General features: G+C 34.4%; 15 protein-coding genes and 2 long non-coding RNA genes across 32 annotated transcripts; 10 read left to right on the top strand and 7 right to left on the bottom strand.

Moving 5' to 3' along the window:
* Positions 1 to 11,702: 11,702 nt before the first annotated feature.
* LOC149968883 (uncharacterized) lies at positions 11,703 to 21,500 on the top strand. Of its 2 annotated transcripts, none has more exons than XM_090155020.1 (3): positions 11,703 to 11,785; positions 19,931 to 20,263; positions 21,310 to 21,500. In XM_090155020.1, exons 1-2 carry the CDS (start codon positions 11,771 to 11,773, stop codon positions 20,246 to 20,248), a joined length of 333 nt encoding a protein of 110 aa, XP_090011146.1. In that variant the 5' UTR covers positions 11,703 to 11,770; the 3' UTR covers positions 20,249 to 20,263; positions 21,310 to 21,500. The 2 variants fall into 2 exon arrangements, with proteins under 2 accessions (XP_090011146.1, XP_090011147.1); XM_090155021.1 differs by lacking the exon at positions 11,703 to 11,785 and adding an exon at positions 15,557 to 15,614.
* A 9,088-nt stretch (positions 21,501 to 30,588) lies between these two features.
* On the top strand, positions 30,589 to 34,254 carry LOC149968882 (betaine--homocysteine S-methyltransferase 1-like). Its single transcript, XM_090155019.1, has 6 exons — positions 30,589 to 30,692; positions 31,247 to 31,495; positions 32,463 to 32,654; positions 32,731 to 33,070; positions 33,137 to 33,365; positions 33,896 to 34,254. Exons 1-6 carry the CDS (start codon positions 30,678 to 30,680, stop codon positions 34,080 to 34,082), a joined length of 1,212 nt encoding a protein of 403 aa, XP_090011145.1. The 5' UTR covers positions 30,589 to 30,677; the 3' UTR covers positions 34,083 to 34,254.
* Positions 34,255 to 41,230: 6,976 nt separating this feature from the next.
* Positions 41,231 to 45,830, top strand: LOC149968880 (uncharacterized). Its single transcript, XM_090173628.1, has 6 exons — positions 41,231 to 41,399; positions 41,466 to 41,818; positions 41,877 to 41,951; positions 42,600 to 44,232; positions 44,288 to 44,423; positions 44,570 to 45,830. Exons 2-4 carry the CDS (start codon positions 41,507 to 41,509, stop codon positions 43,296 to 43,298), a joined length of 1,086 nt encoding a protein of 361 aa, XP_090029754.1. The 5' UTR covers positions 41,231 to 41,399; positions 41,466 to 41,506; the 3' UTR covers positions 43,299 to 44,232; positions 44,288 to 44,423; positions 44,570 to 45,830.
* LOC149968881 (3'-5' RNA nuclease TATDN2-like) lies at positions 45,170 to 45,487 on the top strand. Its single transcript, XM_090169205.1, has one exon. The coding sequence runs from the start codon at positions 45,170 to 45,172 to the stop codon at positions 45,485 to 45,487; it is 318 nt and encodes a 105-aa protein (XP_090025331.1).
* Positions 45,831 to 48,614: 2,784 nt separating the features above from the next.
* LOC149968879 (uncharacterized) lies at positions 48,615 to 49,829 on the top strand. Its single transcript, XM_090169193.1, has one exon. It carries the CDS (start codon positions 48,615 to 48,617, stop codon positions 49,827 to 49,829), a length of 1,215 nt encoding a protein of 404 aa, XP_090025319.1.
* A 4,859-nt stretch (positions 49,830 to 54,688) lies between these two features.
* RpL18A (ribosomal protein L18A) lies at positions 54,689 to 60,035 on the bottom strand. The gene is made up of 5 exons (XM_090173618.1): positions 59,895 to 60,035; positions 58,175 to 58,354; positions 56,293 to 56,422; positions 55,155 to 55,264; positions 54,689 to 54,848 (listed from the first exon to the last, which is right to left on the bottom strand). Exons 1-5 carry the CDS (start codon positions 59,910 to 59,912, stop codon positions 54,756 to 54,758), a joined length of 531 nt encoding a protein of 176 aa, XP_090029744.1. The 5' UTR covers positions 59,913 to 60,035; the 3' UTR covers positions 54,689 to 54,755.
* Positions 60,036 to 60,304: 269 nt separating this feature from the next.
* Positions 60,305 to 82,882, top strand: LOC149968877 (uncharacterized). Of its 3 annotated transcripts, XM_090155017.1 has the most exons (13): positions 60,305 to 60,503; positions 61,551 to 61,672; positions 65,711 to 65,844; positions 65,915 to 66,182; positions 68,097 to 68,284; positions 68,351 to 68,583; positions 68,642 to 68,845; positions 69,030 to 69,179; positions 69,242 to 70,035; positions 70,108 to 73,139; positions 75,593 to 75,743; positions 76,855 to 77,040; positions 79,697 to 82,882. In XM_090155017.1, exons 2-13 carry the CDS (start codon positions 61,588 to 61,590, stop codon positions 81,550 to 81,552), a joined length of 7,281 nt encoding a protein of 2,426 aa, XP_090011143.1. In that variant the 5' UTR covers positions 60,305 to 60,503; positions 61,551 to 61,587; the 3' UTR covers positions 81,553 to 82,882. The 3 variants fall into 3 exon arrangements, with proteins under 3 accessions (XP_090011143.1, XP_090011142.1, XP_090011144.1); XM_090155016.1 differs by having other exon boundaries at positions 69,242 to 73,139; XM_090155018.1 differs by lacking the exon at positions 79,697 to 82,882 and adding an exon at positions 77,129 to 77,251 and having other exon boundaries at positions 69,242 to 73,139.
* An 11,639-nt stretch (positions 82,883 to 94,521) lies between these two features.
* Positions 94,522 to 95,139, bottom strand: LOC149968876 (guanylate kinase-like). The gene is made up of 2 exons (XM_090173606.1): positions 94,758 to 95,139; positions 94,522 to 94,657 (listed from the first exon to the last, which is right to left on the bottom strand). Exons 1-2 carry the CDS (start codon positions 95,050 to 95,052, stop codon positions 94,533 to 94,535), a joined length of 420 nt encoding a protein of 139 aa, XP_090029732.1. The 5' UTR covers positions 95,053 to 95,139; the 3' UTR covers positions 94,522 to 94,532.
* Positions 95,140 to 95,672: 533 nt separating this feature from the next.
* On the top strand, positions 95,673 to 183,706 carry step (cytohesin steppke). Of its 3 annotated transcripts, none has more exons than XM_090155015.1 (12): positions 95,673 to 96,298; positions 151,323 to 151,396; positions 172,535 to 172,599; positions 173,471 to 173,537; positions 175,220 to 175,338; positions 175,413 to 175,493; positions 176,255 to 176,516; positions 177,192 to 177,303; positions 178,452 to 178,466; positions 181,315 to 181,391; positions 181,852 to 182,072; positions 182,463 to 183,706. In XM_090155015.1, the coding sequence occupies exons 1-12, from the start codon at positions 96,244 to 96,246 to the stop codon at positions 182,572 to 182,574; spliced, it is 1,260 nt and encodes a 419-aa protein (XP_090011141.1). In that variant the 5' UTR covers positions 95,673 to 96,243; the 3' UTR covers positions 182,575 to 183,706. The 3 variants fall into 3 exon arrangements, with proteins under 3 accessions (XP_090011141.1, XP_090011139.1, XP_090011140.1); XM_090155013.1 differs by lacking the exon at positions 95,673 to 96,298 and adding an exon at positions 102,518 to 102,730; XM_090155014.1 differs by lacking the exons at positions 95,673 to 96,298; positions 178,452 to 178,466 and adding an exon at positions 102,524 to 102,730.
* Positions 123,365 to 124,053, top strand: LOC149968875 (uncharacterized). The gene is made up of 3 exons (XM_090156088.1): positions 123,365 to 123,375; positions 123,434 to 123,989; positions 124,045 to 124,053. Coding segments are annotated over exons 1-3 (567 nt in total). The 5' UTR covers positions 123,365 to 123,373.
* LOC149968874 (uncharacterized) lies at positions 131,697 to 135,876 on the bottom strand. The gene is made up of 12 exons (XM_090156076.1): positions 134,613 to 135,876; positions 134,028 to 134,556; positions 133,825 to 133,972; positions 133,636 to 133,774; positions 133,263 to 133,581; positions 133,104 to 133,204; positions 132,740 to 133,048; positions 132,477 to 132,686; positions 132,314 to 132,424; positions 132,064 to 132,206; positions 131,753 to 132,004; positions 131,697 to 131,708 (listed from the first exon to the last, which is right to left on the bottom strand). Exons 1-12 carry the CDS (start codon positions 135,349 to 135,351, stop codon positions 131,697 to 131,699), a joined length of 3,012 nt encoding a protein of 1,003 aa, XP_090012202.1. The 5' UTR covers positions 135,352 to 135,876.
* Positions 183,707 to 185,038: 1,332 nt separating the features above from the next.
* Positions 185,039 to 198,576, bottom strand: LOC149968872 (MPN domain-containing protein). 2 transcript variants are annotated; one of them, XM_090155011.1, is made up of 13 exons: positions 198,492 to 198,576; positions 195,905 to 196,096; positions 195,433 to 195,579; positions 193,308 to 193,397; positions 192,931 to 193,010; positions 192,038 to 192,139; positions 191,020 to 191,116; positions 190,886 to 190,958; positions 189,601 to 189,677; positions 188,464 to 188,635; positions 186,695 to 186,762; positions 185,791 to 185,880; positions 185,039 to 185,350 (listed from the first exon to the last, which is right to left on the bottom strand). In XM_090155011.1, exons 2-13 carry the CDS (start codon positions 196,088 to 196,090, stop codon positions 185,132 to 185,134), a joined length of 1,401 nt encoding a protein of 466 aa, XP_090011137.1. In that variant the 5' UTR covers positions 196,091 to 196,096; positions 198,492 to 198,576; the 3' UTR covers positions 185,039 to 185,131. The 2 variants fall into 2 exon arrangements, with proteins under 2 accessions (XP_090011137.1, XP_090011138.1); XM_090155012.1 differs by having other exon boundaries at positions 192,038 to 192,124.
* Positions 198,577 to 208,102: 9,526 nt separating this feature from the next.
* Positions 208,103 to 210,504, bottom strand: KdelR (ER lumen protein-retaining receptor). Its single transcript, XM_090155009.1, has 4 exons — positions 210,291 to 210,504; positions 209,933 to 210,192; positions 208,949 to 209,201; positions 208,103 to 208,833 (listed from the first exon to the last, which is right to left on the bottom strand). Exons 1-4 carry the CDS (start codon positions 210,379 to 210,381, stop codon positions 208,799 to 208,801), a joined length of 639 nt encoding a protein of 212 aa, XP_090011135.1. The 5' UTR covers positions 210,382 to 210,504; the 3' UTR covers positions 208,103 to 208,798.
* Positions 210,505 to 210,613: 109 nt separating this feature from the next.
* On the top strand, positions 210,614 to 224,399 carry LOC149968870 (protein HID1). Its single transcript, XM_090155008.1, has 18 exons — positions 210,614 to 210,817; positions 211,716 to 211,929; positions 212,870 to 212,988; positions 215,979 to 216,023; positions 216,854 to 216,907; positions 217,161 to 217,329; positions 217,520 to 217,574; positions 217,647 to 217,836; positions 217,916 to 218,113; positions 218,276 to 218,366; positions 218,428 to 218,579; positions 218,810 to 218,888; positions 219,494 to 219,658; positions 219,742 to 219,987; positions 220,055 to 220,323; positions 221,673 to 221,944; positions 222,012 to 222,170; positions 223,714 to 224,399. Exons 1-18 carry the CDS (start codon positions 210,752 to 210,754, stop codon positions 223,775 to 223,777), a joined length of 2,607 nt encoding a protein of 868 aa, XP_090011134.1. The 5' UTR covers positions 210,614 to 210,751; the 3' UTR covers positions 223,778 to 224,399.
* Positions 224,400 to 224,619: 220 nt separating this feature from the next.
* Positions 224,620 to 229,967, bottom strand: LOC149968869 (uncharacterized). The gene is made up of 3 exons (XR_016480669.1): positions 229,867 to 229,967; positions 227,021 to 227,149; positions 224,620 to 224,777 (listed from the first exon to the last, which is right to left on the bottom strand). It is a non-coding gene; the product is annotated as an uncharacterized LOC149968869 (long non-coding RNA).
* Positions 229,968 to 230,478: 511 nt separating this feature from the next.
* Positions 230,479 to 244,551, top strand: LOC149968867 (TGF-beta-activated kinase 1 and MAP3K7-binding protein 1-like). 8 transcript variants are annotated; one of them, XM_090155003.1, is made up of 9 exons: positions 230,485 to 230,584; positions 233,417 to 233,467; positions 233,577 to 233,676; positions 234,602 to 234,973; positions 237,224 to 237,362; positions 237,436 to 237,661; positions 239,748 to 239,883; positions 242,742 to 242,912; positions 243,916 to 244,551. In XM_090155003.1, the coding sequence occupies exons 2-9, from the start codon at positions 233,427 to 233,429 to the stop codon at positions 244,288 to 244,290; spliced, it is 1,560 nt and encodes a 519-aa protein (XP_090011129.1). In that variant the 5' UTR covers positions 230,485 to 230,584; positions 233,417 to 233,426; the 3' UTR covers positions 244,291 to 244,551. The 8 variants fall into 8 exon arrangements, with proteins under 8 accessions (XP_090011132.1, XP_090011129.1, XP_090011130.1 ...); XM_090155004.1 differs by lacking the exon at positions 230,485 to 230,584 and adding an exon at positions 230,663 to 230,679 and having other exon boundaries at positions 233,420 to 233,467; positions 243,916 to 244,550; XM_090155002.1 differs by lacking the exon at positions 230,485 to 230,584 and adding an exon at positions 231,249 to 231,425.
* LOC149968868 (uncharacterized) lies at positions 230,596 to 233,259 on the bottom strand. 3 transcript variants are annotated; one of them, XR_016472740.1, is made up of 4 exons: positions 232,718 to 233,259; positions 232,607 to 232,645; positions 231,749 to 231,827; positions 230,596 to 230,885 (listed from the first exon to the last, which is right to left on the bottom strand). It is a non-coding gene; the product is annotated as an uncharacterized LOC149968868 (long non-coding RNA). The 3 variants fall into 3 exon arrangements; XR_016472739.1 differs by having other exon boundaries at positions 232,607 to 233,259; XR_016472738.1 differs by lacking the exons at positions 232,607 to 232,645; positions 232,718 to 233,259 and having other exon boundaries at positions 231,749 to 231,923.
* Positions 244,552 to 288,358: the final 43,807 nt, after the last annotated feature.

Raw genomic sequence — 288,358 nt, 5'->3', positions numbered from 1 at the left:
CAAGTATATTTTTACTAATGATATTATTTACAAGTATATTTTTATTAATGATATTATTTACAAGTATATTTTTACTAATGATATTATTTACTATTATATTTTTATTAATGATATTATTTACTATTATATTTTTATATTATATTATTTTTTAATTATATTATATTATATTATATTGTTTTTTAATATTATATTACTATTTTTTATTAATATTAAATTATTATTTTTATTAATATTAAATTATTATTTTTATTAATATTAAATTATTATTTTTATTGATATTAAATTACTATTTTTATTAATATTATTTTTTACTAATATTATACTACTATTTTTTATAATATTTTATTTTTTACTAATATTATACTACTATTTTTTATTAATATTATATTACTATTATATTATTAACATTAATTTACTATTTTATTTTAATATTTTTATTATCATTATTATTTTAAAAGTCCCCAAACTATTTGGTACCGAGTTCAATACCCGACGAGTCGCGTCGCTTTTGTTGAGATGAAGGTCGTCAATGATAACTTATTTTCGTACCTCCAATTATCGATCTGTCCAAACGGCCCAATTAAAACTTCCATTGTTAGGAATTCCACTTTTCAAAAGTAAAACACTTTTGGAAATATATTGGTAATTGTTTTGTTTGAATAGGAGATATTTTAGTGCCACAACTCAGAAACGTTTCGAATCTATTTTACGAAATATGCTTTTGTTAAAAGTACGGTAGTCCATCTAATTTCACATTTACAACAAGGTAAAATATTTTTCTACTACCTATTATGAAATAAATTTCGATATTGAATTAGTTGGTGAGTATTTGACTCTGTTTAATGTTCCGTTAAACATGGAGTCCCCACTGTACAAACTTGGAGAAAAATCTAATACCAGCCAGCAAAGTCTGGAGGTGCTTCTATTTCTATCGCCTTATGCAAAATTTCTACTCATCCGCATTTTCCCCCGGGCGTTTGGTGGATGATTCGTCCAAAGAATATTCTGCAAAACAACACACTTTGTAAACATGGGGGGAAACTGCTATCGTTGTACACCAGAGTGCAGATTTTGCTGAGTGCTAAATGGGCTTTTAATATGAAATTACTGCTACCAGGAAACTATACACTTGAAATGTCTAAGGTTCCATTGGGACGGTGATACGAAAGCGCGTCGAGAAAAAGGCGGGGCTTAACTACGTCAAGTGTAAGACGTAACACGACATTGGCTCGAGGTTTGACGCGAAAAGAATGCGTCGTCATGGTAACAAATAGGCGATCTTCCCGCGCAAAATAGGCTTATAAAACAATGGATTTAAAAACCTCAATTTGTTATCGTACTTAATATTTTGAAGTAATTATAATGTTCTTCGCGAAAGAAGTGTAGTGATACCAAATTTCAGGTATTTGTATGGTTATAAAAGAGATAATCAGGTAAGCTAATAATATAATAACCATGACTAGGCTTAATAATGAGTTTTCGTCGAATTAGGGTAGCGAGGCGCCAGAGTTTTTCTCGTGATTTTTCCCGCTTTAAGACACGCCCTTTTCTATGAACTTCATCACGGCCGTAAAAATCTTCCTTAGACATTCCAAGTGTATACCTATATAGTTTCCTGCTGCTACCTAGGAGCAACAAACACCAGGATAACACAACTAGCCTTCAGGGCCGTGCAGAGGTATCCTGAGGCCCGGGGCAAACTTACTCGCGGGCCCCTTCGATTTGCACCCCCCCCCCCTTGAGCTTCTTCGATGGGCCCTACAGCTACGGGCCCCCCTCGTGGGTCCTTTTCACCCGGGCCCCGGGGATTTTGCCCCCCTGCCCCCCCTCTGCACGGCCCTGTTAAACACGCTAGCTCAGTGTTGTGTACAAATTTCATTCATCGGAGGTGACCTAGGTTATTCCAGTTGAATATTCATGGGTTAAATAGATTCATGATAATATATATCTCAGCTTCTGACGCTATTCGCTTGAAATCCATTTAGAGAATGCGACATTTTTCAATTTACTGAAAAGGTTTTTTGTGGGAAAAGTGTTTCATTATTTCAAAAAAGGAGCTTTGTTTCCTCGACTCGAAAATGGATGGTTTTTTCCCTGCCCCGAGGGGGTTGTTCATTTTCTTCTTAGATACCGCGCAATTACCTTGGCACGTTATAACGATACAAATATTCGCAGCGGGAAAACATTTCCGTTGATATTGTAACACGCGAAACCAAGTTAATTGTTTTGAAAGAGCGTAAAACACCAAGCCTTGGCATCGGTAAAATTAATGGACCCTAATGAAGACGCTTTGTTTGTTGATGCGCAAGTTCTTCATCAAATACAATGAGAGATTTTAAAAGATAAAACACGCTTAGTTTTGGTTTTGTGGCTGGATAAGTATTTTCTAAACTTGGGTCAAATAATTTTACGATCCTTAAAACTTTGTTTAAACGTAACCATGTTCGGTGGAAATTTTGGGGAAGAAATTATTAAATTAATTAATAAAGAATACCATAATTATAAGTTTTTTGTAAATGGCGTACCGACAATAAATAATTACTTTTTTATATATAATTTTTATTTCGTACAATTGACTTTATTTTAATTAAATTGGATAATTTTTATGTATGTTTAAAACTTGGGTCAATTAATTTTACGCTTAATGGTACGATATTTAACAACTTTGTTTAAAGGAAACATAACATTTGGGGGATATAATTGCATCTCATAAACCAAGCTAAAATTACAGAACTATAGAGTAGCACGTCTAATTGCAGATTTTAGTTTAAACATACCGTCAAATGTGAGTTTTATACAGACGGACTAAAAACAAGTTTTGATGTTTTAACTGAAATTATGTTTGGTAGAATTATTGAAGTTATTTTAATTAGATTAGGGCGTATATAATTCCACTTCGGAAAAGACTGATTGATTTAAAAATATATACCATTTTGTTCGTCAATAATTCACAACTTAACGAAGTTGATGCGCAGGTGCATCGTCATGTTAGAATTAAGATGCTAGAAATCGGCCAGAGAATTTCGTCCAACAAGCTTGCCAACGCGATATTAGAAAATTGTTTTCTCTTTAAGACAATCTCATGCCCAGACGTTTAGTCTAAATTTCACTTGGTGGTCAAGGCGAAATCACTCCAAGTGCCATTGTTTTGTTGAAATGCCCATCTTCCTTTTGAGAATGAACATTGATTCGACACAAAAAGTATACCTATAAAATACGGATTTTCGCCATATCACCCACATGAAGTGCTTGATGAAGGGGTTACAATCGCGAGTATAAAACCAATTGCCAACTCATCTAGTATTTCTATTGCTTTACCGAGAGATAATATCTTAGTATAAATTGACCTATTCGACGAAACCAACTTTCTAGGTTTGAGAGTCCCCTCTGGGCCTCTTCAACTTTGTTTTTGAATCATTTTTTTAATTCCTATTGAAACATTTTTCAATTCGTATTGAAACATTTTTTAATTCTTATTGAAACATTTTTTAATTCTTATTGAAACATTTTTTAATTCGTATTGAAACATTTTTTAATTCTTATCGAAACATTTTTTAATTCTTATTGAAAAATTTTTCAATTCTTATTGAAACATTTTTTAATTCTTATTGAAACATTTTTCAATTCGTATTGAAACTTTTTTTATTTCTTATCGAAACATTTTTTAATTCTTATTGAAACTTTTTTTAATTCTTATTGAAACATTTTTTAATTCTTATTGAAACATTTTTTAATTCTTATTGAAATATTTTTTAATTCTTATCGAAACATTTTTTAATTCTTATCGAAACATTTTTTAATTCTTATTGAAACATTTTTCAATTCTTATTGAAACATTTTTTAATTCTTATTGAAACCTTTTTCAATTCGTATTGAAACTTTTTTTATTTCTTATCGAAACATTTTTTAATTCTTATTGAAACTTTTTTTAATTCTTATTGAAACATTTTTTAATTCTTATTTAAACTTTTTTTAATTCTTATTGAAACTTTTTTCAATTCGTATTGAAACTTTTTTATTTCTTATCGAAACATTTTTTAATTCTTATTGAAACTTTTTTTAATTCTTATTGAAACATTTTTTAATTCTTATTGAAACTTTTTTTAATTCTTATCGAAACATTTTTTAATTCATATTGAAAAATTTTTCAATTCTTATTGAAACATTTTTTAATTCTTATAGAAACATTTTTCAATTCGTATTGAAACTTTTTTTATTTCTTATCGAAACATTTTTTAATTCTTATTGAAACTTTTTTTAATTCTTATTGAAACATTTTTTAATTCTTATTGAAACATTTTTTAATTCTTATTGAAATATTTTTTAATTCTTATCGAAACATTTTTTAATTCTTATTGAAACATTTTTCAATTCTTATTGAAACATTTTTTAATTCTTATTGAAACCTTTTTCAATTCGTATTGAAACTTTTTTTATTTCTTATCGAAACATTTTTTAATTCTTATTGAAACTTTTTTTAATTCTTATTGAAACATTTTTTAATTCTTATTGAAACTTTTTTTAATTCTTATTGAAACATTTTTTAATTCTTATGGAAACATTTTTTAATTCTTATTGAAACATTTTTCAATTCTTATTGAAACATTTTTTAATTCTTATTGAAACCTTTTTCAATTCGTATTGAAACTTTTTTTATTTCTTATCGAAACATTTTTTAATTCTTATTGAAACTTTTTTTAATTCTTATTGAAACATTTTTTAATTCTTATTTAAACTTTTTTTAATTCTTATTGAAACCTTTTTCAATTCGTATTGAAACTTTTTTTATTTCTTATCGAAACATTTTTTAATTCTTATTGAAACTTTTTTTAATTCTTATTGAAACATTTTTTAATTCTTATTGAAACTTTTTTTAATTCTTATCGAAACATTTTTTAATTCATATTGAAAAATTTTTCAATTCTTATTGAAACATTTTTTAATTCTTATTGAAACATTTTTCAATTCGTATTGAAACTTTTTTTATTTCTTATCGAAACATTTTTTAATTCTTATTGAAACTTTTTTTAATTCTTATTGAAACATTTTTTAATTCTTATTGAAACATTTTTTAATTCTTATTGAAATATTTTTTAATTCTTATCGAAACATTTTTTAATTCTTATTGAAACATTTTTCAATTCTTATTGAAACATTTTTTAATTCTTATTGAAACCTTTTTCAATTCGTATTGAAACTTTTTTTATTTCTTATCGAAACATTTTTTAATTCTTATTGAAACTTTTTTTAATTCTTATTGAAACATTTTTTAATTCTTATTGAAACTTTTTTTAATTCTTATTGAAACATTTTTTAATTCTTATGGAAACATTTTTTAATTCTTATTGAAACATTTTTCAATTCTTATTGAAACATTTTTTAATTCTTATTGAAACATTTTTCAATTCGTATTGAAACTTTTTTTATTTCTTATCGAAACATTTTTTAATTCTTATTGAAACTTTTTTTAATTCTTATTGAAACATTTTTTAATTCTTATTGAAACATTTTTTAATTCTTATCGAAACATTTTTTAATTCTTATCGAAACATTTTTTAATTCTTATTGAAACATTTTTCAATTCTTATTGAAACATTTTTTAATTCTTATTGAAACATTTTTTAATTCTTATTGAAACATTTTTCAATTCGTATTGAAACTTTTTTTAATTCTTATCGAAACATTTTTTAATTCTTATCGAAACTTTTTTTAATTCTTATTGAAACATTTTTTAATTCTTATCGAAACATTTTTTAATTCTTATTGAAACATTTTTTAATTCTTATTGAAACATTTTTTAATTCTTATCGAAACTTTTTTTAATTCTTATTGAAACATTTTTTAATTCTTATCGAAACATTTTTTAATTCTTATTGAAACATTTTTTAATTCTTATCGAAACATTTTTTAATTCTTATTGAAACATTTTTCAATTCTTATTGAAACATTTTTTAATTCTTATCGAAACATTTTTTAATTCTTATTGAAACTTTTTTTAATTCTTATCGAAACTTTTAATTCTTATTGAAACATTTTTTAATTCTTATCGAAACATTTTTTAATTCTTATTGAAACATTTTTTAATTCTTATAGAAACATTTTTTAATTCTTATTGAAACATTTTTCAATTATTATTGAAACATTTTTTAATTCTTATTGAAACATTTTTCAATTCGTATTGAAACTTTTTTTATTTCTTATCGAAACATTTTTTAATTCTTATCGAAACTTTTTTTAATTCTTATTGAAACATTTTTTAATTCTTATCGAAACATTTTTTAATTCTTATTGAAACATTTTTTAATTCTTATTGAAACATTTTTTAATTCTTATCGAAACTTTTTTAATTCTTATTGAAACATTTTTTAATTCTTATCGAAACATTTTTTAATTCTTATTGAAACATTTTTTAATTCTTATCGAAACATTTTTTAATTCTTATTGAAACATTTTTCAATTCTTATTGAAACATTTTTTAATTCTTATTGAAACGTTTTTTAATTCTTATCGAAACATTTTTAATTCTTATCGAAACGGTGAAAAATATATATTTATAAAAGCTGTAAAATAATTTCCGACTTATATGAAATTTTAAAAAGTTTAATTACTAATAAACAATTCTAGAATAAATGAGATTTCAGAAAATGCCTGGACCGATCAAATTGAAACACGTTATATAAACGAAAACAAGGTTTTTTGTTGTCAAAAACACATTTTGCCTATCATACCATAATTTAACTTAATTTAATTAGTGGTTATAAACTTAATAGATTTCAAATCACATTAATTCTTCGCAGTCACAAAAATTTACGGTAAGATTCGTCAAAAGAAAGAGTGTGTACTTGTTGATTCGGAGGTGTTAGGGCGCGCGTGGTTTACTCAAGTGGAAAATCACTATTTAACAAATATTTATATGCTCAGTTTTCGAACCCGCGAAAGCCAGTGAAAGGCGTAAATTTCTCGATTAATTTTGAAAATTGGATTTATAAATACCGTTACGGGATAATCTTAAAAGAAAAACACTGAAGTCTTACCCGTAATTACACAAACCACTTTGGAAATTTCGCAGTTTTGCCAGGTGATTATCAAAACGACATCCCCGAAATAATACGGAATCAATGAAAAGAAATCAAAACTAAAACTTAAAATAATATTCCAATAACGAATAGATATTTTTTTTAAATCTTATCGATAAGTATTTGAAATCTTTTTAATAGAACAACTAAAATCTAAATAATTAAAGAAATCTAAAATCTAAATAATTGAAGAAATCTAAAATCTAAATAATTGAAGAAATCTAACATCTAAATAATTGAAGAAATCTAAAATCTAAATAATTAAAGAAATCTAAAATCTAAATAATTGAAGAAATCTAAAATCTAAATAATTGAAGAAATCTAACATCTAAATAATTGAAGAGATCTAAAATCTAAATAATTGAAGAAATCTAAAATGTAAATAATTGAAGAAATCTAAAATCTAAATAATTGAAGAAATCTAACATCTAAATAATTGAAGAGATCTAAAATCTAAATAATTGAAGAAATCTAAAATCTAAATAATTGAAGAAATCTAAAATCTAAATAATTGAAGAAATCTAAAATCTAAATAATTAATAAATTTAACTAATTAAAAAATCAAAAATCTAATCATTGAAAAATCTAAAATCTAAATAATATAAACAAATCTAAATAATTAAAAATCTAAAATCTAAATAATAATAAAAGCAAGTCTAAATAATTAAATAATCTAAAATCTAAATAATTAAAAAATCTAAAATCTAAATAATTAAAAATTTGTTTTTATTAAAATCTAAATTTAAAAAAAATCAAAATCTCGTTATACATGAACTAGCCGGACATTAATTAATTATTATTACTGTGATCAATTAATTATTTAATTATTCTAACAACAGTTTGAAAAATTAAATTTTTTAATATTTGAGCAGTTCACTAACACTAATCCTTAAAGTCGTGTTTGTTCTCTTGATTTCTTAATTGCAGATTCAACAAAGTCTCCAAGATTTTTTTTTAAAATAGCTACAAAATTTAAACGAATTAAGGCTTTTTTGAAAACTGTATTTTGATTACTATTATTAATATAGATATACCACTACTTACAAAAACAATCAAAACATTAACAAAATTTTAGAAAACAATTGAATTTTGGAAAACACAACCTATTTAAAATTTTAACACGTTCCGTTCCACAAAAGCGTCTAAAATTAGGTTTCCGGAACTTTCAGTGAATGCTTATTTCTCATTACAAAGAAATGAAACAATGCCACAAAACATTTTCTCTTTTTCACGTCGAAGTTTTAAAAATGGTTAGATCGCTAGAAGAGACAATGGCTCTTAAGACAGAAGCCGAGAAGCTGAGAAATTAAGTTATATTCGCACGAGACCACACGTTTTAGTCCAGTCATTTTGCCCAACACCTGGCGATTCCATCCACGATGTTGAAGAAAAAAATTAACTTTTTGGGCACATTAACACTTTTGAGAGGCCGATTTTTACGACCAAGGCTTAGCTTACAAATTTTTAAAGGGCCACTGAATTGTATGAATTGCGGAAAAGGTATTAAATATGCCAGCATTCGATTGGTATATCTACTATCACGAGGTTGTGAAGGGGAGGAGCTACGTTAAATTCGGGCCGAATTTTTGAAATGGTTATTTGGCCCTTTAAAGGTTATATTTCCAAATTTTCGAAATTGACTAGTATTTAAAGTGTCTTTTGTAATAAAAGTATAAAGTAATGTTTTTCGCCGGGTAGGGTGCAAAATTACTTTTGACTACTCCGAAATTTGAATCACATAAAGTATGTTATTGGATTTTTCATTTAAATTAAATAAATAAGTTTTTGTTGGGCAATTTATTTTAATGTCGGTGTTTACGACCAAGGCTTAACTCGTAAATATTTAAATATTATTTTTATACTTATTTTGTAACATTAGATACCGAAGGATTATTTTTTCGTCGTTGTAGGTGTAAAGTCCAAGAAAAAAATTGGGCTTATTGAAATACAAGTCCCAAATCAAAATTTCAATTAAAAAGTATTTTTGTCGCCAAAATTTTATATATAAAGCGATATATTGTTGATAGCTTGGCATCAGACTTGGAATTAGCGGGAGTCTTGGGGCCAATGGCTCTTAATAAAAATCAGTGGGCTCTTAAAATAAATCATTCGAACGGGGGTTGCGGGCCACGGGGGCTCTCAATTTAATTAAAAAATATTTATTACACATTTTACGGAAATTTCTGGAACATATTGATTTGTAGCTGTTTTTGAAACTCTGTTTTCCTACCCTATACGAGAGCGGGATCTAGCGTTACAAATGATTATGTGATATTATAATATACTTGCTTGTTTTAAAGGTAATAAATGTTATGTAAGTAACGTAACCAATTTTTATTTTCCTATTTTCCCTACCTAATTTTAAATCCCCCCCGCTTGGGCCAGTGGCTCTCAATAAAAATAAACGTATTTCCAAGTCTGCTTGGCATGAACGGCTTTTTGCCACCCTTCTAGTTGATTACTATTTTCGTTATTATAATGCATTTCAATGGATTATTGAAAAAATTGTTAATGTAGCAAAAACAATATACATTAAAGAAACAGATATTAGAAACAAGACGTACGACGGTCAGAATACACATAATCCTTCTAATGTGTTAAGTTTGTTTGAGCTATTCACAGCCACCTGCAACGCCGGTATCGCAACCAAAATATATCCACGGTCACACATATATACATATTTACACTTATTTGTTACTTCTAGTCATACTTTGAAAGCATCGAAGATTCCTTCGATCAGTGTCACTTTTATTTTTTACTTCTGATCACACTTATTTGTTACTACTAGTCAGCCGTTGAGTGTCACACTTATTTCTTATAGTAAATTATTAGTTACTTCTGATCACACTTATTAGTTACTTCTGATCACACTTATTAGTTACTTCTGATCACACTTATTAGTTACTTCTGATCACACTTATTAGTTACTTCTGATCACACTTATTATTTACTTCTGATCACACTTATTAGTTACTTCTGATCACACTTATTAGTTACTTCTGATCAAACTTATTGGTTACTTCTGGTCATACGCCGAAGACTAGGCTGATCAGTGTCATACCTAATTGTTACTTCTGTTCATACGTTGAAAGCGCGGCCCACTCTGAACGGCCTCGAAAAACGCCAGAGAGAAATGGGCGCGTAGACCTCTATAAACACGCGGATTTACAATGTTGGAAATTGCGGGGGTCCGTATACGCTGCCCAAAAAAACTTACTTAGAATTAAATTTAAGGAACGTATTTGCAATTCTAGGTTAAATGTAAACCACAGCTATTCAAAAATATAACTCTCATGAAAATCGGACTTAAATATGTAGATTTTTAAGCGAAAATATAAAACCACGAAAATTGGGGTCCCGTAATTACCCTGAAAACAATACTTAAATTTAATATTTACTGATATAACCGAAGTTGTAGGTCCGCTGAATCCTAACCTATCCAATAATATTTTTTTAACGTTATCGGACTTAATTTTAAACAAAATATCTACCACATAAAGGAAATCACCGAAAATAGTAAATTGGGCAAATTCCCAACTTCTTGTGCTCCGATTTGAAAACTTTATGAAAGGCTATCAATGGCAATGTCTGTACATCCGAACGAGATATCATTGACACGTCTAGCCCTAACCGTTGAAGAGGTATGCGTGACACGGCGGCATCGGCGGCATCGGCTACACTGTACGTGAGACTAATACACACAAATCCTTAGGATTGTGTGTAAAAAGCAAACAAGAAGTGATGAAATCAAATTCTATTTTGCATACAAGCACATTATCAAGCAATTAGACATTAATGTATTAATTAATTTCGTTTAATTAAATAATTTGTTTATGAATTAATTATTTAATTTAAATATTTAATTAAATAAAGAACAAATGATTTAATTAAATAAAGAAAAACTTATTTAATTAAATAAAGAACAAATTTAATAAAATAAAGAACAAATTTAATTAAATAAAGAACAAATTATTTAATTAAATAAAGAACCAATTATTTAATTAAATAAAGAAAAACTTATTTAATTAAATAAAGAACAAATTTAATTAAATAAAGAACAAATTATTTGTTAAATAAAGAACAAATTATTTAATTAAGTAAAGAACAAATTATTTAATTGAATAAAGAACAAATTATTTAATTAAATAAAGAACAAATTATTTGAAATAATTTATATTTATATTAAATAAATAGTATACATAAATAAATAAATATTCAATTAATTTTTCAATTGATAATGAATAAAAGAAGGAACACAATTATTTGATTAAAAATGTATTGATATTTTTTATTTCATTTCACTAACGAAAAATGTGTTTTAGAAACCAATTGGTTCGAAAGCAGTGTTGTTCAACACAGTTGTTCTCTAGAAAGGTTGGCTCGTACGAATTGGCTTTTCTCTCTCACAACGCCTCTGAGAAAATACACCTTTCGGAGGGAGGCGTTCGAATGGGCCGAAAACGAGGTTAACGGTTTCGTTTCGGGGGAAGAGAATCGGAAGGTGCCTCGCTGGGGGGGGGGGGGGGGAGCAACGGGAGGGGCACGCTTAAAAGAAAGCGAATCCCAATCGGACGCTCACTGACAGGAGCACTTTCGCCCGAGAAACAACTGCCCGTTCACCGTCCACTGCTCACCGACTCAGTCTCACCCACGACCAGATCCTTCTCTTCCGAACGACACCCGAGGATTACACGATGACCAAGCTCATAGTAAGTTCCTTTCGTTTTGCTGGTTCATCCACCAGGGTCTTATATTTAAAAGACCCTATTACTTGCGTAAAAATCAATTGTAGTCAGAATTGCACCCTAAATATTATCTTATATAAACGTTTTATAGGTAGAATGATTTATATATACAACCGAATCCTAAAATATTTTTATAATTATTATTATTATTTTTACAATAATAATTTAATGAAAGAATACATATTTAAAATCTTATTTTGCAAAAAGCAATTCAATAATCATTTATACAAAAAACCATATTCAAAATAGTGTCAAAATTATAATTTGAAGTATATCTTTTTTTGCAAAGAGCAATACAGTAATAATTTACACAAAACAAATATTCAAAATATTGTCAAAATTATAAATTCAAAATATCCTACGTTGCAAAGATCAGTACAGTAATAATTTACACAAAACAAATATTCAAAATAGTGTCAAAATTATAAATTCAAAAATATCCTACGTTGCAAAGATCAGTACAGTAATAATTTACACAAAACAAATATTCAAAATAGTGTCAAAATTATAAATTCAAAAATATCAGATTGTTTTGTTTTAAATTTTAATTTTTTATAAACAATTTAAACCGAAAAACATTTAGTATAAAGTTCCATATTTTGGGCACATTTTTCATCAGAGCCTTGGGGTAATTCGCAATTGTTACCTTAAAAATACGGCGTTATTAAAATAAGCGGGAAGGCCCCCTAGTGTTGTGTGGCGCCATCTTCCGTATTGTCGAATTATAAATGTTCCTCATTGAACAGAATAATACCTTGCTTGTCGAGTTGCTTGTATCCGTAATTTTACTAAATTTAAGATAATTGAATCAAAATTTAAGATAATTGAGTTAAAATTTAAGATAATTGAGTTAAAATTTAAAATAATTGAATTCAAATTTAAGATAATTGAATTCAAATTTAAGATAATTGAATTCAAATTTAAGATAATTGAATTAAAATTTCAGATAATTTAATTAAAATTTGAGATAATTCAACTGAAATGTAAAATAATTTAACTAAATTTTAATATAATAAAACTAACTTTATATAATTAAAAAACTTCATATAATTAAACTAACTTCATATAATTAAACTAACTTCATATAATCAAACTAACTTCATATAATTAAACTAACTTCATATAATGAAACTATATATGAGAACCTAACTAAAATGCAAAATAATGTAACTAAATTTTAATATAATAATAATAATAATAATAATAATCAGCTAGGCTAATACCCAACTCATTGTAATTAAGTAAATATAAGATCAACTTAAATATAAGATAGATCAACTTAAATATAAGATAGATCAACTTAAATATAAGATAGATCAACTTAAATATAAGATAGATCAACTTAAATATAAGATAGATCAACTTAAATATAAGATAGATCAACTTAAATATAAGATAGATCAACTTAAATATAAGATAGATCAACTTAAATATAAGATAGATCAACTTAAATATAAGATAGATCAACTTAAATATAAGATAGATCAACTTAAATATAAGATAGATCAACTTAAATATAAGATAGATCAACTTAAATATAAGATAGATCAACTTAAATATAAGATAGATCAACTTAAATATAAGATAGATCAACTTAAATATAAGATAGATCAACTTAAATATAAGATAGATCAACTTAAATATAAGATAGATCAACTTAAATATAAGATAGATCAACTTAAATATAAGATAGATCAACTTAAATATAATTGAGATCAACTTAAATATAAGATAGATCAACTTAAATATAAGATAGATCAACTTAAATATAAGATAGATCAACTTAAATATAAGATAGATCAACTTAAATATAAGATAGATCAACTTAAATATAAGATAGATCAACTTAAATATAAGATAGATCAACTTAAATATAAGATAGATCAACTTAAATATAAGATAGATCAACTTAAATATAAGATAGATCAACTTAAATATAAGATAGATCAACTTAAATATAAGATAGATCAACTTAAATATAATTGAGATCAGTTAATTGCACTAAAATTCAAGATAAGTGCACTAAAATTCAAGATAATTGCACTAAAATTAAAGATAATTGCAATAAAATTTAAAATAATTGAAATATACATAATTAATATAATCTTATTGAAATTTAACACCTATTTATTATTTGGTTTACTTGAATGGTTTTTGTTACAGAAGCTAGTTTACCATATTGTAATAGGTTTCATGAGCTTGTTATATCAGTGTACAGTTTTAAATTTACAAAGAGCTATATTTATAAACAAATATTATAGATTTGTGACTAAGTTTAATTTAGTTTATTGAATTTCCATAGTACCATGCGTCTTAGCTGCATAAACCTTGCGCTGTTATCATAAGTAATAAAATGATAGAAGTATGACATTAAATGATTTACATTAATGAGTCTATCACTTTTGAAAGCGTTAAAATTTTTCGATAGGCCTTGACTGTAATATAACAAATCGTTATGATTTATATAATCATTGTTGAAACACACTTTCATTAACACAATAAAGCATCGGAAGAACAGGAAGTATCGTATTTATTAAATTATGTTACTTATGCTATTAAATTTAATTTACCGTTAAGTAATAACAGATTGTAGCACGAACACTTTTGCTAGTATGTAGGCTGCTATTAAATTTCTATATATATATATATTATAGATTATTTGTCAGAGACGTGCAATTTATAATAAAACGACCGCAACGACAAAAATCACTTAGAAAAGTGTTCGTTATTTTAGTCTGCCTGGAGGGCTTTCGTGGGTGCTGGGGTTTCCCTGGCTTAGGGCAGCATTCTCGCTTCAGGCGTAGACAATGGATCAATTACAGTCAAGCAATAAACGGTCCTGTACGTTATGTTTCAAACCGATCCGTTGACGCTCTTAGCAAGAAATGTCGCCAAACAATTGTAGGTTATACCAAAATAGAGTATAAATGTAACAACGAAATTTCGTTGTAAGGGTTCCTTATTATCAACCTTGTTATTATTTTGTATTATATTAGATAGGTTAAGCCACTCCTCGAAAACTTTTCATTTAAACCATTCTACTTACACGTTTTCAAGGGGTGGTTTGAGTATAGAAGAACTATTACAGGTTCGTTTGAATTTCCGAAATTGGGGCTTGGAAAATGTCAATTATTTTTCGTTGGATCTAATACCACGAGATACGGAAGGGCAGGAGTTGAAATTCGGGCCCAATATACGCTAGCATAAACCCAATAGGCGTTTAAATAAATCATCCTCCCAGGAAATCTCCAAGAAGTAATATTTCCGAGAGCCAGGACCTGCAAGTTACTGTTTATTTAGTGCTGGTTGAAATAATGGAAACTTTTCACCTGTAAACAGAACGCCATGTTTTTGCTAAGCCTTAATATGTCAAAAAAGCTACCTGGTAAAAAGGGAACGCTTGTTGCTGCCGTAAAGGTGAAAAATTTCCATTATTTTAACAAGCACTAGACAAACAGTAATTTGCAGGTCCTGGCTCTCGGAAATTTTACTTCTTGGCGATTTCCTTGGAGCATGCTTGGAGGATGATTTATTGAAGCGTCTATTTATTTTCTTAAAATTTACATTATCATATCAGTTTTTAAGGGGCTTTTCGTAAAACCAGGGGGTAGAAACGTACGCGAAATGCGTGGTCTCATGCGATTCCCTATAGGGAGAGGTGGGGGTGGAAGTTTAGTCTGAAAAGTTTCAGCGGGTTCGTCTGCTTCGGTATCTGGACCTCGTTCGGGCTTCGGGCTAAAAAGGGACCACGCTTATTGTCAAAAGAAACAACCCAAATCTAAAAAGCCGAATGGTTAGTATTACAATTTTAATTATCATCGATGTAGTCATAAATTGTTTGTTTTAAATATAATTTCAGGGGTAAACTTTAAAATTAATATTTTTGCCCAATGAAGAGATTGAATCTCCTGATTTACCTTTTGTAAAAATTAGTTTTAAATGCTTAATTTCAAATGTTTTCTATATTTTTATTCTTTTTAAACAGCTTCTCTTAGAAAAAATTAAGGCAAATCCAATAAAAACGAATTACTAGTCCATATTTACAATTGAAGGCACCAACGTATTAATAAACTTCGATACAATTTCAATTTAACCCAACTTATGATTAAAGATGACTTGTGATAGTTCTTACAACTCTTGAATTGGCAAGATTTTCCCATAATTAATTTACACATTGCTAAAATAAAATAAACCTTAGTTTAATATTATATCTGGTTAATGTAACTTAAAACAAATACCTTTGAAATCCAATCAGTAAAATAAAGAAAATTTACGCTTCAAATCAAACTTGGTCGAACCCTCGGGTCTCGGGCCTCGTCCTCCAGTCCCGTTTTTTTTTTGTTTAGACTGCCAGCAGCCAGCACCGACCGCGAATACGAGATTTAAAACTGAACCGAACTGAATTTTTCAGACTTTTTACACCCTCGCTATAACATTGCCCCCGCAACTAGGGAATCGCGTGGTTAGACGGGAGCCCATAGGAATCTCGCCGCATTTCCAATATAGGGTACGTAGTCTAGATTATCTTTGGTAATACTTTGAATTTGGGCACTGCAAAAAAGTTGAAGCTAGGCACTAAGTTGGCGCTAGTTACGCCTGTAAGCAGATTATTTATTTTCTATTGCCTTTAAAAGGCCCAAGAATAAGCGCCACTAGAGATCGGCGTTTAAATAAGAAATTATCGAATTATATATTTTTATTCATAACCGACAATTATCCAAAAAATATCCGAAAACCCTTTATTTTTGCATGTTAAATCGTTGTTTATTCGTATAAAATGTTCATAAATAAACAGTTAACCAAAATTTTTATGATTAATCGAAAATTTGCCGGTTAATTTATTTGTTCGGCCGATCTCTAGGCACTACCATAAATTCTTTATGCCTTGTTCAACTTGTTAAAAGGTTCCACGCGTGTCTTGATATTTTAGCGTGAATCGGCTCGAGCGATTTCGCGGTAGCTCCCTAAAATAAGAAAAAATGCACCAGCCTTAAATATACACCAAATCATTCAAATAATTATTTCCGAGATCATTTCTCTTAAACGTATCTTTTCCACGTGGCCGTCCTTCGTTTATTTAACCCGCGCAATATCCAGCTCGACATCCACGGGGTATTACACCATAGACTAATATACAGAGACACCGGCTGATGCCAGCATGCCAGCCATGTGGGAATTCCGAAGTCACGTGACGATTTATTTGCCCCTGAAGTTGAATCCAACGCGCCCTAGTGAGACGATCGCGAACTAGTGCCATCTCTGGCTGCTGCGAAAATGCCCGAGAAGTGTCTCTTGTATTAGTCTATGATTACACCTTACGCGAACCACTCATCCGTAATTGATTGGATCAAAGTTGTGGATAAAGTGGTTCGGGAAAACTCCACCTTTTTGTTTTTCTATTTTTGTTTATATTTCATTTTTTGCCAAACTTATATGGCACTCGTGAAACCATTTAAATGGTGTCCTCCCAGTAAAATTTCGCTTATAAGACCTAAAAGAATGTAAAAGTGTTGGTAAGAAGAGTATTAAGCCATTTTCTATTTGGAATATCAGAATAGTAATTTTTGGTTTAAAAAATTTGCTACGAGACTGTCTGGGGATTTGTGTATGGTTTTTTCAACAACTTTGTAGATTTGAGAATTTTTCAGCGGATTGTTCCCGTGGATTTTGTGGATTTGTGAAAAATCCTGGATTTTTAAAAAATACAAAATTATTTCAGGAATTTTTCTGTGGATTGGTGGATTTTTTCTTTCGGATTTTGTGGATTTTTCCGTGAATTTTGAGGGGTTCGTAAAAAATACAAAATCTTTCCCGGGTTTTTTGGATTTTTCTATGGATTTTTCGCTGAGCGTATGTCCGACCCCTCTTAGATAGTGTATACATTTTCCATGCACCTTTTTACAGCAAGAAAAGGACAATTTAATTTGGCATTTTCCAAATGGCCAGCCACAAGGAAAATTTTCGGTACAAAGCAGCCAAAGCTTTGGTGACCTACGTTAATATTTTTTTTTTTTTCAAAATATAACATTATTAGAAATGCAATATTAACATAAAATTCTGTTAAGGGTTTCACACTCGTATTTTAAATCAAACCAAACCTTCGCCCCTTCATATTCAAAAAGTGGAAAGCGATATTCTATCGGAAGACTGTTGGAGCTTTGTAGGAACATTGGAAATTTCCCCCAAAATCACAGCCTACAATCACTGCTATAATCAGCTAAGCTAATACCCAATTAAACACACAGGCTTAAGTCAACTAGTGACTTGCGAAGCCAATAACCGATGGCCGGGTTAAAACCACGTGAGCCAACAGCTCCCTACATGTACTATTACCGTTTACCTCAGCAAGTTTTTAATGAAAGGGGAAACCGAAGAGATCGGAAAAACCCCTCTAACCACTAGAGAGAGAACTTACAAACTTAAATACTCAATGGCGGAAATGGCGGTGCCCATATTTAGGCGCTAACGATAAAAAAATTCCCATTACTAGGGTACAAAAGACGTACATAGAAATGGTCATCAGTCCGTGAAGATCACGTTTCGTTAATTGGAGGGGAACGCGAAACGAAATCAATTCGTGCTTAAGAGGAAATACGAAAAACAAAGTTGGAGATTTTATCCTTCAAATAAAGAAAAGGAGACAGTTTAAAAATCATTTATGCAAAAACAGGAACTTACATTCAAATTCGTGAAACAATTAAAGCTCTTAGAGCAAAATATTACTTTTCAATTGATTAAAGCGTGGATAATTTTACCGGAAGTATTCTTATGGCGTTAGGAAAAGTGAAAGTGAATTTCTAATCTGTCTAGGCTACAAAAATGCACAGGCCCAGCTTTCGAAACCGCTGAAGCAAATATGTAAATATACAGTGAAACACTGCTCAAAATGAACTAAAATTAAAGCAACTGTCGGCTCTATCATTGCCACCTGTATAATGAAGAAGCCCATGTTATTAGAGATGGCCATGAATCTTTCCGATTCTTCGAAAAAAAGCGACTTTAGTGGAGAGCTTGGTGCCATCTATTAATGGCAAAGGAAATTAAAATTCAAAATAGCTGTCAGAGAACCATTGTAGATTATTATATTTAGACAACTTATTTAGTGGACTTAAATTAAATTATATATCCCCTGTAAAAAATACTGTTTAAAACTACTGTAATTTATATTATTGACCAATTACCGCGAGGGGTACCTATAAGCATATGTAACATAATTACTCATAAGTATGCCACACGGTGACTGTATCTTTATTCCATTCAAAAATCTTCACTAACGGTTTGTTTCACCACGAACCAGTAAAAAAATGGACTACGTTAGATTTTAACCTTTTTATTCATCCTAGTCATTTTGGGAGTCACACTATTGGGTACTAACATATGTATTTAAGCCAATGGAAAACCTCTAAATTGAGAAGGAATGTTAGTCAGCTGGATCAAAGTTAAATAATGAGTAGTTTAGAAAAAGAAAAGGTTGGGGAAAATGACCAATACGGCTCGGTTCAGTGATCGCTTTCCGAAAATGGAACAAGTCGTCAATGTGGGATATTTTATAAACAGATATACAGGGGGTTTCAAAAGGTTATGCAAAACTTTGAAGGAGTTATAGGGGGTGAGTTGAGAAGTATGCCTGTTTTTTACACATTTTCCTACGATGAGTTAAAAGAGCGCCAGAGAGCTTCAAAGTGTGGCCTAGCCCATGGATGTAGGCTGCAACAAGCGCAAAATCAAGCTGCAGGGACCTTAAATACTGTTTAAATTTACTTTTTTACGCTGGTTAAATCGGTTTGTTTACAAAGTCCTTTTTCACCTATAACATCAACCCATACTTTAATGTACGCATTTCCCAGCTGCTTGGATTTGTTACAGCCTACTTCCTTTCATATATGGTTTATTTTGAAATCTATAGCACCATAGTTTTAAATAGTTCTTCAAAAAAATAAGAAAGTTATATATTAGTCATACTCTAAATTTTTTGTGGGGGTTACTCTCTATTTGTTTAGAAGTCTGTTAAAATATTTGGAGGGCAGACCACCACCATAGGCCCAAGTCAGCCAGCGACGTTTAATGACTTTGTTCGAGGTTGCTGTCACTGATATTTTTTCCTATTAGTTTGCAGCGTTGCTGGCATTTTCCCTGATGGCCCTAGTCTTGTCCGGTATCCCGTCGTATGGCAAATTCGGCTACAGCCTGGTCATTCACCATCCCAGCCATCACGGATACGGCTACGGCGGCAAGAGCGTCCGCTACGACCATCGCTACATCTACCCTAGTCATCATCAACATCACCACTTCGACCATCATGACCATCATCACGACGACCACCACAAGGAATACGACTTCGGATACGGAGGCCACGAGCTGCACGGACACCAAGAGGATTACGATGGCGTCGACTTCGACGATGAAGCTGGATATGCTGGAAAATAATCCACAGATTTCTGGGTAAGCCCTTTTAACGCAGTCACTCGTTTCAAAAGGAAACTACGTATACACATGGTATGTCTAAGGAAGGCCGTCGGGGCTCTGATGATTCTCATGGGAACGGGTGAGGTTTACAACGATGAATTCCTCTCGTGACGTGCTAAGTGATACTCGGCACGTAGTCACTTACCTTCTGCTCTCTTTTATGAATCATCGAAATACGCTATTTTACGTGAAATTAGAAGAAAGTGATAAATTCTCCAATTTCTTAAAGGGCTCCACCAGTGTTTGAATTTTACTGGTTTGCTGGGCGAGCTCCGGAAAAATACTAGAATATGATTGAGCCGGTGCTGCTGTCACGTGGTACAAAAGAGGCGGAGCTACTGGAGTTTCACCCAGAATTTTGAAACGCCGGTGCGATTTCGTGGTTTTTATTTTATTTATTTGAGTCGGCATCCTTAATTTTTTTAGTGACGGCAGCGGCCAGCCAACCAATGAAAATGAAAAAACGCGCATCGTCTTACATTCGTAGTATAGTCTAAGCCTCACCCGTTTATCGAGCCGCCTTCACAGCACAAATGATAATTAGACATTGCAAGTGTACACAAATATAGTTTTCTGGTACAAAGAATGAATGAAGGTACCAAGAATATGGGAACGCAAAGATTCTAAACAACATCCTACTATAGGCTCCTAGCATATTTCGGCTGCGTTCAACAACTTACTGATTCATCCCCGATTATGTATAAAAAAAACCGTAACAGTTGTTGAACGGTTTTTGCTTCATCCGGCTGTCACGATAGGTATCGGAAAGCTATCAAATTAACCTTTCTCACGAGCTGGTTTTTCTGATATGTATCATAAAGGTCACGCGCCCCATGGAGGAAGAGAGAGGAGGCTTGATTAATAGCTAGTACATTATCAAAATACCGAAAAGCTTAGTGATATGCCCTCTCTTTTTAAGAATCGATTCTTATTCGAGTCAAAGTTAATCAAGTGACGTTTTAGAGAGTAAAACACTTGATGAAACACTTCATGATATTTTACAATTCCACTATCCGTTTCAGACCTACAATCCGACAGAAATTTACGTCGCAAAGCGCACCAGTTAACGAGCATTGGTACACCACCGTCATCATCAAAATGGAATCAACCTCAGCTAGAGGATAGAACAAACAAGTATGGCGTAATCTTTGTTCGGTGCCAAACTAATTTATCATTTCCAGACTTTCTTGTATATAATGTGTGTACTGAAATAAATTATCATTGGTAAAAAAGTAAAGTGATTTATTGAGAGCTCCTTTGAACTATACTTCATGAGTGTGTATGACACTTCCTGTAGTTTAAAGCTTAATTTCTTACCGAAAATGTTTTCGATACTGCTGGGCCGTTTTGACCTTTCCGTAGGCCTTAGGCAAAAATCTCTCATTTACCGACTTTTCGGACCTTCGTAGGCCCTATTATATGGAATCGTAGGCCCTAATGTCTCCTAAAAGTTTCGTAGGCATTAGGCACTTTTCCTAGTCTGCCTTATGGATAAGGCGGCCCTGCGACACTGACAGTCTCACCAGGCTTCGACTTGGACTTACAAATGAGCTGAGTAGTATATTGTCGTCCTTGGTAGTACGTTTCGCCTTGGGCATGTTGTACGCACTATAGGGGCTCCGTGATGAACTAAACCTTGAGCCTTGGGCATATTGTAGACACTAAGGGGCTCTGTGATGAACTAAACCTTGAGCCCTGGGCATATTGTAGACACTAAGGGGCTCCGTGATGAACTAAACCTTGAGCCTTGGGCATATTGTAGACACTAAGGGGCTCTGTGATGAACTAAACCTTGAGCCTTGGACATATTGCAGACACTAAGGGGCTCTGTGATGAAATACCTTGAGCATATTGTAGACACTAAGGGGCTCTATGATGAAATACCTTGAGCATATTGTAGACACTAAGGGGCTCTGTGATGAACTAAACCTTGAGCCTTGGGCATATTGTAGACAATAATGTACATTTACTGGCCACCTTCTTTGTAGTAAATCACAAACGGGTGCACTGTCGCTTGGGTGCATGGTTTCCCAGTGAAAACCTTGAACTGCAACTTGCACGAGAAACGAATAGTTTTCGGCAAAGCAGACTAAGCCCCCCCCCCTTACCCCCTTGACGCGGGCGGCCCAGCACCAAGCGCGGTTAACGGCAAGGGGAGGGCGTGCCCGCGCCATGTGACTTGATGATTTGTTATTACACCCATAGCTCAAGATGTCTTTTAGCGCCCCCCCCCCCTTGAGCTTTTTCTGTATCCGCCACTGCAGCAAAGTCCATTAAACTAATAACATGATTATCATTTAATAGCTCTTTGAGATTTAAAAAAAAATTAATTTGATTTTGTCGATTTTAATCAAAATTTATCAAATTATTTGGTATTTGCATAATATTTCTACCGCCAGAGGGCACTAACTTAGTAACCAAAAACCTAGCGTTCTTTTTTTGCGCGACGAAACCGAAGGGCACGAGCGACGAAGCAAACCAAATTTAAACTTGCAAGTTATCTTGACGTTTGTAAATAGGAATTAATGGTATCGGCACAACTTTGAAGTAGATGTATACACTATAGAGTGAAAGAAACAATTTAGGGAGGGGTGATTCCATAATATCTAGACTAGTTAGAACTCTAAGATAATTATACAGAATTTAGACTAGTGAGGCGACTCATGCGAGTGAGCCTCTTTCTTTAGTAAAATTTGGAATAATTTGACAAAATAATGAATTTGGTCCAAATTTTTAAACGTCGCTTTATTTGGTCATTTTCGAAATTCGATCCGACAGCTAGATGGTTCCCAAAAACCGACGTATTTGGTATTCGCCCAATACCTAAAAAAACATTATTAGCACAGCCCAGTAACGTAGCCAGGATTTTGTTTCAGGGGGTGGGGGGGGCACACCTTTGAAAAAAAAGTAAAAAAAATAAAAATATTTGTACGTACGACCAAAGATAATTTAAACTCGTACCATAGATTCGAATACTGAGAGCTTTCCCATTGACGTTTTTGTTACGAAGCGTTTACCCTTTTCCGGCACGTGACCTCAGAAAAATCGGGCTCCATCGGTTGTGGCATGGCCAACTTCGATCACGCGCTGCCAAGCTATATAGCGCGGCAGCGCGTGATCGAAGTTGGCCGTGGTTGCGGTAAGGCGCAAACCATGGAGCGAATTTTTTCAAAGTTCCGGCGGGAAGTGGGTAAGCGCAATCGGCAACGCGCGAGAGAGTGATTTCGAATCTAGGGTACGAGTTTGAATTATCTTTGGTACGACCATACGTTTCGGGGGGGGGGGCATGTGCCCCCTAATCCCCCCCTGGCTACGCCAACAGAGGCGAATATTAGGGTCACGGATTTTGAAAAAGCGTTTCTATCTTTGACAATCTGTGGTTTGGCTCGTGCCTCGCGATCACGACATTTTATTTCAATGACAAATTTTTCAATAACACATGGATTCTATTAATTTTCTGTTTTTGAGTCCACTTTTTGTACGTTTCGTGTGAAACAAGGTCCCATTGAAATTTTTCTATGGAAATTTTATACAGAGGCATACTTACGAGTGATTATGTTACATATGTATAAACGTAAGATTTTACATTCCGATTCAATAACCTTGTCATGTATTATTTCGGTCAGATCTTTAAACTTTGAGAGCAGACTAATTATTCCATAATCTCTCGTTATCAGTTCATCAAGCAACGAAATGAAATGCGTCAATTTGAAACACGCCACTTGGTTCGAGTAAGGTTCAATGTCCTATCGCCGAGCTCGCTAAATTCTTGATAATGAATACATAGACGTCAATGGAGTTACTTTATTTCGAAATAGCGATACTGAAGAAAATATCGCGTATCGAACCTTTTTTTCGACACTGACACTCTCACCAAGCTCCAAATTGGACTGATCGGTACACGTATATTATCGTCCTTGGTAGTCGTACACATGTCTCTTTGTGCATATTTGGAACAAAACCTTGCACGCGCAATAACCCAGTCTCATTTCTGAAAATTAAAAGGTTACCACGGAAACAAAATCTTGTGATAGTGAAGCCCGAGCTAAGTTATACGCGACCGAAACGAGGTGGCGTAACGGCGCTAGCTTCTTCGAGGTAGCTCCTCTGATCTAGCGTCTGCTACAAACGAATTAAAAAGTCATAAGAACGTTTCTTTAAAAATAAACTTATAAAAACATAATCAAACGATGTAAAAATTATATTAAAATCCAAGTATCATTATTTATGAAGTCAAATTTACGAATAACGATGCGAAAAAACTGATAGCGTCTGCTTTAGCCGCTACCTAGCTTTCAATGGAGAACCAAAAGAAGCACAGCGATAGTTGTCGCGAATAGATTGTCGAAACTAGAAACGCGCAGGGCCGTATTTCCGCCTAGGCACACCTAGGCCTAGGCCTAGGGGCCCATCCTTGGAAGGAGCCCTCCAGTGACCTTAAGTACCGTTAACGAAGTCATGAACCTATAATATCAATCTTAATTAAAATTTTAGAAATTGCTAGGTTGAACTGCGTTGAAGATTTTGTTTTACAATTACCAAAATTTACTATATTTCTAAAAAAGGGCCCAGACTCCTTATCTGCCTAGGGTCCCAGGATCTCTAAGTCCGGCACTGGAAACGCGCGAGAAATTCTGCGTGTTCATAATCCGCTTCACTAGCTTCCCGTTTCGGATATATAAGTATGCTGAAGCGTTTTTCGTCAAGTAATTTGGTATTCAAACAAGGTGTAATAAGAAATACTTTTATGGCATACTCATAATTAATTATGTTACATATGATACGTATGAAATAGTCCTTGTTGGCCTTGAAAAAGTAGAACCTTCTGTCGTCTGCTTAGCCTTGTTCCTTTAATTTGTTTATCGTGCACGCGCCAAAACTTGGCGTTTATTAACGAAAAATATTTTTTAATATTTGGATTAATTAAGGTTTCAGTACAATTAATTTCTTTATACTAATCAAGTTTTTCTTTGGGCTGCTCCGAAAGTAGCGTGTCCAATAGACGCTTCAATAAAACATCTCCGAGGACATTTCAAAGAAATAGAATTTCCGAGAGCCAGGACCAGCAAGTTACGGTTTATAAAGTGCTTGTTAAAATAATGGATACTTTTTACTTGTACGGTATGCAAATAATGCAACAAGTGTTTCTTTTTAAACATGTAGCTTTTTTTAACATATTAATGCTTAGCAAAAACAAGATGTTCTATACACAGATGTAAATTTTCCATTATTTTAACAAGCACTATATAAACAGTCCCTTGCAGGTCCTGACTCGTGGAAATATTATTTCTTGGCAATTTCCTTGAAGATGCTTTATTGAAGCGCCTATAGAGTCATGGTAGTGCTACGTCACCCATGCTTTTTCCTATTCAAAAAAAATCGCGCCCACAATGGCGACCATGGCCAAAGCTACGGAGTGCTACTATTCTATTGGGCGAAACACTCGCTGGATTTTTGTCCGCTAAACAGATTTATCAGGTGCTTGGTCTTTACAGCTGCTAGATTAGCAATGCCCGACAAATTTCCGACAGCCGTTTTAGGCAGTAGCCAGCCAAGGTTTTTTAAAAAATTAAATGCTTTCAAAAGTAAAAATATTGCTTACTTTGGTAAAATAATGATTGCTCATAGTTCTAGTCGATATGCCACATATTAATTTCCAACTTCCACATTTGGCTATATTTTGGTGTTGAGAAAAATAAGCTGAATCTGACAAGTGACAACATTTAAATCTCTTTCTGGCCGGCTGAGAATGCGCAGTTTTTCTACAAAGAAAATGGTGGACGCTTCCCATATATTTTCCCAAAGCGGGTTTTTAGACTGTTATTTTGAATTATCGACTGAGACTATTTGATCGATATGTAAAATTGGAAAGCACTCGCTTCTTCATTGAAATTCTGGAATTCGAAACGCAAACGCATTTTGTCCCAGATCGTCACTAAACTAACCTGGCAAAATTCTGCCCATGAAGAGAATAAGTAGAGTGATGAGTGTTCTCTTCCGAAACTTAAAATTACACAATCGTTTTCATGAAGTAAAATTTTTGCATAATATATATAAATAAATAATAAACTTTTGATATTGTCAGACGTTTGCGATAACAGGCCCGGACTGTTATCGGGGCCAACTCAAATTGGGGGCCAAAGAGGAACAATTTGGCATTAATGGGATCCAGACGATTGCATAACCGGTGGGGCCAACCACTAGCCAGTCCGGCCCTGTGCGATAATATATCTTTTGACAGAAGGCTCAACATTTCCTGACCAAACATATTTTACGAAATTACGATATTTTAGTCTTTACTTCTTAAGAAATCACTGTATTTTGTCCGGCACTACTTTTTCTTCGGGGATGTATTTGGAAACAATTAAGGGAGGTAAACGTTTTAAAATATTTCCATTAGAAGTGTGTCTAATAGTTAAAATATTTTTGAGAAATTGAACCCAAATCCAAACACAGTTTAAAAAATAAAACTTCTTGTAAAGACTACGAAAATTGAATCAAAATGTGGCATTGCATGCCCCAGACGTTCTGATTTTATCTTTGGCAGCTTCTGCTATCTCCTCCAGACTCTTCGAACGCATTTATAAGCAAATCTGGAAAGTTTAAGGTCGACGCCATCGCTTTTTTATCGCGATCGCCTTCCCAAGTTTTTTATTTATTTATTGCTTATATCATAATGTAATAAACATAAGTATGACATTTATTTTCCCCGCGCACTAGTTTTTTTTATGATAGTCTGGTTCGTAAATCATTGTAAATATTTCACTTAAAATATCGCCCATGTTTTGTCCCAAACCATATACAGATTTTGCTGAGGGGAGTCTGAAATTATATTACTATCGCCATAAGTGTGACACTTCCTATTCTTCACATGCAAAGGTTTTACTGAGAGCTATTAACAAGACAGACTGCATTACGGGCTTCGTCACCGTTTTGCGCCCGCTTGCTAACGTGTCACACGTAGGCTTTGACAGCGCCTCGCTAGGGGGAGATTTTCTTCTTGTCATGACGTCACTCCGTTACTAGCTCTCAGTAAAATATTCCCCAAAGTGACAAACTTATGAAACAATATTATAGACTTATGAACAATATTATAGACTTATGAACAATATTATAGACTTATGAACAATATTATAGACTTATGAACAATATTATAGACTTATGAACAATATTATAGACTTATGAACAATATTATAGACTTATGAACAATATTATAGACTTATGAACAATATTATAGACTTATGAACAATATTATAGACTTATGAACAATATTATAGACTTATGAACAATATTATAGACTTATGCTATCGCCAATAGTTAATTTTATTACATAAAATGTGGTCTTGCCGAACTTGTTAAAATGTTGCTCTTACGTCACAAGACCCAGCGTTATTAATATATTCCTCGCTCAAGCGATTTGCACGCGCGTTAGAAAAAGCTATTCTCATCGCGACAGTAGCGCACGCTCATAGACTTGTAAAAGTAGGAGACTATGACGTAAGAGCAACATTTAAACAAAAAGATCTTTTTTCGAAACACTCCCGTTTAAGGTGAAATACTTCGAAAGCTAGCTGGGAGTAGTAGCTCACTTCTGTAATCACAAGCGTCCGGGAGGCAGAGTGTGTGGATGGCCGTATGAGGACGACCACCAATCCCCCAACGGGTGGTCGGAATACTTCCGCCACGGGTGTCCCCATGTATCCCCCCGTTGGCGTGGCCGTTACACATATCTCGCCCTGATTAATCAGATGAACGAGAGGACTGAACTGTCCCACACGTTACAATCGAATAAAAATAAAAATTCGCAAGCTAGCCCTGAATGTTTTACCATTATTACCATTAGTTTCTTATTATATTGGGACTTGGAGCTTAATTAAAATTGTCAACGAAATGCGTTACGAAATAGCAGACGACCTTTAGGTTGAAATGTTTGTAGTCAAAGAATTTTTATTGAGCCGAGAGCTTTCACACATTCAATATAACATTAAAGTTGGGGGAACATGTAGACAAGTGTAAATAAGCCTTAAACTTCATCAATGAAAAACGCGGAAAATACGTCGCCATGTTATGTTTCTAAGGGAAAAATAAAGCCTGCTAGACCTCAGCTACAATGAGGCGTATTTTGGAGCAACGTCAAAATAATCGGTGATTTGGAAATAAAATTACGACAAATACATGCAAAAAAGATAATTTTTTGGGCGCGTGCTATTAGTAGATTGTGGCTCACGCGATTTTAAGCGCGTTGAAAATTAAAAAAGAAGAGCGCGCTCAAATACTTTAACCTAGGAGTAACTAACACAGCACCCCACACATGGAGAACGCAACTCGTCAAAAGTCGTGCATTTTCTTGTGTACAGTTTTCATTGGTTAGACGCTTTAGCCCCGGCTGCCATCGGAAAGTTCAGAATGTGTCTTCCCCCCGCCCGTAAAACGTTCAGCGAAAAGGCTCGTCCAATGAAATTTGTTAGCGTGTTCAAAGGCTAGCTAAATGGGTTAGAGTGTGCAATATCTGGTGGCTTTACCGGGGAGTCGGAGTCCGGCTCTTGTAACCCATAAGGGCGGTGGCGCACTGGGAGATGTTAGCTCTGATCCAATGGTCCTATCTCCATTCTCCACCTCCGACTTAGGTCAGGTTTGGGCTGGAAACTGTTCGTCGTATCAGGCTAACGGAGAGGGTCCAGGCAAACTGGCCGCCTCGGCGGATTGGGTAGCCGGCTGTGGGGCAGCGGGCCTCCGTATGAGGGCACGGTGGTCCTGTTTCCCGGCCTTTTGGAGCCCACCGGGATATCCGTTGCCAGCTTTGCCGGGTTATGTGGACCGCTGTGTGCCTGTCGTTCCCCTTTAGGAGCTCTCTCCAAAGGGTTTGACTCTTTACCTACGTAGGTAGGGTGTCGGCTGGAGTTGCTATAGCATCCACTCTTACTCCCACTGTTGTGTGCGAAGTGGGGATTGGTCCACCCGTTGCTGCACCTTCTGCTGGGTTGAGTGGCTTGCGTCTAAGGTGCGACCATCAGTAGAGTACTACTAGCCATGCTGGATTTGTCACCTGTCCGGGCTTGGGGACGCTGGCGTAGGGCACTATTGTGATCGGCCTCCGGTGGTATGGCCCCGGTTGCTAGGTTCACCGGGCTATAATTTCTGACAAACTGTTTGTTACTCCTAACTTTAACCATACGACAAAAAGTAACCAAATCATGTGACCACCGATCTTTTTCGGAATCACCAGATGCTTTTTCATTTTACATAGTATTATACAGTATTTAAAGTCCCTGTTGCTTGGTTTTGCGCTTGTTGCAGCCTACTACCAGGGGCTAGTAGGCCACACTTTGAATCTATCTGGCGATTTATAAGCTTTTAAACTTCTTCAAATTTGTGTAGGGTTTAGCTTTTTTATCCCTTTTCATAATGGACTAATCTACTTATTCGGTAATTTTATCATTCTAGGCCGAATGCCTTGAGAAGCCTACGAGTAGGATATCTATAAAAATTATATACAGGTTGCCAGCACCGTAACCAGGATTTGATTTCAGGGTGGGCACGCAATGGAAACAAATAAAAAAAAAATTGTACATACAACCATACGGTCCAGGGTGGGCACGGCCCGACCGCCCCCCCCTGGTTACGGCCCGGCAGGTTGCCCACTAAAAAATTATAAATACCTGAAAAACGTGTTTTTTTTATTTCAAATTTCTATGGAACATTCCTCGTGCAGGGGTTCATTTACTGGTGTAAAATTGAATGACCATGTCTTCAAACGTTTTTCAAATATTTATAATTTTTTTGCCACTGTACAGATGGCGTGTTTCCATTCTACTCACTTTAGTTTAATAATTGGAAAATAGATTTACTGTTCTGACGATAAATACTGAATAAACGTTTTATTATAAAAAAAAGTATTGAAGTGAGCTTTATTAACCATTATTTTTTTTTCAAAACCTGGCAACAAGGTCCGTTGAAACGTACGTCATATGATATGAGGTGTGTTTCTCGATCAAATTCCTTAATGGAATAAATGTTATTGTGAGAACGCATAAAATCCAATAAATCTAAGTGCAAGTTCCAGAAAAATCGAAACAGTTTCGATAATGAAATAGACAAATAGCGAGATAATTTCGTAACGAAGCCGATACGCCGCCGGCTTCATCTGGTTTGGGGGATTTTAGAGGCCTAGAAACTGAAATAAAAACAGCTCAAATCTATGAACTTGAGATGATTGTTGATAGGCGGGTCCCGTGGTATTCCCTTCTCCTTGAAAAAGGCGATACGCAACCCAGGGAATAGAGATAAATCTTTTTTCTGAAAACTATATAAAAACCCCATCCGGCCATCGTCTTGATTCAAAGCAACTTCAGTTCTGAATTAGTATACTACGTGCGAGATACTTTTCATTATGGCAGCTAAAAAAGTAAAAAACCGAGATGTTAAAATATTTTGATATTTTTGAAAACCTAAGATTCCGCTTTGCACGCGATGAAATCTAAATATTAAATTAAATTAAGATAGTTTACATTTACTGCTCCAATTTGTTTGTCTAGATCTGTCGAGGGGTAAGACACTAGACACTCTCGGATGACTTGTACACCGAGTTCGCGTACTTCGTACTGTTAAAGGTACGGATTTTTAAGAGTTCACGAACTCTTATTAGCACAGTCAAAGGTACGACAGTGTACACCGAGTTCGCGGAGTGACCAACCCCTCGAGATCGGTTCCGAGCACGTTTCAAGCGTTCAATTTGACAAATCGAGCACTCGAAACCTATCGTCTTGGAGCAAGTTTTTTTTGCGTCTTCCAAGCAGGAATTCGAATGTTTCATTACTTCCTCGATTAGAAGCTACTCTCGCGTAGTAAAAATGAAAAACGCTTTGATTAATTTACGAGTTTCATGCCTAGTGTTCTTGGTTTTCAAAATATGGCGTTTTATTTAGGCGAAATTAATATCGTGAAATTGATTGTACGTAGGGTTTGTTGGAGCGATTGGCCGAAGGAGTGGTCGTAGGTGACGGAGGTTTCGTCTTCGCCTTGGAAAAGCGGGGTTACGTCAAGGCAGGTCCATGGACACCAGAAGCCGCCGTTGAGCATCCGGAAGCCGTTCGTCAACTTCACCGAGAGTTTTTACGCGCCGGATCAGACGTTATGCAAGCGTTTACTTTCTACGCTAGCGACGACAAACTTATTAACAGGGGTCACAATTCCAAGGTCACATTTACCGTAAGTTTCTTCTCGTTTTATAAGCAGAATATATCAATTAAACTTCTCTCAACCATTGTCTAGACGCTTTGGATCTAAGGCCCTTAAGCTCGAGAGGTTAAAAACAAGGGTGTGCTGGTTAGGTCCAAATTTGAATAGTGGTTTTCGGGACGCGAGTATAAACGGGGGAACGGTGTGGTTAGCACTTTTGGAACGTAGCAAGTGGAGCTGGTTTCAACCCAAGCTTATATATTATAGGAAATATAGAATTGAAATTATAAATAAATTTACCTCACTGTATCAGTTCTAGAGCTTAAACTCACAGTAATTAATTCTTGTTAAAGCAAACGAATTTTTGTTATAATAATAATAATAATAATAATAATAATCACCTAGGCTAATACCCAAGGCACTACCCTAGGCCTAAGTCATCGAGCGACTTTTAAAGCCTTTTAATTCAGGTGGCCGGGTTACAATGCGTAGGAGGGTGGTGGTCAACTCTAGATTAATTACTGAATCACCATTTAGCAAGCGACAGCTAGGTTATAGAATCCCGTGTACTTTGGTAACTAATCATACAGCAATAGCTCCACGTTTTAGGGGCTTAGGAACGTTCTAGAAGTTAGAGGGGGCAAAGAGAAAAGAAAAGGGGTCTGGATAATGGTTTTGAATTTTTAATGTGGTGTAGCTTCTCCAAATGCATGTGTACATTTTACTACTATGTACATTGGCGGGAAAAGACTGAAATTTAAACACAGTTGAAGTTCTTTGAGCTTTATATGCTTTTAAAATAATAATTTGAGCCTTTTGAAGATTTCAACTGACCAAAAGGTTGGAGGGGGCCCCTCCCAGCAAAATTCTAGGGAGGGGTATTGCCCCCCCCCGGTTCCTACGCCATTGTCACCATGGCATGGTGGGATCAGTTTATTGATTGGTTAAAAATTACTCCAACTAAAACTTGTATAAAAACCAAAACCATTGTATTCAGGGATCTGATATCAACGAAGCTGCTTGTCGATTAGCTCACCAAGTAGCCGACGAGGGAGGGGCTCTCGTTGCCGGTGGAATAAGCCAAACACCTACTTACTTAAGTCAAAAACCAAAGGCTGAAGTTCAAAAGGAGTTCGAAAAACAAGTTAAAGTTTTCGTCAACCAGAAAGTTGATTTCCTCATTTGCGAGGTAACGCAGCCACAGACTTTTATAATTTCTCAAATTTCCAGTTCTTCTTCGAAATTAATCAACCCTACTTCAACAGTATTTCGAACACGTTGAAGAAATTGAATGGGCCATTGAAGTATGCAAGAAGGCGGCACCAAAGCTTCCCGTTGCTTCTACGATGTGCATCGGAGTCGAGGGTGACCTGCACGGCGTATCAGCTGGTCAATGCGCCGTCCGAATGGCCAAAGCCGGTGCCCATGTCGTCGGTCTTAACTGCCACTTCGACCCGTTCCACTGTCTTAAGACCATTAAGTTGATGAAAGATGCCCTGGACCAGGCTGGTCTTTCCAAAACCTATTTGATGACTCAACCTTTGGCGTATCACACCCCAGACGCCAGCAAACAAGGATTCATCGATCTCCCCGAATTTCCCTTCGGTAAGATTTACTAATTTCCCACTTTTACGCAACCACTTTGTGACACACGATTTAATCCTTTCACAGCCTTGGAACCCCGTATCTGCACAAGGTGGGACATGCAACGTTACGCTCGTGAAGCTTACGAATTGGGAGTGCGTTACATTGGTGGTTGCTGCGGTGTTGAACCATACCACATTCGTGCCGTCTCCGAAGAGCTCGCCAAGGAGAGAGGCAAGAAGCCACTAGCTTCCGAAAAACATGATGCCTGGGGAGAAGGCTTGAAAATGCACACCAAACCATGGGTTAGAGCTAGGTCAGTAATTCCAGGCTTTTTATTTGATGGAAAAATTGTGTAATGAAAAAATATATAGAAATATACGAAATAAGAGATAAAATGGAGTTTCAAGGGACATGATTGTGTAAGAGATCATTGATGATAGTAAACCCCGAAGTAATTACAGGAGTGGGAGTTAAAAATTACGATTTATAGTATCAAGGCATTGGCACCCCGCAAAAAAAAATTGAGCGCCCCCGAGTTTTGGCGGCTGGTTACGGGCCTGTATAATACGATCAATAGATGGTATTGTGCTCGAAAAATGGGACCTTTTTAGGCTTACCCACTTGTTTTTCCGAATACGATCTAAATTGAAACTCGGTAGCTAGGAATCGGGCATCTACCAAGTGTTGCCAGATATAATAAATATATTTACTATCTCTAGTGTGGCTTTCCGCGAGCGCGCTCCGAGAAAGTAACTAAGCCCCTTGATTCGATTACACAAGCATTTTGTGTACTCTTTGGTCTGGTTATTTTGTTTAATAGTAATAATAATTATTTTTCTATAGAGCTGATCGTAGCTATTGGGAAAACTTGCAACCGGCATCTGGTCGTCCACTTGGGGCCGCATTTTCGCAGCCGGACAACTGGGGAGTCACTGTTGGAGCCAAAGAACTAAAACAGCAGACCGAATTAACTAGCAAGCAGGAAATAGAGCAACTGCGAGCCTTCAAAAGAAATCCCACAATAGCTTAGAATATTTAATTATATGTACTCCATATAAAATACAAGTTCTTTAATTTTGTAAAGAACCAAAAAACTTAAATGTTAGAAAATTAAGAAAAGCAGTACTTAAAACCATTCACAATTAATATTTAATTGTGAACTATTGTACGACTCATTGATAAAATAAATTTTATAGCAAAAATTCCTGTAACATTTTATAAATTTTTTTAAAAGATTCATTCGTAACTGAAAAACCTATCCAAATATTCGTCCTAATTTGGTAAGATATCATTGCCGCTAAAAGTGACATAAATATGTCACTTTTGTTGCCGCTCAGTGGCGTAGCCAAAAATCTTTCAAGGGAGGGGTTCAAACTATGTGAAATACCCGAGAAAAGTCGAGAAGGGGGTGAAATTTTATTACAGCCTAAGTTACACACAGGGAGGGGTGGGGGGGGGGACACGAAGACCCTCCCCTTGTTTATGCCACTGCTACAACTGGTGTTTTTGCTATGGGTGGTAAATACTCAATAGCCGTGTTCAGTAAGACTCAACGGAGAAAAAAAAAGTTTTCTGAAAAGATATTTAATAAAAATATATCAAACGGTAGAAAAAGGTCGAGTAATTTTTACAAACTATCACTAAATGATAGTAATTTGAAGAAAGTAATCTTTAAATAAATTTAAATTCAACCTAACACAGCAGGCGCTTAAATAAAACATCCTCCAAGGAAATCACTAAGAAGTAATATTTCCGAGAGCCAGGACCCGCAAGGTATTGTCTATATGGTGCTTGTTGAAATAATGGAAACTTTTCACCTGTAAACAGAACGTTTTTTTTCCAAGCATTAATACCTGGTGCTGCGTGGCCCCTTAGACTAGCCCTAGGCTTCACTGCAACAGTCGCGTCTATTGCGTGTTGGAGCGATACGGTGTACTCGCAGGGGCAAACGCGCTGAGCCAGACGAGGTGGCACAGCGCGAGGAGAGAGAGCGTAAAGTGTTGCCAATAGTCTAAGGAGGAAAGGGGAAAGGCTCTTCCCGCGGCCCTACGTGGGAGGGGGAAATAAACTAAAACACCAGATTTCTTTAACGCCCCCACGTCATTCGAGAACAACAGTTACTTTCTCTTCGAATAAGACGATGTTGCAGAGTTGGGCAAAACTCGGAGTGAAATTGCGTGAGTAGTTTTTCACCCACACTTTACTTACTCCACATATTAACAAAAATTCCACTCGTAAAGGTGGGATCTTAACTTTTTCGTCACTCGCCGAATGCGCTCGTGGGAAAAGAGTAAAGGTGGTCAGGGTCACCTCTTTCGCTCTTATCGATTTTCAAGGCAATTAAAAGAAGGAGATATATTTTGATTTAAATTTTATTTATATTGACTTTACTGGAGAGCGTGGTGCCATCTACTAACGGCAGAGGAAGCTAAAATTTCAATTAGCGAAATGATAACATCGTCAGAGAACTATTGTATACTATACAATACTTAGCGGACTTTAACCTAAAGTATATATCCCAAATCCTAATTCTTAAATAAGATGTTTAATGCTGTGGTTGCTAATTTCGCTGGCTCCCACATCTATTATTACGCCATTGATAACTAAGGAAAGTAAAGACCAGAATACTCTTTAAATTATGTTTCCCGCCAAGAATAAGAGTTAAATTGTTGAACTAATCTCACACTTTCGCCAAGAGTAAACTCAGCGAGTGATGGAAAGCGAGAGTGGGAAAGAGTTAAGATTTTTAAGTGGTTCCACTCTCACTTTTGAGTGACCATAGATATTTGAAATAGAACAGATCTATGATTAAATCAGGGGATGGCACGATAGCGACAGCTAGCAGACAACTGCTATTTACTAGGGAGGATCGCGCCACCCCATCTGTTGGAGAGAAAAAAATTATAGAAACTATCATGTGACTCTTTAACGTTGGCTTGACGGTCAAGAAGGCACAAGATTATATTATATAAAAAGGTTATTTAAAATTATAAGAGAAAAAAGTCTATTAACCCAAAAGAAACCAATAAAGAAACGTGGTAAACTGGTAATTATTATTATGAATATAAATATCTATTTATACATACATATCTATTTATACATACATATCTATTTATACATACATATCTATTTATACATACATATCTATTTATACATACATATCTATTTATACATACATATCTATTTATACATACATATCTATTTATACATACATATCTATTTATACATACATATCTATTTATACATACATATCTATTTATACATACATATCTATTTATATATACATATCTATTTATACATACATATCTATTTATATATACATATCTATTTATACATACATATCTATTTATACATACATATATTTTCTTAGTTGCCTTTGGGCAAGAAAAACAGGCTAGCCTATAGGCTTCGTGCGTAGTTTAAATTTCGGTCATAAGTTTTAAATTGAAAATATGAAAGCTGTCTGCTCTTTCAAAATTCTCTCTGCGCGACAACTGAAAGTTCAACCGAAAAACCTAGAAATTCAAAAGTCGTCTGCTATTTCTTCACATATTAAATTGACGGTTATTAAGGCAGATGGCGCTATATTTCCTAAGCTCAAAGCTTGTAGGAGATAAACTTGGAACAAAATTATTATATTAATTTGTGGAGCCTGATTTTGCAGTATAAATGTATAATTTTCTTAATCAGACTTATGCGATGATGTTCGAAATTTCGAACAAACATATGTTCATTAAGTTCTGGGAAAATGTCGATGCTAACTATACTGTATTTTACAAAGCTGCAAGCTCAATGGCCAAAGAGACCTTATTGCATTGCATCGTTATTTTTAATTAGTCCATGCTCCCGCGATAGTAGCGGAACCAAGGAGGATTATTATCCTCTTTGGCGGAACTACTCTACGGCCTCTCATTGGCTGAAGGTTCAAAACGAACTGCCGGCAGCATTATAGTTACCTATGAGATTTCTAGGATCGCAAATATCTGGCCAGGCTTAGTTCCAGTATGGTTACGGTCACATGATAATAGACCCATAACAAAAGAGGGGCCGCAGACGAGGCTTAAGTGAGACCTCTGGACGGAACATCCTGTTTGTGACGTTTTGAACCACGTGACCACCATTGAAATATACAGGCGGAAGTAAGGAAACGGATGTTCCGTCCAAATGCTGAGTTGCCAGGTAAAAATGTTAATTTTCGGCCCCCCAACTTTCATCATGGGTCTATTGTTTAAAATCAAATTTATTTCGCGATTTTATTGGTTGATCTTTTTTTAATTATGCTCGGGCGTTTTCACCAGAGCTACTTCACGTGTATTTTTGTTTGTTTATTACTACCAATGAGGTAGAATAAATAGAGATCCAAATCCACCTTCCAGTACCTACCGTTTCGCGGGACAGTGTTTGTTGAAATTGAGATTTAGGCCTAATAAATGAATATAATCAAATCGTGTTGGCGCCATCTATCGTGTTATTGGAAAACTAAAACTTACTATATTTTGTAAGTGTCTGCTTATAGAAACAGATGGCGCCAACACGATTCGATAGAGTTGAAACCAGCCTTGGAAATAAGTTTTTTTTAAACTGGTCCTTATGACCAGTGACCCCTAGCATTTGAATTATTAGACTGGTCCTTATGACCAGTGACCCCCTAGCTTATGAATTATTAAACTGGTCTTATATATGCCTAAAAAACATATACTACATGTTTAGAAGTTAGATTATGTTGGTAACATTAACTTTACACGTATTCAAAATAGTTAACTTTATTTTACGAGTACCACCAGAATATTACAATATAGTACTATCTCACCTAAGAATACTACCAGAGAATAGAAGACCCTCGTAATTTACCGTATTACCTCTCTTTCTCTAGGCCCCGTAACTCCAGAGTCCCCGGTCCGTTACCGCGTAGCCAGGTAGCCTACCGTACTCGGGGGAAAGCGAGACTAGAGGATTGAGGGTTTGAGGCCAGAGGGGGGTTAGACAGTTCGACTCGTTCAAGGGATGCGAGCGAAGGAACTCTACATAAAACCTCGACGTGCGGCCCCGGCGGTAGTAAGAGGGGTCGCTGTACATAGAAATCCAGTGAATAGGGAAATCCATATTGATATAAACTTTGAATTAATAGTTCATCTCCTATTATTTGGAATTATTAAACGGTCACATTCTGTTTTTTTATTATTTCGAATTAATAAACTGGACACGGTGACCAGTGGCCCCCCAAATTTTGAATAAATAACTGGTCTGAACATTTAATTAACTGGTCTTTGACCACCTGACCACCGTTATTTCCAAGGCTGGTTGAAACTAAAGTCTAATTCTCCTACTCAAATAAAACGTGTCCTGCGAACACCAGATTTGCTTGGATCTCTATTTATTCTACCTCATTGATTACTACTTACGAGGAGACGACCCGAGGTGGTTCTATGAGATATTGATATCGGCCATTTTGTAAAATGGCGTCATATTTCTATCACAGTGTAAGGGGCTTATTTATTCGATCAGATAATGTAATGTAGAAAATTTCACGTAAATCTACAAATAATTTCGACAGTTATCGCATCATAAGTTATTTATATCCACCATTTTTCAAAATGGCGTCGGATTATTATTGGAAAACCCATAGGTCTAATTAACTCGGGCAGATAATGAAACGTAGAAAATTTCTGATTAATCGACGAATATTTACGGAACTTATCGCACGATGAGTTTTATTGATATCCGCCATTTTCCAAAATGGGGTCGGATTTCTATAAAAATCTATAGTACGAATTCATTCGGGCAGATAATGTAACGTAGAAAATCTTAGGTTAATCGGATACCAATTACCTAACTTATTGCACCATTATTTATATTTGTATCCGCCATTTTATAAAATGGCGTCGTTTTTCTATCGAAATCTAAAAATCTGTTATCATCGTTCAGATAATGTAATTTAGAAATTTTAAGATTTATCGGCGAAAATATATGGCAGTTATCACAGCATAAGTTTTACAAATATTTTGTATTATACCTAAAATTTCGACGTATTTATTCAAATTCGCTCGAGTTCACCCAATATGGTTTTTATTCCCCCCTATTTGTCCAAAGCATAGAAATCTCATAGGTAACTAGAATGCTGCCGCCTACGGCCGAGCTTGACGCCAGTTCGCCTTGAACCTTCAGCCAATGAGAGGCCGTAGAGTGGTTCCGCCAAGGAGGATAATAATCCTCCTTGGATCCGCTACTATAGCGGGAGATAGGTGACGTCATTCTCTCTGGTGACATTAAATTCTTGGCAGAACCACTCTTTGAGCTCTGATTGGCTGATATCTGGCTATCGTCTGCCACGGCGTTTGGCCCATTTGCCAGTTACACGGCAGCATTCTAGTTACCTATGAGATTTCTATGGTCCAAAGTAATCCAAAAATGTTAAATTTACAATTTTTTTTTATTTTTTTTAAATTATTTTTTTGATTTATTGAAGTTTTAGAATTTGTCATTTTCGCATGTTATTTTACATAGACATTTTCTTATTTTATGTTGTCAAAAACATTTTTGGTTGCCATGGCAAAACGGAAGCCCAGCGTAACTTTTCCCTTTAACGGGTTTCATGTTACAGTCTAACCATGGGCCAAATAATGATTTATCATTATTTGGCCCATGGTCTAACAATCCCCCAACTTTGAACCAAATCAGTGAGAACCACCTCGGCGCGTCTCCTCGTTAGTGCATCGGGCCCTGACGGGATTCCCAATACACTATTAAAAAACTGTGCTACCTCCCTTTATCGACCGCTTAGTTACCTATTTACGGTCTCTCTTCAAACTGGTGAACTTCCGAAGGACTGGTGCACGGCTCATATCACCCCTATCTATAAAGGAAAAGGGAAAAAATGTGACGCCTCGAACTATCGGCCAATTAGCCTTACCTCTTCTATTTGCAAAGTTCTGGAAAAATGTGTTCGATCTGCGTTTATATCCCATGCCAATCCCTTTCTCAGTGAATTTCAACATGGATTTCTACACGGCAAATCAGTCGAATCGAATCTGCTATCTACTATGGCTATTTGGCTGGATGCCTTTGATAATAGCCAACGTGTTGATGCGATCTACCTTGATATAGCTAAAGCTTTTGACTCGGTCCCCCATCATCGTCTCCTGGCTAAACTCGAGTCCACTTTTAACATCAGGAACAATATCCTCACGTGGAAGAAGAATTATCTTCTCTACCGCTCTCAACGGGTGCATGTCGGCAATTTTTTGAGTGACTCCCGCTTGGTCACGAGTGACGTCCCCCAGGGGAGTGTCTTAGGGCCCCTATTGTTCGTCTTGTATATTAACGACATCCCCCAGAACATCAAATCTGATCTCAGGCTTTTTGCTGATGACCTCAAAGTGTTCCGTGTTATAAAATCTTTCGCTGACATCGTCACCCTTCAATCTGACCTTCAAACTCTTGAACTCTGGTCTCAAACCAATGGACTCATTTTCAATGACTCTAAATCAGTTGTGCTCTCTATCCAACGAGATAAATGTGATACGAGAATTCCATCCCCATATTACCTCTTTAACCGTAATATTCATAGAGTTAATGAGTGTCGCGACCTGGGTGTTCATGTTTCCAATAACCTCTCTTTTCGCACACACATTACTAAGGTTTGTGGTCGTGCCTCTGGCCTTCTTGCCACCATTAAAGCTAATTTTTCTGGAATCAGCCCTGCTATGCTTAGTCGCCTCTTTGACTGTTACGTCCGCCCCCTCTTGGAATTTTCTAGTCAAATTTGGAGCCCCTATCTGTCTCAGGATGTTCAGTTAATCGATAATGTTCAAGCTTGTGCTTCCCGTGTTCCCTATTCCCTTCGTAAATTACCACGTGCCGAACGATTGGCTAAACTTAATTGGGTCCCCCTTCAATCTCGTAGACTTTATCTAGACTTAACATGGCTCTTTAAAATTTTATGTGATCCAAATCAACCATATTTTACTTTGGCGAATAGTAACACTGGCACTCGTGGTCACTCCCGTAAACTTTTTCTTAGAACCTCCAACAAGGAGACCCTTAAAAATTCATTTTTTCGCAGAGTTATTCCTCATTGGAGGGCTATCCATCTTTTTAAAGCTAAACTTAAAATTCACTTAAAACTTAATGTGCCCTCAAGTCTCCTATAGCCTTGTGTAATTGACCTCTGTTTCCTTGGTTTTTGTATATGTCTATTTTCCCGCGACTTTCCAATTTGGACTCTCAGAGCTGTTAATGCTATGTCTAGCCCTAGCTCTCCACGACCACGGAGGAAACAAAAAAAAAATTTAAATAAAAATTGTAACTTCTGAAATCAAAGTTTTATTTAAGGACTGATAACAGATAGGTAAATATGACACTTAAATATAGTTTTAATTATTTTCTTGGTGTAACTAATCGCTTTGTCTTAAAGGTCAATAAAAAGTTTAAACAATACTGGGGACTCTAGTCATCATGCCTCAGCGAATTGCATGTAAATATGGTCCATGCACTTCCAAACAAAATTCAATTAATAGACAAGTTAATGGAGCTCCTGGGGTGTTTTTCGTAAAGTTCCCATCAGCTAAAAAGGAACCTGAAAAATGTAACCGTTGGATTGAGGCCTGCGGTCGAAAAGACTTCACAGTATCTAACGTTACTCGTGGTACCTACATATGTTCAAGACATTTCTACGATTTAAGAGGACCGACTGAACAAAATCCAGATCCGATTCCTTTAGCTAGTCTTTTGAATCCCAATTTTGTTTTCCAGACTACAATGAATCAAGTAAGCTGTTTTAAAAGTTTCCTTAGTTAATTTATATATTATAAAACAATATTTACAGAAAGAGTTAACACTTACAACAGATCCACCAGGAAAGATAGCTAATAAGGACCACGGAAACGAAAATCTCCCAAAGGTCAAATAATATCCCATATTTCATAAATATCCTATAACATCCTATATTTTTAGCAAAGTCCCTGAAAAGTCCTATAAAATCCAATAATTTTGATATTTTGCCTATTTCAAATCCTGCCTATCAGTAAAATTATGAGACGTTCAATGAAAGGGTCGGTTTCTCGCTGCATGTAGCCTAAATTTGACCATAGCTACGCTGTGGCATAAATATCTCTTATAGAATGTCTGTCTGTCAGCTGTGACTAAAGTAAAGGCTGAAAACTATGGGTTATTTAACCGACGACCATTTCTGATAGACCTTCAACGAATTATTACAGCGATGTCTGCAAGAATAGACTTCTGAGATAGATAGCTTCGCGTTTAGTTGGAAGTGTTGGTTAGACATAAAATATTGATAAGAAAGAATACCAATTAACTTTTAAAACTGTATAATAACAGTTAAAATATATTGTATGAAGGAATTGTTTTTATGTTAAGAAATGTTCAGCTAAAGTAAGAAAATTTTTGTTATTAACATTCATCTTAATAAGTACAATGCCTAAAGTCCATACAAAGTTCAACAGTCCTTTATTATAAAGTCCTATATTTTTAGAAGTATAATACTATTTTTCCTATAAAAAAAAGCTAATTACAAAAAATTTTCTTGTAGGTATCTAACCAATTGGATTTCAAAGTTTTATCACCTCCAAGTGGGTGGTCACTGGAAATTTTGGATCAGGGTGTTGTGTTTTCTAAACAGATAAATAGACAGATAGTTTTATCTTGCGAACTAATCAAAATAGAAGCTCCTGGTGAATCCAATAATCCAACAATTTTGGTTACTATTAGTGCTTTGTCCAAAAAAATATCCTGTGATAAAATTGAAAAGAATTTAAAAATTGTGAGCAATATGGACATATATAATCTTTTATCAAGGATGAAATATTTTAAAATCTGTCCGGGAAATCAAGATGAAGATCTTATTAGGCTGTACAAAGAGAGGCGTCCAAATAATCTCAAAACAAATAGCAACTACTCGGATCATTTAAAAGCCGTATATAGTAACAGGTGTGAGGGTCTGATTGAGGTATCTAAAAAGCGGTGTGTGGCATGCCAACAATATCGATCCAGCTTACGAACTTTACGATTACGTGCCAAAGCAGTAGCCAGTCGCAAATGTAAAGAAATTGAAACCAAAGCCAAGTCAGGAAAAACCACAAAAAAATTCAAATCTAAGCTTGCGTTATCCAACAAGGGGAAGAAAGAGCTTTCAGCATTAAAGTTGCTTTTTAAAGAAAAAATTAAAACCGAAAAACCTGGATCTTTTATGTCCATCTTCATAAAACAACAGTTAAGGGCATTAGAATGATCTAAATATGGCATGAGATGGAATAGTTTCTTCATCAAATGGTGCTCGTATATGAAAAATTAATCAAATTCCGCCTACCAAACCTTAAAGCAAACTGGAATTATCATGCTTCCTACAACGAGAACACTATATAATCGCAACCACACCATGAAAAATAAATCGGGATTTAATGAAGATGCTTTTGAGGAAATGGTAGAAATAGCAGACATTGATAATCTTGCTGAACACAAAAAATATTTTTTTTCTTCTCTTGGATAAAATGGCAATCAAACCTGACTTAATTTGTCACAAAGACACCGGATACTTAACTGGTTTTACTGATATAAGTGACCATCACAACGCTCTTGATGACCTTGAGGAGGAAGTAAAGGGTACAACTACACCACCTCTTGCCACACATATTCTTCAACTTATGCTTCGTGGAATTTCCAGCAACGTGAGACTTCCTTTTGCCCATTTTCCTTCGTCACTTGTAATTTACACGCGGCTGATGAAGAACATGATTTATATTTCCTTTCTGACCTTCCGCATCTGATAAAAACTGTCCGCAACTGCTTCAGTAATAGTGGTGCGCATTCCATGTCTCGTAGTCTGTGGAAAAATGGTGAGGAGATATCTTGGAATGTAATTTTGCGCCTTTATTACTTCCAGCTAAGAAATAAGGGTAAATTTAAAAATGTACCTAAGCTAGCCTATGGACACGTATTCTTAAATGGATATTCCAAGATGAAAGTCAATTTAGCAACTCAAGTTGAGTGAAACTGTGGCCTCTGCTATAGAAACTCTATTTGGCGAGGATAAATATCCAGAATCAGTTAAATTTATTCACACATTCAATAAATTTTTTGATTTGTGCAATGTTAAAAATTGTAATGAAGGTTTTCGCAAAAGAAAACCTGACAAAAAAGTTAATGAAAATGATTAGAGATTGAAGGTAATGAAAGCAATTCAAGAATATATTCTTTTGTTAATATTGATATTTATTTTAGTGGCTGGAGGAAGACTTCATCACATATTTAGACGATTGGGAGAAAGATGTTGCGAATCGTGAGGGGGATTTTTCCAAAACTGAAAGAAGCAAGATGCTTTTGAGCAAAACTTCCATTGAAAGTCTAAGAACGACAGGTCTGAATATAAAGAATATTATTAATTTAAAAATCTCTATATTAGTTCCAATACCAACAAATTTAAAAAGGAAAAAAAAGTTAAAATATTTCTTCAAACTATAGTTTTTTTTTATATTTTTGAAGTAACCAATTTTTCAATTATAGCTCTCTCAACGGTAAGAATTGTCAAGTACCTTCTTCAGAAAGGAGCGAAATAAGTTTTGTCACAACACTTAAACCAAGACCCTCTGGAGGAGTATTTTGGAAGACAGCGATGTTCTGGTGGTAGAAACTGCAATCCTTCAGTGGCCCTCTTTGAAGGCAACATGGATAGATAAAGTCGTCTCAATAAACACAGCTCTCCTTTCGCTTCTCCCATGACGTAGTCACTGATCTTAAACATTTTTGGTCGGGTGGTAACAGGGTTGCCAATTCAACAGGTAACCAACCAACTAAGCTGTAATGGGGTATCCCTCCCCATTGGGCCCTGGCGGCCCGTTCCCGGGATCTTCTGGGGGACTTGGAGGCTTTGCTCGCTCATCGCCTGGTCATCGCCGTGGGGGCCTGTGGCTTGGATTTGGACCGCGTGGGGGGTATTCCTCTGCCCGTTCAAATGGCGGTTTTCTGCGACCAACTTTTGCTGGCACGCCGCCTTGCTTACCCGGTGGTGGTACAATTTCGCCGGGCGTATCCTGAAGTGGGGGACTGTTTGGCCGACTGTCTACCTCGGGACCACCCGATCCTACTGCACAACTATACTTGGTTATGGCCTGCCGGTTCCTGAAGTCCTTCCCTAACGTCTATTTTGGCTACTCCGCAATGGCCACGTTCCCCTCCATGGGTGAGGCCCGCAAGGCCTTTCTCTCTTTGCCGCCTACGCGCCTGATTGTGGAATCTGCATGCCCGTTGTTTTCACCCGTGGGATATTCCGCTCCGCAGTTCCTGGGCGAGGGGATTCCTCTTCCGGGGGCGGCTCATCACCTTGTGGACTCCTTGGCACTTTTACGGGGGGTTGTTTCATCCGATTTGGCCGAGTCCTTATTGGATAACGTCCGTCGGTTCTACGGGGTTTTCTTTCGGTAATTACTAGGGGGGGTTTCTGGGTTTACCATTTTTGGGGGGGGGGCGGGATGATGTAATGGAGGGGACCTTGGCACCGCGAATGGAAAACCCCTATTTCCCAGATGGCGCCACATGACTGGTTTTGGCGGGAAGAAACCGCAATAGAAGGAGCCACTTTTCCCTGGGAGACTCAGTCCGGAGCTGGAGATTGAACGGTCAACTTCAGTGATAATTATTTATGCTTTATGTAAAATTGAATATAAAATAAAAGAGTTATTTTCTTGCAACCTAATCAAAAGGTATACCGCTTTTTTGACCCTACAACCCCCATACACTTACAAAGCCAACTTCAATCCGACTTGTAAAATAGATTTTGCATTTCACTTTCACCATGCTTTCACAAAAGAGACAAGCCTTTGCACACGTGTGCGTCCTGGTCGAAGTAAATGATAAATTTTATATGATATATAGGTAAAATTATATCTTTTTTAAACTTTTATATAACTTTTACCGCCTAAAATGTGGTCTTATTTTCGGCACTGCTTCAAAACCAAGAGACAAGGACTAAATAAAACCTAGCTTTCCATTCTACACTCTCAGTGCTATTACTCCTTGGGGACTCGCTGATCTGCTTTTATTGAGACGCCTATTTCTGAAAAAAATGGTTATCTAATTTTGTGTTAATCAGCTGAGAAAATTTTGTTTTGAAACTAATTGTAAAACTAAAAAAATATTAGTAATAGTCAGTTTATTTTTATATAAAATAAAATAAGTCCAAAACTTAACTAGTTTTACAAGTGACTAACATTCAATTTTAAACGTGTAGTACAAATCATTAAATCCATTACATATAAATCATTTAATATTATTAAATTTATTTATTAAGGATATATCACAAAGCTTTCTTATGAACTATTTGGTTAAAAATCTAATTGTTATCTTGACTAGTTACTAAAGCCATATGTAATATTTTTTAATCATTTAACATTGTTTTTAGAGAAAATATCACAGTTTGAGGTTTCAAGTTAATTTTTTTTGTGGTAGGTATTTTTGATAAAGAGCAGAGATCTAGATCTCCATTTAAAAAGTTATAATCTATATTATTTTTAATTTCTACTAAACATTGGGTTGAAGTGTCAGCTTCGGGTATATACAAGGTGGTGATTTCTTTAAATGTTCATTGTCTTGGGGCTCTTTTTCTTTCTATATTTTTGTTTTCCAGAGACCTGATATTTTCGTTTTTGGAAGATTGATTACTATTTCTCTTGGTGTTCTTGGTTGGAGTGATTTGCTTATCACATGATTTGTAAGGGGCGGATATAATACTCTTTGGACTTTCGGATAAATTTTCAGGAGGTAGAAATTGTTTGAAAAGTTCGATCCCCATTTAAAAAGTTATACTCCAAATTACTTTGGATTTGAATTGAACTGGAAAGCGAAATTAAGGTTTTAGGTTCTGGAATATGAATAGTGGGAATTTTGTTTAATGGTAATTTTCTTGGAGTTTTTTTTATTTTTAGGAGAGGTTTTTTTTAGCCTCTTTGCTCTTTCGTAAGCCTTTCTTTTCTCTGAGAGCTTCTTAAGTCTAAAATTGGTACTGTTCTAGTGTGTCTCGCACTAAACATTTTCCTCTTGTGTTTAAAAAAACATCCAAAAGTTTCAAGAGCCATTTTTTGCGGTCTGCTTTGTTGTACATTAACTTCCAACTCCGATCAATGTAATCATTTTGTAAAATATGTTGAATTGTTTTTTAAATTTTGATGCCTGATTTTTTTTACATTGGTCACGTAGTTTTTCTTATTTAGACTAGAGAAAAAAACTCCCCACTAACAGAAATTAATCCTCCTCAAGATAATTTAACAGTCCAAGACTGTTGCCTCTGCTTCAAAATCTAATTTTTTCGGCACTTTATCCTTAATTATTGCTTTTGCCAGTTCTAAGGGACATTTTCTCTTTACTAGAGAAAATGCTGAGAAGCCAGCGACGTATCTTGTTACTGGGAGATTTTCTTAAATTTTTGTGTTAGTGGCAATCATGAAGGGCTTTCGTTTGTCACTAGTCGACCCAAGAAGCTTAATTTTCTTTTCTGCTCTTTTAACTTTTGAATTTTCTTTAGAAAGGGTATGATCCACTCCAACTTCCATTTTCACCATTAATTCGTGTAACAGCAAATGTGGCATTCGACGTATTACATTTTTTTGGATAGGTTCTGATACATTTTTGAAACTAGGAAGAATCCCAAGTATTAAAAGTCTTAGTCCTTGTTCTTGTCTCTCATTTCTTAAAATTTGATGCATGTTGTTTAAAAACTCATCTCTTGTAGTGTCTTTAAATTTTAAACTCCCAACTTAATCCAGAAAATATGGCACAAGGGCTTCTATGATAGTATTGAAATCTATTAAAAATTTAAATACCGCTTCTTTCTCGAAACAAAATGCATATTTCTCTGTATACAGCCTTTTGAAAGAATATTGTAAGCAATGGTTTACAACACCTTATAGCCACTCTTACTCTTGAAGGTTGGGTAACGTGCATTCGGAGGCCTTAAGGCAGATGCACACAGCCTTCGCGCGCGAAATTTCGCTAGCAAATCGCGTCGCGTGACTTACATAGAGTGGAAGTCATGGCGCATGGGCGCGTGCGTGAAAATTCGCAGGCAAAATCGTATGTGTGTTTGGGCCTTTAGAGCGAACAATACAATAATTATTGTTGAAAATAGTAATTTCTTAATTGATTAATCATTCCGTGCTATGACCTCACAATCATTAACCCTAGGGTGGCGCCATCTAGTGGCGACATTATCACATTAAAGATGACTAATGTTTATTATTACTAATGAGTTAGTTGTCAAGGAGAACTTGAGCTGACAGGGTGTGATGAATTAGCTTCCCCAAATACATTAACTAGAACATAGGCCTTTGTGGTCTTGTAAATATGTATAGTAATTTTAACTTTAACCTTAACGAAATACAATAATAAATCAGTTTATGTAAATCAGGTGTGATTTATTCACCTACTTTCCAACATGGTAGCAGAGCGTGGTTTAAAAGGCAAAGAAGATTAAAGGAAAGTAGATGGAATATTTTTGTTTTTGGAATTTTGCCACTAAGGCCAAGGCTTAAAAAAAAAAATAGACGAAAAATCCAATATGGCGGAGGGCAGACATGAGTCATCTTTGGCAACTAGTTTCACTTTTGACAAGCTTAATGATGAGAATTATAGTCAATGGAAGGCTGATATGAAGATGGTGTTATGTGAATATAGTCTATGGGGAATTATAGATGGATCAGACATTGAACCAACTGGTGAAGGTGTTAAACCAGAAGAGAAGGCAAGATACATAGATAGGAAACAGAGAGCCCTTTCTAGAATTTATTTAGCTGTTGATAATCAACATAAGAAAATTATTGGCAATTGTGATACTGCCAAAGAAGCTTGGGATATCTTATCTGATACCCACGAACCCAAGTCAAGGGCACGCATTGCGGCGTTGCGGTCAGAATTTCTTAGTTTGAAATATAGCCCTCCAGAATCAATGTCTGCCTACATAGCCAGAGTCATTAGTACTGCCGACCAACTGGAAAAGGCTGGAAAGAAATTAGGCAATGATGAAATTGCATATCAACTAATTCACAGGTTACCACCCCAGTACGAAAATACTGTAGTCCGAGCATATGCATTGGACGATAAAGAATTCACACCAAAGAATGTTAAGCTACTATTAATCTCAGAATATGAGAGACAGAAACAGGTCGCTTTGGAAGAGTCTGTTGAGTTACATAATCATTCTAGTTTCACATCAAGAGCAAGATCTAATAGAAGAAATTTTAAAAGAGGTCCATCCCAACAGAGGGGACCTGAATGTTTTACTTGTCATAGAATGGGTCATATTTCTCGTGAATGCCCAGTTAACCGTGAGGGAATAACTTGCTCAAATTGTAACGGACGGGGACATAAGGCACAAGATTGCCGATTTGATCAAAGAAGTAATGCTAACCGTAGAGTTTATACCCAACAGACACGAGGTCGTGATACCCGGAATAGAAGAAGCGTAGCCCAATCTTTTTATGCATCTGCAACATGTATGGTGGCAATCAGCGAGAGAGACACCTTTGCATATGATTCCGCAGCAACGCACCATTTCTGCAACAGGAAAGAATGGTTCTATAACTATACGGAAATGGATTCACCAATTGACATTGCGCAGGGAACTGCAAAAGCTGTCGGAACAGGAGATATTGCAATAATGGTGAAATGTCACGGCACTGAGAATTTAGTATACCTGAGGAATGTTATATATGTACCAAAGTATACCAGAAATCTACTGTCTGCAAGGAAAGTAGATGAGTCGGGTTTTTCATGAATCGAAGCTGGGACTTGAAACTATAACAGAGACTAAAGATCAAGTATTCCAAGTCAATGAGAGCTGGTCGAAAATGGAAATAAATTAACCCACTCCGAAGTAGAAATAAATAAGCAAGAGAACACTAACGGACACCAAACAATCCCAAGCATGAAAGAGTCAAACATCTCTGACTCGGGCAGTAATGTTAGTGAAGACGAAGAGGAGAGTGGACAAGTGACATTTGAATTACCAAAACCTTCTAAAAGGGTGAACATGCAAGACTGGACACGAACTGAAAAAACAAGGACAACGGGAGATCGCACGGACGTTTATTATAAAAAAGGAAATATCACCCTTCGATCCCGCAATGATGTTGTCAAACACTATGAGGGTAGTGACGAAATATACGACCCAACTCTATTCGATTTCAGAACAACAAACAGGAAGACAACTGACAAGATGGAGTGTCATTGTCTAGAAATACCAAATTCGTATGAAGAGGCCATGAAAAGTACAGAGAGTCACAAATGGGAAGAAGCGATGCAAATGGAATATGACATGATAAAGGAAAGAGAAGTTTGGAATCTAGTACAAAAACCCAAGGATAGAAAAATCATAGGAAGTAAATGGATATATGCCATTAAATGCAAAGCAGATGGTACTATTGCACGTTTCAAAGCCCGATTGGTAGCCCAAGGGTTCACTCAACAATTTGGTCAAGATTTCACCCACACCTATGCACCAGTAGTTAATTTCACGCTAATTCGATTACTCCTACTTTTATTTGCCGTCACATTGGGCTGGAGCCATAGACATCTAGATATAAAAGGGGCCTATCTCTATGGTACCCAAGAAGAGGACATTTTTATTGCACAACCAAAGGGATTTGAAGTTCCAGGGAAAAACAACTATGTCTGGCATTTACGCAAGGCAATATATGGACTGAAACAGAGTGGGAGGCGATGGTTTACGGAGCTCGATTCTACATTACTCAAACTGCGACTACAGAGACTCAAATGGTGTAATTGTATATACACTCTTGGCGTAAATGGCATCGTGATAGTCTATGTTGATGACATTATTATCTTGGCCAGAAATTTAACCACAATGGAGGAAATAATACAGATGTTAAGTACCAATTTTGAAAAAACCGATTTAGGAGAACTAAGGTATTTCCTTGGTATCGAATTTGACTGGCTTAAGGATGGAAAAATGAAAATACACCAAGGAGCATACATTAAGAAAATTGCCAAAGAATACAACATAGAATCAGATCTGAGTATGAAAATTCCATTATCACCAGGTGTATCATTGACAAAAAGAGACTGTACACCAGGCGGAAATCTTGAAACTCCTTATTGAAAGATTATTGGCATATTGTCGTACATATCTCAACGTACACGACCAGATATTGCATTCATTGTTGGAACTTTAGCCAGGTTTTCATCAGCACCTGGACAGAAGCACTATAGCTACGCCATGCGCGTATTGCAGTATGTCTGCTCCACCATGGATTATGGACTTAATTATCACGCCGTAAATAACGATTGCTGTCGACTTGAAGCTCACTCTGATGCTTCATTCGCATCTGATGAAGATGACCGGAAATCCACCAGCGGCCTACTAATTCATATACTGGGTAATCCAGTGTGCTGGAGGTCAGCGAAACAAGAGACTGTTGCGTTGGCCAGCATGGAATCTGAATATATTGCACTTGCGGAAACCGCAAAGGAACTTATATGGTTACAGAACATTTTGTGTGAGATTAACCCACTGTTTAATCATACTAAAGATTTTCAGAACCCATTGTTAAAGTGCGATAATCAATCTGCGATATGTTTCTCTGAAAATCGCATTGAAAATAATAGAACTAAACACATTGATATTAAACACCATTTTGTAAGAGATAGTTTAGAAAAGAATTTATTTAATTTAGAGTTTGTACCCACTAACGATAACCTTGCCGATATGTTTACGAAATTATTACCCCGAAGAAAGGTCATTGATATTTGTATGAAAATTAGATTAATTTAAACCTGTATTGAATTAACAAATTACGGGGGAGTGTTGAAAATAGTAATTTCTTAATTGATTAATCATTCCGTGCTATGACCTCACAATCATTAACCCTAGGGTGGCGCCATCTAGTGGCGACATTATCACATTAAAGATGACTAATGTTTATTATTACTAATGAGTTAGTTGTCAAGGAGAACTTGAGCTGACAGGGTGTGATGAATTAGCTTCCCCAAATACATTAACTAGAACATAGGCCTTTGTGGTCTTGTAAATATGTATAGTAATTTTAACTTTAACCTTAACGAAATACAATAATAAATCAGTTTATGTAAATCAGGTGTGATTTATTCACCTACTTTCCAACAATTATCCTATTATAATAAGATACTAATATTTCTTAGATATTCCCACCAAGGTAAGAGAATGCTACCTGGCAGCCACTGGGGGAAAAACTACAACTGACTAGCAGTCTAGCTGGGAGTTAACCACTCTCATACTAACTACTGACTCTACAGCTCTGCTTTAATGTCTTGCTCTGCTACCTCCTTTTATACTAACTCCCACACTGGCGCCAACACTGGTGCCCTTGGGAATTAGGCCTGATAAGATAAGGGTTTGGCTGTTTGGCCTACTAGCAATATGGCTGCCACTGACCAAGTTGGCTACAACCTAAGTAAATTATTAAATTAGAAATAATAATGATTGAGAATAATTTAAAATAACAAACAAAGTTATTACCTTTTAAGATCAAAGATATCGTTACCAGCAGAGAAAGTTCGTTACTCTGCTGTAACCAACTTGCGCTTAAGCTTTTAAATTTGAAATTTTGGACCCGCCCTCGAGGAAGGTACCCTCAAATGATTAAATCAGATTTAATCATGATTGAAATGATTAAATAATGATTGAAAGGATTAAATCTTGATTTGAATGATTAAATCTCGATTAAAGTGATTATATCGTGATTAAAATGATTGTATATTTACTCGATATAGCATTTTAAAAGTATATTTTTAAGTTCATTGATAATTTTTTTGGGTATCATTAATATGTCATTAAGCTGTAAATGAAAAATGATTATTAAACCCTTAGAAAAACACTACTTGTCTTATTTACAAGGTATTTTATTATGTTCATTGATATTAAAAATTAGACTACTAATGAATTAAAATATGAAATCGAGATTGAAAAGATTAAAATGATTTAATCATGATTAAACTTTTAATAATTTAATCATAATTAAATCATACATAACAAGTAATATATTAGAGAGCCAGGAAATGCAAGTTACTTTTTATTTGGTGCTTGATGAAGTACGCAATCATTTTTTTTAAATCATTCTGCTGTAAAAAAATATTTCTGAAACCAACTCAAAATTATAAGACATTTTATGGAAATATAGGATAGTCAGAAATATAATATTTTATAGGAATTATAGGACTTCTAGTACTGGACTTCATGTAAATATAAATAGCGCCCTACCGCAACGGATGGAGTCCATGTTTTCGGATGTAACGTGCCGGAAGTGGGTTATTGTTTCATTGCAAAGCTTTCGATCGTACAGCTGTTTGAATATAGGGAACGAGGTTTAAAGTATCTTTGGTAAGAAGTGGATCCTGCAAGAGACGCTTCAATAAAATATGCCTTTATTTCAAGAAGCACCATATAAAAAGTCCTTGGAGGTCCTACCCCCCGGAAAAATGACTTCTTAGCGATGTTTTATTTAAAGCAACTGCCAGCTCTATCATAGCCACCTGTATTATGAAAAGGCCCCTTTTATTAGAGATGGCCATGAATCTCCGATTCTTAAAAAAAAAAGCGACTTTAGTGGTGCCATCTATTAATGTCTAAGGATTCTAAAATTCAAAGTAGCGCAATAATAATGTCGTCAGAGAACTATTGTAGAGTATTATATTTAGACCACTTAAACTCTATTTTTTGGACTTGAACCTAAATTATATATCCCATGTAAAAAATATTGTTTATGTAATTGACCAATTTACAAACAATTCAATCAACGAGAGGGTTACCTATGAAACCGCATTTTTGTTCAAAATGTAGCTTAACTTTTTTGTTTTGATATCGATGATAGCGACATCTGTTGAAAAAAGAGGTTACTTCACGTTAAGCCGACACTTCCATTTAACTGTATTTGAATGGAAGAATTAGAAAGTGGCATTCAGATGTGTTTTGAAACAATTGCAATTCAATGCAAAACCAAGAAACCAAATTATTTAAGTAATTAAACGTAAATGAGATTAAATAAAATTTGTGTAACTAAAGATTGTGAATCAAATTTTTAGGCTATATTTCCCAATCGGTTTTGAATTAAGAGTTCCTTTGAATTGGCATAGACACGGAAATAATGTTGTGAAATTTCATAAATTGAAACATTGGATTTAAATCTTTAATTAGAAACCACCAATTTTATCATTTTATATCATTGGCATACTAAACGAGATTGGAAAAACATTTTCAATTGTGTAAATTGAAATTTACTAATTCAGTTTTGAGTACGAAAGACCAGACTATTAACATAACAAAGTTGCTAGTTTACAGGTACTATCATGCTTGTACCATGTATTACCCAATTTCTAGGTTTTTCCTCATATCCTAACACTTTCACAGTGGTACCATCAGGCATTATAGCTATAAGCAGAAGTATCTTATCTTAAACTGCTAGTGTTTAATTAAAAATATTTATCTTCACAAGCTCCCACTGCCTTATCAAAAAGCCATTTTGAAAGAAAATAATATGCAGAGCAAAACACAAATTAAAAATATTTTTAAATTCAATATAAATAAAAAATCATCAACCCTGATTGTATGGCCCCTGAATTATTGAAATATGCATACAAATATATATTTCCATAATTTTTTTATTCAACACCACCACTGACACAGTTCTGAAAGATTGTTTTAACAAAACTAAAACTTGGCAACTGGCCTAACTGTAGTGAAACGTGGCTTGTGGAACCTGCGACTGATCCTTGATGGCAAAGGAAATTTGATTTTGCTATCCTGTAAAAACAAAAAGTACAACCACGTCAATCATTATCACAATAACGAAACATTAAAGACTGAATTCACTCGCAATTGCAATAGTTAACAAAAAGGGGTAACAGACAACATTGTTTCCAATAGGTTTTTTATCTAGCCTATTAATAAATTTAGGTAAAGAAATAGGTTCAAGGTAAGTGCATACTATATTTTTTAACTTTCTCTACGATAACTATTTCAGTAAAACATTGAGGCTCTTAGTTCAAATATTATGGAAACTATTTTGAGCTAAGAGCCTGATTTTCAAAATTAAATGAAAAAACCTACGTGGAATTGTTTAACATGTGGTCTTCTGCATTTTGATGATGGTACCGATTCTACACGAATGATTTGGATAGAATCAGCTCTAGCACGATGGCGAGCTCCCATATCTCGATCTGAAACCAAGAAAATGAAACTTTAATGATTTTCATTATATTCCACTTTAACAACAACTAATCTCAGTATTATCATACCAATTTGCAAAATTTTCCCTGACCATTTTTGAGGTAAAGTCTTACAAAATATTATGTATTTCTAATATATCTTTCAAAAATTTATTAGCCTTATTTTTTGGGGTCATTTTGAAATCCCCCGACTATTCCAGGTTTTGTACAAACCCTGTCATAAGTATAAACTCTAAGAAAGAAGTTAACATTTCCCTATAGTGCTGATGTTATTTGCATTGGGTAATGTGCATAGTATATCTTCAGCCGTGATGCCTTTTGTGCTTCCACAGTTAAGCATTTATTGGAATCTACCTTGAGTTGTACATATTTAATTTTTATAACATAGCTGAATACTTTTCTCCTAAAACTTCATTTGCTTAAAATATTGGGTTTAAGTATGTTGATTGTGCTTTAGTTGTAATTTAACTAAGGATAAGAAATTTTTCTGCAATACAAAGCCTCAACTATGCCACTGGTGATAATAATTCATGAAAAAATTACTATTACAACACACTTAAAATGTTGATATCTGAGTTCACTCATAAATGCAATTAACAGCAAACAGAGGCGACAGACATGAAACCTTAATTTACGCACAAAATTTCCACACATTTCATGAACAGAAATATGCTGTAAAACTTGGTGCAAATGAGAACATTTTTCGTATATCCTTTTTGGTTGAAATATTTCTTAAAATGGAAATTTAAGAAATCTTTTTCTCACTGAAAAGTTTACAAACAGTTTGGCACCTTGTGCAAATTGTTACCTCAACCACAATCTTCGTAACTTGCTCGCAGGTGTGGCCAGTGTTAGTTATCATGGTAACACGTTTAGGTTGATCATGACAAAGATGCCCATTGCGGTCATGTGATTATTTTGCAAGTCTTATGATCTATCAAGTAATGTCATAGCAGCCGCTTCACTATGGCAGTACGAACTAACACCCAATCTAAGAGAAGATAAAAGTGAATACGTACAGCATTGGGTCACAGCGGCAGCCACAGTCATATCTCTGTATTCCCTGTACATATTGTGAGTTCCAGTTCGAGAATTGTACCTAAGCCAGATGCCAAAATTCTTTACCTTTTGAGGTGATTTATCAAACACCTAAATGAAAAAGTAGACAATAAGATTTCTGGTTTACTTATGGCAAATGCCACTGACTATACACCTTGGAAAAACTTAACATAATCTATTAAGTTTAAATTTTGTTATTTCTGATAGCCTTTTGAATAGAGTTAAAGAAATTAAACCAATAAATATCTTCAAATAAACCAATCAACTTAAAACTTCTATTAGTTTCTTAAAATAAGTTCTATTAGTTCATTTATTAACACAAACCATATCTGTGCTATTAAAATTTGGTCCCTTCAAAGAAAAGAACAAAAGTTTGTATGTTTATAGTTTAAGATATGGAAACCTAATTTTCAATTGGAAGCACACTCCAATTGCTACTTAAATGTTAGTTTGATTATATCTATTGCTAGACAATAATCTAAACACACTGGGCTACTTAGTTGCAGCTGTATGGTAAGTTAATATAAAAAATTTATATTTAGTTTCATCACAAATATCTATTGAAATGCTTTTAAACCCAAAGTATGAAGGATCTAATTATTTGCGGACAAATGTTTGCAATTAAATGTAGCTTGAAGAGTTCTAAAAACTCAGCAAGGAATCTTAAGGCAATATTAATATAGCATATATTTATAGTTCAGGTGTTATAAGTATGAACACTAGAACAAAGTTTATATGCAACAATATTATTTGAAATCTAGCTTTAAATTAGTTATCAGTCTGTAACATTGCTCCATAAGTATTCCCTTTATTACTCATGAAATATTTTTATCAATTTAGTTGCTAAACTGGTTCTACAATGGGCTTTAGCGCCATTTTCTAACCTATGCATAAGTATCAATTTCCCCAAGTAACTTTTTTTGATGATAGTCTCACCACAAAAATCAGAACATGGCTAAGGACTGACAACACTCCACAAATTACTTGTCTTTTGAAAAACTCACACCAAGAATGTATTTATTTCTAGATGGGGAGAATGAATAGCTTGAAGAGTGATGGGCACCGCTCCTCTCATTGTGAATGCTTTTGTTATTATGAGCGAAATTGAGTGGCAAAATGAAAAGAGGAGCTCAAATGTTCCCGCTCAAAACAGAGCTAAAAGAGAGTTGCGCCGAATTTACCACTCAAAAAAAGATGGAAAAGAGAGGTGCGCCAATTTTACCACTCAAAAATGCACGAGTGAGCGGATATTAGGCTAGCGAGTGTGAGTGGCTCTTTGATGAAAATGCCCAGCACTGGCTTGAAAGGAGTTTAAGGGTCACTGCCAATCCCCCTCGTGCTCAAAGAGTAAGCTCCTCCCCCATGGAAAAATTCAAATCAAGCCAGTACATTATTGGGTCACTAAAATTACGCTCTTCCAACATGAGCGAAGTACATGGCAGCTAGGAGCAACAAAAACAACACCCCACACAAGGAGAACGCAACCCGTCAAAAGTCGTGGATTTTCTTGTGTACGTTTTTCATTGGCTAGACGCTTTAGCGCCTGCTGCCGTCGGAAGGGGAAAATTCGGAAATTGTCTTCCCCACCCTGCCCGTAAAACGTTCAGCGTAAAGGCTCGTGACGCTCGTCCAATGAAATTCGTACACAACCCTTCGTTAGGTGTTTAAAGGCTAGCTGCGTTCTCCTTGTGTTTGTTGCTCCTAGATGGCAGTTATATCTTTAATTTCCCCCTCTTAAGTTAAATTGAAAATTTGACCATGATGCTCTCTGATCGTCCCAACATAATTACGTTAACAACTTTTCTAAGCCTCAGTTTATTATTAAGAGTGGTAAACACAAACCTGTGAAATTTCGACAATTTCTCCGTGCATTTTCTTGATTTTCTTAAGCTTACGGGTAAAATACCAGAAACGAGACTTAGCAGTAACTTTATCTGGAGCAAAAATTCTCATCCGGTACATGGGAGGATTTTTGTTCTTCTCCGAAGGCAACCCACGTCCAATGACCTTCCATTCCTTCAACTGAAATAATAAATTAATCAGTGGCAAAAAAATGAAATATCTTAGTATAACAGCCTAAATCAGAAATAACATTTTTATAACCCTTAAAAGGATTAAAAATCTCATGGTCATGTTAGTTCTTTATTTGCTTAACAAAGGGTTCGAAGACCCATCACGTCGTAAACTGAAAATGCTAGTTGTCACTTTAAATAAAAAAAAAGTTATGGTAAAAAATAAGAACAAATATTTGTTTTGAAAGCTAACCATTACTGATTATGTAAGGATAATTGTTTAGACTACAAAAACTTACTTGTTTCTCCTTATTCTTAAAGAAAAGCATGAAAAATTCGATAGAAACACATTTTATCTTCACAGATAAGGCAAAAGTTATTGCCTTACACCAGGATGAAAAATTTTACCCTTACTATACCACTGTGTACTATTCGTAACATTTTAGTGTTGGGGAAATATGTTTAAATACCAAAGATAAATTATCTAAAATTATGATGGATCATGCAGCAAAAGGTAACTTCCGTATTATTTGTCAGAGCATTGACGTCTTCTTGCCAAATATGTAGTAGCATTCCGTAGCTTTGGCCATGGCCAACATTTTGGTCGCAAATTGTTCATCTATAAGAAAGAGCATGGGTGACGTACTAGGACGTCACAGTGCCATTACTCTATTCTCTTTGCGCCACAGTAAATGCCCCAGATAAGCGAATAACTTGTCCTTGCTCATAGCCCTTATTTGTGAAAATTAGAATGCCACTAAACAAATTCCAGAAATAAGTAATGACAAGTTTCATTGTCGGTCTGACGTGAAACAGATGCTAGACAGTAACCGACAAGTCCACAGGTCAATCTCTCCCCACATCCCAAGCCTCAAGAAGCTATTTTAGCACCCTAATTCAGAACGAAAGCACCCTTCTGGCTCCCGAAACCCCTTACCCATTTTACCTTTAGGTAGGTAGTCAGAGTGCATGAGCACATGCCTTAAGACAAGTGTAGGGTCCTAACTACCAACAGCATTATTCTTATGTCACAGGTTAAGTTAACAGATGATTCATTCTGATCAGCTCATTTCTCATCTTACTTAACCAGCATATTAAGGGGTCTGATAGTGTTAATAAGTTCCTATCGCCTTTCCAAAGCCTGACAAGTTTATTACAGGTTGCACTCTTTTTCGAATTCTTGGTTATCGAATTTAAGAGTTCCCTTGGTCAACAATTCCCACTAGATTTGCTTTTGCATACATTATTCCATTGCAATGTAGGGGGAATTGGAGCAATAATCAAAATACAAAAACATAAAGAAATCACGTCTAAATTATGGTAATCAGTGATCTTATGGCTATTGTTAATAAGTAAATTATGTATATATAAAAAGTTAAAACAAAAAAGGGCAGAAACATTAGTCTGTACCAAGGCTTAAAAGAAGACAACGTGGTTCAGTGGTTCCAATGCAATCGACCTAGCACAACTAACCCCAATTAATAAAATATTTTATAAACCTAAATAAAAACGAGTAATAGTTATAATTGTTCTTATGATAGGAAACTTACCAAGCCACTGGCCTTCATAATTTAATAATATTTAATTCTCAAAATTTATTTATTAATATGGTAAGTTACCACGACACCGTAAACGTGGTAATCCTACGAAAAGAAATGCGTCAGTGTTGCCAATATTAAAAGAGATCTTTGTCAGCGTTGCCAGATATAAAAGAGAAAATATCCACACTCCAATATAAATTATTGTTTCCTGATGAATTCATAGAAATAAAAACATCTCGAGCACTAGAGCGATTTTTAAATTTTGCAATCCTAATAGTATTATGTCTGTCAAAGATCATTTTATGAATAATCGAATAATCTGTAAGAAGAAACCATTAGGATCATTGGTTTTACTTTAATGAATTGATTGCGGCTATGCAAGGACTATAGTGATATATTATAGCGTCCTTGGTCTATGGCGTAGGATCATTGCAGCTGTGAGCAACAAGCGAGCATTGTGTTCTCTATTGAAAAAATGATATTACCAATACCATTAATTTTGCATTAAAAAGCCATGTTAGATGAAGTTGTATTGATTTGGCACGTTTAGTTTGTTAATTTTTGTGTACTGACTTATTGCTGAATTTCCAAGGACTACGTGTAATGCAAAGGCTTTAAGTAAGTTTTGCCTGTGACTGGCGACTGTGTAATTTTGCTAAACCTTGGACACCCAAATTTACTGAGAACTTTACTAAATTAGACAATTACCGTTGCTATTGCGTGGAAATATTGTTTAAATGAAATATTTTTATTTTTGTGGTTTTGAGCGGGGAAATATTTATAACTGTGCTATTTGATATACCTAAGTATACTGTACATTTTCTAAGTTTTCATCAAGGCCCATGCTATGGTCCAGGTATATTTAAAAAAGAAAAGGATTTTAATTGGCGAAAAATGCTGTATTCTAAAAAATTCGTCGCAAACACACTATTGATCTGTTAAATTTCTTTCAGTCTAATTTTAAAGTTAAAAAAATTGGTTTTAAGATTTACTGATCATCTAAATTCTGGACTAGCTGAGTCGAGTCTTAAATAACATATTAAAGAGCGTCTTTAGAGCAATGCAGAAGACACCACTACTGTGAAATAGTCAATAGGTCCTCTTTTAAACTGCAGTCCTAAACATAGATTTCAATAGTCATTGATCCTTTCATTCTCTTGTGGCCAGTTCGCAAACTGTTGTCGTTTGTTTTAGCCAAGATTTTGCTAATCTTTAGAAGTTGAGACTTAATTACTTTTTCTAAAATGCTCTTTACTGTGCCAAAATACATTAAAGTTTTAAATATATGATAAATTAATACGTAACGTAATCTCTATAATTGTGCCTCTGTATAACAAAGTTTAACGAAACCTTGTTATACTCTGATCTTGAAAGATTAAAACACTTAAATTAAAAACTTGAAAGATCAAAGTTTAATCTTGTGATTGAGAGACGCTAGTTTTCATTTAATGTGCTTTCAAACCCACTCCCTATAGGTGATTATGCCAAAGTGCTAATTTCATTATGCGTTAGAAGTTATGTAATTTATGTCACATATAATTTAAACAAAGTTTATCAAGAAATTTATTTTTGTGACATTCTTATGAGAAATTATGTTATTACCATCATTATCTTATTAATATTTTTTCGCGATATTTTTAGATAATATTTTGTTTCATTTTCTAGAGAAAAATGATCTGATCCAAAAACGTAGAATTTCAAAATGGCTGCTATGATATCAAATGGAAAAATTTTGTTTTTGGAAATTTTTTTTATTGCGCTCGTCTCTTCAGCTCCTCATGGCTTAAGTAAGATTTTTGTGTGTATTCAAATGCATAAAAGCAGCTTTAACGTGCTTATATAGTAAAGTTTAAATTATAAGATAAAATTCCTAATCCTGTTCATTCAAGCAGGATCTGTTGATCAATCAAGCTCATTTTTCAGACTACGATTTTAGTATTATTATATTTCACTTTATTAAAAATGTGTATTGATTTGGCAGTGGCTTTCCGCCATGCAATTTCCCACCTTCATAATCGAAGTAATTTATAACATTTGTTTCGGGTACTATTAGCTCAAGTATACTGACTGTACAAATAACCATTAAAGGGGAGTGCAAGTCGTGATGCAGGGGAGATAAATGTATCATATCTTAAAGATAAAAACCACATCTGAGCATGCGCCTCTGGTGCGGTAAAGGAAACTTTTGAGATGACTGAGAGCAAGAGAACGCCTGGATTTGAGGTAGTGGGGGAATGAAATGGGACTGGCTCATGCACAGATACAGATTTCATCTATAAGATACAATTCCCACCTTCATCATGACTTGCGTTGTGCTTTAACCATTACATAATATCTTTTATTGTTACCCATCTGCTTCACCACCTTTTTTATTAAAAGAAAATGTGATGCATTCTTTCTATTGCTCTCCAAATCGTGTTTTCAATGAAATTTGTTTTGCTGTATTCAAAAGTCAATTTTTGCATGTCATGATGAGGTTTCCCCGGTAAAACTGAGCAATTTCACCTTTTAATGTACTCCTTGGTTTTTAAAAATGGTAAATTAAACATTCGTATGAACTCCTTTTCAAAGATCTAAGTCGTTGAATTTAATTAAAATTACTTGGTCTCTTAGATTCCTTGTGTGTGTCTTCTAGTTGAGAGCTTATTTAGTGTCATAGAAATCAGAAATCTAAGTTACTTATTAGTTTTGTTTAGAACTTGAAAATATTTTTAAAACCATTGATCATTAATTAAAGTGCCTGTAGTATGTTTTGGTATTTTTTTAGACATCTCTATCCAATAAAGACATTTTTGTAGTAATTAATAGTTTTTTATGCAATATTAGTAATTAGTAATATTTAAGTTGTATTTAGGCTTATCTGAGAACTTTTCAACTTACAAGTCTAAATTATTTCGTGGGAAACTAATATTTTACCATTTGTTTAAAGGCATTAATAGTTGCTAGATGATTTGGGCCTCAGGTGGTGCCTTGGGTATTAGCCTAGCTGATTATTGCTGTTTACTATTATTATTATTAAATTGAAAATAATTGGTAAATTCTCAAATATTCTGTTGGGGAAAAAACATTTTATATCTGGTTTCTGCCTACTAATTGTTAAATAGAAATTTCAAATTTAAATTTAAGTCTTGCATCTCAGATAAATCTAAATATGTACTTGGTAATGTAAATAGCGTGTGAATTAATAAAATTATCTGTATGATACAAATTTCAATATACTCGTGTCAATATTGCCAAGGTCTCTTGAAATGAGAAACTTGAGTCATGACCCACATTGTCATTTGTATTTGAGCAGCTTTTTTCTAATTTCATCTCTGCGCATTCTCTAGTTTTTTTAGGTTAATGTATTATTTCATAGTTATTATTTATATTGAATGCAGTACGTGTTTCATAAAAACCACAATAATAATGAAAAGATTGAGGCTTAGTTTAAGATAAACATTATTTAATTAAGGTCAGGCAACATTTATGTAGACTGATCTTTCTTTAATTACTATATAATAATAATAATAATAAAATGCTTTTATTGGGTTTCACCTTCAGTACATGACAGATTTACAAGGAGGCCCGTAACAATAAATTAAAACAATTTCTATAATTAATTAAGAGTTTAAATTTAAATAGAAATCACTTGTCTTTTAAAATATGTAGACGCAAATGGTGTTTAAATTCACATAGTTTTTAGTTTCTTTATAGCAGTTGGCAGATTATTCCACAGATTTATTCCGCGGCATTTTGTGCTTCTGTGTCGCAAGGAAGTCTGTAGGTCTTCAACAAAGAAGTTAGGAGCACTAGCTCTTGTTGATTTGGTGTGAATTATGTCTCTTGGCTTTCTGAAAAGTTCATGCAAATAAGTAGGACAAGCTGAGTTAATGATTTTATACATCATACCACAAAGGTTAAATATATAGTGTTGGTTCAGAGTCAACCAGAGAGTATTTGATGCAGAGGCAAACATATCCTTTTTAGCGATAAATCTTGAGCCATTATTGTGAGCAATTTGGAGTTTATTTAAAAGCATTCAATTTGCAGAGTTGTAAAAAATATCTCCATAGTTAAAGAGTGGCAAAATTAGCGAATTATAAAGAAGATCGATGGTTTTTGTCTCCAGGGTTCTATATAAAGGTCTAAGAATGCCCAGCCATTGGTTTGATTTTGAAATTAGAGTTTCTATATGTTCACCCCATGTCAGTTCTTCATCTATTATAATACCAAGGTATTTAAAGCTTTTAACCGTTTTTATTGATGTATTCTTTATGGTTGAGCTAGTTTCATTTGAAATTGGTTGTCTTCTTATACACTGTTTTATCTTCATTCATAGTTATTTTTTTAGATTTTAATATTTTCTTTAAGTCTCATTAAACACTTTTCTGTAAAAAATTTATGTGAGAAATATTATAGCCATATTCTAATGAACGTTCACTAAAAAATCTTTAGTTGGCTATAAAATGTTGCAAGCCAAAAATCAAGTCAAACTGAAGACTATCATAAAAGTTGCATCTATTATAATGAGGTGCCTCTTCTTTCCATTGTAGATCCCTAAAAATGCTTGCGCAAGGCATCCTGTGACGAAATAATATCTACCTGGGCCCTTAGACTTGAGCTTTAATGGCTCTCCCTTTGTCTAAGGAACCCCAATGTTTTAGCAAGTTCTGGGCCCCTAAGTCTACTTAGCTTATTGGCTGATGGTAATGCGATAGTAACTATATTTTTATGCCACGTAAATTATGCAATAACTTACTACAGTGACAACTAAAAGGATATTGTTAGATGCCCACATAGACCCTTTCAAACTGCTGAAAAATTAATCGTTAAGTGTGGGCACAATTTCTTTCTTTGACATTGATAGTAGAATTTTTTTCCAGAAACATAATAGCCATTTCAGATTAGGCTAATAAAACCCTGCTTAGGCTGTTTATGAAACCAAAGTTAATTTTTTATTCTAAAATATGCATGAAAAAATCAGAAAAATACTTTGGTTTACTATAAGCCTTGTCAGAATAGGGTACTTGATAATTTAATATTTAAACTGGTAGTGTTTGAAGAGTCATTGATTTGTATTGTTACAAAGGTTTATTGGCTGAATTCTTTTTTTATATTGCTCTGCATATCTACTGCAGATTTTTTTCCTAATATTTCCATATCATTAAATTTGTAATGCTGACATGATAATGATAATTCTTAAAACTTTCTCATAAAATCCTTATAATCTTGATACTGGTTGGCATAGAACCAGCCATACCGGTTATAGCCATCTGGCTAAATCCGGTTATAGCCACTTGAAAAAATCCAGATTTTTTTGGCTGTTTTAAAAAAAATTACAATATGAATATTTTAGTAAATGAATAGTTTTTGTTTAGAAATTTAGTTTATTTTTTGTTTCATATTTAGAAACCGGTTTACTTTTACCAGTTTTTCGGTAGGTTTAAAGCTCCAAAGTTCTCTGCCTCGCTTTTGTCAGTGCGTCATACACAAAAACTAGTGGGAATTTCCAGAGGAAATCAAAATAATTCAGTTATTTTATATAGTTATTTCGCTTTGTTTAGTTTTTTATTTACGACAATAACTGCAGACAATTTCTACTTACATAAGTAAAAGGTACTGTTTATAATTTAGCCGGTTATAACCGATAAAAACTGGTTATAGCCAATTAAAACCACTGGTCTGGATTTTCCAAAAAAAGCCGGCTTTTTTCCTGATCCCTTTAAAGTACAGCATTTAAAAATTACTTCCATCTCCACAGTGGTGCTGTTCCTTTTAGCAAAGTTGATTTGTTTAAATTTTTTTGTGGATGCATTAATTGATTGAACAATCTTTGCTCTTAGATGATCAGTCTGGTATTTCTACAACATCATCAGCTCTGAAAACGGCATTGACTACTGTATTTGCTGTGGGAACTATTGTTTCGCTTGCTATTGTATTCTTTGGCTGCATTTGCTGTCAACAGCAGAGATTCAAAGTAATTAATAACACATTTAGGTCCCACCAAAATAGTGTTAAATAAAATCTATTTTCATGGTTTTTATCAGAGCGTCAGCCTCCCGTCAAATGGCATACCACTTCCTCAACATAGCAACAATGCTGAAGGTGTCATGGAATCAGAGTTTGCAATATTCCCTCCTCCTCATGCTGTATTGAAACAACCAGTGAATTTGAACCATGACGATGCTGTAACGTTTGAACCATTACCTGACATAAGGCTGCGCAAATTCAGCAGTCCAGTGGCAGGTTATTTTCCAAAGCCTGCCTATTTCAGCTCAGACGTAAACAAGGGTCTTTCTCTTCATGATTGGTTTGGTTAGTATCATCATTTCTACTACTTATATTTTGAAATCTTCATTTATATCTTATATAAATGTTTATAACCATTTTAACCCCTGAAATTACTTATATTAATGTGCATTTTCATTTTCCCCAACATCGCTAGTCCAAAAATTTTTGTTAAAAAAATGATGTCATTCAAATTTCATGTCTAATATATTCGATAAATATTGAACACACAAAGCAGTTAAGCTTTTACTAGAGAACTTTTAACTTTTTATAATAGTAATATAAAACATGATTTGACCTCGCATTTCGAGTAAATGTTTGAAAAAATATTTTTTTAAATTCAAACTTTTAAGCTTCATATAATTTGTTAAAGGGATAATGAAAAGCCTATATAACCCATATTTTATCGATTCCTACTCCTAAAAGAAGTGCAAAAAATGATACTCACGTTACAAGATAATTTAAATTAATTTTTGATTTAGTTAAAATTTCTCAAATTCTCCGCCAACACGAGGACGGCCAATGGGAAGAGATTTTGGCGCAATGCCACTTCTGCCAATGGGAGAGTGCGCTTTATGTTCGTTTCCCGAAAAGACAGGAGCCATCCTTAAAGCCGCTGCAACTCGCTAAGCCTAGCTCTTCTTTTTTGATGTTTTTTTGTTATTGAATTGTACCTTGAATTTCTCAGCTTACAGTATTTTGTCGAGAATTTTCACAGTTAAAAACTGCACAACTCATTTCAGAGTTTAATCTAAAACCAAAGTAGAACTAAACAATCTAATTAATAATCGAAAAAGTTAATAGCCAAATTCACTTACCGAAGAAATTCAAAAAAGTACTAATTTTTATAAAACAATATTGCAATATTGAAATTGTAAAAACGAAGATGAAACCAAAACCTTTCGAAAACGTAACTAACTAGCTACTAATTATAATAAATTTCCAAAATTTAGCGAGTGTAACCTGAGAAATTCAAGGAATAATTCAATAACCTACAAAAAATATCAAAACACAAGAGCTAGGCTTAGCGAGCCGCAGTGGCTTTTAGGATGGCTCCCGTCTTTTCTGGAAATTAAGATAAAGCCCGCTCTCCCATTGGCAGAAGTGGCGTTGCGCCAAAATCTCTTCCCATTGACCGTTCTCGCGTTGATGAAGAATTTGAGAAATCAAGGTAGAGAGCTTGTTTTTAACTAAATCAAAAATTGAATTTAAATTGTATCATAACAAGAGTATCATTTTTGTACTTCTTTTAGGAGTAGGAATCGATTAAATATAGGTGATATAGGCTTTTCATTATCCCTTTAATGAAAATATATTTTTTATAACAATGCTATTCTATATTAAGAAATTAGTTTTTTCGTAAAGGGTGTATAAAGAATAAGGTTTGTTGGATTAACTAATTTCAAATTCCTGCCACTTGTAAGTTGTAGAAATTGTTAACAGATTTGTCAATTTAAACCCATATCCCTTACCAAAAAATAAGTGGTCTAGGAAATACTTTAAGTTGGTATTTGAGACAAATACCAACTTAAAACCAACTAAATACCAACTTAAAACCTACTTAAAACCAACTTACAAATAATGTCATTTTCTGACCACTAAAAACCAACTTAAAGAAAAAGGCATTTTCCCACCAACTTAAAACCAACTTATTACCAACTTAACTAGTTTACTGAAATATGCTGACCTTTTAAAACCAACTTAAAACCAACTTAATATCAACTTAAATGTGAATACCAACTAAAAACCAACTTATTTTTGGTAAGGGATATATATTGCTCTTTATCTCAATAAGGCTTCAATAAAGGATTGGCTGGAATAATTAACTTAATACTTTTTAAAGCTAAATTATTTCTGGTAATCAATTTAATTTAAATTTAATGTATACAAATCTTTGTACAAATTGTTTTTGTACTGAACTTGTGTTTCTATTATATGTAGATGACCCACACTGCAATTTCCCAAGGAGTCAACTGCAATATTTCAGTGAAGTGGGAAGTGGTTGGTTTGGTCAAGTTGTGGAAGGTGAAGCCCAGCAAATTATTCCGGAAGAGAAAAAAACCCAAGTGGTAGTCAAAATATTACGCGAAGATGCATCACCATCCGAACATATATATTTTCTTCACGAGGTATTCCTTCAAAATATGGAAGTCAATAAGAAGTATCCCTAATTTCCATTGGTATATTTTTCAAAGGTGCGTTTATTCAGAGATCTAAAACATCCGAATGTTTTAAAACTGCTCGGTCGGTGTTTGGAAGTGGATCCCTTTCTTGTTATTTTGGAGCACAGCCTAATGGACCTTAAAAGTTACCTAATTCAACATCGAAGCAATCCTGAATCTTTACTTCAAGGTGGTCAATTATTGCGAGCTGCTTGCCATGTAGCGAAAGGATTAAAGCACATGCATGAAAACAACATATTGCACACGTATGTTTCATTGAGTTGATCCCTTTTTTTCTTTTATTAACAGTTTTTTATCATTTAGTGATCTCGCTGCGAGAAATTGTTTAGTAAGCCATGATCACGTCATAAAAATTGGTGATTATGGCATTTCAGTGAATGCCTTCAAAGAAGATTATTATTGCGTTGGTGACATTGCATTGCCAATAAGATGGTGTTCTCCTGAATCTCTAGTCTACTCTGATAATGCTATTCGAACCAAAGATTTAACTCAAGAGGCCAACATATGGTATGATTCCATTTCATAAGAGCTATTTCCTTATTAAGTGCGCCTTCTGTGCAACTTATGTATTTAAAAACCAAACTGTTTACTGATTTTTTTCATATAAAGTAAAATATTTACTGTATTTAACTTTGCCACTTAAATAATAGTAACATCTTGACTGCGCTTTAATATAATGAATCTTTTGTAGGTCATTTGGTGTTTTATTGTGGGAAATGATTGAATTAGGTAAATTACCTTATATGGAATTTAGTGATGAAGAAGTATTACAAAAAGCTATTGTCCAACAAATACTAACTCTAGAACAACCAAAGACACCGTGCCTTCACAAAGATCAGCTGTAAGTTTAATATTAATAATAGTGAAGTGACAATTATTTAACTAGTGTAATTTTTCTATAAGGTGGCAAGTTATGAAACTTTGTTGGAATCTTCCTCGAGATCGACCATCGGTCCACAAAGTTTCATTGTTGTTAGATCATCTGTTTGAAAACAAAGATGTTGCTTCTGACTCTGTTGCTTTTGAAACTCGCTGGAACGCACTACAGCCTGTAGTCCGAGAGCATAATTTAAATCCTGTATCTTTCGATCTTGCTCTGACTTTTGAAAGTGACTTTGTTCCAAATCAGTTTTTGAAAGTGGAGAAAAATAGAGATAATTTCTTGTCATCAGATTTTGATGTTTCTTCTTTAAGGGAAACGTCCTCTTCTCGCTGCTCTCTAACCCAAAGTTTTGAAGCGAATTTTGGAAAAACAATTTCACCAAGTTTGCAGAATCTTAGAGGAAGCTTAGAAGATTTGGCTTTACACAACAGCTTGGAGAGAGAGCTGGATTGGGATCCTCTTAATGTAATTAACAGCCCCACTAACTATAATAATAAAAAGATGAAGGAGAGCAATGATCAAATTGATGACAAAGTAATTAATGATCAGATATGTGAAGCTATTAAAGATCTAGATGAATTTTTAGCTGGTGAGGTAACCTCCTCTGAAGTGTCGAAAGATACAACCCCTGAGAGGAATGAAAGCGGTGACGAGGATATGGAGTTCAAAAATGACATGAGTGCTTCATTAGTAAAATCTGAGCCTAAAAATGGTAGTGCAACAACGTTGACTGATGTTAATACCGAGACTGGTGAAACACTGCCTAAGGACAGTAGTGATGACTCCTTACACGCACATTTGATTGGTGATCTTGGTAAACTAGATGGAAGTTCCAAAACCGATTTACCAGATTTGGTTTTAACAAAAGGTTCGTCAAACATTCTAGAAGATCACTTACTGACCAGTGGAGAAAAAGAAAAAATGAGTCTGGAAGCGAAAGTCGTGGAGTTTAATGAAGTTATTGAAGCAGAAAATAATTTAATGTCTGATCCCAATCAACCGAAGGAGTTAGATAACAAAATTAATAAAATAAATTCAAAAATATCACCAAAAATAAAATTCCCCGAAAAAGAACCACATAGGGATAGTGCCATTGTTTTGGAATCCGAAAGTTCCTCGTCTACTCTAAGCTCAAAAATGGACGATGTGTGTTCTCCACAATCTCCGATAAATAATATCCCTAGTATATCAAGCGTATCTAGTCACACAAATTTAGTCAAAAATGAACCATCTCTTATAGGAGAAAGCAGTACGGAAGAGTACGTAAGTACAATTGCTTCTCCCCAAGCCTTTGTTTCTTCTTTCACAAGTGATTCGTCCACTCTTCTGTCTATACTTAATGAACCTCTTACCTATGGTAATCCTGGTAGCACTACAAGCATGGCTATTGGGGGTAATGGTGGCAATTTATTCTCGGATAGTGCTAGCAAAACTAACACACTGGATACAGATCAACCATCCCTACTAACAAAACCCACCAAAAGTATCCCGATTGAAGATAATGTTCTGACGAAAAATGGTTGTGATTTCAGATGTACGTTGAATAATGATGTTATTAAACCTAATATCGAAACCTCTAGCACAAATTACCTCTCACTTAGCCTTGATGCTACCCATAGTCAATCGGATAATTTAAAAGACAATACAAGCAGCGATGTAAATAGTTTAAATGCGTGCGAAGAAGTGTTTCAAGAATCCAATGGCAACACATTTAATTCCGAAATAAATTCTGAAGATGAAGATGATATAGTTCAGGGATGTACTGATGAGATGGAAGTAAATTTTTTTAGTGACTCAGATTTAGAAAGTTTAGGTGAAGGTTACGATGGTTCCGAATCAAGGATGCGTAAAAGTAGCACACCCAAAAAGGATGTATCTAAACCTTCCAAATCACTATCAGAATCAAGCTTAGGTGCAACATATTACACAGCTTGTGATCATTCAAACTTGGATGAATCTTTGAAATTAGAAGAAGAAAGTGTATTGCCATTTATTGAAATAACTTTATGTGAAGATACAGATACATTATATAATACGTGCCATTCCGATACGCCAACGATCAATGATGAGCAGAATAGTGAATCTGATATGGCTGATGAATCTTTCGAACAGCAGCTAGGCTATTTAAGTCAAGAGAATGACGAGGACCAGAACTTTGTTGAAGCAATCAATTCTGAATTAATCTATGGCTTTAGCGAGTCCACTCCTTCAGAGAACAGTCCATCCATGTTATCCGTACCTTCATCTGAAAATTTAAAGCTTGATAAAGATTGTTTCAATGAAACGCTTTTCATGCAATCTGACGAAGGTAATTGCAGACCAAATTACAAAACTCAATTAGCTAGTTTCGCTTTCGAAAAAGAACTTAATGGTATTGTACTGAGTAGAGAGCTTAATTCCATTCCCTATGAGAAACCTCAAGTTGCGTCCCAGTGTTCAAAAATAAACAATGACTCAGTTATTTTAAGTAATGCAGAGAAAAGACACCATGATCTTACGTGTGACTCCTTTTCGTTAAGTAGTAACAAGGCGAACTGCCACAACAGTTCGTACCTCAACAGTGAGTTTGAACAAAGTAACCCAGAAATATCTAGCAATTCATTCCTGTATATTAACTCTAAACACGCGTCATGGTTTCACCCACCACCAAGTTATGAAGATAAATCAGTTACTAACTCAACTTACTATGACGAAGAAAGCATCGTTGAAGATATTTCTGAAGATGGTGCTCAGGCTTCAAGACAAATCAACCCAAACTCTCAGTTCAATAAAAGCTGCCAAGAATATCAGTTAGAAGATATTCTATCATGTTTGGACGATACTGCAGGTGGAAATGACAATCCTGCTTATAGCGAGGAAGACATTGAAACTAATCCATCAATGTTTAGTCCCATTGAAGATAGTGGAAAATATTCTTCAATGGCTGATGATGATGATAACAGCATTATTTTAGATGATATTAATCAAGGGGCTCATTGTTCAGATGACATGAAAGATTATTTAGATGATGAGGTATTGATAATAGACACGGAAACTAATGAAGCGGTTATGTTAGATTCCAAAGAAAGGTTATCGTTGGCTATGGGTGAAGAGAATATTTCTTATTATGACAGACAGTTATACGTAAATGAAGTTTATGATCCTGACAACTACTATGGTCCAACTAAACTTGAAAGTATAGTTGAAGAATTTGAAGGTGGCTCAAATGCGACGTCACCATCATATAGTGGCGATTCTAATTTATCCAATAATGTTTCGCCTGGAAATGGTTTCATTAATGGTGGAATGCGTATGAAGATTAACGATTATGGCTTTAACAGTCAAGAAGATTTGGATAAATCAATTTCTGACACTTGCTCGTGTGCTGAAGAAGAATGTTCCACTAATTTTGGTGCTAAAAGCTCAGATTCTCAAGAAAATCACCCTCAAGTTGAATTACGCCCTCCAGTATTAATCTTTGAAGGTGAAGAGTATTTAGCAGGTGCTGAAACTGATGATGGCTTTGACGATTATGATAATGAAGATTATGAAACTCAAGACATTCAAAGACCCGGAACTTCAATGTTAGATTTTAAGGATTATCGAGAAAACAATTCTCAAACTGCCTCAGAAACTGATGAGGATGATTTCATTTCACCTCATGAGAAACGTGAAGATGTTTTGTACACTCCCGATTTTGATAGTGAGACTGATGACACGAGCAGCACTGGAACCTCTGAATCTTCTACATCAGGAAGTTTTGAATGTTCTAATGATGATCTTGTCGATAAAGATGAAAACTGCATCTCTCCTGTGCCAGAAGAAGAATCTAAAATTAATTCTGATAACATTCCCGCAAGTCCTGTTAAAATATTTTCTACTGCTTGGGATTCTACTTTAACTCCAACAAAAAGTGCCATAAAATCACCAGAGAAAAAAGTAAGAAATTTAATATTAACCGTAATGTTTTGGTATTTAAAATTTTTTTGTGAATATTTTGAGGTTTATCATAAATGCAATAAAAACTTATTATGTTTGCTACCAGACCCGCTGGTATAATTTACTATACAGGGTGTCGACTAAAAAATAACCAGGGCGAATATCCCAAAATCTGTTTTAGGTACGAATTTGAAATTTGCATTTCTCATAGTGTGTAGGGGGAAACCTACTGCAAAAATGTCGATGACCTTGAACAATGTCTTCAAGGTCATCCAGAAAGTAACTCGAGAACCGTAAGTGTTACGAAGTTGGTTCCAATTAGAAAAGTGTTCCACGTGACTTTTTAAATACAAATAGCTTTGACCTGATTGAATTTGACCAATAGGAAGCCGAGAAATGCTAGATGAAAAACAAAAAAGGTCGTTAAGTTGATAACGTGTCGAAAGTGAGGTTCGGGAGCTGATAACTCTAAAGAGACTCGTGTTAGAGTACTGAAATTTACTACACATCCTCATCAGGATTGAGGGTCTTTAGTTTAAAAATTTCAATGACCTTGAACCATGTCTTCAAGGTCATCCAAAAACTAACGCGAGAACCGTAAGTGTTAGAAATTTGGTTCCAATTAAAAAAGTGTTCCATGTCACATCGTAGGTCTAATTAGCTTTGATTCATTATGGTGGGAGTTTTTCAAGTTTGTTAAATTGGATGACCTTGAAGACGTGGTTTAACTTGATTCAGTTTCAAGTTATTTCTCAAGGTCATTTTTTAATGTCTTTGAAGACATGGTTCAAAACTACTGTGACGAGAAAGTGGTGATTAGCAAATTTCCTATTCAAACCTAGTTTCTAAACCCAATGGATTGCTATATAATGTTTTCACAACTTAAACCACGTCTTCAAGGTCATTCAATTTTACAAACTTGAATTTCAACTCCCACCATAATGAGTTTGTCTAGCAAATTTCGATGTAACATGAATTGGTTTCGAATGATGTGCGTTTTCTTTCAATTTTCATTTTAACGACCTTTGTGATTTTGAAAAACAGTTCCTTGACTTCCTATTGGTTAAATTCGATCGAATCAAAGTTAATTACACCTACAATGTGACGTGGAACACCTTCCTAATTTTAACGAAATTTCTAACACTTACGGTTCTCACGTTAATTTTTGGATGACCTTGAAGACATGGTTCAAGGTCATTGAAATTTTTAACTAAAGACCCTCAATCCTGATGAGGATGTGTAGCAAATTTCAGTATTCTAACATGAGTGTCTTTAGAGTTATCAGCTCCCGAACCTCGCTTTTGACACGTTATCAACTTAACAACCTACTTGTTTTTCATCTAGCATTTCTCGGCTTCCTATTGGTCAAATCCGATCAGGTCAAAGCTATTTGTATTTAAAAAGTAACGTGGCACACTTTTCTAATTGGAACCAACTGTGTAGGACTTACGGTTCTCGAGTTAGTTTCTGGATGACCTTGAAGGCATGGTTTAAGGTCATCGACATTTTCGCAGTAGGTTTCCCCCTACATCTTGTATACAACTTGAAAATTTCAAAAACGTTTCTAAAACAGATTTTGAGATATTCGCCCTGGTTCATTTTTTAGTGTATAAATAGATCTCAAACAAAACTCCATTTTCATAATTGCTTAGTGTAGGGATTGTAAAGAGGTGATATTTTAGTGAGGAACGGGGAGAGAGAAAATCCTTGAAAAACTGGTTTTTCTACTGAAATATAATAATTTGAAAGAATTCCCTATGGGCGCACATGAAAGAAACTATTGTTTTGATATTTTTCCTGCAAAATATTTGATTTATGGAAAAAAAATGGGAAAAAATGTTTTATTCACATTTTAAAAATTTATTTTATTTTGGAAACCAGGGGATCCCTCACTTTTCGGGTAGAGTTTGGGGTTCCTATATTATTACTTTTATATAGCACCATTTTCTTTTCTTTATTGAAAAAATGTTTAAGCAAATTTAATAAAAGCTGAATGCCTATTGTTATGTTGTTTTAAAAACAATTTGTGCCATGGGCTGTGTTCAGTTACACTCAACTGATGAGTCATCTCACTGCAGTTTTTTATATATACAGAATTTCTCAAAGATATTACCCTAAAGGCCTATATCCTCTTCAGTTGGGTTTAATTTACTTTTAACTCTGAAATTCTAATTATTTATATTTATCAACCTTGGTTTTGAAATTTACTTTAGTTTTCAAGGCATCATCTGAAGAGGGTATAAACCCATTTGGTTGAAATAATTTGGCGTATACTATTATTGATTGCCATAAGTTAAAAAATTGAAAAAGCTATTATGTAAGTGGCCCCTAATTAAACTAGATCCTGGTGGTTCACTCACATTAGGTGAAATTCAGCTTCAAAATTATCGTATATATTAACTTTGGGTATTATGGATTTAACGAAAGATACTTCTAACGTCTCAACGTTTTAGGTTGGAGATATGAAGAAAAGTGTATCTTTTCATGAAGAGGGACCTGCTTACATCTTCAGTTATCCCCCGGAGTCAGATAGTGAAGATGAAGATGAAGGGAATGAAGTTGCAACTGAATTTACATGGCATGTTGATTACACCAACTATGCTGGTTAGTTTGGTTTTATCTTTTCATATAATATTTAGGAATATCAATATATAGTAGCAAGATTATTCAACTATAAGTTTGGATATTGGGAGCTTTTAGCTGCCGCAGGAAATTACTATTCAGCTTTACCATCCCTTCCACCGCTCTCTTTCCATAAAAACTTGTCGAGGTTAAAGGTAATTAAGTGTAGGGAGCTGTTGCCATCACCCCCCTACGCATTGTAACCTGGCCACCTGAATTAATGGCTTTAAAAGTCGCTTGATGACTTAGGCCTAAGGTGGTGCCTTAGGTATTAGCCTAGCTGATTATTATTATTATTTCTTCGATCTTGCACGCAAGCGCCATCTAGACGGTTCAAATTATTAGATAAACTAAAAACTATAACTATGCAATTTATTAAAATAAATATTTATATAGAATATTGTATTTTTATTTTAGGTCATTAATTACTTTTGGGATGAATATACCCCACCAGGTGCTGCTAGATGGGTAGGCCTATAAACGTGACCAAGATCAGATTATTCTGCTCTAAAGAACATTTTTTCCTTGATTTTATTAAAGTATTATTATTAATTTGTTGATCAAAACATAATTTCCCTGGTATTTGTTAGTTTTTCAGACTTTTCAACAGTTGAGAAAACAATCTAATAATGTTTCTGGTTCTGACCACATTTGTTTATTATTTTTCATGGATTTCTAATTATCTACAATAAAAGGCGCTGTTGTCAAATTTATATAAATTTACCCATAGCCTAAGAAAAAAAGGTTTATGATTTACCCCTTTTCTGCTCAGGCGGGCGGGGGGGGGGGGGGGAGACAATAAATGCTTGCATAAATCATCTTCCCAGGAAATCGCCAAGTAATATTTCCGAGAGCCAGGAGCTGCAAGTCACTGTTTATATAGTGCTTGTTTCACCTTTATTACAGCACCAAGCATTCCCCATGACAGGTGAAAAGTTTCCATTATTTCCACAAGCACTATATAATCAATAACTTGCGGGTCCTGACTCCTTGAAAATATTACTTCTTGGCCATTTCCTGGGAGGAAGGTTTCTTTAAGCGCCTATTGGTATTTTGTATTAACATGTTTTTTTATTCAAATTCATTTTTTCAGATTGGGAATTTCAACCCATAGATGATGAAGAAATTCCTGAAGATATTGTAGAAATGGATGATATTGAAATACCAGCACCTGGGCCATTGGCTCCTGTTAATCTCAGTACCATGATGTATAGTATTATCGGAATTAGCGAAGATGATCTCTTGGATAGTCTTGATAGTCAGACAAAGACTGACAATGGTAAGATTGCAACTCACAGATAAAAAATATTTAAATTAATTTTTATTTTGGCCCAAACCAATTGTTACTAAGTTAAGTATTTTAAAAGGGGCGTCATGGAGTAAATAAAATTTGAAGAACAATAAATAATATAATTAACTGGAATTAAATAGTAAACCTTTTGGTATCAATTATGTGTATGCCGAGTAAAATTCATAGTTTAGTTTTTGGGAAACTTTTTAAGCTTTTTAAATTGTTATACACTGTCCAAAATAAATGACTAATTTAAAATATATATACCATTCAATTCTAAATGTTTTCTTGTCATACTCGACATGCAAATTAAAGAAATCATGCAGCGGCGAATCGTAAATACTTTTCTCTGGCGCTAGCTTATAGAAAATGAGATTAACTATAGCGGGTACGGAAAATGGTATTGCCCATCACCAGATCACACAAGTAATTTCTCTGTTGATGGTATGCGAAAAAGTGGTGACCTCATTGTCATACTGTTCAATGTTGCTGTTCTCAAACAAAAAGTTGCGAAATATGCCGCTTTAGAAGCTAAGCCACACAAAATATGGTCTTAGCATGTTATGGCTACCTCAAACCTTTTTTTAAATTTTTCTTTCACCTTCATCCAATGGACATCACTAAATTTTGCTGAACAAAGTCCATTTAGTAATAATATGTCGAGTACATATAATAGTCTGTTTGCCCATTCAGCTTAAAGCTAACTTAATACACATCTGTTTACTTGGAATTTATTTAATTTTTTGATAAATTTAATTACTTACAAACTGTCCTGTCGCAAGGTTTAATTAAACCTAGCCGTTAGCCAGCATTACCTTGCGTTTTGTTAGGTGTTATCCCATGGTGTTGGCTTCGTTATTAGCCTAGCTAGCTATTCCTTTTGTTTATGCAATTTCTTAGCAGAATCTTCTTAGGACAAATCAGATTTCACCAAGCTGAGGGAAATCGCCATGGAATTCTTTATGTACACCATTAAGAAAACCTACTTTTTCCATTATCCAAAAGTCAGTTAACGTGCTAGCATGTTGAGCAGCTAAAAAACAAAAGTTTATAATTGTTTATAAAGTTTATAATTTATAAGTTGTCAATTGGTCAAAGTAATAACTGATAGCTATGTTTGGATTGATGTGGAATTGCGTTTATAGCCAGAAATATACAACTTAAATCATCATGCACTGATCGCCTTGAGCTCCTGCAATCATTCATTATGACAATGAAGCATAGAGCTCTTATTGACTTCAGAAAAATTAAGTTTGAGCGTAGACTAAAAAATTTTTACACAACGACATCCCACGGGATATGTTTTAGATTGAAATGAACTCGCCGCGTCATGGGGCTAGGTGCATAAAATTTGGGGGCAAATCAGCCCAGAGCTAATTTTTCCCTGGGGAGTCTTGGACTGGTTACCCGGCGTAGCCGACGGCAGAATTCTTGATCTTGAATTTCTAGTCATTAGAGTTTATGCCGTACTGACAATGAACTTGGTGTAACAAAATGGATATAGAAGATAATTGAATTTACCATAAAAATGTCTTCATTAAGTTATCTAATTAATTAATAACAAATAGCTGTACCACTACCGCAGTAGAAAAACTACTACCGCTCCAACTAAACCATGCTATGCACGATGTACGCTACAAAATGTTAGGTGCCAATCAACTGGGAGTTTGAAATTAAATAACTGCAAGGTTTTGTTTCTGTAGTTTGAGGGATCCAGCGAATAACTATGATCATAAACAACACTTTCCTCTTCATTACGAAAGTCTTTTTCATTCAGTTCCACTGGTTGCGTGTTCGGAATGTTAACGTAACAACCCACATTTAAATCGCCTATATTATGATTTTTACCATTGTTATTTAACTGGGTGGTGCTTAACCGTTCTATCTGTCTTGATCTTTTTTCTAATCCAATGTCTAAACTCAAAAGTCTGAAAAAATTAAAATAGTTGATATTTCACCCTTAGAAGTCTTCATATTGTCCTAGTTTTTAAAGATGCTTATTTCCAACACTGTTTGCCGATAGTTTTCGATTATTTCTATCGGTTATCAACTTTATTTTGAATGTTATTTCCCGTTTAAATAATTTTGACAAACGTTTTCTCTTATTGTATAGTAAATTTTCTCCTATTTCTTCCTTTTTCCCTCCAATTTTCTTCCTATATTTTCGTTTTTCCCCCCAATTTTCTTCCTATATATTTTCCTGTATTTCACTGATAAATTTCCTATAATTCCTTTAAAGGAATTAAAAATATTCTGTGGTCACCCTGAATAGGGTTTTTTTTTTCTAAGAATCACTAGTTATTTTCTTCGCCGGTTAAAGCGCGCAATCCCGTAAACGTTTTGTGCATCGAGTCAATGGCAAATTTATGTCTCCTGATTGGCTCAAGTGATTACATAAAACGCAGAAAGGAATCGCCCATCTTAGCCCCAGATGGTAGAAAGGGTAATGATATAGTTCGATATTCATGGTTGAAATGAATACATTCATGCTTCTACTTATAAAAAATATAGCGTTACGCGGGATATGCTTCTGTTTTTTGCCCTAATTTGACAGGCAGACTAGAGAAGAGAAGTAAAGGATGGAAATCCAATATTTGTGGTATTTTGTTTGGGTAGTGTTTTTAATCTTTGTATTACATTATAGGTGTCACTGATAGTTTTGTACTGAATGAATTTGAAATTGAAAAATCATTAACAACAGAAGAAGAAAGAGGTCAGCTTAGATATGCCACAGAAGAGGAGACATCCGTTAAGTTTGATGAGGAAGGAGGTGCTTGGCCCATTGATGACTTCCCTGAGATTATTACCAGTGTGGATAATATTCTTGAGACTATAAATCCATTCATAATAGACTTATCAGTAGATTTACCTTGCATGGATGAAATTGTGGATGTTAATCAAGTTGAAGTACTTGGAAACGGGGTGGAATGGCACATTAAAGATATTTCTGAAGCCTCGGATAATAAAGCTAGAAATGAACCAAATATGACAAAAAATCCATTTTCTATTGATGACAATGTTAAGGAATGTTGTACACGTAAGGAAGAAGCCCCAGATTTAATTTTGACCCTTAATTCTGATTCTGGAATAAAGCAAAGTTGTAGTTCAGTGGAATATAAACCCCATATTAGGTTTACAGATTCTGAAGAGTTGGAATTCAAACTGGATGATAGTTCTGAGGATTGGAATCAGTCAAAGCTTACAGATAACGAGTCGTCATATCATATAAAGACTAGCGATGCAAACAACAGTACAATACAGCTCTCATCGGATTTAAGCAGTTTCACTGAAGTTCCTGTACGTAAAATCGTGACTGATATGTTTTCAGGGTCAAAGGATTTAGAAAATCAAAATTTGAAGGAGACTGAAGCCAATGAAAATTATGTAGATAGGGGAAATGGAAATTCACTCCCAGACATTTGTAACATTAATAAACAATATAAAATTTCATTAACAGAAATGATCAATAACACCCGTAAACAGGAAAGATTTCAGGACAAAGAGTTTGAAAATGATTCCAAATTTTTAATTTCTAACAATAAGATTATTGAGCCATCAAACTGCACAGATGATAGTTTTTACTCCGAAGCCGCCGTAGTATCGCATAAGATGAACCCTGTCCAAGAAATTACACCAAAATTAGGTGACACTAAAGTTGATTATCAGGCACAAACTCAAACGCAAGAAGTCACCAGTAAAACAACCCAGGCTGTACCTATTACCCAAAGTAGTTCATTAGACACAGAGCAGTCTATATCTCAGTCAACTAGTGATGTTATCTCTGAAAGTGAAGATGAAGAGTCATTGAAAGAAAAGTTGTTAAGCTTATCATGTCGTAATGACTTGGAGTTTGACAGAGATGAAATACATGCAAAATTTCATGATAATATACCTGGAAAATATTTTGGCATTAGCCCTAATAAGAAATATTACAATGAAATGCAATTAAATTATAATTTGAATGATCATAAGGATCCTGCTCAAGATATCCCTCTGGAAATTGATGAAATTCTCTTTGAAATGGAAAGAAGCTTTTCATTAACTGATATTGCATCTTCAGAACCTGTAGCACTTTTGGATGAGTACAAATTATCCCACAATGATGATAAGAAACGTAATTTGTTAAAGTTTAAAGAAGATAGTCTAAGTTTTGAGGGCGAATCCAGCGAATCAAAAAGTTCATCAAGCCTGCCAAAGTTAAATGACATTAGCCCAGCTTTAAGCTCCGATATTGATATTTGCGAATCTGATTTGGAAGATGCAAAAGAAGATCACAAAAAAAGTGATAAATACCTAATAAAAGTTGGTGAGTTTAATAATATGGACAATGTTTTAGATTCTACCATTGTAAATGGAAACTTTATAAATAATGAAAAAGAAATTTTAAATTACGAAAACAATAACGAGGAAAGAGTGAGGTTAATGAATGAGGTCAGGAGCAAAACGTCGATAACCAAAATGAAAACGGACAATTCCACAAACCAAGATATCTCTAGTTAGCTAGACCACAAATTTATTATATTATTTACGTCTACTTCCCCAAATTTTTGTGATATCAATCTTTAAAGGTAGTTTTACAATTATCTTTGGCTTTTTTATGTACCTTATAATTTATTGTTAATAGGTTTAAATTAATTAAATCAACCGAAATGAGTCTGATTGTAAACTTGGAAAGAGATAAAATTAATGTCTTTTACATTATCATCTAATCCAAGTTTGCAACCTATAACTGATTTTATAACAATTGCAAGAAAAAATACTCAATGAGCAATACCAGAAGTATATAATAAATATCTTAAGAGATAAGTATTCATCTAGGCTATAAAAATGAAATGTATACCTTCGCAGGCTTGAGGCAGTTTTAAATGAAAGCCATTTTCCACTAAACTAAGGATGTGTACACTGTATCATATATTTATCCCACTGTCAATGTAAAATATAAAAATTACTTTGTGTAAGGATATTTGCTGATTTATGGAGCATAAATACAAGTGGTCAGGTACAGAATTTAACTGAACAATTTCGGTGGAAGACAATTTGGACCGCCTCTCAAGGGGTAAGATAAAAAAAAGTTGAATTATGTTTGGGTGAGTTATGGGTAACAATGCATCATCCATTGGGGTAAAAGTCTGGAAAAATGCTTGTCATCTCAACATTTCCCTGCCAAACTGCGCCTGACTACTTTCGTCAGTAGGGTACTGTCTCCGCAATAATTTGGGTATTCTAGGAAAATTATATAGTCATGACCTTTACTAGTCTTATACGGAGTGGTTTAAAATTCTCAACTTACAATATTCAGTATTTCATAGAGGTTTTTCATAACTTTAATCTTAAAAACACACATCTATTACAGTAGTTGTTCAGTGCATGGTTTTCATACTGATTGTTTAGTTTTTTTATAAATCCATTCATTAGGTTCTTCCTTGATGAGTGTATACATAAAAATTACCAGTATTCATTGAAATGTAAATTCTTGAAATACCATTGGTGAAGATATTTTTAAAGCTTTACTTGAAGGGAAATGCAAGTGGTCTAGCACTGGGTAGTGTATGGAAGACAATTTAGGGGAGTGCTGAGATTTTCCCCTTTCGCGGAGTATGGTACAGTGCGCTACCTTAGAGCAAGAGTCAATCAAGTCTGAAAATCCCTATCGAAATCTGGCATAATAACAATGATAATCTAATAATGAAAATTGATAAAAATAGAGTGAAAATATATATTGAAAATTTTGTACTGAGTCACCTTAATTTAAAAACACAAGGATTCTTATGTTGAATTTATTTCAATAGTCACGTATCTCGACTTACTTGACTTTTGCTCTCAGGTAGCGAGTTACTTATGGGAAATCAATGGTGGTCTTTTGAAAGAATTTTTACCTCATAACATTTTTCCGCCAAATTGCATGACTCAGTGGCCTCTCCAGGAAAAGTAAAAAATAATTTTTTTTTGAAACAACCATATGTTTTGTGGAGGCCACATGCTCCCTTTGCCCTCCCTGGCTACACCACTGTGACCACTTGCTTTGACCATCACCTTGAAACTTCTAAACAGAATCAAAGATTCCAAAAACCTTTTTTTTACAAGAACTATAAAATGTAATAAAAAACGTCCAACTCCTCATCAAAATAACAGTAGGAACACTGTTACATTTTTAATAACTACCTTTTTGATTAACATAGTTACAAGTTTTAAATTTTTACTTGAAATTAAGGATGTTCTGGTACTTGTATAAAATCATGTTATCTGGTTAATGTTTATAACCATGGCCACCAAAAACTGTAGTAATAAATCTTGTTAATGTTTCTTTGTGTGTAAGAAAACAATTGTTTTAAGTTAATTTACCACATCAAATTCTAGAATATTACTATCGCATTAACATTTTCATTCCTAATCAGCTGGAAAAACTGCGCCAAAAAAAGAATACTAGAATATTTAACATAAATTTTGATGGCAGTTGAAGTAATTTACCAACCTAGAGAATATAAGTATGATGTCTCCTAAAGGATAATTCTCATAAATTATATTGCAGTCAGTATTATCAAATGTAACATAATCACGCATAAGTGTGTCTTAATGAAATTTTGTTCAAGAGATGTTTTAAATTGTGTTGCTTTCAATGCATGATGTAATGCACGTTGTTAGCTTTTAAATTGGAAATTGAAGTTATAGAAGTGCCATTAGGAATGAACGCGCTCTGAAATTATTTTGGTATCAAGTCAAGTTTAACTTGTGCTTGTTAACTCTTAACCTTTTAATTACACTCGCTTGGTCAATATGCGTTTAAAAAGTACTGGATGTATGTTTTCATTTTTCTGGTTCACATGTATAGATTGAAGATAGGTCTTATTGGAAACCTTCCTGTCAAGATGTTACGCTGAGGCACACTCATTAGTGTATTTTGTTACATATGGTATCATTGAATTCTTTTGACCCATAGAATGTAAATTCAACCCCTATATCTCTCAAGTAAAAAAAGTTATGATAATAAATAATGATACCATTTAAAAAAAATTAATATCTAAATAGCAGTGTTGTGTTATAAGTTAAAAAGAACTATAACATTGATAGTGTATGCAATGTTTATCTTTGCAACAATGATCTAATTATGTGATTGCTCATTGTGTATATGTTTCTTGTTTCTTTCACTTTTAAAAGATTTTATCAAGATTTTCCATATTTTATTCATCTAAATTATTCAGGATTCGTATTTAAATTTAAAATAAGGCAGCTTTTCCCTTGTAACAAATAATTTACGCTCCAAATATTGTACAATTAAATACCAACAAGAAGCTAAATTGTGTAATTCATTATCAAATAATCTAATGTTAAGTAGATATTTAAGATTTTAATAGCTCTCTTTAAAAAAATTAAATCAAGTAGTGATATTGGCTATAAAGTTATTAAAATAACCAAAGTTGTAATAAATAGAAATTCACCAAGTTTGAAGAAGAATATTTTTAAATGATAGAAAAATATATTTCATACATTGTTATTATATAGCTAGAGATTTCTTTTTGTACGAGCTAGCTGTTTGTTAAGTTTTATCAGTTATGTACATGGTAAATTCAGTATTAATTACCATTCCTAATATATTGGTTTTGACATCTCAGAAGTTTGGCATTATTTATTCATTATTAACACTGAGAATGCCGTTTGGAAATCTAGATCCATGGTACGAAAAGGTTTGCTATCAAGCTCTAGCAAAAAAATTTTCATTTAACATTTACATAAATATTTTTTTATGTATACATGAAATATTTTTGTAGTGTTTAAAATAGTTTTGATGATTTTTAGTTGATTAGTTGATGAGATGTAATATCGACTCAAAGCTAGTTATATGCCCATTCAGGTTTTAATATTGTTGAATTTAAAATTGCAAAAACTATTTTAATCACTAGAGGAGAGTACTCTATACATGAAAATTAGTTTTACAAGTGTAAATACAACAAAAACTTTTTACCCAAGATAGGCTAATTTCCCCTTTAAATTCAAGATGTGAATGTTTCATATTTATATTGTTATTTTATTTAGCAATAAAGAGAAGGGCTGTAGTATGCCAATTACACCTTCTTTTTACAAATAAAAAGATGTATTGCTTTCAATGAAAATCATATATTTCTCTACACCTACTATTTGCATAGAGAGAGTGGAATAAATTATTAACATATGACTACAGCCCTTGTCCTTAAAACCATACAACACAAATTATAATTAGACTGTTTAGGTAGGCCTTGTTAGTGAACGCATAGAAGGGAGCATGTGGGGTAAATAGTTTGTGCACAATAAAACTATGTCTTAACTCCTACACGGATTAACCTATCTATTAATAAATTTCTTTTGGGCCGCAAATGATAATTTTTTTAATTAACTTAATTTAAAAAAAGTTGTAATTTTTGGGGATTAGTAACGTTTTTCTTGATAATAGTTTCGTCGTGTATCCGCCGACACCACACTTTTTCTCATCTGTTGGCGCCTGACGGCGTCGCGCACTCACTTCGCTCGAGCGCTGGGGGCGCCCGTCGCTTCCCCAACCCCATACTAAAAGATTTTAAACTAATGTTTTTTTTTTATTTTTTTGTTTGGCGGAAATGATTAGTAAAAAAAGTATCGGACAATTCATAAACTTAAAGGAACTTTCGGGACTAAGGATAAAAAGTTGGGGTTACGTCACCTAAAAATTGTCCAGACTCAATAGATTGGCGCCTAACGGCGCCGCGCACTCACTTCGCTCGTATACCAAGTTGGGCCGTCTACAACGCGACCTAGAGGACAGTACCTAGCCAAACGCACCTAGTATTGTCCAACCCGATATAAAAATGAATGCTGAAAAACGTTAGTTTTTCACAACCAGAATTCAATTTTAAAAAGTAGAAAAAAATTTCCGCCTCGAAATATTAATTGTATAACAAAGAGGAAGGGGGCTATTCTAGACTTAACCCAAATAAACCTCATTACCGCACTAACAAATTTAGAAAAAAAGTAAATTTTCATTTTCACCCAAAAAAATGCATCGTGTTCAACACTGAATTCTGCATACTTTGGCGCAAAAAAAAATGAAGTACCTATTATTACCTTTGGCCCAATTGGATTGTTTCCTTGCAATTTCAGAATCGAAGCCCTTTGCCAACATTTTTTTTCTTGCAGCCATTCGATAATTTCGGCGGGATTACGCGATCCAATTCGAATAACGTAAAGAATTCACCTTCGTACATGCTTTTGTCCGTCGATTCATCAGTAGAATTGGCTGAAAAGTAACACGTGTGATAACTGAAACAAAGAGTTAAAACCGAAACAAACGGTTAGTAACAAGCCGCGGTGTAGGCGACGTTACTAAATTCGAAGAATTTACAAAACTTTAAAATTTAATTAAGAAATGAAATCTTCATTTGCGGCCACAATTAAAAATACCCTCGCTATCTACGTGATAAGGTCTACATTATCCGCAACATAAAAAACATGAGGCCGCTGTAGACTTAGGTTAATTAAGGATGAAATTTCGGATAGCTATTTAAAACTACTTCATTTTCTCCTCAGTTGGTGCTTGTTCATAAAACAAACTACTTGAAAGTATATTGTGTTGCCTGTTAATAATAGTGTTTCAGAAATGAAATCGACATTTACGTGATTGCCTACCAAATCTCCCCAATGTTGTAGACATTCGGGTAAAACTCATTTTAATTTTTTTGGGGACACTCTCTATTAGTACAGTTTAATGGTATGTGACGCTTAAAAAGACCAGGAAACTAAACATACATACACTTGGAATGTTTAAGGATAATTATGATGGCCCTTATTACTCACAGAAACTGAGGTTTTGTTTGCAACATGCTAAGCTCTATCGAATCGACTCCTAGTCAACATTAATATTTGTCTCGAATAAAAGTTTACTTACCTCCTTTGCTGTTTTCTAACCATCAAAATACGTAACTATACATTAAACTAGAAGATTTTACATGGTATCAGATTTTTTTCGAAGGACCTATAAAATTCTCCAAGATGTGAGTATTAATAGGGATTCCTTAAACTAATTATTTGGTTATTTTTTTTCCTATTTCCTTTCCTAGTGAAAGCAATCAGTCATTAATTTGTAAAAATACATTAGGTATTACATTTAACGTACTTTTAGCTTTCACAGCATGAAAGCTATGGATATCCTGGAAAGAGCAAAACGTTTTTGTTAATAAACAAGCACCCCCTAAAAATACTCAGAACTATGAGGAAAACAGAACAAGTATTTACTACCTTCACAGAGCACATGAGCCTATTCATTAATTTCAAGAAGAACTTAAGGTTACTGAGAATTAATTAAATTGTACTTGCCATTTACGAAACTGTGCCCTATTTTAGCGTGAACAATCACATTTAATTGTACCTAAAAATTTCTAAAAATAAATTAATCTTGCATCCAAAAAAGTTTCTAGAGCAATGGGACGTACCTAATCTCAACTTCTCAAATGTTCCTAGGATCTTTGCAGGTAATTTAATTGTAGTAACCACAGTGCTTCACCAAGCTCTACCGAGATATTTCTAGTCAGCTACTGGACTTAAGATGGGTTCTGACACTTCGGCTGCTAAATTACACTTTAGCAAGCCTTTTGAGGTTAACTTCCCAAGCCGCACAGATTTGTCTAAGATTTCCCTCGGTACCAGAGGTGAGGTGGTCAGGTTTACCGATGGGTCTAAGGCCAATTCTAATACAGGCGCGGGGATGATTTTTCCAAACATGCTACCATTTTTCTAGCAGAAATTGCTGCTATTTGCTTCTGCACTGACTATTGTCTGAAAAAGAAGCATCGCGGGGAGGTTATCGAAATCTATTCGGATAGTCATGTCGCTCTTAATGCTCTTAACCAGTCTAGTATCACTTCTAAACTGGTTCTTAGCTGTTTCGATCTCCTTTTTTTTCTTGGGACGCACAATAAAGTTTAACTTTATTAGATACTTAAAGGCTGACGCGTAGGATAGGGAGGGTGCAAAGGCTGTGTTTAATGGGCCAGAACCTGTTCTACCCATTCCCCGTGGCCTGGTACGCAGCCTGGTCTCCAAGTATATGTCGGGATTGTCAACTTAAGCTTTGGCTTGAGATGGATGGTCAAAGGCAGGCCAAACAGTTTATCCTAAGCCCTTCTAGGCCAAGAGCAAAAGAGTGACTCTCACTCCCTAAGACTACTATAAGATTGGTAATTGGCCTACTTTAAGGCCATTGCCAATTTAACACACTTAAATCATATTGAAGTCAGTAATGACCCAATTTATACGGCATGTCTAGCTGAAGAGGAAACTGCCTCTCATATTCTTGGTAGATGTGATCACTATGTGATTACTCAAAGGTTTGAGCGTATGCACGGGTTGGAGACGCATGACTTCTTCAACATCCCGGCCAAGCGGAATCTTAGCTTTGTCAGAAATAGGACTTTTTACTTTAAGTCACAGGTTGGGGGTTGCACAATGGACCTAGGGTTGAAATGCACAGCTTTCCACCCCTTTTATTAATAATAATAATAATAACCACAGTGCTTATAAATATCAATTAATTGTTATAGCAGGGATGGCACCAAAATAGATCATTTATTAGTGCTAAGTTTAACACAAAAAAGTAAGAGGAGACCAACATTTAGGGGAAGCTAAGCTTTATTAGGAAGGCAAACACGGTACTTTGGCCTATTGGCCTTCTGGGCGTATACAAAACTTAAAACAAAAAGAATTTCAAAAGTTAAAATGCTTAAATAAAAGCGCGAGACTTTACAACGCAACGGCAAAGACGCTATAAAATACTAAAACAAGACTGTCATTAAAGGGGTAAGTTTGACAAAGGATTAGGGAGTAAAAAGGGGGAAGAAAACATCAAATGCATGCAAACAAAATCCAAAAAACCAACGAAAGAGACGGAAATCGACCAATGTCAAACATGGGCGGGAAAAACACTAATAATAATAATAATAAAATGGCTTTATTGGGATCATCTTTTAAGCTTGCACTTATTTACAAAAGAGTCCAGATTCAGGTTTAAGTTAAATTAAATTAAAAGAGTCAAACAGATAATTACCTGGAGTCAACAAGTAGAATGTCGGAAAATACATAGGAGAGCGCAATTCTTTTCTTACGTACTTTTTAAGTTCAGTTTTAATTTTTGGTAGAGAGTCAATTCTCTTTAAATTACAGGGCATCTCGTTCCACCGCTTGATTCCTCTTTCTTTTACACTGGTATTTTTTATATTTTTACAATGTTTGTCAACATAGAAATTTAGTTCCGAACCTCTAGTCTTAGTATTTAAATTAATTCCTATGAACCAGTTTATCACATATTGAGGGGATTTTTTATTTTTTATTTTATGCATGAAAATTAGTTAAACATAACCGATCTGTTTAGCTTCAGTCAGGGAGGAGTATTTAGATTTTTTGGCAATGAACTTGGCCACCTTATTTATTACCGCCTCCAACTTTCCAAGTTCATTCTTACTTGCGTTTGCAAAAAAAATTCGTTGGCATAATCTAGAACAGGCTTTATGATGGCGTTATAGAGAATCTTGAGGGTTTCAGAATTGAGATGAAATTGTAGTGGTCTCAGCAACCACATTCTCGTTTTAGTTTTGTTTATAGTGTAAGATATGTGTTTATGCCATGCTAAGTCCTCATCAATCCATAGACCTAAGTACTTCATAGCAGTAGTCCTCCCAATTGTGCCGACTGAGATATTCGGTATTCCCTGCGCTTCAATCTTCTTATTTCTATTTTGCGAGAAGATCATAAACCTCGTCTTCTTCCTGTTGAGACAAAGTCGTTTTGTAGTTAGCATAGTAGTCAAATTTTCGATATCCTCCTCCATATTTTAAATGGCAACATTTAGGATTTCATTAGTAGTGGTAATAGCATGGTCATCAGCATACATATATATTAAATAGTACCGGTCCAAGGACACTTCCCTGTGGTACACCATGTTTCACCAGCTGTGAAATTGATAGATGTCCATTATAAGATACTATTTTTCGTCGTTCTTCAAGGTACGAAGCTAGTCAATCCAGCTCTTTCTCTTGTATACCAACTTCGTTTTATTGTCTCGAGTAAAATATCATGTTGCACAGTATTGAAAGCTTTAGATAAATCTATGAAGGTAGCTATGACGTATTTTCCTTTATCCAAGTTCGATATAATTGTTTCATAGAGATTGAAGATTGAAGTAGTAGTTGAATGGCCAGGCCGAAAGCCTGACTGACCGATATATAAGGCATTATTTTGATCTAGGTGTTGGGAGATATCATTATTTGCCACCTTTTCACAGATCACAGAGAGGCTGGCCAGGACTGTAAGCGGTCTATGGTTATCTGGAATATCCTTAGGTCCTTCTTTATAGGCCGAGATAATTTTGCCAGTTTTCTAGGTTTGAGGAAAGACTCCCATTGTGAAAGAGAGATTAATTATTTTAGCAACAGTCTCTGAGATTATTGTTGCCAAACTATATATGATTTTTGGAGATATGTCGTCATGTCCGGAAACCTTATTCACGCTGATTTTCTTCAACAGTTTCAATATTTGATCTTCCGTTACTTGCGTAAAGCTATTTAGAACCGCTTTATCCCAATTTACTTGATTGCTAGTTTCTGCTGATTTATTTTGTGGTATTTGAAGGTTTAAAATGAGTTTGTCCGCCACACTCAGAAAGTGCTCATTAAAGCATTCCTCTATTTCTTGTGGGCTTTCATATAGCCTACCATTGTGAGTTTTACTTGTAATTGTCTCTGTTTTCCCTGATTTTATATAGGGTTTTATTGAGTTCCATAGCTGTTTTGAGGTTTTATTATCAGTTAGTTCTGATTTGAAATATTCGTTTTTAGCTTTCTTAATTAGATCCGTGACTTTATTACGTTGACTTTTATAATGTTCTTCATAATGTAGACAGTATTGCACATTACTTCCAGTCTGAGCTTTAGTTTTGTATATCTCTAATGTGCATTTCATGCTTCACCTGTGAGGTCAGCCATGGGGTGCTTTTAAGAGGGACATGTTTTCTTTGATACGGTGCGTGATAGTCACCTGTTGGAGCATTGTGATTCCCTTATTCGGATCTGTCATACTTTTTCCTCTTTCTTTTAGCTCATTCTGTACCGTAATGACGAAGTCTTCAATTTTCATTTTCCTTTAATTTCAGACCAGATGTTCTTGTTTTTTAATTTTGGGACACGATTTCCTCCTAATTAGGCTTAAAACGCTATGGTCAGAGATTCCCGTATGAAAAACGTTGATATCTCCTATCTGGAGAATTCACATAGGCATGGTCTAAGAGGGTTTGACTGCCAGTTGTTACTCTGGTAGGGTTTTTAATTACTTGTTTAAAGTACATTAAAGTGTTTAGTAAGAGCTTTGTTTTAGTCGCAATCGGTTGTGCCATTATATTGCAATTCGTGTCGCCCATTAATATAATTTCTGTATTCTGTTTATTTGTTACACTATCAAGTTGATATTTTATTTCATCCATGGATATTGGGGGGATATATATAAATCCAATTACTAACGCACGTGAGCTCTTATATTTCACCACAGTCCATATAGTTTCCATATCTAGATTTCTAGTATTTTTATTTGGGACATTCACGACATTGAGAGGAATTTTGTTTCTGTAATATATTGCGTTATTTTGGAAAGTTGGTGGTCTTCATTAATTAGCAGATCCATCCCACAGTTGTGACAAGTCAGATCAGTTTCTTACCTAGATTTTGATTTGGTTACACATGTCCAGTGTTTATGTTGAAAAAATTTGCAAAATTTCTTTTTATACTGATCAAATAGTTGATTATTTGAAGTGGTCAAAAATTCAAATACTTTGCAAAATTGATTGAACCACCGCTGGTACTGCTTAGTCAGCTGTTGAATTTTGGTGTTCTGATATTTCAGAAAATAGCAAAGTAAACAAGATTGGCAATTTTTTGATTTTTTAAAAAAAAATTAAATCAATTTGTTTTATTTAAATCTGATTTTTATTGATTTTTTGATTTTAATTACAATTTCAAAGTTTTATATAATTTAGTATCATAATTTTACCTAAAAAATTTTTTTAATTTTTAAAGACTTAATCTATTTATATGTATAATGAATTTATTAAATTTAAAGGGCAACGCAAGTGAGCTGGCATTTGTGTGCCTATGTATGCAAAGTGCGAAATTAACGGTAAACTCTTCATGGTCTCGCCAGTATCAAGTGGGGGTGGAGGGGGTTAAAAAGCACCATGCTTTTTCTTTTTTTGCCACAGAGCTTGCGTTGCCTTTAAGCTAATAATCATATATAAAAGTTTTGAATTTTTAAAACCTATTTTGGTACTTTACAAAATAAATTCGGCGGAATCTCCACCCACAGGTAGTATCCAATGCAACATTAGGGGGGAAGTACAAGAAAGACTATATTTAAACCTAAATTATAGCAATTGGTGAGGTTTTTCTTTTTCAAAAATAATATCTAAAAATTGGTTTAAATCACGATCATAGAAAAGTGGTCCCCTTTGGAAACTACATTTTATGCCCAATATGAATCAGTGGAATGAACAACCCCTCTTGGGCCTAGCTTTTACTATACTAATTGAAATTAAGACCCTTCTTTGACAGGTTTTTGGCTACACCACTGATTTCGATAGTTCTCTGGTACCACTATGTATATAAAACTAGTAATTTATTTAAAACACCAACAGTTTATTTAGAAAGTATCTACAGTTATAAATATGAAAATTACTTGAATAAATACATTTAAATAAATAAACAGAGTACTGAAAATGATATTTCTTAAATAACTTTAAACATTTTTCTAAGATTTTAAAGTAGTGTTTTAAGAAAAACAATGCTTTCAATTAACTTATACCTCTTAAGGAAATAATTTTTAATACAATATTTGGTCATGGCGCAATAAAATGATTCTCAAAATAATTAATTTAAAGATTAAATAATAAACTTAAAAGGTAGAGAGTTTAATTAGGTCAAAATTGGGTTTACTAATTTTTTATAAATTTAAAATAATGGTTTCAGGACAATTAAAGTTTGTGTAAATTTTTCATTCTTGGGACGAATCCATGTCATTGTAATTATCAGGTACATTTCCTATACTGTGGTGGAAGAATTTTATGGGATTGGTGGCTTTTACAGCATAGATGAGCAGCAAGTTAAATTTAAATAAAACATTTTGCTCTTTATTTAAGGATCAACTTAGTAAATTTTGCCATTTAACCACAACCCGCTAGGTTTAATGATGAAACACCTTAGTTGATATGGGTTACAGAGGCATAGCCAGGGGTGCACCAAAACTTATGTACAAATCTCTTTTAAATTTTTTCAAAATTCTGGCCACGCCACTGACAAAATTTCATACTTGATATGGGATAATGATCATATTGAGGAGTGTTATCAGTTTATGTTAATTCATTCTTGGTGTTATTGATTTGTAATCTTGATTATAGTGTTATTTTCCTAGGTGAGCACTAAAACCCAATGTAAACCTGATAAAAATTTTACACGTAAGATTTTATTACAGTAGGTTTTACAAGATTAAAATTTTTTCTTATGGGTCATACTACCCTATATGATGCATATTAGATCTTAAAAGATTCCTCCAGCCATGTAAGAGGAAGAATATGCGTACATTTAATCAATTAAATAATTTGCACTAATATAGAAAATGTATGACAGTGTTTAAGGTAAGCGTTGTAAAAGTAGTGGAAAGCTGATAGAACACTAAGGTAAGCACGGTTATACCAATAATAAGCATATAATGTAATCAGTTTTCCATATAAAAAGTGAATAAATATAATTTTGAAGTTACAACATATTTAAAAAAAATTACTGCGAGTTGAAAAATTTTACATCATGATTTTAGGATTTTTAAGGTGGTCTCAAGATTTCTAAAATAGTTAAGTCAAAAGGACCAATTTTGGATAGGGGCTTAATTTTGACACCTCTCTGCAGGGTATGCGATGCAGGTGGGTCCATTTAAGGAGCATCTGAAAGATTCTGCAAAAAAAAGGGCAACACAAAACAGTGTTCTTCCACAAAATACACTCAAAAGGTTTTCTCTCAGTTAGAAAAAGATACGCAGCTTCAACTAGGACATTTCAACCTGAAAATTCATCAAAGCTGGAGTTAGTTCAGATAATTAATATAGTTTCGGAAAATACGTCATATATCCGGTATAAAGTAGTATTACTTACAAATAATTAATATGCTGGCGCATTAAAAAAACGTTTTTTAAGCAATTACCAGTTTCCCATGGATTTCCCGCTATTAATTTGGGAGAGTATAGACTAGTTTTTACACATTAGTGAAAAATAGAGTACAAACGTTTTTAGGTTAATTTCTTTAGCCGTTCAAAACATAAGCCTACGGTTATTTCTATTCTAAATGTTTAAAAGGCACAATTTTTCCATGAACCAACAAATTAAAGCTTATCTAAAAGTTTTTTAACAAAACTTCTCAAGACGTCATAAGCATTATCTACATTGTCATTAACTATAACCAAGTCAAAATTCCCTTCTTTAACTCCGTACAAAATTTCTTCCCTTGCATGTGATAACCGTGTTTGGATTGCCTCTTCCAAATCTGTACGTCTCTCGCGTAATCTGTTTTCGAGAATACTTAAATCCGGTGGTTGAATAAAAATAAAATATGGGTTCAAATGAGTTTTCTTTACTTGCTTCACTCCTTCAATCTCTATGTCTAATATACATAAACAACCTTGTTTTTCAACATCAAATATGGCTTTTTTAGTTGTCCCGTAAGTGTTTCCAGAGTATACAGCAGTTTCAATGAAATCACCATTTCGCATTTTACTTTCCATGGTACTTTGATCGACAAAATAGTAGTCTTTCCCATTGATTTCTCCTGGTCGAGGCTCTCTCGTCGTGTGAGATACGCAAAATCCTACTGAATTGCCAAATTCTTCCAAAATTCGCTTGAGTAATGTGCTTTTTCCGCTACCAGATGGTCCACAAATCACCAATGGCCTCAAATTATGAGATAATGACGACATTATGCTCCGAGCACGGGTACGTATTTTGGTTTAGGGACTATATTTTAAAAATTCCGCCAGAGCACCACGTTGTGGATAAAGGTGTTGCCAATCTAAAAAAAAAAATTGCCTAATTCACTGCCTCCTATATATTATCAAATATAGGAGGCACTGCCTAATTTGCGCACGCATTGGAAATCATGCAAGTTCAAAATTAAATTATAATAATATTAAAAATAAAATACTATTAAAATCAGAAGTGAAAATATTTAAATTGAACGTTCCTATAAGAGTGATTGTGGTACATTATATTCTGGAACCACACTACTTTTGTATCTAATCTGAAGTCTGTATACAAGTCGGCAACGGCTTCACAGATGTTTATTGTTCAAATAAATAAATAAAATAAATTAATGCTTTTGTCGTATTAAAGTTTTTCGCCTTGAAGGCCTATCGGCCGAAGTACCGCATATTTTTCCCAATAAAGCTTAGTTTACTCCCCCACATCTTGGTCTCTTTACTTGTTCGCGTTTTTACTCTTAATGCTTTTGTGATTCGAAGTCTTATTTCCAGGGTCGTTAATTTCAATCTAGTCTATTATTTCACTCGCCTAGTGAAAATAGACTTACGGCTATTGGCATATCGCTGGGTTTTTATGTGAAAATAGACACCGACGTTTTTCGCTCATTTTCTAGTAAAATCTTGTGTTGTCTTTTTTTAGACAGTTTTATTAAGATTACCATTCTGCGAGTGATTAAAAATTGCGTGTTCTTCTATTAAAAAATGGACCGAACTCAATAAATGGTTAAATAGTAGAAAAGTCAAATAATGTTTTAGTAACTAAATTTATGTGGATAAAATATGACAAAGTCTGAAAAGTAAAGCAGGCCAAGGCTTAATGTTGGTTACAAGTTACGCGCTCCTATTGGATGTTTCGGAGAAGTTGATTTAAAGAAATCATTCTGGTAGTAGATGTTTCAATATTTTTCCAAGGAAGAAGATTTCAACTAAATTTTATTTACTCTACAATTGAGATGATTATGCCAAGGTCAAGTCCCTAGTGAAATGATTTAGGCCATGTAAAATGGTGTGCGTTGATAAAATTGAATGGTATACATTATGGATTTGTTGTTATAAACGTCCTATTGTGAATACAATACTCGTTGAGTGATATCCTCTTGCTCGGTGTGACAGGAACTTTAGTACAGAATAATGAATGTTACTGCAACTATGCAAAATCATGACCCAAGCGTGTTTCCTAGATCAGGTAAGCTATTTTGAAGTTTTTTCTTTTAAATTTAGTTAGTTATAAATAAGTATATACTTGTACCATCTATAAGTATTCTTACGCTATGTAGTATTGTCAGAATTTATTTTCTTTAATTCAATATACATTATACAAGGGGCTTTCTTGGGTCTCACCCTCTTTGGCTGAAGTCTCTTAGCTTTGACTTTTTTCCGGCACAAGTTTCAGCTCAGGGGTAAAGCAGGCTAACCATATAACCAACACAGTAAGCAATTATAAAAAATTATTAGTATGTATGAAAACAATTGGTAATTGGTAAACAGTAAGGTGAATAGGCTAGACTGCTGCTATTTGACCCTTTCTGTTAATTTCACTGCCTTGGACCTCTTCCACAACAAATTCCGTGCTACGAGCCAGTCAACTAACTAGGTTATCTTCTATTAATATTAAGTTAACATCTCATAATTTTCATAAAGGCCACTGATTTTATTAAAATTCTGCTTGAACTTGAAATTCCAAGATTTAGAGCTACTAGATGTAATGCGATGTTTGGAGACCTAGTACTGTTCCACAACACATCAATTTTCTATTAAAGCTAAATGAATTTAATCTAAGATCATTTACATGTAAATGGTCTTAGATTTAATTTTTAACAGATTTGATTACCTGTTTTAAATCCAAACAAAAATTAAACTTTGAAAGTTCAAATTTGACAGACACGCGAGACCATAGTTTTGAATTTTAAATCAATGGTAATTGGAAAAGAGCAACCACGTGAGAAACAATTTGTTTTGGTGGCCAAGTCACAATTTTAATAATCAGTCTTTGTATATTATAACAATTTATTTTAATGAATTGCTTAATCCCTAAATATTAAAATTGGATATTCGAAATTTATTTGGAGTTATTGCCAGCTGTAATAACTCTTAAAATAAAGATTCTACACAATAAACCGGAAAATGATTATCAATAACTTTATTTGACTTTTGTGATTTCGTATGTAAATAGCCGCAGTCTTACTAATATGACTTCATGAAATGCGTTTTCATTTATCCTGTTAGATATGACACCTCTACGACAGGGTGTGAACCTTCCTTGTTCTCTTTGTATTGTTTAATCTTTTATATATTGCTACACACTCTGTAAATCAATGTACAAGCCTTGTTGCTTCAACTCTTCTAAAGGTTAGCACCCCTTTTCAATGCCCTCAATAATTTTACATACTCTGACGAATTCTTGGCTACACCATTGCACACTGAAAGTTTGGACTGTTTGTAAATCTACCACATCCATTCCCATCGGGTTTCATGACCGTGCTTCCCCCATTGTCTGCACGAAGGATTCCTATAGAGTAAGAGTAGTAACAGTGTGACGTCACGCAACGTCACCCAAACTTTTTTCCACAGAGAAAAAACGCACCTGAAATGGCAGCCATGACCAAAGGCCCAAAGCCACGAAGTGATATGAAGCTATACCCTGTCTTAGTTAAATTTCGTATCAGTACAGTAAATTTACATAGATTAGTAAATTCTGGCAATACTACTAGTGCAGAGGTAATTTTCAATAAAAAATTTGCGATCGCGAAAGGGTAATCGTAGGAAAGTAATTGTTTGGCCCAATGGGGTATTTTTGCTAGTATTTGGAATGGACTCAATGTCGCACTCATCTTGCGACGGGGAAAAAACTGACATTGGAGTGTATTAGTTACAGGTTTTATTTAAAATGCTAATAAAAATAATATGATTTAATCTTAAGTCCTAATAATATTCAGTTAGTCATAAAACAATAGCGAAAATACTCTCGACTCTACCGAAAAAAACAATTATCCAGCACCAGTAGTACGTCTCGGCATGGCTCCCTGCACGAGCTTGCTCCAGGACCTACAAATGTGAGAAATTCACCGGAAATTTTGTGAAAATCAGTATATTTGTGAGACTGAAATTTAAATGCTCCAGTTTGTAATAGTAAAACTAGAAATCAAATATATTGAAAGTTTTTACCTCTAACCATTCATTTATTATTATGGAAATTTGGGAAGAATGGTTAGGGGAAACCTGGAAATTTAATCCGATGTTTTTATGAAGTATGTCACTATGACAACAAGCGTTTTTACCAATTTAACCCCATGGAATACACTTAAAAATAAGATGGTAAAAGTAAATATTAACACCGTTGATTGTTCAAAGAACTTATATAATTGGCGCTCTCGAACCCCATTCTACATAGTTTGCACCTAGGAGCAACAAACACAAGGAGAACGCAGCTTGCCTTTAAACACGCTATAGCAGAGTTAAGTACAAATTTCATTGGACTAGCCTTTACCCTTTACGCTTAACGTTTTACGGAAAGGGGGGAAGACTATTGACGGATTTTGACATGACGTTTTAGCGCGCGACACTACAGGTACATGTCACAGGTACATGTCTTGGGCACAGCCTTCTTGCGTGCTTTTTTGACCATAACATGTAGAGGTATTTTCACGCGCAAAATGAATTTTAAAAGCCGTCAATTTCTGAATTTTCCCCTTCAGACGGCAGCAGGCGCTTAAGCGTCTACCCAATGAAAACTGTACACAAGAAAATCCACGACTTTTGATGGGTTGCGTTCTCCTTGTGTGGGGTGCTGTGTTTGTTGCTCCTAGGTTTGCATCTAAGAGAGCGGTCTATGGACTTCATGGAAACCAGGAGTGGAGATAAAAAATTCAAACAATTTCGCGCGTAGCCATTTTGTTGATAATGTCATTGAAGCGACAAAAAGTACGGAAATCAAATTTTTAAATTAATATCGTTATGGGCCCTAAAAAAACGAGATAGGATTTTAAATCCGGGTCATTTAAATAAAATAGCAAAAGACGATAGGAATATCTACGGAAAGAAGTTGGCAAAGTTTATCAAATTAGGCCTTTGTGGTGATCCCTTTTACAATTATCTTCGGTATCGTATAAAATAATAATAATAATAATAATCAGCTAGGCTAATAACCCAAGGCACCACCTTAGGCCAAAGTCATCAAGCGACTTTCAAAGCCATTAATTCAGGTGGCCGGGTTACAATGCGTAGGAGGGGGGTGGCAAGCCCTTCGTGCCACGCGAGCCAACAGCTCCCTACACTAACTATTTCCGTTAACCTCAACAAGTTTTTATGGAAGGGGAAACCCCTTAAACCAGTGGGGAGAGAACTTGCAAACTCAACGCAAGAGGAAATGATAATTTTCGGTCTCCATTACTAATTGAACTACCCGAACAATTTTTAACAAGGCAAGTTAACCATTTTTAACGTGAAACTAAATTCGTAATCATTTGAAAATAATTAAAATCCGCCAACAGACGATTGAAACTGTTAACCCTCGCGTTTTACTCAGAAATCTACACCAGCAAAATGGCGGCATTGTACGGTTCATTCTTGCTCAAATTACATATTTATTCTTGATGCATATATCTATACCTGGAACTGCGTAAGGATGCAAACTATGTATAATCATTACTGACATCGAAATCATTAAAATTATTTTAATTTTTGGTGGATACATATTTACATCTTAAGTTCTGATTTTTAATCGCCAAACGTTCTGGGATTTGCGGAGTACGGTAAGAAGAGTATAACCCTATGACGTCATTTTACTCCGATTCGGTCGGTGGTAGAGAATAGTTAGAGTCGGGGTAGAAAGGTGTTCCCAAAATGGATGCCTGTGGTTTTTTAATAACAGGGTTGCCACAGGTCAGGGAATTTGAAATAAGGCCTACAAAGTCAGGAATTTCCAGAATTTGTGAAAGGTCGGGGAATTTAAACTATAACCTACTTTAAATTAAAACATTAAAATCTGATAAAAGCAAAATATAAATTTCCAAAATGACAAATTTTGACCTTAAAAAAGGTCGGGTAATTTGAAAATAAATTTTTTTTCTGGCAAAATTTTAATAAGTAGACGATTTTATTAGCTCAGAGTTGCCCCGGTACCTGAAAAACCTGGAACTCATAGAAAAGTCAGGGAATTTGAATATGGGTATAAAAAGTCAGGGAATTTTAAAAATGTGTCTAAAAATCAGGGAATTTGAATATGGGTATAAGAGTCAAGGAATTTTAAAAATTAGTCTAAAAATTAAGGAAAAGTCGGGGAATTCTAAAAATTTTACCAAAAATCAGGGAATTTTAAAAATTAGTCTCAAAATCAGGGAATTTTAAAAATTGGTCTAAAAATCAGGGAAAGTCAGGGAATTTTAAAAATTGGTCTAAAAATTAGGGAAAATCAGGGAATTTTGAAAATTGTTCTAAAAATCAGGGAAAGTCAGGGAATTTTAAAAATTAGTCTCAAAATCATCGAATTTTAAAAATTGGTCTAAAAATCAGGGAAAAGACAGGGAATTTTAAAAATCAGGGAAATGTCAGTGAATTTTTAAAATTTGTCTAAATGTCAAGGAATTTAATTTTGGTTGGAAATAGGAAACTTTTTCTAAAATATAGTTTAAAAGTAATACAATCTTTGCACAAAATAAGTCAGGGAAAATCTCCGGAGATGGTCAGGGAAAACCTGGAAAAGTCAGCGAATTTGATTGTGAAAAAACTGTGGCAACGCTGTAGTTTACACTCTTTACTGTCACTTTTGATTTTGAGGAGAAGAATGAGTATCCGGAACAAGCGAATGGTTTACGTGGCCGAGTAAATCTCATCCCCGGAACAGGCGAAGAAAACGTTTTAGGGGAAAAAGAGTAAACTTTTAGTTCAAGAACAAGCGAAAGGGATCCACCTATTAATAAATGGAACGAAAGGGGTACACCTTTTACGCTAATTAAACTATTCGCTTGTTCTGGTGGAGGGAATTATTTTACACCGTGAACTATTTGTCAAGGTCAGAGTATTGGGGCTACACTTTTTACTCTTACTCAAAAGCGGGAGTAAAGAGAGTGAACTGATAAAATCGTCTGCTTATCCATGACTAAAATTATTCACTACTTATAGAATCGGAGTAAAATGACGTCATAGGGCTACTCTTCTTACCCCACTCCGTAATAAGCGAAAAGAAACCACCACCCGAAAAATCGAAAGCTATATAACAATTAAGTATGCAGAAGATAGAAAACTGAAAAATAATTATAAACTTATACTCTTACGAAATAAAATGACGACTGAAAAATAGCCCGTCTTTTTTAACTCTTCGGAAGTCATTCGTACGAGTGGGGGTACTCGTATTGAAGTCGTCGGTTCATAGGGGTCGCGACGAGTAACCTGGCCCGGCGTTTTCGTGAGAAATATGCCCGATGGGAAGGACCTTCGCTCGAAAGAGGGCTATCGTAATTTGTCCCTCGTGCAGCGGAAGGGGGAAGGGGCTGTTTTGTCGAATGGCAGCTGTTAAGGTGCTTTCGCGCGCCTCGCCGTCATGACCGGAAGTATTTTTTCCACGCTGAGCAGTGACAGGTGATAAAATTACGTTGGGCCTTTGCTACTATTCTTCCTGTCCCGGCAACGGACGCGCATACCGTTGCCTACTCTTCCATTCTAAAGGCACGCCGGTTTAACTAGTTTCAAAGTTGCTCTTTTTGACGATTATATTAAACTTTTCCGAGTTTCGTTACAGTTCGAAAATTCGTGTAAATAACGCGGTATTTTTGCTAATACGTGTTGTTAGTTTCACCGTACTGTTTAAAATGCGAACGTACGCGTTTTTGTGTAAGTAGCTCGTACATTGACTTTATGAAACGTTGTCGCGTGTTTTTGTGACTAATGAAATTTTTTCGTATTGTTATTTTACTTAATTAAACGCTGTCGCATTTTGTGAAAGGTTGTGTATTTTTGTTATTTATAGAAACGCTGTCGCGATTTCGTTATTTTATAAAACTGTGGCACACATTTTTGTGACTATTTTGTGACTGAGATTTTGGAAAGTGTGTGAAAAAATCGCTAGTCTAGTTACTCCGAAATATTAATAAACGCGTCTCAATAAATACAACTCATATACGTGTATTGGACTAAATAATATCTCAAGAAACAGCTACAAGCTTATACGCGGTATATTTCCCTGAAATTTTGAGGCGGGAATTGTCGTTTCCCGTCTGGTTACTCTGGACTATCGTCGGTTCGATTTTGAAACGAAAGTGTTTCGTTGGGAGCGAGAGTTTTAACGACATTTTGGAGACGTTGATTTTATATTATCAATCTTCTTTCTTTCTCGACGGGGGTAAATTTGCAGGAGCTGAAAAGAAAAGTGTATTTATAGTCGGTGCGGCGCGGCAACCGACGACATTCGGGCTCCGTTGGAAGATAACTGCTCCGTTAATCCCGACGAAGGGTTGTTGTTCGGCGTACTCGCGAATAACAGCGGAATCGCGCCTGGCAATCGGGAATTGATGCTCGCGTTTTCTAATGGTCAATTCGAGTTCCGTTGATATCGTCCGCGAAGAGATTCGATGGCAAGATTTCCAGGGAATTACCCAAAATATGGTCACCTTAGAAGTTAAATGTAAGTGTCCTTGCTTGTTTATTTTCAGAGTGGCTAGAAATTATAGAGCAAAATAATTAATTTAAAAAAAAAATGCCTAATTTGTTCTTAAAAAGTCGGAAAATTTCGAGTAAATGGCAAACCTGTAAAAATCTGGGAATTTGAACCCGAAAAAAAAACGCGTATGGCAACCCTTGTGGTATATCTGGGTATTTTTCTCGGAAACTGTAACAGATATAGCTTCGAAATTTTCTAGGGTATAATTTCTGGTAAATGGCAAACCTGTAAAAGTCGGGGAATCTGAATTTAATTTCAAAGTTTGGATAAAAAAAAATTTGAAAGATTTATTTTTTGTCACCGCTAGTATTTAGAATAAATAAATATAAATTTCTAGTAGAAAATCAACGAAAATAAGTTCGTTCCACTTTCTGATTTACGATTTCGTTATGAAAGAGTAAAATATCTGAGAATTCAAATGAAAAATGGGTCTCAGTCTGTGAGGGTTATTTTGGAACTGTCACTTTTGAGGGCAGTTATTAATTTATTCCTTAAATATGGCTAAAATTGGCACCCCCTCCCCTGCAGGTTATTTTTGGCAGCGGTCCCAGTTGGTCACTAAAGTTCTTGGCATTCCTAAAAATGTTTGGTTATTTACTTGACATAATAATAAGCCTAATAATAAATGGTACATGTGAAAAAAGAAGTATACAGTTTCGTATGAAACATGAGGGGTGGGTTTCTAAAACCAGGAAGTTATATATGTATGCACTAGGAACGTCTAACGACTAATACAAGACTTAAGTGTATAGTATAAATCTTTAGAAAACACTTGAAATATTAATCTTTCCAAATGGCGAAAGCCAGGCTGCCACAGTTCATGGAAAACCGGGAATTTGAAAATAAGTTAAATGTCATTAAAAGGGGTAATTTTAAGAATTTGTAAAATTCCAAGGGGGAAAAGGGGAAGTTTAAGAATTGGGAAAATTTTAGGAAAAAGGGAGAAATTTTAAGAATCTGTAAAATTCCAGGGGAAAGGGGGTAATTTTAAGAATTTGTAAAATTCCAAGGGGTAAGTGGTAATTATAAGAATTTGTAAAATTCCAAGGGGAAAAGGGGGAAGTTTAAGAATTTGGAAAAAGGGGGAAATTTTAAAAATCTGTAAAATTCCAAGGGGAAAAGGGGGAAGTTTAAGAATTTGGAAAAAGGGGGAAATTTTAAAAATCTGTAAAATTCCAAGGGGAAAAGGGGGAAGTTTAAGAATTTGGAAAAAGGGGGAAATTTTAAAAATCTGTAAAATTCCAAGGGGAAAAGGGGGAAGTTTAAGAATTTGGAAAAAGGGGGAAATTTAAAAATCTGTAAAATTCCAAGGGGAAAAGGGGGAAGTTTAAGAATTTGGAAAAAGGGGGAAATTTTAAAAATCTGTAAAATTCCAAGGGGAAAAGGGGGAAGTTTAAGAATTTGGAAAAAGGGGGAAATTTTAAAAATCTGTAAAATTCCAGGGGGAAAAGGAGGAATTTTAGGAATTCGTAAAAAGTCAGTGAAAAATCAAGGTATTTAAATTTATCGTGCAAATTTTGAGAAGGTGATGTAAAAAAGGTTTGAAAACGTTGCAATATTTTTTTTGGAAAACCTTTGTTCTAAAATATTAGCTGATCTGATAAAATTAAAATATAAAGTTAAAAAATGGTCTAACTTCGTATTTAAAAATGTCATGGAACATCTCTTCAAATGGTCCGTTAAAAGTCGGGGAATTTAAACCTTAAATTAAAGAGGCAACCCTGTAATATTATTCGATCGAGGTCCGTACCTTCGCAGCTCATTTCGCAGGCTCCCGCTGATTTTTCTAAATTCAGTTCGCGAGAAAAAATAACGGGGAAGAAAATACATATACAATTTTTCTAAAAATATTTCTGACTATAATATGTTTTATAAGTGAGGAAGTATCCATACCAAATCAAATGTAATTTTCGCACTTTGAAACCGTTAGGCGCAGCAAAACAGTCGGTTTGTCTTCATTTTTGCGTCTTTTCGAAAGTGGATGGAACTTGCGAAGGTACAAGTTTCGTTTTTGTGGCCTAGATGTATAATTATATTATAATTATATAAACTATGTGATATACTTTCTAGTCCGAGAGAGTTGATCCTTATAAGGCGTTAGAAATTGTCCCATTAAATCCGCTTAATTTGAGTTTAGGCTTAACGTGGGCGTGTTCGAATTGAACCCGGCGAATAGCGCGGAGGAGAGAACGAGCAATAACATCGAGGCGTGACGTCACGTTGCCCGGAGCGACCTCCGACGATTAAAGATATTAAGCGCAGCGATAAAACGTGTAGAAATAACGACTAGACAGTCTCTTAATTTCACGACTTTCTTGATTTATCAAGAACGTGTTTAGGTTACCGAGGACGTAGACGTCTACTTTCAAAACCCGCTAGCATAATGTCCTAAAAACACACCATTTTCCCAATTTAGGGTTTGTGCACGACCTGGAAAAATCAGGGAATTTGAAAACGCTTTCTAAAGGTCAGGGTATAGTCAGATAATTTGAAAATGACCCCAAAAAGTCTGGCAAATAAATTTTTTGAACTATGTATTAAAAATACATCGCAAACCATTCATTTAATCCGCAAAAATGGCCAGGGAAAATGTAGCAAGTTAGTCATGGAAATTTATTCCGGGAATTTTGTATAGCACCATCTATTTATTTGATTCATCATAAATATGAAAATTGAGGAAACGTTCCTAATTAAATTGAGCTTTAATTAAAGTGGCACGAATTAACTTAAGAGTGAAATGGAACTTTTTCCCAAGAAATTAAACACATTTTCTCGATTGGTAAAAGAAAACGTTCTTACGACCATTGCCAGATGGCGCTATATAACGGGTTGAACATGAAAAGTTTTCGTTTCAGACGAGCTTAGGTTGTACATCATGACAGCTAGGAGCCACAAACACAAGGAGAACGCGGCTAGCCATTAAACACGCTAACGCAGTGTTGTGTACAAATTTCATTGGACTAGCCTTTACGCTGAACGTTTTACGGGCGAGGGGGGAGACAATTTCCGTATTTTCCCCTTCCGATGGCACGATGGCAGCAAGCGCTAAAGTGTCAAACCTATGAAAAATGTACGCAAGAAAATGCACGACTTTGGACGGGTTGCGTTCTCCTTGTGTGGGGTGCTGCGTTTGTTGCTCCTAGGTGTAAGCAAGAATCGTACGTTCTCTGTAACCTAAACAGGTTCTTGGTACTAGAACTTTTACCCTTTTATGGTTGGAACTAATAAAATATAAAATCATTCTCTACACGTTTGGTGTGTCGCGTTTTATTGAACTAGGCTTAATCTCCCTCTTAATGGACCGTCGACGAAATTAGCGCCCCCAATTTTCGTTAATTAACTATCTCGCGGGTGTGGGGGGCATTTTCGTTTTCTCACCTCTCCGCGATGCGCCAGTGGATCCTTCTGGTTTTTGGAGCATCTTCGGCGCATAAGGGTTCAGGGGAGCCGTGGACGGTGGGCTGCGAAAGCCTGGTTCACACGGGCACTAATGTTATGAGGCCGTCTCCTTTCCGTGTCTGCTTTCCGATAATATAACTCGAATGTAGACCAAATTTCATACCGGGGAACGAACATTTATAGAGGCTCGATTTTAATGCTTTATTGTATACAAGATGGTACCCATATTTTGAAATTGACTTTAATAGGCAGATTAAAACGTTTTTTGACAGGATAACAAACATTTATAGCGAAACTCTTAAAAGGTTCGATTATTTGGATGCAATTTCCGGGAAATTTTAGAGATACTATTTCTGGACAATTTTAGATATACTATTTCTGGACAATTTTAGAGATACTATTTCTGGACAATTTTAGAGATACTATTTCTGGACAATTTTAGAGATACTATTTCTGGACAATTTTAGAGATACTATTTCTGGACAATTTTAGAGATACTATTTCTGGACAATTTTAGAGATACTATTTCTGGACAATTTTAGAGATACTATTTCTGGACAATTTTAGAGATACTATTACTGGACAATTTTAGAGATACTATTACTGGACAATTTTAGAGATACTATTACTGGACAATTTTAGAGATACTATTTCTGGACAATTTTAGAGATACTATTTCTGGACAATTTTAGAGATACTATTACTGGACAATTTTAGAGATACTATTACTGGACAATTTTAGAGATACTATTACTGGACAATTTTAGAGATACTATTACTGGACAATTTTAGAGATACTATTACTGGACAATTTTAGAGATACTATTACTGGACAATTTTAGAGATACTATTACTGGACAATTTTAGAGATACTATTACTGGACAATTTTAGAGATACTATTTCTGGACAATTTTTAGGGATGATATTTCTGGACAATTTTTAGGGATGATATTTCTGGACAATTTTTAGGGATGCTATTTCTGGACAATTTTTCGGGATGCTATTCCTCGTCATTTTTCGGGATGCTATTCCTCGTCATTTTTCGGGATGCTATTTCTCGTCATTTTTCGGGATGCTATTTTCTCGTCATTTTTCGGGATGCTATTTTCTCGTCATTTTTCGGGATGCTATTTTCTCGTCGTTTTTCGGGATGCTATTTTCTGGTCGTTATTCGGGATGCTATTTTCTGGTCGTTATTCGGGATGCTATTTTCTGGTCGTTTTTCGGGATGCTATTTTCTGGTCGTTTTTCGGGATGCTATTTTCTGGTCGTTATTCGGGATGCTATTTTCTGGTCGTTATTCGGGATGCTATTTCTGGTCGTTATTCGGGATGCTATTTCTGGTCGTTATTCGGGATGCTATTTCTGGTCGTTATTCGAGATGCTATTTCTGGTCGTTATTTGGGATGCTATTTCTGGTCGTTATTTGAGATGCTATTTCTGGTCGTTATTTGAGATGCTATTTCTGGTCGTTATTTGAGATGCTATTTCTGGTCGTTATTTGAGATGCTATTTCTGGTCGTTATTTGGGATGCTATTTCTGGTCGTTAGTTGGGATGCTATTTCTGGTCGTTAGTTGGGATGCTATTTCTGGTCGTTAGTTGGGATGCTATTTCTGGTCGTTAGTTGGGATGCTATTTCTGGTCGTTAGTTGGGATGCTATTTCTGGTCGTTAGTTGGGATGCTATTTCTGGTCATTATTCGGGATATGTATCTGTCAACTGGCCGTGCGAACGCGTCCTCGGTAGCGAACGTGGACTGATTGAAATCCGCCGAGAGTGGTGCTTGATGAAAACGAACTAAGTCTGACTCTTGCCGAAATGATCGCGGCCATGAAGTTCAGCCCGATTAATCATTCGTTAATGTTTGTTTACCTCACGCCCTTTTCTTCGGCTCTGCTCTATTTTAGGGAAGTCGAGTTTCGATTCACCAGCAACGTTTTTATTTTCACTTAGAATGACTGTGTTGAGGTCATCCGCGGCCATCATGGTAGAATAGGCGCTTCAATATAACATCTTCATTGAAATCACCAAGAAGTAATATTTTTATCTAGGAGGCCCTAAATGGGTTAGAGTGTGCAATAACTGGTGGCTTTACCGGGGAGTCGGGGTCCGGCTCTTGTAACCCATAAGGGCGGTGGCGCACTGGGAGATGTTAACTCTGATCAAATGGTCCTATTTCCACCTCCGACTTCGGTCAGGTTTGGGCTGGATACTGAGCTTCGGCTCAGGCTAACGGAGAGGGTCCGTGCAAACTGGCCGCCTCGGCGGATTGGGTAGCCAGCAGTGGGGCGGCGGGCCTCCATATGCGGGCACGGCGGTCCCGTTTCCCGGCCCTTGGGGTCCCACCAGGATCTCCGGGGCCAGCTGTGCCGGGTTACTTGGACTGCTGTGTGCTCGTCGTTCCCCTTTAGGAGCTCTCTCCAAAGTGATTGACTCTTTACCTCCGTAGGTAGGGTGTCGGCTGGAGTTGCTAGAGCATCCACTCTTACTCCCACTGCTGTGTGCGAAGTGGGGATTGGTCCACCCATTGCTGCACCTTCTGCTGGGTTGAGTGGCTTGCGTCTAAGGTGAGACCATCAGTAGTAGGGTACTACTACCCATGCTGGATTTGTCACCTGTTCGGGCTCGGGGGACGCTGGCGTAGGGCACTATGATGATAGGCCTCCGGTGGTATGGTCTTTGTTACTAGGTACACCGGGCTATAAATTCTGACACACTACTGTTTATCTAGGAGCAACAAACACAAGGAGAACACAGCTAGACTTTAAACACGATAACGAAGGGTTGTGTACGAATTTCATTGGACGAGCGTCACGAGCCTTTACGCTGAACGTTTTAGGGCGGGGGGGGGGAGACAATTTCCGATTTTTCCTCTTCCGACGGCGTCTAGCCAATGAAAAATGTACACAAGAAAATCCACGACTTTTGACGGGTTGCGTTCTCCACTTCTCCTTGTCGCGGGTGTTGTGTTTGTTGCTCCTAGCTGTTTATATAGTGCTTGTTGAAATAATGGAATCTTTTGTCCTCTACGGTATTCAACAGTTAACCAGGTAGCGTTTATTAACATATTAAGGCTTAGCAAAAACATGACGTTCTGTTTACAGGTGTAAAGTTTCCATTATGTATATAAACAGGAATCCATATCTCTACTTGGAATGCTTATCGCGGCAGATTTTCGTCTCGATGTGGCTGACGGTTTTTTTTGACGTCACTATATTAACTTAACAAACAACAACCAGGGTTGTTTGATTAAAATCAAGTTGATTTAAATCAGCGATTTAAATCGCGATTTAATTTTTAAACTGGCGATTGGCCTGTGATAGTGCCTTATTTCTCACACTGTTTAGTTTTACTTCATGGTTACTCCTGTGATACAAATATACTTATTTCTTGGAATAAATATTTTTTGACATGATAAAACTGTCTACTATTGAATATTATTTATACAAAAATAATAATTATATCAATAAGCTTATATATTGCTTTTAATAAGTGACAAAACCCTAAAAATTAATAAAAAATAAAAAAAATCATTGTTTTTGATTTTTTTTTAAATTAAAAATCAACAACGTGAGACGGGTGACGTATCGATGACGTTTCACTACGAAAAGCCCTGGACATAAGGGTAAATTTAGTGTTGTTAATTTTCCAGAAATGTTTCCGCAAATCGGAAAAATAAAAAAATAAAACATAAATAGGGACTTGGCAGTGCTACGTCACAGTTTTTTTTTTCAATAGTTTTTATCGTGGGGAGAAAAATGTTACCACAATGGCGGCCATGGCCAAAGCTACGGAGTGCCAAGTCTCTATTACTTTTTAAGGGTTTTGATGTTTTTAACTTTTATCGATATAAAATGTCTAATATCAGTAACCATACTACAAAAGTACAAAACACTAATAGTGCTACATTGTTAATCAGATTAAACTAGTCTAGAAGTTTAGTTTTACTTTTAGATTCGAAAAAAATTAGGCGAAAATGCCGCTTTATTTAAAATTACCAACAATATATTAGACTAATCATGGAATGAAAACTTTTAATATTTTCGGAAAAATACGTAAAATTTTCCGGAAAAAAAGGCCTCGGTCATTACTAGGAACCATGTTTTTAAGTATAATCTGAACTGAACTTCTAATACCTTCGTGACAAATGAGCTACATAAAAACAAATTCAGCAAGCCTAGCTTATTTTATGGAATGGCCTCTTGTCAGAGCGTGTGGTGGATTGGGAGCACCGCTAAATCGTTGATTCATATTTATTTCTACTTACAAATTACAATTGTTAGGGAGAGTGACTTCTTGGTTTAACCCATTTTATTTAAAATTCTCAAAGAATATTAATTATTCTCCTATAGCATTAGTCATTAATTTTAATTCTAATAAATTTAAATTATTTTTCAAATGTCAGACCACGGAAAGTAAGTCTGAATTATTAGTTTCAAATCGGTAGTAACGTTGAAATTGATGCTTTCGTTTCGGACGCAAAAAGGGAAATTTCTCTAAAACCATTATTTATCACTTAGTCAATAATTGAAAATATATACATTTTATACGTTTTTCCCTTGGCAAATGATTCACGTTCTCCGGAATCGTAATCTAAAATTTAAATTAATCCTAATTTAATTACTACTGAATGAGTTGGATTTCAGTTGACAATGCTAAAAAAATATTTTGTACTTAAATACATTGAAATGTTAGTTCCAAAATCTGTACCTCAAAAAAATTTAAGTAAGAAATTATTCAAGTTAAGTTAATTAGTCTAATATGGTTTGCTAATTTAAATAAAGCGGAATTTTTTCTTGATTTTTTCGAATCTAAAAGTAAAACTAAACGTCTACACTAGCTTTAAACTGATTACTAATGTAACACTATTAATGTGTTGTAGTATGTTTACTGGTATTAGACATTTTAAATCGATAAAAAGATAAAAACATTAAAAACCCTTAAATAAGTAATTTGTTTAATTTTTTATTTTCCCATTAGGCGGAAAATCCGCATTTTATTTTTCCGGAAAATTAACAACACTACTTCAAATCAAACAAACGTGAATCCTTACGATATTTGAAGAGTTTTTTCGAATGATCGGTTTCTTCGTGTCAGTTGTGGATTTTGCCGTTGACTATAAATAGAAAAATCGAAGTGTATTAGTATTATCTGTAGAGCCCGTGCGACGTAGTTGGATAATGCGTCAAGCTCCGTCGGTGGCTGCTGCCAAAGAAGACCAAGTTCATTTGGCAATGATTCACTTCTCCATTCGTTGTGGCTGAAGGGCAGCATCTCCATTGTTCTTATCCCCGCCTCGTCCTCATAATCGCACGGGTCAAAGCTATTTTCTTCAAAGTTGATGGCCATAATTACTAGTGTTGTTAATTTTCCGGAAAAATAAAATGCGTACACATTTCCGGAATTTTTTTATATATTGTTAACTCGAGAATAATTACTCTTAAAAGTGAAATTCAATTTCCTAAATTAAATTATGAAATTAATACTTCCTGAAAATTTAAAAACGCGAGAATTTCCAATATCACAGTAACATCCAATTTTTTAAAATTGTGTTTAAGTTTTTATAGGCAAATGTTGGGACACCCTGTATGATGAAAATAAACGAAAGAATTTGTTTATTCAGCGGGCTATTTCTGAAACGGAAAATGGTTACGCATTCATTGGAATTGAATATTCAACATTTCCAAGTGTATTCGAGCAAAAACGCTATTCTGTCGCTGTAGAGACTCTTTTGATGTCACATTTTCAACTTTAATAAATTTTCTATTTGACCCGAATATCGGGGATGCTTTCAACTTCAATCGGCTCTTCAATAAAACGCCATAGGCGATTCGCGATGGAGTATTAATGCTTAGAGCCAGGGCGTGCGAGATCCTTGTCAATGGGCAAAAACCCGGCGATGGTGCAAAGTTCGCGGAGATATCTCCTCTATTGCGATGGCGATCCTCGACGAGGGAAATTAGTGATAGGCCTAACGGATAATCTATGCTATTGAGCTAGAGTCACAATTTGAATTTGATGATTTCTTTTTGGAAATCACGTACGAACTGAAACAGTTATCATTAGTTGGTGGCGCTAGAGGTCGGCGGACCGAATAAATTAACCGGCAAAATTTCGATTAACCATGAAAAGTTGGGTTAATGAACATTTTATACGAATAAACAACGATTTAACATGCAAAAATAATCGTTTTTTTCGTATATTTTTGGTATAATTTGCGGTTATGAATAAAAATAAATAATTGGATAATTTCTTATTCAAACGCCGATCTCTAGGTGGTGCTATCTACCCATGGATTAACAATAACTCACAGGGATAGTTGAATAGTTCTCTTGGAAAATAAGTTTGATTCAAACGCCATCGGTCCTAGCGGGTGAAATCAGAACTAGGCCTAAGCGGTAGATAGTAAAAAAATGTATAATAATAATTATTATTGTTATTATTATTATTTAATTAGATTTTAATTAATATACATTCAGAGTGCCCTATATGTGAATGTATATTAGTTTTACCAAAAGCGACATAAGACCCAAAAGTGTGTCAGTACGGTGTAATGTTTAATGAGAACTTGTCGCCAAGTAAAAAGAGGGAGTGGGAGAGGGGGTTGAAAATACGTCATCAAAATTTTAAATTTCATCCACTGCAGCGCCGCCGAGTGAGGCGTTTTAGAACGTTGGTCTACGGGAGAATAAATCGAAGAGATAAAATCGCGCGAGACCATAGACTAAATATACCGTTGCTAGTACTATTCCAACTAGTAGGTTATGTAGTCTATTGTGAGACTAGCTCTCAGTAAATATTTTAACGGACGCAAAGGTAGAGTTGACACACTTTTGGGTCTTATGTCACTTTTGGTTTTACTGATATCGGCAGATTTCCGAGTAAAACCAGAGTTCCTACCGAGGGGCAGGTCACTTCCATTTTGGGTGCGTCTTAATCATAGTAAAATGATTAAATCAGGGTAATCGTGATTAAAAAATTAGTCAAGATTAAAAAATCTAATCACTCTAATCACGATTTAAACGAGATTTAATTATTCTAATCATGATCTTATCTTTTTAATCAGGATTTATCATTTTAATTATATTTAATCATTTTAATCACGATTTAATAATTTTCATTAGATTTAGTCATTTTAATCACGATTTAATCAATATAATCGGTCGAATTGAGATTTTAACGAGCGCGGTAAATACAAAATAATAATTCTAACCGCATTAAAATATTCTAATCAGCTCGTTCTAATCACGCACAATTATAATCATTCCAAGCACCAATAATCATTCTGATTCTCGTTCTAATTTCTTATCACGATTTAATCGTTTCACAATCAGGATTTAATCATTTAAATCAGATTTAATCATTATTAAATTCTATTAATATGAATTAATCAACTTAATCGTGATTAAGTTGAATTTAATCAAAATAATCACGATTAAATCTGATTTAATCTTTCGAGGGGTGCGTCGTTAATCAAGGAAGTGACCTGCCCCTCGGTTCCTACACAGTACTGGTGAGCCCCAAAAGGCCGAAACCGATCTACTGTTGGAATCTCTGGCTAAAAATTTGACTTTTCATAGATTATAACTATTATTAATATTAATTAATTATATAATAATTATTATTAATGATTAATATTAATTAATTATATAATAATTATTATTAATGATTAATATTAATTAATTATATAATAATTATTATTAATGATTAATATTAATTAATTATATAATAATTATTATTAATGATTAATATTAATTAATTATATAATAATTATTATTAATGATTAATATTAATTAATTATATAATAATTATTATTAATGATTAATATTAATTAATTATATAATAATTATTATTAATGATTAATATTAATTAATTATATAATAATTATTATTAATGATTAATATTAATTAATTATATAATAATTATTATTAATGATTAATATTAATTAATTATATAATAATTATTATTAATGATTAATATTAATTAATTATATAATAATTATTATTAATGATTAATATTAATTAATTATATAATAATTATTATTAATGATTAATATTAATTAATTAGATAATAATTATTATTAAAGATTAATATTAATTAAAAACTTAGATAATAATTATTATTAATGATTAATATTAATTAAAAATTAGATTATATTTAACTTTAAAGTTCCACATTTTGATTGGATGACGTAGTTTAATATTACCAAAAATCTACAATATTGTTTCGTTAAGTTTTACACTTCATATTCCACAAATGCAAACAAATTATTATATATTTATGAGAATAGATTACATCGTAATATAGCTTTCCCGTCTGTTATTTTTGAGGAAATTAATTAAATTAGATCATCGGTAAAAAACATTGTTATCGCGAAGTTTAGGTGCGCCCTTAAAACTACGATGTGTGGTGTCCTAGTTCCCCAATTTGGTCTCCTGATTTCAAGTTGAATAATCCGAAATTTGAAAAATCCTTTTGAATTATTTCTCCGAAATGACGAAATGGTTCGAACTTCCCCATTTCGGTCTTATTAAATCGGAAATGTAACTGTTTATTTGCGGAAGTTCGTCAACTTTTATCTGGTTTGTCGGCCCCAAAACATCTGCTTCCCGTTTCAATTCAAGCAGCGAGAGTGTATAGTATAGAGTGTTGTCGTCTGATACGATTTTGAAAACTTGTAACGTCACAGCTGTAGTGTTAATAGTGGCCGCCATGACAGTTACCGTTTTTTACCAATAGGCAAATTACAATGGTGACGTCGCAGGGTTTCAGACGACAACACTCTATAGAGTGACGTCTCTTCCTATTCCCGCAATGTTAAAATTTCTGACACGGTTTTTGGACCATGCGGGAATTGAAGAGTAGTTCAGGATATCAACACGCGATGTCGCTAGTGGCAGGGTTGGGGAAAAAACGGCTTTTTAAAATATTAAAAAACCAGTTATTGTTTAACGTGGTTGTATCCGGTGGCTTAAACTGGTTAAAGCCACTAATAAAAAAATGCTCAAATTACTTATATTATGTTTTTGCGCGTGACAGTAGCTTTACATTGTGAGGTATAGCAGGCTTATTAACCTGCTTTTATACCCTTAAATGGCGGCGTATTTTCACGTGCAAAATGAATTTTAAGACTCCCCAATTGCTAGCCCTCATTACTTCATAAGACGACGTAGCAGACGACAAAAAGTGTAGGTTAAGTTCTAGTTTCGTTTTGAAATAAAAAATGCAGACTATATTCTGCATTTTTTTAAATAAATAGTATTTAAAATTTTCAATATTTCTTATTTATTTCTCAACATTTTTTTAATAAAAAAAAAGTGGTTTTAACCATGGATTTTTTCGGTGGTTAAAACTAGGGTCCAGCTTAAAACAGTCTGGCTGGCTCTTGCCATGGACTAATTAATTAGTCCATGCTCTTGCTAGTGGTCAATTTCATAGTATTGAACTTCTGGAAATTGTTTCCTATCATTTTAAGATGTTTAATTATTTTGTACATAAATTAATTAAACGTAAAATTTCATTGGAAATATAAGTAAATTACAGCAAAGACTGGAAAGTTTACTAGTTTTTAATATTTCAATATTGAAAATAATTTTCATTAATTCAAGAAATTTATGGAGAACAGCCTAAAAGACCAAGGCTTAGAGACCAGATGTAGAGAAGGTAAAATAAAAATTCAATTCAGAGGGAAATAAATTATGAATATTAAGAAAACGTTTCAGATAAATTGTTTTTTCTTGGTATTTTTAAGTTTTCTGACTAATTTTTTTCTGTGATATAATGTAGAATCGTGGTCTATATCTGGGTTTTTTTAGGGCACTTTGTATGCAAAACCAAATAAAGAAATGTATCATGTTTTCAAAGACAGTTTCAATCATGAAACCAGAGTTCTTATCAATTAACCGCTTGGTGAATCGTTGCAATTACCTTTAACTTTTGTCCCGCTGAGAGAGCGAATTAAAACTTGTGTCAAAAACCTGATTTATTTCTGTTATAAATTTCAAGAAATTACCAAAATAAGTCTTTCGCTGTTTTTTGACCTTTTAAGTAATTGAGCACGTTTGAAGGGTTAATAATTGATTTCTACTACTTTATTTTACTAAGACAAAAACATTGATGGTTTAAAAAGCGCTTGTAAATATTTAAGTGCTTCTGAAAGGGTTTTTTTTAACTTCATTAACGTAAAAACTTGTTGGCACAGCTGAATATGTTGTTAGCCTATTTTTAATTTTAAGTTTCATAAAACATTCATTGGTGAAATGAATAGAGTAAATTCTATGATTAACATGTACGTATTCTGTTGATTTATTAAGTTTGTCGATTTTCAAATTTTCCAGATACAAAAGGGGAATAAAATTGTTAAGGAAAAAAGTTATTATAGGTCTTAACAAAAGTGCTTTTGGTCTTAATAATAAAATCGCGTATTCACCGATTTTTATCGTTTAGAAACTTGAAAAAAGAAAAACTTCAAGTTTTGTTTTTTATTTTCCGAACAATTTCTTGCTGAACAAATCAACCAGGCATATTTAAACAATTTTACAAATTAAATATAAGTCAAATTATTATGCAAACTTGTTAGTTTTTGAGTCGTCCTTCGCCAGTGTTGAAACGCGCGCTACTAGCTGGCGATACCGGTGGCGCCATCTCTTATCTAGATCCTATGGGCATTTTCCCGCCAGAAAAATTATTACGGTTTTTTGAAAGAGAGTGGTCTCTGGTTCTACCTATTTCAAAAGTGCGGCCATTCAAGAAAAAGTGGATTTCCGCGAACCACAAAAATTCAACCATAGAAATCAGAAAACTATTATATAGGTGGCGTAACGGCGCTAGCTTCTCCGATGTAGTGCCTGTGATCTAGCGTCTGCTACAGACAAATTAACAAGACATAAGAGCGTTTTTTCTTTAATAAACTTATCAAATATAAACCAATGATGCAAAAATTATCTTAAAATGTAAATATCAATATTTATAAAGTCAAATTTACGAATAACGATGAATTAAAATCAATAGCGTCCGCTTTAGCCGCTACCTATCTAGCTTTCAATGACGATCCAAAGGTGGCGTCACTAGGATTTAAAACCTGGTCAGAGGCGTTCCATTGAGTGATATGGGGGAGGGGGCCCCCAAAAATGTTTGGAGATCCATTTTTAAGGAAGCATTTAATAAAAATCTAAGAAAATTTTCGGCAAGTGAATTGGAAAAATTCTGAAATTTAGGAGGCGCTTTTCGGAAACTTTAGGTGGCGCTTCAGAAATATTAGAGGTGGCTTAAGCGCTGCCTAAATCAACCTAGCGACGCCACTGAGTGGGTGACGTCATAGGCCCAATCCCTATAATTGAATCGAAGACTCGAGCAAATGCTAGCTAATAGCGCTATGTTCGTACCGTGTCTCTATTAAAGGCCCTTAATTCTCACGCCACTACATTTATGAGGTAGGAAGGCGCACGTATAAAGCGCCCCCCCGCGGGAAGAAAGTAACATCCGTTAGTTAAGTAACGCCCTGGCTGTCCCCGGGCTAGATCCAATTACGGGCAGCGACGGAGTGGGAAGTACTTGAAGAGAACGTTCATACTCTTAGACGCACGCTCTCAAGTGCTCCTCCGTTATTAAACGGTTGTTACCTGAGATTCTAAATGTCGTAACTTTAAAAATCAAGGTTTGAGACAATCAACCTTGAATGTATTGACGCTTTTTTTGTTGTTTTTTTCTTCAAATCAGGAACCAATAGGCGAAACTATAATGTCCAAGGGGGGCTGATAAGATGGTAGTCACGTGACTTTGTGGAGAACGGCAACGCCATCTTTCCTAAGAATAACGAATTATTATTCATTTTCTTTTGCTAATGGCGGTTTAAATTTTGATCGATTCATCTAAATTATATAATTATTATTATTATTTAAAACATCTTGTAATAAAAGGTGGAAGTTAATTAGCTGTCTGCAGAATCTGGAAGGAATAATATTTTGTTTACCGTCGCACGGCCAACTATGAACACGAGTTACCGAATCGAAGTTGGCTGTGAAAAGGTAGTCACGTGATTTTGTTTCCCATTTTAACAAGTTGGTTAAGACCAAATTTCTTTATAAAAATAAATCCAATTCTTTGGTAACATTAACGTTTTCAATGTTAAAAAACGTCGAGTTACTATATTTTCCCTTTGAAATATTTATTGAAATATATTACAACTTCAAATTATTATCATATTTAGCAAAATAAAAATCATACCTTGGAGTTACTATAAAATGAATACGATATTTTTGGTTTGAAAAAGTATAACCTGAAGCACCCCTAACTGTGATATCGCGCTATAGCGGCCAACCCATTCGTTGAAGTTTCTATGTTAACCTATGAGCTGTATGGTTTGAGCGCCCCTAACGGAATATTATTTTTAGAATAGTTTTTGCATTGAAGCTAATATAAAAAACTGAGTACAGCGCCACGCTCGTTATAGCGGGAAAATCCTTGCTCACGGAATTTAGGCGAATGGGTTGGCCGCTATAGCGCGAGATCAAAGTTGGCCGTGCCTGTAGAAAATGCGAAATTTTTCAAACCAAAAATATCGGAACTTGAAATAAGTAAGTCATTTGGCAAATATTATAATTTCAAGTTACTATAAAATTGGCCAAATAATATCCTAATTTCAAGTTACTATAAAATTGGCCAAATAATATCCTAATTTCAAGTTACTATAAAATTGGCCAAATAATATCCTAATTTCAAGTTACTATAAAATTTGCCAAATAATATCCTAATTTCAAGCTACTATAAAATTTGCCAAATAATATCCTAATTTCAAGCTACTATAAAATTTGCCAAATAATATCCTAATTTCAAGTTACTATAAAATTTGGCAAATATTATTCTAATTTCAAGTTACTATAAAATATGGCCAATAATATTATAATTTCAAGTTACTATAAAATTTGGCAAATAATATCCTAATTTCAAGTTACTATAAAATTCTGCAAATTATATCCTAATTTCAAGTTACTATAAAATTCTGAAAATTATATCCTAATTTCAAGTTACTATAAAATTTGGCAAATAATATCCTAATTTCAAGTTACTATAAAATTTGGAAAATAATATCCTAATTTCAAGTTACTATAAAATTTGTCAAATAATATCCTAATTTCAAGTTACTATAAAATTTGGAAAATAATATCCTAATTTCAAGTTACTATAAAATTTGGAAAATAATATCCTAATTTCAAGTTACTATAAAATTTGGTTAATAATATCCTAATTTCAAGTTACTATAAAATTTGGAAAATAATATCCTAATTTCAAGTTACTATAAAATTTGGAAAATAATATCCTAATTTCAAGTTACTATAAAATTTGGTTAATAATATCCTAATTTCAAGTTACTATAAAATTTGGCAAATAATATCCTAATTTCAAGTTACTATAAAATTTGGAAAATAATATCCTAATTTCAAGTTACTATAAAATTTGCCAAATAATATCCTAATTTCAAGTTACTATAAAATTTGGAAAATAATATCCTAATTTCAAGTTACTATAAAATTTGCCAAATAATATCCTAATTTCAAGTTACTATAAAATTTGGAAAATAATATCCTAATTTCAAGTTACTATAAAATTTGGAAAATAATATCCTAATTTCAAGTTACTATAAAATTTGGTTAATAATATCCTAATTTCAAGTTACTATAAAATTAATAAACCTTTTTTAAACCCGAAATCTTTTCTAAAAACTGTTTTGTTAATATGTTAATGTGGTCCTTTTGAGAATATAATAATTTTGAAAATGTGCTCGAAACGTGGTTACGACATTTAGAGTCTGACCCTTCCCTCTTTTGTTTCGCTCGTCACCTTGCTCAGAGGAGAGATCCATCTCCGTCTTGGGGTGGCCTGTTGATTCGCAGCCGGAAACGCTGTTAGCGTAGGCCCGCTAAATGATACTGCGCCGTTTCCGCCCAATTAAATATGCTTCTCACATCGCGTGCGTTGAGACGCTCAACCCAGAATTACGGTTTCGTCAAATTAATGTTCGTGGATGTGCTCCCGCGTTTTATGGAACTGGCGTTTGAGAAGGATTTGCTGCCATCGAGAACGTATTTAGGTAACGGAGAACGATTGAGTCTACCAGTTTATAGAACAGGATTGACAGGGGTCAGTTAAATAACCGCGGAATTTTAAATTAAAGGGAATATAACCTCGGGTATTTGGTGTGGAACACCATTGTTTGCAACTCTGGCCGCTCATGCCTTTGGCTTTAAAAATGTTTGGCGCCTCTGTACAGGGGAATTTTAAAAATTGAAGGGGTCTTCCATAAAGATTGCTTTGCGGGTTATATTCCCTTTAAGATTAAAACGGCAGGAAATGTCGGGGAATTACTTAAAAGTCAATTAAATATGGGGGAGTTTTGATATTTTGTACAAAGTCAATTAAAGGTCGGGGAGTTTTTGATATTTTGTATATTTATGTTAGGAAATTTAATTTTAATATTGTAAAATTGTACGAAAGTGATCCAATGTAGCAATTGAATATTGTTAACAGATCGCATATTATTTACCTTTTCCTATATTTTCAATTTGTTCCTATAACTACACATATTTTACTATTTTTTTTATCTATATTTGTGTAATTTTTCGGGCTTTACCTGTGACCAATGCAGGGCCCCCAGAGGTCCTATAATTCCTATAAAATCCTATATTTTCAAAAATGTCCTATAACATCCTATATTTTTAGCAAAAGTCCTATAACATCCTATAATTTTGCTATTTTGGCCATTTCAAATCCAGTCACTCGGTTAAATTGCTAGATTTAGCTATAGGATAAATTCCTATACCAAGTCATTCTAGTCTTATTATTTTGTTATTGTATTGAAGATTTGACTGGGGGCCCTGCCAATGTCTTTTGATAAAAAAATCTACAAAGTTGGAAATAATTTAAGAAATATTAGAAATCATCGCTCGCTCGACCAATTATTAAAGTTCCGCTTAAAATTTATTGAATGTTTCAAACATAATCCATAGATAAAAATAGTTAATACGACACACTGTTTTAATAAGAAATATTATTTAATAAGAAACATATTGTCAATAATGTTAATATAATATTCAGAGCGAATGTTTCCCGATGTTAATTTATGTAAAGTCTGTTTTATACCCTCTTATCCATCGATAAAATTAATTTATTATCTTAATTAGTTAGATAATTAGATTCAATCTGTGGATATTATATTTAAGTAAATGAAAAATATTGCTAAACCCATATTATACAAATATCTGTAGTTGATCGTAAAATTTCTAGGTAATAAATATATATTAATAACCTAAGTAACGTAATAACCCTAAGTACGACATTTGCAATTTTTAGTGGTAATTTTCTAATCGAACTTTGTTCCGACTTGGACTTACACTCGAAGTATACCGGATGTCTTCATTTGATCGGCATTTTTCTCAAAAACTATACTTTCTAGAAATGTGAAATTTTCAGTATGTACTCTCTCGGGGGAGATTGTTGTTATTTGTAAATTTCAGAAAAATCGTGAAATTTTTCACGGTTTTAAAAGTGTTAGTTTTTGAACGCTACGTCATAGACAAAAAGTTTCAATAAGCAAGTTGTAGAGCATACTCGAAAACCTGTAATGGAATTGGTATGGTGGAAATCGGACATTTCGTCACTGAAATAATTCGTCATGAAAAACCAACAAAATTGAAACTTTTCGTCTATGACGTAGCGTTCAAAAACTAACTCTTCTAAAACCGTGAAACATTTCACGATTTTTCAGAAATTTACAAACACAAACTCCCCCGAGAGAGTACATACTGAAAATTTTACATATCTTATTTTTATAATTGTCATACTTAAGGGAATTATCTTACTATTGATATAATGCGAACTAAGTAATAATTTTCGTTTTCGGAATATTTCGAGGGTTTTGTGCTCAACTAAATTTTGATTACCCAATAATTCCCAAAACCAGTTGATATATTTTGCTGATGATCATACTTATAGGTGTGATGCTACTTTGGTAATATCAGTGACCGCCATTTGGTGTTGTTTTATTGATCTGTGGGAAAAAGGTACGTGGACTGAAATCAGTGGATAGATAATGGCTCATTCCAATTTCAATAGAACAATCGATTTTTTTCAATGATTTGAAATACGAATTAGAATTGAACGCAATCGAAACGATGGCTTTGGCTGATTTCTCATTTGTACTCTCTGTTGGAACAATTCATTATTTCTCGCCGGGAGATTCGCACCGCCGAACAACTTCGACGACACTATAGGCGGGTTAAGCAACACCCTCAGAAACGTGAAGGGGGAACTTGTAGAAGCCTGGGTTGGATGGAATGAAGCCACGTTTACAAATCTAACTCTCCGCGTGCAATTAAGAAATATGAGTAGAAGGAAAGTGAGGGTGTGGCATCGATCCCGGGTTCGGGTTTGGGTTCGGGATCGAAATCCGGGATTTAAGGGATGAAATGGGGGTAAAATCATCAAAAAGTCAATGTATTTAGGGTATTTCTCGCGACGATTTGTTTTCCCGTATATCAACATATTGTGTCCAGGCCAACTTGTTCATTTATCTACGCTTATCTCGAAAGATACTTGAACGTATATCTTATCAAGTTTTATCGTACGGAATAAGTTGAAATGATGTAAAAATTGATAACCTAGGCGGCGCGTGCGCAGATTACCCCGGGGGACGCGGTTAATTTGAATTTAAGAGTTTTTTGACGTCATGGAATATGGGACGCGGTTAACGTGCGCAGATTGGGGCGCGGTTAATTTGAATTTAAAACATAGATTTGAGTGTTTTGACGTCATGGAATATTCGTTGTTAAAATGACGTAGAATGGAAATATTTTTAAACTTAATTTTAATATCATTGTAGTACTTAAATATGCTTGACACTTGAACCTTTCTCACGAGTATTTCAAACGAATATCTAAAGTTTAAGTATGAGAAACGTATCGTTCTCAAGTATTGTAATTGTACACGTGATTCCGTATGAGGACCGGGTAAATTCCTATATACGTAACGCGATACACTTCAAAATGCGTATACGTAGAATGGAATTAATTTTAAACTCCATTTTAAAAAATAAGATATCGAAGATAAATAATTTCAGAGTATAAAAAGGGAAAACCGTATAATAGTAAGACCATATTTAGAAAGTTCACCATCTGAATTGTATTGGAAGTGACTTCGAGGAACCTTAAAATGTAAGTAGGAATACTCAGTGATAATTCTTAACTTTGTCTTAATGTATTTATTTTATAGGAATTGTTCATTTCCTGTGTCTGCTGACAAAGGGTTAATCGTTTATGCAGATGAAACCATCTACTGCGGTCTATTAGATTTAACAAAGGGTATCAAACTAACAGAAGCGGAACTGCAAGAGCTATGGACAAAGAAAGATGCCATTGAAGCTTATTTCAATAACGAAGCTGAAACTTCGTGGGTTTTCACAGGTTCTGAAACTAAACGGTTTTCGGTTCATAGATTTGCCGAACAAAAGGTTTTAGATGTTAGACAAATGTACCATGGTTATGGAGTAAACTATGGAAAACTGTTACCGACTAAAGAGGGGGTAGCTTTCGCTCAATCTTCTTGGTTGAATTTCCTCGACCAGTACAAGTCTATTCAGAAGTGTTTAAAGAAAATCAAGGAAATAAAGGAGGCGATGACTAACGTTGTAATTAAACAATTACACGAAGCTCTTAAGAAAGCGTGCAATGGCTGTCAAATTGATCATCCATCTCAACTCCAGCATGATTGTATCATGACGGATTATTCTAAGCGCGTAGATTTGCATTTTTATGAAATAATTATGTCGGTAGATTGTGAAAATATTATTGAAATGTTTACTATTCGCTGTGAATTGTCGAAAGAAATTTTAAATAATATAATGTCACTAATAATATGCAATGCTAAAAACTTGTTAAAAAGTTAATAAAATTGATTGCACTAATGTTCCGATTCTCATTTACCATTATGGATTTAAGCTTACAACATCCAATGAATGGGCTTGTAGCCGGGTCCACCCAATGCGGAAAGTCATTCCTGGTGGGACGGTTGATTCAATATAAGAAGACCTGTATATCCCCTCCTCCGGAGAGGATAATATGGTGTTATACCGAGTATCAGCCGAAACTATTTCAATCAATATTAGAACACACACCTTCAGTCGAGTTTCACGAAGGGTTACTCGATGTTAATATATTAAACCCGCAAATTAGGAATTTAGTTATTTTAGACGATTTGTTATGCGAGATATCTAATAATAAAGATGTAACTAATTTATTTATTCGTGGATCTCATCACAGAAACACCTCCGTACTAATTTTAATGCAAAACCTTTATTACCCCGGAAAAGAAATAAGAACTTTAAATTTAAATGCTCATTATCTATTTATTTTTAAATCACCACGAGATAAATCAACAATTTATCATCTCGCGAGGCAGATATCTCCAACCAATAGCAAATACGTTATTGATGCGTTTCAACAAGCTACGTCACGGAAATTTGGGTATTTATTAGTTGACTTGAAACCTCACACCCCAGATCAGTATTTACTACGAACAGGTTTAATACCGGGTGAAGAATCGGCTGTCTTTATTCCAAAATGAAGTGTATTATAGAAGGGAATTTTTTTAGGGTTAATCGAGAGTGGATTATTAAAGAATTAGCTTACGTAGTATTAGAAACTGAAGAATCGGAAGTGTTTACTTTCAAATCTCCATGCCCTTTCAAAGAGCTTTCAAACGAAAATAAAAGACAATGCAGATGGATATCTCATAACATTTGTCATCTTCGATGGGATGACGGCGAACGTCCTTACAGAACGAGACGTGACATTTGCAATCAGATAGCGGAAAAAGCTACTTCGTTTTTCACCAAAGGTTTAGAAAAAGCTGCAGTATTATCGACACTCCTCGGTGTTCCAGTAACTAACATCGAAGATACCGGTTGTCCTAAATTATCAGAACTAGAAGACGTTGAATTAAACTGCCCTTTTCATTCCGAAACTGTTCATTGCGCTTTAAGAAAGGCTAAGAAAATCTCTAAATGGATGTCTCAAAACGAGTAAAGGAAAACCTAGACTTTCTACGTTTCCTGACATCCTGTAATCTAAATCAAAGAAAGACAGCTATTAAATACGCTAGCAAGGAAGCTATACTGGCTCTCGTTGAATGTTGTATAAATGTATTACACGGAACAATTGAACTGTCAGAACGTCATCGTAAGCGGTTAAAGAAACATAGCGCGGTTATACGAAACGTGTCGAAGAAGAATCCTATATCAAAACGACGAAAGATACTGGTACAAAAAGGTGGTTTTCTTCCATTTTTATTAGCGCCACTGCTATCTATCGTTAGCTCAGTCGCCGGAAGTGCAATAAGCCGAGCTATAAACCGATGATGGCTCGAAAAATGCTTCTAGTACCTGAAGATGTAATGGAGAGATTAAAAAACACTCCACCTTCCAAAACAGAAGAAACACCTGAACTTCAAAAAGAGAAGACACTCGATGATGAAATGAAATCTATTCTAGATAATCCAGATTTAAACGAATCAGAGAAATTAGCATTATACAATCAAACTCTCCAACGACGGTTAACTTACGTACGTAAAGAGCAAATCTCTCCCGTTATTGAAAACTCTGAACGGCCTAAAACCTGGTTCGCGCAAATATCTTATTCTCTACCTGCAACTTATGTTAGTGATGCGATTTCATTATACCGAGCGACTACGGAAGATCCGAGATATATTAGATGGACTAACTCAGGAGAGCTTTCTATTCGAGGACAAGTGATTGGAGGATCTAATATAATCGATCTTTTGTATGACGCTGTGAGAAAAACGCCTGGAACAGCGATTGATCCTATAGGAGTTACAGAGTTTTACGAGGGCATTCATAAGTCAAATATTTCAAAACGTTTAATTAAAAATCCTGTAAGATTGACACTGTTAAAAACATTCGCTGTATTTCATACACCACCAAGTAGTTCAATGTTATCATCATCTTCACCTAGTCCTCTAAGATCTTGGATACATACTAAATAAAATATATTAACCTGATAATTTTGTTCTCATTTCATAGTATAAGCCTACAATGGAAGGTTGTACAGAAACGGTCTCTTTAGGACTTTTAGCCTATTTATCACAATCATTTTCAAAATCACCGAAAATTATCACAGCTGTATTAATTATCATAGTTATTATAATATTAGAATTATTTAATTTCCTTTTTTGGCGTTACATGCCATTACATCAAAATATTACCCAATATGGAGAAAGAACTTGAGCAGATCTATACTAACCCCGCAGACCCAGGGTCATTCGCTGGAGTTCAAGCGCTCTATAATTCAGCTCGACATAAAGGTTTAAAGGTTTCATTGGAAAAAGTAAAACAATTTCTAATAAAGCAGGATACATATACGCTGCATAAACCTGCTAGAAGACGATTCAAACGAAATCGAACTATTGTTTATGGAATTGACGAACAGTGGCAAGCGGACTTGGCAGATTTTCAGAAGCTGTCTAAATATAATTCAGGATCTCGCTACGTATTATGTATTATCGACATATTTAGCAAATACGCTATGGCTGTAGCGGTTAAAAATAAGAAAGGTGTAACAATTTTAGAAGCGTTACGTAACGTTTTTGAAAAAGGCCGTCAACCGAAAAGAATTCAAAGTGATCATGGAAACGAATTTGTCTGTCAAGAAGTGCAGAGTGAATTAGAAAGAAGGAACATTAAATTTTTCGCTACCCGATCGGAAATGAAAGCGTCCATTATTGAAAGATTCATTAGAAGTTTTAAATCTCGTTTATATCGCTATTTCACGCAGAATAACACCCTTAAATATATCGACGTTTTAGATGATATTATAAACGCTTATAACAATAGTTATCATAGATCAATTAAATGTAAACCCGCGGAAGTTACTCTAGATAACTCTGCTAAAATATGGAAAAATCTTTACGGTTCGGTAAATTTTTCTCCTCCGTTAACATACGCGTTTGAAATTGGAGATATTTGTAGAATAAGTAGAAATTTATCAATTTTCGATAAGAAATATAACCCGAATTTTACTACAGAATTGTTTAAAATAGCTGAGAGACTACCACGTGACCCACCTGTATATAAGCTGATGGATTTAAATTCTAACCCCATTTTAGGAGTATTCTATCGAGAGGAGGTTCAGATTGTTGGTCGAGATTTAAAAGACTGTTACTTCATAATCGAAAAAGTAATAAAAAAGAGGAAAAAATCGGACGGTCGCGTAGAACTGTATGTCAAGTGGCAAGATTACGACCCTACATTTAATTCTTGGATACAAGAAGTGGATTTAAAATGAGTTTTTACGTAACGCTACCTTCAGATTCCTCGTCATTATATTACCAAGATAATAGCGTTGGTAAATTTCGAACGTATTTAGCTGAACCGTTAAGATTTGAGGAACAGTACGAAGTTGGGTTAGCGGAAATAAGCTATCCTCGGACATGGCATAACGTTCGAAAACCTAATCTATTGGTTATTAAAGACCCTCTCGAATATGATAAAATGACTGATAACCCTCTAGTTAAAGACCCTCTCGAATATGATAAAATAATTGAAGTTCCCGCGGGTTTTTATAAAACTCCGGAAGAACTATTACATGTTATGAACGTCCACAACCAAGAAGAAGAACAAGTTACATTCGCTTATTTAAATTATTCTAATCGAATTAAAGTTAAATTGCAACCGAAAATCAGAGCTGTAATTGGCCCCGATCTATCGATTTTACTAGGTTTTAAGGATAGAAGAGATAATGATTTCACCATTTTAAATTCAATGATAACCCCCTACCCAGTTGATATGAACGCTGGGTTACATTCCTTATTCGTTTATTCCGATCTGGTTGAAAATAGCGTTGTTGGGGATAGTTTAGCACCTCTATTAAGAATCATAAGCGTCGAAGAGAAAACCGAGTCTAATGGGAAAACAACTACAAAAATATTTTCACAACCTCATTACCTACCAGTCGTGTCTAATAATATTAAGACTATAGAGATTAATATAACAGATGATTTAGGTGAGCCAATACAGTTTCATAGTGGAAAAGCTCACGTTGTATTACATTTTAAACCCCGTAAAATGTGGACTTCACTATAAACCTTTAATCATTCAGGACACACCTTCATTCTAGCTTAAGAGAGCGAACAGTTAACATCATGAGGTCTGAATATTCACCTTCAAGAACTGATTATGAAAGTTACTATTTAAACCAGGTTGGTTTCGGTGGAATACCTGTATATAGAGGTTTAGCCGTGCAAAGAGGACATGGACTAGGAAATATATTATCTTCAGCGTTTAGATTCGCGGTACCTTTACTGAAGAAAGGCGCTACTTACTTGGGAAAAAAACTTTTAAGTACCGGAGCGAAAGTAGCGACCGATGTTGTTAGCGGAGTCCCAATTAAAACAGCGCTTAAATCGCATTCTATTAACGCTGGAAGGGAAACTTTAGCTTCAGCAGCTGATGAAGCCATGAGACTAACATCTTCAGCTACGGATCATATTAAAAGAATGACGGGTTCCGGAAATAAAAGGAAACGAACTCAATCGAAAAGCGCCATTTCAACAGCAGGCAGGATAGCGAAAGGACGGTTCCCTAAACGTTCCGATATATTCTCATAATGTCCCTTTTACACCCGCACTCAGTTGAATGTATAAATTCCGAGCTAGATTTGTTTCAAGTACCTATGACACAATCTTCGATTATTGGTGGAGAATGGGTTGAGTATAATCCAATATCAAATATAGTTGATAACGCATCAATTACATTTTCTATCAACGGTAACTCTGAAACGTATATAGACCTTTCACAAACTTTGCTGCACGTTCGAGTTAAGGTAACTAAAGATAATGGTCAACTACCGCAACCCGCGGTTCCAGGTGTTGCGGGTGGGGCCGCCGGAACTCCAGCCGACAATATCGCCCCCGAGAATTTGTTTCTTCATTCGCTTTTTAGCGATGTCCACGTATTTCTTAATGAAAGATCAGTAACACCTTCCAGTCAAAATTACGCTTATAAAAGTATGATACAAACTTTATTAACGTTCGGAGATTCTGCGAAAAAAAGTTATTTAACGAGTTCACTTTTCTATCGGGATACGCCTGGAAAGTTCGATTCATTTTTCGATAACGATGGTTTCTCTAAACGAGCGAGTTTAGCGCAAAAAGGGGCGATTGACTTGTTAGGCGTAGTCCATACTGATTTATGTCAACAACCACGCTTTTTATTAAATATGGTTGATTTGAAATTTAAATTCGATAAAAATAGAGCAGCTTTTTGCGTTCATTCCGACGTAAAATGTAAAGTGGAGATTTTATCAGCTTCCCTTTATCTGAGGAAAGTTAAAGTGATACCGGAACTATCGCTCGCTCAAGCCAAGGCGTTACAATATGGAACCGCTAAATATCCTGTAACTCGTTCGGAGTGCACCTCATTTTCTATACCCGCTGGACTTATGGCTAGTGTGCAAGATCATTTATTTACCGGACAAGCACCTAAGAAAGTTGTTATCGGGTTTGTGGAACAAAAAGCGTTTCTAGGAGATTTGAAAAAATCCCCGTACAACTTTCAACATTTCGATTTATCAAGCATTGGATTGTACATTGACGGTAGCAGCGTCCCTCATAAGGCGTTATCTCTAAACTTTGAGGAAAATCTATATATTCAAGCGTATTGCAATCTTTTCATTCAAACTAATCAGTGGAACGTAGATGAAGGGAATCAGATAAGTCGGGAAGATTACCCTAACGGAAATTGTTTATTCGCGTACAATTTAACCTCGGATCTTAATAACAACGCTAATCACTTGCATCTTGTAAAAAACAGTAACCTGAGATTAGAATTAAAATTTGCAAAACCGTTACCGGAGACGATTTCCATTCTAATTTACGCCGAGTTTCAAAATTTGATTGAAATTGATAAAAATCGAACCGTGATTTTCGATTACAGTAATTAATGGATTCGCTACAGATAACTAAAATACTTGAAAAAGATTTAAGTACTAAAAGTATATTTCAAGGCGTGTTCGCGGCTGACAAGCTACCTAAATACGTAAAAATATTCCCTTCTCTATTTATTGTAAATACCGATACGAGTGCTGAACCTGGAGAACACTGGGTTCTAATATATTTTTCTAAACATAAAAATTGTGAATTCATGGATTCCTTTGGAAACCCGCCAGATTATTTTAAATTTAATGACTTTATTGAACGAAACAGTAAAACTGTAACTTTTAATTCTAATCAATTACAGAGTAATTCTAGTAATACGTGTGGAGCATTCTGTATCTATTTTGCTATAAACAGGTGTAAAGGAATAGAAATGTATAACATTGTGTCTAGGTTTAAGAAAGATAAATATGTAAACGATAAAATGATTAAAGAGTTTATGTGCAAAATGTATTCAATAAAATAATTTTTTACAATTTATAGCAATAGCAGTTTTTTTTTTATATATACATAAATACAAGCATTCATTATAATTTTTCAATATCTTTATGACCGTGCGCTAATGTACGAACCCCGCAGGGTAGAATGTATCTCTTATCATCATTTGGTGATAAACAAAGTTTTCTAGTATTTATAGTAAATAGTTCATGCTTGAAACTAGCTATACGCATCATCTCGGCTGACATGGTTTCTTGATTAAAAAGACAACGTTCATAGTCTTCGTGGCGGATGACGTTTCTAATAACGTTCATGGCAACGCCCTTACAAACCTTTTTATGGTTTAAAATTGACTCTAAAGATTTCCCCAATCGCAACTCCTTTTCTATCTCTTCAGCGGTCTTAGACTCCCCGTACAATTTAATAGAATAAAGCTTTGGACGAAGTCCTACAAAGCTTTGAATTAACTGCGAATTTGTCTCGTCTTTAAAATAACCGAGAGCTTTTTTATTCTGATTAGAATGAAGGAAATGCGAAGGTGGATAATCAGAGAAGTCAAAGCGGTTTTTATGAACTTCAAAGTCTTTATAAACATCATCCGTCTTAATGTTGTACGTTAAACTGTCTGTAAATATTTTATATATTAGTACTATTTAAATAAAAAATGCATATTAAATTAAATTACCAGTGTCTGTAAATAATAGTGATGCTTTGTCCCCGTACGTATTTTTTATGAATCCATAATGGAACCGATACATGAGCTCCTTGGATAAATCTAGAATGGTGAATCCGGTAAATATAGGCCGGTTAAGAACAATTTTAGCTCTCTTCTTATGAGCGCCGGCTAACTCTTCATTAAAGATGGTAAAGTGTTCAAACTGCGGGGAACTTGTAACTTTTAACATTCTTTCTGGTTTATGAATCAACTCGAAATTTATATGCTTCCGTAAATTTTCCATTGTTTTTCTAAAGAATTAAATGAAGTAAGGGAAAAAACAGCAATAAATTATTTAAATTGATTTACCCGAAAACAGAGTTAACCATTAGTTTCCAGAAATTCTTTTCAAATGAACTCTTGGATAATTTCCTCTGTTCAGTGTTGAATCTAACATATTTTTCTAACCATTTTCCTTGAGTGAAGGTTAGAGCTCGATGAACCTTGGTTATTTTCAAACCTAATTCTACATAATATTTTAAATTGCGGTAATGTACTATGTATTTCTCTTTATTATTTAAATTAGGAAGAAGTTTTGGTAGACTTTGATTCTCCTTAATATTTAATTTTCCTAAGAGATCTTTGGAGTATGGAGATAGCATATCATGTGTAATAACTTTAGATTCCGCCGCTACTGGGAGATCGTTATGTAAGTCATGCAACTCTGGAGGATATTCAAGATCCACCTGCAAAGGAAACAATTCTTTAAAAATATAATTCAATAATTATAACACTTGTTATTTACCTCTAAAATGTATCCGTTTTCAACGTTATTGGGAATACTCAGAATATTTTCACTGAGTGTTTGCAAATCATCCTCCTGAACCCACTGGAAGTCGCCTAGCGGTAGTGGTTCACACATAACAGCACCGTACAAATTATTAGCATCTTCAATTAAGTTAAATTAAGTTAATTAATATAATTAAAATTAAAATAATTAAAATAAAAAAATAAAAATAAAAAAAATTATTTATTTTTTAAAAAATGTAAATTACCTAAATAGCATATATAACTGCTCTCTTTAGACGAATCATATGTGTCGGCCATATATTTGTTATTCGCTTCAGAATAACGAGTTGAGATCATTGAAACACCGCCTCGAATCCCTAAAAATTCAATGTAAATACAATAATATTTAAAATATCACAAAAGCGTTACCCTTTTCAATAAATAAGTGTTGATCTATATCAAGTATGAGATCGAGGCGAACATCGGTCATCTTCAAAGCTGCTTGCCAGGCTAAACCTGGTGCGGTGTAAGCGTGAGCGGGATCTAATTTATAATGGGTTATAGATAATGTTCTAAAATTTTCAAAAACGTCGGCTAAGAGCAACGCATCGCTTTTCACATAGAGGTCGGTGTATTCCCCTACGAAAACCGAGGTTAAGAGATTTGAAATATTTATACTATAGTAATTTTACCTAATGTTTGAATATTAAACGCTGTCCAAACATTTTGGGCGTGTAAATAATCAGATTCTAAAATATTTTGATTTTTCAATGAACTGAAAAACGCTTCTCTAGGTGGCAGCATCGTCTCGTCAAATTTCTTTTCATCGTCCATATACTCGTATGGGTAGACCCCCTTCCGCAAAAGCAGTTGAACTTTCTCACTTTCAAAATATTTCTTAACAATCTGGAATTTACTGGCTCCTTCCAAAACGAGATTAGATACTAGAGCATCGAGGCTATCACTTAGAAATCGATAAGAGTCTAAAAACCGAAATCTCCCTAAAAAACAATAAAATTAATGTTAAGGTTAAATTCATAATTAAATATATTTTACCTAGTTTCAGCGAAATATAATTTTCGCTAGTGGAAGGAATACAGTCAAGTGTCTGTTCCTTAAAATGACCAATCTCCTGACATATAAGATGTAAATCGTATCTATGAAGATTTATTATTATTAGGTTTATTTCCTGGTTAATTAACTTAATAAATTCACCTGCTAAGGTTATGAAGGAAAATAGGGATAAATTCTGGAACTTTCTTTTGAAGATTACAGACGTTATGCGCTGGCCCCCTATATTTGCCGCTGAAATGGCAATGATCTCGAACAGCGGGCATATTTCCCTGATTTAGCTGCTTCTGACAAATGTAGCAATGCGTAGCAGCTTGAAACTGTTCCTCCTCCTCCGGGGTAATAATCATTGGTACATTTGTCTCAATGAGTTCCATCAACTCCTTCTCTAATTCCAGAATAGACTCCAGAAATCTTCGAGTTGCATCTTGTCCTCGATAGCAATCGGTTCGAACAGGTACACCTATAAGTATCCTATTGTAATATATCTAAAAGGGAATTTTGTCAAATAACTTACCGTCAGGTCCAACAAACACCCACGAATACGCGCAGCTGATGTGCATGTTTACTTTGCTGGTATTTATATCGGGATCTAGATCACATCCTTGAACTCTCGGTAGGATTGCTTCAAAATCGGCGTAAAATACATACTGCACCTAATAATTTCATTTCATTAAGAGTTAAATTAAATAATTTTTATTTTTACCTTTTCTGTCCACTCATATTTATCAAAATAAACCGTCTTCTTCTTAGTAGGGAAAACTGTTTTTTGGACGCCGTGAGTGGCGCATTCTTCGATATGCGCATCACGTCGCTGTTCAGCGTTGCTTCCACTGAATCGGTGAAGACACATTCTAATACAGAAAATAATTAGTATATTTCAAACTAATATATTGGAAACTAAATTACCTGCAATAATAACTTGTATTTCTGTGTTTTGTTAGATGCTGTAGCAGTTTTCCTAGGTCTCGTATAAGACAGTAATGTCTATTCCCATCGTCAATATCTTTAGTTTCGTCGGTGATGTATAGCAAATCAACCTCCCTTTCCTTACAACACTTGTTAGCGCTTACGTAAAGGGGGAATATGTCTCCCGAAAAGCCGAACACAGATATTGATAAATTATTCATTAATTCAAATTTTTTAAGTTCCGTAGCGTTTAATTTGAAAGGAAAAGATATATCACTGGTATCAAGTTCATTTTCATAAGGTGTATATTTGGAAACACGATTAGCGTTTTGAGTCCGAGGAACTGGGTGAAGTTTAGCGAGAATTGACCAGAGAAAACATTTCTCGTCATTTTCGTTTCTAATATTAAGAATCGCGTGACGTCGAGATAGTTTTTCAGGTAGTTCCATATACGATGACCCTCGCAACGGTTGGTAAGATGCTACATTTAATTCTACATACAGAACACGGTCAATTACCCAACCCGATCCTATCAAAAATATAATGTTTTAGTTCAAAATATAACTTATAAATTTTAGTACATACCTGTCGCTTCAAAGTTTTCCGCTGCTGACTGTATTGTTTCAAGACATTCATTCAGCTGGCTTTCAATGACATCGGGCGTTAATGTTGTTTGCATAGTGCTCCGGAAATAGGGTCGTACTTCCGCTCTTTGTTCCTCACCCCCTAAAGGTCTCATATAAACAGATCTTACGAGTAGGAACCATTTAATTCCACGTTTACTGGTGAGTCTTTCCATTAGAAATTTACTGAAAGCGGCTCGGTAACGTCCGATAAACATCCCCGCATCAATATCATAGTCTTCAGCATTGTAACGGATAGATGCTAACGTATCATTCAAGGCCTGGACCATACTTGGAGATGCTGGTGGTGTTTCATCAAGTATTGATGAGGCGGGAACAGGTGATGGCGTTGGGTTGTTGGGTAAATCCGCTGTAGATGGTTGGATAGATTCCAGTTGAATTTCTTTAAGCAGACTAGGTGAAGGTGGACGGTATGGCGATGGTGGACGGAAAGATGCTAGCGAACGTTGCATTGGTGACGGTGTGCGAGACAGGTCCATGGGTTCGGAAGGGCCGGGTGCGTTCAAGTCATGAGTTCGTTGATGGCTCTTGAAATGTTCCAATCTAGCAACATTCTTACCACATACTTCACAGACAAACGTATGTCTATCACCGTGTACTTCTCTAACATGCCGATTTAAGGAGGACTTGGTAGTGAAACTTTTCGCGCACGTAGGGCAAATATGTTGGGCTTTAGGCATCTTGAATATAGCTACCGCAGTTAACCGTGGAATGACCTCCTACAACGCTATACAACCTCTTTTATAGTATATTCAAGTATCATTTGAGAACAATACGTTTCTCATACTTAAAATATTCGTTTGAAATACTCGTGAGATAGGTTCAAGTGTTAAGCATATTTAAGTACTACTTACGCGTTAATGCTATTAAAATGAAGTTTAAAAATATTTCCATTCTACTTTAACAACAAATATTCCATGACGTCAAAACACTTCAATTCAAATTAACCGCGCCTCCCGGGGAATCTGCGCACGCGCCGCCTAGGTTATCAATTTTTACATCATTTCAACTTATTCCGTACGATAAAACTTGATAAGATATACGTTCAAGTATCTTTCGAGATAAGCGTAGATAAATGAACAAGTTGGCCTGGACACAATATGTTGATATACGGGAAAACAAATCGTCGCGAGAAATACCCTAAATACATTGACTTTTTGATGATTTTACCCCCATTTCATCCCTTAAATCCCGGATTTCGATCCCGAACCCAAACCCGAACCCGGGATCGATGCCACACCCTCACTTTCCTTCTACTAATATGGACAAAGAAAACTCCGGAAGAACTAACTACGTATAGTTTTCAAACGCGTGGCAAGATTTTTTTAATTAGACTGACCAAACTTCATATATTTAATATAATCAGATGGGCTAATACCCAAGGCACCACCTTAGGCCCAAGTCATCAAGCGACTTTTATTGCCTTAAACAGGTTCCCGGGTTACAATGCGTAGGAGGGTGGTAGCAAGCCCCGCAAGCCACGCGAGCCAACACCTCTCTACACTAACTATTACCGTTAACCTAGACAAGTTTTTATGGAAGGGGAAACCGAAGAACTCCTTTAACCTTTTAATGCCTTCCTATAAATTCATTTATATTCACCTATAAATTCGCGGTCTTTTGAAAATGAAATTACGTTTTTGTAATCTTCACACAAACTATATATGCAAAACAAATTTAAATTAAATCATTGCCCTTTCATTTTTATTCAAATACAATTATTACTGAATAATCTAAAGCCTATTAAAATTCCAAAAGCCTCACTTCTATTAAAAACAACAGAGCAGACGACAGAATGCGGGTCAGCTGACATTTTTACGAATGAGAAATAACGTGTAGTCAATGATGCCACAGGGTTCATACAAACATGGAAATCAGTGAAAACCTGGAAATATCAGTGAAATTTATTTAAAGCAAAATCAGGGAAAATAATTATTAGAACTCCAAATTATGTGCAATTTGTTTTAGTATAAGAGATTATTATTAAAAATTAATAATTATTGGCGCTTGTACATTTATAATATGAAATCGACAAATTAAAAGACCACTGTGTGTACAATAAAAAGTTTTATTTAAAAACTAGTCGTCGAGTTTTTAAATAAAACTTTTTATTGTACACACAGTGGTCTTTTAATTTGTCGATTTCATATTGTTTTAGTATTACTGAAATTATTACTTAGTATTGAATTTTACGTTCAATCTTGACTATATTTTATTATATTATATTAGAAAGTGTAACAGTAATGCTTTTAACATTTTAGAGACCCTATTGTTTTAAAAAGCATACCTAGAAAATATTCAAAACTACTCTGGAAAACCTGGAAATATCAGGGAAAATGGTTTTTGAAATATTGTATGAACCCTGTGCCAATCACCACGATAAAATTGAAACATGGTTGCCACGGTACCTGGAAAACCTGGAAAAGTCAGGGAATTTGAATACGGGTATGAAAATCAGGGAATTTTAAAATTAGTCAGGGAAAATCTCCGGAGATGGTCGCAACTCCCGGCGACGAAGTATACGCCGCCATCTGGTTGCAAATTTATCGACGGGGGCTTTTTTTATTTCGTTCGATGAAAGAGTTGGGTTTTTCAATGTTTGCTTTGCGTTATTCGACAGTGAGGGACCCCCGGCCGCTGTTACTTTTAATTAAGAGCCGCCTCTTTGGCTGGCGCAGTTGGATGTTTCGCCAAACAAACATGGAAAGAGTTCAAATATTGGCCGTCTCGTATCACTCCCCGATTCGTCTGGAAGCAATTGGCTGTGTTTGTATTCAGCCCGTTTAACGACGTCGGCAGCCATACTCGTTGCTTACAAATCGGTCGTGACTGAAGTTTATAAGATCTCTCTTACGAGAAGTTAGCATCGAGGCCTTGAAGGGGAAAAGGTGTTTCTGGAGGGGAGAGTACGATACATTCGGCACCTAGGAGCAGGGTTCCCGAGAACCAACCAGATCGGTTTTAGCCACCGATAAAAATCCATGGTTAAAACTACTTTTTTTTATTAAAAAAATATTGAGAAATGAATTAGAAATATTGAAAAACTAAAACTTAAAGGGATAATTTCATATATGTTAAGTAAGAGCAAAAGATTAATTTCTTACGTAAATCTAAAAATTCTTGATTTTAAAAATGTCTATATATCATATATTTTAAGTTAAAATCATATTAAAATTCACTTTTTGTCGTAAGTAATGGATCTTAAAATTCATTTTGCGCGTGAAAATACACCGCCATGTTAGGGTATCAAAGCGGGTAAATAAGTCTGCTATACCTCACTATGTAAAGGTACTGTCACGCGCAAAAACTTAATTTAATCGGGCAATTTGAGCATTTTCGAAGTAATGAGGGCTAGATATAAGCAATTTGAGAATTTTTTATTAATGGTTTTAATAGGGATGCACCGATATGGGTACAGCCGATATATCGGCCGGCCGATATATCGGCTAATCGTGGCCGATAATATCGGCCGATATATCGGCCGATATTAACAAAGTTACGTATCACAATATTATGCTTTTATGTTTACTCTCGTAACCACCTGTTAAAAAATGATATGATCTATGGCTTTTGGAGTCTAAAAACCACTTATGATTCCTGACCGTTTTGGACGCGAATAATTATTTCCTACAACAGCGATCAAAAAGAAACACTAGATTGTTTTATTTGTTTACACTCTTAACCCCTGTCAAAAAAAAATGGTATGATCTAGCGTGAGATCATGCACCGAAGGAATCAATGGTCGTTTTTACTTTTTAAGTTAAGAAATAGACTAAAGCCGAGTGTTGTGGAAGAACTGGCCTTTTTAAAAGGAAATGTAAGGTTGTGGCAATAAATGTTTTCCATTAATTAGTTAGTTGAGTATCGCCTTTTTTTTTGAAGTTTTTCCTGAAAATGTTTTTCTAATACCAGAAGTATCGGCTAATATCGGCCTCGCTTAAGCCGATATTGGCCGATACCGATATTTGAAAAATTAGCCGATATATCGGTTACCGATATATCGGTGCATCCCTAGGTTTTAACCGTATTACACCACTGGTTACAACCGGATTTAGCTATACTGCATTTTTAAAGAAGCCGGTTTTTTGCCAACCTTGCCTAGGAGCATCAAACACAGCACCCTCCACAAGGAGAACGCAACCCGTTAAAAGTCGTCCATTTTCTTGTGAACAATTTCCATTGGTTAGACCGTTGAGTTGGGAATAAATAGAGGTACAAATAAACCTGGCTAGCGCGGGACCAATTTCGTTCAATATGGAGACTTTTTAAACTATATCGTTCAACCGTGGCGGCATCTGTCTCTAGTGGTGGAAACTATATTGCAATTGAATTTTTGCGCGAATCATATAACTTTACAAAATATAGATGGCGCTACCGCCCAATTATAAAGATGAATATCGTCCAGTCTTATCAGAACAGGTCCCGCGTAACCATGGCAACCGAAATGGTAATTGTAATTCTAGCAGTATTATTCCCAATTCAATGGGTTAGACCAGTGGTTCCCAATTTGGTTTTGCTTTGGAACCCTAAATTATTTTCCTAATTCTAGCGGAACCCCAACTAATTTTTTTTAATTATCTTTAAAGACTCTTGACACAAACAAAGATGGCCGGGCTTCTATCGTTTTCAATCGGGGTTTAAAAAGGGATATGTTTGTGGAAATTGTAAAAAGGCAATGTAGTTTTTGAAACTCTGTTGGCACCGTTGGAGTTTCCTGTCGTGGGCAGCTTATATTTGCTAGTGCTGGGAGGCTTGTTTGTGATAAACAAGCGCGCAGCTGGCTGGCGGGTAGCTGGAATTTATGCGGAGGATATTTACCTTTACTTATACGTCAAGGTTCGTACAGACTTCGAAAGCCTGGAGATATCTGGGAATTAGATTGTCGATAGTAAAGTCAGGGAAATATCATTCAATTATTATTATTTTATTTTAGTAAACATCAGGGAATTTGCCATTTTGAAGTAGATATCAGGGAAATTGCCCTTTTTTGAAGTAAATATTATAAAATTGCCCATTTAAAGTAAATATCAGGAAACTTGTCGTTTTTAAAATAAACATCGAGGAAATTGTCATTAATATTGCCATTTAAAAAGTAAATATCAGGAAAATTGTCCCTTTAAAGTAAACATCAGGGAAATTGCCATTTTTAAATAAACATCAGGGAAATTGTGCTATTTTTATAGTTAATATCAGGGAAATTGTCATTTTTATAGTTAATAAATATCAAGGAAATTGTGCCATTTTTATAGTTACTATTAGGGAAATTGTGCCATTTTTATGGTAAATATCAGTTAAATTACCATTTAACGTAAATATCAGGGAAATTTTTTTTAAAGTAAATATCAGGGAAATTAATTTTTTTAAGTAAATATCAAGGAAATTAACTTTTTAAAGTAAATATAAGGGAAATTAAATGGTTTTCAAGTAAATATGGGGGAAATTAAATTCTTTTAAAGGGAATATAACCTCAGGTTTTAGGTGTGGAACACCAAACTTCGACCATTTCCCGCTTCCTCCCATGACTTCAGAAATTTTTGGCGCTGTTTAGTGACTTCCCGCCAAAATTGCTTACATAAAAAACATAAAAAACGACTTTAGGTTATTTTCCCTTTAAAGTAAATATCCAATAAATTTGAGTTTTCAGGAAGTTTAAAGAGAAATTTACAGTTTTTCGTATGAAAGATTTGTCTTTATGACCGATGAAACCAATTTAGTTAAAATGTCAATCATGAAATTAATCACCCTATAAGCGATAAAATCTGCTAGCATTTTGTTACGAACGCCACCTAGCGGAATGCGTTGTTTTCTGCATGTACGCAACAAAACCATCACCATGGTTACGAACAGAGATATAGTATGAATAAATAAATACATATTAAATAAAAATAAATACATTTTAAATAAAAATAAATACATTTTAAATAAAAATAAATAAATTTTAAATAAAAATAAATAAATTTTAAATAAAAATAAATACATTTTAATTAAAAATAAATAAATTTTAAATAAAAATAAATACGTTTTAAATAAACATAAATACGTTTTAAATAAACATAAATACGTTTTAAATAAACATAAATACGTTTTAAATAAACATAAATACGTTTTAAATAAACATAAATACGTTTTAAATAAACATAAATACGTTTTAAATAAACATAAATACGTTTTAAATAAACATAAATACGTTTTAAATAAACATAAATACGTTTTAAATAAACATAAATACGTTTTAAATAAACATAAATACGTTTTAAATAAACATAAATACGTTTTAAATAAACATAAATACGTTTTTAATAAACATAAATACGTTTTTAATAAACATAAATACGTTTTTAATAAAAATAAATACGTTTTTAATAAAAAATAAATACGTTTTTAATAAAAATAAATACGTTTTTAATAAAAATAAATACGTTTTTAATAAAAATAAATACGTTTTTAATAAAAATAAATACGTTTTTAATAAAAAATAAATACGTTTTTAATAAAAAATAAATACGTTTTAAATATTTAAAAACATTTACAAATCATTTCAAACGGCTAAAATCAAGTTATAATAGAAAATAAGGGCTTTGAAAGTCGCATGATGACTTAGGCCTAAGGTGGTGCCTTGGGTATTAGCCTAGCTGATTATTATTATTATTATTATTATTATTATTAATAAGTTAAATTTTAAATAATAATTATCTTCACTGCGAAATTTTACAAACAAAAACTACTTCAAGTTACTAGAAAATTTTCTTTTTCAAACCAAAATAATCGTAATAAATCATAGTTACGATATTTTTAAACTGAAACCCAGTTATTATCGCCAAATATGTGATAACCTCGAGTGAATAAATAACTTATTTAACGTTAGAAAATGTGTTCGAAACGGAGTTACGACCTTTTTAAAATCAGCCTCTCCCCATTTTAATTTCGGACCAGCGTTGCCATGGGGGTGGAAGGGGGAAAGTGTTACAAAAAAACTACCATAGATGGCGTATTTTACTGACCCTTATAATCTGCCCGTTATTGAATAATAAGCTCCGAATCGTTACATTCCATCGCAACAGCAGTGCACGGTATAGACAGCCTTGACCCGCGCTATTGTACACTCGAATCAATCAAATTCCCCCGAAAAAAATGTAAAATTCCCCTACCTTCATTTTATTGCATTTGATTCTTGAATCCGGCAACGTTGCGCGTATCTCGGGCCGCAGATAAGTTAAATCCTCTCTCGGGGGATCCAGAGACACTTCTTTCTCTCACCCTTGAGAAAGGTCGAAGAACCGCGCCGCGTGACAAACGCTTCCTTCTCCCATTCTTCCCCAGACAGCACCTTTCAGCCTGGTTTACACCAAGCGATAGCTTATATAGTCTTTGGTTTACACTGGGCCAAAAACGACCATCGGCGACGCAAAAAAATGTATTAGACCTAACGGATATTTTTGCGTCAATTAAGAAAATGTATTAGACCTAATGGATATTTTTGCGTCAATTAAGAAAATGTATTAGACCTAACGGATATTTTTGCGTCAATTAAGAAAATGTATTAGACCTAACGGAGATTTTTGCGTTAACTTAGAAATTGCATTAAGCCTAACGGAGATTTTTGCGTCAACTAAGAAAATGTATAATGCTTGTTTTCCACTAGCGCGCGTCATAATGTTATTTTCTTTACGCGCGTAAAAACGTTTGAACGGTTCAAACAAGCTTGTTTTCCACTAGCGCGCGCAACGACGCGTTTCTCAGCTTTGAACCGTTCAAACGTTTTTACGCGCGTAAAGAAAATAACATTATGACGCGTGCTAGTGGAAAACAAGCTTTAGGCTCTACGGAGATTTTTGCGTCAAATAATCAAATGTATTAGACCTAACGGATATTTTTGCGTCAATTAAGAAAACGTATTAGACCTAACGGATATTTTTGCGTCAATTAAGAAAACGTATTAGACCTAACGGATATTTTTGCGTCAATTAAGAAAATGTATTAGACCTAACGGATATTTTTGCGTCAATTAAGAAAATGTATTAGACCTAACGGAAATTTTTGCGTTAACTTAGAAATTGCATTAAGCCTAACGGAGATTTTTGCGTCAACTAAGAAAATGTATAATGCTTGTTTTCCACTAGCGCGCGTCATAATGTTATTTTCTTTACGCGCGTCATAATGTTATTTTCTTTACGCGCGTAAAAACGTTTGAACGGTTCAAACAAGCTTGTTTTCCACTAGCGCGCGCAACGACGCGTTTCTCAGCTTTGAACCGTTCAAACGTTTTTACGCGCGTAAAGAAAATAACATTATGACGCGTGCTAGTGGAAAACAAGCTTTAGGCTCTACGGAGATTTTTGCGTCAAATAATCAAATGTATTAGACCTAACGGATATTTTTGCGTCAATTAAGAAAACGTATTAGACCTAACGGATATTTTTGCGTCAATTAAGAAAATGTATTAGACCTAACGGATATTTTAGCGTCAATTAAGAAAATGTATTAGACCTAACGGAAATTTTTACGTCGACTCAACGCAAAAATGTATTAGACGGTTGGACCTAATGGAGAATTTCGCTTGCGCCAGAATATTTGAGTTAAGTAGGCCTAGTTTAGAAGGGGGTATTTTTCTTATTCGAAGCTTGCTCGTGGGTGTGGCTTGTGTTCGTTACCATGGTAACGAGTATAGGTCGGCCATGACATTAAGACGCCAATGGTGGTCACGTGATTATTTCGCTGGATCGTGTGGCGTTTAACCTCTGTGACGTGAAACTAATGTCATGGCGGCCGTTAAAGGCGGGGCTTAGCTATGACGTATGCCTACGACGCCACGAGCAAGCACCCAATTTATACTCTTAGAATGATTTTGGGCCCCTTAAAAAAATCAGGATATGTCATAGCATACTTTTGCCTACGCCCTAGAAATGATGTTTAAAATCTGTAACACACATAGGTAAAAGTATCACAGTAACGGTAAACGCGAAATAAATATTATTTTTTTCCGCCATTTGAAATGCTACCATTTCGAAATCTAGTGAAAACTAGCTCTTAGGACTAACGTTTTTTTTGCGTCGACCGTCTCCGTTGTAACATTTTAGCCCAAGTGAAGACTAGGCTTAAGGCTGTCTGGCCCCCCGACGGAAAGCAGCCCCCTCCTACCGCATCTGTTCCTCCTTTTCCCCCGCAGACGCGATACTGACCGGCTGCTCCCGTGTGAAAATCCACTAAAAGAGGTTTTAATATTTCGCCCATCTTCTTGATGTATTCTCTCTTCTCGCCCCTGTGTTGATTCGGCCTTCATCCGAAGCAATGTTACCCCAGACTACTAAAGTGGTCGATATTTCACGTTTAAAACATCCTCCGAGCTTCATTCAACGTTCGGTAGATGGCCTTACTCGTCTGCCTTTTGTTTTTTTTTAACTTAGAGTACCCACACAGCTTGGATTAATAATAATAATATACTTATATTATTAATCCAAGTACACAGCAACAAAGATCTCGTATTTTACGGACGTGGCAAGGTCAGGGAATTTTAAAATGTTTCCAACAGGTCAGGGAATTTTAAATAGATTCCCGAAAGTCAGGGAATTTTAAATAGATTCCCGAAAGTCAGGGAATTTTAAATAGATTCCCGAAAGTCAGGGAATTTTAAATAGATTCCCGAAAGTCAGGGAATTTTAAAAAGATTCCCGAAAGTCAGGGAATTTTAAATAGATTCCCGAAAGTCAGGGAATTTTAAATAGATTCCCAAAAGTCAGGTAATTTTAAATAGATTCCCGAAAGTCTGGGAATTTTAAATAGATTCCCGAAAGACTGGGAATTTTAAAAAGATTCCCGAAAGACTGGGAATTTTAAAATTGCCCCAAAAAATCGGGCAAATAAATTTTTATAAAGAAAATATTTTTCAAGATATTTACCTCAAACCATTCATTTATTCTACAAAAATGGCCAGGGAAAATTTGGCAATTTGGCCAGGGAAACCTGGAAATGTTAGGGTATTTAATTCCGGAAATTTTGTACCAGAAAAATCTACGGGTTAATTTACATAGAATCGTTGGTTTTTGGATTCATGTTCTTTTAAACAGGGTTGCCACGTTCTTTCTTAACGTATTACGAGTGAGGTTGGTCGAGATATTAAGTCATGGTGTTACTTAAAAGTGAATTCAGTTAAATATTTTAATATTTTAGCTTAAAATTTTTAATTCAGGGTAAATCTAGAGAAATGGTCACGGAAAACATTGGAAAAATTGAGAATGAAATTAATATTAAATTAAAATTGAGAATGAAATTAATGTGAAATTAAAATTGAGAATGAAATTAATGTGAAATTAAAATTGAGAATGAAATTAATGTGAAATTAAAATTGAGAATGAAATTAATGTGAAATTAAAATTGAGAATGAAATTAATGTTTAATTAAAATTGAGAATGAAATTAATGTGAAATTAAAATTGAGAATGAAATTAATGTTAAATTAAAATTGAGAATGAAATTAATGTGAAATTAAAATTGAGAATGAAATTAATGTTAAATTAAAATTGAGAATGAAATTAATGTTAAATTAAAATTGAGAATGAAATTAATGTTAAATTAAAATTGAGAATGAAATTGATATTACATTAAAATTGATAGTGAACTTGATATTAAATTAAAATTGAGAATGAAATTAATATTAAATTAAAATTGATAGTGAAATTGATATTAAATTAAAATTGAGAATGAAATTAATGTTAAATTAAAGTTGAGAATGAAATTAATATTAAATTAAAATTGAGAATGAAATTAATGTTAAATTAAAATTGAGAATGAAATTGATATTAAATTAAAATTGAGAATGAAATTAATGTTAAATTAAAATTGAGAATGAAATTAATGTTAAATTAAAATCGAGAATGAAATTAATATTAAATTAAAATTGAGAATGAAATTAATATTAAATTAAAATTGAGAACGAAATTAATGTTAATAATAACAGAGTTATAAATCTTAAAGTTATTTAATTACACCCAGAATTAAGTCTATTATTGTTTTACCGCTAGAAATAAATAAATTAATTAATGTGCATTAAAATTATGGACCCCATTCATCTTTTGTGCTATAGTATAGTCCACACATGAATGGTTGTCGTGTACCCCACGTTACCAATAGAGCTTAAAAATTCACTAAAATACTAATACGAGCGTATTCTACAGAAATAATAGCATTTGAAACTTACATTGTTAATATAATGGTGTTTTAGCTAACGCCATTTTGGAAAATTTTGGTAATTACCCCAATTTTAACCGAGGAGGTTTAAGAAAAGCTAAATGGTATTTCCTCTTTTATAAAATTTAAAAAATATAAAATTGGAAGAGAAAGTTCTGAAAGTACCGAGGTGTGAACTACTTCCTACACCGATTAAATATACAGGGTGTTTCAAAGGTTATGCAAAACTTTGAAGGCGTTGTAGGGGGTGAGTTGAGAAGTTTGCTTGTTTTTTCCCATTTTCCTACGATGAGTTAAAAGAACGCCAGAGAGCTTCGAAGTGTGGCCTACATGCCCCTGGAAGTAGGAGGTGACAACGCAAACCTAAGTAGCAGGGACTTAAAATACTCTTTTAGTTTACTATTTTACGCTGGTTACCTCGATGCGTTTACAAACTCCTTTTTTACCTATCACCAGGGTTGTTGATTTTTTGATTTTTTAAAAAAAATCAAAAACAATGATTTTTTTGATTTTAATCGATTTTTTTATTTTTTATTAATTTTTAGGTTTTTGTCACTTATTAAAAGCAATATATAAGCTTATTGATATAATTATTATTTTTGTATGAATAATATTCAATAGTAGACAGTTTTATCATGTCAAAAAATATTTATTCCAAGAAATAAGTATATTTGTATCACAGGAGTAACCTTGAAGTAAAACTAAACAGTGTGAGAAATAAAACACTGTCACAGGCCAATCGCCTGTTTAAAAATTAAATGCCTGGGGTGTTAGTGGCCCTGGTGAAAACTTAATTAATTCAAAGTTTTTCCCTTCAAGATTTATAGTTCTTTATTTAACACTCCAAAATTTTGAAATACCCATAATAACTAACCTATTAAGCCTATACCCTAGCACATATTGTCAAGAGTAGATAATTTGACCATAAATTATGAAAGCCTGATTTTGAAGGTTAAAAATGGTAAATGGCCAGTGGCCAGTTTTTTAATTAAACTACCTAGGCTCTACTGGCCACAGGTCCAGTTTAAAACAATTCCTTATTTCTCAGCCTCCGAGAGTCCATTATTTTCAAAACACCAAAAATGAGGTGGGGAAGGGATCGTGGTAGTGATAGGTAATATAATGACAATACAGGTCTAAAATATAATAATTCAATAGTAAATCTCTCATTTATGGAAAGTTAATACCTTTTAAACAATCTTTTATAGGAACAGATTTAAATCAACGATTTAAAAAAAAATCATTTGATTAAAATCGCTGATTTAAATCAAACAACCCTGCCTATCACGCGAACCCAAACCTGAATGTTCGCTGCTTGGTTTTGCGCTTGTTGCCGCCTACTTACTTCCAGGGGCTAGTAGGCCACACTTTGAAGCTCTCTGTCGCTCTTTTCACTCATCGTAGGGAAATGGGAAAAAACAGGCATACTTCTCAACTCCTTCAAAGTTTTGCATAACCTTTTGAAACACCCTGTATAGACGATTAAGTAATCAGTTGGTTCTAGTAAAGACATAAATATAACTTTGATAAAAAATATTCATTTCAGGAGAATGACTATAATTATCATCAGCTTGGCAAATACCTTAGGCCTAAGTCATCTAGCGACTTTAAATGCCTTAAACAGGTGGCCGGGTTACAATGCGTAGGAGCAGAAGAAAATAGGGGGAAGTACGCTTCTAGTCAGCTTTGGAAAGGCGTCACTTTTCACGAATTTTCGCGCCAAAACGGTTTGGCGGGAAATCGCGGATGAATACATCGTTTAAAAAATCAATTTTTCTTAAATAGAACAATTGTAACATAATGTCCTTCTCATTCTCTGCTAATTGAGCTAAGGCGTATTTGCTTTCGTCGTTTATAGCCGAGTTGAATCAAAACAAAAGTGGAACTACTTTTTCAGTTTGGTTTATTATGCGTAAAAAGGCATTTTCGTGGGTCACACGACGACTTCTATGGCTCAAAGCTACAGATACGTACTTCCCCTATTTTCTTCTGGTAGGAGGGTTTCAAGGGAGCCAACAGTTCCCTACACTGTCTATTACCGTTACCATCTACGACCTTTTATAGAAAGGGAAAACCGAAGAACTCGGGGGAAACCTCTTTAACCAGTGGAGCTTAGCCTCTCTTTTAACTTTCGTTTAAAAATATAAAAATCCTTTTCTTCGGATGACCTACCTGCTGTGAACACTGGTAATAATGATATCTTCGGGTTTTTTTGTTCAATTTCGAAAGTATAATTTTCCTCACTGGAGTATTTTTAACTTTTTGATATTCGGAACGAATGTAGAGTATGGTAATTGTCCATCGGGGTGTACCGCGGCGCCAAGTGAGCCATATCGGACGCTGACTCCGACCACTTTGGCGCCTTAGAAACCGCAGCTGGTTGTGCTGCAACTTCATTCTCTTCTTCTTAAAGGGAGTGCAACAGTGGTTTGGAAATTTTCTTGGCCATCGGATATAGCCTCGTTTTCAATTCAATCCAAATTACATAATAACGACACCACCTCGTCACAAAGTGTTATATTTTAATGGCGTTATGGTTTGAAATTAAAAATTAATTCGATATTTAATAGTTCAATTCAGTGTGACGTGATACACTTCTTGTTTCTGTAATTTAAATATTTATAGTTATACTTATATTATGAATGTTTTATCAAAATATTTTATTTAGGAATATATTTCACTATTTACCAATATTTTCTGTTTTTTTCACCATTATTTACAAACCATTTATCAATATTTAGCAAAATATCGTTATTCGAATACTATTTACTATTGCTTACAAATATTTATCGTTATTTAAAAAATAATTACCGTTATTTACCGTAATATCGTTATTTATACTTTAAAAACTATGACCATTATTTACCAATATTTTCAAAACGGTTCCCAATCTGACGTAAACAATACTCTTTAACTAGTGTAAACTAAAGAATTAAAATAAAAACTATAGAACGATTACCGGTACACTATAAATTAAACAAATTAAACATCGCGTAACATGTTTCGGCATATTGGCGTGTATTCCGCCGTTTTCAAACGCTTCACAAAGTCTAATTAGTAAATGAAATAGCATATATAGTCCTATAAAATCCTATAATTTAGAGAAAAAAATTGTCGCATAAAATCCTATAATTTTGAAATAATAGTCCCATAAAATCCTATAATTTTGAAATAGTATCATAAAATCCTATAATTTTGAAATAAGTCCCATAAAATCCTATAATTTTGAAATAGTAGTATCATAAAATCCTATAATTTTGAAATAGTAGTATCATAAAATCCTATAATTTTGAAATAATAGTCCCATGAAATCCTATAATTTTGAAATAATAGTATCATAAAATCCTATAATTTTGAAATAGTAACATAAAATCCTATAATTTTGAAATAATAGTCCCATAAAATCCTATAATTTTGAAATAATAGTCCCATAAAATCCTATAATTTTGAAATAATAGTCCCATAAAATCCTATAATTTTGAAATAGTAGTATCATAAAATCCTATAATTTTGAAATAATAGTCCCATAAAATCCTATAATTTTGAAATAATAGTCCCATAAAATCATATAATTTTTCGAAATATAATAATTTGAGTGTGGGCCCTGGGACACAACATTTAAAACTATTTTCGAGCTAACATTAGATGGTAGAGATCTCTCTAATGAGCGTGCGAATACGACCCCGCAACGCATTTTAATGTCGGTGTGTTCTCAGCCCCTTCTTAAAGAGAGGCGTGTCTACCACAGCGTTCCGCTACGCCGAGTTTCTTGATATCAGAGCCGAAAGAACCTTGGGACCATTCGCGATCCACTCTTCACCTCCGCTGGCTCGTCTTCGCGTTATTGGAGAGGATTTATTAGCGTGGCTCGTACGTTAAACGCGCCGTTGTAATTGACAATATTCGCGAGATGAGGCGGCGTTGAAAGAAAGTGTCGCTCGATTCCGATGGTGATTTGGGGCTCGCTTCGGCCGATCGTTCAGCATGGTTGTGCGACCCGTTACGGGAGTGCTTCTTTTTCAAGAAATGTTCGATTTTTGTGAGTTTTTCAATTATTCCGAAATAATGGTCGATTTTGAAAGGTAGGGTTGTACTATCTGACACAAATGGGGATAAATATCGATACGAACAAATGGGCATAAATATCGATACAAATATTTCATTTAATAGCAGTACGAAGTTAATCAATGAATGGACAAATTTGTTAAATATCGATACGAAAATGGGATTTAATATCGATATAAAACAGTGGGATAAATATCGATTTGAAAATTGGTTAAATATCTATACGACAAATGAGATTTAATATCGATTCAAATATTTCATTTAATAGCAGTACGAAGTTAATCAAGTTATGGACAAATTTGTTAAATATCGATACGAAAATGGAATTTAATATCGATACGAAAATTGGAAAATATCTATACGACAAATGGAATTTAATATCGATATAAAACAGTGGGATAAATATCGATACGAAAAATGGTTAAATATCGATACGAAAAATGGTTAAATATCGATACGAAAATTGGTTAAATATCGATACGAAAATTGGTTAAATATCTATACGACAAATGGGATTTAATATCGATATAAATCAGTGGGGTAAATATCGATACGAAAATTGGATTTAATATCGATATAAAACTGGGATAAATATCGATTTGAAAATGGGATTTAATATCGATACGAAAATTGGTTAAATATCTATACGACAAATGGGATTTAATATCGATATAAATCAGTGGGGTAAATATCGATACGAAAATTGGATTTAATATCGATATAAAACTGGGATAAATATCGATTTGAAAATGAGATTTAATATCGATACGAAAATTGGTTAAATATCTATACGACAAATGAGATTTAATATCGATATAAAACAGTGGGATAAATATCTATACGAAAATGGGATTTAATATCGATATAAAACAGTGGGATAAATATCGATACGAAAATGGGATTTAATATCGATACGAAAATTGGTTAAATATCTATACGACAAATGAGATTTAATATCGATATAAAACTGGGATAAATATCAATACAAATATTTCATTTAATAGCAGTACGAAGCTAATCAAGTTATGGACAAATTTGTTAAATATCGATACGAAAATGGGATTTAATATCGATACGAAAATTGGTTAAATATCTATACGACAAATGAGATATAATATGGATACGAAAATTAGATAAATATCTATACGACAAATGGGATATAATATGGATACGAAAATTAGATAAATATCTATACGACAAATGGGATATAATATGGATACGAAACATTGGTGAAATATCATTACATTGAGATTTAATATTGATAAGGAAAAATCGATTTAATATCGATGTTTAAATCGAGGTGAAATATCTAAACGAAAAAATCGATTTAAAAATCGATATTAAATCTTGGTGAAATATCTCGTATGTTGTAACCACGTTGACCAATGCTGTTTATCTTTCAGATCTGACGCCGGAAGAGCAACAGTTGCTGGCGGACATCCGCAGGAGGAAGGTCGAACTCGTGCGCGAAATCCAGGTTGGTCTCTCCCACACTCTGGCCTCGGTTACGGAGCTCAAGCATTACTCATTATGACTTCAAGTCATTAGGCTCAGTTGATGCATTAAGATAAGGCGCTGCATTTGTTCTACCAACAACGTATTTAGCTTATTGAGCACAAACGAATCCACCCGTTTACCACAAGCAAAACTACTACTTTTGCTACTACCTGAATCCGAAGGAAATCGCATTTCAAACTGAAACAGTAACGCCATCTGTCGTACACTTGTTTTGAAATATTTATCGGTACAATAATTGATAATCAACCAACTATTTCGCTATTTATGTGGAATTAAATTAATTTAAATCGTTAAATTAAGCTTTAAAGTTTTCAAAAATTAATAGTTAAATTAAACTTAAAGTTTCCAGAAATTAATAGTTAATTAAGCTTTAAGTTTCCAAAAATTGAAATTTAATTAAGCTTTAAGTTTGCGGAAATTTATAGTTAAATTAAGCTTTAAGTTTCTAGAAATTAACTGGTTAAAATGTTCCCGGAAATTCGTCATAGCACTGCCAACTTAAGGCGCTTCTGCGATCGAGGTTGGCAGTGGTCAAAACAGGGGCTGCTTCACCAAGCCAAAGATAATCTAGACTAGGGCTGTGCGAGTACTCGAAAACTGCGAGTACTCGGTCTCGAGTCCGAGTCGAGTACTCGGACTCGGACTCGAATATTTTAATTTTTATTACTCGAATGGACTTGCGAGCCGTTCACCGAGTCCTAAAAATTACTCGCGAGTCCAATTTTTTTAAGACGAGTCCGTTATTTTCCACCGAGTCCGTCATTTTTATTTGTTTATTTTTTTTTGTAAAAGTCCCGTATTGGCGCTGCGGTAGCGTTAACGCAGTTTGTTTAGTCAGAGGTCACATGACTCACATGGTGAATAGTTCTTGTAGTAAGTTTTAGTAACCAAAAAAATCCAGATTCCAGATATTAAAACATTTTTGAAGAAAATTTTAATTACTTAAATTAATAAATTAGTAAAATTACTTCTTATTATAAAAATTGTAGATAAGTAAATTAAGTATTTTAAATATTAATTACTGATTTAATTTTTAGGATGATTCTGACTTTTTAGCAATATAAGGCTTAGATAGGGCTCAACTGCAAATTGGGGACTCTGAATTAATTTATGACTCGAATTGGACTCGCGAATAAATTGAAGACTCGAATTGGATTCGGAATAAATTTAATGCTCATACTGGACTCGTTCGGAAATTTAAGACTCGAATATTGCTCGTGGCTAATTCTTAGGGACTCGAAGACTCGAATGAGTACTCGAAAGTGGGACTCGCAAATTGGTGAGTCCAATTTTTTGGGACTCGGACTCGACTCGAAATCCAAAAAAGAGGACTCGCACAGCCCTAATCTAGACTACGTACCCGACCAAGCCTAGGTTAAAAACGTGTTCTAGTCTTAAAGGGGAAGACTACAGTGGAGATTGTCAACTTTCGCGTTATTTCAAGCTGAACTCTTTTAATTTTGTATTTTAACTTATAAAAGTAATATTTAAATGTATAACAGCCTCTTGTTTAGTGACTAAAATAATTTTGACAATTTAAAATTTAAAATTAATTAAGTTATTACGTTTTAATTCGGACCCCCGGAGCTAAACAAGTTAGGCAAGCGCCCAAACTAACCTTTAGTTAGGACCTTATATCTCGTTAACTATTAATATTATAATTATCAAAATTATTTTAAGCACTAGAGGAAGGATCAGCCTAAAAAGAAAAATATAATCCAATTATGTAATTGTTAAAACAGAAACGTTCAACTTGAACGAAAAAGAGGTTTTTACTAGGGCTGTGCGAGTCCTCTTTTTTGGATTTCGAGTCGAGTCCGAGTCCCAAAAAATTGGACTCACCAATTTGCGAGTCCCACTTTCGAGTACTCATTCGAGTCTTCGAGTCCCTAAGAATTAGCCACGAGCAATATTCGAGTCTTAAATTTCCGAACGAGTCCAGTATGAGCATTAAATTTATTCCGAATCCAATTCGAGTCTTCAATTTATTCGCGAGTCCAATTCGAGTCATAAATTAATTCAGAGTCCCCAATTTGCAGTTGAGCCCTATCTAAGCCTTATATTGCTAAAAAGTCAGAATCATCCTAAAAATTAAATCAGTAATTAATATTTAAAATACTTAATTTACTTATCTACAATTTTTATAATAAGAAGTAATTTTACTAATTTATTAATTTAAGTAATTAAAATTTTCTTCAAAAATGTTTTAATATCTGGAATCTGGATTTTTTTGGTTACTAAAACTTACTACAAGAACTATTCACCATGTGAGTCATGTGACCTCTGACTAAACAAACTGCGTTAACGCTACCGCAGCGCCAATACGGGACTTTTACAAAAAAAAATAAACAAATAAAAATGACGGACTCGGTGGAAAATAACGGACTCGTCTTAAAAAAATTGGACTCGCGAGTAATTTTTAGGACTCGGTGAACGGCTCGCAAGTCCATTCGAGTAATAAAAATTAAAATATTCGAGTCCGAGTCCGAGTACTCGACTCGGACTCGAGACCGAGTACTCGCAGTTTTCGAGTACTCGCACAGCCCTAGTTTTTACTGTTTTCTTCAGGGTTCGTACACGACCTGGGAAAACTGGGAAAGTCAGGGAATTTGAAAATGTTTCCAAAAGGTCAAGGAAAAGTCAGGGAATTTGAAAATGACCCCAAAAAATCCGGCAAATAAATTTTTGAAAGATGTATTGAAGATACATAGTAAATATTTTTCAAGATTATACCTCAAAACATAAACTTATTCTACAAAAATGGACAGGGAAATTGTCAATTTTTTCCGGGAAAACCTGGAAAAGTAAGGGAATTTAATTCCGGAAATTTTGTATGAACCCTGTTCTCCCCCCTTAAGTCTTTTATATTTTTACAATTTTCTAGTCAGAGACTTAACATCACTAATTACAATAATAATACTAATGTCAGAGTAGCCGTAAATCAATTAAAAATGTATAAATATTTAAACGGTAAACTTTAGTGCAATCATGTACACTGTGTCCATGGTGCAATTTTATAACCACGTGACTAGTTTTAAAGGTATCTACCGTTTGATGGCGCTTGAACTCCTTAAAGCTTTCCCGAAAGAAATTTTACCCAGTATACCTTGCAATTTACGCTATCGCCTATTTTTGACCCTCATCAAGCAGGAGCACTTATGGTTTTCCATTTGCATTGTATCCAAAAGTGTGACAAGGTCGACAGCCCACCTGAGTGCAACACCTACTTTTCGATCTTAGAAATTTCAATTTAATTGGACTTGGAGAAAATGTGTCACTCGATTCGAGATTCTACAGATAGTCGCCAGATAATGACAATTAAAAACGGTCAAAGATATTCTTTCCAGAAATGTTTTATCCATTGTCTCTTCGTATTTTCGAATTAAGAGGTTGATCCCGCGCGATCAAACGAGTACTGAGAACGTTTAGGCATGTAGACGTTTTCTAGCGCTGACTTCACCTCTCGACAGTGTTTTAAGTCAGTAAATTTTCCGGAAAATGACCGAGGCCTTTTTTCCGGAAACATTTTCGTATTTTTCCGAAAAAAATAAAGTTTTCATTCCATGATTAGTCTAATATATTGTTTGCAAATTTAAATAAAGCTGCATTATCGTCTAATTTTTCGAATCTGAAAGTAAAACTAAACCTCTAGAGTAGTTTAAACTGATTAACAATGTAACACTATTAATGTTTTGTAGTATGTTTACTGATATTAGACATTTTATATCGATATAAAGTTGAAAACCTTTAAAAAGTAATTTATGTTTAATTTTTTTTATTTTTTCCGGCAATAGTTCTTTTTATAAAATAACCTTGGCCATCTTGTTGAAATGTTGCCTCCCCGCTTCAGCTGTGGATCCGTTTTATCTCCCACTAAAGAGATTATGAACTCATTCTTAGGCATTGGCTGAACTATTCCAGGGCAACATTTCAACAAGTTGGACAAGCGTAAAGACATTTTATAAAATCAACTATTCGGAAAATGTTCCGCATTTTATTTTCTTGGTAGCTTTAGCCATGTCAAAGGTGTGTGTGACGTCATAGTGCCGACGCGATATTTTTAAGATTTTTTATTATTAATGATTAAAATTGCATTAAATATAAAAATAAGATTATACGAATGATATGCGAATTAATACGCTATATTACATAATATACCGCAGGAATCCATACCTCTACTTGGAATGCTTATCGCGGCAGATTTTCGTCTCGATCTGGCTCACGGTTTTTTTTGACGTCACTATATTAACTTAACAAACAACTACGTGAGATGGGAGCGCGCGCAGAGGGGATTTTTTATTTCTTAGGCGGGGCCAAAGCCGTCAGAGTGATCTTATTAGTGTTGTTAATTTTCCGCAAATCGGAAAAATATAAAATTGAAACATAAATTACTTTTTAAGGGTTTTTAATGTTTTTAACTTTTTATCGATATAAAATTCTAATATCAGTAAACATACTAAAAAACATTAATAGTGTTACATTGTTAATCAGTTTAAACTAGTCTAGAGGTTTAGTTTTACTTTCAGATTCGAAAAAAATGAGGCGAAAATGCCGCTTCATTTAAATTTGCAAAAAATGTATTACACTAATCATGGAATGAAAACTTTTTTAATTTACAACACTAGATATTACCAAACGCGATACGCCAGGATAAGCATTCCAAGTAGAGTTATGGATTCCTGATCGCTATATTACATATTATACCGTTTTTACACACAATCCATGGGATTGGTGTGTATTGGTTTAACGTACAGTGTAGCCGATGCCGCCGTGTCGTTCATCACTCTTTACCAGTTAGGGTTAGAAATTTCGACGATATCTCGTTCGACACTGCATTTACCGGCCTCGGTATCCCAATATCATTTTTTTTTAAATTCGGTTCGTCTAAAATTGAACGCGAAAAATTCATTTTCGATAAAATTCCTCTTGGGTTTATGAAGTTGATGTACAAGGTGATTGAAAATTTGTTCAAATTTAAATTTAATACAAATATTGTGGAACTGTCCTGTACATTTAAAATTTTAAAGAAATGAATAAAAACCACTATTACAATAGTGGTTTTTATTCATTTCTTTAAAGGGAATATAACCTGCAAATCAATCTTTATGGAAGACCCCTTCAATTTTTCAAATTTCCCTGTACAGTGGCGCCAAATATTTCTAAAACCAAAGGCAAGAGCGGTCAGAGCTGCAAACGTTGGTGTTCCACACCAAATATCTGAGGTTATATTCCCTTTAAAATTAAATTTAATATTTAAAATATAGTTAATACATCGGGGGGGGGGGTTGTGTACTTAAATGTCCATGACATCTGGTTATACAAATAATATTATAATAATACATAAATAAATACTCTAAGAATAATGTTTAGTATTCGTTCGAGTACTCGGCCTTTTTTAAGGTCGAGTACTCGATGATGTTCGAGTACTTCAACAGCCGTAGTGTTTAGTTCCCTAACTTCATTAGTAGGTACTTAGTGGCTTGTTTAAAATGCTGATGAAAATTAAATTTAAATGTTTATTCCGAGTGAAATGTGTAAATTATTCCTAGTGATAGATTTAATTATTCCTAGTGATAGATATGTATATTCCTGATGAAAAATAAATTTCAATCTTTCTTGGTAGTAGGTTCAAAATCCCAGTGAAAGTAAACTTGAATCATTCCTAGTGACAGATATATATTCCCGGTGAAATAGATGTAAATTTAAACTTTAGTAGCTTGAAAATCACCTTGTTATTTTAAACAGGGTTCGTACATGACCTGGAAAAGTCAGGGAATTTAAAAATTATCCCAAAAGGGCAGGGAGAAGTCAAGGAATTTCAAAATGGTCTAAAAAAGTAAGGGAATTTTAAAATGACCCCAAAAAAAACAGGCAAATAAATTTTTTAAAGATGTATTAAAAATACATAATTGATATTTTTCAAGATTTTACCTCAAACCATTCATTTATTCTCCAAAAATGGTCAGGGAAAATTTGACAATTTGGTCAGGGAAAACCTGGAAATGTCGGGGAATTGAATTCCGGAAATTTTGTACGAACCCTGGTGTGGGCGTCCATTGAATGAGGTTATTGAAGTGGTTATTGTCGTAATAAATCATAAAAAACTCCTCTAAAAGCCCAGGAATAAAAGAAATATATTCAAGGTCGCGTGTAATGGTTCATCTTCAATTTCGTGTGGCAGTGGAGATTGGGCTTTTGAGGAGCTGCGAAGCGTGGAATATGCTTTCTGGAGGCACCCGCCGTGACTGCCGCCCCCCGGCCTGTTTCCGGGAAAGTTCTCGTCTACCTGTCAGGCTGTATCAGCACCAATGGCGGATACTTCACTTGTTATTGTGGCAATCAATTTCACATTTTTCTTTTGGTGTTCTTCACGTGGGAAATTTAGCGCGATTTAAATGAAGTTGGTTGGACAAGCTCATTAATATAACGTTGAAGATGGATTGCCTACAAAATAAAGCATTACGTCAAAATAATTATTAACTTTTACTTAATTATCCATTATTTTTACAACTTTTAGTTAATTATTCATTATTTTTTACGTCCTTTAGTTAATTATCCGGTGTTTAAATTTTTTACTTTAGTTAATTTACTTAAAGGATAATTAACTTAAGTATGTAAAAAATAATGGATAATTAACTTAAGTATGTAAAAAATAATGGATAATTAACTTAAGTATGTAAAAAATAATGGATAATTAACTTAATTATGTAAAAAATAATGGATAATTAACTTAAGTATGTAAAAAATAATGGATAGTTAACTTAAGTATGTAAAAAATAATGGATAATTAACTTAAGTTTGTAAAAAATAATGGATAATTAACTATAATGGATAATTAACTTAAGTTTAAAAAATAATGGATAATTAACTTAAGTTTAAAAAAATAATGGATAATTAACTTAAGTTTTAAAAATAATGGATAATTAACTTAAGTTATACTTAAGTTTGAAAAAAATAATGGATAATTAATTTAAGTATGTAAAAATAATGGATAATTAACTAAAATGTTAATTTAAAGAACAGTTAATTAAACGTATTAATTTAAAGAACAATTAATTAAACGTATTAAATTAAAAAACAATTAATTAAACGTATTAAATTGAAGAACACTAAATTAAAAATAAAGTAAAAATTAAGTGTAATAAATAAAATAATTAACTATAATGTAAAACTATCAAATTGGACAACCATTAGGTAAAATAGTAAAAGTATTTAGTTTCAGTGGCAATTTCCGCTGGCAGTTAGTTGTTAGCGTCCCTGTACCGGAAACGATGTCGGGCGCAGTTGGGCTGAAACCCTTTGAAGTGACAATTAGATAAGATAATATTTGGTAGGTAGGCGCGTTAACCCTGCGGGTCTGTATAGATCGAGAATGACCCTGGAGATTTCCAAAAAGATAATTTGATTCTCCTGCATTGTGTGAGAACGGGAAATCGCGTGTCCGAGGCCATTTGGTCCGTGGACAGCACTCAGGGAGATTTCCTTCGCCCGTCCGTATTGAACTATTTGTATTTGCTAAAAGCGTAAGTTACGACTCTTCGAAAACATTGTGGCCCTCAATACGGCGTAGCAAGAACTAATTTACGCAAGGACGATCCACTAGTACCCGGAATAAACATCTAACACTAACAAGGAGACTGACTACCTGAGGTGTAACTCACGGATTTCGTATAAACTCGAGAGTGAAGTAAACTTTCTTATAACTTAAAAAAAAAGGGAAATGTTGCTGCGGGTTTTAGTTTTGCCATGGCAACTGAAAACGTTTTTGACAACTAAAACAGAACATTTCTCTGTGTAAGGGAAAATCCGGGAAAATCGAAGATTCTAATGGTCACCCCCCCATGAAATATTAAAAAATTTCAAAGACTTATTTTTTTTATATAAAATAAGGTTGTTAAATTTGGATGTATATAATTAAATTGGATAGGTTTCTGTAAAATGGGTAAATTTGAGTAAATGCAAGTGAATTTGGAAAATTTCGGGCAATTTGAGTAAATGCAAGTGAATTTGGAAAAATTCGGGAAATTTGAGTAAATGCAAGTTAATTTGGGAAATTTGAGTAAATGCAAGTTAATTCGGGAAATTTGAGTAAATGCAAGTTAATTCGGGAAATTTGAGTAAATGCAAGTTAATTCGGGAAATTTGAGTAAATGCAAGTGAATTTGGAAAAATATGGGAAATTTGAGTAAATGCAAGTTAATTCGGGAAATTTGAGTAAATGCAAGTTAATTTGGAAAAATTCAGGAAATTTGAGTAAATGCAAGTTAATTTGGAAAAATTCTGGAAATTTGAGTAAATGCAAGTTAATTCGGGAAATTTGAGTAAATGCAAGTTAATTCGGGAAATTTGAGTAAATGCAAGTATATTTGGAAAAATTCGGGAAATTTGAGTAAATGCAAGTTTGGAAAAATTCGGGAAATTTGAGAAAATGCAAGTGAATTTGGAAAAATATGGGAAATTTGAGTAAATGCAAGTTAATTCGGGAAATTTGAGTAAATGCAAGTTAATTTGGAAAAATTCAGGAAATTTGAGTAAATGCAAGTTAATTCGGGAAATTTGAGTAAATGCAAGTATATTTGGAAAATTTCGGGCAATTTGAGTAAATGCAAGTGAATTTGGAAAAATTCGGGAAATTTGAGTAAATGCAAGTTAATTTGGGAAATTTGAGTAAATGCAAGTTAATTCGGGAAATTTGAGTAAATGCAAGTTAATTCGGGAAATTTGAGTAAATGCAAGTTAATTCGGGAAATTTGAGTAAATGCAAGTTAATTCGGGAAATTTGAGTAAATGCAAGTGAATTTGGAAAAATATGGGAAATTTGAGTAAATGCAAGTTAATTCGGGAAATTTGAGTAAATGCAAGTTAATTTGGAAAAATTCAGGAAATTTGAGTAAATGCAAGTTAATTTGGAAAAATTCTGGAAATTTGAGTAAATGCAAGTTAATTCGGGAAATTTGAGTAAATGCAAGTTAATTCGGGAAATTTGAGTAAATGCAAGTTAATTCGGGAAATTTGAGTAAATGCAAGTATATTTGGAAAAATTCGGGAAATTTGAGTAAATGCAAGTTTGGAAAAATTCGGGAAATTTGAGAAAATGCAAGTGAATTTGGAAAAATATGGGAAATTTGAGTAAATGCAAGTTAATTCGGGAAATTTGAGTAAATGCAAGTTAATTTGGAAAAATTCAGGAAATTTGAGTAAATGCAAGTTAATTCGGGAAATTTGAGTAAATGCAAGTATATTTGGAAAAATTCGGGAAATTTGAGTAAATGCAAGTTTGGAAAAATTCGGGAAATTTGAGAAAATGCAAGTGAATTTGGAAAAATATGGGAAATTTGAGTAAATGCAAGTTAATTCGGGAAATTTGAGTAAATGCAAGTTAATTTGGAAAAATTCAGGAAATTTGAGTAAATGCAAGTTAATTCGGGAAATTTGAGTAAATGCAAGTCAATTCGGGAAATTTGAGTAAATGCAAGTCAATTCGGGAAATTTGAGTAAATGCAAGTCAATTCGGGAAATTTGAGTAAATGCAAGTCAATTCGGGAAATTTGAGTAAATGCAAGTGAATTTGGAAAAATTCGGGAAATTTGAGTAAATGCAAGTGAATTTGGAAAAATATGGGAAATTTGAGTAAATGCAAGTGAATTTGGAAAAATATGGGAAATTTGAGTAAATGCAAGTTAATTCGGGAAATTTGAGTAAATGCAAGTTAATTCGGGAAATTTGAGTAAATGCAAGTTAATTTGGAAAAATTCGGGAAATTTGAGTAAATGCAAGTTAATTCGGGAAATTTGAGTAAATGCAAGTTTGGAAAAATTCGGGAAATTTGAGTAAATGCAAGTTTGGAAAAATTCGGGAAATTTGAGTAAATGCAAGTGAATTTGGAAAAATATGGGAAATTTGAGTAAATGCAAGTTAATTTGGAAAAATTCGGGAAATTTGAGTAAATGCAAGTTAATTCGGGAAATTTGAGTAAATGCAAGTTAATTCGGGAAATTTGAGTAAATGCAAGTTAATTCGGGAAATTTGAGTAAATGCAAGTTAATTCGGGAAATTTGAGTAAATGCAAGTTAATTCGGGAAATTTGAGTAAATGCAAGTTAATTCGGGAAATTTGAGTAAATGCAAGTTAATTCGGGAAATTTGAGTAAATGCAAGTTTGGAAAAATTCGGGAAATTTGAGAAAATGCAAGTGAATTTGGAAAAATATGGGAAATTTGAGTAAATGCAAGTTAATTCGGGAAATTTGAGTAAATGCAAGTTAATTTGGAAAAATTCAGGAAATTTGAGTAAATGCAAGTTAATTCGGGAAATTTGAGTAAATGCAAGTATATTTGGAAAAATTCGGGAAATTTGAGTAAATGCAAGTTTGGAAAAATTCGGGAAATTTGAGAAAATGCAAGTGAATTTGGAAAAATATGGGAAATTTGAGTAAATGCAAGTTAATTCGGGAAATTTGAGTAAATGCAAGTTAATTTGGAAAAATTCAGGAAATTTGAGTAAATGCAAGTTAATTCGGGAAATTTGAGTAAATGCAAGTATATTTGGAAAAATTCGGGAAATTTGAGTAAATGCAAGTTTGGAAAAATTCGGGAAATTTGAGAAAATGCAAGTGAATTTGGAAAAATATGGGAAATTTGAGTAAATGCAAGTTAATTCGGGAAATTTGAGTAAATGCAAGTTAATTTGGAAAAATTCAGGAAATTTGAGTAAATGCAAGTTAATTCGGGAAATTTGAGTAAATGCAAGTCAATTCGGGAAATTTGAGTAAATGCAAGTCAATTCGGGAAATTTGAGTAAATGCAAGTCAATTCGGGAAATTTGAGTAAATGCAAGTCAATTCGGGAAATTTGAGTAAATGCAAGTGAATTTGGAAAAATTCGGGAAATTTGAGTAAATGCAAGTGAATTTGGAAAAATATGGGAAATTTGAGTAAATGCAAGTGAATTTGGAAAAATATGGGAAATTTGAGTAAATGCAAGTTAATTCGGGAAATTTGAGTAAATGCAAGTTAATTCGGGAAATTTGAGTAAATGCAAGTTAATTTGGAAAAATTCGGGAAATTTGAGTAAATGCAAGTTAATTCGGGAAATTTGAGTAAATGCAAGTTTGGAAAAATTCGGGAAATTTGAGTAAATGCAAGTTTGGAAAAATTCGGGAAATTTGAGTAAATGCAAGTGAATTTGGAAAAATATGGGAAATTTGAGTAAATGCAAGTTAATTTGGAAAAATTCGGGAAATTTGAGTAAATGCAAGTTAATTCGGGAAATTTGAGTAAATGCAAGTTAATTCGGGAAATTTGAGTAAATGCAAGTTAATTCGGGAAATTTGAGTAAATGCAAGTTAATTCGGGAAATTTGAGTAAATGCAAGTTAATTCGGGAAATTTGAGTAAATGCAAGTTAATTCGGGAAATTTGAGTAAATGCAAGTTAATTCGGGAAATTTGAGTAAATGCAAGTTAATTCGGGAAATTTGAGTAAATGCAAGTTAATTCGGGAAATTTGAGTAAATGCAAGTTAATTCGGGAAATTTGAGTAAATGCAAGTTAATTCGGGAAATTTGAGTAAATGCAAGTTAATTCGGGAAATTTGAGTAAATGCAAGTTAATTCGGGAAATTTGAGTAAATGCAAGTTAATTCGGGAAATTTGAGTAAATGCAAGTTAATTCGGGAAATTTGAGTAAATGCAAGTTAATTCGGGAAATTTGAGTAAATGCAAGTTAATTCGGGAAATTTGAGTAAATGCAAGTAAATGCAAGTTAGTTTGGAAAAATTCGGGAAATTTGATTAAATGCAAGTAAATGCAAGTTAGTTTGGAAAAATTCGGGAAATTTGATTAAATGCAAGTAAATGCAAGTTAGTTTGGAAAAATTCGGGAAATTTGATTAAATGCAAGTGAATTTGGAAAAATTCAGGAAATTTAAGAAATTGACATTCCGGATAAAATAAGACTAATTTACTTGGAATTTCTCAAATTGGGTAAATTTATATTAAGCGTCTAAATTTGGGTAGAATTATAGAAAATATAAGCTAAAGAATGTAAATTTGGTAAATTTTTGGGAAAGTCATGTAACATTTTTGGAAAATTAGGTTTATGTCATCTAGCGACTTTTAATGCCTTTACTTCAGGTGGCCGGGTTACAACGCGTAGGAGGGTAGTGGCAAGTCCTTCGTGCCATGCGGGCCAACCCGCCTTTGCAGCTCTTTGGAGGAGCAGTTTACCTTTTATTAGTACATTGAGCGCCATCTGTATTATGAAAAGTGAACTAGGCACGCGGGAAATTCGAAAAAACCGCGCGAAATACAAAATATCTAATGATATCTAATCTAAATCTAATTATAGGACAAATGGTTAAATTATAGGAAAATGGTTAAAATATAGGAAAAATGTTTAAATTATAGAAGAATATAGGAAAAATGGTTAAATTATAGAAAAATAAAGGAAAGTATTGAAATATAGGAAAAATGGTTAAATTATAGAAAAATAAAGGAAATTATTGAAATATAGGAAAAATGGTTAAATTATAGAAAAATAAAGGAAAGTATTGAAATATAGGAAAAATGGTTAAATTAGAGAAAAATAAAGGAAAGTATTGAAATATAGGAAAAATGGTTAAATTATAGAAAAATAAAGGAAAGTATTGAAATATAGGAAAAATGGTTAAATTATAGAAAAATAAAGGAAAGTATTGAAATATAGGAAAAATGGTTAAATTATAGAAAAATAAAGGAAATTATTGAAATATAGGAAAAATTATAAAGTAAAGGAAGAATGGTCGTCCTGTACTTCATATAATATTAATATAATCAGGAATCCATAATTAGCGTTATGGATTCCTGATATAATGTATAGTGAAGGAGTGTACTCTTACGTTCTCAGTAACATGAATACGTTCTCGGCGGATACAGACGTACAGTAAGGAAACAATGAATCTAGCGAGACAATGAACCTCATAATCCTTGGCCGACAAAAGCGGGCCCGCTCAATTAGTGGAGAATGGGGGAAATGGGCAATTAATTGAAATGTTAATCACTTCCGGTTTTTGTCGTGTTCGTGGCCCGGCTGATTTCCAAATACACGCGCTAGAGCAATGGACACTTTTTTATTATTTTATAAATACATTTCAAACCAATTGATTTTAATTTATTCATTTTTAAACAATTAATAATAGTTCAGCAAGAATGTATTATTTATATTTAAGGAAAATTAATAAATTAACTAATAAACTGTTTGAAATTTAAATGATTGATAGTCAACTGTTTGGAAATTTATTAAATTATTCATTTATTGATAATTAACTGTTTGGAAATTTATTAAATTAGTCATTTATTGATAATTAACTGTTTGAAAAGTTATTAAATTAATCAGTTATTGATAATTAACTGTTTGGAAATTTATTAAATTAATCATTTATTGATAATTAACTGTTCGAAAATTTATTAAATTATTGAACCAAATTTCAATCACCCTTTACATGTAAAAGTAAGCTGTTTGGGAATGGAACAAATTTAAAAACATGTTAACGACGCTCTCACTGATAACTTTGTAAGGCTTACGGTGAACTGGTTTAAGTCCAATATGCTAAGGTCACGATTAATAAAAATAGATATGCAAATTTAACGTAGTTTTATTCATCATGAAATAATGATAACTTTGTGAAAAATCCTTTACAACGCTTTCCAATAAACATGACCATTTGCTCTTTTTAACAGATATCGCTATCGTCGAAATCAAAACAAGATAGCCTACTAAAGATACATTTTGACCCCAAAGAATTTTAAGCCCGAAAATTATTAGCCTCGAATCTGAATAAGATCGAAATTAAGAATATTAAGCCCAAAATTATTAGCCGTGAATCTGAATAAGATCGAAATTAAGAATATTAAGCCCAAAATTATTAGCCTCGAATCTGAATAAGATCGAAATTAAGAATATTAAGCCCGAAAATTATTAGCCTCGAATCTGAATAAGATCGAAATTAAGAATATTAAGCCCGAAAATTATTAGCCTTGAATCTGAATAAGATCGAAATTAAGAATATTAAGCCCGAAAATTATTAGCCGTGAATCTGAATAAGATCGAAATTAAGAATATTAAGCCCAAAATTATTAGCCGTGAATCTGAATAAGATCGAAATTAAGAATATTAAGCCCAAAATTATTAGCCTCGAATCTGAATAAGATCGAAATTAAGAATATTAAGCCCGAAAATTATTAGCCTCGAATCTGATAATAAGATCGAAATTAAGAATATTAAGCCCGAAAATTATTAGCCTGGAATCTGAATAAGATCGAAATTAAGAATATTAAGCCCGAAAATTATTAGCCGTGAATCTGAATAAGATCGAAATTAAGAATATTAAGCCCAAAATTATTAGCCGTGAATCTGAATAAGATCGAAATTAAGAATATTAAGCCCAAAATTATTAGCCTCGAATCTGAATATGATCGAAATTAAGAATATTAAGCCCGAAAATTATTAGCCGTGAATCTGAATAAGATCGAAATTAAGAATATTAAGCCCGAAAATTATTAGCCTCGAATCTGAACAAGATCGAAATTAAGAATATTAAGCCCGAAAATTATTAGCCGTGAATCTGAATAAGATCGAAATTAAGAATATTAAGCCCGAAAATTATTAGCCTCGAATCTGAATAAGATCGAAATTAAGAATATTAAGCCCGAAAATTATTAGCCGTAAATCTGAATAAGATCGAAATTAAGAATATTAAGCCCAAAATTATTAGCCGTGAATCTGAATAAGATCGAAATTAAGAATATTAAGCCCAAAATTATTAGCCGTGAATCTGAATAAGATCGAAATTAAGAATATTAAGCCCAAAATTATTAGCCTCGAATCTGAATAAGATCGAAATTAAGAATATTAAGCCCGAAAATTATTAGCCGTGAATCTGAATAAGATCGAAATTAAGAATATTAAGCCCGAAAATTATTAGCCTCGAATCTGAATAAGATCGAAATTAAGAAAATTATTAGCCTCGAAACTGAATAAGATCGAAAATTAAAAATATGGAACTTGAAATTGATTTCCCTTCAATCTGTGTTTCCTCGAACCAATTTTACGCGCGTGGGAGAGACTGGGAACAGCATGATTATCCCAGAGTTTAAATAAATACATTCAAGATCACTGTTTTTTTTTTTGTTTTTTTTCAGTATTGTGTCCTACAAAATTTTTACCAATTTTCGTTCACATAAAAATCGGGTTTGCAAGACAATACATTTTATGAAACGCAATAATTTGGCATCAAAACAATGGAGATTTTTTCGGGCGAATAACTTCGACGCGTCATTGTTCTCGTATTACGCCTCATAGCGTACGGACGAGGAAAAACAGTCGAAAATACTCCGTCAAACGCCATTAACGTATGCCTCTTCGTCTCAGGTGGTCAGGCAGAGCGAAGTACTCGTGAAAAATACTCGATTGGCCTTGGAAGTTAAAGGGAATATAACCTAACAGCAAAGACTATGAAAGGTATTCCTATCCACCTTCAGAGTAGTTGTTACTGCTCTTCGTTGATTTGTATTTGGTTTTCCCCCAATTTTTAAACCAATGGCGCCATCTCGCGGTGAGTTTATTTTATTCCGAAATCGGGATGCCCTTGTGAAACCTTTCATAGTCTTTGCTAGCAGCGTCGTAGGCCTACGTCATAGATAAGCCGCCATGACATCATTCTACGTGTGTACATTTCTCATTGGCTAGACCCTTTAGCTCCTGCCACCTAGGAGCAACAAACACAAGGAGAACGCGGCTAGCCGTTACACAGGGAAAATGTAGCAAGTTAGTCATGGAAATTTATTCCGGGAATTTTGTATAGCACCATCTATTTATTTGATTCATCATAAATATGAAAATTAAGGAAAGGTTCCTAATTAAATTGAGCTTTAATTAAAGTGGCACGAATTAACTTAAGAGTGAAATGGAACTTTTTCCCAAGAAATTAAACACATGTTCTCGATTGGTAAAAGAAAACGTTCTTACGACCATTGCCAGATGGCGCTATATAATGGGGGAAACATGATAAGTTTTCGTTTCAGACGAGCTTAGATTGTACATCATGCCAGCTAGGAGCAACAAACACCAGGAGAACGCAGCTAGCCTTTAAACACGCTAATGCAGTGTTGTGTATAAATTTCATTGGACGAACCTTTACGCCGAATGTTTTACGGACGGCATCAGGCGCTAAAGTGTTTAACCAATGAAAAATGTACCAAAGAAAATGCACGACTTTTGACGGGTTGCGTTCTCCTTGTGTGGGGTGTTGTGTTTGTTGCTCCTAGCTGCCACCGTCGGAAGGGGAAAGTTCGAAATGTGTCTTCCCCCGCACGAAAAAGGCGTTCACCTTGTATGCGAATAAGTCATACCATAAGTAACATAATAACAATAAGTATGACACTTCCTATTGCTTAAATGCTAATTTTCTAACCGAACCTTTTTTCGGTACTGATACTCTATTCAAGCTGTGACTTGGACTCGCGACTTACCGTTTTGGATGACTACGTTTTGATAAAATTTTAAGCCTTATATTGGAGAGCACGTTCTGGAGTCGCGAGGGGCTTTGGCTTTGTTTTGAAGCCCGCGTGCGAATCACGCGTGATTAAAAAAACATGAGCTCGTGGCGCCGAGAAAAACTTTTTTAATTTTTATCATTTTAGCCTAATATTCCGCCTATCTATCGGAAACCAGATATTTCGGCTTAGCGGAAGTCTCGCATATTTTAGACACTAGAGGGCTCTGTGCCGAGAAAACATCTTGATTACGCAATAACTATGAAAATCAGTTTGGTTGTAAATCTCGTTAATTGTCATACTTATTGTTATTATGTTACTTATGGTCATACCTACTGTTATAATTGAATATTTAGCCGCCAACACTAGTTACGACCTGTTTTTAACGAAACTAGCGCGGGTTAGCCCGAGTTTGTGTAACCTTAAGACTTTGAGCCACTGGTTTGATATACGCAAATACTTATAAGTATAAATATAATAAGTATGACCTGATACATTATTTGGACTGCATTGTAAAGGATGATTAAATTAGCGAATAAGTAGATTAGTCCATTATGAAAAGGGATAATAAAGTTTAACCCCAAAACAAATTTGAAGAAATTTAAGAACTTACAAATAGCTCGTACCGATAGGTCTTCGAGCAAACAAAAAGACGCGAAACTCGGACCAAAGAGATCTTCGAGTGAAAAACTAAATTTAATTAAATAGCCAGAAATTCCAACGGTCCTATTTAAGACTCATTAGTACCGTTTTTTTTTAATAAAATGGGATTGATGAATTTATGATACGAAATATTCGCCATTATTTATGAATATTAAGGTAAATTTTCACTTGTCAAATTGACTAGTGAGCCCCCAGATTTCGATTAATTTTAGTAGTCTGAGCATTTATTTTAGTATAGTCAAATGCCGTGACTAGTGCCTTATGTCCAACCCTGGTTACCACAGTACCTGGAAATCTTTGAAAAGTCTGAGCTCCTAGTCTACAGTGGCGTCAAAAAGCATTTTCCGGCGGGGAATTAAACACCCTAGCCCCTACTTTGAATTAGAGGTGGTCTATTTAAGACTTATTCTTTTGCATGTTATTAGTTTTAGGATATTATGAAACTATTTTGCGGGTAATTTTTAGGTCATTTACGGAGTATTTTGAAGTCATCGTTAGGCTATTTTCGAGCATTTTGGGATACTTTTGAGGTTAGAATATTTTGAGGTCATGTTTAGTATGTATTTGAGGTCACTTGCAGCCTTTTTTGAAGTCATGGTTTAGTATGTATTTCGGGTAATTTGTAGCATATTTTGAGGTTTTCAACCATTTCAAAAGATAAATAAATTTATTAAAATAATATAATAATAAAATAATTATAATTTTATCTTTATTTTTCTGTAATTTCAACGCAAATTATCATATTTTATAAAAACTACTATAAAATCAAATAAATCGACTACATATTTCCTACTTTTCCTGTAACATTTTCCAGGTTTTCTATGGTCACCCCTTAACAGTCGTAAAATAAGTCGGGGTAAACCTCGAATGGTCGTGCATTCCGGGGAAATTGAATTTTTAAAAATCTGGCAACCATATTAATAATCCTACGGCAGTGTTGCCAAATCGTGGTAAAAATCCCATATCGTGGGATTTTTTTGAGCAATTTTTGAGAAATGGGATAACGGGATATTTTTACAAATTCAAAGGTTTTCATGGGATTTTCCAGTTTTTGAGGAATTTTCAAAGGTCAATTGAACTTTTCCAACTTAACAACCTCGGCATTTTCAACTGCATGCCTCGAAAATAATTTTCAATAAAAAATATTTTGAAGTTAAATCTATATAAAAAATTATTTCATTGGCAGGGCTCCTACTTTTAAAAATTTGGTTCCAATTTCACCCTATATCTAGCCTGAAAAATCCCCTATTTCCCTATTTTTCATCTTCAGATTTTGGTGGGAGCCCTCAGCCCATGGAGTTTTCACGAATGGAGGGGGTTGTGGCTATTGGGTGGTTTTTTTGCCGGGAGCTGGGTGATTTTCGAGTCTTGAACATTGGCAACACTGTCCTACGGTGACCAAAGGCTGTGAAAGGTAGAACCAAATAAGATCATCAAAGCAAGCCACCAGCGAAGCAATTGTGTGATCGGCTGCTAATAGTTCTTTCTGGCCTTTATCTAGTCGTTGTCCGCGACGTTTTTCTTTGGGGCAGGGCCCCCAGAGGTCCTATAATTCCTATAAAATCCTATATTTTAAAAAATGTCCTATAACATCCTATATTTTTAGCAAAATCCCTGAAAAGTCCTATAAAATCCTATAATTTTGATATTTTGCCCATTTAAAGGATAAATTCCTATACCAAGTCATTCTAGTCTATACTTTTGTTATTATTTACGTGGTTAGCTACTACTATATTTTTGTGATAAAATGGTTAAATAGTTTCTATTTTTTAAGTGAAATCAAAGATTTATTTATCTAAATATAGATTTGTTTTTCAATGCATAAAAGTTAGTAAATGAAATAGCATATTTAGTCCTATAAAATCCTATAATTTGAAAAAAAGATCCTATAAAGTCCTATTTTTTTAGAAATATAATCCTATTTTACCTATGAAAAATTTGAAGATTGGAGTGGGGGCCCTGTTGGGGACTCGTAAGGGGCCACCCACTAACAATCAACCCCCTTTGAAAGGTATACCGCCCCTAAATAGGTCTTAACCTTTGACAGATGAAGACGAACACGAGAAAACGTTTCTCTTTCTCCGTTACGCCTTCCCTTTTGTCAAACCCCCGAAGGCGCGTGTTTGGCGGCGATGACTCAGTGTTGCCAAGTCACGTCGTCCGCCGCTTAAAACGAAAAAAAATAGCCCAAATTATCGCCCGTCCTTTAAAATTGTACTTAAGAAGACCAAATAATAATATTATTATAATTAATAAAAACAAGCATTTTCCCACTGTTAGAAATAGTTATTTAGTTCCTATAATTATTACGAAGAAATGAAAATATAATCATGTTAATATTATTACATTGATAAATAAAGTTTGATCGCCATAGATTTACATCAATGTAATAATAATTTAGAAAGAAAACACCACTCTAATTACACAGTAAATAATAAAATAATAATAAAAAGTTTAAGTTTCTATTAAATTTTAAATTTATTGTGTAATTGAAGTGGTGTTTTCTTTCTTAATTATTATTACATTGATGTAAATCTCAACCTTCAAAATGTTAATCTCGAAACCAAAACTAAAAACTTATAATAAATTAAATTCTTTATAAACCGGGTGATCTCAACCTTCTAATTGGTGATTTTATTTATAAGTTAGAACCAAGAATGTATTTATTTATACTCAGGGAGAATGAATATGTCGAGATTATTTTTAGCGTTTCTCCAATTCCACCCGTTGGGCCCCCCGGTATGCTCCTCCGCTTTCATAAAATCAAATAATACTGCAATCTCATTGGTTCTTAAAAATTACGTTTTTTGACGAGATTAACGCTGCTGCGAGGACGCAAAAAATAAGACCGCCTCCTTTCCCCCCCCCCCCCTTAGCGTGACGGGGTTAGGGCCTCAACGTGTCCGTCGATAGTCTCGACATATTCATTCTCGCTGAGTATAAATAAATACATTCTTGTTAGAACCTTGGAGGAGAGAAGTATTCCAAGTTAGAACTACTCCTGATCCAAACCCTCTTAAAGAGAGTATAACCTTTTCGGGAATTTGGGGCAATACATATTTCCTCCCCTCATTTTTCTAACCAGGTGTTATACGTAGCGTGAAATACAGTGGTTTTCTAGGAATGAACCCACTGAAAGTATCCCCCTTTGGTAGTGCTTTAATTTATATCTACTAGAACGCGTTTCGTGAATCTAAAACCACGTACCTCATTATTAAGAATTTATATTTGAATAAATATCCTAACTATAATGAAAATAATTAATTTATAGCTCGAATATTGTTGTTTATATGTTAATTAAGGTTACATTTAAAAAATAAATACTAAATATGAAACAATAAAGGTTTCAAGTGAGAAAACATCTTTAGGGTGGGCACCCTGCTTCCTCTAATAGAAGAATTGGGGGTTTTTACTATCGTTCTAGACTAGCGTTTTGAGCGGGAAAAGAGAGAAGCTATGGCGCACCCTACCAAACAAGTAGGGTTCTACTCCCTTTAAACAAGCCGCCCAAAAAACCGCCCAATCGTGTGGGAAAATTGCCCAACTGGCAACTCGGCGTGTTTGGCGGCTTATTCCGCGTCTTTTGCGCTTTCAATGGACCACCAACCATCAATAGATTTCTTTATCAATACGTGTTTACGAGCCACAAAATGGCTCGTCTTCGTTGTCCAATAATAGCAATCATTTTGGTCACGTGACCCCCAAAGAGAACCACGTGTTCGAAAGTTTGGTGGTTTGGAAAAATCAGATTTTCTTTGTGGTTACAAATTGTTTGGGTTTGCTAGTGCGGTATCATGTTAGCGAATTTAAGGTTTCGTCCGTCCCGAATATCGGTATAAGACAATTTCGGGACTTCTAGAGGTTTTAGAAATTTTATTCTTCATGTACTTTTTCTTTTTTCATTTCAGCAACTGAAAGATGAAATTGCCGAAGTTACGGCGGAGATGGAGCGCCTGGAAGCTCAAGATGATAGGTGACTGCTTTTCTTATTTTTCTCCCGTAGACAAAAGAAACTCCAGGAAAGCGAACGAATTCCGACCGGCGAAACCAGTACTCAATTCAGGACCGTTAATCCAGTGTTTTAGAGAGGGGAAAAAGGGGAAAATCGATTAAAGTGCTATTATAACTTTATAAGTGATATAATACTGTGATATTAAACACAAGTGTTAACTCTGTAATGGTTAAAAAAATAAGTTGTTTAGTCTTGAAAAACATTATAGAATTTTATTTTATTATTTATCAATTAATTAAAGGGGTAATTAATGCGTTTAAATTTAGTTTCCCGCGTGATTCGTGAGTGAAACTGCAGACAAAACGGCTTTTAAAAACGGGGAAAATCAATTTTTAAGTTACCAAAAAAGGGGAAAATTAAGTCGCCCGAGTGGAAACACTGCGTTAATCCCAGGGCGGATTAACCCTTACGGCGCCTATAGGCTTCGAGCTTAGGAAATATAGCGTCACCTCGCGACGTCCAAAAGAGATTCCGTCGAAACTCGCGACGTCCAAAAGCGATTCCGTCGAAACTCGCGACGTCCAAAAGCGATTCCGTCGAAACTCGCGACGTTCAAAAGCGATTCCGTCGAAACTCGCGACGTCCAAAAGCGATTCCGTCGAAACTCGCGACGTCCAAAAGCGATTCCGTCGAAACTCGCGACGTCCAAAAGCGATTCCGTCGAAACTCGCGACGTCCAAAAGCGATTCCGTCGAAACTCACAATAGTGTCTTTTTGTGGTAATTAATTGTCATTTAAAGTTTGGTAATATTAAAGAATTTAATGGTGAATGTCAGATTGGGCCATTCAAGGGATAGTCTAAATTTTTCTTAATTTATTTTTGTTATTTCAGCAAAACAAATACCAAAGCCAAACAGTTATCTATTGGAAAGAAGAAATTTAATATGGACCCGAAAAAGGTATGGTTTCATTTTACTAACCAGTTATCATATTTTCCAACCAGTTTCCCATCCAGTATCAGCCTATCCAAGGTTTTGAAATTTATCTTGTTTCTTTACAATATTTTTTTTTTAAATTAAAGAAACCATTTACATGTTTAAAAATCTGTAGACTCAAATACACAGAGCTACAGTTTGTTTAAAACAAAAGCTACATAAGACCATGTCGCTTTTTTTAAAAATGACTGGTCCTGGCACATAATGAGTTAAGCATTTTATAGTCAGAAGTGGGATGGGAAGTGTTTTTACGTTTTTAGGGGAGTCGAAACGTTCTTGTATTAATTTTAATTAGTTCAAGGTGCTAATAATTTTGAATGATATTATGAAAATTGCGCAAAATATTGGAGGAAATTTATTCAAAAACCTGAGATGTAACAAGAAATATGTTCAGGAACATTAAAATATTTAAGTATCATTCTCCTTGGTTTAATCTAAGTTAAATCGCCCAATGGACACTTTTGTAAATAAGTATTCACTTAAAAGATGATCCTTTCTATAAAGCTTTTATTATTATTATTATAACAATTAAGAGTATTCAAAATATTGGCGTGGAGCATGAAAATATATATGAATATTTTTTACATAAATATGTATCAATATTTTTTACATGGAAATATATATCAATATTTTTTACATAAATATGTATCAATATTTTTTACATAAATATGTATCAATATTTTTTACATAAATATGTATCAATATTTTTTACATAAATATGTATCAATATTTTTTACATAAATGTATCAATATTTTTTACATAAATGTATCAATATTTTTTACATAAATGTATCAATATTTTTTACATAAATATGTATCAATATTTTTTACATAAATATGCATCAATATTTTTTACATAAATATGTATCAATATTTTTTACACGAAAATATGTATCAATATTTTTTACATAAATATGTATCAATATTTTTTACACGAAAATATGTATCAATATTTTTTACACGAAAATATGTATCAATATTTTTAACACGATAATATGTATCTATTTTTAACACGATAATATGTATTTTTTTTTTACACGAAAATATGTATCAATATTTTTAACATAAATATACCTCAATATTTTTAACATAAATATATCTCAATATATTTAACATAAATATACCTCAATATTTTTAACATAAATATACCTCAATATTTTTAACATAAATATATCTCAATATTTTTAACATAAATATACCTCAATATTTTTAACATAAATATACCTCAATATTTTTAACATAAATATATCAATATTTTTAACATAAATATATCTTAATATTTTTACCTAAATATATATCAATATTTTTAACATAAATATATCAATATTTTTAACATTAAAATATATATATATATATTTTTAACATGGAAATTGGTCGAAATATTATTTTGAAACATGAAAATCGGTCGAAATATTACTTTGAAACATGAAAATCGGTCGAAATATTATTTTGAAACATGAAAATCGGTCGAAATATTATTTTGAAACATGAAAATCGGTCGATATATTGTTTAGTAATGTGTGTAAAATGTCCATATGCATATGTGCAATTCCTCTATAGATCTCCAATTTAACTCGGGTCTAATTGGTTAAATAGATCAAACACTATACTTTGAAGGTTTTTTTTAATTTTAATTTTTTCTGCAGGGTATTGAATATCTCATAGAGCATGGACTTTTGAAAAACACTTCAGAAGATATTGCTCAGTTCCTATACAAAGGAGAAGGACTCAACAAAACTGCCATTGGCGATTATCTTGGTGAAAGGTACGTAGTTATGTCATATGTATATTCAAGAAATTAAGCATAATGTGATTAACTTGATTTTTATTTATAACCAGAAATGATTTTAATATGAAGGTGCTGGATTCCTTTGTTGACTTACATGATTTCACAGATCTCATTCTTGTTCAAGCTTTAAGGTAATTCATAACACGAGTAGCATAGAATAGTATAATTTTTGCCTCATAAAATGTACTGAATTTCACTAAATTTATCACTTCTTTTAATAGAAGTTTTGGGTAATAGGTGCTAGAGAAAAAAGACAATTTTTGATTTAGAATATGTCCTCTTTACCTTGCTATAGCAGATCTTATCAATCAAATTCCAGCATTTTTTTCCTTATTTCCCAAAACAACAAAAATTGGAAAACTAAGAAATAAATTGGTTATTAGAAAGACACATGTACGTCCACAGGGGTCATATGAACCCTTTCAAGAGCTGTGAATGCACTAACAAAGATGTGAAGTCTCTTCCTAGACTATGTTTGAAGATTAAATGCCTAGTAGAGTGGGTAACACTTTCGCCTTGCAGCAAGGGGAGCTGGGTTTGATCCCAGCTTGTGGCACTGGGTGAAAACTGCGAACAACTCTTGCGTAGAGTTTGCCAGTTCTCTCCCCATGCAAACTGGGAAACGCATGATTTCAAAAAGCTTTTTAGTGCGTGATAATTTTTGGATTCAAAGCTGCAACTAGTCAAAGATAATTGTTTCATATCAAGCATATGAGGATGCTTTAGTGACATCATTCTCAAAGATATTTAAGAGTAAATTTACATTAAGCGGGGGGGGGGGCTAGGTTGTTGTAGCTACGCCACTGACGCCCATGCAGTAAACGTTTCTAAAAAGATTGTATAGCATAAGTTGTTTTTAAATGTTAATTTTTATACGTTCTTGTTTATGTAGGCAATTTTTATGGAGCTTTCGGCTTCCTGGAGAAGCACAAAAAATTGACCGTATGATGGAGAAATTTGCTCAGAGGTATTGCCAGATAAATACGGGAGTTTTCAGCAACACAGACACTTGTTACGTTCTCTCTTTTGCCATTATAATGCTGAACACATCACTTCATAACCCGAGCGTGAAAGATAAACCGTCCGTCGAACAATTTATCAACATGAACAGAGGCATTAACAATGGTGGAGATCTTCCTAGAGAATTACTAATCGTAAGCTAGCAGAACTTACCAGTTTTAAACTCCGTGACTTTTTTGCATTAAGTTCTATTTAGTTCATTGTTGTTGATCATTCCATGGATAAATTGACTTTTTTAGAAAAACAGGTTTTAGAGTTAATTGCACAAAATTTTTGGTTCATTAAAAACTGGAGATTTCTTTATATTAACTCCGAAATTTAATGAAAAAGAGGGTTGAAGGGTTAATATATGATCAAGAATATCTTTATTTGTACTTAAAGAATGATTACTTTGAGATGATCCACAGTCATCGTGGTCTAATTTATTGCCAGTACAAGATGGGGGAAGTATATTCTTAACCGGTGTGTGCTTCAACTGTGTCAGGAAATGTCAGGTTTAGGGAACCAATGAGATATAGAACCGATTGATATGTGTCAATTTTGGAAATTAATCTTATAATAATATTTATTGGCTTTTTATTACAAATGACTTCACTACCTGAATTAATAAAAAAAAATCCTAAAAAGTGAACAAAAATGTTTTAGTATTAGGAACAATTGTTATCATGGAATGGTCATTAAAGTATTGATAATTATTTCGATTGCCCTGCACATTTCTGTTTTGTGCTTTGAATTTTTTTTAAAACTGTACTGTGTGATAATCACATTCTGAAAAACCTAATTTTTCCGCTAAACATTTTATTTTACAGAGTCTATTTGATAGCATAAAACAGGAGCCATTTAAAATTCCCGAAGATGATGGAAATGATTTAATGCACACATTCTTTAATCCAGACAGAGAAGGCTGGTTATGGAAGCAAGGTAAGGGGGAGTGTCATAGGCCGTTTCAATGTTTTTAAATTACTAACTCTGATTCCTACTAACAAATCAAATGACAAAACCAAATTAGCCCAAGGATTGTGGTTATAAAAATTACTTTAGGCTTTATGCCTTATATCCATTAACAAAGAAAATCAAGCTTCTTTCAACTGCTTAACTTATTTGAATGTATCTCTTTAAAAAATTTAGTTCGTTCAAACAGGTATGGTTTCATTAGAACATAATTTTTTGGCAATCCCTCGGTGACCTCTCGATTGCATTTAGCATTTCACCCAAATCATTTTTATAACCGGTGATGGCAGAGCAATACAATTAAATGTGTGGTCCTGTTATTTTGCTGCAAAAAAGTCATATTGCAATAATACAGAACGTTCATCTGCGCTTCCTGAGTGTGGCTTGTGGTATTATTATTAAAGAGAGTAAAAAGTAATTGAAAACAGGGTGGGAATAATTTAATTTTAAATTCAGATCCTACTACAACAGGTTACCACAACTTCATGCAGCAAGTTGTTAAGTAGAATCTTCTTTGAATGAATTATCTTCCACTAAGCTAGGTGTTACACACCCAAGGGACCTGTGCATTTGATGGTAGAAATAAGGGCTTCTACATATAAAACAATCAACGCTTCTAGTGGCAGAAATATGAATTTTCTTTGATCCACCATCAAATATCCTACTTTATACTCCCTTTGAAAGAGCCCATTGACTGAAATGCCTTGAAATTTTAAAACAAAAGCTTGCCCTTTTTTTTTTCAATTGTATCAGTGGAATTTTTTATTCAAGCAGGAGGAATATAGAATAATGTTCGATATTAGATTTATACGTTTAAAAACTAATTTTCATTTTATTTACATAGACACAATTTGGAAAATAAATTGTACTTCAATAAATTTTCATTACTGAGTTTTTTTGAGGATTTTGTTAATTTTAAGTTGATGCAGATGCATTTGAAAGATGCTTGTAAAATTACATAGACGTAGCCGTAGATTTGTATAATTTACTGCTACTTTTGGTAATTGACGAATTTAATTTCTAACCTTTTTTGGCTAACACATTTTATTGAATTTTTTCTCTTGCCTATTTCCGCTCTTTTTTGAACTCTGCTCTAATCCTAAATAAAATATAAAAAGGGAGTTCCAAGATCAGTAAGTGGGTTCTCCTCTCTCTGTCTCACACTACTTCATCATTCCATTCTCATAAATCCTTGCGAAACCTTTCCCTTATATTTATCTTGAGTTCTTCGTTTTATGCATGTTTCTTCAGTCTAGTCTCTTAAAATATTTTCTCTTTCTCCTTCTGCTGTACAGTGGCTATTGCATGATAAAGTCTTGCAGATATAAACTTGAAAGAGTAACTGTAGCAGTAGAGAATGCAGTTTTCATCAATCGCTGCCAGGTCTTTGGACCTGTATGTGGTAGAGACAAAGAAGAAAAAATTGTGATTTAGTTATGTCTACCAAATACAGATGGCGAGTAGTGTGTTTCCGGCCCTCTTGGAGGGTGGTGCTCTAGTGGCATGGCAGCTAACAACAAACTGGATTCCCTATAGCTCTGTATGTTTATTCCTCCATAGACAAATGATCACATGAGTAAATATTTTGTTGTGTGTTAAAGTTTTTATTAAAATATATTAGTGAAAAGATACGTATTACAATTTTACTAAATAAATTTTGGGCTATAAACTTTGTTTGAGTTGTAACCTGTTACCAATATTGTAAGAACAAAGCTCAATCTTCCATTTCCAAGACTGAGGTGGAACACCTATTGTAGTTCAAATGAACTTATTCATGATTTATTCATAACAGTCAACCAAAGGCATTTTACAACCTTCAAAAGCAAAATTTAAAAATTTTAAATGCATTAAACAGAATTTGTTCATGTGTTTTATTCTTAGCAAAGTTTTTAATATTATTTTGCAATTATCACATACAATTAGTGTTCTGTTTAGTTTAAAAGTCTAGTGATTTGTCAATGGTTTATAATTGTATTTGTTGATGTCTAGAACCATTTGAAAATAGGGAAACAGGGTGGTGCGTTGCCCCTCTGGCCATGCCCATGCTCGATCCTTTGTAAAATGTTGGTGTAGCACGAGTTTCAGTGAATACATATAATTCGCGCAGAGTGGAGGGTAAAGAATGATACGTCATGCTATTGGGTCCTTGACTTCCTACCTTCGATTACGAATACTGGAGTACCAAAAGACATACAATACACCCACTTGTTGCACGAAAGCACAGGCTGTTCCAAGAGGCAACGCAATGCCCAGTAACAAATCTGGAATATATGGTTATTGTTAGTTGAAGGCTTCTATAATGTTCACTTTACATGGATAATAAATATGCAACTGAGGGATAATTAATATATAATTGAATTGCCCTGTATACTAGTATATTAGTGTACTTACTGATAAGATCTCTGACAAAAGCTAGAATTGTAATTTTTGCCAAAATTTTTACTTTGGGAAAGTTAATTATAATTAAAAGTAAATTATTCCTTAAATTAAAACTTACATCAAAATTTACATCATTTAGAGGAAATTGGTTTGATTATTTCTTAGATTATTTTGAAACTTACTTTCAAACGTATGTGAGGTACAATAAGAATTGTTGTCAGAAGGCAGGTTAATTGGCATTCAGAACTACATTTTGTTAAACATACATATAAGAAATTTTGTTTGATTGTTTCTATAGGTCTAAGAAAATAGATGGGTTTATTGTTTAAATTTTAAGATCTACTGTCTTGTTTCAAAATTCTATTGAATCGTATACTAACCAGGAATTATGTTTAAGTGGGTAAAGAAATGGTTCTTCATTTCACCTAAGTTACATTTTTCCTTGAAATTCAGTTCAGTCGTTTGTTCACAGTCATCTCGTATTATTTTGTTTGTTAATAACTATGAATTCCAATTGTGAACTTGTATTTCAATTATTCCTGATTTTAGTTCGTTTCGTACTTGTCATTTGCTCCTTTTACAATGAAACTTTGGTAGCATGTAGTATATATACTCTACTAATTAATTTAATTTTTTTATTTACATTTAATTCATTTCTGCAACATTAAATTGTATTTAGTTAAAATTACAAGTACATTATTGGCTGTTCACATAACACTGTGTCATTTCACGCAGCCAAAATTTTCCATGACCTCAACCGCCATGGATACGTAACAAATTCCCAGCCCCTTTAATAATAATAATAATAATAATAATAGCATCATTAACCGTATAATGTTGCAAATTTCAATGAACCTCCTGTTCCACGATGTCAATCAGATTTTATAATTTAGTCAATAAATTTTATTTATTGAAATGTTTCAGGTATTTAAATGACTTGTTATGTAACATTGTTGTGACCGCTCCCATTTTTAGTAGCACAAACACCTCCCCCCAATCTGCGTTACATAATTTGTGAACAGCCCTTAATCAAAAGTTTATTATTTCTCAAAAGTATATAAGTATGTCTGTGAAGAAGGAACAGAGGACTACTCTATTAAATAAATTCATCTAGTTTCCAGTGCCATTCTCTTCTAATGGGAGTTATTGAAACTAAAATCTAGATAAGCAATGTCTTAATTCTCTTACCCAGTTGGTATATCCCATTTATAGAAAAGACCGAAACCACCTGATAGCTCCGTTGAAATCATGACATCGTATTGTGGTGCTTTAAATACTTTTGTAGAATGTTGTAAACTTTTTATTGTAATTTTTTATTAAAAAAGTTTTAAGTTAAACAATCAGACACAGGTTGGTAGAAAAAGGTTGAACCACAAAATTCTAGTTCTTGGTTTTAAACCCATTCATTCCCCTATGTTAAAATTTAAGTCTCTTCCACCTCGGAAAGTGGTGAGGCTGAAACGTTTTAGGAATAAACTTCCTTACCAAAAATGACCTTCCAGCGACCTTTCACACCACCCTGTGCCCAACCATTTTAATATATTTAATACTGCAGTAACTTGTCAATAATATCTTGTACCAAATTGTTTATTCCATTCCTAGGTGGAAGGTATAAAAGCTGGAAAAGAAGATGGTTTATTCTGAATGATAACTGCCTTTACTATTTTGAATATACAACAGTAATTATTTGATTTTTATGAAATGAAATCAATAATGTATTTAGGTTTTACATGTATCTTAAGAGTCTACCTACTATTCACATTTGGTTAATTTCTTACCTGGGCTAAAACAGAAATCATACATTTTCCCTGACTCCATAAAACCACCAATTTAAAGTATTTTGTTTTTAGAGAAAATGTATAATTAATTAACCAAAAGTTTCATTTAAATCAATGAGGAAGATTTCTACTCCAACTATGCTAACGATGGTGTTAAACAAGACTACACACGCTCTGTTCCAGTTTAGCTATTTAAATGCTGTAGTAATCATAAATAGCAAAATAGTTGTAGATTAAATGTCAAGTGCAAATTTCAATGCCACCTAGGTATTGGTTGACTCTTAGTTAAACCTAAATATGTTCTTGATGAAATGAATAATCAGGTGCAAGCTAGTGTTAATGTACTTTGTATAAATTTTAGGACAAAGAACCCAGAGGAATAATTCCTCTTGAAAATGTACAAGTTCGAGAAGTAGCCGATCGCAACAAACCAAATTGTTTTGAGCTTTATTCAACTGGAAATGACGTTATTAAAGCTTGTAAGACTGACTCCGAAGGAAAAGTGGTGGAAGGAAAGCACACTGTTTACAGAATGTCAGCAGCAACGCAGGAAGAGAAGGAAGATTGGATTAAATGTATACGGTAAGCACTGACCAAAGGTTGTTAAAAACAGAACCTAATACTATACCTCTTACGAGAGAAATATCCATCTACACTATGAAAATGAAACCTGTAAGTTCGCAAGGGGCCCAGACATGAGAGTGAATTTCCAACTTTGCTGAGACCAAAAATGAAGTGTTTACTAATGTAAAATATAAAATTTACTCTGCGTTGAGATATTTTCTTAATTTTTAAGCATTATTTTCTATACCAAAATGTACATTGAAAAACTTCAAGAGTTTCTAGAGAATATAATTAGCAGTATGTTAGGTATATTTAGATGGATACTCTTCAGTAAGAGATGTAGTATATACTTCTTATACTTCTGATAATAGTAAGTCCTATTTATGCAAACTTTACTCTTAATTTCAGCCAAAGCATTAGTCACAACCCTTTTTACGACATGCTTGCGGCCAGAAAAAGAAAGCACAGCATGTCAAGTAAAACAACAAAAACAACCTGTACAAACGGAACTTTTTTTTAAATTAGGGGTGCATATATTTGTTTTCAAGAAAAAACTTATTTCCTATTATAACAAACCTTAGTGCCCAAAACTTGTTAGTTTCAAATATTGAGGCATTGAAGTGGCAGTGGCCAAAAAAAACGAAACAAATAAATAAATTTGCCATCCTGTGCTTCCATCCAAGGAAATGAATTTTGAAAAAAAAGGTTATTCCCTCTTTATTTACAAGTACTGTTAGAACACTGTTGTGAACTTAGGTTAACCCCAGATACCTTCGATTCATTTGTGATGAATTCATTTATGAAAAAAACCAACCACTGTATAACAAAAAAAATTGTAAAGCTTTAAATTTCTACATCATTGTACAGGTATAAAAAAATCAATGTAGATAAATATTCGTAAAATTTATCATCTTTATATGTGCAGAGGCTTTATCTTTTTACGCATGTTCTATTAGCCCTTCCATATTTTATTTGCACTTTTATTTATTGTTTCATCTAAATAAAATGATAATTAGTTTTAATTCTATTAACTTGAATTTGTTTTAGATATCTTGAATATTTTATTGTTTAATATCTTCCGTTGAATAATTTATACAAAATTTAATCATCTTCAAAATTAATATCAAATTGTGTAATGCGTAAATTTTTATTTCTTGGATTATTTGAGACTTCTTTTCGTGAATTGGTATATCTTTTTTCAAATTCGCTGTAAAATGAATGTCGAGAGAAATGTTCTCAAAGTGCCTCGGGAAATATAAAAAAAATTAAATGATAAAACTGTGATTAGTAAAAATTGTTTGAAATATTAAATCCAAAAATTAGAATTATTTTATCTAGTCAGGGTTACTCTGCCAATTACAAAACATATTTGCTTCTTTCTTTACGGTTCTATAAATGAAACGTCACACAGTTTTCAGTTTTAATGTAAATCTTAATTTTTTGCTCAGTTTTAATACGGAAACAAGATCTCATGGGAAATTTTGTAATTGCGTGAATGGCCAGAAATTTGATGGTAAAATTTTGATACTGTACTGTAGCTATTGAATCGAGTGTTTTTAAAATATTCCTTAGTTAAGGTATGAAAAATTTGGTAACGGCCACAGAATGTTCTATTAAGAAGGAATCAGTATTTTATTCGCGGACAATCTAATGTAATTGTATAGAGAATATTTTGTATGTTTATTTCGAGTTTATATAAAGCACTATTATAATAGAGAATGAATTTGTAAATAATTTGAACTGTATTGTTTCAGATTGTGTTTAATACAAGTAATTTAAAAAATAGCCTCATTTTTATTACCAGAAGATAATTGGAGGGTGGGTTATAATAATAATAATAATTATCAGCTAGGCTAATACCCAAGGTACCACCTTATGTTTAATGTTAAAGGGTCATAATAAAGACCCTGGAATATAACAGAGTCCTTTAGAAAGAATAATCAAGACTCACAAAAGTAGCATCTTGGTAGTGGAGAAACGTGGAGGACAACATCTCTGCCAAAAATCAAAGAAATATTAGACTTCCCCTCCTACTCACTGCTCATAACTGGTAAAAAATATATTGGGCTGCCATAGTCTTTTCGCCACAGGGTGGGCACTGTCACACTTGTTACATAAGGGCATAAACCCACCAAGAGCTGGTATAATCTATAATTTTGGGCTCTAAAATTACCAGAGCTAACTATATTTTTGGTAGAAAATTGGAAGGGTTCAAACGCTTCTAAATATTTTTTGTCATCTCCCATTGGGGCCTAACAAGCATGTTAACAGCAATGTACATGTGTTAAGTTAATTGGATAATTTTGTTAGGTCAATATGATATGTTCCATTGAGATTTGGTAAATTAATATCCTGGGGATGATTTGTGTTTGCTGGGTGGCCTGCTACCTACTTTGGTCCATTACTAATGGCGTTTTTCTTTGGGCTGCCCTATAAATACCAGAGTGCTCTAATAGTTTATACATGTTCCATTGGTTATTTTCAGCAAATTTACTATGATTATTGAAAATTTTGCTTTTAATTCTCATTGGGAATTGCTTTGCATGAATGATGTCACATGTAAAATTTACTTGATCCAATGATCAATTGAAAGCGTTAAAAACATAAAATATTACCCAAAATAGATTCATTTTATCAACCAAACAGTTTTTTGTGGGAAATTGTAATTCTAACATTTTATTTGCCAATTTTTGAATGCAAAAACTTCATTTTAAAAATTGTAATAACACAGCTAGCCTTTAAACGTGCTAATGTAGTGTTGTGTACAAATTTCATTGGATGAACGTTTTACAGAAATGGGGAAGATTTTCTGAATTTTCCCCTTTCGCCGGCAGCAGGCATTAAAGCGTCTAACCAATGAAAAATGTACACAAGAAGATGTAATTTTTGACGAGTTACGTTCTCCTTGTGTGGGGTGCTGTGCTGGGGCGGTAGTTATTAGCTTAAACAGACATTATTTTATGTCAAAAAACTGCATTCTGACGTTTTAAAACATTTTATTCAAAATAAATACTGGTCGAATAATTCCACATACAAATGAGACAAATTATAAAAAATAAAAACCTATTGTACCAAATTTATACTAAAATAAGTCCTTTTACAAATTCCCAAAAATGATTCACAGCTTGTAAATGCGCTGCAGGTTGGCCACCAGTCACTTGCAAATCTCTGGGTAGCTTCAAAGTTAGAGATGCCTTAATTTTTTCCCAGAAAGTGTAAATTCTATCCTTCCCTTTAAATTCAGATTTGAAATTGGTCACGTCAGGTGCTCCACGGTAATAGTCAGCTAATTGCCTCTGATTTTTATAAACAAAATGAAATAAAACATTTTCAATGACAAATGAGAGTAAAACTAAAATCCTCTACACTTTGATAGCCTCTCCAAAAATTTTTAATTTGGTGAAACAAAAACATACATTAAATTGCGACTAACTCATAGGGATTAGTTTTAATGGTTCTGTTGAAATAGTTGAGAGGTCTCAAATATTACTTATTTACTGAACTGATACTCTTGAGACGGGAGTTGAAAAACCATTAATACCAGCATATGCTGCTATTAATGGTTTTTTCAATATATATTAAATATAGCTTTGGGTTAACTAGGAATAAACTCATAAGGTTCTCACTGCTAGTGACAGATGATGCCAACAAAAATGAATAAAATTTGCATATTTGAGCAAGAGTTCCACAATGAGCAGTACTAAATGGGTACGTTTTTAACTTGTGTACAGCTTACCATTTCCATAAGCAGATCCTGGGTGAGAAACGAATCATTTGCAACATTATAGACCATTTGCATTGGTCTCCCATATTCATAGGGACGATGCTAAAAAAGAGAAAATGATTCCTATACATAATTTTCATGCTATATATAGAAGGTTAAACGCTTAATGCCTAGCAGTTGGCTGGTTAGGCTATACTAGCTCTGTCTTATGGAGAATATTTAATATCTATAAAACTGGTTTCACTATTTTTTTACATAATTAAATATGTAGCGGGTAATTCGCCTCCAAATAATATGAATATAGGAAACTCATTCTTCGTTAGCACAATGGGACTATGGTCGAAGTGCTAGGTTGGGTTAGACTCCAACCAGATACCAATTTGAACTCTGTTTAGCAAAAGCGTCTTCCCTTCATCTTATGGAGTTATTTAAAAAGATTCAAGTTTTATTTATTAAGAGTTAGCAAGTAACTTGCGCAAAATGTATATAAAATAAAATAAATTTACTCGACAACGAATTTTTCTCGTGCACAAGCTTTAAAAGTTTATTATAAAAACCCGACCGTGGTTTCGGTTACCTTCATGGTACCATTTTCAAGAGTGAAACCCGATTCACCTTACATTGTGACTTATATACAGAGGACTATTAAAAAATATATATACGATAAAAGAAAAAGGATTAATTCCAAAAAATGAAATTAAATCAGAAAGTATATTAAATACACAAAAAGTTTAGGAACAAATTTTTTTTCCAATTGTTGAGATATTCGATTCAAGTTTTAATTCTCCTCAACCAATTCCAAGAATGCATAGCACTGTTATTTAAAGGAAACAATTTTATTCTACCGTAACCCATACCCAGAAAATATATGGTGTAAAAAATTATTACTTAAAACCAAGAAAAACTAGTATAATACCTCTGGTGGAGGCATAACCCAATATGCCAAGTAGTCCGCTTCCAAGCCTTTTTCAACACTAAACGGAGCTATAAATAGAAGAGGAGAGATAAAGATAGTTTCTGACAGTCAAATGCTTCCTCCTCAGTGAAAACACTTTCCCACACAACTGTCATTAATGCCACCATGTATTCAGAATTTGAAATAAATTTATGGTCATTTTGCTCGGGTTTGATGTCCGGAGCTGGCAATCAATATTTTTATGAAATGTAGTAGGATCTAAATCCAAAAATCAGCTAGCTGCTAGCACACAATACATGTTGTTCTTCTGCTAAACCTGGTGGCAGAAATGCTAAATTCATAGTCCCTTTAAATTAAATTTTTTTTTAACCCATGAAGAAAGTTGATTGCTTTTGAAAAATTTTTAGTTTTAATTATCAAATTTTAGAGAAAATGCATGTGATAAAACTTAACTGCCAAAAGCAGGAACAAAAGTTTAAATAACTTAAGCTACAGCCCAACAGAGACGCTGAATACCGTTCATTCAAACTAACGTGGAAAATGTTAAAACTAGAATCGGAATAATGTGCAACCTGAATAACGTGGAAAGTAGCAAAACAAGAATAACATGGAAAGTATAATTAAAACGTTACGCTTACGATTTCAGCAGGCACTTGCACCATCTCACAATGTACCACCGTGATTAGCTATACCGCTGGGGGTATGGAGGATGGCAGCCCTCCAATAAGGAGTATTTAGATAGTGTTGATAGTTATCTTTCGCTATAATTTTCTACTTTATTTAGGTTTTATACATTAGGGCATCCGTTGCATAGTTTCCACATTATTCCAGCCTTGTTACTTTCCACATTATTCCGATTACACCAAGAATGTATTTATTTATACTAGGGGAGAATATGTCTAGATTATTTTTAGCGTTTCTCCAATTCTGCCCGTTGGGGCCCCCAGTATGCTCCTCCGCTTGAAACAATTCAAATAATACTGCAATCTCATTGGTTCCTTAAAACTAACGTTTCCCAACTCGATTGACGTAAAAAGCTGGCGCGAGTTACGCAAAAAATAAGACCGCCTCCTTTTTTATTCCCCCCCTCCTCAGCGTGACAGCGTTAGGGCCTCAACATGTCCGTGGAAAATTTCTACATATTCATTCTCCCCGAGTATAAATAAATACATTCTTGATTCCACGTTATTATTTTAAATTTTTCACGTTATTCCAGTGGCCCTATCTTTTTCACGTTTTTCAAGCGATCCAGCCAAACAAATGTACCTACACTGTTTTTAGAAATATATTTATACACTCCCACCATCTAGTAGGGGCCACAAACTATACTGTAAAGGGCTAAAGGCCTCATTGTTCTATGATGGAGCTGCACAATAGTTGTTTTAATGGCACTAAGGAAGTATTTATCAATTTAATCTAAAATAGATTCATGACCTAGCTCATCAAGAGGCAAAAAAGTGCAAGTGTCAACAGAGCAAAGCCATGTATGTTGTGTGGATTGGAGGTACTTAAACAACTTAGTTATCAAAAGAAATAAGTTTAATTAAAAACTGTTAATATATGTACCAAACAAGATAAGAGCATGAAAGCATCCTGTCCATTTGAGGATTTTTAGAGCACTGAGAGGAAGCTACATTACATTATTAATTAAATAAACTATAAAGCTGTAATCAAACTATTGAATTCTGTTTGACAGAGCATAAATAATATTGTAACAATGTATGAGTAGAAATAAATACTGATAATTTGATAATACTATTATAACTTACAACAAACAAGACCAATGCATGGAGTATAAGATGAGTCACAATCCCCTTTCATGATAATTTGATATTCCATTTGATTGTCAATGTCCCGAATTGTGGGTTGAGGTTTACTGTGAGGATGGCTATGATACCATCCAACTAAAGTTAAATTCCTTCTCTCCAATGACTGTCTAATCTTAAAATACCATACAAAACACATCACAATTAGTATGAACTGAGTTTGTTAATTACTGGCACAGGCTTCATGAACTAAAATAATTCACATTTTATTAAATTAGGAAGCAGTTGTTATAACGGTTTTTTCAATTTACTTGGAATGTCTATGGCTCCATTTACCAACCTGCTGTGAATGAACAGGCGAGGCTTAAACTACATTGAGTGTCTCTAACAAGACGCTCACTCAGAAAACAACGTATTTAAGAAAATTCAATTATTGCTCATTCTTTGAGAATTGTTTTAGTTCTTAGAAAAATAATGTGTTTATATGGTAAAAAAGAGCCAATCAGTGAACTTCTATTCCAAATGTAGAGAAATAATTCACCACTGGTACTTTTTAAAGGCAACATTTCTTTCTATAAATTAACTTGGCCTTCTTGTTTTGATGTTTCATTTACATTTGTTCCTTACTTTTATAAGGCTATGAGTTTTTATAGTCGCGAGGAATTTCATATTTTCTAGTGCATGTGCAAATAACTTGTACTAAGATTGTACTAATAAAGTTCTGTTTTGGGACATAACAGCAACACAATTTATTTTTTCATTTAGTTTTATCAAGAATGTATTTATTTATACTCAGGGAGAATGAATATGTCGAGACTATTGACGGACACGTTGAGGCCCTAACCCCTACACGCTAAGGGGGGGGGGGGAGGAAAAAAGGAGGCGGTCTTATTTTTTGCGTCCTCGCAGCAGCGTTAATCGCGTCGAAAAACATAATTTTTAAGAACCAATGAGATTGCAGTATTATTTGATTTTATTACAGCGGAGGAGCATACCGGGGGCCCCAACGGGTGCAATTGGAGAAACGCTAAAAATAATCTCGACATATTCATTCTCCCTGAGTATAAATAAATACATTCTTGGTTTTATAGAAAATCTTTTCTATTAAAAGAAATATACTGTAACTTTAAATAGTCTCACCTCATCTTCTACAGCAGCACTATTTTCAGTGTCACCCAAACGACTTTTACATGGAAAAGCTTGTAATATCGCTAGATCTAAATTTAATAAAAAAATAGCTTTAATATTATTCCTAAAAAAGTATTATAACAAGGATGCCCATGAAGTAAAACTAAGAAACGACAAGTTATGTAACTTGCTGAAAGAATTTAAATTTTTGCTGAGCCTTGGCTTCAATCAGTAAAAAAGCAAGCAGAGCAGATTATATTGCTGTAAGTATAGTTCATGAAGTCACTTAAAAAAACGCTACTTGCAGTTCTATGCGTATACTTAAAAGACACTATAACAGAAATGTCTTAAATTTGGACAAACATTTATTAAAAACCAGGCTAGTGGTCCGACTACCTAAGCCTAGTTTAAATACATAAAAATATAAGGCCAAATGTAAAAATAGCTCCTCGAATTATATATGGTCCAATCTATTGTATATCATTCCTTAATATATAAAAACAATAATACCATTAAAATAATATGGCAGAAATTAATAATATATTGAAAAAAATTAAATGTAACTATTGTAGTGCTTACGAGTAGGGTTATAGCTGACCGTAGTATAGGTAAAAATTGAGATGGGGCGTACTAGGTCCAATGTCACTAGGTAAGAATAATAGACTGCACAGCTTGATGATAAAAAAATGGTGCTGGGGGGTGCCATCAGGCGCCAATGCATATATTACTGATCTGTTTAGTTACGATTTTCCGTGCTAAATTTTAATCGGTTTTCATTTTTTTTTAAATATTAATTTCCGCCAAAACGAAAAATTTCCATCACGTTCACTATTTCATTTAACATACTTAGGTGCAAAAAAATTAATAAAAAAAACTGGAGGAGCTATTGTAAAATTTTGGCAAATATAACAAAGTTAAAATTTGTTTGTATGTCTTTTGAAGTGACTAATGAGCGGCGCCATTTGACTGCTCATGAGCGCTCTAGATCACCACGTTTCACTTCCCCGGTTCCATTTACGTGCTTGGATCTGCTCCAATCAGTTATCACATTTGTTCCATTTATGGCTACGAGTGCTGGAAATTGATCTGCCTGTCAATTGTTCGCGTGTTTCTTTTCAGCTTGAGAATAAAACTGCACGAATCTTCAGAAACATGTTCCATTTCCTTCTCAGTGGTATTGAGATCAGTTATGTCAGATAATTGATTCAGAGCAAATATCGAGCAGTCGAATGGAAAATGCTAGTTGAATCCCTTATAACTTTATGGACACACTATAAAATTCAGAAGAAAGGCTTACTGTGAGAAGCTATATCCCAAGTACCTCCTAAATATCCCACAACTTCACTCTTAGTCAAATGACAATGGAAATCCTAAAACATATATATTTGTAACGCAATCAGTAAATTAAATAACCAGGTTTGAAAAATTTACCATTAAAAGTAAACAGTTTGTGGCAATTGTGACTGTAAATGGTTGAATTCGATCTAATGAACTAAATGGAGTTGATAGAACTTGCGTATTTGTATTGCTGAAATAGATAAAAAACCATTTCATATGACAAATATAACAAAGTTAAAATGGTTTTTATGTCTTTTGAAGTGACTAATGAAATAATTATCTTAGGCAGGCTCCCGTTAATTTTTTTTAAAAAGTTTGGTTAGAGAAAAGTGAGGGGCAAAAAATATAATACATTGATTTTCTAATATTATTTCAATAGAAAAATTTGGTTTATTAAAAGGTAAATATAACTACTGCATGAAATTATTACATTTTACATATTTAAGCGAAGTAGTAGACTTAGTAAATTTTTATTTGTGATGTGGCTGAAAATATACGCCCCGCAGAATCTGCATTGAGCTGGTGACAGTTTAATTTTAGTGGCCTAGATAGATGGATATTTCACTCATAAGAGATATATTATAAATTTCTGTTAAAACTTTATTAATACCACATTTTGGTACAATGCCTAAAAAAAGGGTCAAAATCTCGCACTATGATTCAGTTTTCAAATTACATAATGTGGAAATAGGGGAGATGAGGTTTATATATGTGTTAACAGAAGAAGTTCCCAATTGCCAGTTGTGTATTGTTTTTTTATTTTTAAAGCATTTTAAAGCTTTGGCTTCAAGCAAACAGATGGATGGTGGCTAGTGACATTTCATTCTGATATCTAATAAGATATTCACCAATGAAAATTGTGATTTTTCAAATTGATTATTGAGTCTTAGTCATATTAAATTTATTAATCTAATTATCTCCATATGTGTTTCTCCTAGTCTCTTTTATAGACAGGTAATGAATATTGTTGTCCTCATTAAACTTGTGTTTGAAGACATTCATATTAACAATGTAACATTTTTATTTTGGTGTAAACTAAAACTACACTATTTTGTGGTTACTTGCTTCTCTAAATTAAGGACAAAATAAAAAATATCAAACATATACATACTGCTCTGGGCATCGGTTTCCCAGCAAAGCATGGTTCATGACAATTCTATCACCAGGACGACAACCACTGTCTTGTTTACGCTGATTGCTACATAAATAGGCGCTAAAAGAAATTATTCTCGTGAAAATAGAAACCGTCAAAAGGACAGATTTTTAAATTAAAAACCCGTGAATGATATCGCCCATTTTTTCGTCGCACGTGCAATATTTATCTGCATTTGTCTTAGCCAATAAGATTATCCCTTCAGAACCAGCGCGTGCCAATTTATACAATGAACTGCATGTTTAAGTTTCTAGAATCAATTAATTTCTTTTAAGATCTATTGCATTCATTAAGTCACAAACACCAGTAAAACAATACCAAAATTTTTGTGAATTTCAAAAACTATTAGTGGTTTGTGAGCAATTTTATATCAACAGGTTCGAGGAGATAACTTAATGGATGACCTCTCAGCTAAAGTGAACTTGGATTAAATTCAACGCTGTGGTACTGAATGAGAACTGCTTTTTTGGCAATATGTTTGCAAGTTATCTTTTATCTATCGAAGGGGGTTTTCCTCAGAATAAGTTCTGTTACCCCTATCGATATTTCATAATAAATAATAGATGTTTTAAAGCAATAGTTAGTGTAGGTACAGGTTAAGAGAGGGATAACCACAACCCTTCCACGTGGTTTATATTCTTTGCATCCAGCACTGGCCCCAGGGTGGTGCCAACGGTGCGACAGCACCGGGCACCGTCATAGGTGGGGGCGACGAAACGGGATCGGTACGACGGGACCAATAACTTTTGCCCGCAAGACGGCGCCACAATGAGACCTCGCTCCACCAGAAAAACTTGCTGGGGCCGCTACTGTTTGCATCAATGTGTTATGAAAAAGTGTATAAAACTTACTTGACACGATTTGTTTCTATACTCGATGTGGCAAAACTCATTGGTGACGACACAAGCCCAGTCATATTTGCCATTCCTATCTGCAAAGTTACAGAAATTTTTGTAAATTTAAACAATGCTTGAAGAATAAGGGCTGACCATAACACTGTTTATAATGTGTTTTTACTCTATAAATGGTTAATCATAAAAATTTTACACTCGGAAGATAAGGAAAAAATGTGAGATAATAACTGAATGTGTCTATTATGTAACTTATAGGACTAGTAATAGAATCAAAATGGCACCTGTTGTAGATAATCCAACCAAAGCGTTATTTTTGTTGCAATAAATTTTTAAAATCTTTTCTAAACTTTAACTCATACAAATATGGTACCTACCAAAGGGGGGAGACCAATAGCAGGATTATTTTTGTGTTTCCTAAACCAAGCAGCTTTATAATGATCCAGCTTCTTTCCTTTGTATTTTATCTGCGGAAAAATTTGTTTTAAAATTAAATTCCAAATAAGGATGCACCAATATGGGTACAGCCAATACATCGACCGGCCGATTATCTATCATAACAGTTGTGTATATGATAAAATCATTTTTTTTTCTAATTTTTAATTAAAAAAAGTTTGCAAGAGCATATCCGAATGTTTCTTTTCACTATACTTGATACATATTTTCAATCACAAATTGAATATCGTTTTTTATTTGTTTACACTCGTAACTCCCAGTCTAAAAAAAGATATGATCTAGCTTCTGAAGTCTCGCGTACTTGGCGCGGCCAATCAAATAAAATATTATCATTAGTAAATCGAGAATTTTCTTATTTTTAGAAGTTCTTCCTAAAATTGGCCAATATTGGCTTCATTTAAGCCGATATTGGCCAATACCGATATTAGAAAAATTGGCCGTTATATCATAGTTAAAGACCCAACCCTAGTGGCTGTACTCAAGGATGGTGGAAAAAATATTTAGGAGCGCATTCATCAAGACCCTTACCAAAAAATAAGTGGTCTTGTAACTTTTTAAGTTGGTTTTAAGTTGGTATTTGGAACAAATGCCAACTAAATACCAACTAAAAACCTACTTAAAAACCACTTTACACCAACTTAAAACCAACTAAAAGCTTTCTTAATAAAGAACACTTAAAACCAACTTAAAACTTACTTAAAAAGACCTCTTAATAAAGACCACTTAAAGCCAACTTATAACCTACTTAAAAATTATAAGGAATTATCTGACCACTAAAAACCAACTTAAAACCAACTTCAAAAAATGAGTATTTTCCAGCCAACTTAAAAACAACTTATTACCTCTTTAAATAGTTTATTAAAATATGCTGGCTACTTGAACCTACTTAAAACCAACTTAAATGTGAAAACCTACTAAATACCAACTAAAAACCAACTTAAAACCAACTTAATGTGAAAACCAACTAAATACCAACTAAAAACCAACTTAAAACCAACTTAAATGTGAAAACCAACTAAATACCAACTAAAAACCAACTCATATTTATGGTGGTTCAAAGAATTCCACATTCCTGACACCAGGTTTAAAAGAAGGTACAAGTGATTAGCACTAGTTACTGGGGTTTGCCACAGATTTTCTATTATTAACTTTCCCAGTCTTTTCTCTGACTGTCTAACATCATTTTCCCTGACCACTTGAATTTACCTACTTTGATGAGTAAAAACGCTTTAGTAAGGTTTTAAAATAACATGGATATACTAATTTATACATTATAAGGGCTGACAAAACATCACAAAAACATAATACCAACTATATAATAACACCAATAGAAAACCAATTCGCTGATTTCTTAATCACTTTTTTACTACTTTTTACAATTCCCCTACTTTCGATCCCCTCACTGTTTTACTACTTTTTAAAATTCAGTTAATTTACCATCACTTTTTAACTACTTCTTAAAATTCCCCCGACTTTCCCCTCACTTTTTTAATAAAATTCCCCCAACTTTCCCCTCACTTTTTTAATACTTCTTAAAATTCCAGGACTTTTCCCTCACTTTTTTAATAATTCTTAAAATTCCATGACTTTCCCCTCACTTGTTTAATACTTCTTAAAATTCCCCCAACTTTCCCCTCACTTGTTTAATACTTCTTAAAATTCCCCCAACTTTCCCCTCACTTTTTTAATACTTCTTTAAATTCCCTCACTTTCTCCTCACTTTTTAAACTAGTTCTTATAATTTCCTGACTTTTAGACCCATTTTTAAATCCCCTGACTTCTCCAGGATTTGAAGACACTGTGACCACCCTTATGTTAAAACCATGTCATAATGTGTGTTCAATTTATTTCCTACTCCCTTTAAGTGATTCTATATGCATTGGTAACACATCTGTTCATTTGGAACACTATATAACTGAATTCGTTGGCTAGATACTAGTATATTTAATTACCTTATTTCAGTAATGTCAATTTATATTGGGTTATTAGGGTGTGCCCTACATCCTTCTTAAGTACAATAACATTAACATTTACAATAGGGCTTACCGAAGACCAACCACAGCCTGGTTTTCTATCAGGATTCAATAACTTCTTGCAATGGATAGCCCATGCACTTGGTGAAGAAAAAACTTCTTTTGATTCTTGCCATCTTATTTTACCTTCGGGTAAAAGATCTCCAACAAATTTGGCTCCCTATTAAAAGAAACAAATATTTTTATTAGCAAGAACACAAAATATTTCTTGAAATCTAACATTATATTTGGTGCTCGCTCGTACCATTATACACATAGCTCATAGCTGGTCATGAAACAGTCACTATGACATAATTCCAGGTGTTATACAGGTCATGTGGTAAACACCACTTGAACCTACATTGAAAATAATCATGCAACTGCCATGGGCGACTTACTGTCATTGTCAATATAAACTCATTACCTTGGCAACAAAAACAAGCCACAGCCACAAGTAAGCTTCGAATACTTAGCTTTTCAACATAATATCAAATATAGAAACATACCAAATAGTCAATGGTGAGGTGGCCAATGCCTGGGTCTAAGATTTTATCATTGATGAGCATATTTAATGTAACTCCACGTCCACTAAGCATTCTTTTATTTCTCCGAGAATTGGCATCATCATCATCATCAAACTCTTGATCCACATCTGAGCCCTCTAAGACCATACTTTCATCCTCTTCTTCCATCTTAAGCTTTAATTGGAAATTTTTTATATTAAAATGATAAAAAAGTGTAAAGAGAAAGTTTAAGGGTTAAATTAATTTTTGACGTTTGCACTTTGTAATTTTAACAAAGACTGCCATGTCACTTAAAAAAAGCAAAGGATAGTTTAGATCATTTGCCAACAAATTATCCAAATCATTTCCAAATTAGTGAAGTTGCTTTAGAGCATTGTACACTCAAATTTTAGAGTTGGGTTGGGTTAAATATAAATGTTTTCTAGAAAAAACATTTTATAAAATGTTAAATTCACTTTGGACAAATATCAGTTAGTTACAAAATTGAATAGTGAGTTCAGTGGCATCTCTAATAATTTTATTACTATTTTATTTTGATACATAGAATTAAAATTTAGCTTTGCGTAGCCATTACTACAAATGTACCATTAGCAGTTTTTATTTAAAATTTTGGTAAAAATCTAAATGGAGTGCTACTCTATGTCAAGTCAAATGTTTAATACTACTTGGATATTCCCAAGGCAGAATACCATAGCAACGTTGAAAGGAACCTTCTTACCAATCACATTCGTTCTTCTAAATTCAAGAATGAGGCTCAGTTGGTTAATGATACCCCTAGCAACCCTAAGGCCCTTTACGCTCACATTGCACGCTCCATTAAGCCCAAAAAACCACTAATAGTGGTTGAGAACTCGGATGGGACGGTCATCCATGACCCGTCTGAAATTGGGGAGGCCCTGAACACAAGCACCATACAAAATCTTAAACGATTTAGCACTAAAAAAAGAAAAAGAGCGCCTTAATAGATTAAGGGCTCTCATTCCCTGGGCTGAAGCAGCTTTGCTATGAGTGTCCCCCAACATTCTGCCCGAGAGCATCACCCCCCAGTCACGAATGATATTTTGGGATTCTATTAGCCGGCCACCAAGATGATACTGGAAGAGGGGGTTATTACTCCCACAATGCAGAACTAAAGATTTGGTGGAGTTGAAACTCATACCGTTCGAGCCCACCTAATAATCTAAGGCATTAACATCTGAATAAGTAAAAGAGCATCAGACACAGAGGTAATACCGCGGCTGACCTTGTTGTCATGAGCAAAAAGTTTCAAAAATGACTCCTTGACCACAAGGAGGAGATCATTGTCGAAAATGACGAAAAGTGTGGGGCCCAAAACAGACCCCTGGGGAACACCACTAGTGACCGAGCACCAGGACGAGGTGACACCATTAAGAACAACACGCTGAGACCTATTACTTAGGAAATCAGCAATCCAATTAACAACGATTGGGGGAAACTCTAAGAGCTCCTATTTGCGAATAAGTAGGGAGTGGGGGACAGTGTCAAATGCTTTTCGTAGGTTTAGCTAGATAAGGTCAACGGCGTCCCCATTATCAAGACAGGGTGTGACATCCTCCATAGTCGTGAAGCAGGAGCGTCGGAGGAGAAAGCCATGTTGGGCATTGGAAAAGAACAACCATTTTGAAAGGAAAGAAACAAGAGTGTCACGAGCTCTTTACTGGGGAGACAGGTCAAACTAATAGCTCGAAAATTGTCTACCAAGCAGGAAGTAGGGGACTTTTAGATGGCAGTGACATTTGCCGGTTTCCAAATGGTCGGCAGCTGACCCGATACAATAGAGAGCGTAAATATCGATAAAAGAGGGGAAGCAAGAATTGCAGCTCCCTCTTTGAGAAGACGGGGATGAAGATCATCCGGCCCGGGGGATTTACTAATGGATAATTGATTAAGATAACGCTTCACAGTGGCATAAGAAAGACCGAAGTCCGCGGGCAAGAAACTTCATACGTGGAGGGAGTGCATTCAATAGACGAGAAAAAGTCGCCCAACAGGACCGCTTCACGATGAGACTCAACCGAAAAAACAGATTGGAAGAAACTGTCTGTCCTCATCTCAACTTCTGCTCAAGCATTTGGTCTCCTCACCTTGTTAAAGACGTTGGTAGATTGGGATGCATACCCTCCCTTATCCTGACTAAGTTATCTTAATTTCGTTTCGCCAAAACCGGGTTTCAAATTAAATAATAAAATTGGGTTTCATGATCTGGGGGCCTTTTCTGTAAATATACGATCGAAAACTAGATTTTGAACTTCGAGATCTCAACGAATGGTATTCGGTATAGATTTCGAATAAGCCTTCAATGCATTGTCAAAGTCGATTTCGACATGGTATAGGGTATCGAGATCGAATTCCCATTGATTTTTTTACAGAATCGCCCCCCTAGTGTGACCATGGTTCAAGACATGTAGCACTGCCACAAGCAAGAACTTTGAAATATTAATATAAAATTTATTTAGGAATATATTATCTCAATTCTAGCACCGTAATATTATGTTTGAACTAAAAACTACGAACAGTCACAGACTATATTAATATTAAAATTACTTACAACTGACGAGTGCCTAAACTCATCAACTTTGCTTTTATTTTAAAGAATGAGCAGCTCTATTGGTGTCTATTTTGAGACGTAATTGGGAATAAATAGATCTAACAAAGAGTTAGGTCCATTAGTCATTTTTTTTTCTAGCGGACCTTTTTTTGAACTTTTATGTAAAGTTTCTTTCATGTGCTAAAAGTATTTTAAAATATTTCAAATATGCTTCGTACATCCGTATGTGTGATCGGCAGAAGGTTTAAAATGGGGGGGGGGCGGGCAACTAGTCATACCTAGAAGGGAAGGAACTTTATACCTTTATAAGTATATTTATAACTCCTAAAAGGCGGGGCTTTTGACTCATGCTCGATTTTCGCCCCCCCCCCCCCCATTGGTGCCCATAGGTGTGGATCAAAATTCTGACAATAGTTATAGTGATATTGTAATTGCAATTTTATATTTTCTAATGCCATGCCTGGCAGTACTGTATGGCTATTTTGTCCATAGCATTCTAAATACATGAGCCAGTTTACGATTACGATCATCACAAGTCAATGGTAAATATGATTATTTATGTATTTGAATACAAAATTATTAATGTTATTCAATTAATTCTGTGTACATAGACAGCTAAATATATGTATGATAATATTAGAAGTTTGAATAGCTGAGCTTGTTCTATCAGAGTAAAGGCTTAAATAATAATTTCCTGAAGTTAGCGCACCAGCAAGAGTATATCAAGGGGAGGGGTCAGGGCACATTGTTAGAAAATGCTCATTTGGACGCTAAAATGACCATTATGAGGTCACGTCGTTGGCGCCTCCCAAAAAATATGGTGCCACACCCCTTTTCAATCGCTAGATGCAAACATGTTGTAAGGGTAACACTGTTCTCCTTATTCCTGTAGGCTACAACAAGCTTTTTATAGCTTAGTATCCTTTTAATGGCTACGTTCAGTGAAGCTTAACGGTCTTATACCTTTTTACGTTTGCGTTGATTTCGTTGAGACTTTTTATCCTCTCTTGTTGAACGCTTGTTTACGATTGTTGTAATTTTTATAAAATATCGTCTGCTGTGTCGTCCGTAGCTAGCCTACCTGCATGCTGTGACGTCATGGTTCCGTTTAACAACGAAGAAACCGGCTGGAAGAGCAGGTTCAAATGTTTCAGCAACGGTTAAGCAACGTTACATAACACCAGAAAGGGAAAAAAGCGTACATGAGAAAACCGGTTGCGAAATACTGCGACGTTTAATTTGTTGCAAGCTACTGAACGAAGCCAATGTTACAAAAAAAATAAGTAGTTGGGATCAGCAAAGGGAAAATATTTATACCCTGTCTCCTCTTCTGGTATCTCCTATGCCAGTGTACGATGAAAACTTACGGACTAGCTGGCTGAAATATTGAATTAGTTAATGTCCTAATTTTGTGAGTCACTCTAGATGATATGGGAGTTAATTCCAGTTTTTGGACAAATTACATAGGAGGTGCTTATGATCATAACATTGTTATTTTTGATGAAACAGTTCGTTGGTAGGTGGTGCAAAAGTGGGTACTCAGCATCAACTCATGTCCCCTCATATTAATAGTGATCCATGATAGATTCTTCAATCATTGAATATTTAGGTGGTTACATTTTCTACAGATGTTTTACAAAAAGGCAGACAGTGAAACTAATACCGTCAGCCAACTAGATGGTGCTATTGTTACCAAAATCTAGAGGTCGGCGTTTGGATAAAAATTAATAACTTTATCTTTTTTTATCCACAACCGACGATTATCTGAAAAATAAAATAATTTTTTGCATGTTAAATTACTTTTCTATCCATGGATAATATCTATAAATAAACAATTAACCGCAATTTTTATGGTTAATTGATATTTTTTCAGTTAATTTATCTATTTTGCCCACCTCTACCAAAATCTTTATGTCAACAAATAAATAACCTAATGTTTCAAAACTGTACCATTTGAACAACAAATAGAACTTTAAAATACCTCTAAGGGGAAAGATAGTTCCGTACAAAATTAAAACCGTGAATTTTTCTCTGCTTTTATGAGTTACTAATGGTTCTGAAATTGAAGCTCTTTACATATCAGCAAAAATGGAAAGCTGTAGTGCTTTGTATCAACTTAACTAGTTTACCCTTAAACACATGAAATTTTTTGTCCATACTCAATTGTAACTTCTCTTCACATCTATGCATACCCAACATTTATTAGTTAAGAACTCAAAGATTTTTTTTTGTATATTAGAAGGGTGTAATCCAGAAATATCAAAAAAATTCTGCTCGTATGAAATAATTGTTCTGTCCACCATCTTGGAAAATAGTAGAACGCTTAACAATCTTCTGAGCTAGATTGATCACATACGCCATTTATCTATGGATTAGCTTTTATCCCTACATTATGCTCCTGTAGCTGTATTTAATAGCTGCATGATTTTATTTACTCTCAAATTAAGTTATAGAAATTTGAAATGAGAGATGGCTGTTATCCAGGTGAATAAAAAAATGTGGCAAATAACGAAAAATACAATACTGTGACTGTGTACAGTTACTTAAACCCGGCCAAGGGGGAAAACAATATTTCTGTACAATAAAATGTATACACAATTTTCCTCATTATTGCTTATCTATTTTTTGTGTTGTAATTGCCAAATTATATATTAGCAAGTTCTTAAAGCATCAACTATTTTGTAATTTCAGATATTTTCAATGAATATTAAAAATTTCCAGTCTAGTCCTGAAGTGAAAGATATTAATGATTCGTTCGCAATGTTTCCGTCTATCGTTTCTGACCCGTAAATGTCGACTATCTGCTTTCCTTCTGATACTAGTCATAATAGCCACATTAATTATTATCAAATCCTGCGTGCAGCATTACCATCAAATGAGAAAATCCATGCGCATACACGAATACAATGAAGAAATTAAAGCACTCTCGTACTCCTTGGAGGAACTCGAACAAAGCAGTTCCAGCGTTCATATCAGAGTCAATTTGTTGAAGTCTCGAATGAGACGTACCCTGAATAAGTTAAATCGAACCATAACATAAAATTTAAAACATTTTGTATGAAATATTTTATACCTTGCTAACTCAGCGTTCAATACTTTATTGTAAATCAAGTTAAAAGGCCAAATGTACTGCATTGCGCCACGTACTAGAGTATATCTGTTACATAAAATTTAATTTATAAATTTTTTAAATATTTACTCTTTCGAAGATAATTTTTTACTAATATATATTATACATGTGTATTATATCTTTCTTTTTACAACCTTGTAAAAGTTACGACATCAGAAACGTGATATTTAGTATTACTAAAAAATTTATATTAAATGATTAATATTTATCAGAAAAAATTTTGTACATTAAATGAAAATTTGGAGGCGGAATCTTAATTGTTTCAAAGATGTCTTTATAGCTGTTAAACTTATAATTGTTACCAACCCCATGAACTTTGGTAGTTCTATAGTGCAACGTTTTGTCTAAGAGACTAATTTTTAGTTGGGTTTTAAAATTCTGAAATACCATATCTACCTGTAAAGAGTAAAAATTGAAATTTAGATTTTTAAAATATTATTTTTATGGTAATTATTTAGTTATGACGTTAAAAACCATTCATACTTGTTGAAATTTAGATAGCGATACTTTTAATTGGCTAATCACGCATAACGATAAATGTTAGCAAACACTTTTATTGTACCATGTTATTTACTTGAACTTAATTATTTCAGTGTATGAAAATGTACTATGTCAATGTCCTTCCAAAATATATTTTGGCTGGTTGCCAAATTGAGCTGTATAACTGGTGAAATTTTTATACTGGTTTCCCCTTTGTACTGTAAAAGGTTTTGACAATGATCGAAAATTGTACAGGGATAAAATCATTCAGTTTAGCTCTCCCAACCACAAATCAGCCATGTCGGTACATCCCTCCTAACAATATTAAAAGGTTTCAAACCTTAAAAGCAAGTGGCAAATTCAAATAAAACCCCTTGGATGCTTTCCTGTTTCACACCAAAAAGATAATCTCCGTTGATTTATCAGTGTTTCCAATGAAAAAATTCTTAATCTACTGTAATCTATGTTGATTAATTTTTGTTTAATGGAAAATAATTTAAGAAATAAAATTTAAAGCCTCAGTCATATGATGACAAACATGTTACATAACAGCGGAAAGCTACGCTGCCTGCCTTGTTGCAACTATAGAGTTATTATTTAGACCATATTCCTAATACATTATGTCAAACTCACTGCCGACAACATGCCATTGAAGAGTACCAATAACTCCACCATTAGAATTTACTTGAAAAAATCTTGTGGTCATTCTATACTGGATTAATTCTTCCCAATATTTTCATGTTACCTTTATGTTAATAGCTTATTGGTTTTTGTATTATCTCTTCAAATTTATTTTACTTTGTTCTTTGTTTAAGATTATGCATTCTAATATAAAACGTTTTTGTTACAAATTGACTGAAAAAATCTATACAAATCTGAGAGGAAAAACAATGTAACAAGAGCATTGTGCAACCTTGCATTGAAGTATTATCAGAAGCACTTTAACTAAATTTATCGGATAGCAATAGGCATCCATAATGCATACGGCAAAGTCGCTCGACTTAACTCATAGCAAAATTTGAAATATATTCTAAACACGTGGCAATGTTAGCTTTTTTTAGATGCTGGCACACAAATAGTGAATTATTTTAGAAGTTAGAATGGGTAAAAACCCTAGCCATTTATGACTTAAAATTAAAGCCTATCTGATATCTTCAGTTCGTGCTCTTACGGTACAATATTATAAGCAATGTTTAATGACGCTATTTTTGTTTGCTTAATTGGGTTATATATCCCTTTTAAATTGAAGCTAAAATCAAGTAAGCCAGTTAAATAATTTTCTGATGAATATTAAAAATTTCATTTTATTTTTAAAATTTTCTTTTAGTCAGATTAAGTTTAAAATTGGGGTTTTAGATTCTGCATGGCTTGTGTTAATGGTACAAATCTAGCTCAAACTGTTTAATGTACACTATATTCAACACTAGGAAGTAAAATAACCAACAATTTTCAGCATCTAAGCTTTTTAGGGAAATAATGCGGGACTTTGTCGAGTTAGTTTTGTCTTTTTTTACTTCTTCACGTTTCATATAGTCTCATTCTTCAGTCAACCTATGGTTATTGTCAATTATTACACGGAAGATAAGTACAATAATATTATATAGTACTTATTTATGCAAATCAGTGGAAGTGTAGAGGACTTAATTAGTCTTATTTTCCACTGTTGGAATTTAATTTTTTTAATTTAGCCTTAAAAAATAAAAAAATTATTAAAATTATATACTTAAGTTATTGAAATTGTATTAGTATTGTCGCTAGTTTTTAGATCAAAATTTTATAAGATTATTTAAAAACAATTTCTGCAGGATTTTAAATGTATTTTAAACTTAATCCCTCAAGCCAAATAAGATTCGCCCCTCCGAACTACCTCAATAAATAACAAACTGAGTGTACTTAGAAATGAATCATATACTTGCTTTAGTACCAATCAATGTCTTTAGGTAAATGTCATCAATGATCTGCGTTTTGACTATTGAAATAAGATTAATTATATAGAAATATATGTTTAATTAAAATTTCAAAGCCTGTTTTATGCAATATACTGTACTTGATAGAGGGGGAACAAACGTGAAAGTTTAATGCTTCAAATGACAACTCAACTCGAGTAGTTGGCCACAAAGCTACTGTGGTGGGGATCTGAAAATACTCGCGTTCCCTTAAATAAATCGTTTCTCCTACTATAATGTCATAAACCACTTTGTGATGGCCATGGCCCAGGAAATTGGGACTTCAACCTAACAATACTGATTGTAAAAAAAAAGAAATAACTCATTACTCATTAATAAAATAACTCAGATTGGTTGTTATGATATGGGTAAATGACCAGGGTTTATGTTTAAATCTTCAACGTACTAATCTACTTGGTCACAGAAGCAAATGGTACCAGTTTTTGCATTAATTTTTTGCATAATTTGTTGATTAGGTTTTTTTAAGAAAACAAATATTAAACTAAATCTATTTCAGTTGAAATGTTTTAATTATACCATTTATAGTCTGAAATCCAATCATACCATGATTAAATCACCTACTGTTATTTTAAGTAACATAATAGACATAAATATGGAAGTTGAGTACATTTCTTACTACACTTCTCTTGAAAGTGATTCTACAAAATATTGAAGTAGTGCCAGCTGTTAGTGACTGGGAATGTAATCTCTCAACCACTTGTTTACTATTTAAAGTAAACTTATAGAAGTTTAAAACGCTTTGAAAATGAATCCACTACTAGCATAAAATTAATTATTGCAAACACCAGAATTTGAGACCAAAACATGTTTTGTATCAAAACAAAATGTTGAGCAATATCCACTATAATAGATACGCTTATCTTTCTACTAATTTGCCATTTGGGGACGAAATATTGTATTAATTAAGAAAAACACATTATATTTATGGTTAATACGTTACTTACATTGTTATAAATAGATCCTTCATTAAAGCAGACCCTTACCAAAAAATAAGTTGGATTTCAGTTTGTATTTAGTTTGTATACACATTATTAGTTGATATTAACTTGGTATTAAGTAAGCTCAAGTTGTCAGCATATTTCAAGTTACTAGTTGAAGGGGTAATAAGTTGTTATTCAGTTGGTAGGAAAATACTTCTTTTGCTAAGTTTGTAATTAGTTGGTTTTTAGTAGTCAGGAAGTTACATATTATTTTTAAGTTGGTTTTAAGTAGTTAAATGTAAAAGTTGATTCTGGTTTAGTTGGAAATAAGTTGATTAATAAAGACGATTTAAGTTATTTTTAGTAGGCATTTGTCCCAAATACAAACTGAAAACCAAGTTGAAATACAAGTTGTCGTAAGTGGTTTTTAGCCTACTTATTTTTTGGTAAGGGGAGTATGGAACCATTAGTGTATTAATGGAGGTCTTACCCATGTATCGTTATAATCCTTAACCCTTCATTTAGAAATAGTTGTTAATTAAATAAAATATTTAAACTCTCATATTGAAACTAAGCTTTTTTAACTACAAACATCAAATTTTTTAATCCACTAGTAAGTGTATCTTTTAATAAAAAATCACTATTTGTCAGAGATGTCTTCATTATATAATGTTCCTCTCGCTGCTTGAATGTTTCTGTAAAATGCAAATACAGCATGCAAAAACAATTTAATTGTAAAATTTAGTTTTGGAATTGTATTAATACATCCTTAACTGTGCCAATTTTTCTCAATAAATATTAGGTTTCCCTTTTAAATTATGAAAACATTTTAGATTTGACTTTATTAGGAAAAAAACTTGTTACTCATTTATGTAATGAATCTTTCCTACACTGTTTAAATAAAAAGCTCTTGTTGATAAGGGGTTTTCAATTCTCTATAACATTTCATTAAATTTTGAGCATTTATTTTTTTAACTGCTGGACCAGTAGACTGCTGGTCAAAGTGCTTGGATTTTTCATCTCGCTCAACACACAGCAATGCACAATTAAGACACTTTTTTTAGCGTGATTACTTTTTATCTGTGTACCCTTACCAAAAAATAAGTTGGATTTCAGTTTGTATACACATTATTAGTTGATATTGAGTTGGTATTAAGTAGGCTCAAGTTGTCAGCATATTTCAAGTTACTATTAAAGGGGTAATAAGTTGTTATTCAGTTGGTAGGAAAATACTGCTTTTTCTAAGTTTATAATTAGTTGGTTTTTAGTAGTCAGGAAATTACATAATATTTTAAGTTGCTTTTAAGTAGTTAAATGTAAATGTTGATTCTGGTTTAGTTGGAAATAAGTTAATTAATAAAGAGGATTTAAGTTATTTTTAAATAGGCATTTGTCCCAAATACAAACTGAAAACCAAGTTGAAATACAAGTTGTCCTAAGTGGTTTTTAGCCAACTTATTTTTTGGTAAGGGATACTATTCCCAAGCAAAGGAAAATTTTGCAATATTTTAACATATTTCGGTTTAGTAAATCACCTTTTTTTTAGTCTAAGCGTGAAAGCATTGTGAATGTTAATGGTGAAACTAGTCTTTGTAAATGAATTCTCAAATGACCTATGGTGGTTATTGATAGCCTGGGATTAGTGTAGTGAATCTTGGATGAACTAACCCTTGGACCCAGCACTAGATAGGCTATCTATGATTGGGGTCCCCTACTACACCAACGCCACCACTGGCAATAAGAGGCAACTCCCTTGAACTGAATGAACGTCTTCACTCTCTCTCACCTAAATTTACCCTTGAGCTTCGCTGGCCAGAAACCACAAATTGTGTGCGTTAACATCATGACCTCGGAAAGGTTATTAACAAAAAGGGTAATTGGACTGGATTTTGCTGTTTTTCTCCACTTGGTGTTCATCTGCGGACACACTGAGAACAAGGTTATAGCATTGAGTGCTGAGTCCAGGTATTAGTTCATCCTAGGGTGTATTTTCTTGAGTTATTTTAAAATTCTCTCCACAAACCAAACCCGAGTTAAAAATTCATTTTTTCCTATGTTCAGAGGTGTTTTGCCAAAAAATGAAACAGTAATAGATGTACTGCCAAATTTTTCCAGTATTTCTGTTTGCAAATGCGGGTGGCTTGAAGGGAATAGCAAGTGGCCAAACACAGGGAGGTTTGAAACATTGTCAGTGGGAAAAAATAGCTGGGAAGGGAGATATTTTCCAAAGCCACCAACCCAGTCCTTTTCAAGGTGTATAGGAGAATGATAAGATTCGTTTTCAGTCAATTTTGAAATATCTGTCAATCGTTAGAGCTAGAAAAAATCAAAATTGTGCAGAAGTAAAATGAATGGGGAAAGCAACCTGTAACTGAATTCACTCCGCAAGATATTTTCCCTAACACCCTGTGCCCAGCCACTTGCGTTGCCCTTTACATTTTGGACATGAGCTGGAAAAAATAAATTACATACCACTTTTATAGAAAAATTTAAATATTTTATTTAAATCACATTTTACATTGTGGTGTTCCTCACGATATTATCTAAGAGAAGAACCAAAAAAACGACCACCTTATTTCATTTCATTACTTGACATGCATGGTCATTCTATTTCCATTGGAAATCTCAATTTAACACTGCCAGTGTAATAGCCAAACATTTTAAAGGAACTATAGAAGAGGAATTGAATCTGTTAGCTTTTAAAATGCATAAAAACTACATTTTAAAGCTATCAAGATGAACATCCGGAAAATACTTTAAAAAAAAAGGGTTACATCATAAGATTAGCAAAAGTGAGTAGCCCAAATAAATCCCGGGATGAAATATATATGGCTTTATTTTCTTTGAAAAGTCATGGAGCCTGGAAGGGGTTGGTATATAGTTAAGCTAAGGTTAACTTATGACTTGTTCCAGTGTCCAGAGCTATTGAACCACCACCTTGTCTACACCACTGCTCCTTGAATTGATGGAGGATTAATGTGACTGTATTTAGAAAGGTAGCTTCACTCCGTGTACAAATTTCAATTTGGTAAAATGTAAAATTCGTAAGAGTATAGTAACTCATGGGCTTTTTCTCTAACAGAAACAAGCAAATTGTCAAAGAAATGAAAAATATTAGAATGATGCCCAAAATCATGGAGGGCAGTTTATTAAAGAAGAAGATTGGTACAACAATCTTTAAATTTTGTTCTCAAAAACAATGTTTACGGTCTCTAATGGTTTTTTTTTTAACTTAACACAATGGGCCTCAAAAACACAAAACACAATAAGTTACACAATAATAATGCTAGAAATAAGTTCGATTCTCCCGCCTTTTATACACATAATTTAGATAATGAAAACTATAAAAATGTTGAAAAATTTTTTACAAGGGCTAGCAGCAACTGGAGAAAAAAACGTGCACAAAAAATACTAGAAATTGCTATGTTTTTTTCGAATACGACTAATAATGTACAAGCAACAAATAATTGCACTTCTTAAAACACCATTTAATCCAAAATATTATTATTAGTTCTTATTATGAAATATGCTTTGGAATGGTGTTCGACGAGAAAGTGTTATAATTTCATTTAGAGAAATTCCACCACTGAATGGAAATATTTTATTTAGCCTAAAAAGAGCAAAACAATATTTAAACCCCCCGTAACAACTGGCACAAATTTATACAATTATAATTTTGGTAGTTTTAAAGACAGTTGTGCCCTTTTTTCAACTGTTGTTATTAGCGTGTAAAAAATGTCCCTCTCTTTTTAATGAGAAAAACTATGACTTGATTGATTCACAAAAAAATGCTTTAGTGGCAATTCTCCTTTATGCCGGAAGTTTCAAAGCTTGCCCTTTGATGACTGAAATAAACGAAAAGTTACATAAAGTAATGAAATGGTGATTAAAAAAATTGGGAGACTGAGGGTAAGTGAATGAAGTTCGGATCAAATTTTTGATCGGTATTTAGGGAATTACCTTTGGTAATGTATAGATAGAAGAAGTCGCAGTATAACACAGTTTGTACTAATCCAGCTACGACTGATATCAAATCGAAAAATCCTTCCATATAATAGCGGTAGATCCAGTTCAGTACGTAAAGAGCTCGGTAGGAGCCTAAACAAAACAAGTAATGCGACGTGATAGTTTCAGCTTCACCGGTTTTGGACACTAAGAAAAGTTGAGGCAAAATGGCTACTGCTTCCAAATAAATAGAGAAGGTCCACAGAATCTAAAATTTAACCAAAGATATTACAATGATTAAATTATTTAATAAACATTGATAACATTCCATGCCAACAAACTTAAAATAATTCTAATGGTGTATACATGGACCAAGAATCTAGAGGAACTAGCTGCTGTAAACGCACCCTTTAATATAGGAAATTGTGTCTCATTTTATTCCAAATCAGCCAAAGTTGATGTAACTTGCATAGCCTTAATTAACCAGCACTCTTAAAAGCTCTTCAAAATACCAAATGTACCGTTTAGTGTACAACAATAGTGTTTCCGATCAAGTCTACCAAGTAAAAATACTAATTAACTCTAGATTCTTGGTTCATGATGTATAATTTTCTTCTTATGTACGCTAGTAAAAGATTGCATCTAAGACATGACTGTCCTAAGCTTGTGCGTAAGTGTTTATCAGAAAAACACATTCCTATCCAACAAGCGGTTGAAATAGGGATGAACCTAAATTTAACTCAAGATTCTGACCCTCTTTTCCTAAACATTGACATTAGCTCAATGAAATTTTTTCATTTACGTATTATTTTATTTAAATTATGACATCCCATTTATATACTTAATGATTTTAGATGATAGATGTCAGACATATTTTTCATTTTGAGTGATGTTTTAGATGTAATCTGTTATTGGATAATGGTACTTTCCCCACATTGTCCTGTTAAATCTAATTATTAGCTATAAGCTTGTATCGCGTATGGTTTAAAGCCAACAAACCTCAATTAATGAAAAATCGTGGTTCAAAATCAGAGCCATTATGGTTACGGGTATCAACAAAAATTCTATTCGGAAGGTGTCATGGTTTCTGTCGTAAGTCGCTTTAAATTTCGCATACATTAGATACACTGTTGCGCATGAGGAACCAATGAAAATAACTTTCATGGTCGAGTTATAGAATGAGATGAAATTAGTGAGAAGGTCCAAATATCTTGTGCAGTAAACAAGGGTGAATAATATCTGACTTTTTCCAGATATTCCTAGAATAAATATCAAAGAAAAAATTCGATTGATTAAGCCTTGGTTGAAAGTCATGGATCTATAACTAATTTGTAATTTTAAAATTATTAAAAATTACCTGCGCATGAACGTGTTTTCCATATTTTGGCTAACAGTATTAAAATTGCTAAAAGATGAGATAAATCTCCGGAGAGTCTAAATATATTCATTTCCTAAGTTAAATACCAGCCACAAATGCTTAGGTGGTGTATTAGTATGGCGGCTTGTAAATGACGTGGCCCCATAGGCGTCAAATAAATGCCTTAGCCCTTGGCACCTGCCACACCGGTGTGCTAAAAAAAATCGTTCTATAAATTGGGTGAAAATAGCCAAGCTAGATCGGAAATTCGGGTAATAATAGATAGTTTAAAATATCATTTGAGGAAAATAAACCCGTGTTGAAGCTGGCAACCCTTTCTTTCGACTTGAATATGGTTATTTCCTCGCAGTTCCGCTTCGTCTTGTTTGCGTCGTATTCGGTTGAGATTGTGTATGCACAGAAGAACCAATTTCAGGGGCATTATTTTGTCATAATATAAAATGGGAAACACAGATACGAAGTTAAATTTTCGGAAAGCCGTCATTCAATTAACTACAAAATCCCAGGTAAGTTATTAGGTTTAGAAGATTATTTAATTAATCAACTGGGTTTTGTGTCCCATCTGGCATGAAAGCCACTAGTTACATCGTATAAAAGCTGCATGATCTTCGAACCTTCAAAACATACTGAAGAATAGTTCCCTACTTATGATATATTAATATTAAAATATTAATTACCTTTTGGGGAAAGTACAAAACTAGTTAATAAATCACTTAAACAAAACACTGATATTTTGTGGTGAACATAATGGGGGCTGTACAGGAATTTAACAAAATTATTTTAAGATTCCTCTCCTGCTTTCCCATTTGTTCCTTCAACAGTGGTGAGAAATGTGTTACGGCCATGTCAAGGGGGTGATACGTGGGGTTAGGGGTGGGACACCTGTGATGTAAGTATTATAACAACCATCCGTTGGGGGATTTGTGGTCGTCCTCACACAGCTATCTGCATTCTCTGCCTCCCAGATGCTTGGGATTACTGTACTATGCTACTAGTCCTGGCTTCAACAGATACTCTTATGTTAAAATAGGGGTCAAGTTGAAATTTGATATTACCACCTGTACCGTGATACATTTACCTAGGGTGTTGGAGGAAATAGTCCTAATATGTCATATGGGTAATTGTCTTGTTATATATAGTGAAATGTTATGTTGAATGTAGAGTTAAAGTTTTCTATCTTCAGTAATTTATTAAAATTAGTATGACACTTGTGCAATGTTCTTAATACATAGTTTAGTGCTTTTATTTGCTGCATTGTACTGAACCACTGCAGAAGAGTTCCATTTTGTTAAGGTGCCATGCACAATATTTCACTATATATATATTTTTTTTTCATCAACGGAATATGACCATTTGCTAACAATACACTTCGTGCTTCAAACAGTTTTTTTTTTCTTATTTCAGCCAATTGATGCAAAAGATGATGCATTTTGGGATCAATTTTGGTCAGAAAGTGTTCAGAGTGTTCAGGATATTTTCACACTAATACCAGCTGCAGAGATCAGAGCACTTAGAGAAGAATCACCTTCTAATTTAGCTACATTATGTTACAAAGCTGTTGAGAAACTTGTTAAAGCTGCAGATACGCTTTGCAACACCGCCGTACAGCAACAAACAGGTATTTTTACTATTTGTTTTAATTTTATCATTTCTTTGTGTCAGCAGATCTTTAAGTTGTCAGTGTTGTGAATGGTCCAGTCATATAATTGAAAATAGTGGCTAGTTAAGAAATATTGGGCTTAATTATTTACCTAATGGATTCCAAACAAACCTAAATTTTGCCTTAAAGTCAACAGCTGCGTTTTATAAAATCTGGGTGAATATAGTAGCTCCGCTCTTTCTTTACCTTGTGATATATCAAATAATGTTGTGATATTTTTTTCATTCTTATTTCAAACCTTAATATTACAAAATATATAGAAAAAAACTAAAGAAGAGGCTACACTAGTTCTTTCTAGAGAAATTTGGATAACGTACTCCAGTACCTGGAAATATTTATACACTGTCTAAGCCTGTTGCGTTAAATGCACCCAGAGAAACAGAAAAGATTTTAACTATGTTGAATGTAATAACATGTATTAACAAATTATTTAACCGCCCAACATCGCTAAAAACCACTAACTCAGACTATAAACTTATTAGAACATGGATTTAAGAAACTCTGATTCATTATCCCCTAAAGTTTTTGGATAATTTATTATGTTCTTCATAAAACTGATCAGTTTTAACTAAATTCGTGGAACAAATAGAGCAACTAAAGTAAGTGAACGTCTTGCACTAGCTACGGCTTAATCGAATCAGCATCGAGTTTTAGGGTAGAGAAGGGTGAAGGTGAAAATCTCAGGTCCTTATACTACATCCATTTCTATTTGAATGATAATATTCAGCATGGTTTTTCTTAAACATTCCTATTGTGTATAAATATAATTTCCTGGTAATACTGATTTTGGTTTTGTCTTCAAAGAAACATCTTTAGCTTGCTTTCATTGTAGTTTGAGCTAGTACAGAATTATTTTATGCTTTTGAATTTATATTAATGTGGGTCATCCATTTTTCAGTTTTAAATTGTGTGAGATTGCTAAGTCGTCTTTTGCCGTACATATTTGAAGATCCTGATTGGAGATGTTTCTTTTGGTCAAGTTTGCCAGGGCAAGCCTGTGAAGAAACTGATAGTGAAGTACTAAACTAAAATATTCTTTGATTAAAAATGATTAATTGAAATTAGTCATTTGAGTTATACCATAAGACTATCAAAGCCCCCCTAAGTTTGAAACGAATGGGATTTTAACTTAGGCTAATGACTGGACAAACTGGCTACATGAATCCACCTGGTGGTGAAAAATCGAAACTTATGGACAAATCCCCTAATGCATGCTACTGGAAACTGCATTGTAGATGGCGAGAGGGGTGAGGGGGATTGGGAGGATTTGCTCTTTTTGTCCACCAGCTAGCTTAGATCCTAATTTTGATTTATCCCGCGCTCTTCCAGTGCCGAGTACATGGACCCTTATGCCCAATTCCAACTTAGTGGGGCCTTGATAGTCTTATGGTTATACTGTTAGTCTAAATATTTTAAGAGCGATACCATGTAGTGTTAAGAAATACTCAACATATAATTTGTGGGTATACCAATGCTCTGATCATTGTCAGTGTGGCACAATTTCAGCAAGTTTCTTTGAGCCTTGATATCACATGTTTACTAAACAGTGGCGTAGCCAGAAATTCGTCAAGGGGGGGGGTCGAAGTACGTGAATGTTAAGAGAAATTTTTGCAATTTGCTCCTGTGTTGCTCACTGTTTACATCAGGGGTATCATGGGAAGGTTATCCAGATTTATTCAGATAGCCAGGCTGCTCTTAGAGCTCTCAGCCAGTATAGTATTCTTTCTAAACTGGTTTTTAGCTGCTTAGATCTCCTCTGCACTCTTGGGTTGCACAATAAAGTTCAACTTTGTTGGGTACCTGGGCATAAGGGGCATCTTGGGAATGAGAGGGCCGACGCCTTGGCCAAGGAAGGTGCGAGGGCTGGGTTCATTGGTCCAGAACCTGCTCTCCCCATCTCCCGAGGACTTGTACGCGGCTTAATCTCCAAGTTTATGTCGGATCGTCAACTCAGACAATGGTCTGAAATTGAGGGTCAAAGGCAGGCCAAAGAGTTCACTCTTGGCCCTTCTAGGGAGAGAGCTAGAGAATTACTCTCGCTCTCTAGGTCCAGTATTAGGATTGTTACTGGCCTACTAACAGGTCACTGCCATCTTAACAGACATTTAACGCTTATCGGGGTCAGTGATGACCCGATTTGCAGATCTTGTCTAGCTGAGGAGGAAACTGCCTCACATGTACTCTGTAGCTGCGATTACTATGCAGCCCAGAGGTTTGAGCATTTGGGTATGCATCGGTTGGAGACGTATGACGTCTCTAATATCACGGCCGGGCAGATTTTAAGCTTTATGTCGGCAATAGGACTTATTTAAGTCCACCAGTTTGGGGATGCACAATGGACCTTAGGTCGAAGTGTTTGGCTTGCCACCCCACTCAATAATAATAATAATAATAATAAGAGGGGGGTCTTGAAGGGGTGGGAATTTAGTACAGTCAAAGGTAGTCCCAAGGGGGGGTTTGAACCCGGAAACCCCCCTTGTCTACGCCACTGTTACTAAATTGACATTGGCTAATGAAATTTAATAACTATTAAGTAGTTATATGGTCACCTGTCTTAGATATGATTTGGTTTAGTACTTTGTTCAATTTCTGCTTGATTTGGAACAATGTGGTCTTGGCAATCAAGTCGGTGCTATGTTTAACGGTGGATCAAAGTGTGACAGCCCAGGGCTTCTAAAGATTGGTTTTTAGATGGCTTACTTTAAAGAATTTAAAGCAAAAGTATTTTATGCACATGTATTCTTAATTTGCCACCTAAACATACCAATCTGACATGGTCAAGTGGTCATCTGAAGTTGATATGTATTTACCCTGTGTATTATATTGAGATTTCTACCTATAGACATGTAACATATTTAAGACTTCTATGTACAATATAATAGAATATCTTTTTCTACCTGACTTCGAGAAAAGAACCATAAGATATTCTATTTTTCTGTTATTTAAGTTATTGCTCATTTCAAGAATATCTTCAAACACCCCTTACCAAAAAATAAGTTGGCTAAAAACCACTTAGGACAACTTGTATATCAACTTGGTTTTCAGTTTGTATTTGGGACAAATGCCTACTTAAAAATAACTTAAATCCTCTTTATTAATCAACTTATTTCCAACTAAACCAGAATCAACATTTACATTTAACTACTTAAAAGCAACTTAAATCCTACTAGGGAAACATCTAAAAACCAACTTAAAAATATTATGTAATTTCCTGACTACTAAAAACCAACTAATTATAAACTTAGCAAAAGAAGTATTTTCCTACCAACTGAATAACAACTTATTACCCCTTTAATAGTAACTTGAAATATGCTGACAACTTGAGCCTACTTAATACCAACTCAATATCAACTAATAATGTGTATACAAACTAAATACAAACTGAAATCCAACTTATTTTTTGGTAAGGGACTTTATTTTTAAAATTTATGTACCCTTGCTTAATTTATATTACTTGACCACCTTAGTTTTAAAAATTGTACGCTAATACAGCCGTTAAAATCATTATCACCTAGTCCTTGGGGTGTCACAATTTGGACTTATTGCTAGTGTTTGCAGTATGCTCCCCCAGTGCCCCTAAAATGTGGTACAATTGTTTACGATAGTTTCTGCCCTTACCAAAAAATAAGTTGTCTAGGAAATACTTCAAGTTGGTTTTAAGTTTGTATTTGAGAAAAATACCAACTAATTACCAACTTAAAGAAAAAAGTATTTTCCCACCAACTTAATAACAACTTATTACCCCTTTAACTAGTTTATTGAAATATGCTGACCACTTGAGCCTACTTAAAACCAACTTAATGTCAACTAAAATGTGTATACCAACTAAAATCCAACTTATTTTTGGGAAGGGTGAAAATCCATTTTGAAATTGAATTTACACTTGTAAGCCGTACTGCCAAAAATAAAGCTCATTTCAGAATAGTGTAACTTAACGTTTATGGTAAAAAACCAAATACACTTCGTTTTGTTTTATAATTGTTATATTTTCAATATTTATTAAATAGATTGAAAGTCTTCCATTGGCAAAATCACTCATCACCGCTTTATGTGTAAGTATGAATTTCTATTTACTGGTATTGTTTAACAATGGGGCAGTTTTTTAAATGTTTCCTCCAAAGACTTAAACTAGTTAACAAGGTAAACTATATGTCTAAAATTATTTGACTAACTCCCTTGAAATTAACGAACCCATATCACCCTGAGAATAATCAGTTTTACACTGTTGTAACACCTCTTTGCCTTGCTGTAGTGATGGGTTCGAGCAAACTTTTGGTTGTATAATTTCTTATTAAAAAAACGAAAAACAAAGAGGAGAGCAGATAAAAAGAATATGTAAAAGAGTCTCGAAAATTTAGCTGCTTCAAAAAGAAGGAAAAGAGAGGAGCAAAAATGAGCAAACCAAGATAAATTTGCAACGCTCTAAAACACATGAGCGGCTGTTTTAACAGAAATGCTGATCACTGTTTTGTTGTGCTATATAAATTTAAAAAAAAACAATTGGCTACATAATAAGTTCATAGTTATGAAATATGGGAAACTTATGTGAACCATATATTAAATTTATAATAAGTGTGTGCAGAAAGATGTTACAAAGCTTAGGAGTACTGGGCACTTTTGTTTTTATGTTTAATATTTTTCTCATTTGAGTCGCTTACCTTTTTGGGTATGATGACAATACTACACAGTATTTAAATAATTAATTATTTAAGCTAATTAACATGCTTATGGGAAATAATAATAATTAATGCTTCATCTATTCTGGGATAAAGTAATCAGACCATGATAAAAATTTTATTAAATGTGATTTAACAGTTTTTATTTTAAAATAGCTTAGAACTTGTAAACCATCTAACATTTAAGATGATTTTAATTTTTGTAGGATTTGATGTTCTGTCCTGAATTCACAGTTTCTCCTAGTAGAAAATTGGGTCCAGTAAGTTTTTTTTTATTTGTATTTAAGGACAAATTTATTGATAATTTGTTTGCCTTCTTAATGGAAACTAAAATTTAAATAATTATTAGTTAAATTTCACTAGTACTTCCAATTATTTTGCTCTTAAAAAATCATTCAATTGATTAAAATTACTGATTTAAATCAAATTGATTTGACAAAAATGTAAGAGTAGAAACGCTGAAGATCTCGAATATGCATCATTCAATTCTTTTATCTCGATATTTCATCCCAGGACAATCCTGAAGATCTGCAGAGTATAGACAGCTGTGAATATATTTGGGAAGCCGGTGTTGGCTTTGCTCATCCACCTGGTCATGTTCCTCAACATGATTACAACCGCACCGAACTTCTTAAACTTTTAATTACATGTTTCAGTCAAACAATGTACACTCCACCTATAGGTAAGTCCTCATAAGATTGCTAGTGGTTAGCTTACTACATAAATTATACAACCCTCAAATTATTACTACTAATTTGACTGACAGTCCTGTAATGGGCTCTATTAAATTTTCACCATTAATTCCCCTCTGAGACAAATCAGAAGCGTCTACAAACTTTCCTTTGCTGTTCATTACTTATTTTTATTTTAAGATGGCCAGCAGCAACAAAATAAATGGATACAGTATTTTACATCTGCTGATAATAGGTAAGTGTGAAAAATATTCTGGACTTTGAAAATTGCCCATTTCCAATTTGTTAAATTCATCATTTTTTCTAGGCATGCGTTGCCACTCTTCACATCATTGCTTAATGTGGTTTGCGCTTACGATCCAGTTGGATATGGATTGCCTTTTAACCATCTGCTGTTAACGGATTCAAGAGAGCCTCTCGTTGAGGTTTCCTTACAAATTTTGATTGTTACATTGGATCATGATTTCCGAGAACATGTAGTTGAGGATGCAAATGGGGTATATAAGTTTGATTTTTTTCTAATAATCTTACTTTTCTAAAATATTTTACCTTTAATTGGTATTATGCTTTTTGCAGAGCCCAACCTCAGAAAATTTGTTTATAAATTACCTATCGCGAATTCACAGAGAGGAGGACTTTTCGTTCATCTTGAAAGGTTTCACCCGCTTATTGAACAATCCTCTCATTCAGACGTACTTACCTAATTCAACTAAGAAGATTCAGTTCCATCAAGAACTTCTCGTTTTCTTTTGGAAGATGTGTGACTACAACAAAGTAAGTTACCATCAATAGTTTTGGGGCATTTCCTGCCCTTTTAAAGATAAAATCCAGTTCCCGCTATAAAAAATTAAGTTAATTTCAGAAATTCCTTTAAAATTTTTAGTCTTTACTCAGAGCTTTGAAAATTAAATTTTAAAAGCTTGTAATTTTTTTCAGAAATTTATGTTCTATGTACTGAAGAGTAGTGAAGTTTTGGATATTTTGGTTCCAATTTTATACCACTTAAACGATGCTAGAGCTGATCAATGTTAGTGTTATTTTTTTATGGTAAATTTAATGTTCCTCTAATCCATTTCTTTATCTTACAGCGCGAGTTGGATTGGTCCATATAGGAGTTTTTATACTGTTATTGCTAAGTGGGGAGCGCAATTTTGGTGTTAGACTAAATAAGCCATACACTGCAAGTGTTCCAATGGACATTCCGGTTTTTACAGGAACTCACGCTGATTTGCTGATCATAGTAATAATTTTATAAAATAATTCGCTTGCAATGTTTGAAAACTTTATCTATTGCTCAAAAATATTCTCCGTATAAAGTGTAAAATTGGTATGTGATGGTGTTATCAATTATCAAATTTCAAAATATCTCCAATAGCATACAATTTTTAAACAATGGTTTACTTTTTAAACTTTGCAGTTCAATTATAAATTATGGTATTTTATTAAAAACTATTTAATGTGTTACTTCAGGTGTTTCATAAAATTATCACTACTGGTCATCAACGTCTGCAGCCTTTATTTGATTGCTTGTTAACGATTATTGTAAATGGTAAGAGTTACCACTGAATTTTTATTTTCAGGTACATAATGCTTAGCAAATACTGCACTTTCCATTTTAAAGTTTCCAGTAATTTGGGAGATAATGTAACTTTTATACTAAACTTATATTGGCTTAATTACAGCATTTTCCCCATGCAACGAGTAAAGTTTAATACTAGGCTAAAGTGTTTTTGCATTGAACATACTTAATATGATAACTGACATAGTATTGCTAAGAACCAATTTAAAAGCTTACATTAATAGAAATACCTCAATGCACCTCCGCGAATTAGATTTAGTTACTAGTCAATGCAATTCATGATTGATATGAAATTAAATATGCTTTGGGTAATACATAAATTGGAGATGTAAAATCATATTATAAAAAATATAAAATTTTGTAAGAATGTCAATAAAATGTACTTGTGGGAAAGGTGAAACACCAAATTGTTAGTTAGTTGAGTTATCACACAGCAAAAATGCCCAATCCATTTACTATATTTTGTCCTGTGGATTTAGTTGTCTTACTATTTGCCAAGCTTGCTAAGGTTCAGTTGTAAGGGTCTAATTGTTTTTCTCTAATACACTGAAGCTAATGAGAATTGGTTTACTTAGTTTCTCCTTATTTGAAAACACTCTCAATGGTGGCGAGTACGAAGTTACTCCATTTACTGGAAGCTTTCAGCACTCCGTGGTTCTTGTATTCTAGTCAAACAAATCACCACCTAGTCTTTTTTTTACTGGAGATTTTTAACAATATCATACAATACCAGTTTGATGGTATGTAAACTTTTGCAAATAGAACAAAAAGGTTTTATTGTACTCAGAATCTTATGTTCCATAACTCCTCGTTATTAATCTAGGAAATTCAAATTTGGTTTATACAATCATTCGAAAACGAAATATTTTTCACTCGCTGGCAAACTTACCTACTGATCATACGACAATTCAGAAAAGTTTGTCCAAACATAGTAAACTTGTTCCATCAGTTAGTACAACTAGTTTGAACAGTTCACCTACTACAGAAACTGCTTCAACAATGGAGGGATCAACTCCCGCAAAGCCTGCAGAACCTGGAACATTAAATGCCTCGCTAGCAGCAACACCAAGTAAATGTGAAGTGTTAAGTATTTATTTTGTTAATTTGATCACTAATGTGTTTTATTTTGCTAATAGGAATTGAAAAAATGACTGAGCCGGAACCTGCGCATCTTCCAAGTACAGAAGATATGCTTAAACCTATAGAACCTGATATTGGAAATATTGCTGAAGTGGTTCATCCTCAGCAAGATGAAAAACCGCCTCAAAGTATTACAGGCAATGAGGTTGCAACGACAGAAGCTAACCACCATGGGCCTGAACCAGAAGGCCAAGAAACTTTCCAAAAGGTGCTGGCTAAAAATTGGCCAACAGATGATAACAGTGCTTCAGCAGCCAACAATGATGTAATTTACTTTTAATTTAAGAACATTTGTGTAGCGATTTAAGTCATGTCTTTTGATGTCTAGTCAATCATGATAATTGGCTTTTGGGGCAGTCTAATAGAGCTGAAAGGTAGGATTTAGGGAACTGCTTAACTTCCTATGCTTATAAGACTAGGATTCTTCTTATTCTAACAAGCAAGAACCCTCTTGCTACTGCTGACCATTGGCCTTGCAATATTTTCTAGATGGTAATCATTAACTTCGGCTATGATTAATAGCCAAATGTAATGTAAACCAAAGATTCTAGCACTTAATTCTTGTGCTGAAAAAGAACGTGCAAAAAAATTTGCTCATTGTGTTGCTGCAACATAATCTTGATCTGTTAAGGGGTTAAAATTGGCAAATGAGTTTAGTGTTTAATAAATTACACCTAAACCTATCGAAGGAGCGTGGAACAGAATAATAAGTTATAAATTCATACGCTCTGCAGTGCCATTTCCCATTCGGAATTAGTAAAATTGATGGCCAGTTTGACTAATGGCGATTAATATTTATCCCCTTACATCCCTCATGATCCCTGGTGAACTTCATTAAATTAAATGCTGATTTTCTAACCTCAAAAGCGTTCTAAAGCAGTAACTGTAAAACACTAATAATTTTATCTAATATTATGAATATTTTATTTGGAAATTAAAGTAGTGATCATACGGGGACCCTGACCCGGCAAGTCGGGGATCCCTGGGTTTTCAACCCTGACCCAACTTGGGTCAGGTTTCTTTTTATATCAGGTTTTCCAATTAAAAAAATTTAATAAACGCCTGAGCAAGCGCTTAGGAGAAGGATGGGACAAGTGATTTCTTTCGTTTGAAGGTACAAAGATCGCGTCACACTCGCGAGGCTCGCCTCTCGTTCGCCCTGGGTTTGATTTCGTTTTTGGTTTTAGCAGAAGTCTATAATATTGTTCCATAAGTATGTCACTTCGGGAATATTTTACAGAGCTAGTAACGTCATCGCAAGTAGAAAATCTCCCCCTTGTGAGGCGCTGTCAAAGGCTACATGTGACGTGGGAGCAAGCGTACGCAAAACGGTAACGAAGCCTGTAATGTCTTGTGAATAGCTCTCAGTAAAATTTTTACATGTGTAAAATAGAAAGTGTCACACTTATAGTTTTACTTTTAAATAGTTGGCCATTGAAAAAACTACTCTTGTCACTTTTGTAATTAGAAAACGCTTAATACTAAAAATTCCAAAAAACCTTGACCTGACCCGGTTTTTTCTCTCCCCGACCCTGACTCAAATGTCACCCCGTATGATCACTAAATCCAAGTAGGTACATTGATTGAGATTATTTTATTTTAACTCGTTGACAGGGATCACCACCGTCAAGTCCAGCTCTCTCGGCTGTTTCTTCCAGTTCTGAAACACCCAAAAACAATCGTACCTCAGAAACAAGAAATACCAGAAGTAGATACGATTCCTCGAACAGTCAGAAAAGTAATGTTTCAACTACTTCAACATTACCATCTCACTGGGTACCCACATCAGATTGGGTTTTGGGCTGGAAACAAAAACTTCCATTACAAACTATTATGAGACTTTTACAAGTACTTGTTCCTCAGGTGGAGAAAATTTGTATTGACAAGTAGGTCCAACTTCATTTTCACTTGAGGAGTGCACCCAATTTACTGAAATAAATTTTACATCAATAGGGGCCTAACAGATGAAAGTGAAATCTTAAAGTTTCTGCAACATGGAACATTAGTAGGATTATTGCCAGTGCCGCATCCAATTTTAATAAGAAAATATCAAGCTAACAGTGGAACCACTATGTGGTTTCGAACTTATATGTGGGGTGTAATATATTTAAGGTATATGTTTTTTTACTTTACTAGTACTTTGAATTATCTACATTGAGAATGTGGAATGATTTAATGGCATCAGTGGGGATGAATGAAATCAAAAGTATATAATATATATCTCTATACTCCTAATATTATTTATTCTATAGAGCTGCATGGAAATGGTTTCTTACCATTTAACAGGGTATCCAGAATAATGGGCAGGACTTAGATTGATCTCTTATTATGGGTTAGGAAATGGATGGAAAAAGTAATTTTGAGTTCAGGAATAGATTTTTCATCTGGTCACTTTACTTTCAATCAGGAATTGGAATGCAGCCTTCTAATTTGCTCTCACTGCTCTTTCATAATATAGTTTGGTAAGAAATAGTAGTGCAAACTGGAACATATCATCCCTTGTCATTGTAAGTTTGGCGCTTTAAATCGTCAGGCAGAGTAATACATTTGCACCCTTTGAACTTGCCTCAAGTTATTTGAAAGATATATTATATACTTCCGATTAAATTACCTTTCACAAAAGCGACATAAGACCCAAAAGTGTGTCAATATGGTATAATGTTTAATGAGAGCTTGTCGCGAAGTAAAAAGAGGGAGTGGGAGAGGGGGTTGAAAATACGTCATCAAAATTTGAAATTTTCTCCACTTCAGCGCCGCCGAGTGAGGCGTTTTAGAACGTATGTTTACGGGAGAATAAAACGAAGAGATAAAATTGCGGCAGACCATAGACTAAATATAACGTTGCTACTACTATTCCAACTAGTGGGTTATGTAGTCTATTGTGAGACTAGCTCTCAGTAAATATTTTAACGAGCGCAAAGGTAGAGTTGACACACTTTTGGGTCTTATGTCACTTTTGCCTTTCACCACGGTGCCCGAAAATTGTGGTTGACTTATGAATCTGAGTTTATTGACTGAGAAAATATCCAGTCCCTAGGGTTAGCCAAATAGCCAATACTTTTTGAAGCCAAACCATTTCAACAAGTCAGGTAATTTGAAAATGTTTCCAAAAGGTCAGGGAAAAGTCGGGGAATTTGAAAATGTTTCCAAAATGTCAGGGAAAAGTCCCAAAAAGTAATAGAATTTTCTAATGACCTCAAAAAAATCAGGCTAGTAAATTTTTGAAGTAAAATCTTTTTCAAGATTTTTACCTCAAACCACTCATTTATTCTACAAAAATGGTCAGGGAATATTTGGCAATTTGGTCAGGGAAATCTGGAAATGTCAGGGAATTTAATTCCGGAAATTTTGTACGAACCCTGTTAAAGTCTGCCAACTCTATAACCCACATCAGAGTTTCTGGACTTACGTAAAGTCCGCCAACTCTATAACCCACATCAGAGTTTCTGGACTTATGTAAAGTCCGCCAACGCTTAAACCCACATCAGAGTTTCGGGACTTACGTAAAGTCCGCCAACGCTAAAACCCACATCAGAGTTTCAGGACTTACGTAAAGTACGTCAACTCTAAAACCCACATCAGAGTTTCAGGACTTACGTAAAGTCCCCCAATCATGGGCTGCAAGATAATTTTTTTTTTCAAATTTATTTTTTAGAAATATTGATCCACCAATATGGTATGATACGGATGTTAAGCTCTTCGAAATTCAGCGTATCTAGTCTTGGTGCACAGTACAGAACAAAACTGCGTGTACTTTATTTTCTTAAATTTAATTTGTCAAATTTTATTTACATGCTATGTAACCATGATGCGTTCCTGATAATCTGTATTAACAGGGTACTAATAATATATTCCAAATCGTACCTATATATTTACTACGAAAATATGCAACCATAGAGATACTTGCAGTTCAATATTGCGTTTACTTAAACATATATGAAACAACCCAGTTTTATTAATGGATATTTATTATTTCTTTATAAAATAAAATTTTAATTGAATATTTGTGAGGTTAAACATAATACCAAGAAATATTTCTTTGCTACATTTAAAATTCATAATAATTGTTGTAAGTAGAGAGCAAACTTTTGTTAGATATTCTATCACTGATAGGAATTTAATTTACTGCAGTAAATTATAATAAATTTAAGGTATCCGCTTTGGTGACGCATCATGAACAAGACCTGTTTTCTCTACAAGTTCTAAATATTCCAAATGTATAATTTAGTTTTTTTATTATATTATATACCTATATATCTTAAAATACATTTAAAAGTTGCTTATTTTAAAATATTTAACATGTAGTAATAATATTTAATAAATGTATTTTCCGTTAGAAAATTTTGTTTGGGTCATGAAATGTTTTAGTTTTTGGGACGAGGTGAAAGTCTTATAATAAAAGTAGCTTCTCACACAAAAAAATACAAGGCAGGATTAGTTTATTGGTACATTCCTGAAAAGGTAGATTTAAATGTTTTCTGGCACATTTGGCAGTTGTACCATAAATAAATTTCTAGACCATTTTTTTGAGGGCTAAAGCCGCGTTCACAATATCACTTGGAACTGGTCTTGATTTCTAGTTTATTTGAATTTTGTTGGTCAGAACTGGCGTTCCAACCAATTTAAACTGTTTTTAAGCTGAAGTATGTATGAGGCGCAAGTTGCCCTCTAGCTACCTTTTCTGTGTCTGGCAACATTTCGCAGCTTCTTCAATGATACCTACAGATTAGAATAGAGAATGGTGCCATCATTGCCTAGATTTTACGTTCTTAGGGACTTAAATACGTTCTTTATAATGGAAACTAACATGAATTTATATGTATGATTACCTATTTCATTTCCAATAGAAATAGGAGTGGTCCGTTAAACCTTGGATTAATTAATTAATTCAAGGTTAAACAATGCGCGGGTTTGAGATTAAGGGGCCACAAAATCGTTCAGAAATTTTGGGCGCGAATTTCAGGTAGTTCCTTCCCTTCCCTCCGCCGTAAATTTAGTTTACAAAACGACGGTTGTATTTTATTTACTAACACTTGAGTTTGGTCTTTTGGTCATTATTTTAACCATGACCTTCTTGTTTTTGCCTGTAATTGGATAATTGGAACTTTCTATGCTCAACGGTTCTTGGGATAATTTTTAATGACCTTGAAGAGGGCATCGAAATTATAAGTTCCAAAATTTAATGTCCCCTTGCACGAGCTACGTGACCGGAAAATTTCAAAACCTTGTACAGATGAAAATAAAGCAGTTTTGTATTGTTATATGCGTCTTCATTACTTGGAAACTTTGCTATCTCCGTTGAACAATTACTTCATCAATGACAAACCTAAGGGAGCGTAGCGATAGTTTTCAGAGATGGGCAAAACTGCACTCGTAGAGCATTATAATTAGTGGACTTTAACCTAAATTATATATCCCATTTAAAATATACTGTTAAAATTGACTATAATTTAAGTTATTGACAAATTTACAAACGAGCCAATCAACGCGAGGGGCACTTTTATGTCCCGCCTTTGGTCAAAATTTAGCTTAAGCGTCTTGTTTTGATTTCGATGCTAGCGATATCGGTTGAAAAAAGAGCTACTTCACGTCGAACCGATGAGATTTTCAAAAAAACATTTTAACCCTTAGGGAGAACACTAATACAACCATTGAGTTGGGAATAAATAGAGGTACAACTAAATCTGGCTGGCGCGGGACCAATTTCTTTCAATATGGAGACTTTTTCAACTATATCGTTCAACCGTGGCGGCATCTGTCTCTAGTGGTGGCAACTATATTGCAATTGAATTTTTGCGCGAATCATATAACTTTACCAAATATAGATGGCGCTACCGCCTAATTATAAAGATGAATTTCGTAGTCTTCTCAGAATAGGTCCCGCGTAACCATGGCAACCGAAATCGTAATTGTAATTCTAGCAGTATTATTCCCAATTCAATGAATACAACATCGGAATCGAAATTCTACCTTTAATAAAATCATATAATTGTTTTCCGTACAAGGAATAGGAATTTGATTATCAATAAACATAAATCAATACCTTATTTCCAAAACAAACGATAATGTAATAAGCTTTCGAAAAATATTGGTGATTTTCGCTATAATCCCGATGCACGTTAAATGGACACTTCAATAAAAGATACTCCGTTTTACTCCCCTCTCCAAATTCATCTGGGAAGGAACTATTTCCGGTCAGTCGGTTAAACGGTTAGAATGGCTAGCCAAAAAGTCATATTTAAGCCAATTGGAGACGCGTTTTTGCCCTCATGAGAATTTTGCGCCAGATAAGAAATGCGTCGACTTATGTTAATTTTCGATAATATATTTTAAGGTAAAATATATTATGTTACTAAAACTAAATATAAGAAGATAATATTATTATTATTATCATCCTCTTATGTTATATATAATTAAAATTATACGGAATATTTTTATATTACCGGGCAATTTTAAGGCTTCTCATGGAGGCAGAGTTAATTAATTTCGTATAAAATTATCTTTCGGAAAAAGAAAACTAATTCCTTTAGAACTAGGCCTAAACGTATTACTTTTGCAGTACGGTATGCAACAAGTGTTTCCTTTTAACCAGGTAACTTTTTTGGCATGTTAAGGCTGAGCAAAAAACCGATGTTATGTTCGAGAAAAGTTTCCAGCTTTTTTAATATTTCAACAAGCACTATATAAATAGTAACATAGTAACTCATGAGTCCTGGCTGTCGGAAATATTACTTCTTGGCAATTTCTGGGAAGATGTTTTATTTAAGCGTCTATTTATTGAGCGCGCTTTTTTTTTCTAATTTTGAAGAGAGCGAGCCAATCTAAAATATTTGGAGTGCGCGCCCAAATAATCAACACAATTTTATACATGTATTTAATCCTAACAAAACCTAGAACGGTAGGAATAGGCCAACGGGGTCTCGATCGAGCTTCTGTTTTGAGAAAATTTTGAAAAGACTTACGCGTTTGTGACGTCACTGAGTTGAGATTATTTTATTGCGGGACCAAGAATCTTGCAGGTCCTGGCCCTCGGAAATATTACTTCGTGGCGATCCTTGGAGGATGATTATTTTATTGAAGCGTCTATTATCCTATAAAATACGGGAGGTAAATTTTTTTCTCGTACGTCACTAGATATAAATATTATAGATAGAGAGCACACGCTAGTGATCGTACGGGGTGACGTTTGTGTCGGTTTCGGGGTGAGAAAAACCCCGAAAAACCGGGTCGGGGTTTCTCGGTTTTTTTTATTTTTATTATTAGGCGTTTTCTGATTACAAAAGTGACGAGAGTAGTCGCTTCAACAGCCGACTATTTAAATGTAAAAGTAAAACCCTAAGTGTATAATATTATTCCATAAGTGTGACACTTTCTATTCGTCATATGTAAATATTTTACTGAGAACTAGGGGTGTGCAAAATATTTGGTACAACCAAATTATTTGGACCAAATACCAAATCAAATAACCGGTTTGCCAAATCAAATAGTGTTTAAAACTATTTGTCAAATATTTTATTTCTTCACCAAATAATTTGATATTTGAAAATAGCTATAAAAAGTATTTGGTAATATCAAATAGTTTGGTATTTGGTCAAATAGTTCCAAAATCAAATAATATGGTGTCTTCAAATGGAATTTCTTGATTTCAAATATTAGATAAATTAGTCAAATAATCAATTAACCGCTAGAAGTTGTCTGGGTTTTCCCGCCAAATATTTTAAAGCTCGTGCGCTTTGGCCATTGGCTGAACAATGGAAATATGAAAGCGAAACTAAAACACAAAGCAAGAAGCATTATAAGCTGGACCAGTGTAAAAGAAACTTGGTTCTTTACTACTAGTTAGTCTATTGTTTTAGTTAGATTTATTATTACTTAAATTTATTTATGTTAAACCGTCATTAATAAATGCTTTTATTTAAATAGTTTGAGACTTCAGTTAATTAGAAAAGTTCAAGATTAAGACTTGAACAACTTACACTAATGGTAAGAAACAATTTAAAATTCCATTTCTATTAGACTTAATTGTCACTTAATACTTATAAATCTAGATAAAGGCACGGTTAACATATTTGGTTGGAGGAAATTAAACCTATAAAAGTAGTTATTGGATATTACAATGGAATCACTTTATAATTAACAAACTATAAATAGGTTGTATAAAAAATATATAAAAAAAGGGATGATATTATTTTTTATTGTCAGCGATGTAATTGTAAATATTTTAAGTGCTAGTATTGTTAACATTTGGGCCGAAAGCTACCTTTTTTATGACTTGGTAATAAAGTATCTGTCTTTTTAATTTCTATTACTTAAATTTTAAAGCCATGGATCGTAATTTTAATATCTATAATTATAAATAGTTAAACTGAATAGTTTGACTAATGATAATTATGATAGTTTCATTGGGTAATTGACTTATTGTTAAATATAAATGAAATGGAGGTTATTTAAATTGAAACTGGTTGTAGACAACTATTTGACACTATTTGAAAACCAAATTATTTGATATTTGATCTAGTATTGGATATTTGAATACTATTTGATCAAATATTTTTAACCAAATACTATTTGACCAAATTATTTGACTTTTCAAATATTTGATTTGGTATTTGATGATCTTAAAAAAATATTTGATATTTTATTTGGTCCCCTACTGAGAACTATTCACAAGACAGACTTGCTTGCTCCCGCGCAGGGCCGGCGTTAGGGGGGGGGGGGGGGTAAGCGGGGCAAAAGTACCCCGGGCCTCCGAAAGGGGCCCGCCGGAACGGGTGCCTAACTAAAATTTTCTGACTATCTCCAAAAAACAAAATTTTGGAGTAAAAATTACCAGGGGCCCGAAAATCCTAGCGCCGGCCCTGCTCCCGCGTCACACTAGGGGGAGATTTTCTTCTTGCGATGACGTTACTTCGTTAGTAGCTCTCAGTAAAATATTTCCCAAAGTGACAAACTTATGAAAAATATTATTGACCAGGGCGAACGAGAGGTGAGCCTAGCAAGTGTGACGCGACCTTTTTACCTTCGAATTAGAGTGTTGTCGTCTGAAACCCTGAGACGTCACCATTGTAATTTGCCTATTGATAAAAACTGTCATGGTGGCCACTATTAACACTACAGCTGTGACGTGATAAGTTTTCAAAATCGTATGAGACGACAACACTATAGGCTGCTGGCTTGCCCCGTCCTGCTCCGTTTTGGTTGTTGGCTGTAGCTAAGCGCTCGCTCGGGCGTTTATTCAATGTTTTTTTGAAAAACCCGACTTAAAAAAAACCGACCCAAAAATTTTACAACCCTGGTAACCGTACGATCACTAGCACACGCTCTCTTAAAACTCTTAAGCTCTTGATATGTAGGGAAAACCTGTTATAATTTATACTTTTATTTTTATATGGGTTTATTTTTTGGAAACACCATGTTATTTACCTTCTCAACTTCGTGTTGGCAAGCACGTAAAATAGCCGTGAAGTATCGTGTCTCTTATATTTAATAATTTTTAAACATTGTGAATCTATTGTAGCCTTAAATTTGGTAACAAATAGACGTATTTTAAACTACGCGTAAGAGTAAAAAAGCCGAAGAACTTTGGAGAATCTTTTACGCGCGTATTTCATGAGAGTCGACATTATCGTGCTACACGTGAGAGAACGGGTTTTGGGGAAAAGAACTTTCCACGGTAGAGCTACGTGCAGTACGTCTATGGCAGCTGCCTGTGGAGCAAATCGTGGGAGGGTCCTTGATGAAAGACGCGCGTAAAAGAGTGTATAATCATAGACAGTATATATCCCTAAGGGGACGAGAAATGGCCTACCTTCCACTGCATTAACGTCGCTGTTTCTCTCACTGACGCTCTGTTATTGAAAGAGGGGGGAAAACACGTAAGCTTCTAAGTGCTTCAAATGACCTTGAAAGTTCCCGTTTTTAAAGTACGGCCGTCTTTATTCAGTTGGGGCCCTAGCATCGACACGAACTCTTGCAGCTGGCTGCAAAGCGACTGTGATGGGGTCTAAAAATCAGAGCTAGTTCTCGTCCCCTTAGGGTTATATACTGTCTATGGTATAATTTTTACCAATATGGGAGAATTGTACCTTTGGACATTGAGTTGGGAATAAATAGAGGTACAACTAAATCTGGCTGGCGCGGGACCAATTTCGTTCAATATGGAGACTTTTTCAACTATATCCTTCAACCGTGGCGGCATCTGTCTCTAGTGGTGGAAACTATATTGCAATTGAATTTTTGCGCGAATCATATAACTTTACAAAATATAGATGGCGCTACCGCCTAATTCTAAAGATGAATTTCGTACAGTCTTCTCGGGAGGAATAGGTCTCGTGTAACCATGGCAACCGAAATCGTAATTGTAATTCTAGCAGTATTATTCCCATTTCAATGCCTTTGGAAAACTGTAGCTAACTGGCAGCCTTTCCTGATGTGCGATGTCGTCTGCTGTGGAAGATGTTTTGAGGCCTTGAAGAAGACGGAAGCCAGTTCTCAATTGTGTTGCGTCGCAATATTTATTTCCGACAGTAAGGGTGCATTTTATTAAAATTGTAACTCTGTGACATTTTTATTACAAAAACTTCATCTATACACAAACGTTATTTTGAGTAGCATTACCAAAAGTCTATAATTGTATTCCATTAGTATGACAATGTCTATACTTCAGATGTTTTTTTCTTTCTTTGAGCCAGTTACTATTCAAACTCCATAGAGAGCTGTTACAGTTTTGCGTCCTCAATCTTTGACAGCGGTTCCCTAGGGGCGATTTTCTTCCCCTGAAGGGCCCTGATGATATCCCTTAATGATCAGCTGTCAGTGAAGTATTTCCTAAAGAGATAGCTTATCTCACAATATTATAGACTTATGACATTACCAATTTAGTAAAGTAGTTCATTAGTTGTAGGATAAAACTGTTTGTCAACATGGCCAGGGCCGGATTAACCAATAGGCCGAATAGGCCTGGGCCTAGGGCACCAAGCCTACAAGGGGCACCAACTTGGATTAATAAATTATTAATCCAAGGGCACCAAGAGGGTTCGAAAAAAATAAAAGTACAACACTTTAATCATTTGCTTTTCACAAAATATTTTCTGGAGTAATTTTAGTAAATGCGTCCACCTCTATGAACCAAAATCGTTTGATTGTCACATTCTCTGACGGACTGCCGTCTAGCCCCTGACGACATACTAAATCTGGCAGCAAAATGAATTTTCCTTCCATTTCTCAATTATAAATTGAGGAAAGGGGGCACCAAAATTAACTTGGGCCTAGGGCCCCATAAAGTCTTAATCCGGCCCTGAACATGGCATACTCTATTGCTTAGTCAATTGATTGGAGAGTGGTTGACATACTGCTAATAAGAATGAGGTAATAGAGAACTTCAATGGGTAGATATTTTCCTCAAGCAACGAATTAGGAAAATGACAAAACCTGTTCTTCTGGCATTGGAAATTAGCGTTAGAACATAATTTTAAAGAAAATAAATAAATTTCAAAGTGTCTCAACCAGCAATTCTTGAAAAAGCCAGGGATTTGAAAATGGGTCTTATATCAGGGAATTTTAAAAATTCGTATAAAGGTTGTGGAAAGATCTGGGAATTTTAAAAATTTGTATAAAATTTATGGAAAAGTTAGGAAAATGAATTTTGTTGAAAATAGAAAAAGTTAACAAAAATCTAGGTGAAAAATTACCAAATGAAAAAACTGGAAACGATGCCCTTTGATTGTCCATTGTCTGTTAAACAAGTTCAGATCTGTTCCACTTTCTGACCTGCAGGATTTAAGAATTTATTTGGCCATAAATGATAAATGAAAAACACCTCTATATGCGTTATCAATTTACTGATAGCTCTCTACCTATATTTATTATATGGATTAGGAAATTGTGTATTGCAAAGGAAATTGATAATAGTCGCACCCTTGTGTTTTATATCAACACACCTTCAAATTGTGCCTGTTTTTTTTTTTTAACTAATTTGGTAATGTTGGTATAATTCTAGGTATCCAGGTGCAATGCTATATTATTAATAAAACAAGTTTCATAAAAGTAAACAAGTTTGGATTTTGTGGTTTAATTAAACAATAAATGTACTTGGCTTTATTAAATTAATTGAAGTACTAGCTAGTATAATATATATATAATAAGAATGCGTTTTTTTATTAGATCACCTTTTAAGAAAAAATTCTTATTTACAAAAGGGTTCTAGTCATAATTAAAAAATTTAAAATGGGGACCTAGACTTGATAGTCCTGTTATAAGTCTCAGGCATTGTGTTTAAATTCTTTAAAAAAGATGGCACACTTTTGGCCAGAGAACATTACATTTGATACTATGCGAATTTCATTACGCTTAGATTTACTTTTATAGATTTTTAGTTACTAATTTTTAATTACAAATAATTTATTTCTTCTAATCGTGTTAAATTATTTGCTTACTGCTAAATTGTCTTTCCCTGAACCAGCCAATGCTTTCCCTCAGCATGTGGGTGTTTTGTAAATATTGGGGGTATTCAGTATTTCATCGATTCAAGGAGGAAAACTTATACTTACTAATACTTAATTCGTTGGTTCCCCAATGTTCATAAAATTCTGTGCACAATGAAAAGCTTCTATTTACAAATAGCATTTTCCCTTTGGAATGTTCAAATGAAGCTACATCACCTCTTCAGCTCAGATATGGTGTGGTTGCTCCAGTGCCGGATTTAGTTGTTCGTAGGCCCTAGGAACTTAGCTCTAGATTGGCTACCATCTATATAAATTATTTCAATCGTAGGCCCTAAAAGCTTGTTCATAGGCCCTAATAGTTTCGTAGGCCCTAAGCAATACGTCATCACTAGTATTTTATCAACATAGTAAAATGTTTACTTTCCACTTGTGATATTTCGCATTGGTTTTTCCCAATGGAGACTTATGTTACAGGCTGCAGGTAATTTTTTTACGCTTACTTTCATATGGTGATGGCTTTTGTAATTCATTATAACTTAAAGGGAATAGAACCTCCAACGCGTTCTTTATGGAAGACCCCATCAATTTCCTTTATTCCCTTCACAATCAGCGATTATCAGCGCCGCAGGTGTGAAAAGCCATGGGAGGCAGCGGACAATATTGGAACCCTTGGAGGGCGACAGAAATACCAGAGGTTATATTCCCTTTAAACAGCAATGAAACTTTGCCGAGGGCAATCCAAAGCAAGTTGTTCTGTTGTCAGATACCTGACTGTATGTGCATAATATTGTTTCTCCATAAATATAATCACCAAATTCAGTTTACTGCTTTAATAGCTTTCCGATAAGGTTTAAGATATTTCAACAGTTATCGTAATTACACTACTAATTTACTACTGATAATGCAATTCCATAGAAATTATGCAATGTCAGATGAGACAATTGAACAAGGATTTGTGTTTTTGGGGTAAATAACTTTTTTGTTACATTTTTAATTTACCATTAAAAAATTGTTGTTAGGTTTATTCTAATTTGTATTTAAAATATTCAGTTAATTGGTCTAATTTCTTTTTCAGCAATAATTTAGGTAGCATGCCAACCAGACCCGAGAGTGGCCAAAAACCCGATGTTGGTGTAGGAATTGGGTTAAGACTTTCTGTGCTGTCTCTTGATGATGTAAGATGGTCTGTTTATTATGTCATATTAAAATGGGACAAATATTAAACTTTTATTGTCCGTTTGTGATATCAAAATATCATTTGGCAATTTCAGAATTTTTTAGAATTGGAAATAAATTAAACTCATTAAGAATTTTTTATGATTAAAATTATTATGAAACTTATCGTAGGCCTATTAACGTACCTGAAACAGTAAAATAAATTAAAGTAATTATATTTTTATACGAAAATTTTCTTATTCTTAAATGGAGATTGAACTTCGATTGCACATTTTTAATTATTAATCTGATAATTTAGTTATTACAACTAAACTTGGTTCTATGCAAAACAGCCAGGACATTTTACATATTGAATCGAGCACATCCTTAGCAGCTGATTAGTACTGCCACTTTTACCAATAAATAACAGCAGAGGCAAATACTGGAAAAAGTGGCTAATAATGTAGATAAAGAATATTGTATTTATTACACTAAAACAACTAATTACAGTTAAATGTTCAAATGATTAATTTTAAAATATAACACTAGACTTCACTTAAGTAGTAAAAGTACAACACAAAAAACAGTAGACAATTTTTTCGAGCAATATAATATTCTGGCCACTATTTTCCACATAGATTCTCTAGGCTGATATTTTCTATTATCTACCAGAATTTTTTGACTTGGGAACATTTAAGTGGCAAAAGTACCATCTCGGGCAATAATGAGTTTTGGGGTCAATGTTACAAGTAGTTGTCGATAAATATTGTTGCTGTAAATTTCCCTTAATTAAGCCCTTCATTTTCCCCAAAATTATTAGTGTTTTTTGCATGCACCTTCAAGGCCGTGGTTTTTTAAATCTTAGAGAAAGATAATATCCGACACATACCAACTAAAAATGTGTACATGTTAACTTTAGTTAAACGTTTCATATTATCATTGTAGTCCTCTCATAGTTGGACTGATGACTTGCCGGTTTGCCATTTATCTGGACTTGGTTCGTCAACCAATCAGATATACAGAGAAGATGGAATAAGGAGGGAACAACATCAGTTTGAAGATAGAAGCTTTAGGTTTAAATTGAACGACAACACATTCTTTTACGGGGTTTTCGATGGTCACGAGGGAGTGAGAGCTGCAGACTTTGCTTCTCAGAGAATGCCGGCTGAAGTGTTGCTTGACCAGTTAGAAGGAAAAGGGAAGGATGAAGAAATCCGGGAAGTTTTGCAACAAGCATTTCATACTGTGGAAAAGGGATTTTTTGAATCCATCGATGATTTGCTAGCAGAAAAGGCAAACTTACAAGAGCAACTTCAGGTAAATTTGTTTTTCCATGAAGTGGTTGCGAAAAGTGATATATTCAAACTAGTAACTTAATTTATTAAATAAGTTTAATTGTAGTAAGCCTAGGGATACACACTAGTGTATTCCAGGCGGAAATTTTGACCATTTGCTCCTCTGTTACTTACTGTTTAAATCAGGGGTATCATGGGAAGGTTATCCAGATTTATTCGGATAGAGCTCTCAGCCAGTATAGTATTCTTTCTAAACTGGTTCTTAACTGCTTAGATCTCCTCTGTCCTCTTGGGTTGCACAATAATGTTAAACTTTGTTGGGTACCGGGGCATAAGGGGCATTTTGGGAACGAAAGGGCCGACGCCTTGGCCAAGGAAGGTGCGAGGGCTGGGTTCATTGGGCCAGAACCTGCTATCCCCATCTCCCGGGGACTTGTACGCGGCTTGATCTCCAAGTTTATGTCAGATCGTCAACTCAGACAATGGTCTGAGATTGAGGGTCAAAGGCAGGCCAAAGAGTTTACTCTTGGCCCTTCTAGGGAGAGAGCCATAGAATTACTCTCGCTCTCTAGGGCTAGTATTAGGATTGTTATTGGCCTACTTACAGGCCACTGCCATCTTAACAGACATTTAACTCTCATTGGGGTCAGTGATGACCCGATTTGCAGAGCCTGTCTAGCTGAGGAGGAAACTGCCTCACATGTACTCTGTAGCTGCGATTACTATGCAGCCCAGAGGTTTGAGCATTTGGGTATGCATCGGTTGGAGACGTATGATGTCTCTAACATCACGGCCAGGCAGATTTTAAGCTTTGTGTCAGCAATAGGACTTATTTAAGTCACCCAGTTTGGGGATGCACAATGGACCTTAGGTCGAAGTGTTTGGCTTGCCACCCCACTCAATAATAAAACAGTAATTTGCAAAATATCAACACACCAAAGCTTGTCCATTTTTTTATTTTTATTTTGGATACTTCAGACGATACTGGACATTTCTGTGTCAAAATAATTTTGCAGAAATAAAAATTCCGCGATACTACGTGAGAACCATTATTACCAAGCGTTTATTTTTTTAACTTGACCAAACTGAGGTCCCAAAATTGCCTCAATATTTTATGCCGGCTTTCCACATTCTAGTTGAGCTTGCTTGAAACATGTCCGTACATAGGTTCCTGCTGATATTTGAAAAAAGGCACTGTTAAACAGAAAATACAATATCCCAATTGTATATGGCCGTGTAAGTTTTGGTGAGTGCTTCTCCTGTTGTTGGAAAATGTGTGTCTTGAGCCTGAGCAGATATGTGTTTCAATTTTATTGGGTACCAAGATGTATATAATAAAGAGATGCACACTGAAAAAACTTTATTTTAGAGAAAGTTTTATGTTTGGGAAAAGAAATTATAGCACTGATCTTAAAATATAAAAACCATTGTTTTATAGTTAGCATAAAAAATTAGAGATGTTTTAAAAGTAAATTGGGCCACCAACAAAATGAAGGTATAATATCCAACCTAAGGCGCTGATCACCATCGTGAAGTGCTTGGTGGAGCGTGGCATGGAATGGGTGAAATTTATGGTTTTTAAAGGGGCTCCAAAGTTCGGTGGCTAAATGTGTGTATTTTTTTATTTCCAAAGTACTTTTTACCATAAGTTAAACAAGAAATAAAGGCAATGATGTTTAAAAGTGCACAAGAAATTTTGTGCAAGTCGCTAACCAAACAACACTAAATCCTTTTTATAATTTTTATGTATTATGGATATTAATAAATTAATATTATTAATACTTTAATGCCAGATAATTAGGGATACACCGATATGGTTACAGCTGATATTAACCAAGTTATCTATCATAACAGTAGTGTATATGATAAAATCATTGTAAAAGACGGTTCAGTACACTGTCATACCATTTTATTGAAATTTTTCATGAAAAATGTTTGCAAGTATGTTTCTTTTAATTTTACATGATACATATTTTCTATCACTAATCGAATATCGTTGTATTTATTTGTTTACACTCGTAACCCCCTGTCTAAAAAAAGGTATGATCTAGCTTCTGAAGTCTGGCATCCGTGGCGCAGGCAATCAAATAAAATATTATCATTAGTTAGTTAATCGAGAATTTTCTTATTTTTAAATGCTTTTCTGAAAATATTGTTCTAATACTGGTATCAGCCAATATCGGCTTCACTGAAGCCAATATTGGCTGATGTTAGAATAATTGGGCGATATTTTGTAGTATCCCTACTTATTATACAGTATTTCTTATTTCAGGGTTTTAGTTCTTATGAAGCTTATCAAAAATTTCCTGAAGTGGTTAACAGGCTTAGAGAGGTAATGGCTGAAGTTTCAAGTGGCACAACTGCCGTTGTTGCTTTAATAGTGAATGAGAAGCTTTATGTTGCAAATGCTGGTAAGCAATTTTGTTGTTTATTCCTTTAAGATATTAATGTACAAAATTATTATTAATACGGATATAACTTAAGGGGACAGTAGAGCACTTTTGTGTAAAACAACGAATGGAAGCATGGAAGTATTCCAACTCAGTATTGATCATAACATTGTGAATGAAGACGAATTACTAAGGCTTTCCCAATTGGGATTGGATATTGAAAAGATACGTACAGGAAGCCTTTTGGGAAATCAAGAAAACACTAGATGCATAGGAAATTATTTGGTCAAAGGCGGATATAAAGATTTTGACATATTAAGGTACGTTAAACATAACCCATTTTTAAATACAATGATTGAAAGGTTAAGTCCAAATGAAAGCTATAATGCAGATCTTACTCAAATTGTATTGTTGCTTGTACATTACCGCTTAAGGCGGACTTTCTTCGAACTCGATCATGCCAAATTTTTCCTCTCTCACCAGTGATCGGTGCAGTTTGAGCAGGTTCTGCCACATAGTTTCCCCAAGTAACTCTTAGTTTACTGTCTCTTTAACTTGATAGGGAAAAAGCAGTTTAACTTGTTGAGGTTAACGGTAATAGTTAGTGTAGGGAGCTGTTGGCTCGAACGCGTGGCATGCAGGGCTTGCCACCACCCTCCTACGCATTGTAACCCGGCCACCTGAACTAATGGCTTCAAAAGTCGCATGACTTAGGGTATTAGCCTAGCTGATTATTATTATTATTATTATTAATTTCCATACAATCTTCTATCATATTCAACTTATCTTGTTACGAGAGGTTATATTTGGACCTAAAGAATGTGAGTTCTGGTACACTAAAGCTAGACCATTTTCGTAAACTTAAGACACTGAATTAATGGGTTCTTAAATCCATGTTTTGATATTATTATTGAAAGGGGTGGAAAGCCGCGCACTTCGACCTTAGGTCAATTATGTAACCCCCAGCCTGTGACTTTAGGTGAAAAAAGTGCTATTATTTGTTTTGCTAAGTTTAAAATAAATTTAGAGAGATGCGCTAGTGTTACATTCCCTATAGTTAAAGCCCTGCCCATTTCTCCAGTTGCATGGGCAATGCAGCCTTACACATTCCGAAGTGTATACAGTGTGTCCTTGGGCATTTGGGCAGTATATTTTTTTAAACAATCTAAGAGTTAAGAAATTCTAAAAATATTTACTGGCAAGGCAACTTTTTAATTTGTTAATTTCAGAAAAATTTTAAAATATTTCTTGTAGTTTTCAAAAAAAAAAAAATTTTCATTGATAGGCGTCAGACGAAACGTTTCAATGAGAAAGGTGTAGAGCGTACTTTCGCACCTTCAAATATAATTTGTTCCATCGGAATTGTTGAACCATACCTGTAATTAATTATTTTTGCCTGTGAACTCTTTTGAACTTAAGATCTTTCGTTTAATTTCCATAAAACACAATCACTATGCTTTGTTCTTGGACAAATAGCATGTCATGATGTATCTAGTAGGTAATAATTATCAGCTAAGCTAATACCTAGGAACCACACAGGCCTAAGTCAACTAGTGACTTTTGAAGCCAATTACTGGTGATTGGATTAAATTGTGTAGGAGGGTGGTGGAAAGCCCTTCATGTCACGTGAGCCAACAGCTCCTGACACTTACTATTACCGCTAACCTGGACAAGTTTTTTGGAAAGGGGAAACCCAAGCGCTTGGCGGAATCCGTTCTTACCAGCAGGGAGAAAACTTACAAACTCAACGCAGGAGTGGTTTTGAGTTTTCAACCCGTACCACTACCTTGGATCGAACCCGGCTCCTCTTGCTGCAAGGCAAGATTGCTAACCACTCAGTTACCCCACCTTAAATGTCTTATTGTTGCATTGAATAAAAAATGTATTCTTTTGTACACTGAATAGTGTTATGCTTACAACTTAATTTACAAATGACTCAGCAAAAGTTATTTTAAGTAGTACAAACTTGATTTTGTTCATGACGTAATATCTAAGTGAAAATTGACCATTTTTGATAAAATAATTTATTTTTGTAGGTTTGAGAGTACGCTCTACAATGTTTTAATTGAAACGTTTTTCTGACATCTTTCGGTGAAAAAAAAATAAGTTTTAGAAAACTTTGAAATCAATATTACTGAAGTATACCCTGAAAATTTCAGATCTCTAGATTATATAGTTTTTGAGAAAAATGCGCTGGCTGATTTAGTTGAGATCGATAATCTTATACATATGTATAGAATAAAATAATTAAAACACCAGTAATCTTGTAGTTAAGCGTTTTATTGTACTTCTGTTTAGTCGTCGAAACAGCCTTAGTGGTTTTTAATTAAATACCTTTTTATTGTACACTATAATAGTGGTGTTTTATATTAATCTATGGGATAAATATCATGTTTTATAATTTAGTTTAGCCAAAGAAGAGCCAGTCATATCAGAACCAGAAATTTGCGGTGGCATAGCAATTGATGACAGCTGTAATTTTTTTATTCTTATGTCTGATGGACTTTTTAAATCAGTTGAAGAAGCTACGGGGACGCAGCAAGTATATTCTGAATTTTACCTTAGACCTTAATTCTTGTGACAGTTGGCATAAAATAGTTTATTTCATTAACTGCTTTTCTAATTTGCTAATGTGTTACTAAAATTTTACGTTTTTGAGACTGAATACATCAAACCCATTAAATACTAACTTGGTAATTCAATGATAATGCATTAGAACAGTATCTTTTTACAAAGAGGTTGACACACTTCTAGTTGTTGTGCTGTTTGGCACCATCTCTGCTGGTGCCACAATAGTTATATAAAACATTATTTTATGGTACCAAAATTTTGTAATATCATAATTTTTAAACATTAGGGCAAAAGTAAACTACAGCAACCTCATCCTGTTTTATAATTTTTTTCGGCTGATACGATAGAGTTTGACGCGGAGATTACGATGGTATTTTTTTTTAGGGCCGCAAATGAAGATTTAATGTTTTAATTTAATTGTAAAGTCTTGGCAATTTTTGCAAGTTCCTAGATTTCGGGTTGAAATTATTTTGTCGTGTGTTCGCCGACACCAGACTGCTTTAAAAAATTGCTAAAGAACAGTTTTTCGTGTTAGTATAAGTATTGGCGCCTGACGGCGCCGCACGTTGGCTACGCTCTCGTGCTGGGGGTGCACGGCGCCGCCCCAGCCCCATACTAAAAAGCGACCTAGAGAACAGTACCTAGGCATACCCTACCAAGTATTGTCGGGCATGGGAAAAATTTGAGCGTATATCGCAAGACCAAGGGCAAAGTGGGGTACGTGACTGGAAAAATTATAGTAATTGTTGGATAATCATTCGATCATTTCCGTGGAATTACCGGAGGCGATCCAATTAAAAAAAAGTGAAGAATTCTCCTTCGTAAATTTCGTCCGACGTTTCACCAGTAGTCTGTTGGTTCATCACTCGATTCACTGTTGCCTGAAGACACAATAGATTCTTAGAAACTCGCTGAATGTCACGTGGAGATTATGCGAATCAACAACGCAAATAACCACAAGAAAGTAGCGCAATATCACGTGGAAATTATTCGGAGTGAACAACACGTGGTGTGGGCTACCGAAACTGCAAGTGTCGGCGAACACACGACGAAAATAATAATAAAAATCGTGAAAAGGCCTAAAAAAGTGAAAATTTTAAAACTTAAACTAAAAAATTAAATAAGCGTTTGCGGCCAAAAAAAGGCAACAAACCTAGAAATTTTCCAAAATTCCCAAAATTAAGAATACTTGTAATTTATTTAACAAACTACCGGAATACCACGTGGAAATTATTAGGACTGAAAAACACGTGGTGTCGGCGAACACACGACGAAAATAATAACCACAAAAAAACTTTAAAATACCCAAAGAAGTTCAATTTTTTAAATTAAAAAATTAAATAATCATTTGCGGCCAAAATAAAAATTACCCACGCTATCTACGTGACAAGGTCTATCAGGCGCAAACAAAGTAACAATTAAAATCAATGAGGTGCTGTAGTTACCTTCACCCAACATGGGTTATGTATTTAAATGTTATTCAATAGTTGGTGAATCATATTGTACACCTTTTTTAATCATATTAGTCCTGCTATGATCATTTATTGCCATGACAATACATATATTGTACTGCCTTCCTCCCAATGCATTTGGGTTGAATTGATCTCTCAATAAAAGATACTGATTAGAATGTTAATTATCTAATTATAAGACAATATTAAGGTTTCCCCTTGTCATAAAAACCTGTTGAGGTTAACAGTAATAGTTAGTGTAGGGTATTGGTTTAGCTGATAATTATTATATTTATTTGAAAGACAATAAATGGATTTTAAATTAACCACTTTAAAATTACTCCACTTACCTCTAGTTTTGCTAAAATCTTAATACTTCCCTTCATAAATATCACCAAAAGTGTATCAACTCTACCTTTGCGCCCTTTAAAATATTTACTGAGAGCTAGTCTTACAATAGACTACAAAGTCTTTTAATTGGAATAGTACTAGTAACGTTATATTTAGTCTATGGTCTGGCATGAATTTATCTCTTCAATCCATCCGCATGTAGACAGTAGACATCGTTCTAAAACGCCTCACTAAGTGGAGAAAATTTCAAATTTTGATGACGTAATTCTTACGCCTTCTCCCACTCCCTCTTTTTACTTCGCGACAAGCTCTCATTAAACATTATACCGTACTGACACACTTTTGGGTCTTATGCCGCTTTTTATATCACCATAAGTCTATAATTGTATTCTATTCTTTTCATTAAGTTAAAAAAAAAATATTTTATCCCTTTGTGAAATATAATTTAAAATAATTAAATTAAATGAAAAGCACTTTGAAAATGTTCAATAATATTTGTATAAGTCTATTCAGTACTTCTCTTTGATGACTGGTTTTAGACTTATTCCTAGTAACATCATCAAAAGAAAGATACCCTAAAGGCTAGGTGAGAGGTAGTTGATTCATAATGATGACCAAATGTGCTATAGTGCGTTTCAACGTTTTTACAGTAGAGTCATACTTACAATATTATACTCAAGACTTATGGTATCACCACTTTCGATTATGAAGAATGGCAAAAGTAAAAAAGCAGTGTAATAATTTAATGAAAATGTACAAGCATTAAAGAGAGTATAAACTAAATTAAAAAATGGTCTGTCAATATATGAAATGACTTGTTTTTTAATGTAACTAATGCCAATCACTTCTGAAATTGATTATTGATCCATTTAAATCATAGACTTGTTTTTTTGTGTGTTACCTGAGTGAAGTCAATTACTTCATTATTATTATTATTGTTGTTATTCTAGATATAAAACCAAACAAAACTTTCGCTCTTGGGTACCTCTGATATTAAATATTTTATTAAATATTATTTTTCTTAAAGGTTAATATTGACATAGCGGAGCTAGTACTGGAACAGTTCAATATTCAGTCAAATTTAACCGCAGTAGCGCAAGCTGTAGTTGACAGAATTGTTCGTGTACATCATGATATGTACATGTCACAAAGTAGAGGCTCAAAAACTTGCCAGAAACGAGATGATATTTCTCTATTGGTAATTTTTATTTCCAGAAATTCTTATATATTTTTGCATGAATAGGTGTTTCCTTAAAATAAAAATGTCTGTGTCACCAGGCCAAGTTTATTTTACTGTATTTTCTGCTTGAAGACCTAGTCTTCTGCTTTATGCAATCTAATTGGTGCAATTAGTTGTTCATGTACAATGTGCCAACTAATTGCACAACCTGAGCTGTTCAAACCATGTTCAAACCTTTCCCCCAAAATTTGGTTTATATTCAATTTTGGTTGGTCACAATAGTATAACAATTTACGTTTTGGTGTGCTCCAATGGCATTATTCGTGCTTTTTATTGTCTGTTAATTATTCTGTTATGCTATTTCCTGGCTGCGTTCAGTAACTCAAAAAAAGCTCAGCGCTGAGCTAAAGGGTCACCGGTTTTTTACTGAACGGCTTTTTTGACGTCACGTTGCCGGACAATGCCGGTCCGTTGAGCAACGAAGTCATCGGCTGTAAGAGCAGGTTTTTCCGTTGCTCAACGGTCACGTGACTTCGCAGCACGGAGTAAGCAACGGTCTCAACGAATTAATTTTTCAGATACTTTGTTGAGAGTTACTGAACGTAGCCCCGGTATGAAATTCATTTCAGTTTGTCAAAACGTTTTATGTTATTTAGAGAAACCCCAAAGGCATTTAATAATAACAATGTTATACATGAAGCAGACATTGTTAAATATTTCAAAGTTCATGCCTAAGTGATGTTAAGGAATAATTCTATTTCAAATAACTGGATATCTAAAATCTGTACACCAAAATGAGCGACCTACCCGAAAAAGCTTACCAGTGTGTGTATTCATTCCCAATTAGTTGGACCAATTTGGTGGTAAAACTAATTGACCTTTTAAAGATGTAGTCTGAATGTCCCTTTACATTCAGTTCAAAACCACATCCATACTTTCATTAATTATACCAATTTTAGTATTACGCATTTCAGTCTAAATGTCTTTTTCCATCAAAATAACAAAATTTATTTAATTTCAGATCAGAAATTTCAATCAGCCTTTACCAAATTCCATACAAAGTCCAAGTTCCGCATCAATTCACTCGTCTAATAGCCCCATAACAGCTGGAATTCAAACTTTTCAAGCACCGCCGGTTTGGAAACTGAAAGGCATTGGCCCTATTACCGTACCCCCTGGATCTTACACATCTGAAAACTCCATTTTTAAAATAGATAGTACAATAACGGAAACCAGTAGCACAGAGTCTCAACAGCTTTTCCTTACGAATAGAAGCGCTACTCTTACTCTGGATGATCAGTCTAGAATTAAGTCGTACGTTGACTTTAGTGATTACTACACAGCGGTAGAAGAAGCGAGGAAAAAGGGAGAGTTACCGGAAGGGTTTGAATTTTAAACAGACTCGAGGTGGGGTTAATTACTCACATTTTAATACAAAGGCTATAGACTTCTAAGTGAATTAACATTAGCCAGTGGTGGTACCGTAAGGCTTGATGTATGACCTAGTTCTGGTTATATTTGGTATTTCATGTTTAAACATGTATTTAGTACCATTGTATTTGGAAAATGTCATACTTTTTCATATCATGTCAAATTTTGATGATTTTAAGGGTTATTCTGATTTTAAAATTATCTTGTTAGAAGTACAATTTTAAAAAATTAAGATCAAAATAAAGAAAACTTTTTAATGTTATTTACAATTATTTAGTTACAGTAGATCAAAAAATTTAAATAAAGGATGCCCAAATTTATAAGCAAGGCACCTCGAAGTCACACAATATTTATGAATTATCCTATCCAAAACCGTCACTTATTGCGCAAAGTATAGTGCTTACCAATATAATGCTATAAATTTTGCCATTGATAAAAGGAAAGGAAACAGAAGTTAAGACTACTTGTTGCTCCAAAAAATATGGTTTTGCCACTGAGTTTATTGCAGGAATCCTTAATTTATAAGAAAATAATTTCCAAATAAAAGAAAAATAAAAGTTTTGATCAGCATAAAATTCTATAATAGTTGGTTTAGGGACCAACAAATAAAGTTCACTAAAACAATTAAGTTTGAACTCAAGCGATTAAGTTTTAACTAATTTCCAATGGCAGTCTAAAATTATTACCTTAGGGCATTTAGTGTAGTTAGTTGAAAAACATAGTAATTTTTTTAACACGAGGTAATGAAATAGAGTAAAGATATTTTGTTGCATTAGCCAATCAGTCACAACAAAGGTTACAAATACACCAAACCAAAATAATAGTTTACGGTGTAGTGTAGAACTGTGTAGTTATTGTAAAACTGGGAATTTAGAGCGTCTTTAGAAACCGTAAATTTGTGTATTAAAAGTAAGGTGGCGCCACCTTTAATGAAGAAAAAGATGTACTCGACTTTTTCCTCCTCATTTTGGTCACCGGTGACGAACTTGTTTTCGGAGATTTATCTTTTAGGAATAAAACAACGATAACAAGTTCGTATCTGGGAGTAAATACGTAGTGTCAAGAAGGTTTTTCGATCTTTAAGAACTTTGCATGATAACGTTGACTCCTGCTGCCATTTTCTTATAGTTCTTTTGCGCCGTTTTCTTCGCTTGTGTGACATCACTATACAGTTATGCAATGCATTGTTAAAACTACCTTTCATACGTACAATAAAATTAATAAAGGGGATGGCCCCAGCCATAGAACTTAAGAAGGCTGCCATCTATGATGAGGCCTGAAGCAAATTGGTCCAGGACCTTTCAGCCAATGAGAGGTGATTGAGTGATTTCGCTTCGTTCGATAGACGATTAAATAAAAAATCTTCTAGAAAATCGCCAAGAAGTAAAATTTGCGAGAGCCAGGACCTGCAAGGATCTGTTTATATAGTGCTTGTCGAAATGATGGAAACGTTTCTCAGTGATGGGCATTTTTCAAAATTTTGTGATAACTCTCACTTCACCTCATTCCCGTTTATAAAAATTTAAACTCAAACTCATCTCCTCTAACCACCGTAAACTAACTTTTTATCTCATCTCCTCTCGTTGAATTTCGCTAATTAATCTAAGCTCGCGCACACTCCCGCTAGTTTTGTTGAAAAATCTGATCTCATCTCACGCTCTTTTCCGTTTATGAAAGTCATAAAATATCTTTCAATCTCCTCTCTCTGAAATGCGTACTTTGTGAAACTTCGCTCACGCTCCTCTCCTTTTGAAGTGTTGCGCATCTCAGATTCTCACACTGGCTAATGAAAAAAAACAAGCTGTCGATAAGGGCCAATAGCCTTCGCTTGGTGGAGGGTCGCTCGATACGGATGGAAGTTATGATTGTGAAGAGTAGTCCACACGCAGTTCGTCGATAATCCGAGAGCGTCGCTTGCACCTCTGACGCTTGCCTGAGGATACGTAACAAAATAGGCTAGAACGGTGCTTAGACAAGGCTAAGACCATTATAATAAAAAGCTCAAAGGACTGCAGTTCGTGATTTCTATTCCGTCGTCATGTACCGTATTTCTATTGTTTTAATAGCTATCTTAAACCCATTTCAAGCCATTGAATTTAGTCTCTCGTATGATCGTGAGTGTCTTTTATGTAGTCGAAGTAGCCTTATATGGTAGGCCTACATGTACTATCTAATGGACTCAAACAGCGCCGGATTAAGGACTAGGCACTGGCCTATGGGCCCCAACCAACAGAAGGCCCCCACCTTTCTTATGCTTTCTTTGCATAGGCCCCCACCAAAATCTTCCTAGGGTCCCACCTTCAGTAAATACGGTACTGGGCTAAAATTTACTTTGCTTAGAGATCGTAGATACGACCAAAAACCGTTTCAACGATGGTACTACAGTTTATGGAAATTAAATAAAACACAGCGTTGAGAATTTAGTCAGGATAGAATAGAGTTGGAAAACGGCTAAATATATACTGTATTGGGATTTTTCGACCAATGCATCTGGACCCTGGAGGAGCGACACACAATTGAACAAAAAATTATATTAGGCCTATATCGTTTTAAATATATTTTAGCGAATTGAAGTTTCTTTAAATAACAAAGCAAATATCATATTACTTCGCAATGTAGAAATTCTAAGTTTGCCATAAGTATGCCACTAGCTCTTATTTCTTCACTAACGGTTTGTTTCACAGATATTGCGTCATCCGTACCCTACGTAATATTTGACGTCATCGAATCTCAAATGCCGATTATGCCGTTGCACAATTAGCTCTACGTCTGATAAACCGACCGCCATTATTTTAGTAAACAAATCGGTTTGATAAACCAGGGCTTAGGAGCTAAAATGAACTACAATACAGGGTGTCTTCATTTGATCGGCCCAGGCATTTGTCTCAAAAACTACACCTTTTAGAAATGTGCAATTTTCAGTATGTACTCTCTCGGTGGAGATCGTTGTTATTTGTGAATTTCAGAAAAATAGTTCAAATTATCACGGTTTTAGAATTTGTAGTTTTTGAACGCTAGGTGGTAGACGAAAAGTTTCAATGAGTAAGTTGTAGAGCATACTCGAAAACCTTTAATGGAGTTGGTATGGTCAAAATCGTACATTTTGTCACTGAAATAATAGGTCATGAAAAATAACAAGTTGGTACTACCCAAATGTTTTTACGCCTCATGTTATTGTAATGATTGTCTGTGAAAAAAGAACATGTTTTGAGCCAAATCATTGTTTTACTTTTACAAATTAAGTGTTAGAACAAGTGCAATTATTATATTAAGGAATTACAGAAAGTTTTTTACAAATACGGTTCAATAATGTCACCGTCCGCTGCTATACAAATCCGTACACGATGAAGCATATTCTGGAACGAACCACGGACCATATCTGTAGTAACGAGTTGGAACGCTGCAATGATTCTCTGGCGCAAGTCGTCTTCGCTAGTGACTGGCGTCTTGTATACTTCCTCCTTGACGAATTCCCACTGGTAAAAGTCAAATCTGGGGACCTAGGAGGCCATTGCACTGGACCATTCTTCCCAATCCAACGCTCAGGGAACTCGGTGTTGAGGTATTGCACCACATGTCGTTCCTGTAGAGGAGGTGCACCGTCATGCAAGAACCAAAGGAGTGGCAGGTCGACTAAAGGGACATCTTCCAATGCTTTTGCTACTTCATTTCGTAGAAACGCCAAGTAGAACACCCCATTAAGCCGATTCGGAAGAAGAAATGGCCCAATGACGCGATCTTCTAGTAGACCTGCCCAGACGTTTAAGCGGAATTGTACTTGATTGTGATGTGGAAATCCCTAGTGCGGATTTACATCGCTCCACATATGGTTATTCGGGCGGTTAAATGGGCCGTCCGTTCCAAAGGAACACTCGTCGGGTGCCAGGATCCAACGGAGGAAATCTTCGTTGGCATCCGCGATGGTACTGAACCAGTTACCGAAATCCAACCTAAGGCGCTGATCACCATCGTGAAGTGCTTGGTGGAGCGTGGCACGAAATGAGTTAAATTTATGGTGGTTAAGGACACTCCAGACATAATGTTTTGACCAAATAGGAGCATGCCATTCTTATACTTGCTCGAGGATAAGCGACAAAGTAATCGATGAATGTGTCTTCCATATTAGTGTTATGACGTCCAGGTCCGCGGAATCTGAGATTCTCATTGCCATCCCCTTCGAAGTCAGCAACAGCTCGGAGATTAGTGTGGTGACTTGGTTGACTGTCAGGATATAATATTTGACAACCGACTTGTTAAACGTGCGATTCGATGACCATCACCGTACTATAACTCAACCATCCTGGACCGCTGTTCACGAGTATAACGATTCATACTGTTTACCGGATTACGTAGAGATAATGTTATTCAAACAAAGCGGTTTTAAATACTAAAACGGTGCCACATTCTAAACCAATCAGAACATGTTCATTTTTCACAGACAATCATTACAATAACATGAGGCGTAAAAACATTTGGGTAGTACCAACTTGTTATTTTTCATGACCTATTATTTCAGTGACAAAATGTACGATTTTGACCATACTAACTCCAATAAAGGTTTTCGAGTATGCTCTACAACTTACTCATTGAAACTTTTCGTTTACCACCTAGCGTGCAAAAACTACAAATTCTAAAACCGTAAAAAATTTAACGATTTTTCTGAAATTCACAAATAACAAGGATCTCCGAGTGGGGTGGCAGAGTGGTTAGCACTTTCGCCTCGCAGCAAGAGGATCCCAGCTTGTGGCACTGGGTGAAAACTCGGAACAACTCCTTCTGCGTTGAGTTTGCAAGTTCTCTCCCCACTGGTTTAAGGGGTTTTCCCCCGAGTTCTTCGGTTTCCCCTTCCATAAAAACTTGTTGAGGTTAACGGTAATAGTTAGTGTAGGGAGCTGTTGGCTCGATCGCGTGGCATGCAGGGCTTGCCACCACCCTCCTACGCATTGTAACCCGGCCACCTGAATTAAAGGCTTCAAAAGTCGCTTGACGACTTAGGCCTAAGGTGGTGCCTTGGGTATTAGCCTAGCTGATTATTATCATTATTATTATTATTATAAGAGTACTTACTGAAAATTCCACATTTCTAGAAGGTATTGTTTTTGAGAAAAATGCCTGGGCCAATCAAATGAAGACACCCTGTATAGTGTCAAGTGCTGTTAATGCAAAAAAAAGAAGCAGGTTTATTAGAAACAAGTGGGTCACGTGACCCAAATAATAGTCTTACACGAGCCCCGCGTCCTCTCCCCAGCCATTTCCCGGTACAGCTCTACCTCTGCGCCAGTCTAGACGTAGTGACGATTCCCGCGTCCTCTCTTTCTCTCTACCGTGCCGTGTCATGCCTACGGCGGCGGTGGCGGTAGTGGCGGACGCCGGACAACGGAGCGAGACCAGGAGTCTTACTAAGAGCCTATACGGCTCGTGTAAGACTAAAAAATAGGTCGAGCTTTTCTGGGGTAGCTACAAGGTTGGAACCTTTGCAGATTCGGGATATTTTAACAATAGGTACTTTTGTGTGTTTTTTTGGTTTGTTATTTTTCAAAGATTACAATTGAGTAAAAGAGAACCGGAAGAACGCGCAACAACACAACCACAGTGAAATTTGGACAAGGTAAAGTAACCGAAAGCAAAAGTAAAACATAATTTATCTGTCTAAAGCAAAACTACAACCGATAAGCAAGTTCCAAACTAATAGTAAAACTGGACTCGCAATCGAAGTATTGGCTTCGCTCGAGCGCTGGGGGTGCGCGGCGCCACCCCAGCCCCATTCTTGCTAATCAAGCTGTGCCATCTATAACGCGACCTAGAGGACAATACCTAGTATAGTCTTTTGTGGTGCGAATTAAACAAGGGAGAGACTAAGAGATGAATTGATCCCACATGAAGGAGTTTTCCCTCCTCCTGGGTGCATATATTAACCCCACATACGGATATCGTATCCAGATAAATAGTACCTAGTATCAAGAGCCGGTGCTAGGAATTTCGGGCTTTTTGGAAATAGTCTGAAAATTTTGGCTAGGCACCCGGGCCCGGGGTACTTTTGCCCTGCTTACCCCCCCCCCCCTAACGCCGGTCCTGCTAGTATCCAGCGAATTGAATTCGCCGTAAAAAACACATTTTCGGTTTGCACACTTTTAAAATTTAATAATATCTTGCCTTTAAATGTAATTCGTCATCAGTCCTACCTCATCCAACACGTAAAAAATCTCGAAATGTGTCGTTTTTTTCGAGGTAAAAATTGCTGATAAACGGTACCGCCGTCAATTCGCCGAAAAAGGTTTCAGGAAAGATATTTTTGAATACAATAGAATTCACGAAACTCAAAAGAAAAAGTATTCGAATGTTAGACAATACTAAACCTCGTATAACTTTCATAGATGGCGCCAGTTTCACTTCAAAAGCAATTAGAACTAGACTAGCTTCATATAAAACAAAAAGATTAAATCTAAGCCTGAATAACGCAAAGAACTATGAAATTAACAAAATAATGATAAACAAACTTTACAAATATTTAAATAGAACGAAACCTGCCATAAATTGATCAAATTAAAAACTGAATAATACCAAAAAAAAGTGAAATAAACAATATAATCAAAAGATAATATTAACGAATTAACATTAATTACACCAAAGTTCTCGAGAAATATCGTCTTGAAAATCGGGGGAAAAAAACTATAAATCTTCGTTTTTCATACAAGTAGGTTACGTAACTTCGCGTCATATCTCCATAACGACCTTGTAGAGCTCCTTCATATTGATATATGCTACTCTACGCTATTAAACCTTTCGATTAAAAGTAAAATTAGACTGGTAACTCTTATATTTCTAGAGAAATATCGTCTTGAAAATCGACTAATCTTTGTTTTTCATACAAGTAGGTTACGTAACTTCGCGTCATATCTCCATAACGACCTTGTAGAGCTCGTTCATATTGATATATGCTACTCTACGTTAGTAAACCTTTCGATTAAAAGAAAAATTACACTGGTAACTCTTATATTTCTAGAGAAATATCGACTTGAAAATCGACTAATCTTTGTTTTCCATACAAGTAGGTTACGTAACTTCGCGTCATATCTCCATAACGACCTTGTAGAGATCGTTCATATTGATATACGCTACTCTACGTTAGTAAACCTTTTGATTAAAGGAAAAATTAGACTGGTAACTCCTATAGTTCAAAAGAAATATTGTCTTGAAAATCGGGGAAAAAAAACTATAAATCTTCGTTTTTCATACAAGTAGGTTACGTAACTTCGCGTCATATCTCCATAACGACCTAGTAGAGCTCGTTCATATTGATATATGCTACTCTACGCTATTAAACCTTTCGATTAAAAGTAAAATTAGACTGGTAACTCTTATATTTCTAGAGAAATATCGACTTGAAAATCGACTAATCTTTGTTTTTCATACAAGTAGGTTACGTAACTTCGCGTCATATCTCCATAACGACCTTGTAGAGATCGTTCATATTGATATACGCTACTCTATGTTAGTAAACCTTTTGATCAATATGAACGAGCTCTACAAGGTCGTTATGGAGATATGACGCGAAGTTACGTAACCTACTTGTATGAAAAACAAAGATTAGTCGATTTTCAAAACGCCATCTATGAAAGTTATACGAGGTTTAGTATCGTCTAACATTCGAATACTTTTTCTTTTGAGTTTCGTGAATTCTACTGTATTCAAAAATATCTTTCCTGAAACCTTTTTCGGCGAATTGACGGCGGTAGAAACGGTTTGAAAGAATTTTTGGATTGCCTCCAAAATTCGTCTGTTGCTGACGTCACCCAGATGAGATCCCATTAATTTTTAATAGGCTTAGCCCTTAGCAACCACAGCGTATCGAGGCAACCTTTTATAGCCTAAAATTTACTAACCTTGGGCAACAGTGGCAAGTAACAATGGGTGTTTCTATAAAATAAAACAATAATTATTAGAAGTATAATTTTCAATTTCGTTTTGAATTCTTTTTCTGCGTTAGGCCTAGCATATTTATTTACAAGTATATTTATTTAATTAAATTTAGGCTTAGGGTGTACTGTTTGTGATAATTATATGAATTGATGTGAACTCCAATCGCTTGGCAAAAATGATACAAGTTAATATTTTTCTAGAAGACTTCTTTTGGCTATCTACGCCATGGTCAAGGACAAGGACAAAGACAGTAGAGTCCTGGCGGACCCTGCTTCCAAAAGCTTCCAAACTCCATACATTCGAAGTGATGTTATCGACAGTAGTATTGACTGGGTTAGTTGTAAAGCTTGTCGTCGATGGGTACTCTTGGAGAATACGCCGCTTTTCAACACAATCAAGATCGTGGATATAAACGACTCGACTCCGTTTACCTGTCAATAGCTCTTTATATAAAATACGAGAGGTCACGTGATTACGTTAGATTCATCGTGCAGTTAAAGGGGAACGGTCAAGCTTTAAACAGTTAGATAGCCCTATAGCCCATTAAAAACTAAAATTTATGGCGAAAACCGCATCAAAAAATATTTAGTGGTTGATTTTTAATAAAATAACGAAATTTCGGGAAATCGAAAAGCGCGCGTCCGCCGCGACACCTGGTGAGAAATCGGTGAGACAAAAAAAAACATAAAAGCGCGGCTGCGGAAGACGCGAAAGATTTGTTTTGCACGCGCGGCGCGTTCCAGTTATATTAAGAGACTTAAGCCTAAATTGCGCGATTTTAAAAGTTAGGATAGTTCGCAAATCGCTCATACGGGGTTAGGGGCGCTGGCGGCAGCCCCTAAGATGGCGGCGAAAATTCAAACCCAAACACCTGGCGTTATTTTTCGTTTCAACTTTTTGGGCCAAAAGCTATTTTTTCAAGGCAAAAAAGGTACGTGTTAGAATATTGAACGTCTTGTTAATCATTTGATACGGAAATAAGGCTATATTTGGAAAAGCTTGGCCGTTCCCTTTTAAAGTTAGAGAGCGCGCGCATATTTTTGTTTTTGTTGAGCTCGCGCGAAAACGCACGAGACTCTCTACACGGAAATATTAGGAAGGGCACGCTCCAAAAAATAACACTTTTTATACATGTATGCGTATATATTATTTTATAGAAAGAGCTATTTTGTACCATCGAGCATACTCAATCTATGCTCCAGAAAGAATTCGATCTCCTCAAATCTTATAACACATCCCTGCGCAACTCAGAACCATCTGCTAATAGCAGGCTCCTCGCACTAGAAACTACTTTGCGCGGCACTAATGATGAAATCTCCCGATGTAACTCCTCGGTGGTTGATCTCCAATCTAAATTTATTGCATTTGCAAATTCCAACAAGACTGAAATAAATAACCTATCTGTCTTGATCTCTGCCGAAACTACAAGTGTAAGGAATGAATTGGACTCTCGCCGCTCAGCGTTGACTACATTACTTCACCAACAAGCCTCGTCTGTCGCTGACCATGTTTTAAGCAAATTAACTCCTGTTCTAACTCAACGGGATTCAGACTCTTTTAAAAAACTGGAATCAACATTTTGTTCCGAGACCAAAGTGGCTGAAAAGATTTCCAAGTCTTCATCCATGATTTTTGCTGCCATTGACACTGCCTGCAGTGAATCTGCCTCAGCCGTTTCGCGCTGGCATAACGTACTTCTCTTCGGATTCCCGGAATCCTCTTCCACTGGTGATCATGCTGACGTTGCTAGCTTTCTCTCTCAATGTGGTATTAATAGCTTCGTCCGGCTATACCGACTTGGTCGCACGATTCCACCAATTACCTCTCAGCCTCGTCCCATCAAGGTGGTACTGGAGCTCCCTCACCACAAGGAGAAAGTTTTTTCCTTTGTCCGCCAGCAGCACATGGCTGACAACTCGTATCCCTTCGCTGCCCGCTCTGATTTTACCCCAATTCAGCGTCGACGTTTCATCAAGGCCAAAGAGGAACTAAACGCGAAGATCAACGCTGGCGAGTAGGGCTGGACTATTCGTAACTTCAATGTTGTAAAGTGGAACCAACTCTCGCTTCCCCTACGTCCTCTTTCCACTCTTACCAACGGTGCTGTCCCAAAGGCGTCATTTTCTCATCGTCCGCTTCAACTTCATGGAATTCCGTCGCCTCATTGTGATAGCTCCCAGAATTTAACGTTCCCTAATCTGCCGCCGGCACATTTCCAACGTTTTCAGCCGCCTCCTCTCCAGAACTCGCCAGGATCATTTCCTTACTACGGTGCCTCTTCACACAGTGTATGATGTTCCCCATCCCTCGCTGCTCCCGGAACTCCAGCCAACTCAACTTTGAACTATCCCCATGTTGCCTTTCGTCCTTCTCGACCCGCCTACGTTGAATGTTTAACGTACTGTCCACTTTATACCCTCGGGACTCCGACGCTGTTTTAGGTTTGCCTCCTGATACTTCTCCTAGAGTCTCTAATGCTCTCTTTTGTAATGCTGGTGGTTTATCGGGTTATAAAATTGATGAACTTAACTCGCTGGTTCTAAAATTTAGAATTTCTCTTGTCGCTATTACCGAAACTTGATGGAACAAAGACAGTTCTTGCGCTGAACTAAACATACCAGGTTTCTTGCTGTTTCGCCACGATCGTGTTAAAGACCCTATTGGGGGTGTTGGTCGCCCTCATGGGGGTGTTGCCCTCCCTCATGGGGGTGTTGCCCTGTTTATCCAAGAGACTCTATTGGTTCGGCCTTTTAACTTTCATGATATTGCTATTGACTGTTCAATGGGCACTGATCTCTATGGTGTCGAATCTGTCGCGGTCCAGGTCGTAACCTCCGATCTAACTATTGTTATTTGCGTTATATATCGTTCAAATAATGCTCATTATCACAACCACGCGTATGTTATTTCTTTAATCTCTGCTCTTTGTTCTCATTGTGACGCGAAACGTTATAGTTTCTTGCTCTTAGGAAACTTTAATTATCCCTCTATAGACTGGCTTAATAATTTTCCGCGTGTAGGTGCCTGTGCCAAAACGAAACTCTTTCTTGATTGTATAACTGATTCCTCTCTCTCCCAGTTTGTTAATTTCCCAACTGTGCACTGTGTCCCGACAATATTCTTGATTTATTTTTTCCTCTGACCCCGGTCTGGTTTCGAACATTTTTCTTTTTGCTCCTTTGGGTAATGCTCCCATTTTTAGACCTAAACCTAATTTCTACAAAGGGAACTATGACGCTTTTAATTACTTTCTTTCACATATTGATTGGTCTCTGACGCTTTCGCGTGATTCCCTCGCTGACTCTTGGGTTGCTTTTCATTCCCTCTTAACTGCCGGGATTTCGTCCTTTATCGCATTTAGTAAGCCGAAGCATCGTAATAGTTACTCTAACCGCCGTTCTGCCTTAAGCAGAACAGCTAAATCTATTGCCAGGTGTCGCGTAAATCAATCTAAAAAACGACACGCTTCCCAGTCAGTTATCTCTGGACATGTTGCCTCTTATCGTAAGGCTAGCAACGGCCACACTAACCACTCGCGTAATTTGAGGATAAAATCTGAGGCAGCCCTTTCCAGTCAAGGTCAACCCCAAAGCTTTCTATTCTCACGTCAATCGATTTCGCGTTTCTTGCAATAAAATAATTTAAAATAAAAATCTCGTGGCTCCTCTATGACCTCTTCCTTGGAGGCCGCCAATGTTTTTAATCAGTATTTTGCCTCTGCTATTCAACCTCTGCCCTTTGTCCCGTCTCCTTATTCCGCTGCCCCTCTCTCTACTTTTGACAATTTTACCTGTACGCCAGCTGATATTAGTCGTCTCCGAGTTCCGATGGTATTCATCCACGCTTATTACGCAATTGTGCCCCTTCCCTTGTTTTTCCCCTTTACCTTCTTATTTCGTTCTCCTTCTCGATTTGTTCGTTGAAGGAGGCAAATGTCACGCCAACTCACAAAAAGGGTCCTCGTGATTTTCCATCTAACTTTCGCCCCATTTGCGTTTTAAACCAGGTTCCTAAATTGTCTGAAACCTTGGCTTTTGAACAGCTGCTTAGCTTCCTCTCTTCCTCAAAATTTTTCAGTAATGCCCAACATGGCTTTCTACCTGTCTCTCTAACCTCCTGTCTGCTTCTAACCGTTGGTCAAGTTGGCTTGCTCAGGGCTTCGCCGTCGACGTAATTCTTCTTGATTTTAGACAGGCGTTTGACCCCACGCCGCTATTCTTTCCACCCTTCAAGACGCCGGTATTTGTGGTTTGCGGATTACCTTTCTTCTCATAAACAGCGTGTTGTGGTTCACGGTGAAGTCTCTGATTGGGCTGATGTCCGTTGTGGTGTCAACCAGGGTTCTGTCCTTGGTCCCCTTCTGTTTAACGTCTTAATTAACTCCCTCCCTGGTGGTGTTCGTGATGCGCTCATTGAGCTCTTTGCGGATGACACTAAATTATTTCATTGTATCAAATCCTCTCCCGACTGTCTGTGTCTTCAATCTAACCTTAACTCTGTTGTTCTCTGGGCTGACTCGAAGGGGTTATCTTTCAACACCGACAAATGCTCCGTCTTACACTTAGGAAGGAATAACCCCAATCACACATATTTTATTAGGGATGCCCCAAATAACACCACTCTCTCTGAGCGTGATTTGGGAATTATTGTGGATCCTTCTCTAAAATTCTCGATTCACGCTAACAAGGTTTCTAAGAAAATTCGCTCTATTACTGGTGTTGTCCGTCGCAATATTTTCTTCCGCTCTCCTAGGCTAATAGTCCGGTCTGGAATGTCAAAAAAAAATAGCTTTCGTGTTTTTGGCGTGTAAAAAGCGAAAACTCAACGGGAATTTATTCTATACGTGTTGCTTTTATATTTTTCAGAGGTTTGCATTTTTTTAAGCCAGTGGTGTTTTTATGGGGGTCGAAATAGAATTTTTCACCCCATCAATATATCTCTGGAATGGAACATCGTAGAATAATTTTAATAATACCCTTTTATAGGTAATTAACCATGGTAAAATTGTACACAAGCAATGTTGGGAAAAGGGGGGGAATTAAAAATAAAACTTAATTTAATACAAAAATATTAATGAGAGAGTTAATAGAAAATATGGTGATCGTTTTTTCACCATCGCACCCCAACTCTCTCGGTTAGCAACTAATGTTCAAGGTCTCCACGACGTTATCGTTGACCATGGAAAGCCATTGGAAAATTGCTATGACCTGTGCAATATTTTGACCAATAAAGTTATAGGCGACAAATTTCAGATGATATTCTAAATCGAGATGACATTGGTCAAGAGTTGTATTAAAAATTTGTCACAGAGCGTTTCATTGACGGGACAATTGGAATTTGTGCTCCAATGAAGAAAATAAAATGCAGTGAAGAACGTTAAGATTGGTGAAAAAGTAATGAAAATCTCCGAAGAAAGAAACCTTCTTCAAAGATTCACGGTCATTTCGAGAACAAGACCAGAATTAGACTTTAAGGAGTGTATCGGTAGTTATGAGTTTTGGACCGTCCCACGAGCGCTGTTTTCAAGTGATGGAAGTTTACTTTTAGCAGCCGACAAATCAAAGGTGATGCATCATTTAGAAAGTTTAGCCTTAAAGGATATAGTGAAAAATATGGATACAACAGAAAATGAGTCGAAGAATATATTATACGCGAGCTACGAAAATAATAATGAAAAAACAGAGAGCGTGGTTATTATTAATGGCCAGTAGCCCCGGCAGGATTTTTTCGCGAGTAGGCACTGCGTGATTAAGAGGCCCCCATAAAAACTCCTTTGTAATTTTTGTTGTTCTTCAACTAGCCAAATTGTATATAATTATTTAAAAATTTTATTATTATTAAATCAATAAAATTTTTATTATTATTAAATTAATAAAAATTTTATTATTTTTAAATTAATAAAAATGTTATCATTATTAAATTAATAAAAATTTTATCATTATTAAATTAATAAAAATGTTATTATTATTAAATTAATAAAAGTTTTATTATTATTAAATTAATAAAAGTTTTATTATTATTAAATTAATAAATTTTTTATTATTAAGTATATTATTTACAAATAAATATTACCAATTTTCCTTTTAATCGAAGAATTCCACCCTACGATTACCTCTTTACCCAAATTCATCAACTACTTATTTAGGCTTGTCTCCCCCATTGTTAAGGGGGAAGACTACAGTTGCCATTGTCTAGTTTCGCGCTATTTCAAGCTGAACTGTTTTATTGTTGTGTTTTAACTTATTAAATTAATATTGATGTGTAAAACAGCCTCTTGTTTAGTGCTTAAAATAATTTTGACAATTTTAAATTTCAAAGTAATCTAATTATTACGTTTTAATTCGGACCCCCGGAGCTAAACACGTTGGGCAAGCGCCCAAACTACCCTATAGTAGTTGACCTCTTTTTTTTTTTTTTTTTTTTGGTTTAAGCCTACCTGTCAACGCAGGTAAGCGTTTAATGAACTCTTAAATTACAAGTATTTTTTTTTTAAACAAAGAAAAGTTTCACATATGAAAATTTACAACCACCTTTTGGCCCTCCAATCTGCAGACGCCGCTTGTTAACAGTTCATTAAATACAGCTTTTTCATTTTTTTTGTAAAACTCTAATTCGGTTAAACACACTAGTAGCAGTTTCTTGTTGAAGTACAATTTCAACAACTCTAGGGGGTTTGATTCTCTTTTGTTCATTAAATTTTGATAATTAAAATATACAGACAGTTTGGTAATACTAATAAAAATGGTAGTTATTTTAAAAAATGGGATTTTTTCCTCTGTATACAACCAATAAAACTTATCTTCTAAATTAAATGACGGGTTAAAATTATGTATAAATAAAACCAAGGCTTCTAAGAATTTCTGAGTTATTACACAACTGAAAAATATATGATTAAGATCCCCTCGGTGATCATCGCAAAGCGGGCACATTGGGCTAACCCCAAACAGTTTTTCAGCCAAGGTAGGGGTAGTAATATTTTGAGTAACCATTTTCCATAAGACGTTATTTTCTTTGGCGAACAAGCCGGGATACCAAACATGATTTATCTTGTAATTAATATTTTCGCTGGTTGTAAACAGTTTTAGTATTCTCCTTTCCAAATTTTCTGATCGCGGTTGTAGGTATTCTTTAAAGCAAGTTTTATCTATTTCTGTTAACGGTTTAATTTTATTGTTAATGTTAATTTCGAATTTATGATTAAAATTCACGGTTTCGTTACGCGCGACTCCTAAGTTTTCGAGATCGAATTGTTCCCGAAATATTTTTGTAATTTGATGGAATTGTTTATTTAACGCACGTTCCGTTTGGGCTCTTAAGCCCTTATTAATAAAAGGGTTCTTGAACCTCATTTCTTTTCTATCGAAAATATCGCTCAAAAAGCGGTAGCCTGGTGTCTTCCATTTCGGGTGATAGAAATTTAAAACGATAAAAGGATTGTATAGTATCGGTAGATTTAAAATTTCACTTAAAATTATGGGTTTTTTTAGTCGCACCGGACACGTGCGCCAAAAATCGAAAATGTCTACATAATATTTTGGAAGAAAATCGTAAGTTAGAACAATTTCTTGTAAACCTAATACTTCGTAACCGAATGTATAAACATTTGTCTTTTTCAGATAGTGGACGACAAAATCATTCTCTAAAGGGTGGCATCTATCGTTGAGCAAATTTTGTAGTTTTGAAAAGGCGAAACACTTCCATCGGGAGAGCAGTGTTTGAAGGCCGAGACCCCCGTAAATGGTTTTCTGTTGTATGTCACTCATATTCATCCAATGTTTTTCTTTATACCAGATTATTTCGATACATTTTTTAAATAACGCCTCTGACAAATTTTTCGGTAAATTTATAATCGGTAGAACGTAGTAAAGTTTGCTAAGAAGAATATTACATAATTGCGTTCGGGTTTTAAATGAAAACCTTTCAGCCATTGGGACGGCGTTATTTATTTCGTTTGAGATTTCTTGTTCCAACTTGGTTACGTGATCGTTTAATATTTCTTGTTTAGTCGTAAACGTTACGCCCAGAATTTTAATATTATCGTTACTCCATTTAACGTTAATTAGATTGTCGGTTCGTTTTCTCCAGGCACCCAGCCAAAGACCGTTGCTTTTTTCGATGTTGAATTTCGCGTTGCTAACTTCGCTATATTTCAGACATTCGCTATTTAAAATTTCAAAGCCTTTGTTGGTTGTTATAAACGAGCTTAGGTCGTCAGCGAAAGACATTACAGTCAGTGGATGTCGAAGAAAAGGTAGGCAAATCGAGTGTTCTCTTAGATTTTTTCGTAAATGGCACAAAAAAGGTTCAATTGAAAGATTGAATAAGAAACTTGATAGTGGGTCACCCTGGCGGATGCCCTTTTTTACTTTAAATTTAGCTGATAGGATGTTATTTATTTTTACGCACGCTTCGGCATTCATATAAACGTTTTGAACGAAGTTAAAAATTTTTGAGCCAAAACCTATATGGTTTAGGATTTCGAATAGGTAGGTATGTTTCACTCGATCAAATGCTTTGGCTTGATCTAGTGAAATTAAAGCGGCACCCTCGTTTGAATTAAAGCTATAATGGTGAATAACGTCTCTCGTGATATTCAAGTTTGATAAAATATTCCTTCCAGGTATCGCCGATGTTTGGTCGGGGTGTATAATTTTATTTATTTTTAGACGAATTCTGTTTGATAAAACTTTAGATAAGATCTTAAAGTCCACATTTAGAAGGGAGATGGGTCTCCAATTTTTTAATAATTTCGGATCCCCGTTTTTAAAAATAAGTACGATTATGGCGATTGAAAAGGAACTTGGTATATTGGAAGAGTTTAAAATTGATAGAAAAATATTTAAAATCATTGGACCAATAATGGGCCAGAAATAGGTGTAAAACTCGTTAGTGAGTCCATCTTTACCCGGAGACTTGTTTTTCGGTAGGTCCTTTATGACGTTGTCAAGCTCATTTTTTGTTAGTACAGCGTCGCATTCATTAGAATCGTCTTGGGTTAACTTAGGTAAGATATCAATATACTCCTTGGAGTCTTTAGTGTCTTCATCGTCGTAGAACGTACTGTAGTATCTTACTACCTCTGTAAATAATTCTTTTTCCGTTGTTGTTTCGACCCCATTTTCAGTTTTAATACTTTGAATTTTATTTATGGTTTTATTTTTTTCTTCCCTTAGTAACTCCTTAGACGGATACTTAGTCGCGACACTATTATTTATTTTTACTCTGGTAAGTATACCTTCAGCTTTTATATTTTCTATCTCTTCTAATCGTTTTAATAGTTGAATTTTTTCATTTTCAGATATGTTGTGATTGCGCATTAATTTTTCTTTGATTTGGTTGGCTTCGTCAATTGTATTTACTCTGGATTTGTAAGTGTATTCTTTGGTGATGCATTTTATAAGATGTTTTGTTTTTTCCCACCAGGGAAGAATTTTTTCAGTGTCGTCCGGGCATTGCTCCAGGCGTCTTTTCCAGAAATTTTTAAAAATGTTTTCATAATGTTCGTCTCTAAGTAAAGAATTATTGAAGCACCATGTGTCGCTAAGGTTACGGTTTGAAGTTGGAGTTGGCATGTTGAGTTCCAACATTAAGGGCAAATGGTCTGAATTGCTTCCGCCATAGACGGTCTTTATATCTCCCACCAACGGCCAGACGGATGGGGAGACATAAACACGGTCGTGACGAGCTTTTTGATCTGGAGCTGAACTGCTTTGCCACGTCATTTGGGTACCATCAGGGTTTATAGTTCTATAGACATCCAATAATTTAAATTTTCCAATTAGTTCAATTAGTTTTTGGAGTAACGGTATTCGTTTTTCTATCGTGTTTTCTCTGTCTAGTTTAAAATTTGCTGTACAATTAAAATCTCCAAGTAAAATGATATTAAAAACATTGTTTTGATCGATATGCTTGTTAATGTTATTTAGTACATCTATAGCTGCCGTGTTTGACTGCGGAATATATACATTATAGATAAATAGTTTAAAATTTTCATTTGTAAAATCTAAAGTACAACATTGTAGAAAACCTTGAACTAATTCTTCAATTTTGATGTCTACGGAATTTTGATTTATAAAACTAAGTTCGTGTATTGTAGCCACTCCAGCTTTATGATTTGTTATTCCGCTATAAGTGTGATTATAAATGTTCTGTAGATAGTTCGTAGTTTGAGTTTTTAAAAACGTTTCTTGCCAAAAGGCTAAAGCAGTTTTAGTATTTTTTATGAGATTGCATTCTTTAATAAATTCTAAAGTATTGTTGAGTCCTCTTGTATTATGCGTTATTATTTTCAAACCCATTTTTTTTTTAAATAAAATACCAAATTTGATTTTTGTTTTTTACTTTTTTAAATTTTCTATTAATAATTTTAATCTAGTTTTTTCTGTGGATTCATTTTCGGTTTTTAAGTGAACTTTAATTTGGTCTACTAGAGCGATTAAATCTGTCGTGTATTTTATAGCAGTTTGTTTAGGCGCTTTTTTTGCTTTAATTTCTTCAAGGAATTCTTCGAATAGTGTTTTAGGTAGGGGACCTTTTTCTGTATGACGTGGTTTATTATTTTCTAGTGATGTCGTTCTGATTCTCTTGGCAGAGGTCGAACTTATATTTCCCGGCGAGTGTGTGTTTTTTGGCGCGCTTCTCTTTTGGGTTTGACTGAGGGGTTGGCTCGTTGACGAGATTTTTTCATTCGACATATTAATTTGTTCACTTTCATTAACCCAATCGATCTTATCTTGGTTTGGTTTTTTAACAGGAGTAGATGATGAATTTTCTACCGCGCTATTAAAAGCGTCATTACTTGGTAGGCTATTATCTAGGTTTGCCGAGGCACGTTCTGGGTTTGCCATATCAGCGTATGTTTTTTTAGAAGAAGTTAAATTTTTTTCATTATTAGGCCTATCTTCGATTATCGATTTTTCCGCTTGATTTTGGTCGTGCGCTTTTTTCCTATAACAGGTCTCTATCGTATGGCCTTTTTTGTTACAAAATTCGCATTGTTTGCTTCCAGCTATTTCAAGAAAAATCGTATACCCCTGGTTCTCGTACCTAAAATTTATGCGCTCTGGTAATTGCGTTTCTAACAGGACAAAGGCTTGTTTCTTATAACTGAATAAAGGTTTACTTATAAATTCATCTTCTTCGTTATTTGCATTACTGTAAATTTCCGTGATTTCTGATGTTAGTTTTCCGAATCTAGATATCTGCTGTTTTAATAATTCGTTTGGAATCTCAGGCATAACTTGCGAAATAATGATTTTGTCTGACGATTTAGTTACCCTTTCTACATTTACTTGCATGTTATTAATTTCAAAACCTGTTAAAGCGAGCTCTTCGGCCAATTCGGGTGTACTCAAATAGGCCTGAACTCTGCCTCTTGATATTCTGCCGCAATATATGGTATTATCCTTACCGATTACGGTATTGATGGCAATAGCATATTTAATCGCTGAGATCTCTGGTACGGAGTTAAAAACCACCGCATGTTCCCTGGTCACTACTGGTGGTCTTGGTCTTGGTTGACGTGGTCTGTCTGGTGGGTCATTATTTGAGGGAAAAACCCTCGAAGAATCTGCTACCCGCGACATTAACGGTCGCGACTTCAGGTAAATTTGAAGAAATTTAAACTTACACTGAGAAAAACTCGGCGAGGCCTAAAACGCGAAAAGCGAAAAGCGAGCACCAACCGAAAACACGGAGAGAAAAAAAAACGCACGTCTTAACTCGACAAGAGCTAGACGTGATTTATTATTATTATTAAATTAATAAAAGTTTTATTATTATTAAATTAATAAATTTTTTATTATTAAGTATATTATTTACAAATAAATATTACCAATTTTACTTTTAATCGAAGAATTCCACCCTACGATTACCTCTTTACCCAAATTCATCAACTACTTATTTAGGCTTGTCTCCCCCATTGTTAAGGGGGAAGACTACAGTTGCCATTGTCTAGTTTCGCGCTATTTCAAGCTGAACTGTTTTATTGTTGTGTTTTAACTTATTAAATTAATATTGATGTGTAAAACAGCCTCTTGTTTAGTGCTTAAAATAATTTTGACAATTTTAAATTTCAAAGTAATCTAATTATTACGTTTTAATTCGGACCCCCGGAGCTAAATACGTTGGGCAAGCGCCCAAACTACCCTATAGTAGTTGACCTCTTGAACAATAATTTTTCTCACTAAACTTGCTTTTAAATCATGACATTTTTTTTAAATATCTAATATTGCAATAAAGTTTCCCCTATTCCCAATATTGTCGGCGGATGTGTAAGTGTTCCCCTGAAGTGCTAAATCTTGTTGGGCACATAAAATAATCACTTCCACGTGTGTAGATAGGACCTCTCTGTTTCTAATAACGTCTAGTCTATGGTGGGCGTTAACCTGGCAAACTATTGATCCACGGGATTTGGATTCCATGTAGTCGAAGTACATTTTGTAGGCTAGTTGGTGAGAAGATTTGTTGGAAGTGAAGTGTTCTTCGAATTGTGTCCCCATGTTTTTCCAATCCGAAAATCCCTTTAGAAATGCAGTGTTTCTACTGCCTAAAAAATGACGGCAACAAAAACAATACACTGAATCCTTTGCAACTGAATATTCAATCATTTGATATTTGTCATACCAAGAAGAATTGAAACCTCGATTTTTACCGCCAATTAATCTTTTAGGAAAAGGATTTAGTTTAGGCTGAACTGGAAGGCAATCTTTATCTAGACTAATATCCAAGTTATTCAACGCGTGTAAGCCCATTTATTTTGAATTGGACACGTTGTTTGATGTATTTTGTGCATGGTTAGAGTTGGGGTTTGCAATTACTTCTGCAATTTCTCCTTCATGAGTCAGTTCCATTTCCATATCAGTACTGACGTTTGGAAGAACTTCAGCAGTATTACTAAAACAGTGACTGTTATCAGTCTCCAACGATTCTAAACCCTTTCCCAATTCTTTGACTAGGTTTTTCTCAGAACTATAGTTATGGCTTTGCGCCGACGATTTCAAAAAACGTGCCATTGCACCTTTCTGATTACTAACGAAACTATCATCCCTTTTCCATTTTTCTCATTTTTGGGACCCAGATAAAAATTTTCTGGTACTCATATTTGAAAATGCTACTATTATATACTAATAGCGAAATAACCTTAAAAAGGTTTAAGAAAATAAAGCTTAGTTAAAGCTATGTAGTCTTCAAACAGACTTTTTAATAATACCAGCTATATCAAAGCCCTGAAAAAAGCGGTTTGAGTATTTTTTCTAGAATAGCTAATTAGCCTTGAAAAAGGCTTTTTGAATAATTTAGCTAGAATAGCTAATTAGCCTTGAAAAAGGCTTTTTGAATAATTTAGCTAGAATAGCTAATTAGCCTTGAAAAGGGCTTTTTGAATAATTTAGCTAGAATAGCTAATTAGCCTTGAAAAAGGCTGTTTAAAAATTAGCTTAAAACAGCTAAATAGCCTTTAAAAAGGCTGTATTGGCAAAGTTAGTCTCAGAAGAGACTTAGAAAAAATTTGACTCGAAGATAATCGAAATTGAGAACTACCTGTTTGTTCAGGAGCAGAAAACGAAATGAAGAAACGCGCGTTATCTGGGATAAGTCCGACCACCGAAGGTCTAGGTCCTTTCTCTACGATCAGTGGTCACTGATATCACGTGATTTCGCAAAAGGGACAAGGGGTAAAAAAGAAAAAACCCTAATCCCCAGGACGCTCTCTATTCAAAGTAGTGACTGGTACGATGCTTTACGCTTCGACTTCAGCTCCGCTGGGATTTCCCTTCGTTTAAGCGTTGCAACGGTTTAAGTCGTACTAAAGAAATCCAGTTTCTCACTTTATGCCCCCTTTTGTAGAATTCCTAGAAACTAAGCTTATGTTTTTTGTGTTGGTTGGAGCTAAGTCATCACTTAGGCGAACAGGTGGTTTTTTTGCTGCTTTCCTTGCACGACGGACTTCCCCGTCCCGGGCCAGTCTTTTGTCATATACTCTATATCAATGTTAAAAGAGTACACTACCAAAAGCAGAAACCACAGAGTTCGCTGCCTTTGTTTCGGTACTCAAGTAATATTGATTTCGAGTATAGGTGGTTCAAAAGGGAACGTTTTGTTAGGGCCATTTAGGATTCTTGGAAATTGGAATTGAATGGGAGTTCTTTTTTTTTAGGGGGCTAGATGACCAATTTTTAAAAATAAATAAAATTTAAAAATCACATTTGGAGGCCCCAGAGGCAATTTTTTTAAACTTTTAGAGGCCTCTAAAATAGGCCTAAAATTTTTGAACATAGGCACGTGCCTACTTGTGCCTACTGCTGGCGGGGGCACTGTTAATGGCATGGCTATAGTTCAATCACTGAAAAAATCAAATGAGATCTCAACCTGTTCTGACCTAGCAAAACAATTTTTGAGCTACGTTATTCGTATTGGAGAACCTTACAACGAAATAAGACTGGTATTTGATCGATACTTAGAAAACTCGCTGAAACAAAGTCTACGAAACAAGCGATCTGGAATAAATTCCACATACTATCGTATTCGAGATAACACGCTAATAATAAGCAACATTTCTATGAAGGAACTTTTATCAACTGAAAAAACCAAATCTGAGCTAACCGAGTATTTTAGCGAATTCTTACTGAAACATAGTGTGTCGGAATCCAATAAATTTAATACGTTCGTCGTAACCAATGGATTGTAAACTAAAAGCAACCAGCCTGTTGATGCGTTTCTGAAGGCTCACTCTCAAGAGGAAGCGGACACAATTATTCTTCTTCGCGCCTTAAATATTCCCAAGACATTAACAGTTGTTGTTGAGTCACCAGATACAGACGCGCTGTTGCTGTTGATTTATTTTTATCCATCTCTTCCTTCCCAAACATATTTCTCCACGGGAAAAGTAGTTAGCAAAGGTGTTGAAGTTTTCAACATGCACGCAGGGCATAGCCGCTTGAGGGTTTAGGAGTGAACAAATTGAACGAAGTTATAAATAACTAACTAGTAATTTATTAATGATGGCATTTAAAAAATATTCATAAACTGTATACAATTAACAATTAATACTAGATTAGTACTGGAGCGACATTACTGCCAGAACTGCAGAAGCTAGATGACACACCTTAGTCAAATGACAGGCGGTTTTATGTACGGTCGAAATCTTATCTCTAAAGGAGATAACGGAAAGATAATATTTCGTTGATAAACAAGTTCGCAAGCCAAAATATACCTCTCCTCGGAAGAATTGTCCCTAGTGGTATTAATTTCTCGAGATAACCCTTAAAGATATATCTCCGCAATTTAGAGTTATTTGTTAAAAATGTTATCCCAGTTCTATCCCGCCCGGTATAAAATTTAATTATAATTAGAATAATTGAGACGAAACGACCAATTTTAATTTATTCAGAATATCATAAGTTAAGTAGTTACAACAGTGAGTTAGACGTACTATAACAATGCACAATTGAATTACACCCTTTTTACAGTACTAGTTTGTCAGTTGAATATAATGCAAAGCAAATTTTAATGAAAGAAATAGCTACAGAGGGTATTATAACGACCGTTCGCTTTTTGGTTTATTTTAACGGAATCGGGCCGATTTTAATTAAACGATAGTTTATCGAAATTTTGTTAAAAGAATATTCCCTAAGGCCGCGCGATAAATTTACGAGAATAATTTCCCGTCGCCGTTATATCGCAAATTTAGTTGATTCGTAATTGCCAGAACTTTAATGTTGTGGGCGAGTGATTAGAAATAAAATGGCAACCAGAATTATGCAATATTATAAATGTTTATTTTTATTCAGAACAGTCTATGGAACGTTCTAGATTTAACTTTCATCAATAACCCAACAATATATATCCCTCCAACGTAATTGTGCAGAACTGGTACTCAAGTGTCATCGTGATTGAAAAATAAACCAAAACACACTTACACTTAAGTAAATATCATAAATTATACTGAGTAATTTTAACTAAATTCAAACTACCTTACTATAAACTCGTGTCTTAATTAACAGCTGAGAGCTGAGAGCTACTAATATCTTCCAATCTACTTAATTAGCCTCACAGGTTGAGTTGATAATTTCAAGGGTATAATTAGGTTATTCCAATTAAAAAAAACAATCAATTTTATCTTACAGCTGACTTGAGTTAGTTCACAATTACTTTAAGACTTTCAGTCTTAAACACGCACTGTTCATACACTTAAGTCCATTCGCTCACGTTCCAAACGCGAAACACAATTTAACTCTTTCCTTGACCGAACATACTAATTAAAACCGCAAAGTTACCTCATAACTTTTGACCGACAAAAGGAGTTCGTCTGACCGCCAAGAACTAAGAAAGACTAATCTTCCATATTGACGGCAACGGCTTTATATACGTTTATTTGATGTTTTTTAGTCCCGTCAAGATTTGACTAAAGTTCGAAAAATTGAAGAGATTATATTTTTTACCCGGTTTGAATGATAGTTCTCCACACGGTGGCGCTATATTATTACTTTTATATAGTTTCCGCGGGAGTTTTGAATAATTATCCTTTTTCCAAGCGTTATTAAAAGGTAAAAACCCGCCTTATCATAATGGTTTCTTTACTTTTTATATTTGTAAAGGAAGTCAATGGCTCGGTGGTAACCTATCTGCATTGTAACGATGCGACCCGAGTTCAATTCCTGAACACGATCAAATAAAGTAAAATACTCAGATATTTAATTAAATATAATATTAATATAGTTTATAAATATAAGATTAATATAATTTATTAATATTTAATTAAATATAAGATTAATATAATTTATAAATATTTAATTAAATATAAGATTAATATAATTTATAAATATTTCATTAAATATAAGATTAATATAATTTATAAATATTTCATTAAATATAAGATTAATATAATTTATAAATATTTAAAATGATGTAGAATAAATTATAGTACTTTGTAAATGACATTAGCCAAAGCTGTTTTTTAGAAAAACACCGTAACTTAACAAGCGTTGGTGGCTGAGTGGTTAGAGTAAATCTCTTGCACAAGGCAGACCCGGGTTCGATTCCCGGCCGGCGCTAATAAATCGCAAATTGATACTAAGACGAATACCGTGTACAATTGGTGGAAACCCTGCCATTGGACGTTGAGAGGTAGCATTACACTCAGCACTCGATCCGTCCCAAAGTCCTTAAGAAGAAATTGGAGATTAAACGCCCGTACAAACACAACAGACTCAACATCCACAACCATATCATAACACAGACACACCACAATCTCTACACCCACAACCGACATAACACGAACTCAACAGACTCACAGACTCACAGACAGACAGACAGACAGACCCACAGACGGACACGGTGATTGTAATACCGTAAAAATATCTTCATACCAGACCTGGTCGCCCGGCTGTTTCGTTTGACTTAGGATTTATATATCAATATAAAAAAATATTAAAACTTCAAAAAGGTATTAACAGACTGAAATGCCCCGCGAGTTACGCAAATTCTTCTGAAACTGACACGAGCCCTTGTTAGTAACAGAAATAAGTATGAGCCCGAGACAAGCTCAAATGTTTAGGGAGGGGAATTGTGGGTTCGAGACGAGCTCTTGTGTTTAGGAGATAAAAAATATGAGCCCGAGACGACCTCTCGTGTTTAAAAAAAAATATTGATGAGCCCGAGACGAGCACTCGTGTTTTTGGGGAAATTATTGTGAGACCGAGACGAGACTAAGGGCAAACAAAAATTTTGGTGAGACTGAGCCCGAGACCAAGTCTTGGTGTGCAGCTATGTATTGGGCACGTTCCTATTTTTAATATTAATCTACCAGCTCCAAGTGCTATTATGGAACTAGTTAAATGTGGTTGTAAAAAAGGGTGCAAAGGCGCATGTTCATGTCGGAAAATTGGACTGTCGTATTCAGAAGCATGCAAGTGTTCTAATGAAGACTGTACCAATACACCAAAACTGAACTATTCCTATATCGACGACAACGATTCTTCAGGTATGGTGGTACACTTACTAATTTAACAAAATTCTAAATAATCTAAAAAAATTATTTTCAAAAAATGAATGAAGGAGCTTTCTTGGTGAAAAATGTTTGTTTTCTATATTAAAAATTTTAAAACATAATTTTGTCTAAATTTTCTTAAATTTTCGTTTAATATTGAGATTAAAAAAAAATATCCCCTTTCCCCCAATTACCGACCTTGAATATGTATAATATATCTACCTATAAAAGGGTATTTTTAAAATTAATCTACGATGTTCCATTCGATAGATATGATGGTATTTAAGTAGAAGGGGTAAAAAAATTACATTTCGACCTCCCCTAAAACACTACTGACTTAAAAAATGCAAACCTCTCGAAAACGTAAGAGGGACGCACATACAACAAATTCCCGTTGAGTTTTCACTTTTTACACGCCAAATACACGAAAATACAAATCAGACCTGACTATAATTCGTATCCTATGTAATTGAGGTAAGCAGGCTTATTTACTTGCTTTTATACCCTAACATGGCGGCGTATTTTCACGCGCCAAATGAATTTTAAAATCCACCAATTCCCTTATTCTCCCCCACTTGGATTTCTGTTCCCAAATCTGGCACCCTCGTCTCCAATCGGATATCCTTGCTCTCCAAAACGCTCCAAATGCCTTCGCTAAGCTTCCTCACAAAATCAAATGGTCATATCTCCACCTCCGACTTCTGCTGGGTTGAGTGGCTTGCGTCAAAAGGGCGACCATCAGTAGTAGGGTACTACTACCCATGCTGGATTTGTCACCTGTCCGGGCTAGGTGGACGCTGGCGTAGGGCACTATGATGATAGGCCTCCGGTGGTATGGTCTCTGTTACAGGTACAACGGGCTATAAATTCTGACACACTGCTCCCTCTCGCTTGCAGTACCTTCGCATCGATCCTGTACATCTTCGACACCGTGTTAATGATCTCTGTTTACTTCATGATTTTTTCTATAATAACTTTACTCTAAATTTGGACGATTTCTTCTCTCTTAGCTCCTCTAAAACTCGGGGCCACTTACTCAAACTCTCCAAGCCCCGAGTTCATTCCGTTCATCGTCTAAATCATTTTTCCTGTAGTGCTATCAATGACTGGAATTCCCTTCCCCAAGAGATTGTTTCTATCCCCAATCACTACACGTTTCGCCGCCACGTCTCTGCCTTTTTTTTTTCATTTTAAAGATTTCTTTCGCGTAACTTGATTCTCAACTTTTAGACTATTTCCAAATTTACTCATTTATTATAGTCGTTTGTTTCGTCTTTTTTGCGACTTTCTGTAGCGATGCTCATACAAAAGCCCACCTGAGGCTTATTGAGCAATACTTTTTGTCATAAATAAATAAATACATGTTTTTACCTGCGTCCTGAGCGCCAATTATTTTAGTGCTTTATTTGCACGGGCGTTTTGCAAAATGGTTTCAGATTCCGAAGGGTCTCACGACTGCAGCGCGTGCTCTCTATCACGGCCGTCTCGAGATCTGCTTCGCGCTCACGACGGCCGTGTCTCTACCGTCAAAAGCTAAATTACGTAGACAAAACATTGTCACGTGACCTCCCGTATTATATAGAAACAGCTATTTTATATTTATCATATCTTTCTAAATAATAAATTGCGATTAAAACTTTTTACATTACTGTAATGACAAATAATAAACCAAAAAAAGTACCTATAGTCTTAGTCGATAGCTACGCCGCAAAAATTTCGTTTTGAAAACGAAAACATTTGAGAGAGTTGGCCGTGTTTGGTCTATCGAAATGTTTCAGCCTTGCTTGCCTTCCGGCCTGTATCTCCATACCGAAAATATTTTACTAAACTGATCGGTGGCGTTTTTGACCGTTATTTTGAATTCTCGACTAAGACTATTGTTAAAAATAGCCACAGATTCTTTTGGGACAAGGCCTAACTCTTGTAGGCTTGGTATGGGTTTTAAAAACGCGGTTAAATATCCCACTTCGACGATTTGTTCCATTTTCGGAAAGTGATCTCTGAACTGAACCGTATGGGTCATTTTTCCTAACCTTTTCTTTTTCTAAACTACTCATTAATTAACTTCATCCGCACAAACCGAGGGAATTGATGAATTTCAATAAAGCTACATTGGGTTGACTAAAATTCCGACACGAAAAATTCCTTCTCAATTTAGAGGTTTTCCATTGGCTTAAATCGCTGCCTACGTTAATCAAGGCCCGTGCACGACTCCCTTTTCCAATTTTTATTTGGAAATTTAATTCACCACATTCTATCACTATGAGCGCTGTTTACTAGACCTGTTCGATTCGAAATTATCTTTTTCGCGCCTTAAAAAAATTGTGACGTGACTGACTTTTTCGCCAATTTTACGGGCACGCTAGCGACCTGGGACCCTATTCTGTAAGCACTTCTCGATCTCGAATCGCTCTGACGAGATGTCGAAAAACGCTATTCTATAAAATATTTGTCGAATAATGCTACTCGAATTCGATGAACTTCTCGAAGTCGATCTCGTCGTGTCCGAAGCTTACGAGATCGCTTTCGACAGTGGTTTCAACCAATCATCGAGCTAGTAGTTCTTTTTAACTACCTCCCCCCCCTTCTCCCGTGTTGCCAAAAAGCTACCACTACCCAAACCGTCTTTCTTAGGGAAAAAAGCAATGGCGCTTGCTATAGCTCGGCTTGTATTGTTAAATATAGCCTTAGAAATCGATAATAGGCGTAATTTTCAAAGATAAAGAGTTATAAGAGACCAGACAATAAATCCTTTGGACTTAGAGCTCGGCGTTTGGATAAGAAATAATAACTTTATTCATTTTTATCCACAAACGAAAATTATCCGAAAAAAAAACCCGATTATTTTGCATGTTAAATTGCTATATAGCCGTGGATAATATCCATGGATAAACAGTTAATCGTAATTTTTATGGTTAATCAAAACTTTAGCGGTTAATTTAGCTGTTTCGCCGAGCTCTATTTGGACTTTAAATATATACTGCAGTATTACAATGAAAATAAATATCCTTTCTCTAAACTATAAAACATGTACGTTTTTAATCAGCTGTTTTTGTGATGGTGTATTCTTATTGGTCGGAAAATAGAGAGCCTATGCGCGATTACAACCGGAAATATGTAGAACCCACGTGGTCAACTCGCTTGTCGAGAGTCGAAATGTATCACTTCGAAATCGATTTCGATGAAGTATAGAATAGCGTTTATCGAGAAATGACTTCTCGATCGAAGTGATCGCCTTCGAGATCGACTTCGAGTCAACATCGAGAGTGAGATCGAGATAAATTAGAGAATAGCCTCCCTGATGATGGTCGGAACTAACTCTTCATTATTCTTAAAGTAGGTAAACTATAATTTGTTCATGATGTACTCTATCTTAAAATATATATAAGTACAATATTTTGGTTTTAGAATCGTAATGCCATTGCACTGGTGCAGTATGGACGGCTGGGTATGGACTAATTACTTCTGATTAGCAATTAGCTAAGGTTTAAAAATTGTATTATGCATTGTACCAGGGTGTAATAAAAGCGACAAAAGGAGAAAAATAAAAAGTCAAACGGAAAATGATTAAATTAGTTTTCATATTTTACCAAAAGACACAGAAAATGGATTTGTGCTATATTTCAAAAACGTGACTGTGATAACGAAGAATATCGTTATAAAATTAGTGAGCATATTAATCGAATTACTGCCAATGGAGAAGCGAAAGTGTGTTCTCAACACTTTAAAGAAGAGGATTTTAGTGCTCAAAGAGACGTTTATTACCTCATGCAGTAGCAACTGTGATAACTGAAATGACAGTTCAAGTTTAAGCAATAATTTGCGTGATATAACCTCAAATAAAGTCTATGATACTCGAATTGCCCTCTCTCCTGTAAACAATCGGTTTAACAAAAACAGTTCCTGAAAAGAAATTTGTACTTATGAAAGAAAAAGAACTCCAACAGTCAATCCTTGTGAAGCTTACACAGTTTACACTTCTCCTTTTAAGGAAATTGCGAGAAATGAGAGAAATGAGGATTCAACTGTTATACCAATTATATTGTTAAATAACGATAGTGATCGACTAGAGAAATCCAGACATAGATTAAAAAGAGCTCTTAGCTGTCTTGAAACACCAACCATTTTAGAAAACAGCCCAACGTATTCTAGAAAAAGTCTTTTCACTGTCATTGAACAAGATAAAAGAGGGTATTCTTCTTATCAACCAAAAGAAAAATCTACAAATTATGAAAAGTTTAAAAAACGCCTGTTTGAAAATGAAGATGATTTTCGTGAAATTTTAACTAATAATGTGATAAAAATCAAAGAAAATATAGTTTTAGATCAGATTTCAACCTATGGAAATGCTTCTACATGTGTACCTGATGTAAATGTTCCTTTACCTAATGATCTGATTCAAATAAAAGAAAATGTTTTGGGACCTGTTGATCCGATTCAAACAAGAGAAAATGTCCATATACCTGATGACCCTATTCAAACCAGAGAAAACGTTAATATACCTGATGACGTAACTCAAACCAAAAATGTTCCTATACCTGATGATATCATTTTAGTCAAAGAAAATGTCCCTATATTTCCTGATGATGTAATTCAAACAGAAGAAAATGTTCCTATATTTGATGATTTAATTAAGACTAAAGAAAATGTGCCTGCTTTTACACAAAATCTGACTCAACTAAAATAAAATGTACCTGCTTTTACACCGAATCTGACCCAACTAAAAGAAAATGTACCTGCTTTTACACCGAATCAGACCCAACTAAAAGAAAATGTACCTATACTTTTTCGGAATATTTCTAAGGATGCTACAACACAAGCGTCAATGTGTACTCGGATGAGACTTTGCAAATATTCAACAAGAAAGCTTAGTCGAAATGTTTTCAAGTTGAAAAAGAAAATTGAAAAAATGCAAAAGCAAATTTCAACCCTAAATGCAACGACAAAAATACTAAAAGATAATACCCAAAAGAAAGAAGTCATTCAAATTAAGAACATTTTGGAAGATGCTAACTCCGATGATATAAAAGCGAAGTTTCTTCTAGAGCAAGTACTTGCGTATGGGAAAAAAGCTTTGTCTTATCAAGAATCTACTTTGCGAATTTGTTGTTTAATATTCAATAAATCTCCCGCCGCATATACTTACATGAGAGACTTAGAAATTTTACATTTGCCACACAGAACAACCCTAAAACGATTTATTGGACATGCAACTGGAGAGGATGACATAACTTCAATCGTCAAGGAACGTCTTGCAAGTGAATTTGCAAAATTACCAATGAAACTGAGATTCTAGGGTCTTTAATGTTTACGAGATGAAAATTAAAGCCAAACTGCTTTATGATCGCAATTTAGATAAATGTTTCGGCCATTCTAGTTCTAGCATTCCAAAAAACAACACTGGTATTAGTGATGAAGGAAAATTAGCATCACACGTACTTTGTTTCATATTTCAAGGACTTAGCACAAACTTTAAACTCCCTGTCGCATATTTCTTCACGGCAAACTTAAATGGAGAACAGTTATATCAACTAGTCTTAAAGGGAATATAACCTCTGGTATATCTGTCGCCCTCCGAGGGTTCCAATATTTCCGCTGCCTCCCATGGCTTTTCACACCTGCGGCGCTGATAATCGCTCAGTGTGAACAGAATAAAGGAAATTGATGGGGTCTTCCATAATGGACGCGTTGGAGGTTCTATTCCCTTTAAAGGTCATGAAAGTCGTTGAAGACAGTGGGTTTCGAGTAATAAGGCTGGTGTCAGATAACGCCAAGACAAATACTTCGGCTTTTAAGAAATTTGGTAGTGGTACACTATTACACGAAACTATTCATCCACTGGACTCTGAACCAAAACGTTTTATGGCATTTGACCAGAGCCATATCATTAAAAACATTTTATCTCAGTTTCTGTCCAGATATATGATGTTCATTGACGTACTCATAACATCAGTTTACCTTAATCAGCTTTACAACAAACAAACCTAGATAAGTAAAATGCAAGTTTAATTACTTACTCATATTTAGAAGTAATCGCTAATAACCATTTTGTTCTAGGAAAAAGGATGATGTTGTATTTGTCAAAACAAGGTGCTTTCGTAGCTGTTGCTGCTTTGCAAATTTCAAGACCAAACATTATAGATATTGTGAATGTGTGGCTGGAGGTCAGCATTTAAAATAGGGGTCATCAGCCAAGGCCTTTGCGGATAACCACTGTCACCTTTAAAGAGTCAATTTTGTAAGTGTACACTAATTAGGGACTGGCGAATATTAGTAGAGGTGTAGCCAGAAATTCATCAAGGGGGTCTAAGTATGTTAATATTAAAGGGGGGTCGAAAAGGGCGCGGCAATTTAGTACTGTCAAAGGTAGTTCTAAAGGTGGAGGGGGTGGGGGGTTCACACGGAATCGAATATAAAATATTTTTTTGAGCTCAGTCAAATACCAAATCGAATATTTGAAACCTTAAATAATTTGGTAAAATATTTTTGGGGCGAAAATCCAAGCCAATTAACTGATCAAATACGAAAAAGCATTTCGAGTATTAAATAATACAACGTATTTGGTTTTCAAATAACCAAATAGTTTGCTTATTTGTCACGAAAGTTAAGCTTCTGCCATTCGCTAAGAAGTTTTAATACACAGATTTAATACTGGCAAGGTACTCGTTCAATAGACTTTACCGGTAAGGTAATAAGGGCTAGTTCGAAATTTTAATTGCGCTTTATTTTGATGGCCTGACAATCAACAAAAGACCCGCGGTTATTCTACTAGTTTGCAAACTATTTGAAAATACCAAATACCTTTCCCTCCCTATTCGAATATTCGACTATTTGTTAGGGAAAAATGAATATTTACGATCTTTTCCAAGCGCTATTCGATTCGAAGAATCGCATATTCGATTTGGTATTCGATCGAATTATTTGGTTTCATCAAATATTTTGCACAACCCCAGCGAATAGTTGATTTCAGAAACGAATCGAATAGTAAACTCCATTTAGAAATTCGATTCCGTTATTAGATAAACCACATTATTCGTTTGAATTCGGTTATTCAATTTTTAGAAAGCGAGTATTCGAATGTCTAATTAATCTTTTTTAAAAATCATTGAAAATTTTGAAATTTAATTAAAAATATTTGGCCTCTTTGCTTTACTCTTTAGGAATCAGAATTGACCGGAGTTTAATTTTAAAATAAGAGCCATACGCCACTATGGCTCTTTCTTCTTCTGTCCTCGCCGGTATATAACCTAGTTTGTTCATAGCATGGGCGTAATAGCCAATCCGTCGGATCAGCAGACCCGAAAATACTAAACAATAACCCTACATAAAAATTAATAAAAACCATATCGGTCCAACTTGGCTATACTCGTCCTCTTTTCTTACGCACCTTTTTTCCGTACGCAAAGTTCGCAGGTTCAATTCCTGCCCGAGGTGAATTGATTTTTCTCAATCATTCTCGAGTGCAAAAATACTTAAAAATTTTGAGACTATTTTTCTTTCGTTTTCCAACGAGTATTCGTTATCGGATTACAAACGAGTATTCGGTCTTTATTCGATTACAAACGAGTCTTCGGTCTTTATCCAAATAAGAGTATTGGGTCTTTATCCGATTACATAGGATTATTTGGTAATTATCCGATTAGAAACTAGTATTCGGTTTTTACTTGTTTTCAAACGAGTATTCGTTTTCAAACTATATATTCGATTTTGGTTCGAATAGTTGTTTCAAAATTAGGATAAGCGGTTTTCACGTGAGTTTCAAATTTAATTCTTTGAATCATATAATCGATTCAAAACAATTTAATACTATTCGAAAATTTTGGTTATTCGTCAGCCCTAACACAAATTTACCATCCCCAATTTTGGTCAATTACCAATGAGCCAGGAATTCTTCCTTAGATTTAAGAAATTGGCTTCAAGATATCTCGATACTTCTGATATTCTATATACATGAGAATCGTGTGAAGACCCCGGAAACATAGCATTTACATTTATGAAATGTAAATTGTGGTCACAAATCTTTAAACAACAAATGGGTTTGTTAAGTATATTATCTCTATTGTTTTGAGTAACTTGAAATTTTTATACCAATTGGAAATTTATTGAATGAAATCCTTTCCTGTTTACATAGAGATGTTCTGCAAAATCTGGATCATTTAGACTTGGTGCAATTATGGCAATATGACTGCCATCAATAGCACCAATGATGCCCGGAAAACCAGCAATTTCGGAAAAACTAGATAAAGTGGCATTAGTATACAACTTCACTTTGATAACATTCCCTATTTTAACCCAATTTTATTTGACGTCTCTTCTTCCTCAGTCAATGGAAATTTTATGTAGGTGGGAGATATAATTTCCACTATGGCTTCGCTTACGTTTTTCACACAGCGACTAACGGTCGACTGGCTAACGTTAAGGAATAGGTCTTGACCTTCAGCTAACTGATAGCATCCAACGGCGAAAAACCGCAATGCGATAAGTATCTAAACATTATTCGATAGAACTATTACGGTTTTATTTCACAGTAAATGTAGACGCCCTACCTTTGTGTCAACAGGCATAGCCAAGGCATGATTGCCTGAAAGACGAGCAGTCAGCCTTTCAATTAAATTATAGACGACAGTTTTTGGTACTCTAAATAACCTTTTGAATTTTTGGTCATTTAACTCAAATGCTCTTGACCTTTGCCTTATTACGCGCTGAATCCTTAAATCTAGTCTCGGAATTTCATGTTCATCTTCAATTGCTGGTAGCCTTAAAATTTCTAACCTAAATGCACAAAGCGCCATTTAAAAAAAAAATACAATCGTAAACGGCGCCAAACGACACCTCATACCCTATCGGAAACGAATCCGTTTTTTTTTATTCGCTTTTCCGACACCAGAAGCTACCAACTTGGGTAGAATCGCAATTTTGGGCGATTCCGATATTTTTCTTCCGATCCGACAAATTGCTGTCGGTAAACCCCTTTCCGACCGGAGTAGAATCGAGTCCCAGGTCTACAAATCCGATCACCACCTTACTCGATATTTGACCATTATATAAGTTGTCTTGGACGCATATTTTGTTCCCTTGGGAAATTGAAAATGAATTACATTCCGTACGGGTGATTGGATATTTCATTGTTGCCAATTCTAAAGTTTTAGCGTGGGAGTCTGGCGTCAATCGATCTTTTCTGACAAACATTGATGCGTGTGTGAAAACGACTTTGCATTTTTCACCGTCTGTGTGTATACAAAACTCGTTTGAGCTTTTGATAAACTTGAAATTTAGGTCTATCAGGTTAGGAATAAGTCGATTTTGTTGACATATATCAGCTCGTACAACTCCTATCATGTCAATAACACCTTCTTGGGCCAATTTTGCACGTTTATTAAATCCGTCGTTATTGGAAAATTCGTCTAATTTCCCGGCTTTGTCTTTATAGAATAGAGAAGCAGTTAAGAAACTTTCCTTGGCTGGCCCACCATATGTCAAGAGCGTTTGAATCATGCTCTTGTAAGGCTACTGTTGAGGGCATGACGTTACTGATCTGTCACCCAATGATACGTGAACTTCGCTAAAGAGACTAAGTAAAAACCGATTTTCCGGACCAACTTTGTCCGCAGGAGTTGTGGTTTTAGATACAGCATCGTGAATATCGGGTTTTGGTATAGTTCCATCTGCTTTCACAATTTTCACTTGAAGTATTTTTCAAATCAATGTACGTCTCCGAGCTTCCAGCGATACTAAAGATAATTGCTTGGTTTCAATTTATGTTTGATGTTGGATTATATTCAACCCATTGACTTCCTATTATGCCAGTTTGAGTATAAGGTACGTGAAATAAATCAAGTTCCGAGCTAAAGCTGTTCTGCGAACTGGGGTGGGCTAACGACATTGTTCAATGATTACGAGAATATATCAGACTGAAGTAGAGAACGTCTTTTCTTCTTCCTGGTTCAAACTGAACTGATGATGGGAGACGTTTTTCGTTTCCTTTTACGTCCATTTCCACTAAGTTTACTCACTGCTGCGGCGGCTCTTCTTAAGGTTTCTTTCCCCGGCTCTTTCTCCCGAGATTTTAACGCTCAGTTTTCAAATCCTCCAGTTTATATACCGGAGGGTCTCTTGGTATGCACTGCGCTACTTTGAATATTTCCTCGGTATAATTTGCTTTATAACCCTTTTCGAACGTGGTTTTATTCTTGCTTATATGAACCAAGTCACCTATTTCAAAAGGGGATGAAACGGGAGGGGAAAAATTAACTTTCCCGTATAAGTTCTCCCACACTTGTTTCGAATTTTCATTCTTCACTTCAACGGGTTTGCATTTAATAGATTTGTGGTAATTGTTATTATAAGCTTCCAATAAATCCGGTAAAACGTCGATATATTTGTACGTATCTTTCTCCGTAAAATATCGGTACATTCGAGACTTCAATGTTCGATTGAATCGTTCTATAATACTAGATTTTACTTCGGAGTGCGTTGCGAAAAACTTGATTCCCCTACGTTTTAATTCCCGTTGTACTTCCTTGCAAAGGAATTCGTTCCCGTGGTCTGATTGTACAATCTTTGGTTTTCGACCTGATTCCAAGATTGATTTAAAAGCCTTAAGTATGGTCGTTCCTTTCTTATCCTTGGTAGCTACAGCGAAAGCGTATTTGCTAAAAACGTCTATACAACATAACAGGTATCGATATCCACTATTATGGTTTTTGATATCTTGCAGGTCTGCCAGGTCGAGTTGCCATTGTTCGTCTATTCCATATACGATTGTCTTGTTTCTTCTGAATTTGTTTTATCGCCTTGTGTAAAGTATACGTATCCTGACGTTTTAGGAATTCTTGAACGTCATTTATGGAAACTTTAAGACCTCTCTCTCGGGCAGCCCGATAAAGACCGTGTATTCCACCATAACTTCCGGGGTCTTTTACACTAAAGTATATTTCTTCAAGCCTATCCATTCATCGTACAGTTCAGTTTCCGTTCGTGATACCAGTACGCGAACTCAAATAGCTCAATAATAATAAATAATAAATAATAACAAAAACGTGGTTATAACTTTAGGTGATTTTAAATAAGTAACAAATAAAGAGCCTATCAACCCAGACGGAGTAGGATCGTTGCCTCCTTCCATGTTGAAATCGAAAACATAAGTGAAAGAATTGAAACTTGATATATGGTTATATTCTTTATTAAATTTATCCAACTCAATAATCCATTGCCATACATTGATTCGGGACTTGGGGGAAAATAATCTAAATTATCGTATACCTTCTCTGGTGAATCGTTAGAAATAATAGGTACATTATCAATGGGTGATTCAAAGGGGAATTTATTTTTTACAAGTGATTTGGGTACATTTTCCTTTGACATCAATTCATAAAATTTATCCAATCCAACAATTTCGTGTTCCGGTTTGGTTTTGTATCCTTTAACTGATTCGTGTAAAATATCCATGATATTAGATCTAACTATAGGGCGTTCTTTATAAATAAGTCAACCACTGGTAGACCATTCAATTTTACTGTTTCTTTCAATCCACTTGTACAAAGCAATGACGGGTTTAAGATGCGAATCTGGTTTCGCGAAAGCTATTTCCGAATACCAGTCTTTCTTTCTTTTCGGTTGTTCAATGAGTTTCGCTTTCTTAGTTCTTTTGTTGCGTTGTAATAAATGGTTGTACAACTCTACTTTTTGTGACTAATTAAGATTTTGATTATTTAAAACCGTTTTCGTCAAGTTTTGGTTGCGAATTGAGTCGTCGATAAACGTCTTCGGGAACTAAGATCATCTTTCTAGCCATTTTTGATAGCTCTACTTATAGCCGTGCCTGCCGCACTGCTCACAATTGAAAGAAGTGGTGCTAAGAGTAACGGTAAAAATCCTCCCTTCTGTATTAATATCTTTTTCCGTTTTGGTTTAGGGGTTTAGATATCTTCCGCAAAATTTGACAATGTCGCTTCAATCGCTTCTTATGATCATCTGACAGTTTCACCCAATTAAAATATGTATGATAATTGATAAGTTGATATGCACTATATTTTTGTAGGTTACGATTAACTCATTTTGATCAAATCGAAAAAATTGTTCGAAGGAAGGTTGAAAATAAAGACATTTTGTACAACAATTAGAATTAATTTGAATGGTAAGTTCGAGTTTACCGCAGTGGCGTAATATAAAATTCTGGGCCCGCTTGCAGCCTGAGACAATGAACCCCACCCCCTTCAGTGTTTTTTATTAAGAGCCTTAGAGAAGGCTAAGTAAAATTAAAAATTTAAAAGACCATCTTAGTGCGTGGCGTTATGTAAAAAAAACCTTCTCGTGTGCACGTAAATGAAAGAGTATGGTGGGTGGTACCCAAATTTTCAGAAAAATGAGGAGAATCCGAATATCGATGGTACAACTTTGGGGGGCGCGTCTGGGGGGCGGTAGCCCACCCAATAGCTTTTCAGGGATTAATAATTAGTAATTAATTAACTAATAAATTAATTATGATTGAAATGCTTTAGAACTTACATATATACACAAATTACCACCCTGGTTAAGAAAAACCTAATATAAGTTAGGTATTTTAGATAGGGGGCGCTATATTCTCCGCCCCTTCGCACATTTGAAGTTAACTCAGTTTTTTAACTAAACCACGTGATGTAGGGTATCAAATTAAAGATTATAACCTCAAGACTAACACTATGTAAACCAAAATAACCCTGGGTGTGTTTATGCAAAGTATTAAAAAAAGTATTATTAAAAAAAATATATAGTTTCAAGGGGTATACTTAAACAAAATAAAAAGTTTTCAGAGCCCTAAAGTTAGAAAGGTAATATGAAACCATACGTAATTAGCGGGCAGATCGATAGCGTTTGTTGACTTCGAGAACCTCGATTTATTTAGCAAAGAGTTTCGGTCAGCAAAGGAAACGTACGTTTTCTGGGGATTGAAATTTATTTTTAAGATGTCACGGGCGCCTAAACGTGTTAGCTGTGTGTTTTGTAAAAAAGATACCAGAGAAAACCTTGTGGAAAATCCAGCAAATTCTACTTACGAGACTATATCTTCTTTATTGACGAAATATGCAGATCAAGAAGACGTTGACAGCCAAGAATTTCTAAATTTCCTGGCTGGAAATGTAACAGTTGAAAACTTAAAGAAGTGAAAGGTAAAGTGGCATTTGACCTGTTATAAAAAAAATTCTCTGAAGTCTCGTGGAAGTCAAATTGAAAAACGTTATCGAGAAAAATTGAAATCTGAAGCTATAGCAAAACGTCTTTAGAGCTAGCCGCTTCTACTAGCAGGGGTCAGACTGAGAGTGTACCATTGCCTTTTACGAGAAGCAAAACCCCAAAGTACTCTAAACTTCTTTGCTTCTTTTGTGATAACAAAGAAACTAAAAGGCACCTTTTACATATTATATCTTATGATTCAAGCGGTGCATCTTTAAGAGAAGCAGTTGAATTTAGTGGGATCGACACATGGAGGGTACGGTTAAATGAATGTATAAATGAAACGGACGCACACGCGGTAGATATTATGTATCTCTTGCAATGTTGATTAAAAAACGTATCTAACGCTTTATGATCCCAGACGTTAATGGCAGCTCCACAGAAAGTTAAAAAGGCGGCAGTGGTAGCTTCGGGCATCGAGTTCCTTAATCTAGTTAAAGAGGACTTTGCACAGAATACAATGAAAGTCATTACTATGGCTGAACTTCATGCCTTGTACTTAAATATTTGTACTTCAAATGGTCTTGACCAAACTAAAGACGAAATTATGTCAAGAAGGCAACTGAAAAAGTTTTTAAAAGATGAAGTAGTAGGAATCGCGTTTTCTCAACCAAAACAAAAGCGCTCCTCGGAATTAGTGTCTTTGAGAGGCACTAAAGACGCTGCTTTTACCACTTTGAAAGACGAAGATAACCAAGAGTTTCAGGTCAGGAGTCTGTTCAAAGTGTCGTCAGTAATACGGAAGTTGATTTTGTCGTCGGAAAAGTGGTGTTTTAATGGGTCTCTTGATACCTCAAGAAATATTACTTTTTTTTAAATGGTGTACGGTCGGAAAAGCTACTCTTACAAGGAGAGTACCCGAGGTGTTTATTGCCGATTTAGTTCAAAATCGGCCGTAATGTGGACCTATATGAGATATGAAATTTCCCAGAAGGAGACGTTGCACTACCCATTAGATTTGCCATGGCAACCGAAAATGTTTTTGACCACTGACAACCAAAATAAGATTTTTCCCTTGTTTTACCCAAAATTTGTTACAAATTTACGCTAAAAATGTTTCAATTTACCCAAACTTGATGAAATTTACCTAAATGTGGTCCAAATTACACATTTCGTGATTTTCAAAAATTTTCAAAATTTTCGTAGCTAAGACCCTGTGAAACCGAGAAAATCCCATGCTTCTTTAAATGGAGATTTTATTGATTTAAGTGATCAAAAACATTTTCAGTTGCTATAGCAAAACGAATGGGTAGTGCAACGTCTCCTTTTGGGAAATTTCATTTCTCATATAGGTCTACATTACGCCCGACTTTGAACAAAATCGGCAATAAACACCTCGGGTACTCTCCTTGTTAGTTCAAATGAAAAACGCGAAAGTGAAATCGACCTACGATCATTAAGATTGGCTCAGACGCTAATATTCGAATGTTTATCTCCTCGTCAAGCATCTGTCACGAAATCGCAAAACAGAACAACCCGAGAAATGCCTTTGCAGTTGGGGGTCGGACTATTCATTCACAAGGAGTCACGGAGCTCAAATAGTTTAACTACTAAGTCATTTAGGAATGAGCGTCAATTATTCAAGAGAAAAAGACGTTGAGAATTTAATAGCTAAAAATGTGCTTTGTAGAATGAACGAAAATGGCGGTATCTATCTTCCACCGAATTTCATATTTGGAAGAGCAATATCGTTCGCTTTTGATAACTTAGACTTCCAAGAGGATACCCCTGATGATCAACGTACTATGCACGGAACAGTTATGGTTATTAACCAAAAAGTTAAGTCATCTGATTCAAATGAACCATTTCTCTTTAAACAAGAGGCAGTACAAAATACAGAAATTCCACCGTCAATTTTCAAATTACTTCCATGCACAGTTTCGAAGTCAATACGCCCTAAAAGCGCAGTATTTCGCACTTATACCCAAGATGTTGGAGTTTCTAGTCAAATGGAAAAAGCTTTCAATCACGATTTCATGTGGATTCTTTCAAGAATAGGTAGTGGAAAACCAGATGGCTTAGACCATGGGCTCACTTGGTCAGCACACAATTCCCTTGTGTATAATACCAAAGAAATTACACGCATCGCTGTTCTACCACTACTTGGATTCTCTCCTACCGAACGATCAGTCTGAGCTTTGAGACCTGCAATACGTAAGGCGCATTATCAAAGCATTACCCCGATTACCACCCCCAGAGAATTACGGGTGGTTCGTTCAAGATGGTACCTATCAACCGGTTCTGCGCGACCTTCCTCGCGCTCCAGAGGACGTTTTGGATTTTATTAAGTGCAATTATGAACGTAGCCGTTGCAAACCCCCCTGTAAATGTGCTTCACACGCTCCTCGAATTAAATGTACTGAAATGTGCGCGTGTGGGGGTGACCCAGAAAACTGTGACAATTCGTACATAGAAAATGAAAATGTCGAAGACCTCGAAGGTTCTAGTGAAGATGATGACAGTGAAACGGAACTTTCGTTTGAAAAGGTGTATTCCCTTTTAAAAATGTGCATTTCTTTAAAAATGTGATAACAAATATATTTAACCATTATTGTTGTATTAAAATAGCGTAATAAATATTTATCTTTCTGTTCTCTATATATTATAATTTTTGACGTAATAAGCTTTCATTTGATACCCTACACCGTGCCGTTATATTCCAAACGGCGACATCAAAGTATCTGGGGTTATGGTTTGACGCGCCCCCTATCTTTAATACTTTGCATAAATACACCCAGGGTTATTATAGTTTACATAGGGTTAGTCTTGAGGTTATAAGCTTTAATTTGATACCCTACATCACGTGGTTTAGTTCAGAAACTGAGTGAACTTCAAATGTGCGAACGGGACGGAGTATATAGCGCCCCCTATCTAAAATACCTAACATATATTAGGTTTTGTTTAACCAGGGTGGTAATTAGTGTATATATGTAAGTTATAAAGCATTTCAATAATAATTAATTAATTGGTTAATTAATTACTAATTATTAATCCCTATAAAGCTATTGGGTGGGCTACCGCCCCCCAGACGCGCCCCCTAAAGTTGTACCATCGATATTCGGATTCTCCTCATTGTTTTGAAAATTTGGGTACCACCCACCATACTCTTTCATTTACGTGCACACGAGAAACATAACGCCACGCACTATCTTTTAGGACGGGCCCGTCATTATACCACTGATTTACCAAGTTCGCCCAGGGAACTTTGTTCTAGGCTATACTGTATTTGGTTTAATATTTTACTATTTTCAAGTAAAACGAACAGTGATTCAATTACTTTTTTGACAAATATGAAAACTATTTGGCTATTTGAAAACCAAATACGTCGAATAATTTGATATTCGAAATACTATTTGGTATTTGATCAGTTAACTGGTCTAAATTTTTGCCCTAAAAATATTCGACCAAATTATTTGACGTTATAAATATTCGATTTGGTATTTGCCGTGCTTTGAAAAAAATATTTGATATTCGATTCAATCCCCAAAAAATGGTATTTGCACATCTCTATTCCACTGTATACTCCCTGGTGGAATGGGTGGAATGGGAGGAATGGGTGGTCTGGGATAGGTGGTGGCTTCACACTACACGTTTCAGAACCGGCTCGAAAACCCTACTTATAGAAGAAAGCTTTAGTAGTCTTAGAAGAAGTGGAGGGTTCAATGACCAAATGTATGCGCGTTCATGTTCGTTAGGCCTAGAACATTCCCTTAAAATAGGCATTTTAAAAGCATCCACTTATTCTAACGCAAGCCGTTTAAACAGTACCGAAATTTCAGATGCCATTAAGAAGAGTTCTCGGGAAAAACAAAAAGCTTCTAATTAAGAAAAACGGCTATTATGGCACAATCATTCGAAATGGAAGCCATTCTTACACCTTACCTTTGGAGACTTTTACATTCTATGAAAATAATATACAGGATGTTTTTTTTTGGCTCGAAAAAGTGATTTTTCTCAAAAACTATATTTTTTAGAAAGTTGAAATTTGTACTGTACATTATAAGTGCCGGGGGACACTTTCTACCAAAATTGCATCTAAATCGAAAAATGTTTTCACGTTTTTTGAAAATTTTAATTTTAACCGCTAGGTGCTATATGAAAATTGTCAATGAGAAAATTGTAGAGCGTCACGGAAAACGTACAAATAGCGTTAGCTCAAAAAAATAGACGTCTTTTTCACTGACAAAATACGACTTGAAAAAGTGACAAGTTGGGCAAGATTAAATTACTTTTTTTGAATTCCATTGGGAGAGTAGTGTAACTTTATGAAAGTCAGAAATTTGTTAATCTGGTGTTTAATGCAATAAACACCGCTGAAAAATCGAGGAGACAATGGCGAATAAATTAAATTAATTAATTAAATTATTATACAAAAACCAGTTCTTCGAACTGAAAAAACAGTGTTTATTCTTGTAAGTGTTACGGCTAAGAAGGGACAGACATTAAAATAAATTTAGAATTAATGTTTTTACGAAACATCATAACAAAAAAATTTACGTAAAGTTTATCCAGAATAAACTCTATAAATGTTAAGAGATTAAATACAAAATTAAAGAGTGGAAAAATAACTATGACGTGCGATTCGAATCGCTCTTCATAATTATTTTTCCACTCTTTAATTTTGTATTTAATCTCTTAACATTTATAGAGTTTATTCTGGATAAACATTGAGTACATTTATTTGTTATGATGTTTCGTAAAAATATTAATTCTAAATTTATTTTAATGTCTGTCCCTTCTTAGCCGTAACACTTACAAGAATAAACACTGTTTTTTCAGTTCGAAGAACTGGTTTTTGTATAATGTATGTCCCTTTTTCAGAAGGAGAAAAAAAATTAAATGGAACGTAATAATATTTATTTAGGTGAAACCAAATTGGTTTCATATGGAAACACTGTTTAGAACAGCTAATAGC

This window comes from Leiobunum rupestre, chromosome 1, assembly GCF_980474605.1.
Source record: "Leiobunum rupestre chromosome 1, qqLeiRupe1.1.hap1, whole genome shotgun sequence".
In the NCBI taxonomy this organism is placed as follows: domain Eukaryota; kingdom Metazoa; phylum Arthropoda; class Arachnida; order Opiliones; family Sclerosomatidae; genus Leiobunum; species Leiobunum rupestre.
This window is presented reverse-complemented; position numbering and strand designations above follow the sequence as displayed.

Excerpts from the sequence above, each read along its gene's own strand:
- LOC149968872 (XM_090155011.1), bottom strand. The coding sequence starts at position 196,090 with ATGGAAGAAGAGGATGAAAGTATGGTCTTAGAGGGCTCAGATGTGGAT. Across the intron at positions 193,011-193,307 it reads CTATTGGTCTCCCCCCTTTG|ATAGGAATGGCAAATATGAC; the intron begins GTAGGTACCATA and ends GTAACTTTGCAG. Across the intron at positions 185,881-186,694 it reads GGGTTATGCCTCCACCAGAG|CATCGTCCCTATGAATATGG; the intron begins GTATTATACTAG and ends TCTCTTTTTTAG.
- LOC149968881 (XM_090169205.1), top strand. The coding sequence starts at position 45,170 with ATGGCCTGCCGGTTCCTGAAGTCCTTCCCTAACGTCTATTTTGGCTAC.
- LOC149968867 (XM_090155000.1), top strand. The coding sequence starts at position 232,957 with ATGGAGACTTATGTTACAGGCTGCAG. Across the intron at positions 232,983-233,416 it reads ACTTATGTTACAGGCTGCAG|AAATTATGCAATGTCAGATG; the intron begins GTAATTTTTTTA and ends GCAATTCCATAG. Across the intron at positions 237,363-237,435 it reads GCTTTATGTTGCAAATGCTG|GGGACAGTAGAGCACTTTTG; the intron begins GTAAGCAATTTT and ends ATATAACTTAAG.
- LOC149968876 (XM_090173606.1), bottom strand. The coding sequence starts at position 95,052 with ATGTCGTCATTATCTCATAATTTGAGGCCATTGGTGATTTGTGGACCA. Across the intron at positions 94,658-94,757 it reads ATTTGATGTTGAAAAACAAG|TATTCTCGAAAACAGATTAC; the intron begins GTTGTTTATGTA and ends ACCGGATTTAAG.
- LOC149968874 (XM_090156076.1), bottom strand. The coding sequence starts at position 135,351 with ATGCCTAAAGCCCAACATATTTGCCCTACGTGCGCGAAAAGTTTCACT. Across the intron at positions 132,687-132,739 it reads GTTTAATATTCAAACATTAG|GGGAATACACCGACCTCTAT; the intron begins GTAAAATTACTA and ends CGGTTTTCGTAG. Across the intron at positions 132,005-132,063 it reads AAAACGGATACATTTTAGAG|GTGGATCTTGAATATCCTCC; the intron begins GTAAATAACAAG and ends TTTCCTTTGCAG.
- LOC149968877 (XM_090155016.1), top strand. The coding sequence starts at position 61,588 with ATGGCTGCTATGATATCAAATGGAAAAATTTTGTTTTTGGAAATTTTT. Across the intron at positions 69,180-69,241 it reads TGCCTTCACAAAGATCAGCT|GTGGCAAGTTATGAAACTTT; the intron begins GTAAGTTTAATA and ends TTTTTCTATAAG. Across the intron at positions 75,744-76,854 it reads TGATTACACCAACTATGCTG|ATTGGGAATTTCAACCCATA; the intron begins GTTAGTTTGGTT and ends TCATTTTTTCAG.
- LOC149968879 (XM_090169193.1), top strand. The coding sequence starts at position 48,615 with ATGGCGGAGGGCAGACATGAGTCATCTTTGGCAACTAGTTTCACTTTT.
- RpL18A (XM_090173618.1), bottom strand. Across the intron at positions 56,423-58,174 it reads AAATTGTCGAAATTTCACAG|GTGTTTGATAAATCACCTCA; the intron begins GTTTGTGTTTAC and ends TTTTTCATTTAG. Across the intron at positions 55,265-56,292 it reads TGCCGCTGTGACCCAATGCT|ATCGAGATATGGGAGCTCGC; the intron begins GTACGTATTCAC and ends TCTTGGTTTCAG.
- step (XM_090155013.1), top strand. The coding sequence starts at position 102,634 with ATGGTCAATTCGAGTTCCGTTGATATCGTCCGCGAAGAGATTCGATGG. Across the intron at positions 175,339-175,412 it reads GGCGATTATCTTGGTGAAAG|AAATGATTTTAATATGAAGG; the intron begins GTACGTAGTTAT and ends ATTTATAACCAG. Across the intron at positions 175,494-176,254 it reads ATTCTTGTTCAAGCTTTAAG|GCAATTTTTATGGAGCTTTC; the intron begins GTAATTCATAAC and ends TTGTTTATGTAG.
- KdelR (XM_090155009.1), bottom strand. The coding sequence starts at position 210,381 with ATGAATATATTTAGACTCTCCGGAGATTTATCTCATCTTTTAGCAATT. Across the intron at positions 210,193-210,290 it reads GAAAACACGTTCATGCGCAG|GAATATCTGGAAAAAGTCAG; the intron begins GTAATTTTTAAT and ends TATTTATTCTAG. Across the intron at positions 208,834-208,948 it reads CTATCTATACATTACCAAAG|TCATCAAAGGGCAAGCTTTG; the intron begins GTAATTCCCTAA and ends CGTTTATTTCAG.
- LOC149968870 (XM_090155008.1), top strand. The coding sequence starts at position 210,752 with ATGGGAAACACAGATACGAAGTTAAATTTTCGGAAAGCCGTCATTCAA. Across the intron at positions 217,330-217,519 it reads AATGTACACTCCACCTATAG|ATGGCCAGCAGCAACAAAAT; the intron begins GTAAGTCCTCAT and ends TTTTATTTTAAG. Across the intron at positions 219,659-219,741 it reads CATACAATACCAGTTTGATG|GAAATTCAAATTTGGTTTAT; the intron begins GTATGTAAACTT and ends TTATTAATCTAG.
- LOC149968880 (XM_090173628.1), top strand. The coding sequence starts at position 41,507 with ATGCCTCAGCGAATTGCATGTAAATATGGTCCATGCACTTCCAAACAA. Across the intron at positions 41,819-41,876 it reads TCCAGACTACAATGAATCAA|AAAGAGTTAACACTTACAAC; the intron begins GTAAGCTGTTTT and ends CAATATTTACAG. Across the intron at positions 41,952-42,599 it reads GAAACGAAAATCTCCCAAAG|GTATCTAACCAATTGGATTT; the intron begins GTCAAATAATAT and ends ATTTTCTTGTAG.
- LOC149968882 (XM_090155019.1), top strand. Across the intron at positions 33,071-33,136 it reads TCTCCCCGAATTTCCCTTCG|CCTTGGAACCCCGTATCTGC; the intron begins GTAAGATTTACT and ends ATCCTTTCACAG. Across the intron at positions 33,366-33,895 it reads AAACCATGGGTTAGAGCTAG|AGCTGATCGTAGCTATTGGG; the intron begins GTCAGTAATTCC and ends ATTTTTCTATAG.